The following is a 288,358-nucleotide window of genomic DNA, read 5'->3' as shown; positions in this document are numbered from 1 at the left end:
ATTACCATTATAGCAGATCAAAAAGAGGCATGTAGATCAAAACTGCTGTTCAAATCCATGACATCATAAATGTAGCAGAATGTATGAATCTAGTCTATTTGTGGCTATTACCTGTAACCATAGCGACAGTGACTAATAAGTGAATATCAAAGATGGCGACGTCCTAAATGACAAAAAGTTCAATCGAGGCACGATTTCCTTAATTAACCGACTACAGCTTTTATACTTCAGTAAAAAAAAGGAGCACCTGAGTCCCAATAAGCCATATAGCATACGATATGAGTATATACGTAAGCGCATGCAAAATGTTATCTTATTTCAGTATAGCCATAAAACAATGTTAAGTTTGAAAATACAGAGCTTTTGCTGGATTTGCTTCCTCAATACATAATTACGCAATAATTTGAAAATACAGTTTAAAATAGTTTTAGATGGTGTATTCCATCACCCTGTTTTAATGCGCATTTTGAAGAATCGCATGAGAAACTGGAAACGCCAAATTTAGAATAAAAATCACTTAATTCACGAAAACGTTTTTACGCTCGCTTGAGGTGGTTTTTTACTTGTGAGAAAAATATATGAAATATATAAATTTCGAATAAAAATACCTTAATTCGCTAAAAAATTATTATTCAGTAGCTTCAGTATCCTAGTTTTCTATAGGCCATTTAGTGCCAGTTTACCAGGAAGTGACGATTTTGTTCTCTTTGACTCGTTGGATGGAAACGGTGCTCGTTCGCAAATATTTAACGCGATATTCCAATTTTGCGCACAAGTTAAATTCGCAACTTTGGATGGAAACCCGACTAGCTTGTCAACTGCTCATTGATCATGTGAACTACACAGACCTTGGCGTTTTGAACTCTTTATTTACATTTAAAAAAATAATAATTTAAATTAAACTGATCAAAAATTTTTCAAGTAATCATATCACTGTCTTAACCAGGCACAACATGACAAAGCAACACGCCATAAAAGCTATCTCTTACATTGAGTAAATCTCTTGTGCTGGTAGCCCTGCTCCCAGTGAAAGACTATTAGACCCCATGTATATTAAACATCAAACACTGACTAAGAGAGTGTGATATTTTCACTGGCAGTGTGGATATAAAAAATGTTTGGTCACTGGAATCTTGCCGCATTGCACCTGGATAAACAGCAATATACTATAGTATAAGCAATAACAAATGATTTTCAGTTGTCATTCAGTGTAAGAAACAATTCCATCTTGCTTTAAAAAAAAAAAGTATAAAAGCAAAACATTCTTGCATTCATTTAAAAAAAAGTTTAAAATTTAATTCATATAGAAAAGTGCACTTGCTGCCAAAAATGTTAAAATCCCAAAGATGTGACACCAGTTTGGCCATGCAACTAACACCATGCACAAAAGTCACAAAAGCATGACCATCTAAAAGATGCACACAAGGAATGTACATTCAGTTTGACACACGTTGGGATTCTCCAAATACAGCAGATCATCTTCAGTACATGCTATTTGGTTCCCACACTTCACAGGACCATATGAGCCACTGAATCCACAGGATGAACGCAGCTCAGACTTATTTCATTTGAGACCAGGGTCAAGTGGAGGACTGGTCTGAAAGTTCAGAAGCAGGTGGGGCCGGAGAGATTTGGGGGTAGGGCCGGGGCTGGTCCAGATTCACATAGGTGATCTGGAGGTTGACGTAATGTTCCCCCTCTAGGCTGTAGTGGATGTCTTGAATGACTTTCACGAGACTAGGGAAACTTGGTCTCTTCTCAGGCTCAGGATTCCAGCACTGCAGCATGATGGACCATCTATAATACATAATCCAAAATGATTTATTACTCTTTATGGTCTTTTAGTCTATAGCCATATATGAATCTACATGTAAATCTAAGTATTTCTGTTAGGTTTTCACAGCTGTTTCTAAATAATGTTTTTAAAAGGATCATATCGAGGTTTTTTATTGTTTTTTTAAGGTTTTTTATACATTTTTTTTCTTTCTTGTGGTCTGCTTATCATTATTAGTAAAAGTTTTCCATCCAAAACATTTTATACTTTTTCAAGACTGTTTAATTTAATATTATGACAACAACAACAACATTAATAATATATGTGACCCTGTCTGTGAAAACCCAGCTAATGTCATATTTTGGTGATTTACTGATTTCTATATAAAATCATCCTTAATAAGCTAAAAAAACATTCTGTGAAAATGTAAAATTGATATCTTTATTACTGACTGAGTAAGACCATGTCAAAGACTGAAATCATAGTGAAATGAATGGTTGAAATCAAACTTTGATGCTTGTTTTCTCATAATTAGATTTTGAGACTTTAGCCTGGATTTCGCAGACAGGGTCACATATTTATCCTGCTTTAGTCCTTCACCATGATTTGTGATTTTCTGAATGGAAAATAGGTGTTGCTGACATGTAAATGTGGACAGTTACATCAATAAAAAATACATTTTTAGAAGACATTTTCATAACATAAATATCAAAAAGCCAAATATATTTTATCCTTCATGATATGACCCATTTACAAATAAAAGGCAGGTAAATATAAAAAATCATACAGGGAATCCAAGCAGTATTGTGGCTGTAGCAGTCGACGGCCCTGCATTAGATATGTTGTAATGTCATAAGCGTCCACATCAGGATATGGACTGGCCCCTCTCGTCATCAGCTCCCACATCAAAACTCCGAAAGACCACTAAAGGGAATAAAATACATGTTACATATAGAATGTAGAATCATACCTAGCTGCTGAAATAGAAATTCCTCTATTGGACATAAACCATTATTCTTGAGATGTTTTGAAAAGTTTTTCCACATTTAAACTTACCACATCTGATTTAGTGGTGAATTTCTGTGTCTGCAGGCTTTCTAAAGCCATCCATTTGACTGGCAGCTTTGCTTTCTTGCTGTCCTTGACGCTGTAGTATTCCTTATCATAGACATCACGAGCCATTCCAAAGTCAGCCACCTTCACTGTAAACGACTCATCCAGCCTAGGAAAAGTGGTTTCATTACATTTAGATATGTTGTATCTATACTCATTGCACTTCGATAAGACAACAAAACAGTTTGTTACATTTTGGTGTATGCTTACATTACCAGATAAATTCTGACAATTCAGCTTGCCCCTTACTTACATGCAGTTACGTGCAGCAAGGTCTCTGTGCACAAATTTTTTGTTTGCGAGATACTCCATTCCTTTGGCAACTTGAAGCCCAAAGCCAATCAGGTCTTTCACGGTGGGATTCTGAACACGAAGGATATATTTTTACAACATTTCAATGCAAATGTTTAGTAAGTTTACATGATTTTACCTAGATTAAAATGTTATTAATAATGCACTGAAATGAAATTGCTGGGTCAAAAATTCAGGATGCACTTGGATGACTGAAAACAGAATCCAAAACCGAAGAGAATTTTTTTTTAATTGATATATTATCAATGAATAAATAAAATGTATTAACTTAAAATAAAATAAATATGTAAAATAGTGCATATATTTAGCAAAATGCTGCTCTTGAGGGCTATCTATGGTCACAGAATGTCTTTCATGAGGTAAATGTAACATTACGTGACATTGTTCACAAGCTGTTTTATTTATGCATTTTTTGTGATTAAAACATCGCTTAAGCAATTATGTAAGGCATGATATATTTCAAGTACTTTTTCATTCATGTTATTTTGTGCTATAACTACTAGTATGGAGGAAGAGATTATTGGATCATGTGCCACTTGAACAGAGGTGGTGATAAAATTGACTTTTTTAAATTGACTGATTTTAAAGCTGAGACTTTCTTTCATATTCAAAGTAATAAAGCACAAAGCTTATTGCGATAATTGGATAGCAGGTGTGCTACAAATTCATGCATCAACAGAAAACAGCATTTATGAAAAGACTGGTATTGAGATTTTAAGAGTCCGTAGCAGTATCTATTAAAAAATGTTATTATGAGAAATTATGTCAAATTATGGTTATGGTAAGACTTAAGATGGTGCTAGGGGTTTGAGTCATCAACCTATCATTTCTATCATTTTCTGTTGTTCCAGCGATGTAAAACATTGATTTGTAGTATGGTATAAAATGAATGTGCTTACCCTCTGTCCAGAGCGGATAAAATGCCGAAGGTCTCCATGTTTCATGTATGGCAGGATCACCAGGGGAAGTCCATCACTGGGAAGCACAATGCCCAAGAGGGACAGGACATGAGGGTGGTTGAAGGCCTTCATAAAGATTCCTTCTCTTAAAAACTGCTCCACCTCCTCCAGATCAGTGATCCCTTTCAAAAAAAAATTCAGAAAAGCATATTTCTTGGTTATTTATTTTTATTTTTTCCATAATGGCTGGGCATTACAGTGCTGTACGCAAGTAAACTCTAACATAAAATACTGTTAAGGATTACAGAATCTCAGACACTTTGAACTTCTGAGATGGACAACACACACACAGTGCATTAACATACAGACATCTGTCTCCACATCCCACTGAGAGAAAATGCGGGAAAATGCCTCCCTCGCATATGCATAAACTCCTTTTCATCCCTTCCTTTCCATCACCCATCCTTCCCTTCACTCAGAATGATCAATAGAAGAATGTAATATTCTACATTAATGCAAGTGTTATTTACAGTCATGTTTGGTATCATTTGAATTGTCTCAGGACGACTGGCACAATGGTCTCATTCTTATAAGAAGTAAACTAAAAGGTAATACAAATCCTAAGAGTTCAGAGACATTTTGCATACTGTAGAGGGTGGAGCCCAACACCTAGTGGTTTTCATGCAAATTACCTTCTGTCCCAAAAGGTGCCAACTTGGCTTGATTAAATTGCAAATTACAATTGTTAGTTCCTGTCTCGAGTTTGGGGGATGTTTATTCTGGTCTGAAGTACTTAAGGAGAATGTGGCAAAAGGTCAGGCGCGATTCTGTAACCAGGGGCCCGTAGTGTGGTATGTCTCAATGCTCACACTATGTATTTCTATAAAGTCAGGTATGCATTCTTTACTCATAGAATTATCTTTGAGAATTCGATGTTTTGTATTGATATGATTTGATCTCTTTGAATTGCTGTGGAATTGACATAATATATACAGTATTTACCTGACTGATAATAAATTGTTACATTTGACCTTATTCTGTTTTACTCTGTAATTATTGACTCTAGTAGATTACGTTGCATCCTTGTTAAAGACATGAGCAACCGAATGAACGAGTAAATATAAAGTTAAGAGTTAACTAGAATAATCAAATATCAGAATAATAAATTAGAAATGGACAAGCAATCAATTTGTATTTCAAGTTAAATACGAGGTCAAGCTAAAATGGAGTCAGATTAAATGATAAAATGGAGTCAGATTAAAGTTTAATTAAAATTGAAGAACTTTGCACACTGGAAAGACCGAACACGCAGGAACCCTTCATCCACCATCGGATACCTTCTTTGGGCCGGATGGGTGGAGCCTTACACTGTAATTTCAAAATGATCAATTTTTTGTTCTGTATATTCTAATGCCTAATTTTGCTTGTAAAATTTTAAATGATAGATTTTAGTTTTTAATGTTTATTTTCAATTTATTTTTATTATTATTCTTTATTACGTTATTTGCCATAACATAATGAAAAAATAACCAAATTATTATCAGCTTATTGTATCATCCACAAGTTTATTATTAGTGTACCCCTATTTAACAGTATTAATTTACTTACTATTCAGTGATTTAACAGCACAGTGGATCTCTTTTTCATCACTATCAGTAAGATATCCATGATACACAGTTCCAAAATGACCTGAGAAAGATTTGAGAAATATACAGTGGTCGAATAGAAGGAGAATGCACTATAAAAAAGAGAAAAAGCAATGTAGCGAATCCAGATGGATTGCCACTGCCAAAAGATATGTACCTTTGCCGATGATTTGGTCATGCTGGATTTTAACCTTATTATGTGGGATCAAAACATTCTTCACCTCCTCCAACAGATCTGGCCGGAGAGCGGACATAGAGATTGCCTGAGATTGAATCAAAGGAGCTGCTGCAGAGTCCATCGACCCAGCATACGGCAGGCTGGAGAACGTTTCTCCATTCAAGCCTTGGAATGGAGAAACTGTCAGACCTACAGGACACACAGTTCATGTTAATCAAAGAATGGATGCTCTTTATGAATATGCAATGTATCAAGTTGCATTTTATACTCTTTAAATTATATGCACTGTCTCAATGTTTTCAAAAACTTCAAGTTCAGGACTTTAGGTTGTCTTACCTCTTCTGTAGTCACCATCAGGTGATCTGTCATAATTCTCCACCGCGGTGCGTGTTGAATGCAGTGATAGTCGAACCTGAGCAAGCGCAGCTGCTAACCAGACAAAATGTTTTTTTTTTTTTCATGGACATTCACTATTTTTTTAACATCTGCTTTCTAAATAACGGTCAGAAATCATCATAATAAAAAGCTAATATTTTCCACATATTTTAAAAACTTGTATAAAGTATAACAATTACAAAATATTTTTACAACATCAAAAAATTTATAATTTCTATTTTGGAAAAATTGGAGTAATTTTGACAGAACGCACTTACATTTCCTTTTCTTGCGCTCTCGTGCCATGGCTACATAGGTCAGAGCTGCTCCCACGCCAGTTGCAGCCAAGATGCCCAGCACCATGCCCACAATAAAATTGCTGTTTGTAGTTACTACTACACCAATGTCATATTCTTCTCCGTTCACTAACAGCTGAGAAACACACGTGACAGAGCAGCACATCATGAATGACGTCATGAATGCAGAGCCAACTTGAACTTATCAAAGCTGAATTCAATAGACAGACTCTGACCTTAACTGGCGCCCCCTGTCTAGGGATAGTCAGATTTTTTGGGATCCTGCAGGTGATCTCATTGTACAGAACTGTAGCTTTGCAATCCACTCCATTAATTGTCATAATGATTTTCATGCAATCAGATACCAGGGCTAGATTTTTGTGCTGAAAAAAATGTGATTAGATTATGATACAATACATCTGGAAGACTAATCTGACTGTAAAAGATTTCAGTCATAATCTACATTTAGTAAATCATTCATTGTGTTGTTTTATGTTTTTTTTTGTCTGTATATTTAATGTATTTTGTCCAGAAAAAAATGCTTTATGTGATGAGAAAAAAAATTCTAATAATATTACAAATAAAATTACATTTTGAAATATATTAACATTAAAAACAGTTATTTTAAATTGTAATAATATTTCATACAATTACTGTTTTTACTGTATTTTTTTGATTAAATAAATGCAGCCTTGGTGAACATAAGAGATTTATTTAAAAAACAGAGAAAACACTTTTTGGAATAATTATTCTATAACTTTTGTCCAGTGGTGTATATATATATAATATGTATTTTTCATACATATATAATATATATATAAAAATTTTACAAAAACATGATCGGACCATATACAAGACTATAACCACACAATATATGCAGCCACTGAGACGTACGTGCAGTGAGACTTTGTCCTGCCCAGGGCTGAGCTCAAGCCCATGGCCTTCTGTTTCAAACGGGATGGGTTCTCCATTAGCATAGCATGTAAACGTTTGATGCAGGAGTTCCTTGGCTCCATGCAGATCAACAGAGAGGATTCCCACTGACTCTTCACATGCAGGGCTTATACACTCCATCTGGTTGGGATTCCCTTGACTAACACACACCTAAGGTACAGCATCCAATAAGTGGCAACATTTTCACTATTATTAAACTTGGCTCTTCAAAATACAAATGAGTCCTACGGTTTGCACAGGTGTCGTGTTGTTGCCTTTGTAGTTAATGACTGCTTGAGAAACAGAGTCCAGGTTCTGCCCGATGATGGTAATTTTTGATCCTCTTCATTGTAGCAGGACCCCGAAAAAATACATAGCAAAAATTGGATCAATTTACTGTTGAAGATTCAATTAAATGGTTGTTATAAAAGAAAAACTGAATGTTTTAATTCACCTTCTGAAACCACAGTTGGGCTTCACACTCGTCACCTCAGGATTCACCACATATCTGAACGTTTTTGTGGCTGAAATAGTTGATTCATCAATTAAAACCTTTACATCTACCTCTGAAGTCTCCTCAACACCTTCAGACCTACAAACAACAGACGTCCCATCGCTGGAGATGCTGTGGAGAAACAACAGTAGGAAAATACTCAAAACTCAGTGGTTAAAAACAATGTACTAGACTGGCATTCTTATATTTCTAAACCTTGAATTATAACACTTAAACAGTGAATTTCGTAACCTGGCACAATAACCTTTCAACAGGGCAAATTCTGTCTCCAAGGCTGACCGTTCTGCTTCCACCAGCATCCAGATATTTTCCTGTCAGGGTGATCAGGGTTCCTCCAATCTTAGGTCCTAAGCCTGGACTGATATCTGTGATTTCTGGGGTCTTATGAGAGATATGACGTATGATAAGAGCTTTATCAATCTAAAATGGCAAAATACTACAAAGGAAATTTGCTTGCATTTATCCAGTTCATCAGCAGCAGTACTGCAAGCCAATATTTCTTAATACTTTATCCATCTGTTAAACCATATTTAAGTTAAGTAATTAGGGGCCAAGCACCGAAGATGCATAAGCACCTATTTTATCCGTTGGCGTTCTTTTTCTTCTTCTTCCGTTTCTTCTTCCGCTCGTTAGTCTATGGCAGCCCATAGAACCGCTTACGGGAAAGTTTCGAAATTTGGCACACTGATAGAGAAAAGTCTCAACATTAACTATAGCAAGTTTGGAGTCTCTAACTCAAACTCTCTAGCGCCACCACTTGTCCAAAGTTTCACTCATGTTTATGCTAAGAACTTTTGAATCCATAAGGCACAGAAGGAAATTTTTTCCTCTGAATCCTTGGCTCATGCTGAGTAGAAGTCGAAAATTCAAAAATTGTAAGGTTTAGTTTTGGCTCAGATCATCTTCAGACCATGCTGGCAAAAAGTTATGGAATTCAAGTCGATTCTTCAAACCGTTCTCGAATAACCGACAAAGGATTCTACGAAAAGAACGCAAAACTGGATCTGAGGCTGTATCTCCGCAATGGTTTGGCGTATTGAGACCAAACTTGGTGCGTGTTATAACAAGCATGACCTGAGACTACCTGCAGTGTTTTGGCACTTTGCCACCTAGTGGTCAGGAGCAAATGCATATTTTTGCTTATAACTTCTAAATGGTTTGGCCAAAAATCACAAAACTCTCTTTAGATTGGGTGCATCATGCCGAGTCGAATGATACCCAATTTTCCCATGTCAGCCATTTTGGGTGTCGGCCATTTTACATTTTGTAGTAAAATGCTATATTTTACGAACGCATTGACGTATCGTTACGAAACTTGGTATGGGTCATCAGCACAATGCCCTGAAGGAGCCTGAGAAGTTCTGAGCCAGTGCCACCTAGTGGTAATATCAAATATTCACATGCTTATAACTTTGGGTGTGGTCGACTTATTTTCACGGGAGTCACCTTTTTAGATTCCTGAATCCTTGCCGAGTTCAGCGATAACTAAACATGCCAGGTTTTGCCTTATGGTTTGTGCAACGTTTCATTTTAGCACTTAAAAAACATTTGCCAATATCTTAGAAACCGTTACTCCGATCAACATGAAACCACCGTAGGAAATTCAAAAACATAACATGCCTACTGTACGCCAATGCCCAATTGCCAAAATTTTGATAGCAAACGGCAAAAAAAATGCAAACAAAGTTGGTCATTAATAATTTTTTCTCTTCTCATATATACAAATGTCTATAACTTCAAAACAAAATGAGATATTTTCACCAAATTTGACACACTCTAAGGACACATAAAAAATGTGCCTCTTGGTGGCGCTATAATTGAACAAATCATGAAATTGCCATTGACTACAATAGAGTATTATTAATAAAAATGCTATATTTTATTAATGCATTGGTGTACCATTACGATACTTTGTATGTACCATTGAAACCATGACCTGAAAGTACTCAAAAGGTTTTGAGATAGTGCCACCTTGTGGTCAAAAGTTATAATGAAATTTTAAATAAATGCTAATAGCTTTCTGTGAATTTTGCCTATTGTAATGAGACTGGTATTAATAGATTATTTGGGTCATGCTGAGAACAGTGATACCAATGTTGCCATAGTCAGCCAAACTTCCTGTCCGCCCTTTTGATTTTCTTTAAGAACCTACTTTTTCTAACTCCCCCTAGAACTTTGGTCTGATTTTCACCAAAATCGAATTATATCATCTTCAGACCATGCTGACAAAAAGTTATGGATTTTGTGTTGATAGACAAAACTGTTTTGCATACCACAGCAACGAATTTGAGGCATGATGTCAAAATGACACTTGAGGCTGTATCTCTGCAATGCTTTGGCATATTGACACCAAACTTTGTGTGTGCCATTGTCAACTCACACAGAACACACCACATCGATTTGTTAACAGCGCCACCTATTGGTCAAACGTGATAAGCCAATAAATCATATTACTAGAGGTTGTATTTATGATTTTTCAGCCGTTTGGACTAAAATCATCCTAAAATGGCTTCAATTACTCATTTCTGCAGTTGGTCTGATGCTTGCTTCTGTAGTGCTTGGCCCCGTAACTGCTGCTTGCAGCTATATTTAAAGATTGAGAATGTTTTGCTCATTACCACAAAACTGAAGCCTTGTGTGCAAGCCTTCCCAGAGATGAAGTATCCACTTTCCACACTCTTTTCATCCACTAGCATTGTTATATCAACATTTTGCTCTGGGCCTGACACCTCACCATCAAACCTACACACCAGCCTGAGTGAAGAATGAAAAATGACATTTATGAATACCAGAGTTGTTATTGTTAACTAAAACTAATAAAAATTGGTTTAGTTCATTGAAATTAACCTGACATATAATAAAACATAAATAATAGATGGAAAACATAAAAAACACACGGCAAAATTAAAGGTAAAAAGACAACCAAAGAAAAATGACTAGACGTACCAAAATGTAAATTAAAATCACAATTAAAACAATGAAAATATAACAATAAAAGATCATTCTAAATATTAATAAACACTATAATGGTATATAAATAATACTAAAATAACACTGATTAGCACATATGTATGTATGAGTTGGGATGGAATTAAAAATTGAAATTTTGGTCGAGGTTTTTTTAAGTTTAGGTTGGGATCATCAATATGAATCACAACAAAGGTTACCTGTAACATAAACTTAAGGGTATTGGATATTTGGGGGGGTGACAAAAATCTCTCTTTGACATGCATCTGCCACAACTTCCTGTTTCAGTGGGAAAGAACTGTACTGTATTTATCATTTTTTGTGGAGAAACTACATTGTGTGTTACTTACTGGGAGCTACTGCTTTTTTCTGGTATAACAGTGCAGCTACTGTTTCCCACATTAACCTGGTGAGAGGTTTGAGTCATAGCAGGTCGGGAAGCTGACTGGAAGTTCCAGCCGCAAAGAGTGATTTCACTCTTACCATTTGAGGGCACCATGCTGGGGGAAAACTGAAAAGCAAAAGTGCAAGAAAAAAAAAATCAAGTTTTAGGGTTGTGTATAAAGTTCTTAATAGCTTTTTAACTAAACACTTTTGTGTAGATGCTTGAAATTTGCACAGGCAAATATAAATTTAAACCACCATTCAAACATTTACATTTTTAAAAATATTTTAGGACGTCTCTTAAGAAGTTGTTAAGAAGTCTCTTATGCTCACCAAGGCTGCATTTATTTAATAAGAAATACAGTAAAAATAGTAATATTGTGAAACATTATAGCCTTGTGGGCAGTGCGCCAACATACAGCACTATTGCGCTATGAGTATCCCGAGTTCAAATCCCGGCTCGCAGACCTTACCTGACCCCAAGCCCCGCCTCCTCTCAGATCTACACTGTCCTATTGTTATAAATGGCAAAAATAAACCTTTAATAAAAAAAATCAAAATATTATTACAATATAAAATGTAATTTTGAATATTTTAAAATTTTAAAATGTAATTTATTGATTTCATGGAAAAACTTAAATTTGAGCAGTCATTACTCCAGAGTCCAGTCCTTCAGAAATCATTCTAATATGCTGATTTGATGCTAAGGAAACATCTCTTGTTATTATCCAATGTTGAAAACAGTTGCTTGATATTTTTGTGGAAACTATGATACATTTTTTCAGGATTCTTTAATGAATACAAAACAGCAATTATTTGAAATAGCAATTACTTGTCACTTTTGTTACGTCCTGAGACATATTTTATTTATGATTGTTCTATGTGTCTTGTGGTGTGCTTTCTTTTGTTATTGTTATGCTCTTTATTTTCATGTCTACTGCTGTCACTGTCGTGAAGGTGATTGGATACACCTTGCTGATTTGCTACACATTCAATTCAGCTCCACTGATTGGCTGCACGCAAAAGGAAGCCAGCATATAAAGCCAGCACTGCCTCCGTGCAAACTGAGAGGTATGCAGTGTGTAGCCTGTTACATGGAGTTCTGTTTGCTGGCACCAGACAACTTTATGGTTTGTTGCTATTGAGTGCTGACCATTGGTGCTACTGTGGATTTTAGAGATTTGTAAATTTGTTTAGAATGTGAGTGTTTTGTAAGGGAACTTGTAGGGAGGTGGGTGCCTTTTTCTTTACTTTTCACCTGGTTATATGGGTAGTCCAGGAGATGGGGGAAGTTTATTTTGTTTTTCATTTGCTTTTGGTTAATGTATAGGTTTAAGTTATGGTTAAAACGGAGTTAGAAGTATTTTTGTTTTCTATGTTGGCCTTTACCCCCTCCTGAAGTTTGTTTTCCTTTTATCTTTTTCTTATGATTTAATAATAAAAATAAAAAAAAAACTTAAAGCTCTTTTGTTTGGAGGTGTGTTATTGGGGCTGGAGACAAGAGGTTCCTGTGCTTTCTCCAAAATTTGTTACTGCTATGCCCATTACCTCTAGACTAAAAGAGGGCTAGCACGTAACACTTTTGATCCATTTATTGTGTCCTTGCTGAATAAAGGTATTCGTTTCAAAAATCTTACTGATGCTAAACTAAAAGACTTTTGTATAGTTAAACTAACATTCTTTTTTTCTAAGGACTGGGCATAGCATCTTACTATCCAAGATATCTTTGATTTTGTGTTACTACATAATTCTCATACTTCTATTTGTTTTTATTTTACTATTCTAATTTGTGTAACACATTACAAAATGAAGGTACATGTTTCACTCAAATGACTTTACAGCCAAAAGCTGGCATTCTGACCAGTGTGAGACAGGGGTGAGAGTCCAACAGGTACCGTGGTTGTTAACACAGCCCTGCCTTGATATGATTACAATGACTCCGAAGCAGCCTTCATATTATCAGTACACACTCACTGTATATTACAAATGCAAACTTAAAAGACCGACAGTTTGTCACATTTATTGCCCAGTTATGCAATGTGTTACCTGGGTGATTACTGGAGGGCAAGAGTTGCTAATCCACTGATTCTTACACTGATGCATCTGGTAACAGACTCCATCACACCAGCCACATCCCATAAACTTGGGGGCTGCTAAACACACTGAACAGTTGAGGAAATGGGCACAGCCTGGACCTCTGGGAGACACATTTATCAGCTGCACATACAGGATGAAGAGAGACATGTTTGACAGAAAAATGCAGATGAAAGCTCTGAAAGTCACTTTCAGTCTGTATATTTTTTAGGGCTGCAACAACTAATCGATAAAATCGATTATTATCGATTATGAAAATCATCGACAACGATTCTCATTATCGATTAATCGGGTCTGCCCACAGTGTACGTCCAACTTCAGCTGGTTAGTCAAATTACGGCACTGAATAATGCATTTCTATGGACAAAATGCATCTAAAAATAGTGGAGGAAACAGAATGAGATTCTGCCGGAGAAGCACGTGATCCAAGCTGCCCAAAACATGATAATTCTTTATTTTAAGCTTTAAGTTAATGCATAAGAGTAATGGCTTGCCCTGTCAGGCGCTTTGACAGATGCGTGTGCGTCCTCAGCGCAAAAACGTTCAGTTTACGGTCATATCCTTATCTATAAATGCCACAAATTCACGCGAGCATTTCCATTTTTGCATAAAGGTCCGTCCTGACAGTCTGTGTTAAGTTTAAAATACCGAATGAGCGCCGGCGCGGCGGGCGCGCGCACGCGCGTCAGACGGACAGAACACAGTAGAGAGGGAGACAATTAATAGGCTTTTCAGCGCAAACATATCCACTGTGCTGAATTATCTGTTGTTGAAAGTTAATTTAAGGTTTAAAAGTCAACATGCAGTGCGAATATTTTATGAGAGTAGGAACTTTAAAGGGATAACAGCGTGTAATTGTCTGTCTGAATATAAACATGAGACGCTCCATAACGGCCTTTTACAGGATAAAGAAATGACGAGGTGACTGTGATCAAAGTAGTTCCTGCAGAACATTACTCTTACCTGTTGGTTAACACTGAGTTTGTGTTTTTATTCGTCTTTATTATTATCTTTATTATTTTAATTTTTAATAGAGGTTTAAACTATATTCAATTTTTACAATGCTTAACAAATTTATGTAAGTTTAACAATGTGTTTATGTAAGGTTTGTGCCACTGCTGCTCTAAAGTAACAGCATTGGTGATAACCAAAATCATTTTTCGGCTTTCTGTACTGGTTAGTACTCCAATATGTGTAAGCTCTTTAGTAACAGTAGTAGGCTATTTTTAATGCTATAATATCATTATTGCTGTTAACTATGAAAGAAAACCAGAGCACTTATTTTTTTTTGTATTTTTTATTTGAGTTTTTTTTTTTTCGCGATACCCAATTGCAGTCAAAAAGTACATAAACAATACCAGCAAGAATGCAAGCTGTTATGAGGCCATTTTTTATTATTATGTCCAATAAATGACAATAACATTTTTAAATTTAAACAAATTTTTGACAAATTTCTAAAATATGTTTTCTCTTTATTATGATAAGTGGTCTAATAAATTAAGCACTGTATGTTTTCATAGCATTCAGTTGTCACGTTTGTTTGAAGGACATTGGGCAGAATGTGGAATAGTGTTTTTTTTGGTCAATATTTTTTAATCCGATTAATCGATTAATCGAAAGAATAATCGGCCAACTAATCGATTATCAAAATAATCGTTAGTTGCAGCCCTAATATTTTTAAACATTAAACCTTTAATTCACTACTGATGGCTGATAAGCTTTTGAACAAATGTGCATACCTTGTTTCCAACGACAAAGAGCAGAGACTCGGAAGAATGAACGGCAGCTATTCGGGACACTTTCTGCATTTCTTCCACAAGAGAGTAGTTGGCAAACACTACAAGGGATGATCTGCTCAGAATAACCTGAAATGTAAAGTACTTTTTGTCTGTCAAGAGTCAAAACTTCAGTGTCCACATAAACAAATATGACAAAAATTACACAGGATACTTAGTCATAGCTACACTATTATGAAATATACATGATATTTATCCTTAAAAGGGCAAAACTCATTCACTGTATCCATCCAATATAGGGAGACAACAAATGTGCGGCTTATGATCGTATTGGTCACTGACTAGCAGGAAAGATGTGAACTTTAATGTTTGGCCTATAATAAGAAGAGGATTCAGTGGAAGCCTCTATGGAATTGTGCAATATGTAATTCACAACTCTGATTAAACAAAAGTCAGAATTATGAGATATGAACTCAGAATTCTGACTTCTTCCCTCACAATTCTGAATTTACATCTTAAATATTCAGTTTTGTTCTGCCATGGAATAAAAAATTTAAAAAAATAAGTAAATTGTGACTTTTTATATCACAATTCTGGCATTTTCTTGCAATTGTAAGTTTATCGCTCACAATTTGGTCTTTTCTTCTCAGAACTGCAAGATACAAACTTAGCATTCTGACATTTTTCTTCAGAATTGTGAGGTCATACCTCAGAAAAAAAGTAAGAATTGTGAGATATAAATATCTATTATTTAGGGGGAATGAGATGATGCCAATCCTTTTTCACAGTATTTGAAAAGGAATCAGTTTCTACCAAAAAACAGTGATGCCATAATAACCTGCAAGAGCCTTCCATCATCCGTGCCGATGTGTGCAATAGTCGTGGTATCAATGGTAGTCACGAGAATAGAAGTTAAGAGCACATTGTTCATCTGCCTATTGAAGAAGTCCACTCTGTAGTAAGGCTTTGCCACCATTGTGGGGACAGCGTTGCAAGTCAAATCATCTGTGTTCTAGACAAAATAAAACAAAATATTGAGTGAATAAATATATTTAGTGAATATAAAAACTTTTTTTCATGCAACTTTTTGTTGCTTAGCAAGAAATAATTTTTTTTTAAATCACGGCATACACAGAAAGTGCCAATCTGACAAAATAAAAATTGCAACAATATACACTCTATATGTTATGCCTGCATTTGTAGCTCAATGGACTGTTAAAACAACAACAACATTATTGTACACTTTTTCAAATGACAATTTCTCCTCATTGTCCATTTCCTGTGCCATTTTTGTATATGATTTTTTACTGGCTTCAAAAGGGTGACACTGTGACAGAAAAAAATGTATGCACTTTAACAGCAACCCCAGTGAAAAGGAAGCAACAACTTGTAAACGGAAGGCTACAGACACCATCTGGCCGTAATAAATGATTTCCTGCCCCTAAAGCTTGAACCCTTGTACCAAATTAAGATTTGAGGGATATGTGGTAACACTCACTGAATAATTTGAAAGCAAACATGTACTGTCCAGTCAGGATTTCATTTCCATTGCTGTAGAAATTAATAAACTTAAGAGCATGATGCTGTCATACCATTTATGTTGACTTTTTTGCTCCCATGGAACACAACTTTAAAGAGTTTTCTAACTTTCCAATGTTTCAAGGCTGTAAAGGTATTTAAAAGTATAATTAAAGTGGTTCATACAACACATTTGTGATATTTCAATTCATCTGAATTAATATGATTATATTGTGAGAGGCATTTTAGTTATTCACTGTAAACCCAAATGCTCAAAATAATTAAAATTATTGAGTAGCCTAAACTTAATTTTCTGACACAGTTCTACTAACCTAAATATTTTGAGTTTATGTGACTTTTTTATAGTTTTTGAGTGACTTGAACTGATTATTTTTAATTAACTGAAACAATTTGCTTATTAAGTAAGTACCACTTAGGTGTATAATTTAACTGTACTTATTTCTTGTTGTTTCAACATTGTGTGTTTGCTTGCGGGCATGTGTGTGTAACCAATTGTTTGTAATTTTTAATTAAATTATATGTATTTAAATAATTTAATATTAAAAAAAATACTTAATTTTCCTAATAATGGCTGGGTCTTCATAAATTCAGCTGTAAAAGATTTTACCAAGAAAAATATTCAATTCACTCTAAGCACTAATTTTACATACATGTACAGCTGGTTTAATGTGAGCACAAAGAGAATATTAAGGAATCACTGCTTAAGATAATAACGTAAGCAATTAGCTTATGAAACAAAAACTTAAGAAGATCGTAATTTAAGAGCTCAAAATTGTAACTTCAACGAACATCTAAGTGGGTTCAACATTAGAGGTTTCTTTATATGGCAGCCAGGCAGGAAAAAATATGTTTGATTAAAAAGTTACGACTCGGTTGACATAAGGGTCATCATTTTATTGGCTTACGAGGCTCACGTGCACCAAGGTCAACGTGAGACTTGCGACGTTGTGGGAACGCGCAACACGTGGATAACTTTTAAGTTACGTTGGCGCCACAAGTGACTGCAGTGCAGTGAGGAGGATGTAAGCTTCAAGCTGTCGGCAGTTACCAGCAACGTCGGTGTCACGGTAAGTTTTAAATGTGTTTTTTATCTAGTGAACAGTTGCAGCAGTTTAATCAAGACAAAACTTTAAACAGCGTTCGTTAGTTACGTATATTTATATTAAAAATTCATGGATGTCTAGCAAGGAATAACTGATGAAATAGGCCTAATAAAAACAACGAACGACGAAGCATATGTTACACATCAGCTAACTTATATAATTTTTCAAACGGATCAGTCTGTAATTCCGCGTGAACAATTTAGCCTAACGTTACATTTGTTTTAAAGACATTAGGCGCTGAGATTGTTACGTTCATGCGTGACACGCGATTAAAAAAAAAACATCCATTGCTTATTCATTGCTAATTTTGTCTGGTGTGCACAAAACTAGATAACTTGGACAATATACTTTCCCCAATGTGTTGGCGTGCCACTGATACGCAAATTAGGGAGCTGGAGAGCATGTGCCATTGCAGAAATGTGCCAGTAAAGCCTGTAATTTGGCAAAATGATATAGAGCCGTTATGTGTTCAAGTTTTGACTGATGACGTCTGTTTAGAAATATAAAACAGCGCTGAGATGTCTATATGAAGAGGTCCACATTTATAATTTTCCTGCTTAATATTTAAACAGCCTTGTCTATTATATAGTACTCCGCTCTATGTTTGGTGTAACATTAACATACATTTTTCTATCTGTACACATGAAAAAACACATTACACCGAAAACAGTGTTAGTTGTATTCTCTGGTCATGATCATGTAACCAGTTAGTTGACTTGTACTTAATAATTAAACTTTTTTTGATGGAGCTATACACTTTCTAACATTAATTTTGTTTTTTTCTTTCAGGTTGTTGCTACAGTATGATTTGGCAATGTAAGTTGTGCTCAGCTTCTTTTACTGACAGATTGCAAGTATTTAAGCACTACAGACTTCAACACAGTCACTTTTCCAGTGTAAGCCCTCTTCCATGCATCTATAATGATTGCATGTGTACATTTAAGACACTTGATAGTCTTAGAACTCATTTGTCAAGATATCATACTTGCCAATTTGGCAGTAGTGCAGAAGACTCTCAGCAGGCTCTGTTATTTAAATGGCCTTTATGCCCATTTCAGCAGCAATTTTCTGAATCTGTTCTTTTCTGCCATCTTAGAAGGCATTTAAGAAATCATGAAACGGTGGCTTGCCCATACAAGGATTGTAGCTTTACCACAAATGTATACTCTTCATTCAATTCTCATAAAAGTAGATCACACCAAGCAAGTGTTTCATCAGACTTTCAAAATGACATTGTCAGTGAAGTTGGTCAAGCCAGTATTCCTGCAGTTGATGGTGATTTGTATGAAGAACCTCCAGGCACAGATGAGGATCCAGTGGGGGATGATGGTCAGTGTGACACTGACGAACTAAAAAAACATCTCAGAATGAATTTATCTTCCTTATTTTTGAAGATGCAGGCAATCCTACATGTCTCAAACACAGCTACCCAAGAAATAGTGGAGCATTTAAATCAGGTCTGCTTCTTATCTCAGCCTTTGATCAAGGAGGCAATTAAAGATATATTGCAGAGAAATGGTTGCAATGTGTTGTAAGTGCTGTTATGGATTCCAATGTTATATTATATAGTTATATTAGTCTGTCTTTGTTTTAAAATGTAGGTGTATGCAGAGTTCCAACGAATTACAAACCAGAACCTGCCCAACACATTCTACTCAGAGCTTGACCGACATCTTCCTAGACTGATGACCCTGTTCAGACAGAAGGCAGAACCGGGAAGACATCAGATGCTTTGACTGAAATCCTAAAACTCCATGATGAACAGGTAAAAATATTATCCCTTTTTTATAGGTCTAATAATTAAAAGAGGCACATTGGAAAACATTTTAAAAGTTTGATGATTCAAATGAGCTTTGAATACAACAACTTGTCCACTTTTTTTTTTTGGTATTTGTCTGATTTTGTATATCTTGTGGTGTTTAACATTAAATAAGTTATGTACAATTCTGTTTTTATCGTTATAGGCGTTTCATGACATACACACAAAGCGTGTTACTGTTCTTCATGCCCTTCCTGTGTATCTACGTGAGGACGTCTCTGAGTTTTTCAAGACCTGCACAGTGAGTTTTTTTGTTTTTTTTAATCTCACGACCATATTAAGTAAACAGTTCATATGAATACAGACATACTTACACGCTTACCCTTGCTCAGTCTTTCAAATCACATAGTTTGTGTGATTTGAAGAGATTTGAAGCGATTTGTTTTCTTTGACCTTACTGTAAAAAAAAAACAAAAAACTTTGGTACTAGATTGCTTTAAACAAAATAAAGCATTTTTATAGGTTTTTTTAGCATAGTATCAATTTCTTGTTTACTGGTAGCTTAGCTGGGTCCTGTAGAACACTGATCTTCTGTTTAAAATCGTCATACTGTAGTTTGTTCACACAACAATCAAAATCATTAAACTTTCTGTCAGTTGGTCTGAAGCAATATTGTTTGTTAAATCTCATGACTAACTAAATGCCTTTATATTTGCACTAAACCTGCTGTAAATATTTTTGTCAATCTTAATAAAAATCTTTAATCCTTTTATATCTATTTTATTTTACAGGACACATCTGATGAGCCAGAGCTTTTAGATGTTGCAGTGGCCCTCCTCACAGTCGTCAAAGATAATGACACAAGTCCAGTTCACTTCCAGCCTGTGAAAATCTCTGTTGTCATTGAAAGCGAGATTGTGGGCGACCTCCCCAGATTTGCTGATGCCTTCCTGGTAATGTTTGGACTGATCTATGCACTACACCTCAGCTATCCCAGGGGACTGACCAACACTTTTGAATTCATTCAGAAGATTTTACTTGGTCTTGACGATGGTAAACTGTCACCCAAGTTACAGAGTCTCAAAAATGACGATGCGCATGTAGAGTTTCATGCAGGTTCATAAATTTGTAATTTTAGAGGTGCTATTTTAATCTGGTGTTCAGGTTTTAGCCTAGTGCATCTCTGAATTGTTTTATGTTTCTGTCTTTTAAATTAACACTGCAGTGTTAAATAGAAGATGGCAAGAATTCAGTGTAACTCACTGTAACTTAAACTGTTGAAGTTGTTTGTACTCAAAATATTTGAGGCAACGAGTTACCACAAAAATTTTGAGTTTTTAGGCATACGATTTTGAGTCTTGTGTGTCAAAGGTTTTGAGTTACTTGTACTTGTAAAACAAATGACTAAGACTAATAAATATTGAGTTGATGCTACTTAAAAATGGTTCTTTGTGTACTTATTTTTTTTTTGTAATGTTAACTTAATACAATGAGAATGGGTAAGGAAAATTTTAAGTTGCTATAACTGAAAATATTTAAGTTGATTTGATAACAAGTTTTAATTTAACTGTAATTAAAATGTTTATGTAACATGTAATCCAAATATTTAACCTTTGAAAATTTTTTTTTTTTAAGTTCATGAACTTAAAAAAATTGAGGCAACGAGTTACATCAATTTTTTTGAGTTCTGCTTACTAATTTGGTTTTACAGTGTTGTTCACTGGAAATTCGGACCTTCGTCAAGGAGGCACATTCATAAGAGTTCATAATATAAATCATTCTTTTGTTGTCTGAATTATGTGCTTTTGAAAGTGACTGATCCAGTTCTCCAGTCTAGTGATGCAGTGGTTATCAGCACATTCTTCAGAATTTCCGTTGAGTAAATAAGGAAAGGATTTTTTTTTTTTTTTTTTTTTTTTAGAACAACTGATAAACTGATTAAAATATTCTGTAAAATAATGGAAAATATGTATAAAAAAAGTAAAATATTAAAGGAAAAAAACTAAAATTATGCAAGTAAGATATACAGGATGGAATGTCCAGAAATTATTCACAATGGACGTGTTAAAATGCATATCTATAACTACAGGATTTGCATTGTAAACCTGGTTTCATTTCAGTCATCCTCCTCAGTATCTTTGTTTCTACCGGTTAAAAACAAACTGTTGACGTCAGTATTGAACATCCTGACACTACACGCTTTCTTTGATTTATTAGCTCTGGCTCATTGCCTGTTTAAGACTGTGAGAGATAAAGCCACACTCAGCACAACCGTCTGCCACAGAAAGTTCAGTCTAACAGTAAGGTATTGCATGACGTCTTACAGTTCATGTACGAGCATGTGGCGGCTGGAATCTACAAAACAAAAAGTGACTTCATGAATCGAACAACACAACTACAGAGACTTCCAAACCACATGCAATAACAGTGTATGATAAAGCCTGACTCTCACAGAGTGATCCCTGAGCAAGTGCAGCCCCACATTTGAGTTTAAACCAAAATCAAATGTTTGTGTGAGTCATTTCCTGAAACTAGCTTCACTAACCATCAAATATTTTGTGGTCCACTCCTTTTAAGGTATAGGTTGTGAAATATAAACTAGACCAATTATATAAACCCTTTAAATAAACACAAGATGTGGACAAGTCTTGAGGTTCAGGTAGAAACATAAAACCTTTCTAATATTGAGAATGGCTTAGCCTTAATTCAGTGATAGATAGTTCAGTTCAATGTTGCTAAGTGGTTGCTGAGGTAATCTGAGTGGTCATTACAAGGTGGTTGCCAGAGTGTTCAGGGGGTTGCTGTAACATTGCTAGGGCATGTTGTTGTGTGGTTGCTATGATGTTAATGTGGGGGTTCAAAGGATTCCTAGTGTGTTCTGGGGGTTGCTACGGCATTGTGAGGCAATTACTATGGTGTTTGGGGGTTTCTAGGTCATTGCTAAAAAGTTACTATGGTGTTTTGGGGGTTGCTAGGGCATTGAGAAAATGTATATGTTTTTCTAGGGCTTGCCAAGGCATTTCTAGGCAGGGTTTCCAGGTCTGCGGAACAAAATCAGCCCAACTGCTAATCAAAACTAGCCCAATCGCGCTATTTTTCCCTCTGTTGGGGAACAAAAGCCTTCCAAAGACAGAAATGCATGGTTAAATAATCTGAGTGATAATTAAAATAAAAATTAACGTGCTCATCATTAGTGGATGTAATGTTCAAATGCTAAGAAAACGCTGAAATGCTGAAATTATTTTTGTAAATTCAGTGGTCAAGTGATACCCAAAAAACTGGAAAACTTTTTTAGTGTTTAAACAGTAGACTAGTTTAAAAAGAAATGTTTAAAAGATGAAAAAGAGGAATTAAGGAGAATCAATAAATTATGCATAATTTATTGTCATTGTGTGAATAATGTGTAATCATGTAATCAATAAAAAAAGTAACTAAAGTCTGATTATAAGTATTTTAAAATGTAATTTAATCTAACTACAAGTACTTAATTTTCTGGATTACTTCATCCAGATTACATGTAATCAGTTACTACCCAGCTCTGCCCCTAGACACCTAAAAAGGGGGGGGGGGGGGGGGGGGGATTCTCAGGAGCAGGATGGAAAAATACGGATTTATTAATAAACAAGACCAAACTAACTTTAAATTGAATTCCCAATTGTCAAGAAGATGCAGTAAGAAATACAAACTCACCTCATGTGGGCACATTTCACAGGGCTGAAAATGGCACAATCCCCGAGAGAGCCGCTCCGTCCCACGTGAACAGCAGGACACGACCCCTTTCTCAATCTCACTGTTTACATAATCTATTGGAAATGCACACAAGGCAGACTTTCTGATAGGATTCCCCTTTTCATCTGTTTCAGCAAACACCCCATAAAGAATTGGGCTGTCCATCTTCACTCCTAGCTCATCAGCCAGCTCCTTGCCTACCGTAGTGAAATGAGCAGCTTGAACTGAGTTGTACACAATATCCTTAATCCACGGGCTCCTTCTCCTGCGTTTGGGCTCAAAGCGGCACTCCAGAACGATTTCCCTGTACATCCAAGGCTCGCTGTCCTTGATCGGCAGCTGCCCAAGATGGGTCTGCAACTTGCCGTTTGGTTTCATCGGGCTCTCCCACTGTACAGATAAGAAATACACATATTCTGGCGTAGAGAACGTATAGATGTAGTCGATGGTAAATGTATCCTGAAATTCAGGAAGAACTGTCAGACCCTTCACGTGGCTGTCGAAACCGTTTTCTGTGGCAAGCAAGCGACGAATAGAAAGGGATTGTTTGCCAAAAGATCTAGCAATGGTGGTATTGATGGTAGCTGCTGTAAAGAAGTACGTTGAAAAACCATCTTTGACCGCACTGACCTTTGTTCCCAGAGGACTAGCGACACAGTCAGGACAAGCTAAGGGGAAGTTGGCCCTTTTATCAAAAAAACATTTAGGGTTTGAGGGTCTTTCGCTTTGATTAAATTTAAGGAAGTTACAGACTCCATACTGTGTGCTCCCACAGATGTACAGGAAGTCAAAATAGACCCGAGGCTCTAAAACAAGAACTTGGTTATCTGTATCCAGTGGCGTTCCTGGTTCATTCTCAATATCACAATGACAGGTTTCACAATCTGGACTGCCAACTGGCCCAGTTGTTATTTCCCATAGTTTGGTGAGATTTTTGTCCAAGGCTTGAACCACATTTTGAGAGGCCACATAAACCTCATTCAAATTTTCATTTACAACTATGTTCTGTATGGCTTTTGCAGTTTGGAAAAAAGAGACAGAGTAGGTAACAGAAAAGTTTACATTCATTTGTGGGACTGTAGGACATGATTTTAGTGCACAGGTCAGATGTATCTGCAACCAGACACATTTTAACAAGGTCCTGGCACTGATGAACATCTCCGCTGTCCTATGTAGCCTGAGGTGAATGGATTTCACTGCTACTGCTAACACATGATGAAGATAACCAGGACCTTTGAATAGAAAAAAAGGACACAAACAGAAGAAAAAGAGATTAATATGTACATTATAAAAATGTTGCTTTCATCATTATGTCAGAACATCTATTCCATCCGTTTATAGTATCTTGTCAGTATCTTGGCAACAACAACATACCACATTTTACTTTTAAAATGAAATGATGTTTTAATTTCAGTGTTATGGGATCAATTTTGTACAATATGCATATTATAGCAAAAAGAGAATATCATACAAATACGTAGCACAAAGGACAAAGCTAACCATAGTTTCCACCAACATAGGCTACATTTATGCATTTGGCAGCTTGAATCAAAAAAAGACTTGTTAGGGTTTAATTTTTATCAGACACCATACTATAGTTAAATTGTAGTAACGTGGTAAAGTCAAGTCAATATTATTTGTATAGCGCTTTTAACAATGCAAATTAAACACCACTGTAATCAATAAATAAATAAATTACACAGCTTGAAGGCGTTTCCATGTTTGGTACTTTAATAATTGGTTATGGAAACTATGTTTATGGAATTTTGCGAATTTGACATTTATGACTGAATAATTACGCAATATCTTTACGAGAAAGATTTTCTCCTACGTTTTAGGTAAGTAGCCTACATAAACTCGTTTTAACGAATCTCTTGTCCAAAAAATAATAATAATATGCAACTTGACGCGCAATTGATAACAACAGATAAACAATCATGTCACACTGCAGTTTGATTTTCGCATGGTCACGGAATTGAAAATACATTTAGACTAGGTATAATATTAACTAAAATGTTACCTGTTTAGCGGGTATGTTACAAAACCTCTAAGCACTAAAAGGAGAAAATGTATAATTGATTATAAAAAGCGTGTGAATTTACCTGAGGCTCACCTGTGGCCTTTTATCTCTTTCCCCGAAGTCCAATGAAGAGAGAACGTGCGCACTTGAACGTCAAACTCCCATTACAAAAACTCCACAGAAAACGGTCACAGTGATTGTACTTTAAGTTGTAAATACCTCAGAAAACTCACAAGATTAACTGGTTTCTTCGTACAGCACAGTTTCGACTTCTTGTATTAGCATGAGAGTCAATCTCCCATTCACAGAACACGCCTAAACACCTCATAAGGAAGTCATGTTGCTCAATCCTTCCCCAACCTAAACATCTCCCCAGGGATTAAAGTTAAAATTACGGCTTGCACACCCCTTTCCTTGTCTAAATAGCATTTAAGCGCACATAGCATTTATGTCTACAAATATTTGGATTTCCTTGGCTTGTGGTTTTCAGTTCAGAGCAATTTGGTTCAATACTTTTGAAGGAACGCAGGGAATGTAGTTCCCATGCAGGCTATTCTGAGGGGAGGGATGGGGGGACTGCTACATCAGTAATCATTCTAATATATGTAATGGAAATGTTAGCCAGCATCCGATCCACATTACACCATAGGCCTACACACATACACTTTAAGAAGAGGTTGTGGTGATATATGGCCAATAAACAGCTGTTTTACACTACTACACTGTTATGTGGTCGGAGGGAGGGGGGAATTATAGTCATGCGCTCTAGCATGTGTTTTGTGTGTATCATATTCTGAAGCTGAATGTGAGTGACATTTCAACAGACATAACAGATTATATAATTATGGATTTGCGCGTAAATTAAATACAGATGTTATGTGTTTGATAATTCCACTGTGCTGTGTAAAAAAAACAACTAATAATAATTGCTTATTCCAAAATATTTAGGAAAAAATATATGTAATTGTGTAAATATATAAATAATGAATAATAAATCATTTATTAATAATTATTATGTTATTATTATCGCTCAATTATATATATATATATATATATATATATATATATATATATATATATATATATATATATATATATATTAAAAAATAGGAATGAGTAGAATGGCATTCATACTTGCAGAATGCAGAATGCAGAGACGACCCAATACAAATGTTTTATAATTTAATGTTTTTAAATTATATTGCCACATTTGCAGTAAGCTACATCTTGGTTCCGCTCATTTAAAGCTTAATATATCTCATTTTCTATTTATTATATTATCTATATATAATATTTTCTATGCACTATACTATATTATTTTTAAAAATTATAATATTATTACCGATACATTCAAATTCATTTTTGAAACTATCCTTCCAATTTGAGGGTTTTAGAAACACAGTATCCACATGGTGGCGCCACAACCTGTAAATTTAAACAACATGCTCTAAATTAAGAATGCTTTTGTAACACATGCTGTCCAAATGTTTGAAAATGAAGACATTAAAACAATATTCCATAAAATAAACATACTCACACTCTAGATTTTATTTTTAATGTTGCAAAGCATTGAGTAATACTAAAAACATGCATGAAATATGTCAGTATTTTGTGGCATGCAATGTAACACACAAATGGCACAAATAGCAAATGTAGATGCTGCTGTTATTAATTATAGTTACACATGTAATATCAGTACATAGCGTTACTTTGCTTGAAAGAGAAATTTCCAAAGTTGCAGAGAAAGTACTTCTCAGTTCATTACTGCATTTGAGAACAGATCAGCATGTTATTAGCCTAAACAGCCCATTTTGGACAGCTAGTTGAGGCACAAAGGTCATCCAGACTTCCTTTTGTCAGCTCAAACTCTGTTTGGGGTCTGTTCAGATCTCTTTAGTGTGTGTCTGTTTGCCAGAACGGGTAGAAATAGAGTGGTTGTTAAACTCAGTAGCCAGTAAACTACACTGGTCAGGAATTTGCGTCATAGCCATTCACACCGAAGTGAATGCTATTCTCCCTCTGTCTGTCTCTGAATGTCCAAAGGTGCAGCTCCGGCTTCCGCTGATGAAGAGGGTGATACATAAAGTCTTTCCAAAACAAGAGAAAGAAAAAGAGTGATTGTATGATTGTAAGCTGACTAAAGAGCCCATGAAATCAAAATTAGGGTTTTGTGGTTTAAAGTCCATGCCTTTTAGCACTGAGGTCATTTATAGCTGAGGAAAAAAGTTTTTTGCTTCCCATTTTAAAACATTTTCATGTCTGTGGTTTTCTCTTTATAGCAAACTGTAAGCATAATTCTGTCAATTGATTTACTATTTTATGTCCATTTTAAATATATGTCTTTCAAATTAATCTTTTGAATGTCTTTGAAAGATATCTCTTATACTAACCAAGACTGCATTGATCAAAATATGGTAAAACAGTACAATTGTGAAATATTACATGTTAATTATATATTATTTTATCATTCTAATCGTTATGTTCTCAGCAAATTAGAACATCGTTCTAATATGCTGCTGATTTGGTGCTCAATAAATATTTCTTATTTTTATCTGTTAATATTTTCATGGATACACCACCATTCAAAGCCTAGCTTAAGTACAATTTAAAAAAAAAAAAGAAAGAAAAATAAATAGATACTTTTATTCAACAAGAATGCATCACATTGATCCAAAGTGACATTTGTTTTCAATGTTACAAAATAACATAAATGCTGTTCAAAATGTTTCAACATTGCTACTGACCACCAAATCAGCCTATCAGAATGATTTATGATACTGAAGACTGGAGTAATGGCTGCTGAAAATCATCATTAACTCATTAATTTTACACAGTTTTCATTTATTTTTTAAGATTTTCAAGTTTGAGGTGTAACAAAACACAAAACACATCCATTCAATACAGCCAGCAGGGTGCAGCCTATTTCTGCTCTTTTTACACTCTCTGACAGTCAACTTTCAGAGCCCTTCCTGATGCTTTTCCACAGACAAGCCACTAATTTAATTTGCTAACTCAATGAATCAGCTGTGAAGCATGGAGCTCTATCCACGTTTGGTCACTTTGATCCAGTGATTTATTTCACTGGTGTCCTGGACAAGTTTGACGTTTTACTTTTGGCTTACATAACTGTGGAACAGTCACAGAAACACACACAATGTTCCTCTCTCCTTCCTTCTCTCGCTCTCTCTCTCTATCAGTTTTAGTGTACTTTCTTTGCATGAAAAATAGCGCTGCAATTGTATTGCCAAAGCAGCTGCTGGTTACCTTTGAACAATGCAAAATACATAAAAAAACTAGATTTTTACATGTTCTGAGAAATACATGAGTGCTGCTGTTATGCAAGCACCACTAACAATAAAAAAGGAAAGCCAAGATATGCTGTGCATCAATTATGTTCATTTAATAGGAAGAGTCATTATAAGGCAAACTGACAAATTTGGGAATTTTATGCACTGAATCAGCAGATGCAGCTTGATTTAGTTATGCCTGAAACCAATATAGGCATATTTTTGCTGTATTGTCTTGGTTCTCTTTCTGTCTCTCTCTCTCTTTACTCCCCCTCTCTCGATGTTGGCTGGATCTGTGAGCCTGGCAATAACATGCTACATGGAAGGAAGGAAGGCAGGATGCTGCCAAACAGCAGAAAATTGATGGAAGTTGAAAAGATGAACCAGGGCAGGAAAAAAATCCTTGATCATGTCTCACTGAAAAACAATGTAAAGCTATAAGGATTACCATGGTAACCATTATGATAGTGGCTCTTATCTTAAAGCATCTTTAAGACCCATCTTTAAAGACAATCTTTAAGACCCAAAAATAATACTAGCTGACAATCTACACAGGAGAAAGCAAAAGCTGCATGTTTGAAACAAATCCATCCATTAAGACATTAACTGCAAACTATAAATTCCAGCTAAAATATCAGTCCTATATCCTTATTATTGCTTTCTCCAGTGAAAAAGCTGTCTCATCTGAATCAGGAGAGAAATATGCACAGACTAAGCACTGTTTACAAGCTAAAGCAGCCCAAGACGTTTTAAACAAATATTCCAGTGGATTTTGATGTGATAGAACAACAGGGGATGGAATTTTTTTAGTGGAGGAAGCATTGTTACAGATTTGTATTTTGGCCAGAAGCAATGGTTTAAAGTTGAAACGCCTTAAAGGTTCACCCAAAAGTGAAAATTCTGTCATTAATTACAGACAAGTAAGTTCCAGTGAGAAGTGACGAACACAGAAGCACAGAGGAGAGAGCAAAACAAAGCACTGGGAACAAATTAGAAGTACAAAATGAGGATTTGTAAAGAAAAATGTTGGAAGATTTTGATATAAGCCAAGAGGAGACTGGTTTTCCTCTGCTGTAAACAAAACTTGGTTCTCGTGAGGCTAGCATATTGTCACCGGAGTTTACGCTACGCCCTATGTCATCTGCTTGAACACTATGAACACACTTACGACAGTTAGCAGGATTACTTTTGGATTATTGTGATGTTTTTATCAGCTGCACCCATTTAATGAAGAAGATCAGTTGGTGAGCAAGTGATGTAATTTGTTCACATGAAGAAGTTCATTTTCTGATGAAGAAACAAACTCAAATTTGCAAATTACGATTTTTGGGTGTAAACTATTTCTTTAATATACTATTTGCCAATGTGATTTTAATTTTAATTTGTTTACTTTTTACAGTGTGGTTTTATTAGGTTGTTTACCCAAGAGCTATTACAAAAATATGACAAGGCAATTTTAGTTAATTTTAAAAAACTGCTAGAGGAAACAAGCATTTTGGTTTTGACTCTTTTGAAACCTGGTACTTTTGTAACCTTATAGTTAACAGGCCTTGTGACAACTTTCCTGTGTGACAATCAGGCTTGGTTTCCCCTATTCATTTGTAATTAGTTTTCTTTGACTTTAGATCAATGGGTATTTGGATTCTTTGTCCTTCTAATCACCTTTAAATAGCCAAACACTGTTGTCATCATCCCAGAAAAAGTACACAGTGACGTGAAAGTGACGTGACATACTGCCAAGTATGGTGACCCATACTCGGAATTCGTGCTCTGCATTTAACCCATCCAAAGTGCACACACACAGCAGTGAACACACACCCGGAGCAGCCATTTATGCTGCGGCGCCCAGGGAGCAGTTGGGGGTTCAGTGCCTTGCTCAAGGGCACCTCAGTCGTGGTATTGATGGTAGAGATAGCGCTGTACATTCACTCCCCCCACCTACAATCCCTGCCGGCCTGAGACTCGAACCCGCAACCTTTGGATTACGAGTCCGACTCTCTAACCAGTAGGCCACGACTTCCCCACAGCAAACAGGTCAATAGTCAAATGCCCAGCGTAAACTGGCCTAGTCAAATATTACATTATTATTCTCTGGTTCTCCACCCGATTGTGTAGGAGTACAAGTCAAGAGTTTGAGAACAGAATGTGAATGATCCTCCATTGTATGATGAGCAAAAGGCTCATTGTCTTGAAGAGAGACTGAGTGAAAAATAAACTACCCACACACATAGACTCTCCGCGGACTACTAACGTCATAATTATTGGATATTCTTGTGAGATACGCTTGGCTCACGCCCCAGTTGCATGACCTTTACATTAGCCTACATCATTGCTCTTTATAAAAACACCAAAGAACTTGCTTGTAGGGGCACATAACAAAAATGGATATAGTTTACAACTATGAATTTGATTTGTACTGTCATGTGCTCCACGGGTCCATTTGTTTGGGAAGCCTGTATGGCCACTGTTACATAACTCTTTATCACATTGGATGCTCCAGTCAATTCAATGGTATAGATACGACTGTCTTTAAAACACAGATGTTTATCTTAAGCAGGCAATTTAATGCCCATCAATGGCTAGTGTTTACTTTCACTTGACCCTAATGATCTGCCACTCTAAATGAATTCTTAATGTCAGATCCATTCACTCATTGGCATTTTAATCAGGAAATAATGGTCATACGGATTTTATGGCTCTGTTTCACCATCTTGAATAACTGCTTGGACATTCCCAAAACTGATTGGGTGAGATATTTATATTTAGGAGTGGCTGCTGTGATTTTCAGTGGGATGCTGGTGATTCACGCTCTCCTGGGTGTAGAGGCATTCATATGCCCAGGTGGAGCTTGAGGCCTTTGTGAAGACATTTCATGGGTGTAAACTGAAACAGAAATGTGGGTGCTCAAAGCAGGGTGCTCTCTAGACATAAATAACATGTGGGTTTAGTATAACAGTGCTAACAATTCCTTCTGGATTTTTAACTCAGCTATTAATGCTGCAAGGTTAAATAAAATAAAATAAAATAAAATAAAATAAAATAAAATAAAATAAAATAAAATAAAATAAAATAAAATAAAATAAAATAAATTAAAATAAAATCCAGCCTCTAGACTACTTGTCCTGCACAATGATACAGGATCCCACCATCTCGGCCAGAAGGCAGGGAAACACCCTGGACAGTCCATCATAGCAAAATAAATAAATAAAAATAAAATAAAATGTAAAATACAATAAAATAAAATACAATAAATTAAAGAGAAAGTATACACTTGAACTATAAATAAAAATATGACTTACTGCTACAATGAATTAAATAAAATATAATTAAATGAAGACAGAGATAATATAAAATTAAACTATTATTATTCACTTTTTTAACATTTTTACCAATTTCTTTTTTTTTTTACATCAAATAATTGTGTGCAGTTTTGTATTGTATATAGTCTATTAATCGCACTTGATTAATAGAGTCAGTTCATTTTCATATTTTGTGCCTCTAATACATTTTCTAGAAAAGAGCTGCATTATCCAGAACCATCTAGATCAAATATTGAGACTACAGAGAAGTGTGTGTGAGTGCGTGTGATGAACGGTTCCAGCCCTGCAGGAGGGTCACAGGCATCAATAGACCCCGTGCTGTCTGCTGTTCCTGGAATCACTAACACTTAATAGCCATCACCCCAAACCACTTACACACACTCATACGCACTCGCTACCGTCTCACACCAACCGTATGCATAAACAAAAGCTGCTCAGAGATTTCTTCTCCAGATAAACTGACTGAGTAGGATGCATGCTGATGGAATGTGACCAGAAGGACCTTGTTTTGAGTGAGATTCAGACATTAACAATCTCTCAGCTCCAGGAGAAAGCGTTTATGCCTTTTGTTTGTCTCGTATCTCTCCTTTCTTCTTTTTGCTGTAGAAATACAATCCTTTCATTCAACATTCTTACTTAACAGACCTACAACACCATCCGTGCCCAATGTCCTTCCATTATCCAGACGTGTCTCGCAGAACATCTGGTTTTGTCTTTCTGTCTGGTCTGTGTCTCACCCAGAACACGTGCTGCAGTGTTATGTAAGTCCACTCCTCCTCCCCATATTATGCCTGAAAGTGCTATGGCTGCTGTAGAGATCTCTATGTGTTGCACATTGATTCATGGATTTCTACAGGTGAATTGACAGGAAGTAAGCGGCCGACTCATGTTCACGGCTCCAAATCATCAGACCTACAATTAATTTAGCAGATAACTCAATGTAGCCATTGTGAAGCTAATTGTAGGGTCTTAATATACACCCCATATGCATCAATAGGACGTGGATTTAAATGTGACAGATTTGATACGCACATTGTTCTTCTTTGAATAGTGGGTAGTTCAATACAATTAGCATCAGGATAATTGCAGCACTTTCACTCAGCCTTTTATTCGGTTTTCAAAAAGGATTTGCTCATGTTGTTTCTCAAAAAGTAGTCAGGGTGGGAATAAGCTTCACGTGTTTGGTTGATTATATCTCTCTTATTCTTTTAAAATGGCTTCAGACCGGTTTTCTATACTGAACTGGTTAAAAGGAGTTTATCTGTCTAATAATAATAATATCCAAGTAATGACAGGTCACAAGTATGCTAATGTAAATAAAGTTGTATGTGTTGTTTGAAAGTTTCAGACCAGAGGAACATAGAAATGCGTCAAGTAGAATGATATATATTGAATAAAAAGATACAGTAAAAACAGTACTATGGATAGATATTATATTATAAAATCAACATACAATAATATGGATAGATCATATAACAGAATGATAGTCTGTGTGTCTCGTGTGTGTTTGTGAGAACTTGCTGACTGGTAGTTGTTTATATCCAACCAATTAGTATCTTCACTACGAATGGGTTTTGTGGGTGTGTATAATTGTTTAACTTTCTTTGTGCCACTGTGTAAGCGAGGCCCAATCAGTGTGTGTGTGTGTGTGTGTGTGTGTGCTCATTTTCCCTGCTCATGTTGGAGGGATTGTGTTACTGGGGTCCAGTTTCAAAGAATGACCTTGTCTCTGGCCCTTCCTCACATATATAATTCAGAGCCAACTAGGCCAATGCCAGTGACCCAGGTTTTATGCATTATACCTACTAACTACAGCCTAACTGCTATTGATAAGAAATGTTGTGTATTGACAAAGTCATTAGTGATGCTAGTTTCAGGTCCAACACAGAAAGCGCCAGTACAGGTGCATTACAGTTGTGATCTTAATGTCATTATTAAGTATTACCATAACTATTTCTCATACGGGTTAGGGAATTTAACAAAATCCTGTAACCCTAAGTATTAAACATTCAAATATTGAATTAAATTAATGTTCTTTCAAGTATTGTTTCTTCAGAAGTACATTCAGTATATTTGAACCAAACCTGAGAGTAACATTGGGGGATGAAGCAAAATTTTAATTCTGGCTAATGTCAATAAGCTCATAATTATTTTTCATGGTATCACATAATCAATAAATTAAGCATATTAAAATATTTTACCACTTTTTTTAATTAAATTGAAAATAAAACAATAAAAATCAAGTTATAAGTTAATTTAGTCATCATGACATTATAATGCACAGTATGAGATTAAAAAATTTAATAAATAAATAAATATAACTAAAACTGACCTTAATGACTGATCTTAATATTCTGAGTTGGCTAAATGGTACAGGTTTTCTGGATTTTTTGCGAAGAAGAAAGATTGATATAGTGTTAGTTCAAGAATTCCATTTGAAAGAGGAGGATATACACAGGTGTAATAATAAGTTTTATGAAGTGGTATCTCACTCATCTTCAGAAACTAAAACCAAGGGTGTCCTAATATTCGTGCGGAGGACTTTAAATATTACTATTTTAGAGAAAGGCTGTAATACAGACGGTAGAATAACACATATAAAAACAATAGTGGAGAATAGGAATATATTTCTCTCAGTTTATGCCCCTTGTACTCCTGACCCTACTTTTTTCTCTGTTTTGTCAACCTATCTCTTGAAGTTTTCAGATTTTGAAATTGTATTGGGTGCAGATATGAATTCTGTAATGCCGCATATTGTACATAGATCTGGGCCAAAGGAATCACACTCTCAAGCTTTGTGTTCTGACAAACTTTGGCAATGTGTAACCTCATCCTCATTGGAGGACAGTTGGTGTTTATTAAACCCTTCTGCTAAGTCTTTCACTTTCTTTTCTCCTACTCATAAATCCTATTCGTGAATGGACTATATTTTCATTTCTACTTCTTTATCTTCAGCTGTTCGTGATGCCGATATCTGTTCCTTATCTTTGTCAGATCATGATGGAAATTTGTGCAGATTATCTTTGATCTCTCGGCCATCTCGTGCCACTAGATGGCGATTTAACCCTAAATTGTTACAGGATGAAAACTTTTGCAGTCAATTCAGAAATAAATTTGCTGAGTTTATTGAAATCCTGTGATCCTCGAACACTTCTGAATGCAGTTAAAGGATTTATAAGGAATAACTCAATTTCATATGCCTCTTTCCTTCAGAAAAACTGACACAAAAAGATAGTTGAACTGGAATCACAGCTCCAGAATCTGACTAGAGATAATCAGCGTTGTTTCTCAGACAACACACTCAGTAAAATCATGGCGGTTAGGTCCGAACTCAATTCATTACTGAGATCCAGGGCAGAATTCCCGATCCAAAGATCCAGGCAGAATTATTATTTTTAAAGGAGTAGACCAAGCCACCTTTTAGCCCTAAGATTACGCAACAGTGAAAAGTTTGCTAATATTTCAGCAGTGAAATCCCAATCTGCGCTCATTATGACAGACCCAAAAGACATTAATATTGCCTTTCACTCTTTTTACTCTAACCTCTATACTACTTCTGCTGATGGTGACCCTGACTCTTTCGCATCTTTTCTGTTCAACCTTGATTTAACCTCAGATTCGGATTCAGATTCGGAATAACTGGCTGAACCGATCTCTCTTCAGGAGCTGGAGTCAGCAATTCGATTTATGAACAAGGGGAAATCCCGAGGCATAGATGGCATTCCAATCGAATTGTATACTACTTTTTGGTCAGATTTAGGCCCCCTCATGTTAGATATGATACATTGTTCAGTTACTCAAGGCTCATTTCACCCATCCATTAATATAGCTGTTATTTCTCTCTTGTTAAAAAAAGATAAAGATCCGACTTCCTGTTCTAGTTACCGGCCACTTTCTTTGATAGATATACGGAATACCCATCATCATATTTCTTTGTTTGCTGCTGATATCTTATTGTTTTTGGAGAAGCCGTCACATTCTATTCCTCTTGTGCTGAATTTATTTGACCATTTTGGATCTCTCTCAGTTTTTTTAAATTAATTGGAGTAAGTCATGTTTACTTCCCCTCAATTCTAAAATTGATTCCATGTCCCTTTCTTTATCTATTCCATTGGTTCAAAACTTTAAGTACATGGGGATAGATGTTTTGTCTCAAAAAGCTATAATGGTTTTTATAATGGCGTTTGGTCTCGTACTGTATCGTGTATCTTGTCAGTGTGTGCACTTGCTTGGCCATTTGTAGTTGATAAACAGGAAAGTGGGTCCAGCTGAATTGAAATGATCATTTGTTGGCTTGGTATAATAAAGGTTATTATACCGCGGCAGCGGTCGCGGCAGTCGTCGTGTGAAGCCCTCTTAGTGTTAAGACCAAAGAGTGTAAAGACCATCGACTCTACCGTGCGACTCCACCGGGCAGGGACACCGGCAAGGGATAGTAGTAGCTTTTTATTTAATTTTTTCATTGATATGTTTATTATTGAAATGTTGTTGTTATATGCATGTGTTAATTTTATTTAATTTCTTTATTTTCTTAAATATGTGGGTAGATAGTATTTATAGAGTTGTAACTTTTTCGTTTTAGTTACTTTTTCTTATTTGTAAGTCGCTTTGGACAAAAGCGTCTGCTAAATGACAAAAGTAAAAAAGTAAAGAGTGTAAAGACCATCGACTCTACCGTGCGACTCCACCGGGCAGGGACACCGGCAAGGGATAGTAGTAGCTTTTTATTTAATTTTTTCATTGATATGTTTATTATTGAAATGTTGTTGTTATATGCATGTGTTAATTTTATTTAATTTCTTTATTTTCTTAAATATGTGGGTAGATAGTATTTATAGAGTTGTAACTTTTTTTTCGTTTTAGCTACTTTTTCTTATTTGTAAGTCGCTTTGGACAAAAGCGTCTGCTAAATGACAAAAGTAAAAAGTAAAGAGTGTAAAGACCATCGACTCTACCGTGCGACTCCACCGGGCAGGGACACCGGCAAGGGATAGTAGTAGCTTTTTATTTAATTTTTTCATTGATATGTTTATTATTGAAATGTTGTTGTTATATGCATGTGTTAATTTTATTTAATTTCTTTATTTTCTTAAATATGTGGGTAGATAGTATTTATAGAGTTGTAACTTTTTCGTTTTAGTTACTTTTTCTTATTTGTAAGTCGCTTTGGACAAAAGCGTCTGCTAAATGACAAAAGTAAAAAAGTAAAGAGTGTAAAGACCATCGACTCTACCGTGCGACTCCACCGGGCAGGGACACCGGCAAGGGATAGTAGTAGCTTTTTATTTAATTTTTTCATTGATATGTTTATTATTGAAATGTTGTTGTTATATGCATGTGTTAATTTTATTTAATTTCTTTATTTTCTTAAATATGTGGGTAGATAGTATTTATAGAGTTGTAACTTTTTCGTTTTAGTTACTTTTTCTTATTTGTAAGTCGCTTTGGACAAAAGCGTCTGCTAAATGACAAAAGTAAAAGTAAAGTAAAAGTAAGTATTCTAGCCAAAGTATCAGTCATCTATCTCCTTCTTGAGCATTCATACAAACCTTTATCGGTTATTACTGTTTGGGCTAAGGATCTTAATGAGGATGTGCATGTTTTATTGTCCGATCAGGTATGGGGTATGTTTAAATTGTCTTCTAAAAACCCTAATCACCAAATGATTCATTGGAAATTGCTGCATAGGGTTTACTTGACTCCAATGAAACGTTTTTATATGAATCTGTCGTCTTTTCCTAAGTGTAATCTCTGTTCCCAAGGAGTTTTAGGCACGTTTTTGCTTTTTTTTTGGGAGTGCCCCTCTCTCTCACCTTTTTGGACTCAGCTCTTACAGGACCTATCATATTAGTTGGGTACTTGACTCCGCACCATTTTTTCATGAATGACTCTTGGGACTTCACCTCGTCCGTCCAACAAAGATCTTTACTGTTAGCTGCTCTCGCAGCAGGACAGACGAACCTGTACTGTGTATTTGTTGGACATTATCTCAATGGAACTCTCTACTTCTCATATACATGACTAACGTGAAAACTGTTAATTCATGGAATTCAGCTTTTAATGTTGTGTCTTCTTTTCTAAAATCTTTGTAAAAATTATTCGCTTCGCTTTGCTATTAGAAATGCTTCAAAAGTCGATATTTAATTCATTCATTATTTTGTTTTTATTTATTGTTGTTTCTGTTTGTATCACACTGTTGCGCATTGTCTTTAAAAAATGCACTACAAATAAAATGCATTATAGTTATTATTAAAAATATAAATAAAAACCATTCTAAGTTAATGTTAAAACCAGTTGGATAATGTAATACAGACGTCTTACTCTTGCATTGCATAAGAGTCAGTGGTGGTACTGTGTCTCCTTCCACACACCCTTGTCTCTGGCATCTAAACCCTGGCCTTGATTCTGGCTATGACGTCCAGACCTTCCAAACAATCTGATGAGTCTTGGATAGCCTTTGGATGACTTCACCAAACTTGGGAGGTTGGTAACCACGTCAGTAATGATACCTTAGAGCAGGGTTTCTCAAATCTTTCCCTGGAGGGCCAATCTGCTGAAGAGTTTAGCTCCAACCCTGATCAAACTCACCTACCTGTGATTTTCTAATGATCTTGAAGACTCTGATTAGCACGCTCAGGTGTGTTTGATTAGGGTTAGAGCTAAACTCTGCAGGAGTGGGCCAGATTCGAGGATGCCTGCCCTAGAGTGTCATGTCAAGTTTAGATATGGCGTAGAAGCAGAGGCATTTTAACATACATACATACATATGCTGCATGTAAACTAAGTGCATGGATTCGTCAAACAATGTTTCATTTTCCGCACGGCTCATCAGCTGTAACTCTAAACTGAAGACACCAGAAGGCTGAACAGCGATGACACCGACACTGAATTAACCTCTTAAATTAGTGAACTAAAAAAGATCATGATCTCTAACATTCCCCGTCATCAATCCAGATTCCCAAAGACTTCAAGGAACACACAATCCCCTGTTTTCAGCTCTCATGTGGGACGTGAGACCTATCATGGAGAAGGTGTTGAAAGCTGACTTTCTTTGCACAGTTCATGGAAGGAAGATGTGATATATAATTAGCTGCCTTTTCTGAATAGCTCAAATAGCAGTGATATTAGACTTCTGTAAAAGAAAGCCATTTCTTAACCATTAGAGGCTTTGAAAGCATTTTATAGGAGGTGACCTACATTTAATTGGAACATGATGATTGACTTCCTGATCGTTGGTCCCAAGTCACTTTTCTTGTACCCAATCTGGAACGGTATATTCCACTTCTGGAAGAAACTGTGCTCATAAAGTGCTCAGGTTTAGTGCCCCCTAAAACCTCCTGGTCTCAAACCAACAACCATTAACGTCACTAACCAGGGGACTGGATAATATCACAAAGTAAGGACTTCATAACAACAACAATTTAGCCTCGATAGACTGATGGAAAATCGAAATAATTGTCAAATTTAACTTTGTAAATGTTAAAAAAAGATGGGAAGCATTTTCTCATTTTCTTAATTAAATAAAATTAAATAAAAAATAAAAGCCTATTTATTGTGCTGTCTTAAGTGTTCAATTATATTACTAGTTGGATTTTATTATTTGCATTTAGTATTTTGTAATCCCTGCTGTCTGCAACAAAAATTATGTAAATATATATATTTCTTACAACAAAAATAGAACAAGGCAATTTAAAAATACAGTAAATGTAATGTTTTGTTGGAAAAAAATGTGAATGAACGTTCTTTATGAAATTAAAATGTGTGGAAACTTTTTCCTTAATTTGATTAAACTCATCAACAGTCATGCAACTCAATTTTATATCACAACAACCCACTAGTAAAGATAAAGATTTACATCTGCAGTTTAATTATATAGATCTCTGTAAAATACATCAACAGCTGCTTTAAGACCTATCAAACTCAAAACTAAATCCTGGAAATTTTATTGGTGAGATTAAATGGTTAAAATAATGTGAATATTCATGTAATGTTTGCACTTAGCGAAAATGATCAGAGTCAGACATAAAAGAGTTCCAACAATAGCTGCAGATAAAATATTCTGGCTTGAGATTTTAATCAGCAGTGTCCATGTCAGCGAACAGGTTCTACTGGTGTGTGTGTGTGTGTGTGTGTGTTTGTTTGTTAGTTGGCATCCATCTGATCTTGTGTTCTCACTGACCGCTATGAGTCACTCATCTCCTGTTAATGTCAGATCTTTCTGAAGATTGAGATCTGATTACACAAACACACACACACACACACACACACAGAGAGAGAGAGAGAGAGAGAGAGAGAGAGACTGGAACCTGCATAGCTGCCAAGAGTTTAAAGAGGATTGGAAACAGGTCCTGTGTGTTTAGCTATAGGATAAACAAGATGAAAAGAAATATGGTAGCGACGTGTGCGAGTGAATGAGAACGAGAGAGAGCTAGTCAAAGGTACATTACTGTTCAAAAACTTGGAATCACTTTATGTTTTTAAAGGAAATTTTAATTTAATATCATTAAATCAACTGAAAAAAACACATAAAGCAATATGAAATAGAAGTAGTAAAATGTTTTTATGGTAGTTTTTACTGCGTCTTTAGTGAATAAAGTATTTTAAAAAAATAATTTTCTCTAGGGATGCACCAATATTAAAATTCAAAATGGTTGTCATCAAATTTCTATATTATTTTGTTTAAATTTAAAATAAAAAACTAAAATTATTATTATTATATATTAACTGTTATAAGTGAATCAAAATATATCTATTTAAAGCATAAAAAATATATTATTTTTGATATTTGCTAAACAATTACCTTTAACAGTTTTAATAAATTATCAGTGTTTTAAAAGTTGAAATTACAGTGCGTTTAGATGATGCATAGGTGATCTAAATGTAAAAATAGAGAACTGAAGCATGCACAATTGAAATATCCATTATACTGTATCTCTATCTGTAATATCAGCCAATAACCAGTAGGTTACTGATATGTATCACGCACCCTCAACTGACAGTAAGCTTAAATAAGCAGTATTGAGTGTAGTGTAAACAAATAACCTTATATGAAGTATCAGGAAGATCACTGTTGACTCTGTAAGCCCTAACATGCCCTCATAATCCAGCAGCACATGCACACACAGACCTATTTTCTTTTCATAGATACACGCTGTGCCTATGTGGGGATGAAAAGAGAGACTGAAAGACTGCTGAATGAAAAGGGAAGGGGACTTCGGGGGGATCCCACTTCGGTTGAAGTGACGTTTATAGTCACCATTTCCCTTTCTATTTTTGTTTCCCTCTTCCTCCTTTATTCATTCACTCTTTGTCGTTATCTCTTCTAACCTATCACATTCTACATGGAAGATAAACAAACCAGATATGTCAGAGTAACATTGCATGAAATCACATCTCAGCCACTGTTTTCTTTTCGCAGTTTCAAGCAATGCATGAAATCATCTCTGCATCTCTGCCAGAATGCAATGAGATCATTGTCCTTCTGTCTATGATGTTCAATGGAATTTCTTTTATATACAGTGGCCCCAAAAAGTTGAATTTGAATTTGAATATTTACGCAACCCTTCAAAATAATACATTTCACTGCATTTATGTAATTTTCTAGTGCATTTATTACTGTTATTATTTAATTGATTCAATTATTGTGTTTATGTATACATGTACTACGTGTACAGTGCCCTCCATAAGTATTGGAACAGTAAAGACAAAATTGCTCTGTTGGCTGTGGAGTCGAGACATTTGCAAATCTGATTAAAAGATGAATATGAGACAAAACTACAGAATGTCACATTTTATTATTAGCCGTTTCAACACATAAATGTTTTACCAAATAAAAAGAACAGCACTTTTAGAGTTCATCCCACTCGTGAGCATAAGTATTGGGACAGTTGAACATAAGGCAGATATAAAAGATTAAAAGCTATTATTTAGTTGCAGATCCCTTGCGCACAATCACAGCAGTGAGTCTGTGACCCATAGACATCACCAGACTCTTGGTCTCATCCTTTGAAATGCTTTTCCCAGCCTTTAATGCTGCCAATTCCAATTGTTTTGGGGAGTTTCTGCCTTTACTCTCCTCTTCAGCTGGTGAAATTCATGTTCAATCGGATTTAAATCTGGAGATTGACTTGGGCAATCTAAGACTTTCCATTTCTTTGCCCTTATAAATTCCTTGACTGAACTGGCAGGGTGTTTTGGGTCATTGTCCTGATGCAATATGAAGCACTTCCCAATGAATCTGGTGGCATTTTCTTGAATATTGGTAGGCAAGATGGTTTGTACCCTTCCAAATTCATTCTGCTACTGTCATCATACATGAAGTCATCAGTAAAGTTGAGAGGGCCTGTTCCAGAGACAGCCATGCATGCCCCTGCCATGTCACCACCTCCACCATGCTTTACAGATGAGGCTGTATGCTTGGGATCATTGCAGTTCCCTTTTTTCTCCACATTTTTGCTTTCCCATCCCTTAGATAAAGGTTCATCTTTGTCTCATCAGTCCATAAACACAGTTCCAAAACTCTTCTGGCTCACCTTTGTGCTTTTTTGCAAACTCTAATCTTGCCTTTCTATGTTTGGTGCTGGTCAGAGGTTTGCATCTTGCTGTGTAGCATCTGTAATTCTGTGTCAAAGTCTCCTGAGGACAGTAGATTGTCAGAGCATCACCCCAGCTTTCTGGAAGTTGTTGGTGATTTTACAGACATGTCTTTTAGGATTCATTTTCACAGCATTTATGATTTGTCTGTCATCAACTACTGTTGTTTTCTCAGCCGATCAGGTCGTTGTTGGTTGCTGGTGTGGCTGGTGGTTTCCAAACTCTTGATTTCTCCATGCCCTTTGTTTTTGCTAGAGCTCTAACTGACTTCCTCTTTTCTTTTAGCATCCAAATTGCTTGCTTTTCTCTCAAAGTCAGCTCCCTCATCTTCATCCTGGTTTGTGTGTCATCATTGAATGCAAGATTCAGAATACAGAAGTAATGGATATAACTGATACTACACATTCCCTGCTTTTAATATCTGAAGAATTAATGCAACAGGACACAGCTGATCACTTAGAAAGACCTGTGAGGCAACTGCTCCAATACTTATGCTCACATCAGATAGAGGGATGAACCTCTAAAAGTGCTGAACTTCTTAGCTGGTAAAACATCTGTGTTGAATCACCCAATAATAAAATGTGACATTCTGTAGTTTTGTCTCATATTCATCTTTTAATCATATTTGTAAATGTCTTGACTCCACAGCCAGCAGAGCAATTTTGTCTTTACTGTTCCAATTTTTATCATTATTTTAACTTTGTTGTATGTGTTGGGGTCAGACGATTGTAATTGTTCTGTATTTTTTTTTTGTTCATTTGGATTAAATGAAAAAAAAAATTAGAAATTAAATTGTAAAAAAAAAAAAAAAAGGTTTTCTCTACTTTAGACAACAAAATATCATTTGGAAGCCTGTTTCTGTCACCGAATAAAAAGTGCAAAAGGTATTTGTGAATTTTTATCTCAAAATTCTGATTGTGAGATATAAACTCATATTTGCGACATATAAAATCGCAGTTGAAAGAAAAAAAGTCAGAACTACGAGATAAAAAGTCCCAATTAAATTTTTATTTTGTGGTGAAAAGAAAAATTAATTGTGAAATATAAACTCAGAACTAAAAGAAAAAAAGAACAAAATTGTGAGATGTAAACTCTGAATTGCGAGAAAAGAGCCTGAATTCTTGTAATTATGCATTAATATCTTAATAACAATTTATAACAATTATAACAAAGTAAAATCTATTTTAACTTCTCAGAGTTGCAAGAAACAAAGTCTGAATTGCGAAAAAATGTCCGAAATGTGAGATAAAAATTTGCAACTACTTTCATTCTTTGGCAGAAACTGGCTTCCATAATATCAAACTTGGTGGCCCCTGCAAACAAATTTAAAAAATAAAACCACATACAATGTTTTTGCAATGCCTTTAAACCATCAGCTCATTTTAGTCTTCAAATGCTTTTTATTTTCATTTTGCATGGCATAAATGAGTGCAAAATTATTATTTTATCATTTACCAAAAAAAAAGCAACCCTTTTTTGGTGATATCCTGATTCACGTAATTGGATTTTTGTTGCATTCCATTATAATATGTTCATATGTTGACTGAACACAATATTTGAAGCCACTGTGTATGTGAGCACCTAATGCCTCGGACTCACTGCCGTCAGAGATAACAGAGAAGAACAGACAGGTGTGCTTGGAGGGACGAGAGGGGTGGGTGGCATTTGTGTTGGATGTTTGAAGTGTGGGTGGTTATGGGTGGTTGATGTGTGGATGTGGAAGCTGGATGTCTGTGTGGGCTGTTGGATAAATCACAGGGTTTATTCCCTTCGTGTGAGCATGACTGCAGCACTACTAAATTGCTCTGTATTTCTGCGTGCCCTTTCATGGGGGTTCACCATGTTTATATATAAACCGAATACGGACTGGCACACTAAAGGCCCGTAGGCAGTCTGCTCCTCTGTGTGCTATGTTATCTCTTTGCCTGTCTTTTTCCCATTGGTTGAACAACTCATTAAATCAGTCCCTTGTCCGTTTTGAAATCTTAGAGGAATGCAGTGTTTTCTCTGGTTTTGTCATCCATTTTAAAATGAAGAAATGCACAGTGTTGATTACTCACAGCATGGGAAGCTTGTCTAGTACATTGTGTTCCAACTTGCAATGGTTTGAGAATAGACCACACATTCACACCTCCAGAAAACAGAGTGGGGGAGAATAGTTACATCTATAAAAGAGAAAACGGTATTTCTGTTCATGTCCTTTTTGCAATTTCTAATTCAAAATATAAACACTATTATCTCCAAAATTATGTAGGTTACAGGAATGTTACGATGCAAGACTGCTGTCCATTACCACATAAAATAATTATGCCATAAAAACAAACAAAAAAGTGCTATAAAAGTGGAAGTCTATGACACAAGCAAGTAAACTATACATTTAAAAAAACACAGGAATTACATTTAATAGCTTAACAAGCTACAAAATGTTTAATTCTAATAATGTGTTTGCATATTTGCTAGAAATAATATTTATACTTTACTTTAAATATTATGTAATGTTTTACAAAGTTTATTTTCATTAAATGTTAACTTTATTTTATCTTTTTCATTTCGCATCCTTCTTCCTAGTTTAGTCCCTTTTTGTCTCTTCTGGTGGGTCATTTTTTATTAGGGCAATCAGGACTGTTGCATAACTGCACAGGACAGATGGATAGGTCATGTATTATTAGTATCAGACACAGTCATAAAGTAGGTTTTAATGGGCTACTGTTGTCAGATCCAAAGTAATTTGATATCGCGTGCAGAAAACATTGTCGAGTGAGTGACAGACTTATTGTGTGAGGAGATGGATGCAACAGGATTTGAACGAAAGACGTAAGAAGATTGCAGGGTGTGGTTTACCAAGTTCTTAGCAGGTTGTGCCTTGTGACTCATGGTCATTTTTTAATTCTGTTATCATAGCTGGCATATTGCATCATCTATTTTTTGTGAGTATCGACCTAACCATAGCAGTTCATATCTTCTGGTTCCTCCGTATAAAGAGAAGTTACACAAGCGTCACAATTATTATTACTCATGCTTAGGGTTAAGGGTTTAGAACAAACCACTAATTCTAAGTATTACACTTCGGTGCGTAATATGCATAATTTTTGCAACAGACCTAAAATAGTGAAGCTTTTTTCAAACTATTTTAGCTTAGCTGATGATAAAACAGACAAAATAAATCATATACGCAGACAGAATATAACATAGTAACCAACCAGACAGCAACGTGGTACTCTGAAGTTTAGAACACCTGTGCAACCACATAGCAATAAAGTAAAACTATCCAAAAACACCTTAGTCACTGCATAACGACACTGTTGTGTAAATTATAGTCAGAACAACTTAGCAACCACCCAAGACACCCTGGCAACCACCCAGCAATGAGTTAAAAATAAAGCTTGTTGATTTTAGATTTCATATTTCCAAATGTGCTGAAAACAATGAAAATCTCAGTAATACATTTTTATTGTTGCATCTGGAGAAAAAATATATGCATTTCTCTATCCTAGGAAATGATGCAACAGATAGGCTAGATAACAATAGATTATGCAGTAGTCTCTATTGGTATTTAAATTGTGGCACTTCCTGTCCAACCTGGCCCTGGACTGATTTCCTGCCTTTCATTTGCTAATATTTTTGATAATTTCTTTTCAGACATGCACATGTAAATGACAGGAAAATGTGAGGCACTGTGTGATCAAAATAACATGCAATGCTGACAGGGGCTTAATTACTCTCAAGCACACATGCATATTATACTTCAAAGGTGTTGAATGGATTCTGATTCTGAACACATTTTTGTGTTGTATGCCCTGTTTGTGCACCTGTGTTTATGCACATCTCCCTGTGTGAACCTATTCACGGTTGGCAGAGTCAGGATTCTGTATTTTTCCACTGTGCCTGCTGCAGCACACAGACGCTCAGCATTTGGTCTCAGGTGTGCCGTGCCTGCTGGGACCCAGCCAATCAGAACATCAGCACCCTTCCTCAAAAACATTCAACAGCCAATCAGAACATCCACACTCTCAAACAGCAACTTGGCTGCAATACAAGAAGGCCTCATATCACCTTCTCAATATCCATCACATCACTGATACCTCCCTCAAACATCCACACTTTCACGAGGGGAAAGACAGTGACAAGTATGGTTTATTGTAAGACAGAATGGTTATTAAAATAATAGTAATAGCTTAAACTATATGTAAATATATTATAATAGACCCAGCAGCTCAAATCTTCTTTTCTGCTCATCTAAACACAGTTCCATGACTTTAGTTTTTGTCTGTGTGTGTTCTTTGGGTCTGTTTCAGCTCAATGAGGGAACTACAGTGAAGAAAAAGTGTCGTGGAGGAACTCACTAAATGTAACAACTTATATTTTTACACAGTCTACATTTTATATATTCTATATTTTTAATATAGCCTATTGCCTAGTGCTAGAGAGCTTATTACTGCTCTTTTTTCCTGACTCATATAATCTAATATTTATTATTATTTATTTAGATCAGATATGATTCAGTGTTATCTTAATTATCCTTATATATCATAGTAGTGTAATTTAAAATATATTACCCTTCTATATAACTTCAGTGTAATTATATACTCTTTTTTTCTGAAGGGTGGCTTGACTGTAGTTGTACCCTTATAAGGGCCGGAAGTTAAAAATACCTCAGAAAATGTATTTTATTGCCATCCAGTAACACATTTAGAAACACATTAGAACTCAGATAATGCAATTTTATGTTTTTCTTCTTGCCTTTATTTTCAATTTTACAGTTTGTAACCTATGAAATCATGAAAACAACATGTAAAATATATCAAACTTTACCTCAGACCCAGCTGCTTTCTCTCGGCATGCTGCCATTTTAATTTTAGATAAGTGTGGTGAACTGATACCAGTGTTTTTACGTTCAAGTCTCTTGACCTGAATATTTGCAGTGACCAATATATTTTTTAACTACTTTTTTCCTAGAAAGAAGGCCTTCACTGTCAGGTTAAATTAAGAGCATGCAGTTTGTGGAGGTACAGTTTCAAAGTGGCTTCCCCAACACTGTTCACTACTCAGATAACAGCAGAAACTAGGGATGAAGATGAATAGAGATGGAAGAAGTGTGCTCATTAGGAGAGAGAACATGCAAGATATGAAGAAAGTGAGACACAAGTGAGGCGAGACAAAAGGAAGGCGGTTCTCAAATGTTTTGTATAGAGATATGATCAGAAATCCCAATAGATGACTGTGGCACACAGCCACACTGAACCACGCTGAACCACAACCCAGGAGTACACAGATGCAGCCTTTGGATGTTTTCACAACCTAAATTAACTGTACATGCAATTAAACTCTGGTACACTGAGTGCAATGCATTATATCACACCCAAAACACAGTACAAACAGTACAAACAAAAATACTATAGCACACACTTACAGAGCATGTTTTTCCACAAAACAGGTGTGTACGTGCACCTGTAATGAGGGCTATTAAAGTATATTAACTGTAAGATTACAATGCAGTTGCTTTTGAAGCATGAATAATTGGTAGCCATTTTAATATGATCAGATTTCCATGTAAAAATTTAAAAGCTTATCTTAGGTTACAGTCTGTCTGTAAGATATCTCTTTCTAACCGCACGTGAGACTACACTTTAATTCACTCTGAGCTCACTCTGGTTTCACACTTTCACCTTTTCCCCTCCTTCTTGTTTCTCTTCAATAAAGCATCACATCTGGCTTTGCCTTATAGGCCTCTGGCAATTGATGGCTGTTAATTTATCTATTAATAGATGATCACATTTTACTTGATGTTTTTTCCATGCCATATTGCCCTTGGCTTGCTAACCGGAGGGATTTGTAACACGCTATTTTATGTAAAGCTGATTATGAAACAGTAATTATTGTGAAAAGCACTATATATATATATATATAACCAGCTTGACGTGATATTTACAAATGTGTGAAAGAATCATTTAGGTGGAGTCGTTAAATATCCATCTGATGTAACAAAACCTGATGCACAAATAAAAACACAACAAACGAGTTGGCATTGAAGTATTGGGTTGATACTTGAAACATACGTTATATTTTATAAACATACTTCAAACATCTTCTGTGAAAATGAAATTTATTTTGGTGGTTTGAAGGGTTTAGGTAGACAAATTATATAGACAAATTATTAAATAAAATTATAGACAATTAAATAGTACACCATGTGGCAATTTTTTTTCTTTAAAACAATTTTCATTCAGAAATTGCTAGTAAATTTCACAAATTATTACAAAGATACACAGTGAATTAAAGAGAAATTCTGAAAGACTGAAATAGTATTTTTTTGAAGTACTCCAATAATCCCATGCAAATTTAATATATGTTCATATATATATATATATATATACGTCATGTACATGTATATCTATCCTAAAACTTGTTAATACATGTTGATATTATATAAGTAAATATAAAAAATGTATTTAAAATATATTACAAAAACATATATATAAATAAACAGATTTTTGTATAAATGTTCTTTTAATAGACTTGCATATATAAATAAAATAGGTATTGCATGTTGACATATATATTTGCTATATAATAGCATAAAAAAACATCATATATCTTCCATATGTTATTATCTTCATCTGCCCACAGAATGTTTGAATAAGAAAATTACATATCAGCTTATAGGTAACATATATGGCAATATCTCTCTTGATATTGGGAAATATATGTCATATATTCACATTTCTGTATGGGTCTTTATAGCGGTAGTCTTTTGTAAAATGTATAAATAAGAAGGCTGTAAAAAAAAGAAAAAAAAAGAAAGCCAGCTTTTTCCTTTTGGTGAGTAGGTGAGTTGCCAATCAATAGTGCTAATAAGTTTGCTCGTGTTATCCCTCACGTGAGCGTCGGGTGTCTACTCTTTTCTCCATATAACTGTCACCATCCATCTCAAGACTCTCTGCTTGTCTCTTGTATCTCTCACCTTGAGTGCTAAATTCTGGTTGAGGAAACGACACCAGGTGCCTGCTTATAATCTGTCTCTCTTTATTGGCATTCTCTAGATTGTGTTACCGAGGCCACAATCCACACACATAGACATGGTATCATGGAGTACTACGAGTGTAGGTCATACTGGTAATAAATACAAGTCGACACACACTTTGAAGTCCTTGTAAAATTTCTTTAAAAATTAAAGAGTTATATCTTCCTTCATTTCTTACTGTAGGTGTGAATAGAATAAAAAAAGTGCAGGGCACGATTATAGCCCACAAAGTACATTCAGTAAATTCTGTTTATTTATTTATTTATTTATTTATTTATTTTATTTCATATTTTGTTCATGACACATCATAAACTAGGCAAAAAATAAAATAAAAATATATTTTTTTTAATGAATCTTTAATGTTTTTCTTGTATTTGTACTGTAGCCTATAAAAACATATATGTGGGTGATCACATACAAGAACACAGACAAAACATTTTTATTTATTTTGTATTGTTATTTTAGTCACAGTGTTTTAGAGTACAGGTATTTTTCTGAAATGTTCTGCAGGAACGTCATGCTATTGTATAATACAAAATGTATCAACTCGGTCAAATGTGACACAGCAGCGGGTAACCATGGAGACTAGAGAAATGTCTCCAAGTGTCTTAGGAATCCACTTTCTTGCTAGTATTGAAATCTGCTCTTTATGAGCACAGGTGTGTGTGTTTGCCCTCCTCAGGAAATAAGTGAAGGAAAGTTAAAATGAACAAGGTCCTCCCGTGTGCCATCTACTATGTTACGTAACACACTTTTAAATGGTTTCTTCCTCATATTCTAGATTCCTAAATCTCTAGACCAAAAAAAAATAAAACCAACATCAGTGACCTAGTCTACAAGCATGAACTAATAAACTAAATACAACAAAATAATAATAATTTACATGACCGAGTTGGAAAGATAGTACTGGGATTCAAAATGTGAATCATTTCTGAGCATCTATTTATTTTATATAGATCACTCAAATAAGCCTATTTACTAAAATGAATTGGATATTCCAGTGTTACATGTGACTAGTTTAGAATGAACTGATTCACTTGAATGAATCAGACTTTCCAATGCTATGAGAGTTTACAATTAACCAATTCACTAGAATTAATTTGACTTTACTCTAGTTTACAATAAACTGATTTGCTAAAATGAATCAGTATTTCTTCTCTACATATGACTAGTTTACAATAAACTGATTCACTAAATTGAATTGGACTTTACATATACCTAGTTTACAATAAACTGATTCACTAAATTGAATTGGACTTTACATATACCTAGTTTATAATAAACTGATTCACTAAGATGAATCAGTCTTTCTTCTCTACATATGACTATTTTACAATAAACCGATTCACTAAAATGAGTCAGACTTTCTTCCATAACTATAGTTTACAATAAAACTGATTCATTAAATTGAATTGGACTTTGCATATGCCTAGTTTATAATAAACTGATTCACTAAAATGAATCGGACTTTCTTCCATAACTATAGTTTACAATAAAACTGATTCACTAAATTGAATTGGACTTTGCATATGCCTAGTTTATAATAAACTGATTCACTAAAATGAATCGGACTTTCTTCCATAACTATAGTTTACAATAAAACTGATTCACTAAATTGAATTGGACTTTGCATATGCCTAGTTTATAATAAACTGATTCACTAAAATGAATCGGACTTTCTTCCATAACTATAGTTTACAATAAAACTGATTCACTAAATGAATTGGACTTTGCATATTCCTGGTTTATAATAAACTGATTCACTAAAATTAATCAGACTTTCTTCCATAACTATAGTTTACAATAAAACTGATTCACTAAATTGAATTGGACTTTGCATATGCCTAGTTTATAATAAACTGATTCACTAAAATGAATCGGACTTTCTTCCATAACTATAGTTTACAATAAAACTGATTCACTAAATTGAATTGGACTTTGCATATGCCTAGTTTATAATAAACTGATTCACTAAAATGAATCGGACTTTCTTCCATAACTATAGTTTACAATAAAACTGATTCACTAAATTGAATTGGACTTTGCATATGCCTAGTTTATAATAAACTGATTCACTAAAATGAATCGGACTTTCTTCCATAACTATAGTTTACAATAAAACTGATTCACTAAATGAATTGGACTTTGCATATGCCCAGTTTATAATAAACTGATTCACTAAAATTAATCAGACTTTCTTCCATAACTATAGTTTACAATAAAACTGATTCACTAAATTGAATTGGACTTTGCATATGCCTAGTTTATAATAAACTGATTCACTAAAATGAATCAGACTTTCTTCTCTACATATGATTAGTTTAGAATAAACCGATTCACTAAAATTAATCAGACTTTCTTCCATAACTATAGTTTACAATAAAACTGATTCACTAAATTGAATTGGACTTTACATAGGCCTAGTTTAGAATAAACTGATTCACTAAAATGAATCGGACTTTCTTCTCTACATATGACTATAGTTTACAATAAACTGATTCACTAAATTGAATTGGACTTTACATATGCCTAGTTTATAATAAACTGATTCACTCAAATAAAGCAGGCTTGCCAATGCTACATATGAGAGATGATTCATTAGAGAGACTCTATTGTTTCTATGCTGAGGTTACGATGTAACCTTACCCTCAAAGAAGTTTTTTTTTTGGGGGGACATTTTTATATCTTCATTATCTAGTGTGATAAGCTTCTTCCTTAACATATTATTAAGCTGGGGACATGTGATCCCCACAATGTAGGCAAAACCTGACCCACACACATTAGGACTGACAGCACGTTCATATCTCAGCAGGATATGCTGTTCTCCAAGGTAGGGTGGAGGGCACTCAGGAAGTTTCAAAAGCTTTGTCTTAGAGAGGATGTGTGTGCTCAGGCCAACGACCCTTCATAAAGACATTAGGACACACTCTCACTGTATCCGGCTTGTGGCTTATTTTAAATCAGCTGCTATATGTGTCACGATCTCACCAGCTCAGGAAGGGCTTCATATATAGGCAGATGTAAGGGATATTCTTGGTTAAATGTGTTGACATTGAAGATGGATTATCTCAGAGTCCCGTACATGTGTTTATTGCACGTGATGGATTGTTTTCATAGTGTGGACGAGCGAAGTCAAAACCGCAGACAACTCTGACATCCAGGCAATCGTTTAAGATACTCTAAAGACGCCAGTCAAGAAATGCTTAACATGTTTTACATATGTTTATTAAAATTAGAAAGCCAGAGTATTTTAAGATTTTATTACCTGATCCTTCAGCTATTTGTATATGCTACTGTACACTTTTAGAGCATGTTATAGGTAATTTATTTAAGTGGTCATTTTATTATTTCATTTTCATGACCATTTGACTGTTTTATTGCAATGTTATATTAAAATGGGGTTGCATTAGTGACAGAAAATGAAAGGTTTAGTAAACTAAATGCTAGTGAAATATATGTACAATGTACATCTAAATAAAGCAAATAGCTGCATTTACTAGTGGTATATATATATATACATACATATATGCGTGTGTGTGTGTAATTTAATTAAAATATAATCCACCTCTATTAAAAGACTGGAAAAACAGCACTATTATTAGGCACTGTGCGAGAATATATGTACTGTGCAGGTATTATTCAGTGACCTGTGCGGATTTGCTCTGAGCTGTCTGGTAAATAGACTTACCTTGAGCCCAACTATTTTCCATCCAGTGCAGGACGTGGCTGTTTAGGGATCTTTGGCCTGTATTGTTGTCAGGTTTGGCTGGTCAGTTTGATTCGTACTTACAGTATGATCTCACTGCTGAGCAGAAGTGTTTGTGTATAGGTCAAATTGGAAAAGGCCTTGTGTTCCTCAGGAGACTTTATATAGTGTTTTTTATGCTGCACATTTTTCTATTGCTTTCCCTCTAACTATACCAGCTGTACTTTATATTGGTTTTCAGGTATGTCAGTCAACACCTTCTCATTTACCCCATACTAATCCATGCTTACTGCTCATGCTACTGTGGGCAAATTCAGGAGATTTGGCCCCCCTTGGTTCCTCAGGGTCATCTTGTCCTCTCTTAATTTCTCTCTCTCATACACAAACACAAAAATTTGGATTCTGTGAATGTCATATCCAGTCATTGCTCTCTAATTGCTAAAAGCGATTCAAAACACACGAGGTGAATTCCTAAAACAGCTTTTGTATGTGATATTTTGAGTGCACTAACCTCTAGTGAATCCTACAATGATGAAACAGATTATATAACGTGCAATTGTGAACATTTAAATCAAGTCATTGTCCTTCTCTTCAGAGCTAACAACTTTGTTTTCTGTGTTATTGCATTATTCTCGATGCATCTCAATTTTCTTGCATAAGGTCACATATTTCTGAAATATTTATGATTATTTAACACAGTGGAAATGAAAATATGTATCCCAGGACTTGACTTTAATTATTAAGAATGGATTGGATCATGAAAAGTAGTCTCTTATACTCTTGAATGTCAGCTGAAAAAGAATTCCCTTTCCTTTAAATTATGTAGACACATATTTTCTCTTTAATAATATGCACTGATAAATCATGCACACTAAGATCAGAACATGAGGAAATTAATTGTATTAAGAAGGTAAATAGAATCAATTTGAATTGTATTTATTTGGCAAAGAATTTGCTACACATCAGTATTCATAACTGCATGCTAACTCGTACCCTTTGTCCCGGTTTGATGATGTCAGTCTGCGCATCAATCCCAATGTCTTTAACTCATTGGTAGCTGCATTGAGAGATTAGCATGGCCCAAATCGCATTACTGTCTCACCTGTCTCCATTAATGAAGCCCAGTCTTGGCTTTGGCTTTGACCTCCAGCTCTTACTGGGTTACAGGGCAGACTGCTCCAACAGACTTCATTTGCAGACACAATGTACCAAGTCTGGGATTGAATTAAGAGGAGTTGAGTGCTGCATTGGCCGTGGTTTAATGCCCTTGTTAGAACTCCGCCAAAAGTGCCACAGCTAACCTATCACTAATTGCAGGATCGGGTGCTCTCATTCTCATTCGGATCTCATATTTACACTGCCAAAGTTCTGAATGTTTCATATCTCAGAATGTACTGCAAAAGCAAGCAACTGCTGAAACTCACTGTTCCGTCTCAGATCAGTTATTAGGCTGGTGTTTCACTCTGTTGGCAGTTCCTCTCCTGCCCTCGTTTTACTACTTAACTGGAGGTCAGAGTTGTTTAAACATTTGTAAAGATATACTGGTCAGTACAGCTCTTAACAGAAGCATATCTGGTTAGCTCTTTGATGAATTACTTGTCATTTAGCAGATGCTGTTTACATAGCATAATAAAAATATCAGGCACGGGCCACCATGGAGCCATTTGGGGTTATGTACCCTATTTAAAGGCACAATGGTTCTCTCAGGGATTCTCAAGTTCACAGGTCTAAAAGGTCTCTGTGATCAAAGTGTCAAGCTGGTGTCACTGGACAAAACCTATAACCGCTGGTATACCATCCCTCAATTAGCATTTGTTCCATTAATGAATAAATGAATTGTGTGGCCCTTTGACACTGCCATGCTCACATTCTAAAGCATGGTAATGATGTTTTAATGTTTAAAGCTCTGTAGCAAAGAAAATGCTGCTAAAGCAAAAGAGATTTCAGTGAATAACAACTTAAATTTGTGTTCTCACTCAAAGCTATTTTGTCTTCAGAATATAAGTTACAGAATTCTTAAATGCTGCTTTATCTTTTTTAGATGAAAAGTCATAGGTTACTCTCTAATTGTGTTTATGCATAACAATAAACATAAAATATCTCATATCTTTTAAAAAATAATAAAACTAAATCTTTTAAAATACCTCAATAAAATTAGACAATGGTAAAAGGAATAGATCTCTGTCTCTGTCTGAAGTCTATTGAAATAATATTGAATAATAAAGATCTATCTGGCTATCTTGGTCCTTTCAAGAAAAGGAGGTCCCTGCTCTGTAGTGGTTTTTGATGCTTTTCATTCTTCTCTCATGCTTTTTCCATGTCCCATTTTCCACTCGTGAGTTCCACAAGGCGGATTAGAGAGAGAGAGAGATTAAAGTCAAACCTGCTGCTTGTGGTTCAACACTACTGCAAATCTCCTACTGTAGAATAGATGATATGTGTATCCATCCTCCTTCAAACTTTGCGCATTCCTCTTTCTCTGAGGAAAATCATGTGGCCAGCTCATTTCATTAACGCTGTGTGATGTCTTCAGAATTATATTGCCCATTTACTCTCATCACCCACCAATATGCACTGAATATCATATAACAGCATTTCATAAACTGCTTTAATCTAAAAAAAAAATAAAAAAAACACTGACACAATACCATTGCCACTGTCTAAAACTCAGCGCTCTCAGTTCCTCAGAAAACAAACATCTGTCCAGACAGGCGAGACACCCTATTTTATTTTGTTGGCTGAATGATTGACAAGTAATCCCCTACCTACCCTGAGGGCCACTGGTATCATGTGTCACCTGTTTTTCCTCTCATTTGCCAGTCTCCTATATTTGCACAGACAATATCAAACTAGTGCTATAATAGAATTTCATGTTCTTTATTAAAAATGTATTGTTTTTAATGTACAAGCAACAGTTGCCTTTGGCTTGCACGCTAGGGGACTAAAGATATTATGTACTATGTAACATAATGTGTTATGTATGAATATTATGCCATGACTTTCAAATAACTCCACAGTTAAACTGCTTAGGAATGGGTGATATGATTGAAATTTTAACCAAAAATTTCATTTTTCTTTTTACAAATTTAAATTTTATGATCGAAATTTTAACCTGTCATTTTGTTTAACCACTGCAGTGATACACATCACCAAATAATTAGGCTTTACACTACATCAAATTGTTAGAAATTGAACTCAATATCACCACATAACAAATTAATAACTCCAAGGACAAGTATTTCCAACCTTATTCACATACATGCCATAAACTTTGTCACAAAATGTAAACTATATTATCATGAAGAAATTTAAGTTAGATTTATAGTACATCCAACAGAAATGTTTAATTTAATTTATTATATTAAATACATTTATTATTTAATATAATAAATTATATTATAACTATCATTGGTTTAAATAATAATCTGAACAGTTATATGTACTTACTTACTCAACTAGTAACAGGCTGAAGACTGTTACAATATTATTGCAAAGCTCTGTATATAATGTTGAATATAGCTCCAACTTTATCCACATACATACAGTATACTCATGTAAAGCGATAATATATAGCAAATCTCAACTGCCTGATTGTTGCAAAAATGTAATCTTATCACACACAGCTCTATATAAAGTTGGATATACAGTCGTGGTCAGAATTATTGGCACCCTTGGTAAATATGATCAAAGAAGGCTCTGAAAATAAACCTGCATTATTAATCCTTTTGATCTTTTATTTTTAAAAATCACAAGCATCTAACCTTTCATTGAACTAAAACAATTGAAAATGGGGGAAATCTCATTATGAAATAAATGTTTTTCTCAAATAACGTTGGACACAATTATTGGCACCCCTAGAAATTCTTATGAGTAAAATATCTCTGAAGTATATTCCCATTCATATTTACAATTTTGAGCATCCAGGGGGATTATGAACATGAAATTATACAGCCATGGCTTCCTGTTTCACAGAAATATAAATAGGAGGGAAAATAAAGTCCAAATTCCCTTAATCATCCATCACAATGAGAAAAACCAAAGAATATATTTCTGATGATAATTGAAGATAATTGAGCTTCACAAATTAGTGAAGTGGCTTTAAGAAAAGAGTTAGAGCAGTGAAAATCCCCATTTCCACCATCAGGGCAATAATTAAGAATTTCCAATCAACAGAAAATGTTACGAGACTGCCTGGAAGAGGACGTGTGCCTATATCGTCCTAATGCACGGCGAGGAGGAGAATTTGAGTGGCCAAAGACTCTCCATGGACCATAGCTGGAGAATTGTAGAGAAAGGTTGAGTTTCGGGGTCAGAAAACCTTTAAAAAAAATTGTCAAACAGCACCTACATCACCACATGTTGTTCGGCAGGGTATCAAGAAAAATGATCTTAGCTCATCCAAAAACAATCTCCAGCATATTCAGTTATTAGACACGAATGGAACTTCAAATGGGACTGGCTTCTATGGTCAGATTAAACTAAAAAATTTGCTTTTTAGCAGCAAACACTCAAGATGGGTTTGGTGTACACAGGGATAAAAAAAAGTACCCCGTGTGTGCAATCAAATATAATGCTGTATTTTTAATGTTGTGGGCCTAAATTTCTGCTGGAGGTCCTGCACATCTTGTTTAGACACATGGCATCATGGATTCTATCAAATACCAACAGATACAAAATCAACAAGTGACTGACTCTGTTAGAAATCTTATAATGGGCCATGTTTGGATCTACCAACTGGACAATAATCCAAACACAAACCTCAAAAACAACACAAAAATGGGTGACTGGGCACAAAACCAAGCTTCTGCTGGCCATTCAAGTCCTCTGACCTGAACCCTGTAGAAAATGAGTGGGGTGAACTGAAGAGAAGCAGCACCAAAATGGAGCTGTGAATCTGAAGGATCTGGAGAGATTCTGGATGAAGGAATGGTCTCTGATCTCTTGTCAGGTGTTCTCTAACCTCATCAGGCATTATAGGAGAAGATTTAGAGCTGTTAAACTGGCAAATGGAGGTTTCAAAAAGTATTGAATAAAAGGGTGCCGTTAATTTTGGCCAATGTGTGTTAGAGAAAAACATTTATTTCATAATGATATTTCCCCCCATTTTATTTCCTTATTCTCCAATGAAAGGTTAGATTTTTGTGATTTTTTTAAATAAAAGATCAAAAGGATTAACAATGCAGATTCATTTTCGCTATACAGTCGTGGTCAGAATTATTGGCACCCTTGGTAAATATGATCAAAGAAGGCTGTATTATTATTTATGTTAAGCAGTTTGGAAACAATGTGCATTGAGAAAAGTGCTATACAAATAAAACTTGAAGGAAAAAAAAACTCTGTTGTTTATTGTTTTTTTCTGTAACTTCTTGGCCAAGTCAATGTTATCTGCTAGTTTATTATAGTTTTCATTTACTGGTAATATAGAAAATTTTCATATCTGTTTTTTCGTTTCCTGTCCCCCGTAAACTGCGTTTTCTGCATTTTCGTGTCGTGAGTGACCCTTGCGAGTACCTTAAAATGTGCACCTTACCAGCTTCCCTAATACATCCATGTCACAGGGAGAAAAACAGCTGAGTCGCTCAGCTTCCCCCTCCCCTCCACCCCAGACTGTTTTCCAACAACATCCTCCCCTCCCCCACCCTTCCTCGCTCTTTGTTCGCATTCTGTCCTCTCCGCTTGTTGCCACCCAACACCGTTTCCAGCGCTCTGATTGGTCGAGAGGCGGAGCTACTAATGCAGCGCTGACATTTTGTCAGTTCGGCGAGAGCTTACGGTGTCAGTTGAAGAGCTTCAGAGAAAGCGGCCGGCGCTCGGGCGTTTAAGCTGCTCTTTCTCGCTTAAAATCCCCTAAATTTCGCCCTTAGAACAACTAGAAGAAGATACAAGCTAGATTATTCGTGTCGTAAAAGAAAAGATTGAATCCAAACACAGAGCTGTGTTCTTTCTTCTGTCGTGTCGCCTTTCTTCCTCCTTCCTGTTTCTTTTGTTTATGTCCTGCTATACGGTGGAGAATATATCACTGACCGTGAATAAACGATAGCGTGAAACGAGATAAACGAAAGACAGAAAGAAAAAGTATTGAGGCCATTTCGTCCTTTTCATCCGTCAACACGTCTGTGGTGTCCAGCTGGACCAGGAGGGATAGTCTAATGCCCCCGGAGGATGAGCCCAGCCATCGAGGGGATGCAGACAGAGCCACAGGGGTATTTGGGGAAAGGGGTGCTCCTTGAGCCCTTTGTGCACCAGGTGGGGGGGCACTCGTGTGTGCTCCGCTTCGGGGAGCAGACGATATGCAAGCCCCTCATCCCCCGAGAGCACCAGTTTTACAAGAGCCTCCCTGCGGCCATGCGGAAGTTTACACCGCAATATAGAGGTACGTTAAGTAGCTACTCATGTGGCGTCTTATTCCGTTGTCCTGGCTATTAAAGCCATTCTTTTCTTTTTTATGACTGTCTTTCGCGTACAATGTGATATTTTTCGGTGTGTTAGACTGTAATAAACATCTTCATGTTAAATGAAGGCCAGCAGTGCTGCTGTTTCCGTCTTAACGAAATTCTCCTCAAGGTGGCGCTGTTGTAATAATTCTTAAAGGGACATTTCACCACAAAAAATAAAATTCTTCTATTATTTACTCACCCTCATGTTGTTCCAACCCGGGTGTCTGTCTTTATTTAGTGGAACCGAAAAAGACAATGAACGTGACTGGCAGGTGCCTCGTTTACAATGAAAGTGAACGGTTACAACCATAACCTTAATGTTTTATAGAAGTTTAAATTACTTTAAATATTTGGGTGTACTGCCTTTGTAAATGTCCCATTTAAGTAGGGCTCCTAAAAGGTAAGTTATTGGCAAGGCTGTACTTTGTTTAACGCATACACCTAGGTGTCTGGGTTTTGTTTGAAGATACCTGAATGTGGAGCGCTTCCCAGCTTAACAAACATGAAATGCAGCAGCAATGGCAAGTGTTGGTTTTTTTCTGGACCCAGAGACTGCCTCCCACACACTTGTGGTTTAAAAATTTGCTGTCATACCTGAGGAAACACCTGGAAAGACCAGTTCAACCGGCTTAGATTTTTGCTTATGTTCATCTGTCTCATTTTTCTCTCTCTGTTACACACAGCCCAGTTTGTATGCACCATAAATCTTAAATGGCCTGTTTTCCAGTGTGATAAGTGTGCAGGACAGTTTTGTATTGGGTGAGGTTGGGGAATGGGCATGATGTCAAAACAGAAGCTTGGGCATCTTTGTGGTTGTTTATGAAATGCATTCTTTTTCTTAATGGTAGGAAGTTATTGTCAATAATATAATGAGTGCCTGATTTAAATATTCTGAATTGGAAGTCTAGGCGAGACTCTGACTGTGTTGTTTGCATTGTGCTCTGTTGTTTTGAAAATAATGCTTTTAAATTTCTTTATAAATATATATATATATATTTAAATGCTTTATCAAACAAATTCATTTTCTGTAATAAAAAAATGCTGATGAAATATAATTTACATGATTTTTTTTGTTCTTTTTAAATATTGTATTAACCTTTTTTTTTTACTTTGATACATTAAAAATATTAGAATAATGTTATTGAGAAAGAGAATAAAAACCACTAACATTACAACAGAAAAATCTTTATTTTAATTTGATATCTGTCTGTCTTTCTATATGAATTTTAAATGAACTTTTTCATGACCTTATCCCTTTTTGTGCTCACTCTATTCTCTCGGAATAACAGATTTTTTTTTTTTTTTGTGCAAAAGATGTTTCTTGTGTATATCTTTCGGGTTCATAATATTCTTGTAATTGTTGTGATGTTTACATGCGATGCGTTTATTTTTTGATGCATTGTGCTTTTTGGATGCTCTTGAATTTGATTCATGAAGTGATATGATACAATAAATAATGTTGGTTTCATCTTATTTTTAGCCTCTTGTCATTCGTTTGTTGGCTGGTTTCCTCCTTGTGTGGCATTGATTGAACGGATGTTTGATGTAGTTTGCTGTGACTGATTGAGAAACTGATCCTTTGAAGCCACTCCTGTACATTGGCTGTTGCTGTTGTTGTTGTTTGATAGACTTCTCTCTCTTCCCAACCCTCAGCCTTCTTTGCTTCCTCTCTTTCTTTTCCAAGAATTTCTGTCTTGTTGTTTGTTTGTTTGTTTGTTATGGATTGTGTGATTCCTATCAGGTGCTGTCGGCTCAGTAGCTTTTGTTAAAGACTGGCGAGCTTTTAAGTGCAAAAAAGAGAAGTGGGTAAGAGATGTTAAAGATTTCCAAGACCGTTTACTTTAAGCTTGGATCTCTGACTAATTCCAGTTTGCTGAAGTGAAATTACTATGATTTCACCTCTGACCTCATTCTTGTTTTTCTCTCTCTCCTCTTCCATCGCTCTCCCATCTCTCTGCAGGTGTGGTGTCGGTGAGTTTCGAGGAGGATGAGGAAGGAAATTTGTGTCTTATTGCGTACCCTCTGCACAGTGAGCTTGGGGACTTGGAGAACGTGGACCCCTCGGCAGACCTGGAACCCAATAACAAAATAAAATGGGTCAGTAAGATGCTGCTGGACAATGAGGGCTACAGCAAGGACCGGTCCAGACACTCTCGAAAGGATAAGGACAAGAGGTGAGGGGACGGTAACATCTGATTGCGCAGTCATCCTAGAAATATGCATAATAGATGCAAAAATAGGGTTGAAGAATTGAAATTTAGAAGTGCTGTTCATTTTTACACCGTTGTTTTTGTCTAAAAATGTCTAAATTTAGTCAATGATTGTTTGTAAGAATAGTTACAGTCATGTAATTTAATGACATGTAATTTAGTCAACAAAAATAACATTTTTAACATGTGGACAAATCTAATAGACTTGCATTGAATGAGAGACCAGAGACCAGGATATAATAGAAACTTGGGAGTGTGTCTTTTTGATATATATGCATCCACCTAACAAGTAGGGCTGAATGATTAATTGAAATAATAAAATCAAAATCACAGTTTGGCTTAGTTCGATTATCAGATTGTGAAGGATGCTGTTTAATTAAATATGTACATGTATGTTTTGGAGTGTGTTCATTTAAATACATGCAGCTCACAATAACAATATTTTTACAGTATCTCAGAGCAGCTATTAATATAGTCATTCTAAAGTTATTTAAATAATAAATTTAAAGTTATTACTATTTTATTAAATAATATTTTTTTTTACAATGAAATGAAAAATAATGAAATAAAAATAATTTTGGTAATTTTATAGTCATATTGATGTATAATCAAACTGTGCAGCAAATTTGCATTTTAAATTGCAGTCACAATTTTTAATTATATTTTTCCCCAAATTGTTCAGCCCTACTATATCCTAATAACTGTTTAGCAATGTGCTATAAGACACTCAGAACAGTGAGCAACCCAATAGCACTGATGTGACAACCACCTATTACATTGTAGCAAAATTTTGCATGAATAAACTCTTGTAAAAAATGTGTATTTAGATCAGAGACTGCAGGCAGGTTCAATGTCTTTCTCAAGGACACAATACTGACAAATAACATACTGTTCCTTGCGGATCGAACCAGCAGCTTTTCAGTTAGCAGTTTTAAGCTTTAGTACCTAGGCCACAATACCCCACATCTCTTGAATAATATTAGCCTGTGTTCTCCTGTAATAATGGCCCTGTTCAGTACTTGTGTGACTCAATGAGAATGTGACCGATCGTAGCGTCCTTGTCGTCATGAGGAGGCGCTGAGCGCACTGACACACAGAACACCCAGCTGGGCAGAGCAGATGCACTCTCAGCTGCTGGCAACCGGACTGCTTCAAATGTGTGTTTTGAGCCAAAGTTTAGCAAGAGGTTATGTAACCAGTGTAGCTTTGTGACTTAGAAGTGACCTCAGTGTGACTGGGGAAGGGGTGAAAGGCCAGCTAAGAGGCATTTGTTCTTTGTGGGGGATTTAGGATTTTAGGATTCATGGGTATTATCCCACCTCAACAAGCCATATGACTTGGGGTGTTTATGTCTGTAGCACAGGAAAACGGCACAGGAAATTGTATACCTTGTATAATTTATTCAGAGATTGCCTTGAAAATAGCCTTGACGCTGGTTTGGCGTTAAAAATTTAATAAATAAATAAACAAACGGCACAGGACGAGTTACACGCCAAAATTTAATACTCAAACTTAAGGATTTGTTTAGATCTCTTAAAACAAGTTCTACCAAGTTAGCTGTAATCTGTCTGTCAGGCTGACCCCCCTCTGTCCTCACCCCTCCAGTGTCAAACGCGAGGAGGAGCTGGAGTGGCTGAAGCAGGCCGAGGTGTTCTACAGCCTGGAGAGTAGCAATGCTGCCGGCCCTCAGCTCAAGCACAACCCCTGGAGCCTCAAGTGCCACCAACAACACCTGCAGAGGATGAAGGAGAACGCAAAACACCGCAACCAATACAGTATCCTTCAGTGCTGCCACAAACAACAAAGATGGATTGTTCTAGTGCAGTTTACTGCTATTGTAAATGGCATAAATTTATATACATAAACAGCACTGTTCACAGGTCAGTAAGGCTTAACCTAACCTTTTTTAAAGAAATTAATTATTTTATTCTGCAAGGATGCGTTAAACTGATTAAAAGTGATGGTAAAGATATTTATAATGTTATAAAATATTTCAAATAAATGCTGTTCTTTTGCTCTCTATTTATCAAAGTATCCTTGAAAACAAATAAAATAAATTAAGCAGCAAAATAAGTTTATAACACTGAAAATAAGAAATGTATCTTGAGCACCAAATCAGCATATTAGAATAATTTATTAGAATGATTTGAAGGATCATGTGACACCGAACTTAAGTAACGCTGTAAATTCAGCTTTGCCATCACAGGAATAATTACATTATAAAATAATAGTAATCATATTTAAATAACAATAATAATACAATTTAATAGTAATAATATTTAGCAAATTACAGTTCACTCTATTTTTGATCAAATAAATGCAGCCTTGGTAAGCATAAGAGTAGTGTGTATTCTTATATAAAAAGTATATTTTCATTAAATATATATTTATTATACAAAACATATGTATATCTTTTATTTATAAAATATTATAATATTTATATTTTAATGTCTGCATATAATAAATATATATTATTACTGAGTTTATTTATTGCAAATGAAATGTATTTCTAAATTATGGAAATTTGTAATAAAAAAAATTATTATATATAATACAAATGAATGATAACAGATTTATAATTAAATACAAAATGTATTTAAATGAATCATTTACATTTTAAAGAAGCACTTATTTTACCCAAATTTTATTTAAGTCACTAAAAATATATATTAAAATCACTACTCATTAATGTAGCTATTCATACTGCACAACAAAAATGCAAAACATTAAAAAGCTTGAATAGCACATTATAAAGCTTGTATTGCTATGCAGATTTACAATTAGAATGACAATTGTGAGGTAAATAGATAAAACGGGCCTATTTATTATGCAGAAAAACAAAGCTTAATTGAAGAGCAGTTCAGTCAAGTCAAGTCTGCTCTATTGTCAATTCTTCCACATGTACAGCACATACATACAGAGAATTGAAATTGCGTTACTCTCAGACCCTTGGTGCATACAGTAAACATTAAACACTGACAGTAGACGTTCTAATACAGATAAATACAGTTTAAACATATGTACATACAACTATGCAGATATACAAATGAGGACATTGTAGAAAAATAAAGAGAGAGATGGATAAAGTGGCATAAGGCACATGGCAGATAGAGTGCAAACCAGTTAAATAAAACAAAACTGTGCAGATATATGTGTATAGAGTGTATACATAGTGCAAGAGGAGCTTATCAGTCTAAGGACATTGTAGAAAAATAAAGGGAGAGATGGATAAAGTGGCATAAGGCACATGGCAGATAGAGTGCAAACCAGTTAAATAAAACAAAACTGTGCAGATATGTGTATATATATATATATATATATATATATATGTATATTAGTGCAAGAGGAGCTTATCAGTCTAAGGACATTGTAGAAAAATAAGAAAAGAGATAGATAAAGTGGCGTAAGGCACATGGCAGAATAGATAGTGCAAACCAGTTAAATAAAACAAAACTGTGCAGATATATGTGTAGTGCAAGAAGAGCTTATCAGTCTGTTAAAGTGACAAGAGAACAGTCTTTTTATCAGACTATCCGAAGAGGTAGTTTGCAGTCAATGCTGGATGAGGTAGTGCTCAGTCCAATGCTGCACAAGTGACAGGTGCTGGTCACAGTTTTTAAGTGTGTGTGTGGGGGGGGGGGGGGGTCGCAGTATCAGTGTTGCATGGGGTAAAAGAGGGGAGTGGGGGCAAGGACGGGAGGGAATTCAGCTTCCTGACAGCCTGATGTATGAAGCTGTCCTTCAGTCTGCTGGTCCTCGTCTGGAGACTCCGCAGTCTCCTCCCTGATGGCAGCAGACTGAAGAAGCTGTGTGTCGGGTGGGTGGGATCACCTGCAATGCGGAGGGCTTTGCGGGTGAGACGGGTGCTGTAGATGTCCTGGAGGGAGGGGAGGGAGACACCAACGATCTTCTCAGCTGCTCTGCTCTCACTGTTCTGAAAAGAAAGGAGAATCTATGTTTCCCTTAACCCAGACCCTCCCATCAGAATTCATCCTGTTGGAGAACCTGACATGGCGCTACACAGTTCCATGCGTGCTTGATCTGAAGATGGGCACGAGGCAGCACGGGGATGACGCATCTGAAGAGAAGAAGGCTGTCCAGATCCGCAAGTGTCAGCAGAGTACGTCCGCCAGCATCGGAGTGCGCCTCTGCGGCATGCAGGTTAGTGTAACTCGTGAGCGTAATTCCATAATATTGGAAGCACTTAAAGACAATGTTTTATTCACACGCTCCTCTTCACTTTTCTTCAGGTCTACCATTCAGACACAGGGCAGCTCATGTTCATGAACAAGTACCACGGCCGTAAGCTGACCCTGTCTGGCTTCAAAGAGGCCATCTTTCAGTTCTTCCACGATGGGAGGCGCCTAAGACGTGAGCTCCTGTCGCCAGTGCTGCGGAGGCTGCGAGACATGCAGGCGGCCCTGGAGGCCTGCGAAAGCTACCGCTTTTACTCCAGCTCGCTCTTGATAATATACGACGGAGACCCTCCGCGATCACGCCACTCCGCAGAGGATGGCCTTTCAGATGAGGAGGAGGAAGACGACGATGAGGAAGAAGAAGAGGAGGAAGAAGAAGAGGAGGGTGGTGCTTTTGGATTCCCTCACGGCACAGGTGCGGCCAGCAGCAGTAGCAACAGCGGTGCCTGTGGCGGCACCAGCAGTTCTGCTGTGGTGCGACGCATGGCCAGACCAGACAGTGGCCCGGTGGTGGACGTTCGCATGATTGACTTTGCTCACACCACGTGTCGGCACTATGGCGAGGACAGTGTAATCCACGAGGGCCAGGATAGTGGTTACATCTTCGGATTGGAGAACCTCATTACCATCATCTCGCAACTAGAGGACCACAGCACAGATTAAACCCCAGCTTCGTTCAAACCAGCATGGCGTTCGAATGGGAAAATGTTTCTTTCTCTTTCTTTTCCTCGTTCTTTCAATCCCTTAAGACGTTCTGCTCAGTAAAATCTCAAAGCTCTAAGTGTTCAGTTGTTTTTTGTTGTAGAGGTTTAAAAAGGGTCGAGAAGCTGACGTCAAGTCGTCACACGATCTGCTTCCTCCATGTTTAGTAGCTTTACTCACTTTCCCCGATGTACTGTTACTAGGTTGCTGCCATTCCCCTTTTTGTTCTATTTATTGAGGAATGGTTATTTACTGAAAAGGAGGACCTGATTTCGTTTCCGTCCTCATTCCTTGAGAAGGTTCTGGAACTTTGATTAGCTTTTGAGCAATCCTTGTTGGATCATGGTGTAAAGAAAGACTGTTAATGCTCTACAGCACCCTCCCCTTGCACCTTTACCCATTGTGCAGAGACAACTATATTCAGATAGTTAATTGACATACAGAGACTATAATAAAGCTTTATTTATTTGTCATATTTCCTAAATAAACTAAAAAGAAAAAACATTGAAAAAGTGAATGGAGCTTCGAAGACTACATTCCATGTTATTAATATTACAATAATGATATTAATAAATATTATTATTTGACATGTTCAGATAGCTCTATCTTATATCTGTCATAAACGGTATGTTGGAGGAAAAATAAAACTTGTTTGTGCTAAATTCTGGTCTCGTACTGTGATTTGTTTGGTTTTTTTTTTTTTTTTTGTGCTGTATCTTATATATCAAATTACAGCTAGTCACTATTAGTCACTAAATCCCAGTTTGGGTCTTGAGCTGTATATGCTAAATAAAGAATAGTGCAATAAAAATATTAAAGGCATAGTTCAGCCAAAAAATGAAAATTCTGTCATTAATTACTCATCTTCGTGTCGTTCCAAACCCGTAAGACCTTCGTTCATCTTCGGAACACAAATTAAGATATTTTTGATGAAATCCGAAAGCACTCTGACCCTCCATGGACAGCAAGGGACCAACCACGATCAAGACAGAAACCAAAGTAAGGACATCGTTAAAATAGTCCATGTGACATCAGTGGTTCAACCGTAAAGTAACGAGAATACTTTTTGTGCACAAAAAACAAAACAAAAATAACGACTTTATTCAACGATTTCTTCTCTGCAAGGACAGTCCGCCACCATATTTGAGAGTACCACGGTGCATGCGCTCCTCTGCCCATAAACATGGCATCATCAGCAGCACCACACGCACAAGCAAGCTTCATAAAATTAAGGTTGATCCACTGATGTCAGTCCCCATAAAGAAATAGCGGAAAATCACTCTACATCATCACAGGTTTTAAGGATGCTAATGTGTTGCCCTGTGTGAAACTTTTAACACAAGGTGTCCTGACCAAGTGGCCTGACCTTTTTCTCTTTACTGGCTGTTTGAGAATTCAGGTGCTTGTCTAGGTTACAAATAGACCTGTATCACTGTCACACAAGGACACACATGTAAAACAGACATGCATTATCAACAGCACTCTTTAAGATTGGAGCTAGCTAGTTTTTTCGCCAGAGAATATTTAGAGTAAAATATTTGATGGTTTATTATAGAGTCAATAATAAAATCAATTAATTAATAATTTGGCACCAAATCAGCATATTAGACTGATTTCTGAAGGATCATGTGACACTGAAGACTGGAGTAATGATGCTGAAAATTCAGCTTTGTCATCACAGGAAAAAAATACATTTTAAAATATATTAAAATACAAAACAGTTATTAAATTGTTACAGTTTTACTTTATTTTTGCTCAAGTAAATGCAGGTTTGGTGAGTATAAGACACTTATTTCAAAAACATAAAAAAATAGTAATTATTCCCAAGCTTTGACTGGCAATATAATAACATTTAATATTCAAATGTGCTAGATTTAGTGAATTATGGTCCATGAACAGCTGGTCCAAAACTAAGCGCTCCACAGGGGGCTTCAGATGCCAAATGATGGGCTTTATGGGCTTTGAGGACAGTGTGCGTTTAATCATTTGGTCTGTTTGGTTGTTTTATCTGCTTTATCCCGTGTCTCAGTGGACTACATTGTTCCAGTGATTTGATGTAACATCATGGATGAGCGCCAATGTGTCAGTAGCCATGTAAATGTATGTATACAAGTGTGAGTGATTTGCCATGATTTTTGTGTCTGAATGTTTGTCAGAATAGTTTAGCATCACCTATTCTCCAGAAGAGTGGTTGCCATGGAAATGGAGCTGTTTGGTAAGACTGAAATCGCTATATTTTTAGTTCTTTTCTCTAGCGCTTGGGATCATGTGTTGGCCTACATACACTAATTACGCCTCCTTTAAAATGTCATGCAAATATCAAATGAATTCCTCCCCAATCTGAAACATAGGGATATGTTTGGCTTACATAATTACTGGTTTGAAGTATTCAGCTTGCTCATTTAGAGAGTTAACATTTGCAAGCTCATTATATGCTCATTATATTTTAGTTCAGTTCATTCTATTCTAGCTTTGTTCTCGCTGTGTTCCTAAGAATTGATCATTGTGAGGGCAAAGCATTGCTCACTTTCTTTGTCTTTTTCTCTGAACTGAGTCACACCTTTTGAGGTCACATTTATACGCACACACATTTCTAAATATTTAGTTTCTCATTCATCGTTCTGTTATATGTTTTTCAACTTTCCAAGTGCTAATATGAGACGCTTTTGATAGACAAACTGGGACAAGTTTCTCGCTTGTAAAGAAAATAATATAAATGAACATTTATAAAACAAAGAAATAAAAGTGTATCTTATATATATCAATTATATATGCTTAAAATAATTAATTACAATTAAAATGCTAAATTTGAGCATTTTCACTATCATTTTATCAAATTCATTTTTATTATAAATATTACAACATTTATAAGTAACTAAAAAGTTATAATTTTATTTAAATAAATAAAAGTTCAAATTCACTAAATTTATTATGCTGAAAATATTTTTAAAGAACAAAACATTTCTACATTTAAAATTGCGCATTTTACTATATATTTTATAAAATACAATTTATCAAATAAATTTGAGAAATAAATAAAACATTTATAAATAAATGAAAGGTAAATTAATTAATAAATGCATTTATGTTTACTTAAATTTACTCAAATTTATTATGCTAAAAATGTAATTTACAATGAACAAAACTTAAATTTAAAATGCAAAATAGAAGCATTTTCACTATATATATATATATATATATATATATATATATATATATTATTTGTATTAAATATTATTTCTATTGACTTTTTTTCTGTTTTAATAACTCTAAAAACACAATGCAATGGTTCAAATTGTGAAAAACATTTTTTTGTTGTTGCAGAAATCAAAATGCAGGTAAAACACCTGTAAAAAAAACAATACAGAAAATTCCTTTATATCAACACTGTACATTGTGCCTTATTTTTACGAATTTTTAGTGTACTAAAATAGAAAATCCCTTTACATTTATGATTTTTATAAAGCGTTTTGCAATTAGCCCTATATTTATAACCTAAAATTAAAATCTTGTCATTATTTACTTATCTCACACAATGCAAAATAAAGGCATTCACTATATAACCTTTAGGATTATGAAATAAACATAATAAATACATAATAAATTAGGTATTTACAAATTATTAAAAAGTTCATGCATAAATTAACTCACTCAAATTAATTAATTCACTAAAATATATTATGATGAAATATATTTTACAATAAACACAATTGTATTCAATTAAAAATGCATAAAAGCATTTAGTTTTTGGACCTCATTGAATATGTGTAGAGAGAGAATAACTATTGCGTTAGGTATCCACTGAGGTTTATTATTCCTTTCTTATGTGACAGGTCAAGTTCAGATTTTAGAAAAGTGAATTTCAAGAGTGATCCTGCATGCGTCATCAGTGTGATTCTCAGTGTAGCAGCTGGGTCATTTATAGAGGTCACTTCATTGACTACACTTGTTGGAAATCAATATTTCATCCCATTCCAGTTCCACTGAAAGCATGTTTGTGGCCACGATTCTTCATATGAAGCATTCAAACAGGTGGGGCAAAGAAATTAGCACTGCTTCACTAGCCAACATCACACGTTACAGCAACTAACAAAGGAAAAAAGAATGTCTTCTCTTAAGAATTCAAGGAGACTAAGACATAAACACACTATGACATGGCCAGCCTTAGGGTCATGAATGGCCCTTAGTGTTTGACACAGTCAGAGAGAGTGAGAGAAAACCAGGCCAAGAAAGAATTAGAATCTTACATAAGCACTGTCATGATGTAAACGCCGCTCCCATATAGCATGAGCAGGACTGTGTTGATTCCATTCTCTGACCGCGCTGTCAACATGTCAATTACACTAACAAGATCAACTAAATCTATCCACAGATGTATTCCTGGTCAGATATATTGACTTGGCTTATTTCATTAAAATAGCTTCGAGTGCGATTCTGTTTGTCCAAGAAACTCTTTGAAAATGCTTTCTGCTAAGTAAAAAACTATTTGAGAAGTGCATGAATAAAAAAATTTAAAAGGGAGATGAATACATTTCAGTTCCTTTCCCAGTCTTATTTCTATGTGATGTGTGTATCGTAATGTGAATATTCTGCCAAACCAGCTCAGCCCAGCTGAACCCCCTGCAGGCAGAAAGATAGGTCAAGGTTGACTAAGCCTTGTTTTTACATAACTGACGCTCTTTGTTGTCCACCTAAAAAGCTGAAGAAAATGGAAGGGGATGGTATAAAGCAGTTTTCAGACAGACGTCCTAAAAAATAATAATAATTAAAAAAAAATGGATTTTTTTATATTGAATTAATTTTTCTTTATTTATATTTCTTTATTGTTTCTATTAAATATTATTTCTATTTAATAGCATTTTTTTTCTATTTTCATTACTATTATTTTTTGCCAGAATATTACCCATTAATTTTACAGCTATTTCTGTTAACTCTAAATCACAGTGCAATGAATATAAGGTAATGCAATGAAGGTGAAACACCAGTAAAAAAAAAAAAAAAAACAATGCAGATTTTACAGTGTACTACTACAAAAGAAAAAAAAAACACTTGATATTTATGACATTTAAATAAAAATAGTAGTTTGCAATAGCCATATATTCATTATCTAAAATTATTTCATTATTTACTCATCTTCATGTTATTTACAACTTATTTATTTATTTATTTAAACCTATTGTGAGGGGAAATGGTCAGTTTTACTTACAACTTTACAGTCTTTTTCTTTTTTTACAGTTAATACATTATCGGAAGGTATATTCTGCTGAAATTGCTACTACAGACTGCTGTTGAATTATAAAAACAGATTTCCCCCTTTTGTGCTCTGCTTATAAAATAATATGTGGGTTTGAAATTATACAAATACAATGAATAATGACAGATTTTTCATTTTTGACTAAACTCTTCCTTTGGTAGTGAAATGGTAGTGAAGCACTGAATGTTATTCAGTGGCCTTGATGTAGGATGATGTAACTATGTCTCAAGCATTTGTAAAGTGTTCTGGTGTCCTGTTGAATGTATTCAGAGGCATGCAACCAGTCTGCTGTGTATAATAGCTGTAAGAGATGGGTTGTTTTTTGTGGTACGCTCAACGGATGAACATTTAGAGACTGAAAGTAGGGGGGGGGGGGGGGTACATTCAAGGTTGCAGACTGATGCAAATCACATTCAAGGTTGCAACTGATGCAAAACAACATCACTATCTCCTTAGGAAGAACAACGAGTCTAGGACACTGACCTCCATCTTGACGTTGATAAGTACTGGGTGCAGAATTCTGGCACAATACACTTATTGTGAAACCTCAGATGTTGCTGAGTAAGGATTTCATCTTTTTGTAACTGAAACAAGTGCACTCAACTGGGAGGGGGAGCGAGTCTGGCCAACTTGGTTTCTCTCTCACTTGGAGGGTTGTTCTTAACCCTCACCTAATTTTGAAGTATAAATAAAGGGGGTTCTTTCAAAAACAGTGGACGCTCAGCCGTAGGATAAGCGCGCATCGCCCAGCATTTCTCGGACAGGTGTTGGTCTTCTACTGTGACTGAAACGGGCTCCCCAGTCTTTTGAAGAGTGAAGATGATGGCACAGTTCTGAGGTTGTATATTGGTTATAATACTTTGCTTGGGATTTTAGTTTTAGTGCATGCTCGAGTTAGTGCATTATTAATTCACGAATATTATCATTTATCCATTTACTCATGATCATTCTTGTATTATGCACTGGTTTAGGATTATCTTTCTTGAATGTGTTTATGATTTGATTATCTTCATTTTATGCATTTACTTATGATCAGTATCAGTATTATTGATATCAGCTGTGTGTATCAACAATAAACAGTTGTAATTGCTTGATTAGTATGGTGTACGGACCTTTTATTGACACCTTCTCTCGCCGAATTAGTCTCACATCAGTTTTGAAAATCAAAACAGAAACCATACTAAAACAATAGCTCAGAGGAAATATTTTGGTTGCTGATCCACAGGCATTCTTACTATTTTGGTTATGGCACTTTAAGGAGGATTTAGAGGATTAAAAAAATGTATTGACTTCAGTTGATTCTCATATTGCGCTCTTGGTTTATGAATCAGTTGAGTTGTAAAGTGCTCTGCTTACTGAAGCATTCTTTCCTCTGCTGTCCTGATATAATATCACATTCTGACTCATCAGACGCCTCTCTAACTCACTAACAGTATTTATAGATGCGTCTAAATATAAGGAAACAACACCAATCTGAAAAAGGCGCATATGTGCAAAACGGCTCTGACATTTGATGATAATGCATCAGTTTACCTCAGTAGTCTGTAGACAGTATCTGAGCATATGTGGAATTAACCAGAGTTTTCTCTGTCTAAACAAATTTGTCATGCTTCATCAAAGGCTTAGGGATCATATCTCTGACGTGATAAATAAATGAGGGTGTCACTTAAGTAAATGTCTCTGGATGTTGGAAAATACCTTGTGCACCAGGCCAGCGAGTTACAGAAAGCTTAAATGGTTTTACATTATTAAACAGCAGGGAGAAAGAGCACAGAGAAACTATACAATGGGTTTCACAATTTTAAAGTAACAATATCTTGCCAAAAGATGCCTTAGACTGTAAACAATTGTCAAAGTTGTAAATATAACAAAGATTATTATAGTAGGCTACATTTTACAAGAAAATACTATTTCAGTATTTCTACTTCAAAATTTCAAGTTTAATTTAATGTGTTCTTTGTAATTATTTAGTACTTGCCCATTTGAATTGCACTTTCTTAAATATTAAAATGATTTGAAAATATTTAAAATAGGCTATTAAAATGTATATATATTTTAAATATTATTAATATAAAAAAATTAATAAACAAATAAAGTAACACATCCAAATATTTATATTAATATTTTTATTTTAAATAACTAAATAAACAAAAAAATCTAAGATGAATAAATGCACAATAAAAATAAATAATTAAAGAGGAAAGTAGATTTAAATGACTTTTTAATTGGCTTGTCAGCTCATTAAGAGGAAAGATTTAAGCCATGATGACAAGCAAAATATGAATTTGTACTGGTGCCTAGTATTATTCCAGTTCTTATAAGAGCTTTAAACTGAGAACCAACTGATGCAAGTAAAACAGCATTCATTATGGCAGTTTGATTCCTAAAAATGAAATTAAATAAGTTAACTTCACCAGTTTATGTAAGGCATTGAAAAAAGGATGTAGCTCAGCAGTTTGTTTCTCTCAAATTGTAAACCAAACCCAGGTGAATCAGATGAGCTAACTGAAATATCACATAATCCATAAAATAAACCGCATAACTCTCAGCACAGTTAGAAGAATTTAGATCCAGCGTTATGTCAACAGCATCTGAAAATAGCAGCTCAGCTGGACTATATCTAACTGAGACATGCAGACACCATCAAAATAAATGAAGCGGAAGGCCTTGGTGTACGTGAAAATAAACATTTGGGGAAATATTAATTTCCTTTGCTTAAGTATCATGCCACTTTTTTTCTCAGTCCAGATTCCACAACCTTCAACATGGCTGAAATATTGTTCCTTTATGAATTTACATGAGGTGTACATACACACGCACACAAACAAAGTGCTAAATTACCATTTTTTGCCTTGTATGACACAACACTGAGATGTAAAAGAAAATGAACAGCTGGGTGAGAAATGTGTGATTTGTGTGGTATTTGCTTGGCCTCACCTCTGTGTTATCTTATAGTTAATTGACCATTATATAACCAGTCTGAACAAGTATCTCTTTATTAAAGTGCAGACGACGGCTCATCTCTAACCAGAACAAGCACGCCACAGAACCAGCCGATGTGCGCATAAATGTGCATAAAGTACTGAGTAAAAAGCCATGTGTTCTCTGCTCTGTCATTTGTTCAATCCCTAGATGTGTGAATGTTAGTACGGCTCAGTGATTATGTGTGTCAGATTGGCCTGCATCAGCTGCAGACACCAGACTAGGATAATCTGCTGTCATAATCACATTATACCCATTCAACAAATCTGTTTTGATGAACTATAATTGTTTAAAAAAGGTCAGTTAACAATTCATTTTCAAGTTTTAAATGTTGCTGTGATGTGAATTACATCAACTCATAAATATGATACTTTTTAATGTAATTATACAATAAAATCAAATATACACCAGATTATATCTGTCAGATTTCTGACAATATGAATCACATTGTTTTCAGATTAAATCATAATCTCAAATCACAGAAATGTGCTGAACTAAAAAGCACTGAAGTGGAACTACCATGATGGTATCAAATGATAATTTGATGATAATCAGAATAAACCAGGATGAACCATTTTTGTTCATGGATTCTAATACCTCTGATTCAGCACTCAAGTCCTTGTGGCAACAGGTTTTCCATGAATCAAGAGCCTCCAGATTTCTGATGAAGCGATGCCCCCTGTCAGTTATTTGTGTCAAGTAACCTATATTAAACGGCAATGTTGAAGATGCACTCAGTGAAGTCATATTTTTTAAACTCGAACAATTTACCACAAAATCTCACTGGTAGGCTATGTTGTGCTTCTTAACTGATGGTTTTATGAACGTAGTTTGTGTTAAAAAATAATTCTAACAACATAAAACAATAAACATTAGCTTAAGGTTTATCTTTGTAAAGAATAGCGTTGGCTATTGCATCAATGCATCTGTCAGTCTCATTATAGTGACTTGACAGACTGCAACTGCAAAAGCAACTGTAATAAAAAAATCAATAATTCTAATCTATGAGTCATTTTAATCTATTACAAATCTATTTAATATATAATAGGTTGTGCTGAACAAAACAAAACATTCATGTATCCTGTGAGACAAAAAAAAAAGAAGTCTTCTGCCAGGAAGCCCAATCCATCTGAAAAACACTGAAACTCTCAGCATGTGTTCTTCTTCTTCTAATGATGCTTTATGGCGGATGGCAAACCAGCTTTTGGTGCATTTGGACTGGACTGGAGTGTGAAGCACCAATAAGTGCTAACAATAATAATAAAAACATAAATAAATTGTAATTAGTCAATTATAATTCTAAATTCTCTTGATTAGTCCTATTTCTTTAATATATTTATATATAATAGCACCATATATTTTAACTTGTTTTTTTTTTTTACAATTTATTAAAAACATGCTCTATAGTTTCAGCCTGATTACAATAAATACACTGACCTGTTTCATGTTTTCCTATATTAAAAAGAGATTGATTTAAACTAGAATGCCCTATTCGGATACCAGAAATAATTGTATCTTCTTTCCAATTCCTAAAAACACTTCTTCTATTTCCTACTTGCTGCTGAATATTATACATATGTCTACCCTTGCTATCACAATTCTTGCCATTCATTGTTTATGAATTCTTTAATTTTCCCTTTAATCTCATTTTTACTAAGAGTCACTTGATTATCTATTTCTGTGTGTTTAAGAGCTTGCTTAGCTAGCTTATCAATCTCTTCATTGGCCTCCACTCCCACATGAGCAGGAACCCACAAAAATGTTATTACGCTTACATTACTTACAAACTTGCAAGAATCTCATATATCATGTCTTGCCTTGATGATTTTACTCCACTTGCTAGACTCGATATTTCTGTGTAAGAGTCAGAACATATAACTACTAACCTTGGTTTTACCACCTCCACCCATTGGAGTGCTACCACCATGGCAATTAATTCTGCAGTATACACGGATACATGATCAGTTATTATTTTCTTAATATTAGTTTGAAACTTTGGAATAAATACGGCAGCAGCTGTTCTACCAGAGATAGGGTCTTTAGAACCATCAGTAAATGTAACCATGATAGATCTAAATACTGCTGTGCAATAATGTTCTTAGGGGTATCTTTCTCATTCTTAATTATTATTTGTATTTGAAAATCTACTGTTGGCATTGGAAAAATCCATGGTGGAATACTGGATAATATCACAGTTGGGCTAACCTCACAATCTGCAAAACCAACTACTTGTGCTTACATTTTAGCAACCCATCCAAAGCTTTTCATATTTTTGTTTCCATGCTCCCAGCATTCTTCAATCCCTCCCTTTGGGTTGGAGTCTCAGGTCCGGCAGGGATTGTAGGTGGGGGGAGTGAATAACCAACACTCTCTCCACCCTCAATACCACGACTGGGATGAGACCCTTGAGCAAGGCACCGAACCCCCAACTGCTCATTTCTATGGCCGTTTCTCAATATGCGTACTTATCTGTACTTGTGTTCTTGTGGACTTGTGAAACGTCATCAGTCGCTGCCCAAGTACTGTTCCAATTCAAAGTTCACATCTAGCCAAGTCCAGTTCAAATCCCCGGATGTGTTCTTGATCCGCCCCTTTTACCGAGGATGCATCGAGAGGTGACTTGTGCGGACTTGATACGGGCCATAACCCAGAATTCAGTTCGTCCTCCCGTCCTCGAGAGTTCGTTCTTCCGAGTCGAACTTGGCAAGTCCAAACTCGAAAGGACGGAAGTCCAGACTCTGCGAACTTGGTATTGAGAAACGGCCTATAAAAAGTATTTAAATTCATATTAGATCATAAATGATTCTGATTTGTAAGTTTTGGCCTGCGCTGAGAAAAGTAACAGTTAACACGTGACACCCTATAATCTACGTCTGAACACACTCACATCTTAGAAACCTAAATGTCTATTACATAAAAACTTAGTGAACAAAATGAAACAGCATAACTGCAAAACTGTTATTTTTTACAATCATGCCTGTGTTAGAGACAACTTCCGGGCCACTAATCCCACCCACTTCATACTTTATTCTGTTTCCATCCACCCAGCTGTTTCTGTGGCACTGACGTGTCCTGAACACGCTTCTCTAGAGCCGCTGACCGGTGCTCGCTAACCGCTAGACCGGCGGGACTATCCTCCGACGGGACACCATGGCCAGTGAGTCGTCGTGATTATTACTTTACTCCGAGTCTATTAAAAAGGAGTTTAATGCATTCTGTAGTTATAAACAACTGCTATTTTAAAAACAACCGTGTAGCTTCAGTGCTTCTTCGTTCATTTTTAGATTAGCATCTGTGTTTTACTGTCAGAATCTCATGTTCCTCGTTGTTTTATTGTCGAGTTTACAAAAAACACGCACTTTATTTTTTTTAACTGTATTTTTTTTTGTCGTCTAAAATATGACTTTAATGGTTACATTTGTAATTGTGCCGGTTTTTAAAGCGACCATAGTCAGCTAGCAGCCTACTTGGTCAGTAAACTAGCATGGTCACAAATCGCATTTGCTGTTTATTTTCATCGCGTAGACGTTGTATGCTTTTTAAACGTGTAATATATTGCACATAATAAGTAATTTGACTAGAAAGATGTTTCATAGATATAGGCTAACACAAAAATTCAAAAGTCTGCCCCCGTCGATAATTGTAAATCATTATTTTTGTTCTGAAGCGTGATTTGTTTTCGTTTTTAGGACACATTTAATGGACAGATGAGGTTTTGATCTTGTTATTTGATCTTATTATCTTGTTTTTTCTTGGATTGAATGATGACGTTGCAAGAGAGACAGATTCAAGTAACTTGTTTGAATTCCAGAAACACTAAAGCCACGTCGCCTGAATCACCAGGGATAGTAACATTGTCTTGTTTCTCACGTTAGGTATAACAACTGGAAACCTAAGTGCATTTCTTTTCTTTTTCAGTTAAATTCCTAGAGGTGATAAAGCCATTCTGTGCGGTTTTACCGGAGATCCAGAAACCAGAGAGGAGGGTATGCAGTTTGATCAAATCATATTTTTGCTTTGCTTGTTCTTGTGGCACTTTAGCTATACTAACTCTTTGAATCTCTTCCCCACAGATTCAGTTCAGAGAAAAAGTGTTATGGACTGCAATCACCCTGTTCATCTTTCTGGTGTGCTGCCAGGTATGTTCACTATTTAAACTCCTGAGTTCTCTGAAGTGCTGTTGATCAACAAAATCATTCTTGTGCATTTATAAACCAAACATTACTATCTCTGGATGTGCTTTATTTGCTGTCGGAGACCGTAAACTTTGTTTGAATGATCTACGGTGATCTCTGTCTTCCAGATTCCCCTCTTTGGAATTATGTCTTCAGACTCAGCAGATCCCTTTTACTGGATGAGAGTGATCCTGGCATCTAACAGAGGTAGTACCTGAATCAGCAGTGATTGAATCAGTCATCCTCGGTTGATTGAAGACGAATGATTTAATTAAGCGTCAATGGCAGATTAATAACAATTGCACAGCATCATATCATTTAATTAATGAATTCAGTCTGATGTTAAGAAAATTAATATCTGCCATAAGCTTGTCAGTAAATGATACATAATTATCTAAAATTAATATTTACTTTAAAGCCGCTCAATTATATGTAATATCTGGTATACACAATTTTTTTTAGTGTTTTATATTTGTTGTCAGTCTTTGGAAAATTAGATTTAGTATAAAGTTTAAATAAAGTTTAATAATGTGTGTTTCAGGTACTCTGATGGAGTTAGGTATCTCTCCCATTGTGACATCTGGTCTAATCATGCAGCTGCTGGCTGGAGCAAAAATCATTGAGGTTGGAGACTCACCTAAAGATAGAGCACTCTTCAACGGCGCTCAGAAACGTGAGACATATCTTTCTATTATATAGTGTGTGTTTGTATGTAAATATAAATTTTATGTATATTATTATGTATTAAGTGACTTCATTAGGGCCTTTCGCACCGCAGGAACCTTTTCATAGTACCCAAACTATTTGTGGAACTACCCACTTTTTGGCGTGTTGGCACCGCGGGAACTAGGAACGGTTTTAGTTCCAGGAATTCCGTTTGGAGGAACTAAATTAGCTCCTACTTCAGAGTATGGTCTAAAACAGTTCTAGGAATTAGAAGTGTACGCTGATTGGCTAAACGCGTACGAAAACGCCCTCACCCGCCATGATTTAAACACCGTGTAAACATACACTGTGTAAACATTGTATCATACTGAGAGCATTTATAAACAGCATTTACATGAAGACTTCGTCTACGGCGTTTTGTGCTTCTATCAGCCTTAATGAAATGTAACACTGCAAATTGTCGTTGGAGATTCTTAGTCCTCCTTTCCGTTCTTTCAATCGTTTGACGTATACATCGAAATTCCATGTCCATTATTGTGAAACCTGCGAGACACAACAAAAACACAGCTCCGATCACAGCATCCTCAATCCTCCTGTTGTTAACGTTGTTCTTCTTTGTTTACGTTGTTGAACGCCGCGTACAAATGACGTCACTGTCGACCGGCTTACGTCACTTCTTAGTACCCACTGTCGGTGCGAATGCAACCCTTTAAATGGTACTGGGAAATAGTTCGCGCAAAATCGTCCCAGTACTTTAGTACTGTACTTTTAGTTCTGGAACTAAAGCAGTGCGAAAGGCCCTATTGATTGAAACTAAAGATCTAATGCAGCTCCCAGTGCAATAACGGGGGACCCATCTTAATGTCATAATTACATTTGTTTTGTTATCTAACTGTGAGATCTTTCCACCAGTTTTTGGTATGATCATCACCATTGGCCAGGCTATTGTGTATGTGATGACTGGCATGTATGGAGACCCTTCAGAGATGGGTGCTGGAATCTGCCTCCTCATCATCATCCAGGTAAATTCGCTTTCTTTCTGTGTGAAATATTTAGACTTTTTAGTGATAAACTGATATATTTGTAAACTGATAAATTTATTCAGCCAATAGCATTCTCTGTTCGGCCATTTAACAGATACGTTTGCTTCCAAACAAATCTCATTTAATGCACATTTTCAGTCATTATTATTGTGTATTGTATACATTTAATTTTAGTATTTATTCCAGGTGTTAATGATAACGACCATTGAAAGATATATTGGATCTGTATTTGCCTTATTGTGGAACCATTTCTCTCTCTAGCTTCCTTCAAGCTATTGGACTTTGCTCTATCGTAGTGACCTTTGCAGGCATTGTTCAAATAATCTTGTCTGTTTGTATTCGCATCTGCTATCTACACAAATGAGGGACATTATAAAAAGACTGACTGATCAACATCTTGGATCTCCTCAGTCTTATCCTGTGATTTGTTTTGTGAAGAACATTACCCTCTTTTTTTAAACGCATTCCTTTAGTTAATTAGGCTATATTTGATCAGTTAATATTGACTTGTATATTCTTTGTAGTTGTTTGTGGCCGGTCTGATCGTGTTGCTGCTGGATGAGTTGCTGCAGAAGGGTTATGGGTTGGGCTCTGGTATCTCTCTCTTCATCGCCACCAACATCTGTGAGACAATTGTGTGGAAGGCGTTCAGCCCAACCACAGTCAACACGGGAAGAGGTCTGTGTTCAGGATGTAGCATCTTGTTTTGAACCATTCTGTGGTGTCTTTAGTGATGCTGACTGAATTTTGTTTGTGTATGTATAGGTACTGAGTTTGAGGGAGCCATTATTGCTCTGTTCCACCTGTTGGCCACTCGTACTGATAAAGTGCGCGCACTGAGAGAGGCCTTCTACAGACAGAACCTGCCCAATCTTTTGAACCTCATCGCTACAGTCTTCGTCTTTGCAGTGGTCATATACTTTCAGGTTAGTGGGTTATTGCATAAAGGTGTGCTCACATTGGCAAGAGAAGTTCCATAGTGCAGCGATGTAAGAAGCACCACTCACACAGAAGTTGCTTTCAATCCAAGTAGGTTTTGGTTGCTAAATGCAGCAAATTCATGTGGCCAACTTGGAAATGAGCAAATCTTGCGTGGGGAAAGTTTTTCACCCTCACACAAAACTCCAGATTGTGCGGATTCCAATTGGAATGACTTGGGTTTTGCCTGTGAAAATGCCTTCACCTTACCTTCTGATGTGGCTCAGTGCAATTATATAAAAAAACAAAGCCTACGATTTAATCAAACATATACATATCTATCTCTGCACTGCATGCGACCCTGTGTCCTCCTATACCTGCTATAAGAAGTTCTTGTAAATTGGCTGTGGGTTTCCGCCAGAATAAAAGCTGGTTGGTTGAATTTTTGAAAATGAAGAAATTAAGTAAATATTAGTACTGTAATTTTACAGTTTTACTCTTAGTATAATGTTTTTCAAATAGTGAAGCTCTACTTTCAGCTCTACTTTTTTCCTACAGTTGATACCTTGAATATTACAGTTTAATTATAAATGATGAAGTATTAGATGCTAAGCATATTATTTCTTGTTCCACAGGGCTTCAGAGTCGACCTCCCTATCAAATCTGCACGTTACCGTGGCCAGTACAACACATATCCCATCAAACTGTTCTACACCTCCAACATTCCCATCATCCTGCAGTCTGCACTGGTGTCCAACCTTTACGTCATCTCTCAAATGCTCTCCACGCGCTTCAGTGGGAACTTCTTGGTCAACCTGCTGGGGACTTGGTCGGTAAGTGACGTGTTAAAACTTTCCCATATTTTTGTTGTCTGAACAGTTTGTATTTATTTGTTTATATATGTAGCTTTTTTACTTGCACCTATAAATAGTGTAACATGCTTTAAATTCGTTTTAAAATTAACTTTTGTGAGTCAAAAGCCCCCCATTGTCCAACACAATATTCAATATATAATTATAGGTTAATTAATTGACAGCTGTTTGTTTTCAAATATTTATTCATATAAACTAGCAGTAATGAGATATTAAATGAAGTAACTGTGACTCCTTTTGTTTAAAGAACTGAATATTCTTCAATAAAAGATGTTGTTGTTTTTAATTTAGAATTTAATTTATAGTTAGAACATGTTAATAGTAATGTAATTAATTCATTTAAATATTTTAAGTAAATCTGTGGCCCCTTAAGATGGTGAGGGCCCTCTATTGGTCCCAGGCCCCCGTACATGTTTAAAATTAGTACACTCGCACCAGGTGAAGATGAAGTCGCTGTTTTGAAATTACATGACCATTTGAATGCAATTCATTTGATTTTGCTCATCAGACTCTGAGTTTATAACAAATTATTATATAAAAATACTTGGTGCACCTATAAAGCGTGTGGTTTTTTCGGTTAACAGGATACCTCAAGTGGAGGGCCAGCTCGTGCTTATCCAGTAGGTGGTCTTTGCTACTACCTCTCTCCCCCAGAGTCCTTCGGCACAGTACTGGATGATCCAGTTCATGCCATCATTTACATCATCTTCATGCTGGGATCCTGTGCCTTCTTTTCTAAGACCTGGATCGAAGTGTCTGGATCCTCTGCCAAAGATGTAAGAACATTAGACTGTTCCTGATTATTGTTTACATTGACCTGCGTTGTACAGTCGACTTATGGCATATGTACACTTTGCGTTACTTAGGTCGCCAAACAGCTGAAAGAACAGCAGATGGTTATGAGGGGACACAGAGAAACTTCTATGGTCCATGAACTCAACAGGTAATACATACAGGGCACTCAAACTTAATTAGACTCAATGAATCAAATATAGAATAACTAAAGCTTTCTTTAAATCCTGGTTTAGGTACATCCCCACAGCTGCAGCTTTCGGAGGCCTGTGTATAGGTGGCCTCTCAGTCATGGCCGACTTCCTGGGAGCCATCGGCTCAGGAACTGGAATCTTGTTGGCCGTCACGATCATCTACCAGTACTTTGAGATTTTTGTGAAAGAACAGAGTGAAATGGGCAGTATGGGTGCTCTCCTCTTTTAGTACAGCCCTCTGTGACTACATCAGACTGACTGAATTATGAGGTTAAGTTCTTTTATATGATTTTTTTTTTTTTTTTTGATGCACAAATTCAATGTTCTACATCAAGGATTTGCTTCCACTGTGCATCTGATCCTGACCTGTAGTGGCTCGCTTCGCATCAGAGTTGCAGAGTGAATTGTTCTCTTGGGAAAAATATGGCAGCTTGATATCTCAGTATTAAGCATGGGAATGTAACCATTCTTCATTTTCACACTTTCCAATCTCCCAAGCCAGTATCTATATATGGGTGTTTCTGATTCCATGTAATTCCATTCAGTAATGCTTAATAGAAGTAACATGTCTAAACTTGATCAGCCTTTGATACGCCCTGAATTAAATGTGTGTGATCAGGTGAGCGCAATGTTCGATCATGGCAATGGTTGATTTGGTGTAAATAAAAAGATTTTTACAGTGTATGTGTGGGTATGTGCACATATCCTTGTTGCATTTTGTGTGGGTGTGATAACATGGGATTGGTTGTTAAATTTGCCCAAGTTTATCAATGCAATTTCTTTGAGATTACTGCATTGAATTTGTTGAAATTTTGCCATCAGAGTTTATTTAATGTTTGTTGTTTTCTTCCTGTATTTACAAGCTGTTATAAAACAGTTCTGTGTACTTCAGTCACACTACTAAATTATTTCTATTATCGACCCTTTTAGATTTACTTGCCTGTGGTTTCTTTTAGTGGACCAAATGCTACAGAAACTGCCTGTTAAGCAATATGCCAGTGTTGATATGAGAGGATGTGGTTTGTAAAAGAAAAACTTTTCATTTGTTGTTTTCTTATACAGGCCACATTATTAAAATATGTGTTGTGAATACTTTTTGGAGTTTTGTTTTTTGTAAATTGAGCAGTTTTTTTTCTAGCAGTTTTTTGAGCACAGTTTTCTAAAGATGTTATTTGAAGACGAAAGACTGTTACTTCAGAGTGAAACAATTTCTGTGCAGAACCCCCACGGCTACCACATTTCATTAATTAAAAAAAAAAAGAGAAGATAATTTGTCACCATTTTTTATTTCTTAGTTTAATGTGATGCGCTTTAATGTGATGTATTATGCATGGCATTGTCCATGATAATGAAATAAGTTGCTTATATTCATAAATTCGAATTTGATACTCATGTCTGAGATGTATTTGGAGTTCAGGACATACTGTACTATCCCTTCAGATGTAGTGTCAAAAATCAGGATGCTTGAATGTTTAATTAAATGATGTAATAGATTATGAAGTGTTATATTTAAAAATGCACAAAACTAGAATAACTAAATAATGCTAAATGGTAATATTTATTTAATTTTATTTATGCTAATGATAAAGAGTTTTATTTACCTTAATTTTTATTGATCCTATTGTCCTAAGAATTGGGTCAATTCATTATTTTTCCTATTATATAAATATATGATAAGCTGCATAAAACTAAGTGTGTGTGTGTGCAGCGCAGTGCATAATTTTATATTAGTATTGGTGTTTCTATACCAGTGGTGCCCAACCCTGTTCCTGGAGATCTACCTTCCTGCAGAGTTCATTGATTGGTCATGTTTGATCAGGGTTGGAGCTGAAATCTGCAGGAAGGTAGATCTCCAGGAACAGGGTTGGGCACCACTGTTCTATACCAAAAACAGTGTTTTACCAAAAACGGCTCAAGTAGGACAAAATAATTATATATTACTGACACATGGATTTGATAATTTAGGCCAATTTGATATTTTAACTTTAATTATGAAAATGTTACAGAAAGGACTTTTATTTTGTAACACTTCTGTGCATTCACATCTTTAACAGCAGCGGCTCGATGGTGTCGCATCCTGGTTTGAGTCGTTATCGTGCTTCGAAGAGATAAACCGCAATTTGAATAGAAGAGTAGGTACAATACGTGCATTATGATAAAGTCTTAGTTGTCGCAACATGTAGTGTCGAAAATATAGCATATGCTCGGTGCGGGTGTGTATATGTCAAAAAAGATGCCTCACCACCCTAAGCCCGAAAGAAGGTTGTTAGCAGCAAGCTAACCCTGATGCGTCGTTACAATGGGTGGATTTAAACTGAAACATGAAGCACCTGCTTTTCTGTGTTCTGTAATAGATAGAGACGAAATAGACATGTATGAACTTGACATGAATATGAACAGATGAATTGGAAAGCGCTCCGTGAAATTAAGCGATAAGTGTTCCATATGTCATTCTTATGAAGCAGATTTGACAGATTTAACCTTCATCAGGCACTCGAGGGAATCGAGTACTATCTTATTATGAAAGTATCAGTGCTGTCCTTTTATAGTATAGTACCTATACATGTACTACTATCCATTAATCCATAATGGTTCACGGTGATCTGCTTGTTATTTTATGTCTAACAGGGCATTAGATTACTGAGCCCAAGAGATTACTAGATCTCATTGTTTGTCTGTTTCAGGGTGGGCATATCCCATCAACATCCCTTCACTAAAGCATGGCTGAGCCCGAGCTCCTCCTGGACTCCAATATTCGTCTTTGGGTTGTGCTGCCAATTGTGTTTATTACTTTTCTGGTTGGAGTGATTCGCCATTATGTCTCAATTCTGTTACAAAGTGATAAAAAGCTCACATTAGAGCAGGTTTCAGACAGGTAAATTTCATTGAACTATTTCATTATCCATATAACAATGTTACAAAATCCTAAAGATCATGTTCTCTGCACAGCCAGGTTCTCATCAGGAGCAGAGTTTTACGGGAAAATGGAAAGTACATCCCTAAACAAGTGAGCCCCTCTTTTTTGTGTCTTTTGCTTGAGATGTTTCTGAATTACCGAAACTGAAATATTATCTCTTTCTAAAATAGTCTTTCTTGATGAGAAAATTCTACTTCAATAATCAAGAAGATGGATTTTTCAAGAAGACCAAAAGAAAGGTGGTCCCACCATCTCCAATGACTGGTGAGTCTTGCTGTAAATTCTTTTATGTATATATTATATCATAAAATGACAGCCACGATTGATTGACAAGGTCGATGTCATGATGCTTATTTGCTCAATTAGATCCCAGCATGTTGACAGACATGATGAAAGGCAATGTGACAAACGTCCTGCCTATGATCCTTATTGGTGGTTGGATCAACTGGACCTTTTCTGGGTTTGTCACAAGTAAGAGATACTATTTTTTTCATGATCAAATATGAGAGCTTGGCTACTTACAGAATTTGTCTTAACCCATTTGTAATTCTGTTCTCTTTCAAGCAAAGGTACCGTTTCCTCTCACACTCCGCTTCAAACCGATGCTGCAGCAGGGAATTGAGTTGCTCTCTCTAGATGCCTCCTGGTTAGTGCTCTCAAACACTTGAGTGTTCTTATTTCATTCAAAGCTTTGATTTTAAACAATCCTGTGCTGTATACATCCACAGGGTCAGTTCAGCATCTTGGTATTTCCTGAATGTCTTTGGTCTCAGGAGCATGTATTCTCTGATTCTTGGACAAGACAATGGTAAATAACTTTACTGATGTTCCATTTTAATACACCATAATTTTGACCTACTCCAGCGGTGATGCCAAGTTGTAATATTGATCTAAATATTGTCAGTTGTCTGCTTTTGTGTTCTGGTCATTTTGCCCCAGAGAGGAGGATCTTTTTCCTGAAAATGCTTTTTCTCAAAGTATATTTTATCTCATTGGACTAAAAACTACTGAATTTGCTCACAGAGGGTATAATAACTTTTGGAGGGATTATTTTTTGGTTGAATTTTTGTACTTTTGCTGGGGTGATTTTTGTACCATTTTTCAGTGAATATTCCCAACATTCTCCACAAAGAAAAATCCTTTTCTTCACTCAAAAACTGAGATGTTTAAAGGAACACTCCACTTTTTTTGGAAATAGGCTCATTTTACAACTCCCCTAGAGTTAAACAGTTGAGTTTTACCGTTTTTGAATCCATTCAACCGATCTCCGGGTCTGGCGGTAGCTCTTTTAGTGTAGCTTAGCATAGATCATTGAATCGGATTAGACCATTAGCATCGCGCTCAAAAATGACCAAAGAGTTTAGATAATTTTCCTATTTAAAGCTGGACTCTTCTGTAGTTACATTGTGTACTAAGACCGACGTAAAATGAAAAGCTGCGATTTTCTAGGCCGATATGGCTAGGTACTATACTCTCATTCCCGCGTAATAATCAAGGAAATTTGCTGCCGTACCATGGGTGCAGCAGGCGCAATATGACGCAGCGCCTAAAAGTAGGAGATGGTCCTCGCTGCAGAACACAAGATCCAGGGGGTGTGGTTGGATCTATTTCCAACTCCTCCCACCTTACATTTACCTAAACCTACCCGTCTCCACCCCCTGATCCCTAAACCTACCCATCTCCACCCCCTAGATGTAGATCCAACCCCGCCCCCTGGATCTTTGTTCTGCAGTGAGGGGCTACTGGAAAGTAGTCCGCAGCCATATCATAACTAGTTACCTAGCTGGGGACTACTTTCAGGTGCTGCGTCATATCATTGCGCCATGGTACCGCAGCAAATTTCCTTGATTATTACGCCGGAATGAGAGTATAGTTCCTAGCCATATCAGACTACAAAATCGCAACTTTTAATTTTCCGTCGGTCTTAGTATCATGGTCATTTCCAAAAAAAGTGGAGTGTTCCTTTAAGCTCAGATCAGTGAGGCTTACAACCAGTCACTTCCAAAAAGAAATACAAAACCTGTGCTGATTGAAAAAACAAGTTGACCGTAAGATCCAGATAAGGTGATTTAATATAGCATTTGTAAGCAATTTTTAAAAAGCTGGTCATTTTTGACTGGGAACACCAAAGTAGATAAAAGATTTTTAGCACAGCACAAGGGCTAAATTTGTGTTGTACTAATAGCTTTTGCGTCTAAACATTTAGCTTAAACATCATTTGAATCATTTTAGACTTATAAGCATATTTTTCATGTTGCATTTGTATAATTTAATTAGGGTAAGCCCTGTATATGAAATACGTATGCAGTTAATTTTTTTTTTACATTTGCAACAGGTGCAGATCAGTCTCGCATCATGCAGGAACAAATGAGTGGTGCTGCAATGGCAATGCCTGCTGACACAAACAAAGCATTCAAGGTATCACAAATTAGGAGCTGCACACTAATCTTTTTAAATTTATAAAAAAAATTTTTAATATATTTTAAGGCTGCAAACTTTTTTTTTTTTTTTTAAGATTTATGTATATGAATTTTGTTCTTAGGCGGAATGGGAGGCTCTGGAGTTGACGGATCATCAGTGGGCCTTAGAGAATGTTGAGGAGGATCTGATGAGTAAGGACTTGGAATTGTCTGGGATGTTCAGCAAAGAGTTGCCAACGGGCATCTTCTAAGTGCCTGTCCACTACTGAGAGGTTCTGGTGGACCTTACTGAATTAGAAGAGTGAATTGTCAGACTGGTTTTGGGAGTGACAAATCGCTTCCATTCAGTTTCTTTCTTTTTCAAGAAAGTGTCAAACCTCATTGCAGACATATCACATTTTGTGTAATATGCATGCACCATTCCCTCCATTTTTCATTTTTGCTCAGACGTAAGTGTCATAGTGTGACAAAGCTTTAAGCTTTATGGATTCTCTTGCGACTGCATTCATACAACACAACCAAAATATTACATAACACCCTATAATGTAGCGTGTGGCCTGGTTTTCTTGAAAACATTCCCTGATGATTATGGCTATGTCTTCTTTATTTTTATTTTAACACAATTAACATTTTAATTTTATGAACCCCATTTTCTTATTTTACTAGGACCATATAATTGTTTGGACCAAGTAGGCAAAAAGGAAGTTTTAGGAAGTGATGACATTTTAAAAAGTGGATCAGACCATAACATAGGTTCAGTTACCTAAATAGTATGTTCCTAAATTTACTAGTGTTTTAGATACTTTCTTATGGTGCCAATACACCATGCACTGAGTATGTAGTGAAAAGACATCCTCATTACAGATTAAGATTTATTGGCATGTTTAATATATTTATTGATTTTTATTAAATGTCATTTTTGGTTTTGTTAAATAAATGTTCCTAACTACATTTACTTGATGTGTACATTCTTAATATAGCTATTTTAATAAATAGTGATGTACTGTTCTGTATTTTTTATATTTAGTTCATTTTTCTACCACTGTTGAAGAAAAATGTCGTACAGTAAACAAAATCCTATTTGACCCTATTTACTTTTTAACATCTGTGCAGATTTATTAGAGAATGCTGTTTCAAAGAAAAGGATAGGCTACTTTTTTTTTTTCAAAATGAAATATTAGATTATTATTATTATTTTTTTTCTATTTAAAGATTGTGCGTGACATTGCCAAACCTTAATGCAACCTGTCATGCAAAGACCTGAACGTGGTGGATCTTATATTATCTATATTGGACTTAAACACCCACTCTTTATAATCAAATAATGATTTGGCAAAAAAGTCATTTATAGCCAAATATAATTGGCATTTACAGCAAACAATACTAAAAATCTATATTTCTCAAACAAATGTTCTCAGAATAATTTAATTAAATTCTATTTAATAAAACTAATTCTGGATTGTATGGTAGGTCATGACTTAAAAACTATATTTCAGAATGAAGCTTGATCATCGCACATCGGGTTTCTTGTATGGGTAGTTGTGATTAAATTAAACTAAATACACTATTCGAAGCTCAATGTAATAACAATTTCGCCAATAGGTTCTGCAGATCCTTCTCCAATTTCGGTGACACTTTAGCAACAATCCTATTAGTAAAAAAAAATACTGGCTGACAGGAATACATTAAGCTGTCAGGGATGCGGACACCAAACACCTTCCCTATTTATTTATAAAAGACACTAAAATGTATTAATTATCCGCCTCTACTAACCGCCATGACGTTGCATGTAACTTCTAGTTGAATTCGGCAGCCAAGTATGCGCGCTCCCTCTAATAACGCGACGCGTCCCCGGTATACTTGAGCGCGCTCGCGGCCGCTGCGGGTTCACTCGCAGCACGATGGCGGAGGGAGGCGGACCCGAGTCGGGTAACGCTTCGGACCCCGACGAGAAGCCGGTGATCGCACAGACAGCAGTACCGTCCACCGAGAGTCAAAAGCAGAGCATCGGCACACTGCTAAAAACGCCACTTCGAAAGGGAGACGAGTGGTAAGAGGTTTTTATGTGAAGCCGAAGTCAAGGCACTCTTGTCGGCATCAGCTCAGGCCTAACTTACTGACGGAGACACCGGCTGCCGGAAATCCCTTCACTAGCCGGGCAATGGACAGCGACCTGCTCCGTTGACACCCATAAACTAGAAGGCTGCTATTATTATCAAGGAGGTGTACAGGGCAAGCGTGCGGTTTACTGTAATAAGGATTTAACACTATTTACATCGGTTAGAAATCGAGAAAGCTGTCTTGTAGCTAACATTGGTTAGCACAGGCTAACCAGCCTTAGCTTCGCATTTCCCACAGTTCTGCTTAAATGTCTCATTAATGGAAAAACAAGACGTTTTCAGACACGTTAGTAGCTGAAGGGTTGGTAAATAAACTCAACCACCCCGTTGTCGGTTATCGGTTTTCTGATAAGATACATGGCAAAGTAGCGTCAGGCATGTAAGGCACTTCATTAGCCGAGGCTAGTTAGCCAGGCTAGTTTGCGTTTCATTTGACGGGTTAAGTGTTCATTTCTGTCAGGCGTCAACCTTATTTTAGATGAACTGTCAAACTAGATTAAAATAACGGCCAAACTCCTCCCTGTGAAGTTGTGACGAAGACAAGGCTATCTAAACCAGTATTACAGTGAGGCAGTGCTTTGTCATGGCCTCTGGATAACACCCAGTCACTCACAATGTTGTTTGGCAATAGACGAGTTTATGGCACAGATAGTAAACACACACAAATATATGTGAAGTTAGTGGAGATTAAAAGCCCCAAATATATACACATTCAGATTTTAAACCCGTTAGTATATGTAAGTGTTTGGATTACAGTCCGCTTTTATTTTGAAAGAAGACTGACGAGTTTTAATAAGTGTAGAGAATAGTGACTCAACAGAAAGGACAATATTTAGTTTCAGTTGGATTAAAAGTGCTTTCAGTGTATAGATTTATATGAAAACTATTAATGTACGCTGGTAACGTTTGTGAGTTTAGCTCAATGTACTCCGTTTCTAAAGAATTTAATGTTGGCTACATACTTTAATTACAATTTAACATTTTGAAATGAAGAGATAGTTAAATTCCAATGCTCAGTCTTCTCATTGCATTTAAAAAGACATGTTACGCAGAAAGTTAAGAGACTGACAACTTTTCTTTCCTTTCACTTTCAATGTATTTTTCCCCAACAATGAAAGTGAAATCTTTTGTGTTCCCCTGAAAAAATACTCATACACAAGTAAAGAATAACAGAAATTTCACTTTTGGGTGACCAATTTTAATTCAGAATTTTGATTGGACTTTTTTTTTTTTTTTTTTTTTTTTTTAACCAAAGTATAATGTCTTTGTGCAATGCATTGTGGAATCAAATGCTAACAAGCTTATGTAGTGGAACATGTTCCTACTTTAGATGAGATTAAGACAGACATCCTTGCTGACTGTTCTATATTTGTAGATGTGTAATAACACAATAGATATTTGCTTGCCAACAGTTTAGCCCTAACATTTTAGGAGAGAAACACATTAATTGTCCTTTCCCCTGACTTTTCACTGATTTCCACCTATTGTTCCAATTGTGTAGGTATTTGATTGACAGCCGGTGGTTCAAACAGTGGAAGAAATATGTGGGCTTTGACAGCTGGGATTTGTACAATGTTGGAGAGCACAATCTGTACCCGGGACCCATTGACAACTCTGGACTCTTTTCAGGTAATCAATGTTGAGTGTTGTACCTGTCTTTGTTCACATTCTCATAGATAACTGTTGTGAATTTTTTTTTCTCTTGCCAGCAGTAAAATTATTTTTGTTCTAGTACTGGAGAGATTTTTTTATCAGAGTGTTTAAAAATATGAATTCTTATTCAGTTAGGTATGTGAATAGCCTCTGAATCAGGTAAATTAATTTTTTAGGACCTTATTGTGTACCTATGTTTTGTTCATGTCATCCCAACTTTATTTTCCTCAGTGGAGCACAAAAGGAGATTTTAAACCATATACAATAAACCTTACGAGTCTAGTGTTTTCATTGATCAGTGATTTGTTCAAATTAATTAATAATGAAATAATTTGATTTAACATCTCACTGGAGGAGAAGAATATTGTTGCATAACTAATAAGTAGATTGGTTGTTTTTTTTTCTCTCCTAAAGCTATCATTTGATTTCTAAAGACTTGGAATATAGTTTTGTGGCCTTTTTTATGTTGCATTGCATCCTTTTTGAAGCTTGAAAGCTCCATTACCCATTTTTGTAATTACATGGTGGTGGTGGTGATGGCGCAGTGGATAAGACACATGCCTTTGGTGTGAGAGACCCGGGTTCGAATCCACTGTGAGACACCAATGTGTCCCTGAGCAAGACACTTAACCCCTAGTTGCTCCAGAGGCGTGCGACCTCTGACATATATAGCAATTGTAAGTCGCTTTGGATAAAAGCGTCAGCTAAATGAATAAATGTAAATGTAAATGTACATGGAAAAAAACAACAAGTCCATTCTTCGGTATCTCTCCTTTTGTGTTTTTGGAAGAGTTTAAAAAACTTGAAACAACTTGAAGGTTAATAAATAATGACAGAAATTGTTTCAGATTTGAAAACCATCAAAACAATTTTAAGTTGTGGTGCACCACACAAAATCTGAGCCTTGCATGGCTAGTTCTTTTTGATAATACGGTATAGTGTTAAAGGGCTCTAATGTGTTTTTCTAATGGTTTCCCCTTTTCTTTCTGTCATAGATCACGAGTCTCAGACGTTGAAAGAGCATCTCATAGATGAGTTAGACTATGTTTTAGTGCCTACAGAGGCCTGGAATAAGCTGGTCAGCTGGTATGGCTGTCTGGAGGGTCAGAAACCCATCATCAGAAAGGTTCCACATCTTTCTTTTATATAATGTATATTTCTTTGTAGTTTTACATATTGTGGTAATCTCTTGGTTTACATTTTTTTTTAATGCCTGTATTTACCCATGTCTGATATACCTGAGTGATTACAGGCAGGGTTATTGGGTGATACTATTGTCATGTTTTAATTGCATTGAAACCCTTACACAGTTAAATGGTTAAAGTTTAATAAATTTACTTGTTTTGCAGGTTGTTGAACATGGAATGTTTGTGAAGCACTGTAAAGTGGAAGTGTATTTGCTTGAGTTGAACCTGTGTGAAAATGACAACATGGACAAAGTTGTCACCCGCCATTTCAGCAAAGCAGACACTATAGGTATGAGACCACCAGAACATATCAATTGTTCTCGTCAATATTATTTGCATGTCTGATTTTGTCACAGAAATTGTGCAGCCCTTGTGAACAATCTTTTTATTTATGCCCCCCCCCCAGATACTATTGAAAAGGAGATGAGGACTTTATTCGATATCCCATCTGAAAAGGAAACTCGACTTTGGAATAAATATATGAGTAACACTTATGAACAACTTAACAAGCTTGACAGCACCGTACAGGACGCAGGGCTTTTTCAGGGCCAGGTAAACCATCATGCTACATTTCATTCCAGTTGTATTTGGTTTGAGACTCTTGACTTGCATTTTATGAGTTCACATCATCAATCTCATCTCACTTCTCAGGTTCTTGTTATAGAGAAGAAGAATGAGGATGGCACATGGCCCAGACAGACCTGCCATTCCAAGTATGTACATGTGGTTTAGGTCATTTTCACACTTAAAGGGATACTCCACCCCAAAATGAAAATTTTCTCATCACTTACCCCCATGTCGTTCCAAACCCGTAAAAGCTTCATTCGTCTTCTGAACACAATTTAAGATATTTTTGGTGAAAACCGGGAGGCTTGTGACTGTCCCATTGACTGTTAAGTAAATTACACTGTCAAGGTCCAGAAAAGGATGAAACGCATCGCCAGAATACTCCATCTGCCATCAGTGGTTCAATCATAACGTTATGAAGCGACAGGAATAGTTTTTGTACGAAACACACCCCCCCCCCCCCCCCCCCCCCCCCCCCCCCCCCAATATTCAATTTCATCCAAAATATCTTAAATTGTGTTCCGAAGATGAACGAAGCTTTTACGGGTTTGGAACAACATGGGGGGTAAGTGATTAATGACAAAATTTTCATTTTGATGTGGAGTGTCCCTTTAAGCAACTGTTTTTTTTTTTTGGGGGGGGGGGGGGGTGGTAACTATTGGGAGCTTTCTTTTAAATCAGTTACTTTGATTGCCAGTAACTCTTTTTGCAACACTGCTTGGATTTACCCTAACCTATTCTTTGATTCATGCCTAGGTCCAGTACTTCCACCTCTCGGAATTATACAACCTCCCCAAAACTCTCTTCAAACTCATCTGCCACCATATCCTCCACAATAACAAATGGGGATAGCAATAGCAACTCTGGCTGCATGTTGAACAACAGTTCTTCTGGTAACAGGTCAGTTTGAGATTAAATCAAAACAGTCCTAAATTACTCCACAGTTAAACTAGTTTAGTTACTTACTGCGAGAGTTTAAATAGGGAACTAAAACAAGGTTTCAGTTCAAGGTCAGTTTTCTTGTATTCAGTATTTGGTTGACCAATTGTGATGGCCTTAATTGTGGTGTTAATTAATGTTGAATGTCTTTGCTAACCCACCATACATTTAGCAGACTGGGAAGTTACAACTCCTACAGCTCATCCTACAGTTACAGAGAATCTGCCGCTCAGCCAGGCCTCTGCGGTCTGAGCAACCTGGGCAACACCTGCTTCATGAACTCTGCCCTTCAGGTATTCAAAAGTGAATGTTCATTTACACAGTATGTTTTGAAATCTGCCATATTCACTCAGTTTGCTGATGGGTGTCAATGGAAGAAGGCCCAGATTGTGTAGTTAAGACATCTAGCAGCCAAACCCTGACTTGATTTAGACTATTTCCTTCTCATTCTAAGTGACTTCTGGGAAGTCGTGGCCTAATGGTTAGAGAGTCGGACTTGTAATCGAAAGGTTGCGGGTTCGAGTCTCCGGCCGGCAGGAATTGTAGGTGGGGGGAGTGAATGTCCAGCGCTCTCTCCACCCTCAATACCACGACTGAGGTGCCCTTGAGCAAGGCACCGAACCCACAACTGCTCCCCGGGCGCCGCAGCATAAATGGCTGCCCACTGCTCCGGGTGTGTGTTCACGGTGTGTGTGTGTGTGTGTGTGTGCATTTGTTCACTACTCACTGCTGTGTGTGTGCACTTGGATGGGTTAAACGCAGAGCACCAATTTCGAGTATGGGTCACCATACTTGACAATACGTCACGACTTTACTTTTACTTTTTTTTTATTCTTATTTCAGTGCCTGAGCAACACTCCCCCTCTAACGGAATATTTCTTGGAGGACCGGTACGAAGCTGAGATCAACCGGGAAAATCCATTAGGGATGCGAGGGGAGATTGCAGAGGCCTACGCGGATTTGGTCAAACAGACGTGGCTTAGTCGGAGCAGTTATGTGGCTCCACGCACTTTTAAAGTGAGTGAATCTATAGCTTACAGAGGAACTGTAGATTACTGTGGAAATCACTGGCCATTTTTAACACAAATCTTTAGAATTCAATTTGATTGTTGAAACGTATCTCCTCTCTGGTCAGACCCAAGTGGGTCGGTTTGCCCCGCAGTTCTCAGGGTACCAGCAACAAGACTCTCAGGAGCTGCTGGCCTTTCTGCTGGACGGCTTACATGAGGACCTTAACCGTGTTAAGAAGAAGCCTTATCTGGCCCTGAGAGATGCTGAGGGGCGGCCTGATGAGGTAAACCTTACATCATTAAACCACAGCATGCTATTTTAGTTGGAAACAAAGTACAGAAGTAGTCAAAACAATAAACTACTAAGAAAAAGCTATTGTTTCTGTTGTGCTAGTGAATAATCACTACTCTGAAGACCTCTATAAAATTAGAGGAAATTTACTTTTAAACTGAAGAATGTAATTTGACCTACAGCAATCTCATTTGTCTGTAGATTGTAGCCAAGGAAGCATGGGCAAATCACCGGTTGCGGAACGATTCTATAATTGTGGACATCTTCCATGGCTTATTCAAATCTACGCTGGTTTGTCCAGAATGCTCCAAAGTTTCCGTTACCTTTGACCCCTTCTGCTACCTCACACTGCCCCTGCCCATGAAAAAGGATCGCACTATGGAGGTGTTCCTGGTTCGCACTGACCCGCAGTTTAGACCCATGCAAGTAAGAACTGTTTTCCTGAAAACACTCAGGTACATGTTTTAGTTCAGGAGGTGGGCTAAAAGATACTTTTGTTATCTTCCAGTATCGTGTAGTTGTTCCCAAAATGGGTGTAGTGGCAGACCTGTGCAGTGCTTTGGCCAAGCTATCTGGAGTTCCTTCAGAGAATGTAAGACTTTTGTGGTTCCCAACCTAACACCTTTTTCCATTATTAATGTTGCTTCAAGAGATGGTACCTTCAAAAATAAAAAAATTGTCAGCATTTACCCACCCTCATACTGTTATAAACCCATATGGCTACCTTCAAATAAAGCATGTAAATTTTACATTTTGTGTTCTATTACACAAAGAAAGTCATATGAGTTTGAAACAAAATGAGGTTGTTGTAAATTAGCTATTTCTTATTTATTTGTCTGAACTATTCCTTTATCTTCTTGCTTCTATATAACACTGGCTTAAATTTCTAGCAAACAGTCTTAGATTGTTTTCATGTTTTCTAGATGGTTGTGGCAGATGTTTACAATCACAGATTCCACAAAATCTACAGACGGGATGATGGTCTCAGTCACATCATGGAGAAGGATGACATTTTTGTGTAAGTAATTTCTTAAATTCTACTTGCTTTACCATTCAAAAGTTTGGGTGCAGTATTTTTTTTACCAAGTTGTCATTTTTATTTGATCCAAAATAAAGTAATATTGTTGAAACATTACTAAAATTTCAAATAACTGTTCTATTTTAGTATATTTTAAGTGTGGTTTGTTCCTTTTGTATTTTCTTTGGGTATTACTCCAGTCTTCAGTGTCACATGATCCTTCAGAAATTATTATAATATGCTAATGTGGTGCTCAATTTCTTATTAACATCAATGTTAAAAACAGTTGTGCAGTTTAATATTTTCATGGAAACCATTATACAGTTATTTGGAAAAAGTCCATCGAAGAATGTATTTGAAATATCAGAAGAACAGCATTTGTTTGAAATATCAGTCTATTGTATCTATTGTAATTTTTGATCTATTTAATGCCTCCTTGTTAAATAAAAGTATTAATTTCTTTAAAAAATAAATAAAGAATTACTGACCCACACTTCTGAACTGGAGCATATGTGTATTTAATTGTTTTGCATAATGTAAGTTTTGCCGTTCAGCTAAGTGTGTTTCAGTGAGTGGCCTCTTACTGATTGTGTCTTTGTGGTTTAGTTATGAGGTGTTCGAGGAAGATAGTGAGAAGATGAACCTGCCAGTGTACTTCAGAGAGAGGCATGCTAAGCACAGTGGAGGCTCTTCGGGCACGATGCTCTTCGGCCAGCCTCTTCTCATCACCGTCCCGCACCGCAACCTTAGCGTAGATACCCTCTATGAGCGTGTGCTGGAGAGGATCGGGTTGGTGTTGTGCTTTAGTGGTCTATCTCAATTTTACACCAGTTGTTACTGCAAACTTGGTTGACCCTTTATGTCTTTTGTTTTAGGCGTTACGTTAAACGTTCACAGGGTACCATTACAGACAGTAGAGCATCTGCCTCGGCCACATCCTCTAGCAGCAGCCAATCACCAGAATGCCTCGCTTCAGTGTCCAGTCACAGCACAGGCCTGAGTGGCTGCAGCAGCCCAGTTTCAGATGGAGCTTCCTGCAGCGCTGGATCCAACGGCAGCAACCACTCTGGAGCCTGCAACGGCCCCAATGGAGTTTGTGATGGTAGGACACTTAACCTTGTCATAAAGCTCCCAAATGCTGCATACAGTCATCCATTTAGATTTATTCACATTCATCAGATACAGATCTAATCTTGTTGTTTGCATTTGTTTCAGGTGATGAGGAAGCCATGGATCACCAGGAGAGTCCAGAACCAGAGAACAGTCATTCAGACACTCTGGATGGAGAGGAGGACTCAGAACCAGAGAATGGGCCCAATAGCAGCGGTGGAAAATCTTTTACTTCTCGACCGAAACTCTTTTCTTTCAGCATGGTCAACTCCTACGGCACAGCCAACATTAGTTCTCTGCCATTTGATGGCAATCTCCTAAAGCTCACAAGTAACTATTACCTTTTAACATTTGATACTAAAAATGAATCTAATAAATCAGGTGGATCATTAAGGCCGCATTTACACTGCATGGTTCAAGTGACCCATATTCCTCCCATGTGGCACAGATCGGATATGGCCCACGACCGTGTAAGCAGGAAAAAGTCACATGGATTCCGATATTCTGTGATCGGTTTCAGGCCTCATTCATATGTGGAAATAAATCAGATATGAATCGGATACGTGCATTTGCGACTGCCGTGTAAGCGGACAGATCAGATATTCCCCTGTAAATGTGACTCATACGTCGCTGAGAAGTGAGTTTTTTTATACATTTTGCGGTACAGAAATACCTGTACCAAATGAAACCTCTTTAGTTGAGTAGCAGAGTATTAATTTTGTTCGCTTGTGTTAAATAAAAGGCGATCTGTCGCTGAAATGTTGCTTTTGAAATCACGCTGAGTGCTCGTTCCTGCTGTTGTCAGGGACTACAGCTTGTGCACAGACGAGCGCTTCAGTCCCGTTCATTCCATTGAAACCACAAAATAAAATGCACACAAACATGTCCCTGCCTTTGATTATACAATCACTGTTGAACGCATTTGGTTTTAATTACTAAAAAAACACAGACAATGTGACATGCTTAAAAATATCTACCACCGGAGTATTATTCCACTTGCAAGCTTTCAGCGGAGCTGCATGCATCACTGTCCTGAAGAATTTGTTCTAGGCTATATAATTATTTTGATGTATAGATGTAACTATTGCATTAAAAACGTTTCTGTATGATTTCCATGTCAATAAATTAAACTCAATGTACCATTCAAATTGATTTGTGAAATTATATATGCTATTTTTGGCTTGTTTCACCAAGTGCAGAGTTAAATGCAGATATCGGATACTGGTCACTTTTAAAAGAAATGTAAGCACGTCGTCTAAAAAATCAGATATAGTCACAAAATCGGAATTGGTCATCAACACCTGCAGTGTAAATGCAGCCTAACTGTTACTGTATTTGTCTGACTTTAACTTTTTAGGATCATTTGCTCTTATACTTAAAATAAAAACTGATAGATATTCCTTTCTACAGCTCACTCTACAGTAGCCATTGATTGGGATTCAGACACAAAGAAATTGTGCTACGATGACCAGGAAGCTGAGGTAATGCCCTCTATTCCACTAATTGTGCAAAATTACAGTACTGTTCAAACGTTTTTGGTACTGCAAGAGTTTTTGTTAGGTTTTTGAAGGAAGTCTCTTATGATCACCAATGCTACTTTTATTTAATCAAAATACAGTAATAACAGGTATATTGTGTTTTTTCCTGTTTTGACAGTAATTCGTAAATCTGATTTATTTCTTTGATTGCATAGCTGAATTGTCAGCAGCCATCACTCCAGTCTTCAGTGTGATGATCCTTAAAAAACATTCTAATATGCTGATTTGATGCTTAAGAAACGTTTTTTATTATCATTAATGTTGAAAACAGTTGTTTAATGTTTTAGTAGAAGCGGTGATACTTTTTTATCAGGATACTTTGATGAATTTTGATGAAACAGCATTTGTTTATTTACTGTCACTTTAATTTTTAAAAAAGTTAAAAAAATGTAAAGTCTTGCCTTCATGGTCATTCAGTACTGAAATTTCTGGTACAAATGCGTGAACTATTATGCAGTCTACCATAATCCTCGCAAAAACTGACTAATTACCCATATTTACTTTTAGCTACTTGCTAAATGTCCTCAGACATTAATGTGAAGTCTCTCCCCAGGCCTATGACAAACATGAGAGCATGCTACATGCTCAGAAGAAGAAGACTACAGTAGCTTTAAGAGAATGCATCGAGCTCTTTACTACAATGGAGACCCTAGGAGAACACGACCCCTGGTGAGGAGGATGTTCAGATCATTACACGTGACATTTATTGCCCATGCTTTCAAGGTTAAAAGATTTACTGAAGTATTACCACATTTAGTGAAGTTTTAATGATTGCTGTGCTCCTCTGCAGGTACTGCCCTACGTGTAAGAAACACCAGCAGGCCACAAAGAAGTTTGATCTGTGGTCTCTCCCACGCATTTTGGTCGTGCATCTGAAGCGCTTCTCTTACAACCGCTGCTGGAGAGACAAGCTGGACACTGTTGTAGACTTTCCAATTAGGTAAATCTGTTGCGAGACATATGTTGCGACATACTGTATATACAGTCATGGCCAAAAATATCGGCACCCTTGTTAAATATGATCAAAGAAGACCTGCATTGCTGCATTTATCTTTTGCTGCACATCAGAAATATATTCTTTGGTTATTCTCATTGTGATGGATGATTAAAGGGGGCATACCACACACAGTTTAACCCAATCTCATGTTAATCTTGAGTACCAATAGAGTAGTACTGCATCCTTCATATCGCCAAAAAGTCTTTAGTTTTATCACATTTAAAAAAGCCAGATTCAGTTTTACGATTCTCTCCGAAAAAAGCCGAGCTCCTTGAGGCGTACCGTGGGCAGAGCTAAAGAGTGACGAGCACTTGCGCCAAACCTGAACAAAACAGACATTTAAAGCCGTTTCACTCACCATCTGCAGTCCTGAATCATGACCAGGACCTTTTATAGCTGGGACTGCTCCATCTTTCAGTATCAAACGATGTGCAAATCCAGTGTCGAACTGGGCCTCCTTTATAAAACGTTCGTCAACAAACACACTTGTGAAACTCCATTGCTGCCCCGAAAAAAAAAAAAAGCATCCACTGTTCACGTAACGCTGTGTTCTTTTGGGAAGCTGAACAAGAAAAAACACACTACTTTAGAGACATTCTTCCCTAGCGAGTCTTGTGCAGTGCTGCAGCCGAATGAAGCGCGTTGATGGGCGTGCTCTCGCTCCGGTTAATACGTGCACGGGCGTGTTCTTCCGGGAGAAATGCCCATATAAGGAGTTCCACTGTCGTTTACGTCAGCAAGAGCCATGATTGAAAAAAAACTTTCCGAAACTTGTACGAACCCGGAAGGAAGATTTTTGCCTCAGAAATACTCAGTCATACTTCCAAATCGTTTTTTTAAACTTTGGCCATGCTTAGCATGAGAATCCAACTCTATAACAGTGTAAATAACTCTGAATGGACGAAACGGCATTGTTCCCCACCTTTAAGGGAATTTGGGCTTTGTTTTCCCTCCTATTTATATCTCTGTGAAACAGGAAGTCATGGCTGGATAATTTCATGTTCATAATCATCCTGGAGTGCTCAAAATTGTGAATATGAATGGGAATATACTTCAGAGATATTTTACTCATAAGAATTTGTAGGGGTGCCAATAATTGTGTCCAACGTGTATTTGAGAAAAACATTTTTCATAATGATATTTCCCCCCATTTTAAATTCTTATCCAATGAAAGGTTAGATTTTTGTGAATTTTGTTTTTTAAATAAAAGATCAAAAGGATTAACAATGCAGATTAATTTTCACAGCCGCCTTTGATCATATTTACCAAGGGTGCCGATATTTTTGGCCATGACTAAAATGTATATATATATGTATATGTATGTATGTAGATGTATGTATATACAGTATCTCACAGAAGTGAGTACACCCCTCACATTTTTGTAAATATTTTATTATATCTTTTCATGTGACAACACTGAAGAAATGACACTTTGCTACAATGTAAAGTAGTGAGTACAGCTTGTATAACAGTGTAAATTTGCTGTCCCCTCAAAATAACTCAACACACAGCCATTAATGTCTAAACCGCTGGCCACAAAAGTGAGTACACCCCTAAGTGGAAAAAGTCCAAATTAGGCCCAATTTGCCATTTTCTCTCCCCGGTGTCATGTGACTCATTAGTGTTACAAGGTCTCAGGTGTGAATGGGGAGCAGGTGTGTTAAATTTGGTGTTATCGCTCTCACTCTCTCATACTGGTCACTGGAAGTTCAACATGGCACCTCATGGCAAAGAACTCACTGAGGATCTGAAAAAAAGAATTGTTGCTCTACATAAAGATGGCGTAGGCTATAAGAAGATTGCCAAGACCCTGAAACTGAGCTGCAGCACAGTGGCCAAAGAAGTTGAGTGCACGTGCTCAGCGTCATATCCAGAGGTTGTGTTAGGGAAATAGACGTATGATTGCTGCCAGCATTGCTGCAGAGGTTGAAGGGGTGGGGGGTCAGCCTGTCAGTGCTCAGACCATACGCTGCACACTGCATCAAATTGGTCTGCGATGGCTGTCGTCCCAGAAGAAAGCCTCTTCATGTTGCACAAGAAAGCCCGCAAACAGTTTGCTGAAGACAAGCAGACTAAGGACATGGATTACTGGAACCATGTCCTGTGGTCTGATGAGACCAAGATAAACTTATTTGGTTCAGATGGTGTCAAGCGTGTGTTGCGGCAACCAGGTGAGCAGTACAAAGACAAGTGTGTCTTGCCTACAGTCAAGCATGGTGGTGGGAGTGTCGTGATCTGGGACTGCATGAGTGCTGCCGGCACTGGGGAGCAACAGTTCATTGAGGGAACCATGAATGCCAACATGTACTCTGACATACTGAAGCAGAGACTGGGCCGCAGGGCAGTATTCCAACATGATAACGCCCCCAAACACACCTTCAAGACGACCACTGCCTTGCTAAAGAAGCTGAGGGTAAAGGTGATGGACTGGCCAAGCATGTCTCCAGACCTAAACCCTATTGAGCATCTGTGGGGCATCCTCAAATGGAAGGTGGAGGAGCGCAAGGTCTCTAACATCCACCAGCTCCGTGATGTCATCATGGAGGAGTGGAAGAGGACTCCAGTGGCAACCTGTAAAGCTCTGGTGAACTCCACGCCCAAGAGGGTTAAGGCAGTGCTGGAGTGGCCACACAAAATATTGACACACTGGGCCCAATTTGGACATTTTCACTTAGGGGTGTACTCACTTTTGTGGCCAGCGGTTTACACATTAATGGCTGTGAGTTATTTTGAGAGGACAGCAAATTTACACTGTTAAACAAGCTGTACACTCACTACTTTACATTGTAGCAAAGTGTCATTTCTTCAGTGTTGTCACATGAAAAGATATAAAATACTTACAAAAATGTGAGGGGTGTGTATATGTGTTTTGTGTGGGTGTGTGTGTGTGTGTGTGTACTCCAAAAAACGTGGTCCCTAAAAGTAAGACACCACTGTGCATCCTTTTTTTTTTTTTTTTTTTTTTTTTTTGTTAACAACTGTTTAAGTTTTATTCTGTGGAACAGTAGTATAAAACAAAAAGCAGCTGTACAAATTTAAAACCCACCCCTTGGTAGACTCAAAAAATAAATAATAATAATATAATAACACAATTAATTTTAATAGATAAACAAATAACAATAAAATATTTTTTACAAAGATTTTAGAAAAGAGACAACATTAAAAGCTGAATGCCATGAATTTACAGTTTTCACGTTCGATCCATGTATACGAGAAGTAGAGAGTTCCATCGAGATAATGTCCAACAAATACACAGTCCAGGTTCTTCTGTCCATTGTGTGAGGAGGATTCCAACGGTTGACAAGCAATTTTTTTGCTGCTGTGAGAGCAGCTAACAGTAAAGATCTTTGTTGGACGGACAAGGTGAAGTCCCAAGAGTCATTCATGAAAAAAAACTGTAATAAAGTGCTTGACTAAATTTCCCACCAGATGGCACCAAAATTTTTCCCTGCACACAGAATACTTTGTCATTGTCTTAGGCCTCAATGTACACCTGACTTCAGGTGTAACTTTGAATTAATACATCAGATTTTTATTTTAATCAAATTAATTTTAGTTATGTCATTCATTTGACATTTTATTTACTATTGAAAGTAGAAAAATTAGAAAACAGCTCCTTTTTAGTTTTTTCGTTCAGGGGTAGAAAAATGTATAAACATATCGAATATTCGATTTCTACACGTGGGCGGGAATTAAACGCCCCTTTCTGCTGATTGGTCAGCCGAAGATCAAACCGTGCCGTCATCAGTTCTTCGGCAGTTTCGCGAGGCAGAATAATAGTCCTCCACTGCTGCAGGTGTACGGTTTCTTGGTGCATTTATTGCAACTACATTTCATCTTTTTCTCATGAAACAATCATGTTAATTAATAGCTTGACACAATTCGTACTGGTGCAGAGATTAGACAGCGCTTTCTTCTGTGTAGAACGGCAGTTCTCAAAGTGCCAGAGGGCTCCCGGAAAAAAAAAAAGCTATAGCCTACTATATTTTCCAGACTGTAAAGTCACGTTTTTGATACATGCTGTGATTTATTCTAAAGTGACTTGTGATGCATTTAACGTCAAATTATCTAAATGTAGACTTCTAATAGGTGCGTCAAGTAGCTATTTGCTGTGTATTTGTTCACGTGCTCCAGAAAGATGCTCATTGAGACCAAGACGCACTAATGCATCACATTTTGCTGTTCACTTTATTTTTCAAAGGCTTGACATTTTGTTGTCATTTTGAACGTATACACAAAAATATACTTTTTTTTTTTTGTTTGTTTTTTTTTAAGCGGATGCAAATCTGTCGTAAATTAATCCTATTAATCTCATGGCGTAGCCTATATTCCAAGCGTTCTTGATGTATTCTGTGGGGTTTGGTGAGAATCAACCCGAAATGGCAAGTTACATTTATGAAAATCTTGCGATACAGTCCTGTGTGCGCATATCCTTTTGAGGTCTCAATTATAATCAATAAAAAAAAGACTACATTATAATACTCAAAAGAGTGTGTATTTTATCTCTCCGATTTTAAGATCAGAATTGCACAGTTCTTGAACGTTATAATAGGCCTGTTATAGCCTATAAGTCAATGCATTCTTTCCTTTTTGTATTAGTGTTTAAAATATTTTATTTAAAAGTAATTAATTAATTAAACTAACTTGCTGGGCGACCAGAGTAGGCTTTGACAGCCGTCATATCATACATGCCCAGCTGATGCAAATCATAGAATTTATATCCACACAGAAGAAAGCGCTGTCTACACTCTGCCCCGGAACGGATTGTATCGAGCTATTTATTTGTCTGGTTATTTGATGAGAAAAAGATTAAATGTAGATGCAATAAACGCATCAAGAGGATACACCTGCAGCAGTGAAGGACTTATGTCTCGCGGAACTGCGGAAGATCTTCGGCTGACCAATCAGCAGAAAGGGTCGTTTAATTCCCGCCCACGTGTAGAAATCGAATATTCAAGCTGTTTATTCATTTTTCTACCCTTGGACGAAAAACTAAAATTAAGCTGAATTCTCGTTTTTCGTTTCTTGGAAAAAAAAGAAAAAGGAGCTGCTTTCTCATTTTTCTACTTTCAATATTAAAACACAAAATGAGTGAGCGCTCAATTCCCGATGATGGTTTTCTAATTTCAAAAGGAAAATCCGTTGTGGAATATTGACATTTCACACGTTCATTTGGCTTTGATCCTATTTGGTTTTGATCAAGATTACCTTACTGAACAGGAAGCAGGAAGCAGTGCCCAAAAGTCAGGTGCAATATGTTAGGTGTCAGTTTCTGGGAAGCTGAGTCATGCTTGTCTGGACAGACAAAGCTATCCATTGTTTACTGTGGTAAAAGGAGTACACTAACCCAGAACTGCAGTCTAGTACTTATGTACTGATGTCTTGACTAAAAACAATGATACGGTTCAAATTTAAAATCAACAATTTGATCAGCCACACTTACTGCCGGTGATTGAACTTTGGTACTTAGATTGAACTTAATGTGTTTTGATAAAATTCACTTTACAAATGAACTGTTAGAAAACTTCTGGAATTCTGGTGACTTCATGTTTGGAAATAAATGTCAACTTTCTCACACAGGGACTTGAACATGTCAGAGTTTGTTTGTGACCCCAAAGCTGACCCATACGTATATGACCTCATTGCGGTTTCCAACCACTATGGAGGAATGGGCGGAGGCCACTGTAAGTCACTCTATTTGAACTCTCCCATTATTTCATAATAATGAAATCACACCCTTGCTATTCATATGTCCAGTTATGTATTAACAATCATGTTAATACATAACTGGGTCGACTCTCGCAGATTGTGTCAGCAGCCTTTTGTTTTCCCTTATCACTTGTTCACCTTTGCAACCTAGTTGTATATCTCATGTTTGATGGATTACTACAGAAAGTATATCACAGAGTTGATCATTTATGTCTTTGTCATTATATTGCTGCCTGGAAATGATAGCTTGGTTTGTTTTTGATTGCCAAATTTCCGTCGTTAAGCACTACATTTCATTTCCTCTTGCAGACACGGCATACGGCAAGAACAAAGTGGATGGAAAATGGTATTACTTTGACGATAGCAGTGTGTCGTCTGCAACTGAGGATCAGATTGTGGTGAGGCTACTACTCTTTCTGTTTTATTGTCCTTTGCAGGCTAATAAAGCGTTCCACAGTGGTTAATGAATCTCAAAGAGCTGTTGTTGTCCAATATGGAAACTGGGAATTGGTAATTGCTAGTTTGTAAACTGACTCAGAATTGTCTTTTTTGTTGTTCTCTACAGACTAAAGCAGCCTATGTGCTATTTTACCAACGCAGAGATGCGGACACACCATCCAAATCCACCCCCTCCGCATCACTAGGCGGAGCTTCAGAGACCCTGGACGATCACATGGACACCAACTGAGTTTCTTTTAGTCTTTCAAGGACTGGCACTGAAACAAAAACTACATAAAGATGAAATGCTCAATGCATCAACGCACATCCCTGGCTACTTCAGTGACTATTAAATGCTCACAAACAGGCCCTTTGTTTTTAGCTTTATTTTAATTTAAAAAAAAATTTTCACACATGCGTCTTTATCAAGAGCCAAAAAAGAATATTAATAATAAATAAAGAGAATTTTAGTTTGAAGCGTGACATGAAAGACTTTATTCTTGGACCTTGATGACTGCTGATCATAGAAGCTCATTTCTTTTAGTCTGAAATGAGAACGAGGGTGAAACGGCAATATAACCTCTCTTTTGACGACATGAATGTTAGATAATTTAGATCAGGAGAGAGGAAATGCCTAGACATAGACTATGTATGCAACTTTACGCTCATCTGAAATGTTTAAATTATGCCTCTACCCATTTACGTTGGACTCCAGCTATCAGCATCTTGTAACATGTGCCTCGTGTGAAGAATAGACTCTCTGTGTTTAACTGAAGCGTGTGGTGATAAGCACAGAGATTCTCTCGGAGAAGCTTGCGCTCTTATATTAAATATTGTCTCCATGTTTCATTTATCCTATCACAAGCCACGCTTTTGTTAAATATACCATGCCGGAGGGTGAAATATTTCACTTTTAAAGTCGCTCCGCTATAAGGATGCCACAAAATGTCAAGTTTATTATCATGTTGGTTTTTAGGGGGCTGCTCTCAAATATAATCACACTAACAGCCTTTTATGCCCCAAAAACTGTGAAAAGGGACGTTTACGAAAATGTGGAACAATGTAAGTCACGGTCGTGCCCGAGCATTATTATTTTTTTATTTTTTCAGATGATGGTTGTGCTTTGTAATAGTCCATTTTTATTTCTTTTTGGTGGATTTTTTCCTGTCTAAATGGCTTCGGTCCAGAGGAATATCGAATGTGGTGCTAATTTTATGACACTTGAACAGGTACAAGTACATGACAAAGAGGCACACAAACAATGGCTGTGCTTCTTAAGAACAACCTTATTGATAAAAAGAATAGCTTTTATCATTACCTGTAGATGTACATTGGCACATCTGCCATGTGATTAGTTGTGGCATTATGTGTGTCAAATGGCTTTAGCAACAACTCAAAGCTCAAATGACAAGTGCTTCATACTGCTAAGAATGTAATGCACAAAGCATATTCTTTTTTCTGTGGCAAAACAGCATGCAATTTTTGAATCTGCAAAACTAGATGGTTGTTTCTGGTGTTTACCTCTCTATGGTATTAACAGTCACTGACTGGTAAATCCACTATTGTTGTTATTTATGGATCCAGATATAAAATTTAAGACACACACTGACCATTGACTCAAGCTGTCCCCCTGCAGCTCCTTCATTAGTAAAACATCCATTTAAACATTTTTTGTTTTTGTAATTTCATAGACTTTTCTTGCATAGATGTACATAATCTGGGGCACAGTACATAGCTGCTTTGTGTTCTTCTATTTATCATGCCAACATGTGCAACACCAGATTTTGATTAAAGCCTATTTGAATTGAAAATATAATAAAATGTGGAAGCCTGATTATAGGTAGTGGCTTTGTTTTTGTTTTTTTCCTTATATAACTAAGTAAATCAATTTGCATCAGATGATTTATGAATCTGTCATAATCTTCAGGATCAGTTAAATGATTCCACATAGCAACCCATTATTTGTTATTGGTATCCTATATTATTTCCATTTGCACTAGCAATACCAAGGTAATGTGTTTGATTCCAACAGAATGCAAAAACTGACAGAAATGTATAAGCCTTGAACGCAATGGAAGTCACTTTGCATATAAGCATCTGCCAAATACATAATTGTAAATATAAAATGTTAAATTATTGTCTGGAAAGACTTGCGTAACTAGTTAACTGTTTTGAGAGTACATGGTGAAATCTGCATTAGTTTTGTGTGTATGAATGTTTGCAAAAAATCTTTTTAAAATAATGTATTCATTTAGATATATTTTTTTGTTGTGTATTGAATGATGTCAAGCAATCTTATTCTCTCCAACCCTGCATTTACTTGATAAACAGTAAACAATAATATTGTGAAATATTACAATTAAAAAACTCTTTATAGTTCTAAATATTTATTCCTATAGTATAATATGTGTGTTAAATATGTAATTTATTCTTGTTATTTCCAAGATGATTTTTCAGCAGCCAGTAATCTGGTCTTTAGTGTCGCATGATCCTTCATGATCATAATTTTGATTTGGTGGTCAATTATATTTTAGTTTTTCAAAATGAATAGTATTTTTGGGGGGGGGTTTGGGGTTGTAGGTAAGTGCAACTGCATGCAAATATGTTGGGCTTAGTAACTGCATTGGGAAATTCTACTCCCGCCTCACACCCCCACACTAGAGATAAGTTTCCACTGGAACTCATTAATACAGAATGAATCTCTTCAATGATGATCAGTACCGTATTGCACAACAGACAAAACCGTAAAGCTCTGTGCTCTTGTCCTGCCACACTAACTGAAGCTGAAATAAAAAAGGCAATCTTTAGACTTGAGTAGAAAACACATTTATTGGTCCAAATTGCATGTTGTGTCATACAAGAGCTAAATGAAACTATTCAGTTAGGACTTTTGCACGGCATCAGATGCTCCCCACAGACAAAGCATGTTTACAGGAGCACCTTCATAAAGTAAAAGTCCAAACACAGCAGCATCATGCACATGAAAGCACAACCTGTCATGAACACCTATTGGAGACCTTTATGGGTCAAGGTATGCAATGCAGAAACTGGGTTATTGATTTATTTTTACACCCTTTTGACCATAAAACCATTTTAGTAGGCTATGCTGAGAAGTTTCTTGATGTCTCCCTCGATGTTGCTGGTCACGTATCTCCTGCTGTAGCGTTTGAATGGCACTCCATCAGATCCAATGAGAAACTTCTCGAAATTCCAAGCGATGTCGTTTCTGCACACAGGACTCCACACGATAAATTTGGGGTCGTTCATGAAGGGCATTGGCTCATCGCTCGGGAATGGAAGTTTCTCCTTGAGGAAGACGAAGAGAGGGTGGGCGGCTTTCCCGTTCACGTCAACCTTGTCCAAGAGCTGGAATTTAGGTTCAAAGCCATTGCCAGGACGGACATACTTTAAGGACGGAAGGATCTCTTCATTTGTACAGTTTTCCTAAAACAGCAAAGCAAAAGATGGATAGATAGATATAGGCAACATAATCATAAACAGATTTGAACAGATATTTCAGTAATAATTTGCAGTAACATTGATTATTATGTTTTACTGAACAAATATTTGATTTAATAAGGCAGTGAAGTATGAGAGGCCATCCTAAATTGAGAATATATTCATAGCTCATTATTATATTCATATATTAAGTAAAAGATATACAATAAACATATTAGAGAATACAATAAAATAACTACTAAGCCAAAGGAAAGTCTTTTCAAAAGAGTATTGCTTAACCTGCATATGTGGTCACTATTTTATATGTGGTTACTTAATTTGACTTGAATTTGATTTGGTAAATTTTATAAACATAAAAGCAAAAAAGCGAGTGTTGCTTTGGTTGTTAAGTCTCTTACATATTTATTAACAAGTCTTTTTTAGTTATTCAGTAAATTTAGTACATTTTATATACATAAAAGCAAATTTGATACAACTTTTTGTTTTTGCTTTGGTTATTGAGTCTTTTACATGTACGGTGTTAACTATATTTTAATAATAAATATATCATTTAATTAAATATAGCTACTTTTATTTAGTTATTTATGAAAAATAAACTAATCATCTTTTAAGTATTTCCTAATTTACAAATATTGATTAATGACTTAAACATAAGTGTTACTGTCAAGACATTTAGGCTGCCTTTATTTTATACAGATGAACCATCTCGCATAATAACAGATGTAAGACAGCAGGTGATGACAGAACGAGTGCGCCACAGGCACCTGCTCGGCAGTGAAGGGCTATTGAGTTTACAGGAAGTCCTCTTACCTGATAGCCGAACTGATTGCAGGGAACTCCCAGAATCACAAGCCCTTTATCTGAGAAGCGCTCGTGGAGCTCGTTCATCTGGGTGTAATCCCTGGTGGTCGTTCCTCAAAGAGAAGCGACATTCTCGATCAGGACCACCTTGCCCTGTAAAGAAGAAAACTTGAACTCCTCACCAGTGAGGGTTTTGGCTGTGATGTCGTAAAACAATTTTATTCCAGCCATGTTTAGCTCCACACCGTTGTCTCGCAGGTAACTAATACAGAATCTAGGAAAGTGACACTTGTATAAAACTGATAAACGTGGGCGGTGTGCTATGCAGCGACCAATCATGGCAAGACGCTCCACGCCTACTTATAATACACGCCCATAGAATATTAGGGAGCGTCCTCAAATTGTTCCATTTACTGCTTAATGGTTGAGAAAGTTTATCTTCTTATATGTGAATCTGATTACGTAGTTTGTGATGTCTTTCGTATTTTTACACCTATAACGATAGATGCAGTTAATAGACAAAACATACAGTAACGTTCAAAAACAATTAGTAGAACATTACAGAAATGAGAATTTTACCACGGTCCCTAGATTTTACGAAACACTGGCGCGGGAAGCTTTGTGACGTTTACCTTTTAGCCTGTTGAAGAAAACATACATTTTATGCTCAAATCTCAAATTGAATCAGCATTTATTAGTATCACAACAAAATTACAAACGTTTAAGATCAGCATCGCGGGGAGTAACATTAAGGTAAATACTTCCGACCACATTTTGTCTCAAATACGGTAATTTCGTCGAGTTAGTCGAATATGTAATTTAGCTCTTAATGAGTGTTGACCATCTCCAGAGAGTGGATTCTGGGATTGTTTGAACCAGGATTGTCATTATTGAATTGTCAGTTGTGTACACAGTTTTCTGAAATGTTGTAACCCCAGCAGGTCATATCCGTTATTTCTCATTTCCATCTGATCTGAGCTAAAGATGATGCGTAAAAAGAAGCGCTCATCCATCACAGCCGAGGACGATCCCACACTCGACGTCCCGAGTAAGTTCGTCCAAAATAAACCTGGAATGGCTAAAATCTTTGTATATTAAGTTAAATTAAAAATATTAATTTTGGGCTTTATTAATATTTGTCCATTCGCACAGAATCAAAAAAGACCAAGAGCTGTGGACGAGCAGCAAAGTCTTCAGTACAGGACTCCCACCCGGACTCAGTTTGTGTTCAGTTTCTGAAGCAATCTGGTGTCACTTTGACAGCTGGCAGTACAGCTAATGAAATTGGTAAGATAATGAATGAGAGAGTATGTTTTGTATACAATAAAGGAGAAATCACAATGCATACATGTTCATATCACATTATTTATACACATATAACTAATACATATAACTGGGGGGCAGTCGTGGCTTAATGGATAGAGAGTCGGGCTTGTTACCCAAAGGTTGTGGGTTCGAGTCTCAGGTCCCTCAATACCACGACTGAGCAAGGCACCGAACCCTCAACTGCTCCATTGGCTGCCCACTGCTCCGGGTGTGTGTGCACTTGGATGGGTTAAATGCAGAGTATGGGTCACCATACACCATGCTTCACACATTAATTTTTAAATGAATTAATTATTATTATAATTTTTTTTACAGCTGTAGACCAAGTAATTTTTCAAAAGCGGCTCCAGCAGCATCTACGAAAGCATTCCAGATTCCCCAATGTGAGAAACCGCTCATCATTATACTACTTTATTATTATTTTTTTTTTATTTCAACGAAAAAGCTTACTTTACATATATTTAGATTGTTAAATGGCTGGTTTACAGATAATTCAGGAGTTTATATCTGCACTGGAAACATACATTGAAGACCCAGAGAGATTCAGAAACTGCCTGCTGCCTTGTGTGCCATCATCCACTTCACAGCAGGATACCAAGTAATGCACCGATTCTTGTTTTTTTTCCATCTGAAATATTAAAATAATTAATTGAAATGTTTTATGCAATTGTTTTGTTGCTCTAATTTTCTAATTGTTACTTATTTTCCCTCTAATATCAGTTCTGGCTCCTATCAGGAAAGTCTTGTACGCCTGTTGCTTGGAATAGAGATGCTACAGGTAAATATCTGCTCAATTTACATATTAAAATACAAAGCAAGAGAAAATTATTTTCCTTTTCCTGCATTTAGACTGGTCTGAATACATTCTTTTTTCATTCGTTATTGTTATTTTATTATATGAAGATTATTTATTTTTAGATCGTTTTTATATATTTTACTATTTACTGTTTTTGTGTTTTATTAAAAAAAATATTTTATCCATTATCCAATTATTAGATGATTAAAGTCATGAAAATTATACTTTTTTTTATGTAGCCATTTTACATGTTCTGTTGAAATAATTAACTACAGCTATTAATTATTAACATTTATTTTATTCAAAATATTTGGGGGAATATAAGTAATATATATGTATTGTTCTTTTCCTGCATTTAGACCCAGGTCATAAACACTTTGTTTGAAAAGCTTCCAGAATTCATGTTTGAGGGGTAAATGTCTTTTTGATGATATTTATACACATAACTTTAATTACAGACACCGTCCTGTAACATTCCCTTATAACTGATGGCAATGTTGGCAATGTGCTCTGTTACAGTGTGAGTGGGGATGGCCTCAACGTTCCCCATCTCATAATAAGCCAGTTGAAGTGGCTGGACCGCATTGTAGATGGCAAGGTACACAGTCCAATGATACTGTCTGTGTGAGAATCATACATGGTGAAAATGTCCCAGTGGAGTCCATCCTGAGTGGACATCAAATTGCCAAGGGTTCCTTTGTAGCAGACACAAATGTTTGTCAAAGCCAAATTATGGCATTGCCGTGACCAATGTCTGATTGATATAACTGCTGTGTATGTGTAGGATTTGAGCAGTAAGCTGATGCAGATGGTGTCTGTGGCTCCAGTGGAGATCCAGCGGGACATTATTACCAGCCTGCCTGAAATCCTGGAGGATTCCCAGCATGGAGACATGGCCAAAGAGCTAAAGTACGTCAGCAGTAGCTGAGCCTGTTATTTTTTGTGCCATTTCCCAATGCATGGAATTAAAGTTGTGTTGTTTTGACCTATGTTTGGTTTAGTAATTATGGCTGGCTGTGATGCTAATGTTGAGTGTGACTATAATGTAGGTGCTTATTATCATCGTGTATATTGTTTAAGTTAGTCTGTGTTTGTGTCTGCTTCCTTGTGCAGTGATTTACTTCAGCAAAACACTCAACTCCCTGTGCCTATATTGGATGCTTTATCCAGTTTGAATCTGAGCTCTGCGTTACTGTCCGAGGTACTTCTAAACATGCAAATATCTTCCCTAAAAGTATTTGGTCCCAGTGTTATTGCTTTAAATAATTGTTTAAAAAAAAGGTTAGGTTTTATGTTTAATGTTTTTGAAAGAATTATCTCATGCTGCATTTATTTAATCAAAAAGGGACTACGGATGAAAATTAGCCAGTGTTGGCTAAATCTGGTGCATTTTACATATTGTTTGTGTTATTAATGTGCATTGTCCCTGATTAAATAAATTAAATGAAAAATAGAGTAAAGCAGGAATATTTTAAATATTATTGCAATTTAAAATAACAGTTTTCTATTTTAAGACACATGCTTTATGATGTATTTTATTCCTGTGGTGGCAAAGCTGAATTTTCAGCAGCCATTTCTCCAGTCTTCATTGTCACACAGTCCTCCAATTATCATTTTAATATACTGGTTTGGTGCTCAAGAAACATTTCCTAGTATCATCAATGTTGAAAAGAGTTTCGTCTTAATATTAACTGATCATTTTTTGAAGATTTGATGAATAGAAAGTTTAAAAGAACTTAAAGTATTTATATCATTTTTTTTTAAATATGTTTATGTAAAAATCACTTTTTTTTATCATTTTAAAGCATCTTTGGTGAATAAAAGGATTAATTTATTTAGCCTTTTAAACTGTAATGTATACTGTGTCTTTCTTTCTATCAGGTGCGTGAGGTAGTGATGGGAACTCTCTCTGCTGTGCAGTTAGAGGATCTTCCTGTTGTAGTCAAGTTCATCTTACACTCCATCTCTGCATCTGATGCTAATGAGGTCAGGCCTCTAAACTGACCTTTGTTTATTACCTTTTGTTTATGTTTTGTTCATAAAAAATTATTTTCTCTGGTAGACAATTTTAAATCAATTTCCTGTGGAGTTGTAGTTATGCACATGTCCTTTCATGCTCAGGTGGTGTGTGACCTGCGTAAAAAGCTGGAGTTGGAGCAGTGTGTTTTGCCAGCAGTATTGCAGGCTTCCCAGAGTCGTATGAAAAGCAAAGCCATGTCAGGGTGAGACTCTATCGTCATTTACTTCCTCTCATCTCTCCCTCTCAAACCCATATGACTGCTTTATTCCCTGGAAAACAAATAAGAAGTTGTAAATATGTCCGTTTCTGCTGGCCATGTTCTGTCTTGTTCTTGATTTTAATGTTACTGCTCATTCAGGTCCTCCAGGGTCCCATCATGCAACAGTGTGGCTTTGGTTTTGGAGGTCATAAAGTCAGCTATCCGATTTCAGAAGACCATCTCAGAGGCTTGGCTAAAAGTGAGTTCATGCAATCTTGATAGCTTTTTTTGTTTTCCTTTCTGCCTTCAAGAACTAGGTATTATATTTCCATGCAACTGAAGTTATTTAATTACTGTTCAAATTTCTGAATTTTAGGCAATAGAGAATGTTGATGAGTCAGACGACCATAAGGTTTGATTGATTTCTATCAAAATGTTTTTATGCGACTCCCATTAGATTGACACATTTCATACCTGAACATCCAAAATGAAAGCATTATCGTTAACTTGTTGTGTCTCTCAGGTGGTTGACCTGTTGGTGCTGTTCATCCTTCACTCCACTAATGCAAACCACAGCCGACGTGGGGCGGAGAGAGTGCTCAAAGTCAAAGTTCGCAAGGGTCTGATTCATGAAAACCTCTTGCAGAAGACGTTTAAGGGTCATGCTCAGGTCTGATTTCATTCACATGCTTATGACTGAGAAACAGCCGGGATGATGCTTCGCGAATCGAGAAATGATTCTGCATCGATTCTGAGATTTTCCGAAAGCATTTCGATTCCTCTGGATTCTGATCTGATCTTGATCAGATGGCGCTGCATGCTTTAGAAACAGCCGTACTCTGCTTGTTTCCAAATCCTTACACACTTGAACCTAATATAATCATTCATAACATTTGCAAAGTTTGAAGCGAATTACAAGGGTGTTCACTGTGGGTTGTATTTACATTAATCTCGTGTCACAAAAACATTTTGAAATTATATGACTCGGCCGAACGCACAAGAGTTCTTCAGCGCTCTTCTTCATCAGCATTTGAGTGTGCGGATAAAAACTAGATTAGAGCACCATCTGTTGTTAAAATCTAGGCTCAGAATCGATTCCAGAGGAATCGCGATGCATTCTGAAAATCTCCGAATCGATCCAGAATCGATTCTGCATCGATGCATCGTCTCAGCCCTACAAATTATGCTAACTGAAGTGCTGACTTCCCTTGTACATATCAAGTATGGTGTAAATGTTTCATACAGGTGATGCGGGGTTATTTCCCATCAATTCTGGCTCTAGCTCAGGGACTCTTGCGTTCTCCAGACTGCTGTGTGGTGCCTTTCGGAGGTCACATGTACAAACAGGCCTTCACTGCTTTTGACTCCTACTGTCAGCAGGTAAGAAATACCTCTTAATACCAGCTCACAACAAACATTTAAAGACCTGCACTGATGTCCAGTACATGTGTGTTTGTTATGTAGGAGGTGGTTGGCTCTCTGGTCACACACGCATGCAGTGGTGTGAGTGGTGAGGTGGATGTGGCACTTCAGCTGCTCTGTGAGCTGGTATCTCAGAAGCCTGCAGAAATGAGCCAGTTCACTGTTTTTGTGAAGGTATAAACGCCTGCCTTTGTATCTATTTGGAAGGAAATTGTTTGAGTCTGTTCTTTTCATTAAGTCAGATTGACTCAAATCAGTCTGAATCAAAAAAAATGTTTTGTTTTCTATTATTTTTTATTCAAGCAATTTTGGAGGAATTGTTTGGGTCTTTTCAAGTACATTATGATATTTAACCTGTATGCTGGTGTGAATTGTGGGTATTCTGGCAGGGTATTCTGGACTACATGGACAACCTGACCTCACAGCAGATCAGACGACTCTTCCACCTGCTCAGCCGCCTGGCATTTGGACAGGAGCAGCACGGAGGACACATCCAGGTGAGAAACACACTGCATCTTAAAGGTATAGTTGTAGTTTTTCAAATAAAGGGATAGCTGATCCAAAAATGAAAATTCTGTCAAATCTCTGAATGTCCTTCACTAGGATGACATGCACATCGTCATCCGTAAGCAGCTGTCCAGCATGGTGCCTAAATACAAGCGTATTGGTATTATTGGTGCAGTCATGATGGTGGGCAGTATGGGGGCCTGCAGGTACTCTCTTTGCTGGTGCAATGCAGTGTTTTTCGCTTATACACCCTTAGTAGGCTTGTGATCTTTGGTCTTTGCTCTTTTTGGTCTTGTGTTGTTTATGTAGAAATACACCTGATGGCTCTCAGGGTGGCACACTGCCCAAAGAGACACACAGACAGGTGAGTGAAATGATCTGATGGTTTGAGTGTACACAGTACACTTCAAAAAGTTGGGGTCTGTAAGATTTTTGAAAGAAGTCTCTTATGCTTACCAAGGCTGCATTTATTTGATCAAATATACAGTAAAAAGCAGCAATACATTTCAGTTGAAAATGACTGTTTTTAATATGTTTTAAATTGTAATTTATACCTGTGATGCAAAGCTAAATTTTCAGTAGCCATTCCTCCAGTCTTCAGTGGCACATAATTCCTCAGAAATCATTCTAATATGCTGATTTGGTGCTCAAGATCTTTTATTATTATTAATGTTGAAAACAGTTGCTTAATATTTTTTTGGAAACTATAATACTTTTTCTGGATTCTTTGTTGAATAGAATATAATAGAATAAAACAATGCCATTTATTTGAAATATAATTTTTTGGAACAGTATAAATGCTTTGCCCACTTTCACTCCTTACTTCCATGTAAGCTTTTAAGTGTTGCTGTGTCTGTAGGTGATGGCTCTGTTGGAGCTGGTACGCTCATGCAGTGAGAGTTCCCCTGAAGCTGCCGCTCTCTATTACGATGAGCTGGCCAACCTGCTGCAGACCTGCAAACTGGACCCTCTAGTGCAGGTGTGTGTAAACAGCCTTCATGTTCTCATCTTTGATTTTTAAGAAATTAGATTTGTAAAATTCTGTCTCCAAATGAGTTTGAAATGACGTGATGTGAGTGAGTAAATGCTAACAGAATTGAATTTTAATGGGTGAACTGTCTCTTTATTTGAGATGGATCTCTATATGACTAAAAGGTCTGCATATTATATTAGTATATTAAACTCTCTATTATGGCTATATCATCCTTAGGCATGGATCGGGAAGAGTGTGCTGGAGGATTTTCAGGAAGACTTTGTTGTAGATCTTGGACCGGATTTATCAGGGTGAGTGACACATTCAGGGCTCATAAAGAGTAGTATAATCATTACGACCTGCTTTTTTGTTGTCAAATCAAAGCAATCGGCTTTTTTATTTATTTGTTTTAAATTCCAGCGTTTTTATGTCTTGACTTTCTCATGACCCCTCTCGTGTGCGTGTCTCTCAGCCCGTTTGTGTTTCCTGCCTCTGTGATGTATAATTTGGACGAGGATGAGAGTCAAGGGGGAATCGCCATCAATCTACTGCCACTTATGACTCAAGACCAGCAGCACAAAACAGACACAACCCAAGCAGCTGGAGTCAAGAAAGAGAGGTCATTACTGAATACACCATGCTGAACTCAGTTTAACGCTTCTGTTACTGTAGACTACCATAAATGATGTTCCTTGAAATAGAGCAAGGTTTCCCAAACTGGGATCTACAGGGGGTTTGTGAGTTGATTTAAAGGCTACTAAGAAATAAAAAAATAGGACTGTTGCATGTAAATAAGTCAAAATTAAACACTTTGCCTATCAATTGCTTTGTTTACCTGCATGCCATTTGACTATTAACCAAAATACAACTTGTGAACTTGTAAATGTTTTTAAATATTCTATAAATTACTGATATAATAAGGGGGTACTTCAAGTAAATGTTTTAGGTCAGAGGAGTTCAGCTGGTTTGGGAATTCCGGATATAGATAATAGCAGTGTACCAATATTGGTTTTAGTAGACGATACTAATATTTAAATATATATATATATATATATATATATATATATATACTGTATATATATACTGTATATAGCTTAGCTTCATATGTATTATGATGAATGCAAAATTGCTGAAATTAAATGAACAATTATTTGATGCAATATTTCCTGAAAATTAACCTGTAATATAATAAAATATGCAGTTCACAATTCTTATTTGGTCAAGCAGGCACTGTTATTTGTTGATGCCAGTAATCAATACAGTATATCAATCTGCCTTTTTTTATTTTATCAAGGACATTGTTAAAATAGTATTGTCAATAGTTGAATCCCTGCAATGTTACAATCTGAATGATTCTCTTATTCTCACAGGCGTGTGTCTCCTTTGTGTCTGTCCCCATTTTTCCGCCTGCTGAGGTTGTGTGAGGAGGTGCAGCACCAGGGTGATCTGGAGGAGATTGATGCTCTGCTAGGTCAGATACTGTACACCTGCAGTTTTTTTTATCATAATTTTGTTCTAGACTGTTTTCTCTTGTTCACATGAAAAAGAACATTTAATAGATGCCTCAGTTTTAATTAATGCATTATGATTGTGTATAAACTGTAAGATTGTAAGATTAGTTTTAATTAATGCATTATGATTGTGTATAAACTGTAAGATTATTTATCACAAGAGGCATCAGAGGTATTTAAGGTAAAAAAAAAACAAAAAAAACATGTTTGGAGAGTTTTGTGCTGTTATAGGGTGTCCTTTGATTCTGACTGATCTGGAGGTGGTGGAGAAGGTGGAGAGTCTGTCTAAAGCTGAGAGAGAGTTCCTCTGTTCTCTGCTCTTTTACACCATCAACTGGTTTAGAGAGGTTAGTACATCTCTTCAGTACAGCATAGTACTAAATTCAGAATGACTTTAGAGTAATTTTACAATCATCACTGATCAAATCAAGCTCTGATATGACTATTTTGCCTTTTTAAAGTATTCACTTTAGTTGTAAATTAATAGTTAATCCAAAAATGAGAATTCTGTGTTCAGTTTATTATTTGTAACTACAGTTTGAAATTTGGAATGTTTTTGATGTTGTATAATAATTAATATATTCTAATATGCATGTCTGTTTTATGAATGTAGACGGTGAATGCTTTTTGCAAGCAAAATGATCCTGAGATGAAACTGAAGGTTGTAACTCGTATACAGAATATCACTTACCTTCAGAATTTACTGCAGACATGCTTAGCAGGTACTAGAGAGACAATCTTCTTCCCCAGTGTGTGTGTGTGTGTGTGTGTGTGCAAATTAATAAATATAGCAAGTAAATTTTATATATATATATATATATATGTATATGTGTGTGTGTGTGTGTGTGTATCTATGTTATATATATATATATATATATATATATATATATATATATATATATATATATATATATATATATATATATATATTAGTGCTGTTTGAAAGTTTGTGAACCCCTTGCAGAAAATGTGAGTAATTTTAACAAAATAAGAGAGATCATACAAAATGTATTTTTTATTTAGAACTATCCTGAGTAAGATATTTTACATAAAAGATGTTTACATTTAGTCCACAAGACAAGAAAATGACTGAGATTATTAAAATAACCCCATTCAAAAGTTTGGGAACCCTTGGTTCTTAATACTGTGTGTGGTTCCCTGGATGACCCCCTGGCTCTTAATGCATCGTATTTCCTTCAGGAGCGTCAGTGAATGTTTTAATAGTTGTATTTGAGTCCCTCAATCATCCTCAGTGTGAAAAGATGGATCTCAAAATCATACAGTCACTGCTGGAAAGGGTTCAGATATACAAAAGAAGGATTTTTCTGAAGACAGTGCTCAGTTTAACTGTTCAGAACAAACAAGGGACTTATAAACAACCATCACAAAACAAAAAACTGTCGTGAATCATCCAGGTAAACATCTTTTAAGTAAAATATCTTACTCAGGAGAGTAAAAAAATAACATGCATTTGGACAATCTCTCTTATTTTGTTAAAATTACTCACGGTTTCACAGATTCTGCAAGGGTTTCACAAACTTTCAAGCAGCACTGTGTGTGTGTGTGTGTATATATATATATATATATATATATATATATATATATATATATATATATATATATATATACACTTATTCATTTGTTTTTAATATATATATATATATATATATATATATATATATATATATATATATATATATATATACATACACTTATTCATTTGTTTTTTATTTTTAAGTGATATCTTTTAAATTTTGTTAATTAAATACTTAAATGAAATTTCCTATATTTATTTTCTCTGCAAAGTTAACATTGTTTTATTGCGTTAGCTACACCAGGGTACACTCCTCCTCAGGCTAACTTTGATGGAGAGAATGCTGACTGGATGATACCCTCTTCTTCAAGTGCTCTGCCAAAGAAAGGAAAGAAGGGTAAGTCTGCTAGAGAAATCGGCAAACTGATTTATGCTATAGATGGGGTCAGTCCTTCACTGTTTGTGTGTGTAGAGTCATCTGGGAGGAAGAGGAAGGCTTCAGCGAGTAAGAACTCCTCAGGAGACAAATCACAGCTGGAGGGGGCCGCAGAGGATTCCCAACAGGTAAAGACCATATTATTTCATGTCCTTTGATTAACAGACATTTGTATAAGCATCTGGTAAAGTGGACTGTAACACCATATTGTTTGAGATGAAGAATAAATGGACAATATGGTACTCTTTTGTATATTTTACTTGAATACATTAAGATTTTATTATGGTGTCAGCTGAATTTTATTTTAATGCTCTTAGTATTTTTCACATTCCAAAACTGACAATTGTTTGTTGTGGCAGGATCATCCAGAGAAAGAGAGCGAGAAGGAGAAAGAAAAGGATGCCAAATCAGGAGTCACTCTGTCCTCGTACTGGCCATTCTTTAGAGAGCTTGATGTTGAAGCTCTAAGCGTGCTTCAGTGTGGCCTTCTGTCCCGGACACTGTTGGACACTGAGCTACATAGTAAGGTAAAACTAGTCTGTTTGCTGGTCGATTCTCAGTACAAGTACATACTTTAATTAAATGCCGAATAATAGAGCGCTGTTTTGTGTGTAGTTAAAGGAGGAAGTGCAGTTGGGTCCTGCAGAGTTGCTTTTCCTGCTGGAGCACATGTGGCGTAAGCTGGACTTCAGTTTGGCTTCTGCACCAGCCAAAAAGGCTCCATTTCTTAAAGTATGAAAACACACACATTACTGAACCTGTTTTACCCAGTCAAACATGTTATTTGACAATTCTGAAGCAACATTCTAAACAACTGATTAGTTATTATTTTATCTAAATAATTAAAAAAATTAAACACTAAAAACTAAAACTATTCATTTTAATTAACACTGATAAATGTAACCTTTAGCAAATCACAAAATATTGATTTTTATGCTTTACATTGAAATGATGCCAAAATTCACCAAAGTTTGGCATTATTATAATGTAATTAAATAGTACAAGATTAATTGTAATCTTTAGCAAATTGCTAAATTTGTATTTTTATATTGCACTGTAAATTCACTTAATTTTGGCATCATTATAATTTAATAGTTTAATTTAATAACGGTAAATTAAATCGTATTTTTGCGGTGTCTCTCTAGAGTAAGACGGACAGAGCAGTTGGCTTTGCTCACTTGCAGCAGAAAAATGCCAAAGAAGTCGCCACCTGCTGCATTGAGCTGCTGCCCACACTTTGCACACACCTGGAGAACTGCCACAATCACTTTCAGGTGCACATGTTTTCATTTATAGCCTTGTAAACATGTTCATTACGTGTACATTGGTGCTGGCTGGCATGTTTGGTTTTATTGCTCTGTTTGAACGTTTGTCCTCACACAGACTCTGCTCTCTGAGCATCAGGGTGTTGTTGATGCTCCTGGTGTGGATGTGAAGGAACAGCAGCTCATGTGTTCAGCCTATCAGCTCCTGCTGCAAGTGCTACATACTACATTCAGCTGGTAAACATGGACTAGTTAGTCGTTGGTTGACTTTCCTGACAACTACAAAATGTTCAGACCATCTTCAATCACCTGCTGTTCATATTCAGGGCTGGCTTTTCTGGTCCAGGGCATCGTGCTCTGCTGAAGAACGCTCTGGGTGTCCTGGCCGGCCGACTGAAGGAGGACGAGACCGATTTGACCCTGGATCAGCTCAGCAGGTGGGAACGTCAGTGCACATACTTCTTACTTGCTGTTAGTGGACAATTTTCAATGCAACCATCTCTACATGGTTTTTTATATGCTCAGGCACGCTTTTGAGTACCTGCAGAACTTCCGAAGCACAGTGCCCAGCCTGAACACAGCCTTGTGTCTGACCCAGCTGCTCATTGTGCTGTCCCAGTATGGAGGATCAAACCACAGGACCTACAGAGAACAGATCAGTGCGTTTCCAGTACTGTATGCTGTATAATAATGGTTGTGCTCTGTAATGCATTAATTTTGAATGATATCATTTCCCTCAGCATCCCTGACGAGGAGTTTCCTCGGTCAGGAGTGGGTTACAGCGAGTGGAGAGAAAGAGCGAGGAAATAAATACAATGATACTCTTCAAACTCTACTCGGGTATGTTGTGAGTTACACACAATAATGCTCAATTTCCCATTCAGTTCCAGGGGTCATTGAGGCGGAGTTGTTATTGTTAACAGAAACTACTAAAAATCATTTTCAGTGATTTTAAAATAAGCTGAATTAAGAGTAAATCAAAGCTTAAAGCTTAATTAAAATTGTGTAGAAATATAAAAAAATAAATATGACAAAAGCACAAAAACTAAATTGCTAAAACTTAACTGAAATGAAAATTAAAACCAAAAATATCATGGGGACCATGCTGTAATAGTATATAAATAATACTAAAATAACACTGAATTGAGGCCATAAGGGTATTAAAACCCATGGATATGAGATTCTGTTAGATAGAGGAGAGAGAAATAAGTAAATAAAATGATTTATATGCTTCATAAGTCTCATTGCATCCATTAATCCTCACTTGATGTTAGAAATAGTGTAAGTCCTGCATTATACACGAAGACAGAATTAAATAAATGAAATATTCATACTGATCTTCCAACTCTAATAGAATTGTTATAATAATATATTCTTTTACTAATTGAAATGTTAAAGATTTATGACATTTATAACATCACATAGCCTAAATTTTTAATGTGGAGGGAGAAAATCACCTGGAAAGCCTATTCTCAGGTTTGCTGAAAATGATACAAAATCATAATCATATTAAAATAAAGCACATTTTGATAATTTACACCTAGAAAACAGGTTTTGTAAGTTTTACTCTCATAATCGCCAGAAATGTTTCTTGAGCACCAGATCAGCGTAATAGAATAATTTCAATCATGGCACTAGTAACTTTTTAGTTTTAGTTACTTTTTCTTATTTGTAAGTCGCTTTGGACAAAAGCGTCTGCTAAATGACAAAAGTAAAAAAGTAAAGAGTGTAAAGACCATCGACTCTACCGTGCGACTCCACCGGGCAGGGACACCGGCAAGGGATAGTAGTAGCTTTTTATTTAATTTTTTCATTGATATGTTTATTATTGAAATGTTGTTGTTATATGCATGTGTTAATTTTATTTAATTTCTTTATTTTCTTAAATATGTGGGTAGATAGTATTTATAGAGTTGTAACTTTTTAGTTTTAGTTACTTTTTCTTATTTGTAAGTCGCTTTGGACAAAAGCGTCTGCTAAATGACAAAAGTAAAGTAAAGTAAAGTAGTAATGGCTGCTGAAAATTCAGCTTTGATATTTTAAAATACATTAAAATCGAAAGTAGTTATTTTAAATTGTAATAATATTTCACAATGACTATTTTTACTCTGTATTTGATCAAATAAATGTAGCAAATATTACCCACTCTGAACTTTTGAACAGGATGGGCCTATCCAAAATATGCCCTAATTAATATACCCAAAAGAATGTTACATGCGAGAATAAAATAACAAACTAAAATGCCATGTTTTAATATTATTGTTCATATCTGAGGATGTTTAAATCAGTTTGTTTTTCCCGCTGTAGTATTTATCTGGTGCACACTGATGATGTTCTGAAGGCGGTGGAGGAAATAGCAGCTGAAGGGGTTCCAGAGCTGTTGAATGCTGCTAAAGATGCTAACTCGCGCAGCTGGCCAACACTCAACAGGTACAGCAGGCTGCCATATCAAATTAATTATTACATGTACATGACATACAATATTTAACAACTCAGCGTTGCATTTGACCAATCAGAATCAGGTATTCCACAGAGCCGTGTAATGCATGCAGATATCTGTGCTTTGCTTGACACTGCAGGCAGACGTTCCTGGTGTACTACAAGAGCATGATGGCAGAGCTGGAGAGAGCTGTGCGCAAGATTCCTCCCAGCAAACAGACGGATAATCAAGAGGTGTGTGTTTTTTGTTGTGTGGCTGTAGATATTATTTGGATTCCAACAGGAAATGTAAGGAAAGTGCGTCTCAAGTTTATTGCCTAAATCTATTCAGGTGCAGAGCGAGAAGCTCTTAACATGGAATCTGGCTGTGCGTGACTTCCACATCCTCATAAACCTGGTCAAGGTACAGAGGCCTTCACATCTTTCCTGTTCTCCTAGTGTGCACATCACATTTATGGCTCTGTAAACAGCATGTTCTTCTGTTTTCTATGTCACAGATGTTTGACAGCAGACCTGTACTCACTGTGTGTTTAAAGGTAAGACGCATTTCCACACATGAAGGTATGTTTATGAAGATAATGTCATTCAACACTCGTTTTCTCTTTGTTTTTGACCATCTTGTTCAGTATGGTCGTCTTTTTCTGGAGTCCTTCCTCAAACTTGGAATGCCTCTGCTTGATTATAGCTTTAAAAAACACAAGGTATTTCTGTCTCATTCGTCAAAATTTATGTGTAACGTTGCATCTTGAGTGAAATTGATCTGTTTAGTAACATGAGATTTTAATCATTGCACGGGATCTTCTCAGGAGGATGTCCAGAGTTTGCTGAAGACCTTCCAGCTCAGTACTAGACAACTCCACCACATGTGTGGCCACTCAAAGGTGAATTACAGCATCTGCAGTGCATGGTGGACTTTGGAGCAAGAGTGGGATGAAAGATTAAAATGAGAAAGCTGCAAAATAAATGTAGCTTATTGATGTTAAAAGCATTTGTGAAACAATCTCTGTAATTATTATTATTATTATTATCACTGTTTTACGGTTCACAGATTAGGCAAGATACAGGACTGACCAATCACGTTCCAGCCTTGAAGAAAAATCTGGAGCAGTTTGTGTATCGTGTGAAAGCCATGCTCACTCTTAACCATTGCCAGGAAGCCTTCTGGCTGGGGAACCTGAAGAACAGAGACTTAAAGGTGAGATGGAAAAATGGGGCAAAGCCACATCACAAAAAACAAATCCACTATAAGGATGCATTACTTTTTACTTGCCCTGGTGACATTGATTTCGCTGCATATTTTTAAATTGTCAGAAGAAAATCTATTTTTACTTTATATTAAGTTAATATATATATTAGTGCTGTCAAACGATTAATCGCGATTAATGGCATCCAAAATAAAAGTTTTCGTTTACATAATAAATGTCAGTGTACTTTGTATATTTATTAAGTATATATAAATACACACACATGCATGTATATATTTAAGAAAAATGTTACGTTTATATATTATATAAATTATATGAATATAAATATATACATGTAAGTAAATGAAAATATTTTCAAAATATGTGTGTCTTCATATATACATAATAAATATACACAGTACACACGTATATTATGTAAACAAAAACTTTTATTTTGGATGCGATTAATCGCGATTAATCATTTGACAGCACTAATATATATATTATATTAATTACAGAGTGCTGCGATTAATTAATCACAAACTAAATTTGGCTATGAAAATACCCACAAAAGATTATTTAAAGCTATTATTGTTTTAAATGATAAAGTAGCGAGTAGACATTACAAATAGTATCTTTAGAAAGAAATATTTTACTTGATTCAACATAAAATTTGTTATACATAAATGTTTAGGCTACAACGGCCTAACAAACTGGAACATAAAAGAAAATAATTTGAGAAGCATTATGAGTCATTCATTCATTCCATTTGTTCAAACTGCTGATTCATTCAGGAAAAGCGTCTGCCAAATGACTAAATGTAATTAAGTAAATGGCTCTCTCTGTGAATGGGCCTTTGAATCATTGGTTCACATGATGATTTATTCAAAATGAGGATTCATTCAGAAACGAAACACCGCTATCGCTCACAGACACACAACAATTTTGCAGTGGCTATATTGATAATATTTTGGTTGGCAAAATTGAGCAAAAACACAATATTGTGTTTAAAAATATAACACAATATTAACTTATTTACTGAACTGTCAATCACTATTTGCACTTGTGCTCTTCATGACAAAAACAACACTTGTGTGATAGCAGCTCTTGCTGCTGTGTGATATCACTTATCATATGATATAAAAATGAGACAAAAACTCATACACATACTCATCTTGAATTTTAGGGCATGTGTCAACTGTATATGGACTGTAAGATGACCTGGAGGTGGGGCCATTGTGTTAACTGCATTCAAATATTTTAATTGCGTTATTTTTTCATAACTAATTAATCAAAACGTTAAACAGTCAGCCCTAATATATATAGTTTTTATTAAGGTTTATAATATAATAATATCTGTAAAAACTGTAAATTATATAGCTATAACATAAGTCTATACAAGGGCACAGTGTAGCATTTATTGATAATCCAGTAATGCTAATTTCTATTTATTTTTTTTTCGCTTTGCTTTGCTTTTCAGGGTGAAGAGATTCTCTCACAAAGGTCGCAGGCAGTTGATGAAGAGGAGGAAGAGTCTTCTCAGTTGCAGAGTGAAGAGGAGGTATAATGACTGACTGCATTATCCTGCATAATACAGACATAGTCTGATCAAGTGTTATTGATCATGGTGCTAAATTGATTTCCTTAATTTGTTATTACTTAAATTTTAGGGTCATCTTGAAAAGTTTGGATGAAATTAAAATACATATTTGGATAATGAAAATACAGTAAAAACAGTAATGTTCCCAAATATTATTATAATTTAAAATAAAATTTTTATATATGTTTTAAAATGTTTATTCCTGTGATGGCAAAACTGAATTTTCAGCAGCCATTACTTCAGTCTCCAGTGTCACATGATCCTTCAGAAATCATTCTAATATGCTGATTGGGTTCTCAGGAAACATTTATTATTATTATTATTATTATCAGTGCAAATGGGAATCTTTTACTGTTGATCAGTTTAATGCACCCTTGCTGCTGAGTATTTCTTTGTGGATTTAGGTAATATTAGCTGAAATAGCATGCATGGATGTGCACTTTGAAAATCTTCCAGAAATATCTGAATGCCACTTTTACAACATACTATGATTTCCCGTTACTATGCATGATATAGTGGCCTCACAGACCACACTGTGTTAAATACACATATGACAGATCAGTTGATCAGCTGTATCAGTCAGATGATTAATAGTTACTATTAATACTTTTCATATTTAAACTAATTTCTCATATCACATTAACATAGACATCACCTGCTGAGCAGTTTTGTTATCATGCAGTGTCATGTAATTCGCAAAAGCAAATATACAGCATGGTTATAATTGCCTTTAATAGCCTGTAATGATTTTTGTTTTGGGAGTTTAATTTCCTCATGAGATCTTATAAGAGATTTTGAGATGTCTTTCACTTCTTGATGCTTAATTCAATCTGTTTTGACACAGGAGAGCGATTCTGATGAAAGGAACAATGTACAGGAAGGAGCGGAGGATTCAGATGAATCAGACTGAAATAAAGCAAAGATTGTTATATATTAGCACATGATCAGTACACTATTGATTTATTATCACATCAAATTAGTTTGGGCTTTATCTCATATTAAATGGAAAAGATTTTGATTAAAGCTGTTGTGCAATGTTCAGTTAACTTTAATCAAGTGGTTTTCTTGATGTTCTAATATGCTAATTGTTTATTTGTTTTCATATTCAATAAAAATATAAATGGTAATAAATTTGTCAATTGCCTTAATTTAATGTAAGTTCTTGTCCAATATTTAACTGTATTACAGAAATGCTGACAATTCCACATAATGTAATTGACATTATTTAACCTAAATTGAAAAAAACCCAAAAAACTTTAAAAACAGCATTTTACAGCGCAGAGAATCACTGAATCAGTTTCAGAATCGAGCTGTTTGAAAGAACCGATTCGCAAGGGGCGTGGTTAGATCTAGATCCAACTCCTCCTAGCTTACATAGACCTACCCGTCTCCACCCCCTAGATGTGGATCCAGCCACGCCCCCTGGATCTTTGTTCTGCAGTGAGAGCTACTGTCATTATTTGGTTGGCTCGTTTCAAGCCAACCCTCTGAGTCAGAGTCACGTGGTGCATCCAGGAAGAAATGCGTACAGTGTTTCTGTGCCGAGGAGGATAAACAAACGCTCAGCTGTGTCAATAACAAAACCAAAAGACGTGTGTAAACTGACCTGCAGTAACACATAGATACTGTAAATGTAACATCTGCAGGTCAACACCGATGCAAACAGACCTGCTCGGATTGATTTTGTGTGTGCCATCACAATAACTGACAACTATTCATAAACATTGAGCTTTTTTGTGCTTGATTTTCTGACAGCAGGGCAAAAATGTCTGACTTTGTCATTTTGCTGCTGATTCTGTTTTTGGTTCTTTGTCTCATCTTAACACTGGTGGGCTTCGTTTTTTACACCGGGCTTTTCTCTAAAGTCGTGATTCGGACTGGATCTCCTCCGGTGAAAAACATCACGATTGCATATAAGTTCAGAAAAGGATCGTACAAGGCCAGCGGAGCCGCTTTCACGGAGAGCTGCAGTATCGGACCGAAGTTGTCTTCTGTCGGTGTGTTTTACGATGACCCCAATCAGGTCAGTAACTCAGCTTTTTTCTGATTCTTAATGCAACTTCACCTCCCGTTTTTTTTTTAAATACAACATTTCCACTTTAAATTCGAAATGATTAACAGAACTTCTTAACACAAATAATCATTTAAATGGTTGTTTTTTAAATCAGGTTATCACTCACAACCCCTAAATCCACCTGCTATTAGACCATAACTCAACTGCTTTGGCCCAAAACTTAAGTTTGTCTGTTATTTATGATACAGTGATGATAACAGATGGTAATACCATGGTGCTTTACCATGCTACTGAATGATTAATGTTGCACCAAGTTTCAAAAATTACCACAGTATTGACATGGTGCTTTTAGTTTAATAAATTAAGGGTTATTGTTACTTTTCAAACAGCAGGGTTTTGAAGCACAGACTCATGAGAATCAAGCCTCAAACGTGTTATTATAATCATATTTTAAACTTATGATTCATCTAGGTTTTTAAGGCTGACTCACTGAGGTGTTTCCATTAAATAACTTCAAGGCCAGAATGTAAAGTAAAGTCTGCTCTAATCCCTAAGTCAATATTATGTTTAATATGTATTATTATACGTCAATATTTAGTGTATCAAAAGAATGAATTAGGATTGCATGCTGTGCAAGGATCCGAAGGTGAACATGGAGCTCAAGGAGGAACAACTTTGTATAATATGAAAAGTTTTAAATGGATTTAAATTTGATTTAAATGTAAATTAAAGATTGAAATTGGCCTGCTCAGCAGAAAGTGAAAGAACTGCATGCAAAATATGTCAGACGTCTCAGCAGGTAATAGATGAATATTTAAACCAGAACAGGACATGCTAGTAGACTCCCTGGATGGGTGTCATTAACATTTCTGCACTGATCTAGGGCTGTACAGTCACTGCAGCAGTTATGCAGTAATAGTTCATCCGTATTATAAGGTTGAACACTGAAAAGTTGAGTGCTGTGGTAACTGTTCTATTTTATTTGTGCAACTTGGTAGTCATTGCCAAATGGAATTGCTGGCTTGCAAAGTAAGGACTGGCAATGTCTCTTTGGACACACATATTTAACCATACCAGTGTGGTGCTTATTTGTTTGTTTTTTTAACTTGTGAAATGGACCAGGTGGGGTTATTGCATAATATCTTGCTGGTGAGAGCTGCATTAACATGCACCTGATTTCTTTTTTTTTTTTTTTTCTGTTCTGTATGCACATTTGTTTTGAATTGTGACCTGGGATTTGTCTCCTGAATTGTAAACTGGGACAAAAACAAAAGATTGGATATGAAAGTACCTAAATTCCATGGATTTCATCATACATCAAAAGTGAAGAACAAATCTGGATTTATAAAGACAGAAACTGACACAAAAATGTTCTTATGCATGCACCAACTGATACTAGTAATTAAAATAATACAGTAAAAAAAAAAAAAAAATGCAGTCTACACGCATCTTTAGAATTGAGGGACCCTGGAGAGTAGCTGTTATGGTAGTGGATGCACTAGGGTTTGAAGTCCCTGTTATTTGAAAACCAGGTGGAGTTTGAGTTCAGGTTATACCCCAGATAAGTTATCAAGAGTCTCTGGGCTAGACTTTTTTTGTGTAATATGCAGTATATGGAAAGTTGGACATGGCATCAAATATTGTTTCCTTGAGGTTTTTTAGCATGTTTGACCTGGTCAGGAGGATCCTCTTTAAATTCCTACTTCCTTAGACCATAAAATTGATTGTATTGGCCGACAGTCATTGGTCGGTTGCATTGGTGGACAGATTCTATTCAGTGCCTGATTAGCAGAGCTGGGTAGTAACTGAATACGTATAATCTGGATTAAGTAATCAGATTCCAAAAATTAAGTACTTGTAATTAGGTTGTATAACATTTTTTATTTCAACCTTGAATCAACTACTGGTTAACGCATTATCATTTTGTAAGATTTTAAGGTAATAAATTAAGTAACACATCTGAATGTTCATGGTTCTCTGATATTGGGTAATGGTCGCATGACATGCATTTATGTACTCATTTTTTAGTATTATTTTAATTTTATATTTTTTATTAATTATTGGATAATTATTATTATTACCACTTTATTTGACATGGACATCACAATTACATTGGACAAACCATATGCATTTGCTTAAGTGCTTTAGCACACGTGCTAATTTTCAACATCTGTCTAAGGGAGGCTTGGACAAACAAAAAAACAATGGTACTAATTACAATACACAAAGTAATAATAACAATAAAAGAAAAAGAAAAAAAACATTCTGAATTATTTACATAAGGTATGGAGCAAAGACAACATGATCAAACAATAACTTGGTAGTAGACTATTTATGTAAACACTGCTGTTTTGTTTTTTAACCATTGTTTAAGTCCTATAATAATAACATTACCATCCTTTAGGTAAATTAGTTCAAATGTAATGTAAAAGTAACAAAAAGTGGATTATAGATTTGATTCTATTACCTAAAATGTGTAATGTAATGGATTACGTTACTAACTATAATTTTTGTCATGTAATTTGGAATCAGTAATAGACATCAGTACAATTTGTAAGAAATCTACCCAGCATTGCTGATTAGAAATCTAATAATATTGGGTGTTAATATAGCCATCCAAATTCTGTTTGTCCCAACAATCAAAATTATGTCACAAATCAATTTAATCATTAATTTTTTTTTTTTTTTGTGAATATAATTACAGTACATGTATGATTAGCAAGCTATCCATGTAGTTATTCAAATATGATTTTAAGGTAAGCATGAAATAAAAATTAACAGTTTTCAAAATGCATATTAAATTTCTTTTTTTGACCTTTTTAATGTAAATATCACAACTCCAGTGAAATGACAGACTTCTCTCTTGTGACTTCTCCAATCATTTTGTAAACCCCTCCCCTTTGTTAAAATCTTCTCAAGCTCACATTCAGATCTGCCTCTGTCCAATCAACAGTTAATGCAAAAAAAAAAAAAAAGTCCTCACCCTACATTTAAAAAAAAATAATTAATCTGTTTCGATGAACGTCATAGTACATAAGAAAAGATCTGTTACTACCCACTTTTGTGTATGAGTTGCCTAACTTGAGACCTTATTGGATAGACACTCAGTAGAGTGCATATGTCATACATCTTAGAATAGAAAAAGGAAAATATGAAACATTTCAGTCACATTCTTCTGCATTCAACACAGGACCAATTGAAACCATATGGTGACGCGACTCAGACAAAATGTGCGTAATGTGGGTAAAAAGACAAAAAAGTGGATGCCAGGTTTTACAGACCGTATTCATGGCCATGATATTGGCTGAAGTTAGGAATATATTTCACCCTGAACACCATGATATTATTATGTACACTCAAGACAAACCAGCTCACTTGTGTGAAAAAATATTATTATTATTATTACTAAGTTCCATGCTATTACCCATCTGGTACTTGACTTCTGCCACAGCACTGTTATTTTAACTGAAAAAAGAGATGACATAAAATTATACATTAAATTATATGTTTCTTTTTCAGAAAGCTAAATTAAAGGGTTAGTTCGCCCAAAATGAAAATTGTCACCCTGAACCATATTTTCTTTCTTCCATGGAACACAGAAGGAGAAATTTAGTAGAATGTCTGAGCTGTTCTCTTTCATACAATCAAAGTGTATCCTGTATCTGTGTTCTGAGGAAGAAAGTAAGTTCTGTGTCCTTTAAAATATGTGATGGTAAATAAAGTCAATGATAATGGAATCGTCTGTTTTTGTGTGTGTGTGGGGGGGGGGTTAACTATCTGGATATTTGCGCTGCTTAACCAATAAGGAAATGCAAACTAAAGAGTGTTCCCTCAGTACTGCATAAACTACCACACTAGCTTACTTGGCTTAAGCTGATCCCTGTGTTTCAAAATGGTCAAAAGCAGGTCATGCACTTTACTTTATGAAATCAGGCCAGTAGATCCTAACCACTAGATGGCACTCATGGTCCAGGTTAAAGAACATCATCTGTTACTTTGAGTATTCATTTTATGAGTACAGTGGCTCTACAGTATGTATTATAATATTATTATTTGTATTTATTATTATTATTATTATTATTATTAATAATAATAATTGATACTCCACAGCATATTTGGACAATTACACCAAACTTGAAAAGCAAAAATGGCATTTCTATAGAAAACATATATAGTTGTTGTTGTTGTTATAATCTAAAACAATGCCTTTAATATAATAATAATAATTATTATTGTTGTTATATATGTATATGTGTATATATATATATATATATATATATATATATATATATATATATATATATATATTTATTTATTTATTATGTTGATAAATTTTGCCACTTTTTTTTCGCAATTGTAATTCAAATCTGAAATGTTTTGTTTTAAAAGTGTACCTGTCTTTAGTGTTTTTATTATTATTTTTTTATGCAATGACTACATTCTGAATAACTTTTGGAGCTATGTGTATATAATTGATCATTTTTGGAGCTATGTGTATATAATTGATCATTTAATGAGTTCCTTAGAGTTAAGGTTATTATTCTGGTGCCATTCATGTAGTTGGTGATTTTGTTCTTGGCTACATTCCTCCTCAAAGCCAGATAAAGGTCTGTGATGCCACTCTGTAGTACTGTGGCTGCTCTCCCAGCTGCATAATGCAGAAATGTGCAGGGGGGACGTCCGAGAGGATTCTTTGTGTTTATTTTCTTTGTATTGAGATGGTGACCGGGTTGGGGTTTTTGATTGGCACTCTCACCTTTTAGTGTCCAGCCACTGTCTCCCCTAAAGCCAATTAGCTTCAGGTCTGACTATAATCGGTTGTTCGCACTCACTGAGGTCGCTGTCCAATTTTAATTGGCATAATGCTCGGCGCTTATTAGCATGCTCAGCTCTCCCGCGGGAGGCAGGGGTTGATATGGTCTGTTTCAGAAGGTCAGCTACCAGCGGAGCCAGAGTGTTTGAGCTTGACAGTGTAAAATAGAGGAATTTACACTTTAGTGAGGGAGATCGCTTTTGAGTAATACCGAGAACGACTGTACCTACTTGCTTATTAGTGGCAATGGAAAGCCAGTGATTTATCTTCAGCATTTAAATGACACTTCTTGGTGGTTCATATTCTAGATGTGTAAACACAGTTTATATTTACAGTACAAACAGTATTTTCATGCACTATTTCCAATGATGAAATACTATTACAATTTAAAAAGCTGTTTTATATTTGAATTTATTTTAAAGAGTAATTTATTCCTGTGAATTATCAGCAGCCAATACTCCAGTATTACGTGTCACATGATCCTTCAAAAATCATTCTAATATGTTGGTTTGGTGTTTTTTCAATTCTAAAGCCATGTGAATAAAGGCTTTTGAATTTTTTCACACTACTTGAGTCCCTTGGGTTTATGAGTTTTTTTATATTTGTTTGGTGCTCAAGAATTTTTTTTGTGAGCACCAGAACGACCAGACACAGAAACATTTTCTGTCCTCAAGCAATCCATCTCATGAACACTTGACATTAAACGTGGAACACACAACACAATTATATATTATTTATTGACCACACATACTTATTTTTTCATTTAAAATTTGCACATATCAGACCTGTACACACATAATTGTCTATATTATATATTGTGTTTTTGCTGTTTTGTACATTGCCTATTTGTATATTTGTATATTATTCTTGTATTATCTGTGTCCTGTCCTGTTGCTGTCTTTCTGTTGCACTGTGGAGCTTCTATAACAAATTCCTTGTATGTGTAAACACACCTGGCCAATAAAGCTCATTCTGATTCTGATTATGAAGAATTGTATTATTATTTATTATCAGTGTTAAAATAGATGTGCTGCTTATAATTTTGTGGAAACCATGATGCATATTTTTTTCAATAACACAATTCAAAAGAACAACTTTTTATTGAAATAAGATATAGGACTTTTTGTGACAATGTAAAAGTCACTTTTGATCAATTTAATGCATCCTTTCCTTTCTGAATAAAAGTATACATCGTTGAAAAAAAATGAACCTTTTGGCACTGAATGAATTCAGTACCGTCAATGAATACTGACAGGCTATTTATGACAGTTTTGATCAATATGTCTGCTTGAAAATCCCATTTTGCAGCAATAAAAATAAAGTGAGATAAGCAGACTGACAACTTTATCTTATTAGATAAACAGATGTGGAGAAAATTGTCCTTTGGGGATATTCAGCAGTTAAAACATTTTTTAATAAGTTGCAATATGTTATGGCAATACTCAGTCTATATCACAAAATGTTTAAAATCACAGTAATATCATATCATGAATATTATGTATCCTAATAATAAGAATGTATCATGGGGCCTCTGGTAATTCCCACTCCTAGTATTGAAAGAGCAAATGTGGTCAGTTTTCTTGTTGATAGGTCATCTTGGTAACACTTTATAATAACTGCATGCTGTGAATCATTAGGTAAGCATTAGTAAATAGTCAGTTCATCCTTTATAAAGCATTGTCCCAACATTAATAGTCATTAGTAAGCAGTTTATAAATACAGCTATAAATGTCTTGTTCTTGATTTATAAGCATAACTATTACAAAGGAGATTTAAAGGCTCAGTTATCTTCCTAACAGAAAAAATAAATAAACACAACACCGGGATACAGAACTCAGAAATATTTATTTCAAGATGCAAAAACAAGATGCATTTTGTAACAATGTATGGTTTCATTTTTTTACAGCTTGAAAAATATTTCTGTGTTCGGTATCCCTCTGTGTTGTGTTTGTTTAACTTTTCCGTTTGGAAGATAAATGAGCCTTTAAATCTGCTTTGTAAATGCTTTATAAGGTATAAATAGTCCTCACTTTAGATGAGCTCACAAAAACAGATGGCTGGCAACTACTAAATGTTTTATAACTACCTGACATAATCAAGAATTACAGCAGGAGTATGTGTTAATAAAGCATTTATTGACACACTGAGCAAGTATTATCATGTCTAAATAATAAGATTTATAAATGTGCATTTAAATAGTTTATTAATCATTTACTTACACTTTCTAAATGATCTTATGAACAACTCCTAAATAACTGGTTTATAAATAAAGTAATCATTTAGAAATGATAAATTGATCATTAATAAAGTATAAAAATACAATTATTAAACATTGTAGACATGCTCAGGAATAAAACATTTATAGCTGTATTTATAAACTGCTTACTAATGCCTATTAATGTTGAGACAATGCTTTATAAAGGATGAATGGACTATTTACTAATGCTTAACTAATGATTCATAGTGTGCAGTATTTATAAAGTGTTACCGTCATCTTTTATACATTAAGCTTATGGCAAAAGTTTTGAAAGCATCAGCAGTCACAATTTTGATCTGATTTAAGGAATGAGTACAGAAACAGTTAAACCAGCAAATGTGCTGTTAATTTCATCCACCCTAATTTTGACCCATTTCTATGTATAAAGCGGTTGGTCTTGGCATTTTGATTCATATACCAGACATACTGACTCAAGTGATGGTTTGTGACTCATGCAGGGCATTATGAGTCAGAGGTGGGACAACTTTGACTTTAATCTTTTATGCTCCAACTGCGTTTGAACTCTCTGTGATTTTTATATTCAGTCACCTTCATTAATGCCATTCGGCCTTGTGATGCACCAGCATGAAACCAGCTTATTTATGACTGTTTATAAATGGAAGAGCTTATTCTCTTCGGATGGTTTATTTAGTCCAGGTGTCTACACTCAGGGCTGATTGGAGAGGATGCTTTTCTTGTTTTTATACGGCAGTCAAAGTGAATCAGTTGTTACTTCTGTGGAACACAGGCTTGATTAACACTCCGCAGAACCTCCGCACACACTGAATCAATCATGGAAGTTAATGGTAGAAGCAAAGAGCTGCCATTTAAAACTGGCCTACTTTGTCCAAAGTTAATAAATTAAATCAGCGAATGAATAAAAAACCCTTTATAGCTATTTCACAGCACATCAAGTCCCTATACTCTGCCTTACACTTTCATATTCTAAACTGAAATTGCTCTGACATGTCTTTATTGTTCTCTTTGCTATATTCTGTTTTGTAGGTCAAAGAATTCTTCACAGTCAAACACCCAACTAGTTGAATAGATTTCTGTCTGTCTGTCTGTCTGTCTGTCTGTCTTGCCACCTAGAGTCAAATTTAATTAAGAACACTATAAGTATAATATAGAATAAATATAAATAAACATAAGAGAGCTTTTATTGCTTTATTACATCTGGTTAGGACATGATGTATCAGTAACTAGACTGCAGTGTTGGGGAGTAACTAGTTACATGTAATGGAATTATGTAATTTAATTACAAAATAAAAGTAATTGTAATTAGTTACAGTTACTAAGAAAAAATGTGTAATTAAATTACAGTTACTTATGAAAATGTTAAAGATTACAATTTGATTTTTTTCACACACACTCCCACATGCAGATTTAATTGATTTCTTTCATAAATTGCACTGACTGCTCTAAAATATGAAACACCATGTTTCAGAAGTTTATACTGTAACATGCATATCCGATAACTCTTATATTTCCTATATGGGTTTATGTATATTCTTTATTTTTTTTAAGATTAACTGTTTTTTTCAAAGGCAATATTAGATTCCAGTGTTTCCCGTCATAGCTATGCAAAGATTTGATTTCAAAAACAGTATCATAGCTATTAAACTATATCTTGTTATGATTTTAAATCGGTATTTAACCTCAGAATGATCTCAAAGTAAGTCTGATTTTGTGGTGACTATGCTTCAAAAGGGACATCAGATGCCCATTTTCCACAAGTTGGTATGATTCTTTAGGGTCTTCTTGAAATGGTCCCAGTGGTCGTGTAAAACAACACCCTTTTTACCTTGTCAAAAACAGCTCTGTTCACAGCAACATGTTTCGCTGCATATCTCTTTACATGCTAATGAGCTGTGCTCGCCCTCATCCTCTGCTCGAAAGTCTGACAGTAATTAGTGTTGAGTACTACTGTACAGTTAACCCTGTCTGCTTTACATGTTAGAAAGCGATTAACAGGTGAAAACATTAGGACTTTAGAAAAGTAATCAAAAAGTAATCAGTTACATTACTTTAATAAAGTAATTGAAAAGTTACACTACGTATTACATTTTAAGCAGGGTAACTTGTAATCTGTAACCTATTACATTTCCAAAGTAACCTTCCCAACACTGCTAGACTGTCAGCAGCATTCTGAACGTCTCTCAGTTCATCACCTTTGAAGCAGTGCTGCTTCAGCCATCAAAGCACAGCTTTCACTCAATTTCAAGACAATTATTTCTGAACTTCAAATGTTCCCATTTTTATGCATAATAGCCCACAGGTTTTGAGGACTATGATAGTTTTTGTGGAATAAAGAGTTAGATAGGCTATTTATTTATTGAATGGGCTATCTGTCTGTCTGTCTATCTTTTCTTTTTTTTTTTTTGGGTGGGAAACCTTGATGCAATTGTTTCAGGATTCTTTGATAAGTAGAAAGAACAGCATTTATTTTAAATAGAAATTTTAATAGTCACTTTTAAACAATTCAATGCAACTATTACTGAATAAAAGTATTCTTTTTTTTTTTTTTTTTTAAATCTTACTTTTGAAACTTTTGAACAGTACTGTAAATATCAAGTTTTGGAGAACATGACCCTAAACCAGCTCAATTATACAGTGTTTCCTTAGGCCATCTGTTCATTCTAACACAACCCACTGACCAGTCAAAGTTGAAAATGTGTAGTTTTGGATTCACCATCCTCTTATGAAACATGCTCATACACTTCTGTTTACTGCTAGATACAGAGAAAAACATTTCTAAGTTGGGCTCTGACCTGATCCCTCATGTTCAGCTTCTTTGTACATTATTTTCTCTTGTGTCCTCATCTGAAGAAACAGACCAGGGGAATAATGCTTTTTACAAGAAAGAATACGAAAGGAGGGGAAAATGCTTTCTTCAGAATGGCTTTTTGTTGTCTCAAGGCACTGGTTTAAAGTTTAGGGATTAAGATCTCATTGTAGATAGCATTAAAAGGTAGATTGTCCTCACATTTATAGCCATTTTCAGGATAATACTCTGCTGAGTCTTCTCCTTTATAGCACTTTATCTGAACGGCTGACCTTACTGTTCACATGACAAAAAGAAATTAACCAGTCGTGAGTGTTTTGTCCAGCTACTAGCAAAATGTCCTACATGCTTGACTTTTGAATGCCAGTCGCCCTCCTCTGCCTTTTTTAATTAGACCGATGGCGTGAACGTTGCCTTGAGCTGGGAGTTATGATTAGTTATAGCCTGCTTGCGAGAGCAGAACATGACTGATGGACGGTCATTGTGGTTCCAGGCGCTTCAGTTTAGCAGTGTCAGTCAGCTAATGAAGCCAGAATCGAGTGCATGTAAGGTGGACCTCGTGTTTCTTCTCTGATTTATGTCTGAAGCATTCATCTGATTTTAACCATATTTAATAGATAACCTGAGTTGCCCTTCAACTTAATCTGAAGAATGCATTATTAAGAATCAAATGAATCTAAATGTTTTTCTTCAAAGCTTCAGGTTGATGGTTTTGACTGTTGCAGTGCAGATTCAGATTTTCAGGTTGTCTGCTAAATGCAAATACCGAAACTTTGCTCTTGTGATCCTTTTCCATGACAACTCAAATATTATCACAAGCTTTCCAAACTGGGCTTTTTTGCATACTCTATTTTCTGCCCCATTAATTCTGTCCAGATTGGCCCCTACCTAGCACAGCACCTACGTTTCCACAGAAATGATACGCCATCGGTTTCAATTTTAGTCAGCATGGGAGGCTATTCAACATTTGAGGGCATTCAGGGCAGCTAATCATCTTGAGGAAATGGCAGTTTATGCATATTCATGGTGCCGTGACCTTCTAGTAAGTTCATCCTTAGGTGCCATGCTTTTATTTCATGGGGTTTCCATTAGTAACACCTCGTTTTACAGTGTCCACGCAATACATATTATGTCTTACTGTAATTAATAACGTATACATCAGTGTGTGTGTATGTGTGTATTACATTAAATAACAAATATTTCTTAATTTGCTCATCTTATTCAATACATTTCTGTATGTTTGTGCTCTGATTGTTCTTCAAATGCAAATTCATTCATAGGCACCAATACCTAGTCATACACAGCAATATTTATATATTATTTACATTTTTTGATATGCGCATATGATTTTTAATATATTAAAACATTATAAAATGTCACTCAGGGGCATTGTATACAGCCTGGTTTTGCTTGGGGGACTTGCATGAACAGTTTTCAGTGATGACTAAAAAATACAGTTGAATCTAAATTTCAAATTGACTCTCTGTAAATGGATTTGCAGAAATTAACTCTACTTACCAGCTCTAATCAAGAACTGGAACACATTTTTGCAATTTATGCCCATATTTAAGAAATGTCATGTGTAATGCAACTCCTTGCTAGACCCTCTGGAAAGCCTTTTTGTGCTATTTTATTTTTTTTCTTTCAAATTCTTGTGAAAAACATTAGCTTTAGGCTTATCCACAAATGTGTCACTGCTATTATTATATAATGTATGCAGGCTAGCTGTAAACTTAATGTTAAATGTGGTGGTTGCTGCTTGTTGACCTGGATAGTGTTGTTTCATTAGCTGTGTATCTGGAGATGCTCCTTCCTGCAAATCAGGGGTCACCACACTCGGTCCTGGAGGTCCGGTGTCCTGCAGAGTTTAGCTCCAACTTGCCTCAACACACCTGCCTTGAAGTTTCAAGGATACCAAGCAAGACCTTGATTAGCTGGTTCAGGTGTGTTTGATTAGGGTTGGAGCTAAACTCTGCAGGACACCGGCCCTCCAGGAACAAGTTTGCTGACCCCTGCTGTAAGTAGTGAAGCTGGTGCTTTTGTCAAAAGCTTGATCAATAGCCAACCTAAAATTTGTAAAGACTAGCTGCATTAGAATTTATCTGTCCTGTAGCTCCACTAGGTGGTCAGCAGAGGTCTCCCTGATGCTGATTCAGGACTTCATTGTCCAGTGTTATACATGCAAAGATATATACATAGGCTCTGACCTTTTCCTTGCATTATTTAATTCTGAATGTTAATTTGCAGTTCAGTTTCAGTGTATGGGTGTGATTTGTTCTTCTGCAGTTCTGTTACAGGAAATCTCAGACTTAGAGAACACAATGTGAGCCTGCTGTTGCATTTATGTTGATGCTTTGCTTATTTGCTGCTTATGCATGTGGTATGAAACGGGCCTTACAATTTTTATAGAGAGTAGGACTCGGAGGTGGGACTTCTTTAGAACTTTCCAGTGTCAGCTAGTTTGCTTCACATCCAGAAATCATAAATATTTTAAATTCAGAGTCAGACTACAAAGTTCTTCTGTGCCGTATAACGCCCTAATCTGAGCTCTGAAGTAAACTCCATTAACCTTTTAATAATTACACATCTTATAGGTTTCTAGAACATTCCACAGGAGGTCTCCAAGTTTAACTTTGCTCTCTGTATGAAACAAGGCTGCATATCTGTATATGATTCAATATAATGAGAGAAGGGGTTTCTAGTCAGTGTAGTTCTCCATCAAGTTAAATTGAGGACAGTTCCACCTGCAGTGTCCATACTGAGAAGCACCATGAAAACCCTACTTCACAAACCAGGGCTAATGAATCAAACCAGGCCAGCCATGCTAAGCTCACTATCTGTTTCTTTTCATATGGCTTTGTAGCCTCAAACCCAGCTGGCAACAGCATCGTGAAGCCCTAAGATATGGAGAAATTTGTCTATATTTAGCACAAATAAGGCCAGGAAGTTGTTGCAAAGTTTGTTGATACGAAAAATAAAGTGAGAATTATTTTTATATTATATCATATTATATTACTCATAAAAAATGTATAATAATATTAAAAAAATTACATTTTTAATATAATAAAAAATACTATTGTGTGTGTGTATACATATATAGTGGGGCAAATAAGTATTTGATATACTGCTGATTTTTTCCCACTTACAAAGAATGGCGAGATCTGTCATTTTCATCGTAGGTACACCTCAACTGTGAGAGACAGAATATTTTTTTAAAAATCCAGGAAATCACATTGTATGATTTTTAAATAATTAACTTCCAATTTATTGCATGAAATAAGTATTTGATACAATAGAAAAATAGAACTTAATATTTGGTACAGAAACCTTTGTTTACAATTACAGAGGTCAGACGTTTGCTGTAGTTCTTGACCAGGTTTGCACACACTGCAGCAGGGATTTTGGCCCACTCCTATATTTATTATACACACACAATATATATTTTGAAAATATTTACATTTATATTAATATAATTTAGGCATATAATTTATATATAATATAAATATAATTTATATTTATATTATATATAAATATGTTTAATATATAATCATAACATATTTTTCTTAAATATATGCATTGTGTGTATTTATATATACATAAATATACACAGTACATACACATATATTATGTAAAAAAAAGTTTTATTTTGGATGCGATTAATTGCGATTAATCATTTGACAGCACTAATATATATATATATTGAAAAAATCAGTTTATAAAGATTAATAGAAATATTAAAATTGTATCTCTTACAAGTGTGTTAATTTTGGAGCGGAGTCTGAAGATTTATCGTCTGTGAATTATTTATCAATGTCTAAATGATCTGGTTCTGATCATTTTTGCTAAATTTTGTTGATTCTGCGTCTGGTTTGCGGCTGCCAGTGCGAACTAGGCAGATGCCTGTTGAATTTTCATGAGTCGCCTCTTGAGCCGAGCCAAGGCTGAGCTATTATGCAGATCTGAGCACCTTAGGGACTCCTGCGGTATGCAGAGAGCTTTTGCCATTTCGCCGCCAACCCTTTAAAAAAAAAAGCAACATTCTCCCTGAAGTGCACGCTCCAAAAACCATGTGTTATCCGTGAGCAATCCCGAATGTGGCTGGGGGGAATTCCCAGAAGTCCTAGCCCCAGGAGGATCGAGCAGAGGGAGAAGATAAGGGATGGGAAAGATGAGAGGAGTAAATCCTTGTTACATGTCTACTAATAAAGAATTACCACCTTTTTATTGTTGCAGAGCCTTCATCTGTCAAAAAACAACAGCCCTTGCAAAGCCGAGCAGAGAATTGCTTTTGAAAATTGCTTTTCCCTGCAGCGGGCCTCTGGAGGGAATACAGAGAAAGAAGCCAAGCAAATGACAATGTACTGCGTTTTAGTGGCCATCTTGGATTCCCGAGAGCAAAGAGTGCATTCAAAGACCGTTTCCTACATCGTCCAGTTCAAATCATGAGTTTTCTAAGCAATTGGGGTGGGGGGGTGAATGAAGAAGATCCGTTTATAAATGTATCCGCAGAGGCATTTTTAGACTGGCTGTTTCAGTGTGCTGTCGTAGAGAAGAGCAGTGAACCTTGAATGCGAAGATGCGTAACACGCCGTATTGCATCCGTGTGGCCGGCACAACTACTCAAGAACCAATGAGGCTGTGAGAAAAGGCCTTAGCGTGCCCATTAGTGTACATAGTCAAATCAGGGGCGACTGCCAGGAACGCCAATCGTAAATTCGCTTCCTTTTCTTGGATGTCTGGATACCAGATCTTCTTGGTTGTCTTTGATTGGCAGTGTGAAGATTAGTTGGTTTGTTTGAGAGCGCTTGTGGTTATTATTTGAATTGGTACTGTGTTTTCGTTTTTTCTCCACATCGGTTTGTTGAATTATTTGACATAAATAGGCAAACGACAAGTGAAGGGAAGTGTATGTGTAGGCCTTCCTGCTCCAAGTAATTGCCTGTTGTCTCTTGGGTGCTCTGTCTGGAGAACTGCCTGAAATTCCCACTTTATTTGCTGACAGTTGTGTAGGACGGCAGCGATAGAGAGAGTTCTGAATACCATCATTAGTCCCCGGTTGGAGAAACAAGCTCTTCATGCTGGGAAAAGGGACAAAATGCACACAGAGGAAAGAAGCACGGCAGGGTAGAGAGAGAGAGTCAAAGGATGGAGGTGTAAAAAAAAGACAAACCAGGAAACGGGAAAAGAATAGGTTTTTGAAAAGGATTTACTGTTTATACGCTTAGCACAATGTCGGTTCCTGTCACCGCTGTCAAACTCTCGAGAAGATCATCTTATCGTCGCTCGACAACGTGACGTGCAGCATTCAGTCTAAATTACGGATGTTAGCGACATATTGAATCATTCAGTGTAGTGGGCGAACACATGCTAGATAAATAATTAGAGATGACAACTTTATAAACGCCTTTATTGTTTTGTCATTAATGTTTAATTGGATTGCTAGCTCCAATGCACATGCGATTGTGAGGGGGTGTTTAAAACCATGTGTCTTAAAAATCTTGGTCATTTATAGCTTCTTGTCGATGACACGATGTGTGAAATATTACTGGAGATCAGCCAAGAAACATAGACAGGAAGAAAATGCAGAAATGTGTGTAGACTTTGTAATCTGACCAGATATATCAGTGCTTAATTTTTCCTAAAAACACTTATTGCAGCAGCCCGGTACGATGTACAGTACTGTTTAAAAGTTTGGGGTCAGTAAGATTTTTATTCAATACGGATGCATTAAATTGGTCAAAAGAGTACTGTACAAATGTGACTCTGGACCACAAAAGCAGTCATAAGTAGCACGGGCATATTTGTTGCAATAGCCAAAAATACATTGTATAGGTCAAAATTATAGATTTTTTTTAATGCCAAAAATCATTAGGATATTAAGCAAAGATCATGTTCCGTGAAGATATTTTGTAAATATCCTATCATAAAAATATCAAAACTTAATTTTTGATTAGTAATATGCATTGCTAAGAGTTTCATTTTGGACAACTTTAAAGGCGATTTTCTCAATATTTAATTTTTTGGAACTTCAGATTCCAGATTTTCAAATAGTTGTATCTTGGCCAAATATTGTCTGATCCTATTCCTAACAAGCCACACATCAATGGAAGGCTTATTTATTCAGCTTTCAGATTATGTATGAATCTCAATTTCCAAAAATTTACCCTCACAACTGGTTTTGTGGTCCAGGGTCACAAATATATTCATCCATTTCAAATAAAACTTTCTGTTCATCAAAGAATCCTGAAAAAAAATCTATCATGTTTTACTTAATAATAATTATTACTAAATTAATAAGAAATGTTTTTGAGCACTAAAATCAGCATATTAGAATGAATTCTGAAGGATCATGTAACACTGAAGACTGGAATAATTGCTGCTGAAAATTCAGCTTTGCCTTCAAGGGAATACATTACAATTTAAATATATTCAAATAGAAACAGTTACTTTAAATTGTAATAATATTCCACAATATTGCTGTTTTTACTATATTTTTGGGGAATATAAGAGACTTCTTTCAAAAACGTTCTGACCCCAAGTCTTTGAACGTTATGTATATGTTTGACTTTGGGTCCTTGCATCAGTATTATGAATGTAAATCAGTATTAAATATTATTTGTGTTTCATTGCAAGTACAGTATTCAGCACAATCTGACGTAATCTCTCTCTCTTTGTGTTTCAGACTCAAGCAGATCAGTGTCGGTATGTAGTGGGCAGCATACTGTGTGAAAATGAAGAGAAACCTGATGAAGAGCTACAGCGTCTGTACGAGAAATTCGGCTACAAGGTCATCTCCTTCCCAGAAGTCACCTGTGCTGTAACTTCCTCGTTTCCAAACAGATGTACTCTGTCCCCTGTCTGCGGCGCTTATAGAGTCTATCCTGAACTACAATGGTATATAAAGGTAACAGTCTTGCATATTTTTATATTTGACTCATAATTACTAACAAATAACTACCGCAGGATTGTTTTATTTTTATGTTTAATGTATTCTGCTTATGTTTATTTCTTGATTTTTTTTTTTTTTTCACCTCCCCTTTTTTTAAACATAACTCAAATTATAGTTTACAGTAAATCGAAATCACTTCACATGACTAGTGGTCAATATCTGGCAGATCTAATGGAGGACAGCGTGTGGAATGTATAGTGAGGAACATGTGTAAATGGGGAGGAAATGGCCTTAACAACTTCTGAATGGATATCTAACTGGATAGAGAGCTGGTAAAGAGGCTGTTAATGAGGACGGTGTGTGTGAGCTTGCTGGTTGGCATCTAGCAGCAGGAGTTCAATGCAGTTCAGTGCTGTGAGATAATGTGATGATAATGTGCTACTAATGTGTGAACCATAGTGACATGTGAAACTTGAGCTGTTATTTGTATAGGTGTCACTTTTCTGGTGCTAATGCTGTTCTTGTGCTCTTTTTTTCCAATTGCGTACACTAGCAGCTAGCTGTCAACGCCTTGGCAACCACCTGTAACACTTTTGCATTGTGGTGGTTGTTCACATTGGGTAACCAAGATGGAAGGCACAACCAAAATTGGCATCCTTGTGGCTCGCAAGATTGGCGTGACAATTTGTCCTAGTTGCCACGCTGGCGCATGGGCCGTCTCATACTGTTACAAAGCAGCCTGTACCAGATGCTCACTTATTTCCCTAGATGAAAATGAATTTTGTCTACTTACTATCCTTGAATACAAGGTATTTCTGTAGTTTATGCACCGGCATGGCTCCGTACTGTGATTAAAATGAATATAACACAAAGTTTGTGACAATAATTTTAAATGTAGGCTAGTTGCTGTTAAGAAAACTTTGTGTCCATGTGTTTTTGTCAGATATTATCTTGTTAGTGTGCACATTGCAAGTTGTGATGTTTGATTTGCGAACAAGTGGCTGTTATAACCAGATCTCATTACCACTGAATAAAAAATAAAAAAGGTAATTGCAACCTTTTCTCTCAGAATTCTGACTTTTTGCTCGCAATTGCGTGATAAAAGCAGACGTTTTTTCTTAAAATTGTGAGAAACCCGCAATTGAGAATTATAAAGTATGAATTGCGAGATTCTGCAGTTGCAGTTCTGTCTTGCATGATATAAACTACGTTGCGAGGGAAAAAAATTCTAGTGAGAAAAAAGTCAGAATTGCGAGGTTTTATCTTTCAATTCTGACTCTGTTTCTTGCTGACTTTAAAACTTGCAATTGTGAGTTTATATCACACAATTCTGAGAAAAAAAATCAGAATTGCGACTTTATATCTCACAATTCAGACTTTACAAATCGCAATTGCAAGTTTATACCATGCAATTAAAAAAAAAAAGTTCAGAATTGCGAGTTTATGTTACGCAATTATGGAAAAAAAAGTAAAAATTGTGAGATGTGAGCTCACAATTGCGAGAAAAAGATTCAGAATTGTAAGATAAGTTGCCATTACTTTTTTATGTTTTATTCAGTGGTGGAAATGGGCTTCCATACATTAATGAGTCAGTCTGTTGAAAAGATTCAAAAGATTCAAAAACAGCCTCAAAGTCACTGGTCAGTTAGCAGTTTGAACAGTATGATTCAAACTGCTGCTTTCAGTCAGTCGATTCAGTCAGTAAATCATTCAAGGCTTCATTTTCTCAAAAGCATCGCAAGCCAAAGTTGATCTTTGATAAAATATGTAATTAGTGGTAGTGGTCTCATAAAACTTTTTTTTTTGACTAAGCACAATTCAGCTGCAGGTCTATGTCCATTTTCTTGAAAATAGCTAAAACTATGATGTAAGAACAGTGAAAGCAATTGATTTCACTTGTTGACCTGATACTTCCATTTTTGTCCTTCCTTCTTTCTTTCTTCACCTCTCCTTCTCTCTCTCACACTCACACGTTTCCTAACTTGGCTTGTCTGACAGCTTATTAAGAGTAGTGCAATAGTTACATGAGCAGTGCAGTGTAGGAGTCAGCAGAAGATGCATGTTGCATTATGGGATTGTGTGTGTGAGTTTGTAATGTGATGTATACGGAGTGGCATAGTGTACAAAGCTGGGACTGAGCAGATGCATAATGGAGAGACATTCACAAATGCATGTGTGTGTAGGCAGGGACATGTCTTTACAATGATTTATTGAATAGGGTCTGGCAGAAGTTCAGACTGGTGCTTCCTTTATTATGAAACTGAAGTAAGACTTCCTGCAAAGACCTCTGTACACCCACCACTACCACACAGCACATGCACCACACCTTAACCCAGATAGGACCCATGTAAGTCACCAGGGATGTGTGTGTCTGAAGTGTTTGCTCATTTGTAACACATTTGTAAAATGCTCAAGCAGATTCAATTTAATGACTTTTTTCAATTCTTTCTACATATTTTTTCTTCTAAAAGCATTATTAATGCATTCAATGTAAAAAAAATCTAAAGTTGAGAAAACGGAAAAGTTTAAGGAAACTAGCTTCGGGAGATTTTTGAGTTTTCTCAATTTTTTGTTGTATAAACTGAAAAGCTTCTCCTGAAGCTGGTTGCCTTAAACTTTTAAGTTTTCTCAACTTTTGATTTTTTTACAGTGTTGCACCTATCTGGCTGGCTTGTTTTTTGTTGCCATATTTTGCCAACAGTATGTTTTAATTAAAATTGTCAACAGTTAAGTTGTCATCAGGATGTCTCTTTTTTGTTAGTAATTTTGGATGAAAATAACACTTTTAAATATACAAATATTTTACTAATACATTACTGTATATTAAAATTTTCACATATGGTCATCCGTGAACATTTTTCGATTAACTGATTCAGCTTGTACTGATTCATACATATAAATTGAACTAAACTAGAGGTCTACATGGCATGGATTTTTCAATCCTGTCCCGTTCCTCCAAAAATATGTTAGGTTTTGTCCAGCTCCCACCAGCAACTTTTACATTTTGTCCCTCTCTTTCCTGTAAAAGATGGCAGGAGAAAGTCTATGGGGATTTTTCATTCTTGGTCCGGTAAGGGTTATTATTCTTATTAAAACTAAAACTATAAAATAAATAAGTGAATAATTATTTAATACAGTAACTGAAATATAAAAAATAAAATAAAATATAACAAATACATTTTGTTTCAGCTAGTTGCCAACATTTTTATTTAGTTTTAAGTTGAAGCCCCAAAATAACTAAAAATAAATAAATAAAAAGTAATAAATTATATATAGACACATTTTAATACATATATTTAAAATAAAAATGACAAAAACACAACAAAATTGCAAAAGCTTTCAAATTAATGTGAAAGCAGAAATTATATTTTTTTTTTACTAGATTTTAAAAACCGTAATAAAAACCAATACTATATCAGTGATGCTAAAATAGCACTGGTTTTGTATTTAGCACTTTGTTGCATTTGTTGCAGCAGCCAAAAAGAATGGACTTTCCAGAAAAAGCAGAATATTCAACCATGAGTCTGTAAATTGTTTAGTTTGATTGTGCAATAGATGAATAACACAAATAACATTCTGTATCTTAAAAAAATGCATTTGAGTAACTATTATTGTAATTTTAGATCATTATATTTTGTGGAGTCCAACATGTCATCATACAAGATCCCACACTCATATCAGCATCTTCCTGCGCGTATCAGTACTCGGCAATCAAAACTCGTCCTGCACTCGCACTTATGAATCAAACCTCTAAACCAAACTCCAACAACAATTTTGCAACTAAATTTTAATCATAGATGACCAAATAAAAGTACATAAAAATCTTTGTAATATTTACAATGTTGCTTAATTTCTATCTCAAAGTAATTATGAGTATCCAACGTATCACCCAGGCAGTGCTTGTGTCTAGTTCCTATAAATATCCTGTGTTGGGAATGGCTTCTGTTGGTTCTCTGCCGAGCTTGGCAGTTGGCGCGGGGAGGTGCGATCTGTTGTGGCACGGGTCAAACACTGAACTGCCCCTCTGCCAACCCTAGATATCCCTTTTTATCTTCTCCATTGACAAATCCTTTCTATTTATTCCTCTCCCACACATTTCTCCATCTTAGTATTGGTCCCTCAGTCCTCTTTTATATATCGCTCTTCGTGGAGGAGATAAATCACTTGTCCACCCGCTATCGACAGAAGACACGGACACATTCTTCTCAATCTGCTGAGAGGCTGAGTCTGATAAGCACACACACACACACAAACATACGGACCATCTGTTAGACAGCGAGAGGGCAGAATCTCCTGCACCCACACATGAGTTCACTCCTAAGAAACACAGCGTACACCGAGTATGTGGGCAGTCCCATTACACCATAACAGTGATTTCAAGCTGTGTGTGTGTGTGTGAGTGCATGCCGACCCGTGAGTGAGCCGTGCGGATCCAGCAGACGGCTGGCTGTCAGAGGATTGACTAAGCCCATTAAAAGAGGTGATTTTTAAGAAGTAGGGATAAAGGAAGGGCGAAATGAACTACGTTAGAGGGATTTGCCTGAGCCCCTACAGTTCTCTAACAACGCACCCCTGTCTCAGTGCTAGAACTTTGTCTAAACTCAAAACACAAAGTTTTAATCTAATTAACAGCATCTGATCCACTTTAAGAAATGATGTACATAGTGGCCAAACTGATTAACGTTTGCTGCTTAATGATTTAATTGTTTGTTACACTTCTTATAGCCCTTGGTTTCAAAAACATTAAGCTCTAGCAAGCAACCGTATCTGATATGAATGCTTTAGTACAAGAATGTTATTTGAACTGTAACATCGTCTACATCATCTGTTTAACTGTAGAACTGCTGTTTTAGGTGGATAAACTACTATTTGTGCATTATAGATTTAATGGTACTGCCGATTATTTCAGCGGCCTTGGTTCAGGATGTGTTTGTCTCCATTCATTTTCTTCATTGGAATTTTGAAAAACTACTTTAAACCAAAAAAACAAGCACTGAGGTGAATCACAACTCCATTAGTCTCGCGTAGCCCGAGTGTTGTGCTCTGTTACTATTTTACTCCAAGTAAATTGTATTTTGTGGATAGTTATATAATTTCTCTTTCTGCTATGTGAAAAGGTATGCACCTTTGATTTCGATTATAAGTGCATTATTGTAAATGCATTTTTTGTTCACGTTTTCAGTCTTGGAGGACATTCCTATACATATCCATGCAGTTTTGTTTTGTTTTTACTTTGTAGATTAACATCTTTACCATTTGCTGTTTACTGATGTTTATCAAGATTTTCAGGACAAAAGATGTATTCTCTGCATGTGTAAAGGCCTTTTCGGAACCTTCATTACATGCTATTAATTGCAAGCAAATCTATCTAAAGTTGACTCCGCCCATCTTGGCAGTTACCTGATCAACATACTGATTCCGTTTCCCTCTAGTCCAATCAGCTCATGAATAATGCAGCTCTGTCCCTCCCTATCCTCTTTGATGTTATTATTTGTTAAATTAAACATGCAAAATTGGTTGTGGTTGTACGTGGCATCCATATTTAATGAGCTTTCCACTATGTGGGCAGCTGGAAAAGAACCACAGTGAATCTGAGGAGCAAAAAATGAATCGAATAAAAAGATGAATGGAATGAACAATATGGTGATAAGTGAGACTACTTCAAAAGCTTGTACAAAGTTAGATTTTTTTAAGTTCGTATACATACACACACACACTATACACTGTACACTGTACACACAGCCATTTTTTCTGTCTCTCACAAACTATGCTTCTCATTAGATAATATCTTATTGTAATTTTCTTTTAGCAGGGTTTTACCTCCTGCTAGTAATTTCATGTTAAGATCGTATTAACTGGAGTTTGTTCTAACACACAGCCAGCCAGAGAGGAAGAGAGAGAAGCTAGAGGTAGAAGGAGGAATAGAAGCTGACCACAGGCTCCCCTTTTATGCTGTATGTACCCCTCTAGAGGGAGTATGTGTGGGTGGGCCGGCAGGCAGACTGTTTGATCCTCACAGGTAGCCCTACATCTTTAATGAGACCCTATCAACCCTCCCCCATCTCACTTTCTTTACCTTCCCCTGGCCTTTCTTTGGGCCTATTTACACCAGCTGTTAACATCTGTTTTGGGTATCTAAAACTAAATATAAAAATTTGGAAGCATGTATGCGTAATACGTATGTATAAGATTACATAAGATTATTTAATATTTTTAAAAGAGGTCTCGCCAATTGTTCACATTGTCTGCATTTATTTGATTAAAACAGTACAGTAAAACCAGTAATGTTGTGAAATATTTCTATTTCAACATATTTTTTTACATTTTTCTATTTCTGTGATGGCAAAGCTGAACTTTATAGCCTTTACTCCAGTCTTCAGTGTCACGTGATCTCTCAGAAATCATTCTAATATGCTGATTTGCTGGCTTAAGAAAAATTTATTTTTATTATCAATGTTGAAAACATTTGTGCTTATTAATAGTTTTGTGAAAACTGTGATACAAGTCACAATTCCTTGATAGAAATTGAAATAAAGCGTAGTCATAGAACAGCACTTCTTTGAAATAAAAAGCAGTTGCAACACACGTCTTTACTGCTACTTTTTATCAATTGAATGGATACTTGCTGAATAAAAGTACTAATTAAAATAACATTCACAATCATGAGAATAAGCACAATAAGTAATTCGATGGATATCGAGGTGCCTCTCTCTTTCACTTTCTTTCAGTAAAGCTAAATATGTGGTTGTTGTAACAGACTCCAGTGGCTTTAAATTGCCCAGCATTCAGCAAAAATGAACGGTACTATTTGTGCAGCCTATTAGACTTTTCTTTTCTTTATTTGTGAGAAAAGGACTGATACAGGAGTGCAAGAGAGTTGTCACTTGAGAGGTTCAGTCAGGCAGGCAGTCATTGACTTAATCAGTGAAGTAGCCAATCAGTGAGTGTGTTTGTGTTTGTGTGTGTGCATATGCATTCTGGAGAGGGCAAGGCCGTATGCCAGATATAGCTGCTTCATAATTGATATGCGCTTCCTGGAGCATTGTTCAGTGTGTGTGACGCTGACTATGTGTACGTTATCATGGATAAGTGAAGCATGAGCCAGGAGCTAAGCCATGTCCATCATAGCACTGAACCATGGTGGGCTTTGTAGTGAATGCTTATGATCCAGTCTTGGGATATTTCACAGATTCACTTTCTTCTTGAGGTTAAAGAAAGTTCAACAGAAAATCCCTTCAGGCGAGAGTGATTTTCAGGACAGATAAATAGAAAATTCATCTAAATATAGTGTAGTTTGGGGTTCACTATGGATTTGTTTCCAAAGGTATCCAAAACATGCATATTAGTAATAATTCAAGGTTGTTAGATTGCATTAAAAATCATGTTTCATATTTCATGAACCCATAAAGTAATGGATATATGGCATGGTATTGAATGATTGCCATATATAAATATACCATAGTATTTACCAAGTAAGTGCACATCAGCTAAAAAGTTGTTAGTCCACATGTCTATCCTCTTATTCAGAGGTTCTCAGTCTTTAATAAGTTGTTCAGATGGGGCTGAAACAAGTCTACTGAAGCCTCAGAGTTGTGTATTAATAAATGATTATGGTTTAAAACATTGAACGGTTATTAAAATCTGTCAGTAAATGGCTTACACATTTAAAAAGGACCTTAGGACTTTTAAAGTTTGTAGCATTTAACATTTTTAAATTGCTGATATAATAGACCGAACTGAAATAGAGATCAAGCAAGCAGAGAAAATGTCATAGCAGCTATAGTTCACAAATAATGTGGCATTAAGGAATAGTTCACCCAAAAATTAGAATTTGCTGAGAATATTCTCACTCTCAGGCCATCCAAAATGTAGATGAGTTTGTCAAGTCAAGTCAAGTCAATATTATTTGTATAGCGCTTTTAACAATGCAAATTGTGTCAAAGCAGCTTTTCATCGGCTTGATATAAAGCTGGGTAGCTTTATATCAGCTTTACAGTATTTAGACGGGAAATAGTTTGTTGAAATAGTGTTATTCTCCTCTGGCCAGACAAAATCAGCAGTTTAAATCTAGGCTAAAGCAGAATCAGATTGTGCAAAGGACTCATCTGGTTTGTGTGGTCTTGTCCCGATGGCCGTCTTGGAGACAGGGTCTTCACTGGAGATCAGTCTCTGGGGCTCATCTAGGTGTTCTAGCTGTAGAGGTCATCTCTAGGTGCTGATCCACCATCTGATCTGGATACAGTCTGGATCTGGGTGGCTACGGTGACCTTGGAATAAGAAAGAAACAGACTAATATTAGTGTAGATGCCATTCTTCTAACAATGTAGCAAGTACATCAGGTGTTTTGGGAAGTGTTCCCGGTTCCGGTTGACCTCATTAATGCAGCCTAACAATCCTTTAACGGATTTGAATTATAGAAATGCAATAGTGTATTATGTGTAAGCCAGGTTAAAGAGATGGGTCTTTAATCTAGATTTAAACTGACAGAGTGTGTCTGCTTCCCGAACAGTGTTAGGTAGATTGTTCCAGAGTTTGGGCTCTGCAACCTACAACTCCATCTTGAACGAATTTAGAGAAATTTACTATTGCATCACTTGCTCATTAATGAATAGTGAATGGGTGCCATCAGAATGAGAGTTCAAACAGCTGATAAAAACATCATAGTGATCCACAAGTAATCAGGACAATTTTAAGAAATTTAGATTTTTGGGTGAACTGTTCCTATAGCATATATTTTGAAGACAATAATTTCATTGTGAGTTTAAGTGATCCACGTTACACTGCCAGACCAGTACTTGAGACAGCTGTATAGATCTGTATAGCTGTATAGAGATTTGTGTTAAGCCAGTTTCTCATTTACTTCCTTCTGCATTAAGGTGATACGTTGGTGGTGATGGAAGTGAGACCCAGAGGGAGTATGGTTGAGGGGTCAGACCAACACCCTTACACATTAACAGTGCATGAATCAGTCTAACCTCAGAATCCATGCACACACATGCACACAAACACTCACTCATGTACACATCATAAGATTTTTGGATATATGTTTGGATATATGGATATATCACAATTGGCGAGTTCAAGAGTGTCTAGACGGTGTTTTCTTTAATTTCCCCAATGAACAAGAGAAAATATTACCTAGACCTAGATCAATATTTTTTTCTTAAGTGTACAGTACAGAGCTGTTTTTCCCTTAACATGAATTTTTAAAAGCATGTTTTCCCCTGCATGTTGGCTGTGTGATCAGATTATTATACCACTTTTATGTGTTCATTTATAAAGCACCTTGTTATTGTAGGATATCAGAGACGGAATCAGACAAATTTAAGATTCGATCAGATCATCGAAACATGAGAAGCTGAGATTCCACAAAGAGGGGCCTCAAAGCTGTAACAGGACAATGTCATAAATCTGTCCAAATCCTAGCGCCAACTAGTCTGAAGCAAGCAAACTAACCAGCAAGCCTCTTTCACAGAACAGCTTACAACCTTGAGACAAAAGAACACTTATTGATAATTCCAATTCAGGAAGGAGACAGCTACAGACTCTCTTGGCCGGGTCTCTCCCCATAATAAATGCAGCTTTGGTGAGCATAAGCGACTATGTTGAAAAATATTACTGACCATTGTATAATAATGTATATAGTTTATTATTATATTATGGGTTTATGATTTTCATCACTGGAGGGCTGTATAATGATGCTGTCAATTTCACTTTGGAGAAGCTGACAGCATTTATCTCATGGAATATTAGATGTGCTTGTACTTTGTTTTTCATAGACAATGTGAGTCACAGCTGGTCTGAGAAAGATAAGCTACATCTACCATTATTCTGTTTTCTGTTCCCTGTAGCTTGACCCCAGATCCCTGGTTGGGTCATTTTATGTGATTTGGATCCTGTGAGATCGATAACCCTTTAGAATTATAATTGCTACAAACGTCTACCCAGTCATCTATAATAGCATTGACAGGACTCAACAATGCAAGACCATAATGCATTGGGAATGTGTTCTAATGCATAATAAATATAACCCAACCTATAATCTTAGGGATTTAATTGCCAAAGCACATGACGAGGCGGTAAAAATACAGAGTTTGTTTGAAATGTTGACATACGACCTTACAATTTATTTGTAAGCCAAATAATATCTTCATAATATCGTTTTATGAACGAAGAAATCCATATAGGTTTGGAACGACATGAGGGTGAGTAAATGATGACTTTTATTTTTGGGTAAACTATCCCTTTAATGGATTTACTTGACTTATAGTCCAAGTTGCAGAATATTTTAGGGTAAAAATATATATATTTTTCTCTGCTAATCCTCCGTTCCAGTTTAATATGCTGAGACAAGTGTAAATAAGCCAATCACAGGTTGATTTTCCCTAAAAATTGTAAACACTGTGGCACTAAGACCAGCCAACACAACAGGATTTTCATTAGCCGTTGACATGAGTTTGGGGTGTGGCTATTTGTTTGTTCAACCAGTTGCAGATGAGTGACCGATGTAATTTAATTTGATGATGTTAGCTGGGCAGAAATGACAAACTCTCTCTCTTTTTTCTTTGTGAGGCTGGTTCAGTTCTGTTGGGTTTGGGCATTAATGTGTATGAAGTTATTATCAGACAATTTGTGCTCAAAACCTGTAGTATAGTGTGCTGTAATCAGATAAAACATGGTATAATGTAAATAAATAGGATTGATAGTCCAAGATCATACAGAATTTGACTGATTCAAACTGACCTTTGCTGTATTGAAAAATTGTGCTTTTTTAATGTTGCCTATAACGCCCCTGTAATATCCTTAATAAGCCTTCACACAGCGCTGTCCATCATCAGAGATATTTAAAGAGGCAAAAATCACATCCCACTTTTCTTAACCACAGTCATTAAAGTCCAAAACACAATGCTGGTCTCCCAGTGCTGTGAGGAAGTGGCTATTCTAATCGAGAGAGAGATGTGCTGGATGTTGGCGACCGGGCCGCTGGTATTTCCAGCTGTAATTGTACACTATGGGGGGTACATCTTAGGGCACTGGTCCAGCAGAGACGATCGTTGGTATGCAGAGAGATGGCCGGAAATCATAGAGTTCTTAGGTTGTAATTAAACAATTCATTTTGGCTGTGCGCTTTTCACCTAAATTAGACGCAGACTTTAAAATGAAAAAACTGAAAGAATTGTTTTAATGTGTAGTTGTATTAAAAGTGCTTTACAGGCACATATGAGCATTGTGTCTCCTCCAGTTCTGATAGTGTTGATCATAAATTATATAATGTAATTATGCATAAAATAATTAGAATGAAGCCACACAACAGAAAAATATATTTTCTTATGGGTATAATAACACTGTTTAATGTTTTCTCATAAAGAATGTATATGATACATTTTAAGTTCAAGTTGGAAGATTATATATATCTTTATCTTTTTTTTAAGAATTCAGATCTCATTGCATTTACCATATTCTGCAGTCTGTTTCCAAATTATTCAGTCATTATCAATTCATTACCATTGTCATTACTGTTTCCAAGTAATCATTATCATCCAGTTCTGGAAAATAATTGATTGATTGTTTGATTGATTGATTTTTCTTATTTATTTTCTTACATTTTAAGTTCCCAAAAATCCTGCTTTAAAACAAAACTGTATCCACTGTAGATTTTATGAAGGGCACACGAAGCAGTTCTGTTAACTGATGAAGCAGATCTCAAATGGCTAGATATCTAAATATAAATAGCAGTATCTATCCATTCTGTATCTCTAATTCAAATCAATGATGCCCCTCTCCTCATTCTTATACCTCAAACCAGCTGCTTTTTCAGACAAGTTCCCGACTTGTTTACTTGGAAACAAGTATGAGCAGGGGGCAGAGGTGGCCATCTTCCTCTGGTTTTATGAGTTCATGTGTGCTTCCAGGCAATATATATGAAATCACCACACTCCCACATATTGGAGACCTACATACCTGTGTGTCTGTTTGTTTGTGTGTGCGCTACATGTTTGTATGAAAGCACTGATTGTTATGATGTTGATTAAAAAGACAGGCGATTTCCCCTCCCATCCTGTGGCTTTCCATCAGATGCATTTGTTCTCCTCTTTTATGCTGGCGGAGAGAGGAGGCGGACTTTCATGTTTAGACTTTCATTGCTCTGCATGTGAAGGACTGTGTGTGTTTCATCCTGCATCTTGTTTGGATTTGAAGTGTGTGTGTGGCTCATCTGCTGGTACGCATTACATAAAGTGCGAGTGTTTCTGTGTGCGTTGGTTTTCTTGAGAGCTTCTGCCTTTTCGTGGGGCTTGAAACCGACAATAGGAGTTGCGGTTTCACCCAGCCACTTGATTAAATTATGAAGACCAATTGATTATACTCTTGCAGCAGTTTCTGTCACTCAGGTGAAAATGCCAGGCCCTAATTTGATCTCTTTGTAGCTAATGTAATCTGTGTTACAGCTATCACCGGTGATTGGGATTAACAGAAGCGATAGAGTGGGGAGAATATCATGAGATGATTGTGTCTGTCTGATCTATGTTAGACAGATATGAGAGGCTTCTGTTACCTGACACCTTAAGCATCTCCAGGCCGCTGGACGTATTAATCTCTCAGTATTTGCCAGTGTTTGTCTATCCTGTATGAAAGCTGGTGGACCAAACCTGCAATTATTGTCTCTGCAATTGCCTGCTTGCCTTTGTCAGTTTGTCTGCTGTCTGAAATCAGACTAGAAATTAAATCCTGCTCTTCACAAACAATGCCAATCTTTATTTAAAAATGATGTGTCTCAAATTGTCAGTGTTAAACTACCTTCTTTTATCCCAGTATCATTTTCAGAAACAGCTTCAACTAAACATTGCTTTGTTTTTTTAGCATCCTAACCAGGCCAATGTAGCGATCCCTGTAATTTATTTCAATAAAAAAAAACTATCTGACCCTTAAAGTTTAAATAGTAGTTTAAACTTCCTTAAAACTTAATTTTATTAAGCAAATGAATTAAATCATATGATTATGCTCGAAGAGAGATTACTTTACTGTTACTGTATTGTGCTGGATTTTGAACCGGCCAATTACAATCATCCAAAACTGGAACTAGTGGTTCTATAAAAACTACTTCAAAGTACTCTGCATGTAAAAGTACCAGACATGGTTTTAACTCAAGAAAACAAAATGATTCAGAGATTGATTGTAATTTTTTTTTTCCTTTTTCGAGTGAGCCCATGGTGATTATTAAAGGTTAAAAAAGTTCAAACGCATCTCTGAAATTTCCTGTCCATTTCAGATCAGATCTACCCTCAAATACCACATTAGCATCTCCGAAGTAGCCTCTCTATTCTCCTCGCACCCTTTTGGGACTCCAAACCCCCTTTGCTTACTATTCACTCTCTATTCACCTACTGCTCTTTGCAGCTGTCTGTGAATCGCTGTGGTCTCTCAGGATGCCTCTTTATATGTTTGTCAGACAGGGAGGAAATTTGTATTTTATGGATTTAGTCAAATTGACTAAAAAATACATTAAATATAGATAAATACCTCAAAGGTATTTTTTCTTTCACATGTCTAAGCAAGTTTTTTGCCACATTCATGATATTTAATGGACAAAACATCAAACCTGTCTACTGAAAGTGAATGTAGCATTCAAATGCTATCAGTTATGATGTCTTGCTATTATAGTGGTGACCTTTTCAACTGTATTGAGGTGGTTTGAAGCTTTTGATGCTAGAAACTATTGTGGCACAATGTGCAGTGGGAGAGCGGTCTTTTGTTCCTGTGACGAATAGGATGGCCCCTCAGGCCCCTCTTTACTCCTCAGTGAGTCTAATAGAATATTAAAGTAACGATATGCTCTTTTACTTAGGGGTGATTTGTGCAAAAAGCATCGTCCACCAGGATTCGCATCGGATGGGTCTTTTTCAACTCTGTCATGATTTTACGGATTAACAGAATGAAAAGCGACTGCTTTGAAAGGATGATAGACGGTAGTGAATAACTATAGTGGCAGACTGAATGGATAGATGAACTTATGAACATGAGAGTCATAACTAATAGGCATACGCATCATATCTGATACATTTGTCAGAGTGCATCATTAGAAAGGCATTGTGTTCTTTTTAAGCACACAAGCATTTGATGATCTATCTATCTATCTATCTATCTATCTATCTATCTATCTATCTATCTATCTATCTATCTATCTATCTATCTATCTATCTATCTATCTATCTATCTATCTATCTATCTATCTATCTATCTATCTATCTATCTATCTATCTACAATATTAACAAATGAAACAATCATGTGCAATCCTCAAGTACCATATTTCTCAATTAAGTAAACATTGTTTTGTTTTTTCAAGTAATTGTTTTTTGTTTTATTGCTGTTTACTTGATATGAAGAAATGCATTTTAAACAATAGAACAATTAAAAATTATAGAATTTTGGACTTTAAGTAAACAGTGTTTGAAGTTAATCAAAATAAAGTATTCAAGTAAACAGTCAGTAATAAAGAACTCTTATCTGGTAAACACTTTTTTTATTTTAATATTGACTAATAATAGAATAATAGAATAAATCAGGGGTGTCCTAACTACGGAGGGATTAAAAAAAAGAATCTGCAGAGGTGGGCAAACTACGGGCGTTTTCATCCAGTCCATGAGGCAGTTGTTCCAATATGCAATATCAGTACAATCCAATAGATGGCGCTGTAGCCTGTAGTGCAGTATATAACCCCTGATTTACATCATCCCGCCGCTCAGGCGCGAACACCGGAGCTGATCGCGCCCACTCCAGTCGATCCGTGGCACGTTTCAGTAGCGGCTCTCCGCGCGGCTTCACTAAAGACAGGCGCCGCGTCTATTTTTTTGGTGGACGCCGCGTTCAAGCCGCACAGCGAATAAAAAATAAAAAGTCAAAATAGCTATATACACTACAAAACTGGCACAATAGTAAATAAGTTACATGTTTTAAAAATGGGAAAGTGTTCATTTGTTTTGAAAAATGCCTTGTATTGGAACTGTTTTAAAAATGCTTAAAAGACTATCCAGTATCAGAACAAATGGCAGTGTTATCCTCCTGCTCACGGTACTGTAATTTTGTGGGGAAAACATGGAAATAATTTGACATTTTATCTTGCAAAGATATGATTTCTTCTTCTGTTTCCCACACACATTTTTATGAAAATGGATATAGTACTGTTTTTTCTGGATTACAAATCGCGTTTTTTCATCTGAAATGTGCTGTAATTTCCAAGGTGATTTATATAAAGCAATCAAGGTCAAGCGCAAAGTGTGCTCATCAGGATTGGTGATGAATGAGAAAAGGCAAGTGAGTTTAAATTGTGCATATTTCAGCAACCACGCCGCTAGTTTCAGTTTCGCTTTAAATATTTAAGGCTGGGCGTTTATAATATATGTTTATGGTAAATGCCACTATAATTTGTGTTTGTTTTTTACTTATGTTTTCGTTCTTTTTTCTATTCTGAACACTGCTAAATTTACAGGACTTTTTGTGGAGTGTAGGGAATATAAAAACATGTTTCTAATGTTTGTAAACGTTTCGTTTATTTTACATTATTTCTGAATGAAATGAAAAAATGTGTCTTATACATAGACTTGTACACCAATGCAACTCATCTGTGTGTCATAAAGTGCTCATAAAAATATTTAGAGATGGTACAAGAAAAGAACTGCCATGTATGTACAAGTATACATAGTGCAGTAGTAAGTGAGTGTCAATTTAGAATAAAAAAAATTGTCAAACATATTATGCTTCATTTGTCAAACATATTATCCGGCCCCTCACTTAATGTGGAAAATTTGATGTGGCCCTCGAGTCAAAAAGTTTGCCCATCCCTGGAATAAATGGTACTTCTGAGGAGATTTGTAGATTAGATTATCATTTGCAGTTAATTAAGTCTCTTATGTGCACCAAGGCAGCATTTACTTGATCAAAATACTGTAAAAATATTAATATTGTGAAATATTATTAGAATTTAAAATAATTGCTTGTTGCTTCTATAGATATTTTAGCATGTAATTTATTCATGTAAAGGCAAAGCTGAGGTTGTATCACATAATCCTTGAGAAATCTTAAATTGAATAAAAGTATTAATTTCTTCTTTTATTTATATATATATATATATATATATATATATATATATATACAGTATATATATAATGTTAATTTGATTAAATATTTTTATCAACCCCAAATGCATGCATAATTAATATTTCTCTCACATTTTCTCATGTATAGAAGCTGATTTTTATGCTAAGAACCTGTTCACAAAGAATGCATTCTATCTGTGCTATTTTTAAATGCTGATATGCAGTAATGTACACAAGTCAGATATGCATCTCTGGTAGTTTCATTACATCTTCAGCATCTAGCATCATAAAGCCCATGTTTTTGCTCCATTCAGTAAGAAGTTAAAGAGAGTTCAGCTTTTAAAACCATATCTCAAGACCCTGGTTTACTATTTTCCTCCAGTTTTTAGATTTGTCCTTTGTGAATGGTACCAAATAGGGTAAAAAGTCATAGCCAAAAACCAGATACTAGTTTAGTGGACTACACTGGTCCGTAAACTGAAGTACACTGTAATATCGTTCAGTCAGTTGGAGGGAAAGGTCAGAGAGATGCTAAAACTGCTTTTTCTGTTGAACCCTTCTGGCTTAGACACTTAAATGCTCGCAGTAATGCACAACTCGTGCTCTCTCAGCATGCTGGGGGTTGGGTCTCATCCACCTCAGACTTCTCAGCTCACAGGAGTGGAAGTGGTGTTTTAACACAGTTTCATTCCACCAGCGGATATTGATTGACGCAGGCAATGGGGGGGCAATCAAACTCACATCTGACCGCTCCCGCCTTAGCGCCCATGAGCGGAAAGCATTTCTTTCTACTCCTGTTATTCTTTGTGAATTGGGGGGCCTGGAGGCCATTAACCTACCGCCATCGACCCACAGACCTCTAGCCACCCGTCTCTCTGTCTTCCTGAGGGACTGCGGCGTTCCGGTGGTTAATGTGTGGTGGGAAACTCATCAAAGATCTATTAGCATCCTCCTTCGATTAGAGAATGGGTTAATAAAAGTTATAGTTGTGTGGGAAACCGCAGAATGGACATCTTAATGGATAGATGCTGTTGTGATGTTGATCGTTGTTTAATTTGTCATGTTCCTGAGGCAGGGGAATGTAGCGCCTCGTGTCGAGGGTGTTGAGCTATGCTAAAATGCATCTTGTGTTGTGTCGATAGGCAGTCAGTGATTTTCACAGAGGAGACGGAGGTAAACGGGGCATGTGGGAACAAAGGGAGGACAGGGGACAGATGAATGAGCACATGTTAAGTCAGGAAAAAGACAAAGAGAGATAGAGGGAGCAGGTGCAAGGACAAAAGAATGGTATTTTTTTACAAAAATGATTAAAATGGTGTACACTCACAACAGATTATGATTCTAGTCAAATTGTTTGCTTGGGAAAAACTGTTTTGTTTGACATAAGGTTACCTTTTTGTCATTTTTGTCATGTTGTGATTACTTGACCGGTAAATTCTTGCTGTTTTAGAATTAGAAATGGGAATCTTTAAATAAACACTGCAATATTTAAATAGGAATTGACTGTAAAGGATTAGTTCACTTCAGAATCAAAATGTCCTGATAATTTACTCACCCTCATGTCATCCAAGATGTTCTTGTCTGTCTTTCTTCAGTCAAAACGAAGGTTTTTGAGGAAAACATTCCAGGATTTTTCTCCATATAGTGAACTTCAATGGGGACACAATGGATTGAAGGTCCGAATTGCAGTTTCAGTGCACCTTCCAATTACGTAATGTGTGACGCGCATCGCAGAGCTAGTACAAGATGAGCATTTGTGGTTAAAAAAATTTATTTATTTATTTTTAAATAGAAAATGACAGTTTGCTTCGCTAGATAAGACCCTTATCCCTTGGCTGGGATTGTGTAAAGCACTTTGAAGCTGCATTGAAACTGCGATTTTTCACCTTAAGAAAGAAAGACATGAACATCTTGGATTACAGGGGGTGAGTAAATTATCAGAGAATTTTAATTCTGGAGTGAACTAATCCTTTAAACCCCAAAACAGTTGTAGAGAAGAAGGAGCTGAACATTTCTGCACCCTATTCACCACAATTCTACTGTTAAATTTGCTTAAATGTTGGGTGTTTAATTATTTACCCTATTTATTTACCAAAAAAAGGTAAATAAACCTTTAATACTTTATTAAAGGTGCCATTATAGAATGCCTTGATACAACATTTAAAATTGTTCTCTGAAATCTACATAGAAGGTATGTGGCTTAGGCAAAGCCTATAGAATACCCAAGACGTGTCACTCGTATAGTTTTGAATGGAGAAAAATGCAGTGCTCAATATGGCCGCTCTATCGAACAAAGCCCCGCCTTCTGAGCAAAAGAGCCAATCGCTAATCAGTAAAGTCAGCGCATCACTGCACCTGCCATTAGAAGTCTTGGTTTCTATAGAAACAGTCAGCGCTCTGAGACGTTGCCTAGGACTGCGCATGCACACTGTCTTATCTAGCCCGAAAAATACACTTTTTTTTTACGCTATTGGAGCAAAATAAACAACATTTATGTGACAGTTGTTGTCAGATTTCATTGGTGATTTTAAATATGAAATTTAATCTTAACCTTGTCGAACAGTTTTGGAGAATTTGATGTTTCCCCATTCAAAGAGATAGGATCTACACTTGCATGCCCGAGAAGCGTTTCAAAGATGGCCGCCGAGTGACATTTCAGTAGCTCACACACCAAACAGATCTCTACTGTCCGGCGTGAACGATGCAGAGATTAGGCATCCAACCTTATATGTTTGACCCTGTATCGGACGAAGATACAGATTTTGAGAGATTTTGCAAGAATGTTTAGCGTCCGTGGTATGAACATGATTGCTGGTGGACTGAACCAGGCTTGAGAGAGAGTTTTAAGCATTTTTGGACTTGTCTTTTCCACTTTTTTTGACACTTTAGAACAGTGATCCTCAAATCTGGCTCGCGAGATCCACTTTCCTGCAGAGTTTAGCTCTAACCCTGATCAAACTCACCTACCTGTGATTTTCTAATGATCCTGAAGACATTGATTAGCTTGCTTAGGTGTGTTTGATTAGGGTTAGAGCTAAACTCTGCAGGAAAGTGGATCTCACGAGCCAGATGCAGTTTAGGGTCAGCGATATCATTATTGTACCTTAATTGCAAAAAATTTGAAATAATTTAGGTTTATTTTTTTTTATTTATCAGTTTTTGTTTGTTTTAATAGCAATATCTGGCAACACTGCATCGATGATTCGGCTGTGTAGGTCCAGCTGGCCTAGAACACGCCATACATTATGCAATTGTTGGGGACGTGAACATTAATGATCCTGACTGTAACGTCACAGTTGGTGTTATGTTGGGATTCGCTCTTATTCAGTGGTCTTTTGAACGCACGAGATTTACATAAGGAGGAGGAAACAAGGGTGTTTGAGGCTCACGGTATGTAATTTCCATGTACAAAACTCTTATTATTCAACTATGCCAAGGTAAATACAGTTCTCCATTCTATGGCAGCTTTAAGTAAAGGCTCATTCACACCAAAAACGTTAACTATAATAATGATGATATCATGGTATAATTTAAAGGGGTCATCGGATGCCCATTTTTAAATTTATATGATTCTTTAGGGTCTTAATGAAAAGTCTATAGCATTTTTTGGTTAAAATTGTTCATTGGTAGTGTAAAAAACACCTTCTTTACCCTATATATTATCAAAATCAGCTCTCTTTTCAGCACACTGATCTAGTCCATGTTGCTTTAAATGCTAGTTAGCTCTGCTGACTCCACCCCTCTCTTCCTTGGACGAACAGACCATAGATATGTGTAGATTCCCTATTCGACCGCTCCAGATACGTTGACGCGTCAGCCATCTCGCATTCACCAAAATAATCAATGAATATTTAAAGATATACAAGCGTATAACTTCCTGTTGTAGACACTCACAGTCAATAAGCTCAAAGATTCGCAGACTGTTCCAAAAATGGCGGATGGCTTACGTGTCGCGGCCCATAGAAACAGTCAATAATGAGGCATCTAGGTGTATATATCTATGGAGGATACTAAACTTCGGCTGCGGAACTGGCTAACTAGCACATTATTAGGAAAGGCGATTTGCAAAGATTCATAAAAACCCTTATACTCTCTTCTTCTGTAGATAAAGCTGGATCTCGAATGATTCGGGCGAACATAGACGCATTTATGTAGATCGAGGATCGGCGCATTCACTTCAAAGCGAAAGTACCATTAATCCTTTGCATTTTAAGGGGCTCAGATGTCAGGAGTAAATGACAACTGCTATATTCATTATTACATCCAACAACTAAACACTTAAATCGCTTAATCGAAGACATCTTGTCTTCCCCTGCACTGGAGTCAACACAATGGCGGACAGCTCTCAGCTCACTCAGGGTGGGTCTAAGGTAAGACGGTCTTGTCAATCAACTATCGTGGGAGGGGCCTGTACAGAATTACGTCATTCTGACATGTGTCTCAAAATAGCCTGATTTGAAAAAGAGGATTTTAAAACAGGGATTTAAAAAAAAAACTACTGGGTGGATTTTATCATTATAGGATGGATGTGTACACACACTTCCAACACACATTTATGTTAAAACATCTTGAAAAGTGAATTTTGCATCCGATGACCCCTTTAAAAAATCACTTTAATTTGAAAAGAATTCCAGGATCCAAACCACAATTATAACGGTAATGGCACAAATGAACGATATCGTTGGAATCACTTTCACAATTATTGTTTTTTACGTGATGAACAATGAAATCATTGACAGCCAATCAGAATCCATCCTGGCAGAGCTGTGTTATGTGCTCATAATAACAGAAGATTATTGTGCTTTAGTGTGGATGCTGGTATAGTTATCCTTATAGATATTGTTTTAAGTCCTGGCTTTCACAGAATAAAAAGTCATACGTATTTGGAGCGACACAAGAATTTCATTTTTGGTTCATTTTTTTTCTTTAAGACACAATTCAACTGTAAAATATTTTTCATTTAAACATTTTTCAGAGAATATCAACTTATGTTGTGCATCACATAAACACGATAGCTGTGTCTGAAATCACATAATTTTTAGTAGCTTCTACTACTTTGTGAACTTTAGAAAAGTGTGTTCTTTATAGTGTGCCATTTACAAATACTCGCCAAAAGTAGTACAGTAGGTCATCCAGGTAATTTTTGCCTGCTGTTTTTCAAATACTATGAATTTGTACTTTTTTTATACATGTTTTTCATATTGCAGTTGAATCGGTTATTTAGTAAAACAAATAGGCTCTGAAAATAATAAACAAGGAGTTATTTTTGGGTGCTATTGAATAGTAGATTAACAAAGCAACAAATTTAATTAGCTCAGATCAAACCCTCTGCCAGAAATGTGGGAAAATGAATGTTCCAAACAGATTAAATATGAAAAAATCTTCCCTTTTGTACAATCTATCGCTATATTCGCCCCATTTGGTATTTTGTCACTCAGTACAAAATAAATTCTTCCTTATGACAGGGCTCAGTGTAGGTCAGGCTTTGAGAAATGGGCAAAAATAATCACTGAGGCATGGCAAACACCATGTCCATGTCTCTGGCCTGTGCATGGAGTTAGCGGCTGCAGAAATGTGCATATGCGTCAGTGGAAATCTCATCTACCCTCCGCCATTAGCATTCCCTAGCACCACCTACGCTACGACCAACACCATTCTACTGCCTCGGGAGTTAATCTGTTTTTCTTAGCATTAGGAAGAAAAGAGTATGACACAAGACATGATAATCTGACCCATATTACACCCTGTGCCTTTTTGTGCCCTCTTGCTCACTCACTCAATTGCACAATCTCACACTAATATGCACATTTATAATGAGGTAGCGGTGTAATGGCTGTGCTGGGTCCGATTGTTAGTCGTGCGCTAATGATGAGAGATAACATTTCCATTTGCTGCAGTCACACATCACAGAACAATTCCCAATCCATGTCTTCTATTTCCATTTCCCTCGTTTTCTTTCATGTTACATGTTCCTTGCATGTGTGCAGAATGCAAGAGTTTATCTCCCACATGCCATTGTGGCAGTTTTGGTGCTTATTGTATTTTTCCCTATATGTTTCCTCTGAGGTTTTACAAAGATGTGAATTCTTAATAAGTGGTGCTTGAAAGTATTGCTTTTATTGTATTATTTGCTAAAATGGACAAACTACATGCATTAATGATGCCTCAAACCATGTGACTTGATGAAAAGAGGTTTCCTTTTGAGTGGTTGGACTTAAGTTTAACTTTTTTTAAACTTCATTCTTGTAATTAAACTTTTATAATATTGTGGAAATAGAGACAAAATTATGTGAATAACATTGTAGCATTGTATTCTTAAAACTGGCAACCTCCCTACCGAGCACCATAGCATACTGTGGTGGCGGTGAGTTTTGCATGCAGAAACAAATTTCCAAAGTTTTTGATAATGAAATATTAACATTACAACTATTAAACTAGTAATATTTTTAAAATATATTTTTAAAACCTTCATGAACATCATAGCAAAGTGGTGGTGAGTTTTGCAAGTGCAAACATTTTCTTCCAAAAATATAATAGTCTAGTGCTACACTGCGACACCTCTTTCTGGTTTACAGTCTGTGCGTCTTTGAGACTGTCAGGGTTTTATGTAGTCAGTGACGTTTGAGTTGTTGCGTTTATTTAACGCACGGTACTGTGTGTGTGTGTGTGTGTGTGTGTGTGAGTGTGAGTGTGAGTCTGTCTGCCTCAGAGGACACAGCAAAGCACTCTACTCCTCTCACCCACTTCCTCTCTCTCAATCCCATGGATTATCAAAGAATTCTGTCTCCATGGAGAAGTGATGCTCAGAGGAGACGGTTGCCCTGGCAACAAGCTCACTTAAGCCAGGCCTCTGGATGAAGGGGGAAGTACAGCTAAATTGACAAAACTCAAGACAGAGAGTTTATTACACTCCTCACTTTGGCACTCTGCATTAGTCACCAGCAGAACACCTGTCCTTAAAAAAAAACAAAAAATAGAATGGGACAGGACACAGGTCTACTCGATAGTTTATAAAAGGCCACAGTAAGGAGTGCAAGAATATAAATAGATTTATTTACGTCAGATAGCATTTTTTACTATGGCTGACAACTACTGATGGCCATTATTATATTGTAAGTCTAAAATAAATTTTTCTATTTTAAAACCATTAATTGTTCACAATGAAGCTACATACTTCAAGTGTAGTTACAGTATGTTTCCATCCAAATAGCGAAATCAATTTATGAGAATAATTTGAATGTTTGCGAACAATTTGCAAAAAAGCAGTACTTCCTTTTGAAGATATGCAAATTAAAGACATTTTTTCACCTGATTTGTTATGCTTATCTAGAAATGTTTATGGTTAAAATGTTCCATCATAGATAATTAAAATTTTTGTACTGAATAAAATAGAAAATATAAGCATATAAATATAATAAAAAAAATTATAAACACACACACACATTTCTTTCTTGGACAGTTTTTGGTTTTGTAGTCACAGATTCTTTAAAGGGGTCATATGATGCGATTTCAAGTTTTCCTTTCTCTTTGGAGTGTTACAAGCTGTTTGTGCATTGATAAGATCCCTGAAGTTGCAAAGACTAAAGTCTCAAAACCAAAGAGATATTCTTTATAAAAGTTAAGACTCTGCCACGGCCCCCCTAAAATGGCTCATTCAAACACGCCCCCACATGTCTATGTCACGGTGTGGGGAGATTTGCAAAACACCGCCCATACGCAATGAAAGGCGGCAGAATTTTTGTTCTCGCTGTGGTGTTGTTGCTCCGCCGGCGCCATGTCCTGGAGACGCAGTGTTTCGTTGTGAAAGTGACAGTACTTTGTTCCGGCTTCCAAAAGAGGACACAACTAGAAATCAGTGGTTAAGTTGTATTTACAACATTGTTCCAGAACAGTACAACCCACATATTCGAGTGTGTGCACTGTGCAATACATTTTACGGAGGACTATTTCCTGAACCTGGAAAAGTAGCCTACAATGCTGGCTTGCACAAAGGCTGTTTCTATAAAGTGGGGCAATTCCAACTGACGCTTCAAGGGCGATTCAAACGTAAGTTTTGAGCTGTGTAGAGTAGCGCTTGTTCTTTGTCCTTTCTCCGATCGCAAATGCAGACATGGTAATGCTTACGCAGCGCGATGCAACACAACGTGTAAAAAGACAGTATAAGTCATTATAATCAGTAATTATGTCCCCACTGGATGCAACAAATGCCTCGTTTATAATGGGTTTTATTGTTTTAGTCTCGTCTCGCCGGGAAAGGCCATCACAATACGGTAAGGGGCATAACATTTCCGTCTCATGCTTGAAGTATTCGGCCAATCACAACACACTGGATAGCTGGCCAATCAGAGCACACCTCGCTTCTCAGAAAGATGAGCTTTGTAAAAATCGACACGTTTCAGAAAGCATAGAGGAGCAACAATAATGTACAGTATGTGGAAAATAATGTGTTTTTTTAACCTTAAACTGCATAAACACATTGCATTACACCAAATATACAAAATAATGTTCTTTTTAGCAACATCATGTGACCCCTTTAAGCATTGTTTGCGCACACCAAGTCCTTTCTCATTTACTGATTGTCTTTTTCAAAAATAAACTCTATGTTTATGTTTGTCTGTATTTTGTGGACATGATTCTTTCTTACTACCAAACAAAAGGAGCCTCGCACTTAAAAGAGTAAGTCGAGAAACACTTGTTCACCATTATGTGCAGCTATTGTGTGCTACTGTACGACCATCTATTGCTCAGGTTCTTATAGTTATTGCCTGCTGGCTCTCTGAATGGATGTCAAGTAAGACTGTTTTGATGATTCAGAGAAAATGTCTTAAGGTTTCCCTCCTGGGCAGGTCTGTCAGTTTCTCAGACTCGTCTGACCGAAACACCGATAAACATATAATCAGCCACTCGACATTAGCACACCCCAACTACTCATTTTATTCACATTCAGCTAATGCACTCTGAGAAACAATGGCAGCGTGCCTGTGTTTGAATGTGATTTATGCTCTCATCTTTCCCAATGGGTTTTAAAATTCCTCTCTGTCATCATTTACCTGCATTATTTTCTTCTCAGCCTCGGGCCATGCAGTTCTGGCCACAACAGCACAAACTCTCGCTAGGAAATGGGGACTTGGGTTTAAGTGGGGTTTTTTTTGACCCGTTTATTATTATTGCAGTCTAATAATAGGTCTGTGTGAATAAGATTGGTTTCCTTTGTCAGTTTTCATGAAATAGTAATGGTGAGAAGCTGCATGGATGTGACAATATACTTCTGTTTGAATGGTTTTAGGATTGTGAATGTTTTGTGCTTCAAGCTTAACCTCGAGGTTAACCTTTAATGATGTCCAGAGAGATGCTGCGGTTGGTTTCTGTGAAGTTATATCTGGAAGAACTGACCTAATGTCCAGAACAGCTTACTATTGCAAGGTGGGAAGAACTGACATGCTGACAATCAACAGAATTATTTTTAGAGATTAACCGAAATATACAGTATATATTTTTTGATTGTTTTGTTTTTATCTGATGCAGATACAAATTATTTTTATACTTTTATACTAAAATGTGTAACAATTCAGTTATGTATGTTCATTTCTACCTGCATAAACTATACAGATATGACAATAAAAAAAAACAATACTATACAGGTTCCCCTGGAACTGACAATCACAGTTTCTATAAAAAAAAGAAGAAAAAAAGAATGCAGAGATTTCCAGATTCTCCAGTATTTGTCAAATTTATATGAATTTTAATATTAAATTTAATTTCAATCAAGTTGAAGAGTTAATGTCTCTGACATCTGTGATATTTACCACAGCTGCAGTGCCCTCCATAAGTACTGGAACAGTAAAGACAAAATTGCTCTGTTGGCTGTGGAGTCGAGACATTTGCAAATCTGATTAAAAGATGAATATGAGACAAAACTACAGAATGTCACATTTTATTATTAGCCATTTCAACACACATATGTTTTATCAAATAAAAAGAACAGCACTTTTAGAGTTCATCCCACTCATTGATGTGAGCATAAGTATTGGGACAGTTGAACATAAGGCAGATATAAAAGATTAAAAGCTATTATTTAGTTGCAGATCCCTTGCGCACAATCACAGCAGTGAGTCTGTGACCCATAGACATCACCAGACTCTTGGTCTCATCCTTTGAAATACTTTCCCAGCCTTTAATGCAGCCAATTCCAATTGTTGCTTGTTTTGGGGAGTTTCTGCCTTTACTCTCCTCTTCAGCTGGTGAAATTCATGTTCAATCAGATTTAAATCTGGAGATTGACTTGGACAATCTAAGACTTTCCATTTCTTTGCCCTTATAAATTCCTTGACTGAACTGGCAGGGTGTTTTGGGTCATTGTCCTGATGCAATATGAAGCACTTCCCAATGAATCTGGTGGCATTTTCCAAATTCATTCTGCTACTGTCATCATACATGAAGTCATCAGTAAAGTTGAGAGGGCCTGTTCCAGAGACCATGTCACCACCTCCACCATGCTTTACAGATGAGGCTGTATGCTTGGGATCATTGCAGTTCCCTTTTTTTCTCCACATTTTTGCTTTCCCATCACTTAGATAAAGGTTCATCTTTGTCTCATCGGTCCATAAACACAGTTCCAAAACTCTTCTGGCTCACCTTTGTGCTTTTTTTGCAAACTCTAATCTTGCCTTTCCATTTTTGGTGCTGGTCAGAGGTTTGCATCTTGCTGTGTAGCATCTGTAATTCTGTGTCAAAGTCTCCTGAGGACGGTAAATTGTCAGAGCATCACCCCAGCTTTCTGGAAGTTGTTGGTGATTTTACAGACACGTCTTTTAGGGTTCATTTTCACAGCATTTATGATTTGTCTGTCATCAACTACTGTTGTTTTCTCAGCCGATCAGGTAGTTGTTGGTTGCTGGTGTGGCTGGTGGTTTCCAAACTCTTGATTTCTCCATGCCCTTTGTTTTTGTTAGAGCTCTAACTGACTTCCTCTTTTCTTTTAGCATCCAAATTGCTTGCTTTTCTCTCAAAGTCAGATCCCTCGTCTTCATCCTGGTTTGTGTGTGTCATCATCGAATGCAAGATTCAGAATACAGAAGTAATGGATATAACTGATACTACACATTCCCTGCTTTTAATATCTGAAGAATTGATGCAACAGGACACAGCTGATCACTTAGAAAGACCTGTGAGGCAACTGCTCCAATACTTATGCTCACATCAGATAGAGGGATGAACCTCTAAAAGTGCTGAACTTCTTAGCTGGTAAAACATCTATGTGTTGAATCACCCAATAATAAAATGCGACATTCTGTAGTTTTGTCTCATATTCATCTTTTAATCATATTTGTAAATGTCTTGACTCCACAGCCAACAGAGCAATTTTGTCTTTACTGTTCCAATACCTTTGGAGGGCACTGTATATTATTAGTTATTGTTTATTTGGACTTTGACACTATAATAACCAGACATTTATAATAATAATAATACATATGTATCATAGACAATGTATCATAATACATATTTGTCAATATTCATGTTACTACTATTGCTACTATTATAAATAATAAAAATTGTATCATTTACAGTTGTTTTGAAATATAAACTTCCATAATTTTTAAATGTATCTCTATACAGTTTTTGGAAAAAGTGCAAATATCTGTCAACAACAACAAATGATTATTTTAGCAATACATTCTCTTAGAAATTCTATATTAATAATAATAATAATTATTATTATTGTTGTTGTTGTTGTATAAATTATATCTTAAGCATTATGTTTAGACTTCTAGGTATTTTTGATTCTGTAAAATCTCAACCATCCCTTCAGTCTTGTTCTCTGATTAAGAACTAAAAGAGTGGATTCCAGGATAAACCTCAATTTAAATCAACAGATACTCAGCGAAACAAGAACTGGAGCTTAGCCCAAACATAACCAATTATAATAGAGTGAATCAGGATGCAATTCAAGGAGTGACTTTGCCTTGTGAATGTGTGTGATGTGTTGCTTCAGGGCTTGACTTAGACAGTACATGTTTGTGGCACCAAGGGTGCTTGTCAGCTTTAGTGAGAAACAGTTTACATTCTCTAAGCACAGACTTTTCCGTCTTCACGAATGACACTATTCGTCATTTAAGTTTAGGCATACTCAAGAAAAAGGTTTGGTACACATCACCTCTGATATCAGTAAGCATCTTCCTGTAGCAATATCATGTGGCTTTGTTTATAATTTGTCAGTTCTTTAAATTGAAGGTGAGAAGAAGTCATTTGTCATTGCCAAGGCCACAAAAGCCTCATTTAAGGGTGCTACCAACTCTCTTTTCGGTCTCTGAAAACATCCAAATATTGGTGAGAACATCCACCAAGTAGTTGGTTGTTCTCAGAAACGGAAAAGAGAAGTGGTAGGGCTCTTAATTCAACAGGGAATTGATTTGCTGTGACTGATGACGACTATGTAAATGAAGCAGATGTTAAATAATATTTTTTGTCTCAAATAAAATCAATTTTAAGATTTTAACATTTTTCCTCTGTATTATTATTTATCCTATTGCAGTTGGCTACCATTTTATAAAAGCAATTTACTATTTTGTGTGATTTTACCATGATTAAGGGTTTCATCTTCAAACACCGTTTTTATAGTTTTTCCTTGTTGGACAGCAGGGAAAACTTTACTTGTTCTGGTAACATCTGTTTCCACTCCTGCAGTTTTCTGTAGCTACTTTCCCATATCATTTTTTTTTAAACCCCACATTAAAAAATGCGCAGAGAATATTGATGTACTTTTCAGATCATGTTCAACTGCAGTCTCACACTCTCACTTATGTAACAAATACATGCTGAAAACGGTAAAACATTGTTGTCAATTTTTCCACAATTGAAATATTGGCATTTTAGACATTTGACTGTTATATTTTGACAAAAAATAAAACACATCATTTTGTTTGTGAAACAGCCTTTACTCGCTCATTTACGATCTCCAGAGATGTCCCCTTCCTCTCTTGTATGCCTGTTTGTCTGACTCTCTCTTTCTCTCTCTCTCTCTCTCTCTCTCAAAATCACAGTCATTAGTGCAGGAAAAGCAGCGTTACGTTCAGAAGCTTCTCCGCAGTGAAGACAGTAAATACAGACTATTAGTGATCTTTCTGTGTTAATAGTTGCTGGCCAGAGGTGAACCAGGGCACAGATGCAGGGGTCAAAAGGGGTTAGGGACCCAAATCCTCATGTTGTACACTTTTAGAGATGTGCAACCCCATGGATTTTCAAAACGGACTAGTCTGTGTGGTTAATGATGAATCAACTCATTGGGTAAAAGAAAACATGGTTTCAAGTTCAAGCCAGCCTGATCAGATGCGTTTATTAGGAGTCTTTTACGTAGATATGTTCTTCTATTCAGCTAGATAGCCTGTAAAGGGGTGATTAGAGCACATGGGCCTTAAAGGGATAGTTCACACAAAAGTTTAAATTCTGTCATCATTTACTCACCCTCATGCCATTCCAAACCTGGATGCATTTCTGTCTTCTACTGAACACAAAAAAATATATGTTGAAGAATGTTTATAACCAACCAGCTTCTGTTCCATTGTATTTGCTGTCCTTACAATGAAGGTCAATGGGAACCGAAACTTTTAAGCTACCATCATTCTTTAAAATATCTTCCTTTGTCTTCCATAGAAGAAATAAAGTCATACAGGTTTGAAATGACATAAGGGTGAGTAAATGGTGGACTATCCCTTTAAGGCACAAGGGATTTAAAGACACAAGCGTTCTGGAGAGGATAATATCTCCTAATGTAAAATCTGAATGTTCTTTTCTAAATGCTGTAGGAAACATCTTAAAAGCCTCATGGCTTTTTCTTTGCAGAGATATTTTAAAATAGACCTTTCTGTCGTATGTTTAAGAATTCAGCAATTTACCACTATTACTGTCTACAATCAGACTCAAAACCCCTAAGAGTGTTGAGCCAGAAATGTCTTTATACTCTCCAGGTATTGTCTTTTGTCGTCTTCTCTCATTGTCATCATCACACCGCCCTGTGGCCCTTAGAGAACAGACAAAAATCAATCCTGATGTCTCAAGTGTTTTAATAGACCAGCTGTAGCTGGGACACTTTGGCTGTGTCCCAATTTGTGTACTCATACCACCTACTAAAGCAAGTAAAGTATATTTTTTATTTATAGGGCTATACCTTTTTTATATATTTTATTTTTGTTAAATATTTATATATTTTATTCATACTGTACATTTTTAAAAATTATTTTATTTAATAATTTTGTTATTATCATATAGTTTGTTTTAAATGGAGGAAGATAAAGATGAAAAACTCATAACTGTATAACATCTAGGATGTATAGAAACCATTTGACAGCCATGAATGCGAGCAGGCTTCCATCTATCTACGTGTCCATATTCATGGCTGTCAAGCACCTGTTTGTCTGCTTGCTGTGTCAGATTGGTAGAATGAGAATGTATGTCCAGTATGCAGAGCTGACCCTGACACCACCGGCAGCACATATGAGACCAGATGAGCTAAAAATGTCCCTTCACTATACTGCTCATTCTGTAGGGTTCAGGACTGTTTCTGGGTTGCAATGAGTGAAAATGTGTGTGTGTGTGAGTAAATGTCTCTCCTACCAATGCCAAGCTTAAATGGATTTTTAATTAGCTGTTTCCACATACCATTGTGCACGTGCGTTAGGGAGCAGAGAGAATAGACGTGTCCCCTGCCAAACAGATTTGTTTGTGCTGAGGCTGAGCTGTATTGTATGTGTTTTTAGGGGAAAAAAAGGTTGTAAAGCTAGTGCAGAGATCTTTATATAAGGACAGACACTCCAGGAATTAAATTCAAAGTTGTAAATAAAACAAAGATTATAGGAGTATCATTTATGTGAAAATACTATTTCAGTCTTTCTACATCAAAATGTTATGTTTGATTCATTGTGTACTTGCTGTGTCTTTGAAGTTATTTGTGAAATTTGCTAGCTATTTTTGAGTAAAAATAGTTTCAAAGTAAATTCTACACCGTTTTTGTTTTTTTCTTCCCAGTGTAGAACCCGACTATTATCAAGAAATGTCTGAGTTCATCATAAAGCCATAAGCATAGGGTATATATGTTAATAAATAAATACTATTTTGCAAAAAGATTTTGCATTGTTCCATTTTTCCATTGTTATGGAAAAAATTATGTTTTTGCTGTACTTTGGATCAAACAAATGCAGGCTTGCAGAGTAGAAGAGACTTCTTTAAAAACATAAAAAATCTTACCGTTCAAAAAAACTTGCATTATGTATATTAATTATTGTTAACCAATAACCAACAAATTACTGTTTTATATGATTAGTAAAGAAAATTTAAAGGGTGTTTAATTGTCATTCAAATTGTTTGGAAGAATTGTGCATTGCCAAAACTATACTTGCTATTTCTGCCTTTTGATTTTGGGCTTAAATATGACTGGGACTTCTCTTTGAACAGCAGAATAATTCATTTAGAATCGCAAAAACGTCTCAGAGTAATGAACTTTGACTGTCAGATCAGTGTTGATTGGCTATGTTCTCCCCCAGCTCAGCCAATCGATTTAGGACTTCTGTGTCAACTCGGGCACCGCTGTTGACTAAGTCCCCACAATTACTGTTCATCAGGAAATGCGGCATATCGATCGGCAGGGTACATGCGGTGCACACCCACCCGCACTTACCCAGACACGCTTCACAGAGATGCACATCCGCACAGGCGCACGCCATCTGAAGTGGCTTCATTTGTTCTGAATGAAAAAAAAAAAGAGAAAACTTTCAGAACTCTGTCGCTGGTTTGGACATGCCCGCACGGATGGAGGGGGGAGAATAAAGGTGTTATCATGTAAGATAAAAATACAGCCCTCTTCAAGCGTGCGACCACAAGGGATGGTCGGAATTGAACAGCACCGGAGGTGTGAAATGGAGTTTGTTTCTGTTCTCACAGATCCGTGTGTCCGTGAGTGTGTGACAGCGTATGAAAGTAAATAGGCAGGGGAAGAAGGACTCCAGGGACTGTCGCCAATTGTCACTGTGATTTGTGGATGTATTAATTTCAGCGTCTGTATGTTGCCCAGGGATCCTTGTAAGAAATCGCTGGTCTAAGAATAGGCAGCGATATCTGTTGTTAGCTGGAGAGCTTGCGAGCAAGGATGATCAGACCTTGCGTTTGAAGCTCCTGGGCAAAGGAAGCGGGCATGCTGTTGAGATGGTCTCGAAGCTACTTCCTGTCACTCTTTATATGAGACTTAAATGGCCCCTCGCTCTCTCTCTTCCCTGAACTATCTGTCTCCTCCTCTCTCTGACCTCGGTCTCATTATTCAGTGGACTGTCGGCCTCATTTGTTGTCTCACAAGTAGATGCGAGTGCTGTCAGCTGCTGTCCTCTTGTCTTATTATGCCTGCAGGTGACTGATAGGCCTCCTTTTTCTCACTCACTTTTGATGGGCATGTCTAGTCGTTCATGATGCTCATCTCCTCCTTCTGCTCCCGCTGAGTTTAGCTGCATTTCCTTATGAATGAAGGATTTGAAGATTTTGATTACTTTTTTTATACAGATGAGTTTACTGAAATGAGCTGTTTTACAAAAGAAAAATAATCTTTGGCTCAGTACGTAAGGAAATCAAAAGGAACGATTCTGTTCAAAATGATTGTCTTATTCATTATGTTTGTGTTGTTGTTATATAAAAATAAATATCTTTAAAAAGGAGCATGAACCACACCAAATTCTGTTCAATTTTGACTTGAGCTATATTTATTTCGTTTTAAGGTTGTTTAGATGTGTTTAGATTTTTGCTGGAAAATGGGACAAAAATACTGATCAAGACAGTTTTTCAAATTCCTTTTATTTTTAGTATAAATTAAATATTTTTTAAAAATCCACATGATGATTCTTATTCTTTACAAGCATTTTCTGACATTTTCAAATAATCAGTCCAAACTTCATAATCAGTCCAGATTATGAATAATAAAAACATTTTTTGATGGCATATATATACATGCATGTATATATAAACATGGATATCTATCTATCTATCTATCTGTCTGTCTGTCTGTCTGTCTAATCTAATCTAATCTAATCTAATGCTATCAAAATTGGTATTGAGATTTGTAAAATTTTAGTGTCAGCTACTGAGATTGTGTTTCACTGAAGTTGCAGTTGTGACAACACTAAAAGTAGCCGCGCATCAAATTTACCTTCTAAAATTTGGGTTTGTTGTCTCACATGGACTCTGTCTGATAGGAGCAGCTCTTGGCTCTGTGGTTGGACTGTGATTGCGCTGAGAGAGGTGTGTATTATGTAACAGTGGGAGCCCGGGGAGATGAGGGACATTGGGGATGTGCTTACCTGTGAGTGCTCACATTCTGTTTGTGGGAGGAGACAAATTCATGGAGCAGCTGCCTGAAAGAACAAAGTCACGACATTTCCCTGGAGTATTCCCCTTCTGTCACTCTCTTCCTCGGATTCTCTCTCGCAGGCTTCCTCTAACTCTGTGCAGTACATTGTACAGTGTGTTTATAGGAACTAGCTCATTTAAGACTCCTAAAAAATTAAATATATAATATTTTTTGATGATGCGGTGAGCATGCTGAACAAGTAAATATGTTCTCAAGCTGTAGCTTGCAAAATATACACAAAAAATATTCTTACACTGAAAAAATTGGGTTCACACAACTACTTACAAAGAAAGGACAAGTAACACATGCATTAAATTACATTGAATTAAACGTGTAAAAACGTGACTGACATAGCATTTTCTTGTAGAACTCACTACAATAATCTTTGTTTTATTGAGCTATTGAAAAATATTGGTGAACGTTCTATACTTTGTAGCTAAATTAGTTACTAAGATGATTTCTTGTCAAGTTGCTCTTTTTTCATCTTTGTAATTTGTTTTTGTTTAAATGAGCTTTTCTATCCTTTTTCATTTTTTTCTTAACACAAGTGGATTTTAACCAGGTTGATTCTGTATGTTAGCTGTCATACTTCATTTGTAATTTGCTTTGTGATTTGGTTTAGTTTTACGGGATGTTGTTTAATTCTTAATGGATTTTAAAATGACTTTTGATTGATTTTTAACCTGCTAATTCACTCTTAAGAAAATGTTAGTAGTCCAGGGTAGAAAAACCAATTAGATGTAGGCATCCTCACACACTAATTGAGAAAGTGTAATTAATTTAGCTTTCCACTTCTCTCTCTCTCTCATGTAGTCATCTTTATCTTTCCATTTCACCTCTCATTGTTTATTTTATACAAGCAAGTTTTGGATACAAGGACTTTGACTTGAAAACCAAAAGATCCATAGGTTTATCCAGCCTTTATCGATGGATTTGTGGCTTGTTGTGTGAAACTCTTATGTTACTGTGCGGTGCAGTGGAGTTCTGCTGAGTTTCGTCTGTCACCACTGGTGCAAATATCGGTTCGTCTGGCATCCCACGTGACTAGGCTGTCATGCTCTGCCCGTCCCCTGCATCTGTGTGTCCAGCCCCACAATCACAACACTCTTACAGCAAACAGGAAGGGACTCAACATTGATGTCTTAATACAGGCCACTAGTTTGAAGGTCTTGCTTATAGAACGTGGCTGAAGCAGGGACGCCTTCCAAAGCACTTGATCAGCATTTAAACCATAATATGAATAGACAGCAGGTTTTATAGTTTGAGGAGAACAGAGTTCCAGTCATCGATGTAAAGGCCAGTTTGTCCACATCCAGCTGTCCAGAATTCAACATATTTCTTTTTTTTGGATCTAACAAATACACTATCAGTCTGTAAGATTTTTTTTTATTTTTTATTTTTTTTTAAGAAGTCTCTTATGCTCACCTAGGCTGCGTTTATTTGATCAAAAATACACTTAAAACTATTTTAATATATTTTAAACAGTTGTGCTGCTTTTTTTGTGGAAATTGTATAGTTCTGATATCACTCTAATATCGCACTTTTATCAGCCAATCAGATTCGAGGACCAGAAATAACTGTTGTATATATATATATTACTTGTTGTATGTATTATTAATTATTTTCTCTTGTGTAAATAATTAATAATACTTTATATATTGATCCCCTTATGAGAGACTCTCTCTGTACATTTTAATGTATAAAGACCGATTTATACTGGGTAAGGAAAAAATGCACATTATTTACTAAATTAAATAATTGGTTTGTATATTATTACTGTACTAAAGCCAAAGCAAATAATTAACACTTATAATTAACACTTATTAATGCCAAGTCTACCACTTTGATGTATAAACCTGAAGACAAATATGATCTTTTTGATGATTTATTGCGCTTTTCACAATAAATATTTCATAATAATAATGATTTTACTGTTTTACAGCTCTATAAATGTATAATAACATTTTTTGTCAATTCCACAGACCCCTCTTGTGGAATGACTTGTGGGAGTAAAAATGAAACAAGCTATTTATATTTACAAGGGCATTGACATACAGCTCCATCTTGTACACCTCACTTGTAACCTTGGTTTTTGTGGTTTAATGACAGTTGGTTAGTGGGAGGAAAAAATGGGTGTCCTTTTAGACTTCCTGTGCCTTTGCTTTTATTTTTATATGTTATGCTAATGCTTGTTCTTTCATTCATACTTCTTTTTCCAGGTTGTATATGTGTTTTAGTCCATTATTATTTATGTTTACTTATCATGCAGAGACACATCTGTTCCAGACACCCACATCTCTCAAGTGAAAAGTGATGTTTAACAGCAAACACAGAGAGGTTTATTCCAATTGATTTCAAAACTATTCTTAGTGCTGTCGTGACAGTGACGGCCCTGAGTGAACCTGGGACAACTTCACCATCTCTGTGTTTTCGTTTCTGTCATTCGCAAGTTTAACATGTCCTGAAGTGATTTTTTGGAAGGATTTGATGAGAGCTCTTTTAAAGATGAAAGCTGTTTCACATATCACATGTGCTCTACTGTGCTGCACACTTTAGACAGCTTGATCTATAAAGCAGTAATTGGCCTGGACTGAGCTGAATCATAGCAGGAATACAGGGATCTATCATTGACTTTCTCTGCACAAATCTCACCTTTCAATGGGGAATAAATAGCCTTTCATCTGTATGGCTGTACAGCGAAGTCTTGGACAGATATCAAATCATCATGACCTCTTTGATGCAAGCTTGTTTCAGCATGTATAGACATTTCTAAATGATATACCATTACACTTAATGAATAGAGTTGGGCCAGTGCTTAGTTTGGTAACTATTGACACATTGGAGATGTAGTGCTCATGTGGATTTTGCAGGATCGAGTCTGGCCTAAAATATTTCTTGCTTTTTACACTAAATATGGAAAATATGAAAATAAAACATAGAGATCTGTACTGAGTGTCTCTAAGATGTAAGGCTGGTCTGAGTTGTTTGTTTTATAGTATGCATACTTGATACATTGGTAACACATTGTTTATTACCCAATATTAGAGATTTTTACATTTATTGTATAGGATTATATTGGATAAATACAGTAGTTTCTGAAATTGTATATAGTTTATCATTGCCTTCAGCTAATGCTCAAATTAAGTTAATCTTTAAAGGAGTAGTTCACCCAAAAGTGAACATTTTGTCATCATTTACTCACTCTCATGTCGTTCCAAATCTTTATAAGTTTCTTTCTTATGTTGATCACAATAGAAGATATTTGAAAGAATTTTGAAGAACCAAACTTCCATTGACTTCCATACTAGGGAAAGAAATACTATGAAAGTCAATGGAGACCATCGACTATTTGTTTACCAGCATTCTTCAAAATATCTTCCTTTATGTTCAACATAAGAAAGAAACTCATACAGGTTTGGAATGACGTGAGGGTGAGTAAATGACAAAATTTTCATTTTTGGGTGAACTATCCCTTTAATAACAATATTTAATGTGACATTTAATGTGACTTTAACAAATCTCAGTATAAATATTCATTTTTATACTAGACATTATAATGTTGTGATGCCTAAATTTACTTTAAATGATGCATTTAAACAATGAGTTTTAGGTATTTTTATGTATTTATTATTTATGTATTTATTCATTTATATTTTTAATTGAGATAAAGTAGTATAGAATCTTAAAATCTGACATTTATTAATAAGTCTGCACATTGCTTTCTCGCTGCTCTATACTTGAAAACATGAAAAATGCCAAAAATAATGCTATTTCAAAATATTGTCCCTAACATGAAAATAATTATCAATTTCTCTGTTTCAGCCAGATGTTTAATAGCTGCGCACCCTTATTTTATAGGGATGGGAGCCCAGTTGGCTGACTAGTTAAACCATTTAGACACCAGCTGGCCTACAAACCATATATAGGCTGGTTTAAGCAGGTTGCAGCTGGACTTGCTTGAAGTAGATGTTATTGTAACTGAACTTGGCTGTTGACAGCATAACAACAGTGCTGTTGTTCTGTAGAATTCACTTTTGAGAGAAAAAGCCCCATCAGTCGAGCTCTTATGATTGCTTGCTCATATAAACAGGACACTTTTCATCCTGTTGAGGAGGTGATGTTTCCCTTTCATTATCTTCTGATTGCACCCCATCTAGCTCAGGGTAAGTGGAGTCATGCAGACTCGTTGTGTTGGGTAACACTCGCCCCGCAGCCACCACAGAGGGTGTGGTTTCACATACAAAAGGGCAGCAAGGAAAATGGAGCATCGTCTCTGTGTAATTAAAACCGCTCATGCCGGAAGCGTACTTTCAATTATAACGGGCCTGGTTAATATAGTGGCTAGTTATTTATTTATTTTTATGATGGACAGAAATTAAGATATTCAACATAATAAAGGAGCTCTTAGAGATGGAAGATGCTGGAACCGCCAGGTGTTATTTATAAACGGATGTCGGTTTCTCAGCTGTGCATTCAAAATGATACAGGTGCTTTATGATAGTAGCATATGTTATGTCTGTGAAATATGTACACATTTAAGGGTTATCCATGTGAGTTTATTTTATATTACTACTCTAGTGAAACTGAACTGTGACGCTTTTTTGTTTGTTAATGAACAGAAAATTGAAAAGAACATGTATTTGAAATAAAAAATATTTTGCACCATTATAAATGTATTAATATATCATAATTATGGTCACTGGATGCATTATTGCTTAATAAAATTTAAAAAAATTAATAAAAAAAAAATCTTACCCCCAAACATTTGATTGGTCTTTGCTGGGCATTATCAATGAAAAAACAAATAGGCCTATCCACCAATCTTTATAAATGTATGCTCTGCTTTTAAAGATTGAAATTTATTAAAACCTTTTAGTAATGGTTTTTACCAATTTTTAAAAGCTCTAAAAAGTTAAACAGACCTCACTAGTTCCATTCCCAATTTTTTTATTTGTTTTCTGTATTTGACAGTACAATTTTCAAGCCGTGATCATGTGAGCTGATATATCAGTTGCAAAGGATATTGAGGTCTTGGGTTAATTACCTGTTAAAGTGCAATATTACTTGTTTTCCCCATGACACCTACAGCAGCGCTAACAAAAGCAGTCAAAGTTATCACAAAGATTTCCTGCTCAGAGCGCAGCAGGCTCTTTCATACCTAGCGTGCATGTTTGCTATATATGCTTTGCTTTATTAATCATTATTACATCTCATAGGGGGTAATTAGATTCATTATTAGATATACGACATGCTTGAAAAGTGTGAAAGGTGTTTCAAATTCCTGTGTTTTTTATATTGAACTGCTAAGTGCTTGTTGTCTGACTGAAAGTGTTGCTCAGAGCCGTGATGGAGAGCACAAGCTGTTACACTAATGAGGTGTCTGGAAGTTAGTTATTACTGCAGTGCTAGTTGACGCAGTTGATGAACAGCAATCAGATGGCGCTACTATAAGAGACTGAAAGCTTTGAAAGGACCATAGTGACTTTAGAAATGTCTATAACCTAAATATGTAGTACATTAATGTTCAGTCTTGACGGTAAAGGACTAACATGTTTATAGACAGATTTGAGCAGTTTTCTTATTCTTATTTCTCGCTTTGGTGCCGTCATTTTTTTGACATTGTTTTCATGGGGGCGACAGTGTGGAGTGGATTGTCTTTGTTTTTTCCTCCCGCACTCATTATCGCTCCTGGTTCAAGGAGATGTGCTCTCATTTGCATGTGTGCCCCTAAGGTCTGGAGTCTTTATGTGTATCAGGCGATTCATACTGCTTAGAGCAGGACTCTTTTACTGAGGATTAGAAAACAACCAACCAATTAGCAATGAGAAAGACAACTGTGAAACTGTTAAACATCTTTAGCGCCACTTTACTCTTCAGTCCTTTCACTGTCTTCTTGGGATGGGGTCTTATTCTTTGCCTCAAAATCAAATAAAGAAATTATGTTTGGCCAAAAAAAAAAAAAAAATGTGTGTGTGTGTGTATACAGTTGTGGTCAGAATTATTGGAACCTTTGGTAAATATGATCAAAGAAGACTGTGAAAATTAACCTGCTTTGTTAATCCTTTTGATCTTTTATTTAAAAAATTCACAAAAAGCTAACTTTTCATTGGATAATAACAATTTAAAATGGGGGGAAATATCATTATGAAATAAATGTTTTTCTGAAACACACGTTGGACACAATTATTGGCACCCCTAGAAATTCTTAAGAGTAAAATATCTCTGAAGTATACTCCCATTCATATTCACAATTTTGAGCACTCTAGGGTGATTATGAACATGAAATTATCCAGCCATGGCTTCCTGTTTCACAGAAATATAAATAGGAGGGAAAACAAAGCCCAAATTCCCTTAATCATCCATCACAATGAGAAAAAAACAAAGAATATATTTCTGATGTGCAGCAAAAGATAATTGAGCTTCACAAATTAGTGAAGTGGCTTTAAGAAAAGAGCTAGAGCAGTGAAAATCCCCATTTCCACCATGAGGGCAATAATTAAGAATTTCCAATCAACAGAAAATGTAATGAAACTGCCTGGAAGAGGACGTGTGTCTATATCGTCCTAATACACGGTGAGAAGGAGAGTTTGAGTGGCTAAAGACTCTTCAAGGATCACAGCTGGAGAATTGCAGAAAATAGTTGAGTCTCGGGGTCAGAAAACCTTAAAAAAAATTGTCAAACAGCCCCTACATCACCACATGTTGTTTGGGAGGATTTCAAGAAAAATTCTCCTAGCTCATCCAAAAACAAACTCCAGCATATTCAGTTATCAGACAGGACTGGCACTTCAAATGGGACTGGCTTCTATGGTCAGATGAAACTAAAAAATGAGCTTTTTAGCAGCAAACACTCAAGATGGGTTTGGTGAACACAGGGATAAAAAGTACCCCATGTGTACAATGAAATATACTGCTGTATTTGTGATGTTGTGGGCCTATATTTCTGCTGGAGGTCCTGGACATCTTGTTCAGACACATGGCATCATGGATTCTATCAAATACCAACAGATACAAAATCAACAAGTGACTGACTCTGTTAGAAATCTTATAATGGGCCATGTTTGGATCTTCCAACCGTACAATAATCCAAACACAAACCTCAAAAACAACACAAAAATGGGTCACTGAGCACAAAACCAAGCTTCTGCTGGCCATTCCAGTCCTCTGACCTGAACTCTGTAGAAAATGAGTGAGGTGAACTGAAGAGAAGAAGCACCGTCATGGAGCTGTGAATCTAAAGGGCCTGGAGAGATTCTGGATGAAGGAATGGTCTCTGATCTTGTCAGGTGTTCTCTAACCTCATCAGGCATTATAGGAGAAGATTTAGAGCTGTTAAACTGACAAATGGAGGTTTCAAAAAGTACTGAATAAAAAGGTGCCAATAATTGTGTCCAACGTGTGTTTGAGAAAAACATTTATTTCATAATGATATTTCCCCCCATTTTAAATTCTTATTATCCAATGAAAGGTTAGCTTTTTGTGATTTTTTTAAATAAAAGATCAAAAGGATTAACAAAGCAGGTTAATTTTCACAGTCTTCTTTGATCATATTTACCAAGGGTTCCAATAATTCTGACCACAACTGTATATGTATAGGATCATGTGACAATGAAGACTGGAATAATGATGCTGAAAATTCAGCTTTGATCACAGCAATCAATTACATTTTAAAATATATTCACATAGAAGAGGTATTTTTCATTGTAATAATATTTTACAATATTTCTGAGGTATTTTAAATTGTAATAATATTTTACAATATTTCTGTTTTACAGTATTTTTAATCAAATAAATGCAGTGAGCAGAAGACTTTAAAAAAATTGTTCAAAAAAAACAATTTAAAAAATCATACTAATTTCTAACTTTTGAACAGTAGTGTATGTTTGAGGATTTATTTACAAGTCATATAGTTCATAGCGCCTTAGAGATGTTGTCTGCTCCAACTCTGCTGCACGGCCATCTGCATAGAAGAATCTAGAAACATAATATGCCATTTATCACAGAGCCAACAATATTTAGTATACAGGCAGGTTTATTTAAAGGACGCAAGCTAGAGCAGAAGTGAAATGCAGAAAATAAAATAGTTTATATATATATTTTTGAGTCACTCAGGTTTGGATGTCAAAGCCTTCCTAAAATAACTGTAATATAACAGATGCATGGTGATATAAGAACATATGTTGTAAGAAAATGCATATGAATGTATTTAAAGTGCTTTCTCAGCTCACCTGTGTTTCCTGCATTTCTGACAGCAGCTCCCTTCAGAAACGTTTGAACTAACCTTAGATTCAGTTCATTTGTGCTCCGTGTCAGTGATGTCACTGATTAACAGTACAGTGCATATTTTAGGCTAAATAAGTTAGACAACTTTCAATAAACCATTGACAAACTGACAGCAAACCCTTTACAAAGCTATCAAAACCTCTCATCTACACATAAAGATGTTCAATAGCTACAGAGTTAGCTTACCTCGCCTGAGTTGAGACAGTTGAGATGCTTACGGACTTTTTCGTTTCTAAAACCAGTCTTAAGTCGGTGAGGTATATTTGTAGCAATAACCAAAAATACAAATTCAATTTTACATGTTGTTTGAACATAAATGTGTGTTGGCAGTGTTTGTACACATCCACCCTATAATGATAAAAATCCAGTCAGTGTTTTTTTTTAATCCCTATAAATAATATCCCCTTTTTCAAATCAGGCCATTCTCAGCTTCTTGGCTGTGTGACGTCACACAGACACAGGCCCCTCCCACGTCAGTTGATTGACACTAGTGTTTTACCTTAGACCCGCCCTGAGTGAGCTGTCATCAGTCCGCCATTGTTTTAAGGCCAGAGCGGTTGTAGACAAGAATGTTTCCTAAGCGATTGAGGTGCTTTGTTGTTGGATGTAATAATGAACATAGCAGTTGTCATTTATTCCCGACATCTGAGCCGCAGAAGACGGCTCAGGTAATTCTGCCTAAATGCGTTTATGTTCGCGTGAATCATTCGTGATCCATGTTATATTAATACTATAGCGTATTGTGTAATGTTTATCTAAATAAAACCGATAAAAAGTGAATTTACACAAACGGGGGGCATGCACTAAAACGGCTTGCTGTAAACAGAGCTGTTTTTGACAAGCTAAAAGGGGTGTTGTTTTACACTGCCGTTGAGAAATTTTAACCAAAGTATGTTATAGACTTTTCATTAAGACCCTAAAGAATCATATCAACTTGTGGAAAATAGGCATCCGATGATCCCTTTAATATTTTGCCACATAAAAGGTTTGTCTCTCTATGTGACGGTTTTATAATGATTGTTTAAATTCTTATGACCATCAGGTTATTCTGTTAATGAATGGCATGTGTCTGTTACGTTTACCTGTGCACATTTGTACATACATGTGCTTGTTTCCGTCTGTACCTTGTTTTATTATGGCACTTGTCATTTCTATGGGCCTTACACAGTGTTACTGTATCAAAACAAAGCTCTCAGCATGAAGAGGCAGTACAATTATGGAAGCACAGTTCTATCCTGAGGGCTCAGTAGAACATAACATCCTCCATATATATAAATATATATATCAAATCATTCACAGTGCAAAAGAATATTGCAGCCCTGTCTGATGTTGCTAGCATCTGCATTTTTATTACCATACATTGCAAAGTATTTTCTGCACATGTATTCTGGCTCTATATGGGGAAACCTTAATGATGTTTTATGGCATGTCATATCAAATATTCACATATTCTTACTTTATGCATTTTAAATCTGTTCTTATTTGAATGTAATCTGAAACGATAAGCTTCTAGTTGTTGGTTACATGTGAGCTTTACGATATACAGTATTATTATATGATATCTAAAAATATAGGCATGGCTTACTGTGCGTAAATGAATAAATAAAATGTAATACTTCGGTTTGATAAGTGACAGTGGTTTATTTGAAACACTGTCTAAATGTTTTTGACCTCTTGTTTAAACATGATAGAGCTGTTCTATCTAAATAATAGTCTCAAATGTCGTAACTTTAGCTCATGATTTCACGCTTAGCGAGTTTATGTGCACAACAGCCTGATCCGCTTGCTGTTTTGCATTGTTCTTTCAGATCATTACAGTGGCATTTGGTCTTATCCTTAATGAGGCCGCTTCATTAAAAGCAGAATAATTGGTGTAAACTCCTGCTTGGTCCAGCTGCAAAGTTATCATAAGGCTGGTGTGTTTGATCAGTAAAGGTCTGACCTAAGTTTGATTCTAATGAGGTGGGACATCACTGAAGGTCTTTTGCAGAGGGCAGTGTCGTTCCCTTCTTAGCAATAATGAATAGAAATAATTAGTACTGAATGTATTAAAGAGCAAATAACTTGGTGTCACTACTAATTTCTCAACCCATGGATTGTTGTTTATATAGCTATTATGTTGTCAAAATTATTATAATAGCTGAATCATATTGGCCTATAATTTAATGGAAGCCTCTTTGGATGGAGGTGAAATGCATGAGAAATGTATGATCAGTTGATAAAATGCAAGAGCTTTTTTTTTTCAAATGGACTTTCAAAAGGATTTTTAAAAGGAATAGGATACATTCTTTCATTATTTATTCATTGATTATTTCATTATTTACTCATACTGTCATTGAAATCTGTATGATTTTCTTTCTTGATTGAAACATAAAAAGATTAAGAGGTATAGATTTATTTGAAGGAGAATGTTCTTGACACAGTGTTTCAAGACTGCAGCATGTATGCATGAGTTGTGGCATCGTGAGTATGCAACGTTAATCATTTTTCTGTCTTTTTTTTCTTTTAGGAAAGGAGTCTGAATGCGTACCCATTCCTAGAGATATGCAAAGGAGATCTGATCCATTACATGTGTCCTCTGGAGAATCAGATGGACTTCTATGTGCCTGAACGGCTTGAGAAGAACACATCTGACGACACCGAGGAGACAGTGGAGCATAAAGATGCTGATGTTAAAGAGTTGGCGGCGGGTATGTTACTATACTAATCGGCCCAGGAAGGATGAGAATTCTTCATCTTCTACATCATCTTCTTTTTAATCTCTTTCATCATCATTAAAAATAAACTGTATTAATTTGCTTTAAAAATCACTAAATTAAAACAACTAATGTTTAAATTAAATAATATAATAATAATAATAATTATTATTGCTAATATTATTACCTTCATCATCATCATGATAAAAAAATAATCAGTATGAATTATTATTATTATTATTATTATTATTATTTTAAAAAATAAATAATATTCAAATAAAATTCAAACATTTTTAATATTTATTTACATTTATTTTTAATATTAAATTGAGTTTAGTATTATTTTTTTATTATTATTATACAATTGCAACATTATATTAATTAATTGTAATTGTATGATTCAAAGCACATGATTTCAATTCCCTGATGCATATGCTATATTATATATTAAATACATTACAGTGTGGGGAAAAAATGCAAGCATCATGAAAATCTATTTATAACAATTCTTAATAAGAGCTGTTTCTTGATTCTCATCCCTTGTCCAGTAATATCAAAGTAATATATCTATGTAGTTACAGACAGATGGCTTGTGTGATTGCCATGTTCAATGTCCAGTACTTTAGCCACCTCTGCTTAGGATCCCAAACTATTACCCTCATTTCAGATGTTATAAATCTGTCAGAACCTGCCAGTAACGGCTTGTGAGTGCTTGCCTGAATGTGTTCATGAGGACTCATTCATCATGTGCATTTATTCCAGACCAATTGCACAGTAGTCACACCTTATCTGCCGTATTATGTCTCTGTTGTGAGCCGACAAACTGTGAAACTGAGAAAAATGAAAGAGCACGGCTCGGTCACAGCAGCAGTTGTTCACAATTCACTCTGTGGTCAGTAAAATGGCTGTGAAGATTGATGCTAAAGTCTGAGGGCTGTTTTCTGCTCTGCACAGCTAAACAGAGTCATTACTCCAGTGGGGACAACAGCTAAACTCAGTGTGTGTGTGTGTGTGTGTGTGTGTGTGCCTGCAGCTCTCTTAATTAAAGGCCGTTCAATCACAGCTGCTCAGCTGGATCTGACAAGTGCAGGTTGTGAATCAAACCCCTTCATTTGGGGGATTGCAGGGCAGTCCATCTCGCTTTTACTCTCTCTTTCTCCATCCATTCCTGTCTCTTACGTGTCTTAGGTGCTTTAACATGAACCAAAGAACTTTAGATTTATGCATTGAGGACTGGGCTTGGATTTCAGTGTGGGTATTTTAAGCTTATTTGACACATTCATTGAGTTCAATGTGTACATGCAGTGACCTTTATTCATTCCAAATGCATAGCAGTATATAAGCATGCAGCTCTTCACATATTCACTTCACATGTGCTTTCATACTAAAAGCATTTCAGCTATAAATGTATATATTTATAAATAATATATATATATAAATTATATACACAAGTGTATATATATATATATATATATATATATATATATACAGGTGTATATATATATTACAGTAAATTTACATCAATATATTTTTTTTTTCCTTGATGAATTTATATAAAATTTAATATTTTTGGTTTTGTTACAGTGTTAGTGATGGGCTCTTTCTCACTATCACTTACTCTCTCTCATTTACTGTACCTATCATTACGTAGTCCTGTCCTCTTTCAAAATCCCTTTCGTCGGAAACATTTTACTGAACAAAAATCCTGAAGCTCGGCTAACAATCCCACTGGACCCAATTTAGAAACTAATTCAGGCAAATGCGATTTAAGAGGCTTTCCATGGAAAGATATGCTTCAGCTTTGTTGAGATTTCAAACCGTTTGGAGAGCCTGGAAGCAAATTCTACTACTGGAAGTTCTTCCCCACATATCAAAATTTGACGTGTTAGTGCCAAAACTGTTTATTTTTTTTCAGTGATGTACAATGGTGCATACTAATATATGTATTATATATAGCATGTATTATAATATTTTTCTTTGCCATTTTGATTTTTCTATCTACTAGCACCTGCTATAGACGGTGTGTTTAATGAAAAGACATGAAAAGCTAATTTCAGAGTGTGACTCGTTTAATATCACCATGCTATTTATTACATGCTCATATTCTACTGGTTAATGGCCATAGTGTCTTATTTTCCATATTTAATCTTTTGTGTCTATCTCCTGTGGTCTGACACTCTGAGACTCAGGCAGGCCGGGATATGTCTAGAACTGAAGCCGATAATGACGATAAGGTGAGTTATTAAGGCCAAGAAAGTGATTAGGAAAAGTGGATAGCGCTGGTGAATTAGGGACCCGCTGAGCATCACATTTTGCTCCCAAATGACCATTCTCGGATGTGACAATGATCTTTTAGAGGGTGTCGTTCAAGCTGTGAACAGAGCTAATTCCAGTGTCACGGTGCTCAAGAACACCAAGGGTACACTGTGCACAATGTGAAGGACAAGTACAGGCAAATTCACCAGGACCGGAAAGCCCAGTCTAATCTTAGCAGTGCCCTTTTGGGTTGTTAAAAGGTTTCTCACATACTCTGGCTGAGAGGTTATAATTAGCTGTGGTGACTTGGACTTGGGAAGGAAAATACTGTCTTACGAGTAGGTTTTAGATGAACGGTTTGGGTAACAATTTCTGTTTTAGTCCAAAGTTCGGGGGAAATACAATTATTAAAAAAAAAAAAAAAAAAAAACTTTTTTATTCAGCAAGGATGCATTAAATTGACAGTAAAGACTTTTATAATGTTACAAATAAATTCTGTTTCAAGTAAATGCTGGTCAATGAACTTCCTCTTCATCAAAGAATCATAGTATCATAGCAAATATTTTGTTTTCTACAATGATAATAAGCACCTTTATTAATAATTGGGCACCAGTAATATTTGAGCACCAAATCAGCATATTAAAATGATTTCTGAAGGATCACGTGAAACTTAATGATGCTGAAAATTCAGCTTTGCCGTCACAAGAATAAATGACATTTTAAAATATATTCAAACAAAAAACTGTTATTTTAAATTGTAATAATATTAATGTTTTTACTATATTTTTGATGGAATAAAACATTAAAAAACAAGAATTATAAAATAAAAAATAAAAAAATAAACAAATTATTAAAAACTTCTTGTGTGTATTTTTCCTATAAATATAAATATATAAACAATTTTGAAAATAAAATATTACTTCTTCCAGCATATAGATCCATATTTTGTGGTCATAGTTTGCGTAGCTGAGTATAGGTTCCTCCTTTGACCAAGAGTTTATTACTGTCATAAAAAGACCATTCATTCAGGCTTCTTGGGGAGGATTCATTTAAAATGAATGACATTTAAGCATATTTATGTGACTGGCAAATATAAGGTGTGTTGTGGCACCTAATGGGGTTTGAAAAGGTCTTCCCCTCACTGCTGCTCTTTTCTGCTGGTGTGGATCTTCACAATGAGCAGAGAACTGGTGCTTAATTAAGATGCCATATCTAATATGTTGAGATGAGCAAGATGAGAGAGGGATCATTCCTTTCCATCTAAACTAAAACTGGCAGGGAGGGAAGGGAGGTCAAATTCACTGCTTTCCTAAAAGAAATTAGGCTAAATGGGAAGTTTTATTCTAGTTTAAATAGCTGGTATCAGACTCACAGTGTAGATTCCCCCCCCCCCCCCCCCCCCCCCCCCCCCTCCCTCTTTCATCCATCTCCATCCTCATTATGATTCAGTCACTTTATTTGTTCATTTTAAGCAGTTTCAGCAAAGGATTGCAGCCATGACCCTCATAAATTACACCTTACAAAGAGATCATGGGCTCTTGCCCAAATTTTTTCCTGACCCAATGCAGTTTAATTATTTTTCTGTCTATATTTTTAAGTTACACTTCTTCCTATTTTCACAGAACAGCACCTTACTCGATTTTCAAAAGGATTGTGGTGTGTGATTAGGCTTATGTTCAATTATATGTAAATAAAATAATCAGTTTATTGACTTGTAAAGCTGCTTTGTAATGTCTGTTCAATGCTGTCTGCCACAATAATGTAGTGCCTTCGTTTGGGGGATTTTTTTGGTAACTTGATAAATCCAATCAATTTAGCATCTTGTGTAATTAATTAGATTTTTTTAAATTGAATCTATGTACAGCCATAATAATATAACGAGTGCTTAAAATGTTAACAACTGCTTTGGGTCTTTGCCATGTTTGGCATGTTTGTAGTGACCACTAGATTCATAAAGCTTCTATTCCTCTTTTAGGAATTCCTTTTTTCCCCCAACAGAATCACAGCTGTTTACTGATGCCTCACCTTTAATTCTGAGTTAAATATTTGAAATCCCTTTGGAGGCCTTTTTTAATTTGGCTCAAACACAGCCTTTGGGGGTTGTTTTAGCTTATATTTAGCTTTTTGGCAATTATAGCTCTCACCTGGTGTGTGTCACGATAACAGCACAGCTTCTTGCAATTATACTGCTGTTAGTAAATGACTGTAACCCTCTGATGCTGAAATGCCATTAAAGGATCCCCGAAGGCCATCAGCGATAACAGCAGGACGTTAAACTGCCATTTTCCATTTTTTATATTATAATGTAAGTTTTAAAACTTTTATTAGCTTATTTTTAAAATTCATTTACACTATTAAAATTCCAATATTGGGTTTTCACAACAATGTCATGTAGGAATCATTTTTGGTTCCCCAAAGAATCTTTAATCATTCTTAAAGGAACCACTTTTTTCTTTGTTTTCTTAGTTCTTAGTAAAAATTTAATGAAAATGTACTCATCCTCAGGTTATCCAGGATGTATAAGAGTTTGATTCTTCATGGGAACAGATTTGGAGAGATTTAGCATTACATCACTTGATCACCAATGGATCTTCTGCAGTGAATGGGTGCCGTCAGAATGAGAGTCCAAACAGCTGATAAAAACATTATCGTAATCCACACAACTCCAGCCCATCAATTAATGTCTTGTGAAGTGTAAAGCTGTGTGTTTGTAAGAAACAAATTCATCATTAAGAAGTTTTTAACTTCAAACTATTTTTTCCAGCTAAAACAGGACTCCTTTATCCATAATATTGCTTTCTCCAGTGAAAAAGGCACCTCATCGGAATCAAGAGAGAAATATGCACACATCATAAACTGTGTACAAGCACAAAACAAAACAGTCTAAAATAGCTATAAACAAACATGATTTTGATGTGAGAAGACAACAGGGCGATGGACTTTTTCACTATTATGGATTGTAGACTCATATTTTGGCCAGACGCGACGGTTTGAAGTTAAAATTAGGGATTTGTTTCTTACAAACATGGAGCTTTTCACTTTCACAAGACATTAATTGATGGACTGAAGTCGTGTGAATTGTGGATTATTGTGATGTTTTATTCAGCTGTTTGAACTGATGGCACCCATTCACATTCTGACGGCGCCCATTCACTGTAGAGGATCCATTGGTGAGCAAGTAATGTAATGCTAAATTTCTTTTACATCCAGGATGACCTGAGGGTGAGTTAATTCTAACCAGATTTCTCAGTCTGTTTACTCACAATGGTTCCTAATAATATTGAAGGATCTTCATGAGTTGGATTAGAACAATTTTGGCACAATATGAATATTTCCTTTGTATCGAGAAATGTGGCCTAGAGGGATTCTGTTGTGGTGGCAAATTCTTAATTGATTAACCTGTTAATATACTTTATGTTCCAGGTGAACCAGAGAAAAGGTCAAGCCCAATGATCCAGGAAGTGGTTGAAGAGAGCAGGGATGAGATGGAGGCCTCAGCCCCGTTACTGGAGAGCTCTCAGCTGAGCCTGGGGGAGGAAGAGGGTCAAAGTGAGGATGGGGACCTAGGGGGCAAGGGGTCCAGTGAGTCTGTTGGCAGTGGCTCTTCCTTTGAAGAGCTGGACATGGAAGTGGAAGAGGAGAAGGAGGAGAAGAAAAACGAAGCAGAGGAGGAAGACCATAATGGACAGCAGAAGCCTATGATGGTGGGAGAAACAATCGGGAACAGGGAGGAGTGAAGGATAAAGCGGATTAGAAGGAATGTGGGTGAATGATGAGCGCATATGTGTGTGTGGGTGCATGTGTGAGAGGGAGAAAGTTTGTCTGTGTCTTTGAAATCATCAAAGGCTTTTTTTTTTTCTTCCTACGTCTTTGAAATTAACATCCCTAAATATCTAAAAAGTAACTTCTTTGTTATCAGCAAACAAGCAGTTATCCCTTTCAGAACCTTTTATTAAAGACTTTATGAAATGCACATTATTCTTCGGCTTTGTATTTATTTCTGAGGAAACCAGTTGTATATGTTGCTTTCTCTATTGTCTGTCTTCCCACGGTAATTATCAACTACATTCAGGCAGCAAGTAAATCAGGCAGATTCTGAAAATGAGGTAACACTTTTAACGCAACTAATGAAGCTTAATCAGATATTTTATTTCATTAACATGTTCCACAGATGATGTATTCAGTAACATTTGCTTCAAAACATGAATAATTCATTCCAAATGCTGTCTGTTGCTGTAGAATAGAACTGAACAAGAGTGAGAATAAAAAGTGCATGTTGTTAATGATTGGAGTGTGTTAATTTGACTGTTTGTGTGCCCTCTGCATGTAACTGATTTGTTTTTGTTTTTTGGAAAAGAAAAAGTCAATACAAACAATACACAGGACATATTCAAGTAAATCAGGCTATATTTTCTTTCCCATGTATTTTTCTGTCATTTTTCATCAGCTAATTAGGAGAGAAACAGGGTTTTCAGCTTAAGGACTGTTGTTTGTTTTGGATTATATTTTTCTTACTGTGTCAGAATATTGGAATATCAGTTGTATCATACGCTGTTTCATCTTTTGATACTGACAGTTGCTCTCTGATGTTCAGCAGGTCATTTGATCAGTCTTTTACATTGTGATTCTGCAAGAAAATATAAAGTATGTGTATGGCAAATGGGGAAGTGTTTGTGGTTTGTGTGTTCACTTTAACAGCTACTTCAACCTTCTTACTATACAACGATATGAAATATCCACTTACCATTCAAAAGTTTGTGGTCTGTAAGATAATTTTAAAAATGATTTTAAAAGAAGTATCTTAGGCTCACCAATGCTGCATTTATTGGATCAAAAATTAAAGAAAAAATTAAAATAACTTTTCTGTGTATATACATATATATATATATATATATATATATATATATATATATATATATATATATATATATATATACTTTTTTTTTTTTTTTGATGCAATTTATTCCTGTGATGGCAAAGCTGAATTTTCAGCATCATTACTCCAGTCTTCAGTGTCACATGATCCTTCAGAAATCATTTTATGTTGATCTGGTGCTCAAAAAATATTTATTTTAATAATTAATTTAGTAAACGGTTGTGCTGCTTAATGGTTGAAAAAAAAAGACAACAAAAAATTGTGATATTATAAATGTCTTTAAATCTAAGTAATATTTTCTTGATTTTCCTTTCCAAAAAATAAAAAAATCACACTGACCCCAAACTTTTGAATGGTTGTGTATATATTTGTTGTGTAAAGTTCTATTACTTGTCACAAATTCCCTAGCTTTTTTCTGTTGTCATATGCTAGCCTTAGTTCTTAGTCTTAATTAATAAGAATAGTGTCTTATTATCTGTTTTAAGCCTCATGAATCCCCTTTGGTATAAATGTCCTCCTTTGGAGATCTGTTTAGATGATGTGTTTTACCATTGACAATACAGATCAATACAAGTGCCTCATCCTAAAGCTCCGGCAGGTTCTCTATCTTCTGAACACTTTGTCACAGGATTGCTGTGAGCTTAGTGAAGCACAGACAAGGAGGAACTTTTGTGTTATGCTCTTTTTTACCTATTTTCATTGGTAATGCAAAAAGAAACCCAATAAGTGATCACTATGTATCTTCTAGATTTGTATGTAATGTATCTTATTGCATAAACATAATATCACACTTGCAATAGTGCTGCTGTAATGAACAACAACCTGAGGCTGAATCTTATTTGTACTTAGTCACCACCACAGTAGCACTATTACCTGTATGATATTGTTTAATCAGAGTTTGTCTAGACAGGATGTTAGGTAGAATGACAGCTTCAGTCACTATTCACTTTCATTGTATGAAAAAAAAGACGTCATGGAAGTGAATGGTGACTGAGGCTGTCAGTCCCTAACATTTCTGCCTGACATCTCCTTTCCTGTTCTACAGAAGACAGAAATTCATAGGGGTTTGGAACAACATGATGGTGAGTAAATATCTGAATTTTCATTTTTGGGTGAAATAACCGTTGCTCTTAAAATGGTCTGACTTTGCTCACTGCACAATATGTTCTTTTGTATATCCATTTATTATTTACTAACTCTGTCACTTAAAATGCAACGTGCTTAGGATCCTTCGAGGAATAGCTATGCCATAAGCAATCTTTGATTTTCAAGATGTCTAAACAGATTTCGCAAGCATATACTATCTCGCAAGTTGTAAAACATTGATAATTCAAGATGGGATGTGACTGGCTCAACGTGTAAATGGTCACCACACAATCTATGTTCGGTCTGAGAAAATCCTCACGGGAGCTCGTGCACTCGCGCACGCTTTCCACTCGTGTCGTGTTGAAACTTGTCTATCGACCTGAAATGGGACATTGATCTCATGATGTGCGATTCTGACAAGCCAGCCTTAACACATCGCCGTCGCAGACTGGTGCTTGGCCAATTAGACAAAATTGACACAATCTGACGTCTTTCGGCGTGTTTACATATTCTGTGCCTCACGGAGCAGTTAGAACAGACTGAGTCAAGTTGTTGTCAGCATAGTTTTCTCGATATGCGGTCATGATCGTTCGTTGTAGATGTTTCTGTGCCAGTGGTCGGTGAATTGGAAACGCAACTAGCATACATGCCCACTTTCGAGTTGTTTTTCAGTTGAAGATATCCAGTCGATATTTTGAGCAGGGTTAGACATCAAATCAGTGCAAATGTAATCCCATCAGAGCACGCACTTACTTAGAAAAGTTTGAGTGCAGCGAGTAATCTTTGGCGTTTTTAGGTAGGCAAAAAATCTCAAGGAATCCAATGACGCGCGCGACGCCTTTTCAGCACCACGGACAGTTCCACGCGCGCATGGCGTCTCCGATGAGCGCGCTCAATGCAAACTTCACCCGCTGAATGAAACCTGGATCCCACTGCTGGAATTCAGCCATATGCTTTAAATTAACATTAGAGTAATACGAAACTGTGCGAGGATACGGACTTCTAACCGGATGTCTTTAAGTAGATCCGCCAGGAATCTGTCGATGAGAGGTGAACTGGACAGGTCAGGTAAGATGGTTATCGTCTGATTCTTATCTGTTTTTGTAATTTTACCATATAGAGATTTCTGTTTCTGGAGATCGGTTAGCACGACAAATGTAGACAGGAATAAACTTAGCGTTGCTAACAGTTGGTTAAAGCATGCATTGCATTTTGACATCTGACGCGATCAAGAAATTATAATAATAATAATAACAAAGAAATTACTTATTTAAAATAAAAGCATTGCATTGTTTTTCCTTTGCACAAGTCTTTCAGTTTGACACGTTTTCAAAAAGGCAACACAAGACAGCGTCAGATCAGATAAACAAACGTACAGGTAACATCTCATCACATATCGCTTTGAATAGCAAAGCACTCCCGCTCCGCTCCGGGGTGTGTCTGAAACGCATCTCTGGATGAATACAAAGCCTGTTCCCACTACTCCAACTTCATTTCTATAAAATCGTGGCTTGTTGCATGTAGGTTCAACAGTTTCGCGAAGTGAAAAAGCAGTGTATTTAACCAGCTTCGCATTAACATATCACAAGTTTGTTGACGGTTTAAGTGAGGCATCTTATTAAAACGACTTTAAAGGGGCTTACGGTTTCAATTCAAACCTTGTCGACTTTAAGACACTAGTATCAATGATATAGCTACAATGAATCATAATGTAAAGTGCATAGCGCAATGTCTCTCATTCAGCTGTTCGTGTGAGATACGCTGTAAACATTTTTTTAATAAATGCACATGATATAAATATTTTATCAAAAGCAAAAAGAAGGCGTATTGCCTTTAGAATAGGCTATACGTTTTATCAGTAAATTAATTTTATGGTAATATAAATTCAGAATATACATTTTATCATTATGTAATTCGTTGTTTTGTAGTCTATGGTAAGGTTTTTTTTTTTTTTTTTTTTTTTTGTGGCTGTGTCTAAACCTTTGTCTCGAATCACAATAATAACGGTGTTAGTTCATGCCCTGGGGTTTGATTGCTGCCTCTCTGAAATGTTTCAGATCATGATCCAGGTTGTAAATCAGCTTTATATCACAATGTGCAGGTTTGACCATGTCTAGCTGGTGTCTCCTAAAACGACATCATACTGGAGTTAAGATCATTAACAATATCATATTTTCATTTTCGTCCCTATTTATGAATTGAATTAAAAATGAATGCATTAAATATGGAGATAAACACATGCTAACGAAACTATCATGTTTGGCTTTCGGTGAGCATGGCAGTCCAAATCATGCTGTGGTTTAAAAATAAAAGAAACACAAACAGGCGAAGAACCGCTAGGCTGGTTAGTTTTAAATAATTCAAGCTCGCGCCGGACATGCTCTTATCTTCTCCAGTGAAGACTTGCGCGCGAGTCAAGAATCGCGCCACGCAGTCTCTGCTCAAATAAAGCTGGAAAACAAGAACCGAAATATGAATATGAATGATTTTTATGACGCTCGGTTAACGTTTCACGAACGTGCATTGTTTTGCCATGCGGATGGAACAACGCAGAAACAAGGCGACCTGTGTTTTCCGATTCCCGAACGAATGACTCTTTTGACTCAGTTCTATTTAGTGAATCAAAAACCGTTATGAATCCCCCGAACGTGTTCGTATTTTTATATAATGTGTGAATGGATGGATAAAATATATTTGATAAGTTTTTTGTTTACTGATTAGGACCAATTGGATTGCATTTATTTTGTTTTAATTAAGAGAATTTCAATTATTTTACATTTATTTCTGAATTGTTGAATTCTGAAATGGAGCAAAAGAGAAATGGAGTGAAAGAGATAAATAAAAGCAAGTCCTTCAGGTCTCAGTGATCCAGTAAAGTGGAGACGCCTCTGTGAGCACAGCAAAGCTGCGTTATCACCGCCATGGTGTGGAAAAGTGCCTCCTTAGTCCTTATCTGCAAGTAACACAGCCGCTTTGAAAATTGATCAACAATAAAACTCAGAATTGCAAACACAGAGTTCAACTAATGTTTTTTTTTAGTCTGGACGACAAGCATTTTGGTGAAGAATTTACTGTGGTGGGATAAGTCACAGATGCTGACAAATGCCTTAGGTGGAAAATAGATTAACCTCTTGTGAGATTATTCTGCTACGGGGGTGATTGATAGGTTACAGCAACAAAGACAGTAAAAGTAATTTAGGTGTAAAGTGGTGTGTCACAGTGGCTTAATGGGAGTATTGTCACCTCACAGCAAGAAAGTCTTCGCTTCGAGTCCTATCTGGGCTGAGAGAGCTTTCTGTGAAGAATTTGGATGTTCTCGTTCTCAATCTCATGTCATTTCAAATGTTTATGACTTGCTTTCTTCTGTGGAATATGAAAGAAGTTGTTTTGGAACGACACGAGGACAATGGGCATAACAGTTAAGCGAATGTTTTCATTAAACAGATATCTATCTTATCACATCTCCCTCCTAGATAATCACACATCGTTTTATTAATCTACCACATGATTAACAGATTAAATGATTGTTATATGAAATGAGGGAGCTTAATTCACTCTTATCGATTAATAAAGTTTGGTTTTATTAGCTAAACTTTATAGACAAAGTGATAACCGAATGATGAATATAACCCACTTTTTCTTCACAGTTTGCTTAATGGTGCATTCTTTTGATATTTATCCCAAATAGCAAAGCTCATTGATCTAACATTATTTCAATGTTAAATCAATGATCTTTGCTAAATGCAATGCCATTATCAACATACAGCAGTATAGCAGCATTTTAATGCCTTTAAATGTCTTCATTTTCACTCTGGCAGCCTGAGGTAATGTTAAGATCCTCTGGAATGCATCAGGCACATTCAGAAGCAGATGGTGTGTGTTTCTTGTCAAGCATCTGGTAAAAGACTTACAGAGAAATTCTGTGACCATGCAGATCCCAGGAGAGACTCATGCACAGGTACAGGAGGATCTGTGTGTCTTTAGTGCATCTGTGCAGTAGGGCACATGTGTATATATTTGTGTACTTCTGAGAGAAAGGGAGAAAAACTAAACCAAATGCAAATACTTACAACTAAAGGCAGACATGTAGTGGGGTTTCATCACAGCGGGTCTGTGCTGTGTACTTTGTCCAACAGGGAGAATAGACCATATGTGTGTTTACTCACACTCCTAAGAGTATGTGTCAGATAAATACATAATATGATGTATTAGGGTTGCATTAAAGTGTTTAAAGGCAAAGGGGAAACCCAGTATGCAGAGGCTTTTGTGTCTCCAGTGACTGGGACATGAATAATGTACAGGTTTAGAGAAGGAGGGGAGAGACCATTTAGAATGCAGAGAAGAAGCCTTCCTTATGTCCTTGTGTTTGTATAAGACACTAGAGACATTAAGAAAGAAACATATATACAGTATGTTGAAATCAACTGCAGATACACACACAGACACACATACAGTAAAAAAAAAAAAAGCTACAAATTTAAGTACAAATCCAATTTTGCTTTTTGAATCTCTTGATCTTTTGTGTAGTTGATTTCACAGTGGTTTAGAGTGTGGGGAGTTTGATTGGCAGCGTTTTTATTGCTATTTCCTGTCGTCTCCAAGCTGCAATGAATGGATGTCATTTAAATGTTAGTTGTCCCTTAGTATGATCTGATAATAAGTGCCCCATGTGAAAAGGTCAGTAGGCTGATTCTCTTATAATCTAATATTTACCTTCTAAAGTTTTAAAGGAGAACTGGTAAAGTATGTTGAATTATATTGTCAGATATAATAAATCAGATCAAGTTGCACTGCGGCTCTTTTTAGTTCCACTGTGGCAATATTTTGAGCTGGAAGAGTCTATTTGGAAGCATTTTAAAATGTTTTAAAATCACTTCTTTCCTTGAAACATTCTCTCATACAAACAGCCAAATGTAACAACAGAGTTAATCCAGAAGTGAAAATATGTTATCATTTACTTACCCTCAAGTTGTTTCAAACCTGTATGACTTAATTTCTTCTGCAGAACACAAAAGCTATTTTGAATACCCTACTGACATTGACTTTTTTTTTTTGACACACCTTGAATGAATTTGAGGCTGAGATGGATAGAAGTACAGTGTTCAATGGATTGTACTGTTGTTTAGCAACATGATTTGGCTGACAAACCATCTTTCTGGAAAAATCAAATAAAACTCCATAAAACATTTGTGAAAGTCATATTGTGAAAATTACATAATATAGGATCTTTATACAGTGTGCACCATTGTAAAACTGTAAGTCTATCCCTCACAGCCTCATTTTGATTAGTGTTAAATTAAATATGGCGTCTAACCTGAGTAAGGTCTATTATTACTAGTAGCTTTCTTTTTCTCAAATTATCAACAGACATCCGCAATGAGTGCTTCACCTAAGCTTTTAGTTTCTGTGGACTTTGAAATAACTGAGAGTGATGTCCGACTGAAGGACTAGGTAAATGAGCTCTTGACTCCAGTCGATTCCAGCTTGACCCATTCAGGCCTTTTTGTGAACATAAAAGTCTGTGATAGGAGGCCATTATTCCATTATCTGCTGGTATCTTGGATAGCGTTACTTCATATTTTGTAATATTTGTTTTTTTGGTACTTTTTTGCTTCCTGTGAACACTGAACATGAGTGAATTTAAATATGAAATATTTATGTCTTTTATTGTTTATTTAGGAAATATAACACCAGCAGCACTGTTGTATTGAATATGCAAATTTGAATCCGCTCCATTTTTCTTGGCCAATCAGATTAGTGGATTAAGAACTAACCATTGGTTAATAAAAAAATTATTATTTCATTTAGCACTTTTGAAGTAGACATCTTTTAGTATGGCTTAATCTGTGAAGAGAATCATTAGATTGTTTCCTAGTCTGATTTCCAGAAAGTGCTCAGTGCATTTAGCCTTGTCTAACTGTCATTTTGGCCCCTTGGAGTGAGCAGTTGTACACACTTGATTGCAATTCCCCTTCAAATGGTAGTTGATGATGTGGCTGCTCAAAGGGCCCTGAGTAAGGTGTTCAAAACCTCATTTGGACAGCAGCCACCGACTCTTTGGATGGTTATGAAATGGCATGCCTGCTGGGTTGTGGCATTACTCACACTCACAGTTGTTCAAATTGGATTTATGGTTTGAAGCTCCAAATTAAAAAGACATTTGTCAGCTTGTCGAAAAATGTTCTGCAATCCAGCGATTAGAAGAAACTGAAGTTGTAATTCTGTCAGTTTATTGTTTTCAGCTTTATCACTGCCAGGACGGACTTGGCACGGCGGCGGCCCAAATGTAGCGGAGACCGAGAGAAGCTGTCATTTTCTTAGGAGTGTATAATGTGCATTTATCGCATGGCTAACTGTGGCAAATGGAATTTAAAATTGAGCGTTTGGTATTTGACGGCGGTGATTACAGTTTAACTGATGAGTGACATGGACCACTTTAAATAAAGCAACAGGTTGGTCGCATACGATCAGGTTATCGCCGAGAGGGATTCTTGGATTAGTATAAAAGCGTGCAGCAATATACATGCCTTGCTTTCCTGGAAATTTCTTTTTTGTCGTCTAAAATGTGGCCTGAAATTCATTTACATAGTTTCTCCTCTCTAATCAGTGCAGAAGAGCCCTTGTATGGAATTCCTTTCTTACCTTTTCCTCCCTCGGCCCTGTGGTTACATAAAGATGACCTCTCTCCTAGATGTGCTATTACCATATTCATGCTGCTCTTTTTGCCAGCATGAGATTGAAAATACTGAAATGGATTAACACTTTGGGAGGATCCTCCTCCTCCTTAAGGTTGCTCATTCCTTCCTCTCTCTCATTTGCGTTCTCTCTCTTTCTCCGCGCTCTGCCAGCATCTCTCAGTTCCCCTGCGTCTTCACACTGCGTGGCTGGAGCAGTCTTGAAAACTGGCAAAAGCAGCGCCTTCAAATTGAAGAGGCCATCTGGTGAAGCGGAAGATACAAGCGATAGTGGAGAGGAGAGTAGAGAGACGGGGGGAAATTGAACTGGATATTCGGGCAGATTTATGAGTCTTTAATTGCTATGTATTTACATAATTTGAATAAATGTAAATGCGATATTCCACTTCAGCGTTGTTACTCGGTGGTTACTGAGGGTTGCCATATCTTTAGTGTAAATATGCATACGAGCTTTAAGTCAACATGAAATCAAAATTTACTTTCTTAAAGGGATAGTTTACCAAAAATGACTTCTTATTATTAACCTAATATTGTTCTAAATCAGTTTGCTTTCTTCTGTGGTACACACAAAAAAGAAGTTTTAAATAATATTCACTCTTCCATACAAAGAAAGCGTTCCCTTACCTTTTGGCTCCCAAAAGGGTAAAAAAGCAACTAACAATATCATAAAAGTAGCCCATGCGACTCATACACTCTATTTCACGTCTTAGGAAGCCATCTGAAATACTGACATATGTGACCCTGGACCACAAAACCAATCATAAGTGTCAATTGTTTGAAAATAAGCTTAAATAAGCTTTCCATCGATGTATGGTTTGTTAGGATTGGACAATATTTGGCCGAGATACAACTATTTGAAAATCTGGAATCTGAGGGTGCAAAAAAATCAAAATACAGAGAAAATCGCCTTTAAAGTTGTCCAAATGAAGTTCTTAGCAATGCATATTACTAATCAAAAAGTTTTGATATATTTACGGTAGGAAATTTACAAAATATCTTCATGGAACATGATCTTTATTTAATATCCTAATGAATGGCACAATAGAAAAATCTATAATTTTGACCCATGCAATGTATTTTTGGCTATTGCTACAAATGTACCCTAGCGACTTAAGACTGGTTTTGTGGTCCAGGGTCAAATATAAGTAATTATTCAGTGTAGATCTTGCTTTGAAAATCTACATTTACAGCCCTTGGTCACTATTCACTTTCATTATGGAAAAGAGCAGCTTGGACATTCTCCTTTTGTGTTGCTCTAATAGGACAGGAAGTTTTACAGATTTTAAAAAACATTAGGGTGAGTAAAGAATAACAGAATCTTTGGTGATCTATTCCTTTAATATTTTGTTCATATTTTCTATCAAATACATTACTATCAAAATATAAAAATTGCTCTGCTTTTGGAATAACTAATTTCTGGCTGATGCCACCAATGATCTTTATTTTTCAAAATGTCCCCTCCAACAACCTGCCTTACAGAGACAACTTTTCACAATTCAGCTAATAACCTCTGTATGCAACCCGAATTCCGGAAATGTTAGGACGTTTTTTAAATTTGAATAAAATGAAAACTAAAAGACTTTCAAATCACATGAGCCAATATTTTATTCACAATAGAACATAGAGAACATAACAAATGTTTAAACAGAGAAATATTACACTTTTATCCACTTAATGAGCTCATTTCAAATTTGATGCCTGCTACAGGTTTCAAAAAAGTTGGCACGGGGGCAACAAAGGGCTAAAAAAGCAAGAAATTTTGAAAAGATTCAGCTGGGAGAACATCTAGCAACTAGTTAAGTTAATTGACATCAGGTCTGTAACATGATTAGCTTTAAAAGGGATGTCTTAGAGAGGCAGAGTTTATCAGAATTAAAGATGGGCAGAGGCTCTCCAATCTCTGAAAGAGTGTGTAAAAAGATTTTGGAATACTTAAAAACAACGTTCCTCCACGTCAGATTGCAAAGGCTTTGCAAATCTCATCATCTACAGTGCATAATATCATCAAAAGATTCAGAGAAACTGGAGAAATCTCTGTGCGTAAGGGACAAGGCCGAAGACCTTTGTTGGATGCCCGTGGTCTTCGGGCCCTCAGACGACACTGCATCACTCATTGGCATTATTCTGTCATTGACATTTAGTAAATGGGCCCAGGAATACTTCCAGAAACCACTGTTGGTAAACACAATCCGACGTGCCATCTGCAGATGCCAACTAAAGCTCTATCATTCAAAAAGGAAGCCATATGTGAACATGGTCCAGAAGCGCCGTTGTGTCCTGTGGGCCAAGGCTCATTTAAAATGGACTGTTTAAAAGTGGAAAAGTGTTCTATGGTCAGACGAGTCCAAATTTGACATTCTTGTTGGAAATCATGGACGCCGTGTCCTCCGGGCTAAAGAGGAGGGAGACCTTCCAGCGTGTTATCAGAGTTCAGTTGAAAAGCCAGCATCTATGATGGTATGGGGGTGCATAAGTGCATACGGTATGGACAGCTTGCATGTTTTGGAAGGCACTATGAATGCTGAAAGGTATATAAAGTTTTGAGAGCAATATATGCTCCCCTCCAGACGACGCCTGTTTCAGGGAAGGCCTTGTGTATTTCAGCAGGACAATGCAAAACCACATACTGCACCTATTACAAAAGCATGGTTTAGTAGAAGAGTCCGGGTGCTGAATTGGCCTGCCTGCAGTCCAGATCTTTCACCTATAGAGAACATTTGACGCATCATTAAATGAAAAAGATGACCACGAACTCTTCAGCAGCTGGAAACCTTTATCAGGCAAGAATGGGACCAAATTCCAACACCAAAACTCCAGAAACTCATAACCGCGATGCCCAGATGTCTTCAAACAGTTTTGAAAAGAAGAGGAGATGCTACACCACGGTAAACATGCCCCCGTCCCAACTATTTTTGAGACCTGTAGCAGGCATCAAATTTGAAATGAGCTCATTTTGTGCATATAATTGTAAAATTTCTTAGTTTAAACATTTGTTATGTTTTCTTTTGGCTCATGTGATTTGAACGTCTTTTTGTTTTAATTTCATTCAAATTTAAAAAATGTCCCAACATCTCCGGAATTTGGGTTGTAAAATCAAGTCCTGCCCTACATGTTTTATTGTTAAATGTTGCTTTGTAGATGTAAAATGTATTTCCATTTGACTACAAGTTCTGCATTGCTATCAGGACTTACCCTTGTTTTATTCCTCAGTTCTTTTCCATTTGTCCCAGACCTGATTTCTGTTCACGAATATGGGACATTTTCAACACTTTAACATTATAGCTACTGCACTGCAATACTAGATTGACTTCAACAGAACCTCATCTTACTTTTACAATGCTTCTCTCTACCTATATGGTGTCAGATATTACTTAAAAAGCTCATCATCCAATAAATAAATTCTGTTGTGGAGAAGAGCGGTCTCAAATAATCTTTATGGTTCCAAGGGGATGCGAGTATTAATCCTTAAGAGATGCGGTTCAGGGGATGTATGTCGTAAAAAGATATAGCCAATTTACACCAGCTTTACAAGAATTCCCATAGGGACTCCACTCCCATCCTAGCAGACTAGATTGGCCCTTTCAGCCTCACTTCTCTCTCGCTCGCACCCTCTCTCTCTCTTCCTTCCTTTCACTCTTGTCTGGCAAGTTTCCATGGAAACAAAGGGTAGGGAGAAGACCCTAATGAGTAAGTGTGTGTCTCAGTGAGATGAACACATATATTGTTGAGATATGGACGCACACATACACACACACTCCAATTCCCGAGCACTCCCTCTCCTGCTGGTGAGTTGGGCTCCTGTTTGACTGTTCATTCTTCATTCTTGATTTTTTATTTGAGGTTTATGACACTAATCCTGGTGAAAAGAAATAGTCTAATTTGCAATGTATTTTTCCTCCTCAGGTTATTTATAGTCTCTATTTCTCCAACATGGTGTTTCACTAGGACAAGCTGGTTTGTTGTAAAAAAAAATTGAAAAGAAAAAATACTGGAAATTTTGTGGAAAAAATTAGATGGTTATGAAGATTTTTTGTACCACTTTTTCCAATTTTATTACAAAACCAGAAGTAAATAGTCTCATTTTTTAGGGTCTTGCTGTCTTCAATGATTAAAACTAAAAATAATTTACAAAATAAACCTTGTCATCGTCTTCAGATTCTATATAGATGGAAGCCTGTTTCTGCCACTGAATAAAAAAAAATAAAAAAGGTAATTGCGACTATTTTTCTCGCAATTGATTCCTCATAATTTACTTTTTCTCACAATTGTGAGTATACATCTTGCAATTCTGACTTTATTTGTCAAAATTGCAAGATATAAACTCACAATTCTAACTTTAAAAAAATCTTAAATCTCTTATATTTACTAATATTTACTTATTATTTCTTATATACAAACTCGCACTTCTGACTTTTTCTCGCAATTCTGACTTTTTTGTGAGTTATAAAGCCCAATTCTGAGGGAGGAAGAAGTCACAATTACGAGTTTATATCCCACTGTTCTGAGAAAAAGTCAGAATTTCATGTTTTTATCTCACAATTCTGAGAAAAGAATTGCGAGTTCGCATTACACAATTTGGAGAAAGTCGGAATTGTGAGATTATTATTATTTATTTTTTTTAACCTTTTATATTTTCTATTCGGTGGTGGAAACGTGGTGCCATACATATGATATTCATATATATTCATATAATGACAAAATGTCATTTTTAAAAGAGCCGTTTCTTTTTTTATTATATTTAAAATATATATATTAAAATAGAAAGCATTTGTTTTTCTGCTGTTTTTTTATTTATTTATTAATATTGCCTTTTTTCACTATTTTCTTTCTTTTTAACATCCAATGAATGCCTTGGTGAGCAAAAGGGAAATGTTTTAAAAAAACATAAAAAAAAAAAAAGTAATTATTCCAAACTTTGTGCCGGTAGTTTATGTTCCTCTGATCTAACTAAAAACTTACTTGATGGATGTTATCAACACTTTAGCCCTCTGTATTTTCTATTAATCGTGGTAGCGGTAATTCATCAAAATATCAATGATGGGGAAGAGTGTTATATCCAAGCATATATCACGGATGCATACTGTATGTAGAGATCACTTTTGGCATTTTAAACTGCTAATTCAGCATCTTCCACAACTTTGCACTTCCACTTGTCCTGCAAACTGGGGAATTGTGGCATTCAGCAGAATTTCCTAAACATGTTGGGACTGTTACCTGATTTGCATAATTCCTTTAGTGAATGGGGTGCTGAAACAATTCAGACCGAACGTGCAGATGATGCTATCAGCAGGTGCAATGCATTCTTAGTGAATTCTCCTCTTGAAATATCAACCCTATACATTGGCCTTATGTTTTATATTAACCGAACATGAAGGTTAAATCAGTGTAGTTTATTTCTTATTTCACTCATTGAAATTCCAGTGATGTTCAGTTGAAAACTCATAGTAATGTAAAAGTAAATAACCACCTCAGCATGCAGTCTCTCCACACACACGTTCTTCTCACACACTCCAGGAGTTGAAGCTGTAAACTTCATAATTATATCATTCACAGCGTATGAAAGCTATACTCCACACCTCTTAGCATGTGTGAAATTAGAATGTATGCTCCCCATTGATATGCTGGCATGTAACAGAGAGAGAAAAAGGAAAGAGAGAAATAAAACTAGGCCTGTTTGGTCAATATGCTTACTACATGGGGAATCTTTTATAAATAATTCTGTTTTGATGTGCATACTGTAACTGCATTTTTAAGGTCGCTGTCTTTCTGAGTGCAAATATATGCACACTTATATACTGATGTGATTGCCGATTATGTGTGTGTGAAGCAGCTGTTGGCTTACAAGCTGTCTGATAGTGATCCTCTACATGAGTTCAGGCGAGCTAGCATTACACTACAATGGTTACACTGCCCCCTGAGCAGAGAGCCTAACACACACACACATATACACAAGTGAACAAAGCCCTCAATGGACTAGCCAGAAGCTTAAGGGAAAGGGGCCTTAGGGAGCCCATACCTAGCGCCGTGAGTTACCAAATCCTGCAGCCTGATGGAATAACAGAGAAATTCTGAGAAATTAAATTCTGAGAGTTACAGAGAAAATCAGTGCAGCCAAATGGTGATATTTCAACTGCACAACAAACTACATTTGAGTCTCTCAGTTGGGGATCTCTTACAACCACTGATCAGCAAAGAATAAATCAAATGCTAATGATCCAGTTTCCTTTCAATCTAAGTCAAGGTTTTTTTTTTGTTTTTTTTGTAACTGCTCACTGAATTGTTTAAAATTAACTGGTCAGATTAGTATCCTAACGATGTGTGATCTATTGTATGATTTAAATGTCTTGGAGTCTTATTACTCATATAAAGATTTTTTTTTTACAATTACATTTAACAATGCAATGAAACACTGGTATTTATGATAGCTATTTATGATAGCAATATACTGGTTTCTCTCCCTTGATGTTATGGAAATGTTTTTGGTTTAACACGATTCTTGAATGCTAGATTTTATAAATTGCATGTGTATTGAAATGTTTTTACTTTGCAATATTAAATTTTGAGCTTTTCTCAAATGCCTTTTAACTGTAATTCTATTCAGCATTCAATAAATGCCAATAAAATATGACGGGTCTAGTTACTCTATTAAATCTATAGCATGATAAAAATTTAATGTTTTTTTGTATATATGGTGCTGGTGCATAGCAAAAAAATATTTTCTTACTCAGTATTTTTGTCTTAATTTTCAGTATGTATATCGAAACATTATTAAATAAAGATATGTTTACTTGAGATGCAAAAACTATTAAGTCTTTAAAATGACGAGTTTTTACCTAACAAACTAAAAAAATCTAAAATTCAGAAAGACTAAATAACTTAATTTAAGGAGAAAACAAGGTTATAAAGAAAGAATGGTGATCTTACCCCTCTGGCAGATAATTGATCTTGTTTTAGGGATAAAGTTAACATGAACAAAGATTAATAAATACTTAGAATTATTTTTTCATCGTTATTTTATGGTAACTAATGTAGTTTACTAATGTTAACAAATGAAACCTTAATATGAAGTGTTGCCAATTTCTTTTTGAGTAAAGCAACATATTTTCATAACTTAGCTTCACTCTTCACAACAATAATAACCCCAAAACTCCACCTTATGAGAAAAAAGCTGCAAAATCCCAACATAGCAGAACATTAAATATGAATGAGTTTCTACTTTTTCATCTTGCTTAAAACCACATAAAATAACACTTAATTTCAACATTTACTCTCCCCATCCAGTCCCAAGCAAAGCATGCTGGGAAATAGAAACCCCCTGTCTAGATTCAGCAACGCTACATTAACACCAACGGAAATTATTCATGTGGTTCCCACACAAAAGGATAACGTAAACCACTATTTTACCAATTTACCAAGTAGATTGTGAAGAAATGTTCAAGAATTGTGTTGCTTTTTGTCCTATGCACTACTTAGTTCACACAAAAATAAAAAGTCTGTCATTAATTACTCACCCTCATGTTGTTCCAAACATGTAAGACCTTTGTTCATCTTCGGATCACAAATGAAAATATTTTTGAGGAAATCCGAAAGCTTTCTTTTTTTATTATTTTTGCACTCAAAAAAAATTCATAAAATTAAGCTTGAACCACTGATGTCTCATGGATTATTTTCAACAATGTCCTTACTACCTTGCTGGTCCTTGAATGTGGTAGTTGTGTTACTGTCTATGGAGGTTCAGAAAGCTCTCATATTTCATAAAAAATATTTTAATTTGTGATCCGAAGATGAACGAAGGTCTTACGGGTTTGGAACAACATGAGGGTGAGTGATTAATGACAGAACTTTTATTTTTGTGTGAACTAAGTAGTGCATAGGACAAATTAGATTTTTTATTGTGAAAGGTTCATGTCCCCAAGCTTATTCTTCACTTATCTCTTTAAAAAGAAACAACTCAAGGGGACTGGTAAATCAAAGCAATTGTTGTGTTTTGCAGTGCAGCATCTAATTCCCACTTTCTTTCTGTTTGATCCACAGATTGTGATCTTCACTAACTCCACTAACAAGCAGGAGATGGCGATGATGCTTGAGTTGGCCTATGCCTGCTTACAAGCGCACTGAAGTGTCTGAAGTATTCCCTTTAGCACGGCTTGAGCCCAATTCCTTTCCAACAAGTGAGACTGCTAAATAGGGATTGACCTGTAAAGCGTCCAGATCTTTGCTCACCATGGCTCAGAGGTCAGCTCATTTCAGAGATCACGGCCCCTCCTGGCCGCTTCATCTCACTCTACTTCTGCTTCTATTGGCCAGGACACCCCAGGCTTTGGCTGTCCCAGGTTACAACACTGACACCTCCAAGAAAGAGATCATAATGGAGGGGGACCTGGTGATTGGAGGCCTGTTTCCTGTTCATCAAAAGGGGGAGGGGGTTCAGGACTGTGGCCGTATCAATGCACAAAGAGGGATTCAGAGACTGGAGGCGATGATGCTAGCCCTGGACGAGATCAATCAAGATGATCAGATTTTGCCTGGGGTAACGTTAGGTGCCCATATTCTGGACACTTGCTCAAAGGACACATATGCGCTGGAGCAGTCGCTCGAATTTGTGCGTGCTTCACTTACAAAAGTGGACGATAGTGAGTACACGTGTCCGGATGGATCCTACGCCATCCATGATGATGTTCCACTCGCAATCTCCGGAGTGATCGGAGGCTCCTACAGTGATGTATCCATACAGGTACTGTTTCCCGACTCCTATGTTTATTCATCTGCTTGTTTGTTTTCTTCCAGCAAAATATCTTGGTAACTAGATTATATGTCGTGATGTAGTAAGTCATAAATGTGCATTAGGAGTCATTTGCATGTATAATGTGTTTATCACACTATGGCTGTCATTCGGCTGTATGCACAAGCCTGCAGTTTAGTTCAGTTAACTCTAAAAACTCTACTGTACTATAGCTGATATGCACATTTCTAAAGCCTCTACAAGAAATTATCAACATAATTACAAAATTTGCTCAAAAACCTCTACACTGTAAAAAAAAAAGAAAGTTGAGCCAACATAAAATTTTAAGGCACCCAGCTTCAGCAGATTTTTGAGTTTTCTCAAATTGTTGTTTTAAGTTTCTACAACAAAAAGTTGAGAATCTCCTACAAAAATAAGTTGAGAGAACTCAAAAATCTGCTGAAGCTGAAGATTCAATAAACTGTTCCATTATTTAATGTATTATTTCATATGTCAGGCTTTACAGGGTTAAGCAAACAAGAAGTTTATTTTTTTTTTTTTGCTTCTGTAACAAAAATTGTTCCAAACAAAGAACTGGTATGTACCTATAAGCAACACAGCATATTTCATTCCTGAACAACTCTGTGTTCATTCTGAATGAATCAGTATTTTTGTATGAGTTGAATGAATGATTCAGTGGTTCCTTTAATGCCTCAGTTAGTTGCATTATTACTAGTTTAATCAGCATTATTTAGCAAACCGGGAGATTGAATGATTCAATGGCTCGCTCCTAAAGAAAGTCACTTGTTGAAATAATGTTTCAAACGAATTGGTTGAATGATTCATTGACTGTAATGTAATTATATTGACTGATGTAAGTTACAGAAAGAGTCACTGAAAATTCTTTAATGTACAGTATTTATGTGATATATTATTTAGCATGAACATAACTAGACATTTTTAACTTTTAAAATCTCACTTCCGTGGTTCATACTGCAGCATTTAGTAAGACAAATTTGCAGTCTCTTAATGAGAAAAAATAGTGGTGATGTCTGGCTACCTGTCATCCATATGCTCAACCCATCAATTTGCGGCCAACCATGTGGCGTTTCCTGACATTCCCTGGGATGTCAGGAGCAGATGGGCTGCAGATGCTAGCTTTAAGGAATCAAGACAATGACAGCTTGATTACACTCTCCACAGATCTACTCCCTGAAGATCTAAGTATACTACAGTGCGAGTGAGACTGATAATTAGAAGAAAATGTGTAATATGCGTAAGAAATCGATTGACTTGATCAACATTCCAACATCATAAAAGTTCCTGCACCAATGAAAGCTCATATACACTTATGGAAATCTCAGACCAGGAGGCAGTTGTGTTGTCGGAAATTTGCATTCTGCTTCATTTTAAACTTGAGAACATGTAAAACAACTTTACACATTCTCTATGTTTGTCTTACAGATTCTTATCCATCAAATGCTCTGTCCTTTTATTTTCAGTTAGTTCTTATTTAAACATGCACAGTTTTGTTTTTAACGCTAATGTGTTATAACATCTTGTAGCATTTTAGTTTAGTTGTTCCTCCCAATTACTGTATACTACTTGTTATTTTTAATTTAATTAATAGCAATGCTTTAATTAGTTTTTTTCTTAAAGACACCCACATTATTTGTGCAACAGACATAAATTGCGGGACATTTTGAGGAGAGGTGTCATTTTACTTTTCCAAGGAATTGAACATATGATTTTCACACAGTAAAAAAAATGACATTATCCAAATAAATAAATAAAAACCATATATTACACTGATGGAGGTAGCAGAATATCATAGAATCTGGGGTGAGCTCTTTTGACCCAAAAGACCTTAGCAACCACAAAGAAAGAAAGAAAAAAGAAGAGTGAGGGAGATATTGGTTGCCTTGTTATTGTGAAATTCTTGAATTGCAGCTTTTGGTGTGACAGGTAATTAGGTGCTTGTTAAGACCCACTGCGAATACCAATAGTACATTTGACAGTTTAAGCCTTACTGAATTAAATTAACAAGTTAATTAAATATCCCCCCAACAGAACAGTGTTGGCTGACGAATGGAGGCTTTTAAATAACACATTAAAATCACTGGCAGTCAGATACATGCTGCGGTTGGAGTATATGAGTCATTCGCTGAGATGGAGAAAGAGATAGAGAGATTTGTTCATTCTTAAGGTTTCACAAGCATAGTTACTGCAGTGCCTGCACAGGGACATGAAATGCATTAATAATGCAAACAACAACAAAACAAAACAGACAAGGAGGAAGACAGAGAGTTGAGTGTATGAAATTTTATTTCATCATTTTACAGAAATTCCTTTCCTCTCCCACTCGTTTTTGCTCGAACTGTTTTTCTTTTACTCACTATTCATTGTTTTTATTGATCTTGCTTATCTTTCTGTTTCCTTCATGTCAGGCATCTGTCCGAGTGCTTCATGCATATGTACACTAATGCACACATGCACGGTTTCTTTCCACATGCTATATACACTTTGGGCAGTAGAGCGAGCTGAAGTGAGTGGGACTCATCTAGCAGCTGTCTTCTAAAGTATGTCACTGGGGATTCCCTGTTCCTGTGCCATTTTCCACCTCTTAGAACCGTCGTTTCCTTAAAGAATTATTTCTTTATACTGTGGGATACAAAATATGATATTTTGAAGATTAAGTCAAAGCATAGTTTTACCAGGGGCTGTCTAGCACAGAAAGTACCATTGTTCCATTTGTTTTTAAGAAGTACAGTATCATGTAAGGAAAATGTGCACATTTTCAAACTTGGCATGCTGAAATGCATTGCTCCAAGTTTGATGTCCATGACACCACACGGCATTAGTTTTCTAATGACATGTAACCCAAGGGTTTTGTGCCATTCATAATTTAATTGAGAATGACAATTAAATTCCTGAATTTGAATTGAGGTAGAAAACAGGATGTAGAATTGTAAATGAAATTTGAATGTAAGGAAGTAAAATAAAAAAGTAAATACAAGTGAAAATTATTATTTTTTTGTAATTTTTAGCTATACATCCAATAATGTTTGTAATGCCACAAAATGCACTACCATTTCAAAGGTTTGTAGTCAGTAAGATTATTTATTTGACTTATTATGTACTTTTTATTTTTGTATTTAGTTATATATTTTTATATTCTATTTAGTCATCTTTTTGCGCAACCAATCAGCATATTAGAATGATTTCTGAAGGATCATGTGACTCTGAAGACTGGAATAAAGGCTGTTGAAAATTCAGCTTTGACATCAAAGTAATAATTTCTATTTTAAAACCTGTATTAAAATAGAAACGAGTTATTTAAATTTAAAGGATTTTTCATAATATCAATGTTTCAGTGTATTTTAATTGAATAAATTCAGCCTTGCTGAGCCGTATAAGAGACATTTTTCAAAAACATTAAAAAAAAGATAATTTACACACCCGAATCTTTAGGAAGTTTGAATTTTAGTGTAAATATTTTTGTAAAAAAAATAGAATTTTTGTAATTGTTTATATATATTTAATTGTATTGAATATTTAATAAATTTCATTTTGAGGACAAGGATGGAAGAACTCAATTCAGAATTTTGTAAAACCCTGATAAACCATTTTCCTGCTTTTTATTCAGCACCCCCTCGTTCAGTTTTTGCCTTTAGAAATAACACTGGGATTTTACAGTAAGAGGGGATAAAAATACATTGTACACTCGGCATTCATGCTATGCTCCTGAATGCTTTCTCGTGTCACACTATGAGCTGATAACTTTGTATTCGTCCATGAATTTTTGAGCTGTAGATTTTGTTCACATAAGGATGGCTGTGAAAGGAGAGCAGGCTTGTAAAGGTGAGACTTGCTTGACAGCAGTGTGAACTCACTGGAAGCTGCGTGGAGTCGACTGAAACAGGCAGGAGGTTGCTTCAGGCTTTTAGAGGTCCTCGTGTTAAGACTCCACTCTCCTTTATTGGCATTCTCTCCTGTGGAGCGATAAGAATGCTGGGCTTTGACAGCACAGACGCAAAGGTAAAGAAGCTTTTAGGACATGAGAGCAAGCGAGAGAGAGAGAGAGAGTCTGATGAACGAGATGTAATTTTGGTTGAGGTCGGTATTTGGGGCCTTTCTCATAAAAAGTGCATGTCCTTGCCTGGCAGCTATTTATGGAGGTGCTGTTCTAAAGTGTCTGCTCCAAAGCACAGCCCCAACCCCCTAAATCTGAAACATATATCATCCGCTTGACAGTACATCAAAGCTGAAGGAATGTCGACTGGTTTACAACGTAATATGTTGTTGCACATATATCGCTGCAGAAATTTACATTTCTACCCAGAATGCACAAGACTTGGTTTAGCAAATAAAAGGAATGGTCTGATGCTAAAAATATGCAGTAATTCCAGTTAATTAAGGCCCGTTGAAAAATTCTTACATAAACATGCATTCAGTTCATTAATGTGAAGATTTCATAATATCGCATACTCCACTTATCCCGTTCCCCAATTTCTTTTACGTCTTTTACGCCCCATGTTTTTCCTCCTTGTGAAAGAAAAAGTCATCTTTGAGTGGTAGTCGTTTCATAAGTCATAGTTTTGTTTGCTGTGCTTTTGTATCCTTCATCACATTTTGTACTGAATTATTGATTGTTTGCATGCAATGTTCTTATTTAAGGTTCATTTTAAAACAATAATTCATCCAGAAATTAAAATGTACTCAACCCTCAGGCCATCCAAAATGTAGATGAGTTTGTTTCTTCATCTGTACAGATTTGGAGATATTTAGCATTACTTGCTCCCTTGCAGTGAATGAGTGCCGTCAGAATGAGAGTCCAAATATCTGATAAAAACATCACAATAATCCACAAATAACCAACATGACCTCAGTCCATCAAAATGTCTTGTGACGTGAAAAGCTGCATGTTTGTAAGAAGCAAATCCATCATAAAGATGTTTAACTTCAAACGTGTCCTCTATCCATATCGCTTGATATCTCTCAGAATATCAAATACAGACTCTTTTCATTTTGGGCCAGCATGCAGCTACTTTGCAACCATCTGAACAAATCCATCATTAAGATGTTTTTAACTTCAAACAAGTTCTCTATTCATAATATTGCTTCCTCCAATGAAAAAGTCCATCTGAATCTTTAGAGAAACAAAAATATGCACAGATAAAGCAACATTTATGCAGCAGTATGCAGCTTATTAGCTATAACTCAGAATATTCTAGAAACCTCCTAGATACACTGTAGCAACAAAAAAGCCAGTCCTCATGAACACCAGCTGCATAGCAACCACCCTGCCAGCCAGACAGAGCATTTTCCCTGAATCTCTTTGTGTTGGCTTCAAGGCTATGATAGCATTTCCCTGTTATTTGAATCCTTAATTAATTTTCTGGCCTTAGTTCTGCAGGAAATGTCCTGCTGGTTGGACAAAACACCTCTGGTGATATATTCAGCTGATCTCAGCCACCTTCCTGTGTTTTAGCTACTCTTTTTATACCAAGCTTCCTGGAAAACTCCCACCGGTGTCTTTGGCCTTGCTAATGAAGCTGCTGTTGCATGAGAGTCTCTGCATGTGAACTATGAGCTGTGAGCTTCCTTTACTTGTGGTTTTAGAGTATGAGTTTCATGATGATTCACCACGCTTGAGTGACTCACAGCTTTATGCAGAGATAGAGGTGTAGAACCTTCATAATTGGTGTCTAATCTTGTTTCATTTCCTGGTCTAAAGTGTGCTTATGATTATCGCAACGCAGTTGCAGGCATGATTTTTATACTGCTTTTTATTTTTTATACAAATAGGAAGGCATTCAAGAGGACTTTGAACTGACCTGAATTCTTAACAATTTTCAACGCTCATGCAAAGTACAGAATGATAATCCTATAGAAGTTGACTTATTCTCTCAGAAAATGCTCAGAGCTCCAAGTTAATTCTTGATTGCTGGCATTCTGTAATCATATCAAGGAACATTTAGCCTCAGGAGTAGCTAGTGATTAATTCATGCTGGCAAGTACAGCTTTATTCGGTCCATTGGAGTTCTTGGCTTTGTGACTGATAATGAAGCAGTGTCCTGCAGTAATGCTAACAGACTGACAACAAATAAATAAGCAAAGCGGTTCCTCAGTAATGAAATCTTTAAAGTATAAAAGTCTAATGTAGAGGATTTTAAACCAACAGAATAAAGAAAAATAAGTTGGGTAATTGAGCATTTCACCAGTATGGATGGGCATAGAAAGATGAAAGTCAATTGACTGTGTTCACCATTCTTAGCGGGAGTTATAAGGACCCTCTCTGGCTGTTAGAAACATACCATTACCTCTCTCTGCATGACTGAGACTGTTTATTGGTGTCATAATGAGCAGCAGTTTATCTCTTTAAATGCTTCATCAACACTCGGCATCTGTCTAGTAAAATAACACCAGTCAGTTTTTATAAAGAAAAATGGTTTGATGAACTTAAATACAGTATGCAGTGGTGGCCAAAATGATTGAGTCAATTTTAAGTCAGTTATTTCTATCTTTTCCTGTAGCGTGTCAGTAAGAAATATCAGTTTACATTTCCAAACATTCATTTTGCCATTAAATGTAATAATCCAGTGAGATTTTTGTTTGCACAAGGAGTCTGACAACAGCCAGTGCTCCACACAGAGATCTGATCACACCATCATCCAGTCTGTCTGGAATGACATGAAGAAACAGAACAAACTGAGACAGACTGAATCCAGAAGAACTGTGGCAACGTCTCCAAGATGCTTCAAGAAAATTACCTGCAAAGCTACCTGAAAAACTTATGAACAAGTGCACCTATAGGGCAAAATCTGCTTTAATCACAAAGGATGGTCACACCAAATGTTGATTTAATTTAGTTAATAGAAGTTAATTGATAAAGAAAATCTATTTATGGCATTATTTTTGACAGCATCCTCATTTTGCAGCATTTTTACATAAGTGCCTAAAACTTGTAACTTTTTACAGGACTGTAGATCTCTGTGTGGAGCACTGGCTGTTGTCAGACTCCTTGTGCAAAGAAAAATCTCACTCGATTATTACAGTTAATGTCAAAATGAATGCTTGGAAATGTAAACTGATATTTCACATTCAGACTATTACAATAATCTGTGATTTATGTACTGAATGATTGTTGAGATTGAGAGTTAGTCTTGGCTGGTGGATTCCACCTAAAGGGCACATGAAAGTAAAGGCAGAAAGAAAGTCCTCTGTCAGGCTGGGGTGAAGGATCAGAGTTAGATTAGAGAGATCCTCTCCTCTCTAACCGGGTCACACTTCCACCTGACCAAACACATTCACAGCTGTTGCCTGGCAACGGAGCTCTTCAAAATCCTGAATGTGGAATCCACCTCCTCTGATGTAGAGGCAGACAAAGCTGCTCAAGAGATGTCACTGCAGCGTTAGTCCATCATTCATAACATTCTCTGTGGCACTAATATTCTCATCGCTAGCGCCGATGCTGTCATTCTTCATCATCATTATCACTGATGACAGCAGTATTATCATAAATATTATTTTGGTCATCATTATCACTGCATTTATCATAATCCTCATATGGCATTCTTCACACGCATCCCTGTGTGTATAAAATGATGTATTTTTCAGCATGTTATGAGGTTTTATTTATTAGGCCTGACTGCAGTTTTGGGCTGTGTTTGAATGTGCGTGTCTTTGTGATGTGTAGTGGGGATGTGTTTTCAAAAGTAGGATGAGACAATCTCTAGGGACAAACAGATGGGGTTTTCATGTTGAAAAAGTCATGACATCTTTATGAAAGCAGAAGATTCGTGCTCATATAAATTGAGGAGCCACATACTTTAAATTTGTGCTTTTCAAAAACAAGTTTCACAATTACATACCCTCATGTCACTCAAAGCACATGTGACATTTTAAATGTCAAAGCTGCTCTATCTATCTGGCTGTCTGTCTGTATGTCTGTCTGTCTGTCTGTCTATTATTTTATTCTTCAAAATTATGTAGTGAGGTTGGGATTTGAACCCGAGTCCATTTTTACAATAAACATTAATCTCATTTTATGTGAAGAACTACTAGTTAAAAGTGTTTTAAAAGTTAATTTTTTTTTCTTCTTTTTTTGGTCATGTCTTATTATTTATAGCAGGGATTTCAAACAAATATGATGATCCACTAAATATAAAGGCAGCTGTATAGTAGCCTATATGTATAGTTTATAATGTATGTACAACCCAATTTCCGGAAATGTTGGGACGTTTAAATAAAAAAAAAAAGAAAACTAAAAGACTTTCAAATCACATGAGCCAATATTGTATTCACAATAGGACATAGAGAACATAACAAATGTTTAAACAGAGAAATTTTACACACTTATCCACTAAATGAGCTCGTTTGAAATTTGATGCCTGCTACAGGTCTCAAAAAAGTTGGCACGGGGGCAACAAAGGGCTGAAAAAGCAAGACATTTTGAAAAGATTCAGCTGGGAGAACATCTAGCAATTAATTAAGTTAATTGACATAAGGTCTGTAACATGATTAGCTTTAAAAGGGATGTCTTAGAGAGGCAGAGTCTCTCAGAAGTTAAGATGGGCAGAGGCTCTCCAATCTCTGAAAGAGTGTGTAAAAAGATTGTGGAATACTTTACAAACAATGTTCCTCAACGTCAAATTGCAAAGGATTTGCAAATCTCATCATCTACAGTGCATAACATCATCAAAAGATTCAGAGAAACTGGAGAAATCTCTGTGCGTAAGGGACAAGGCTGAAGACCTTGGATGCCCGTAGCCATCAGACGACACTGCATCACTCATCGGCATGATTCTGTCATTGACATTACTAAATGGGCCCAGGAATACTTCCAGAAACCACTGTCTGTAAACACAATCCGACGTGCCATCTGCAGATGCCAACTAAATCATGCAAAAAGGAAGCCATATGTGAACATGGTCCAGAAGCGCCGTTGTGTCCTGTGGGCCAAGGTTAATTTAAAATGGACTGTTTCAAAGTGGAAAAGTGTTCTATGGTCAGATGAGTACAAATTTGACATTCTTGTTGGAAATTATGAACGCCGTATCTTCCGGGCTAAAGAAGAGGGAGACCTTCCAGCGTGTTATCAGAGTTCAGTTCAAAAGCCAGCATCTCTGATGGTATGGGGGTGCAAAAGTGCATACGGTATGGACAGCTTGCATGTTTTGGAAGGCACTATGAATGCTGAAATGTATATAAAGGTTTTAGAGCAACATATGCTTCCCTCCAGACGATGTTTTTTTCAGCAGGACAATGCAAAACCACATACTGCAGCTGTTACAATAGCATGGCTTAGAAGAAGAGTGCGGGTGCTGAATTGGCCTGCCTGTAGTCCAGATCTTTCACCTATAGAGAACATTTGGCGCATCATTTTTTGGGGAAGTCGTGGCCTAATGGTTAGAGAGTCGGACTTGTAATCCGAATGTTGCGGGGGGAGTGAATGTCCAGCGCTCTCTCCACCCTCAATACCACGACTGAGGTGCCCTTGAGCAAGGCACTGAACCCCCAACTGCTCCCCGGGCGCTGCAGCATAAAATGGCTGCCCACTGCTCCGGGTGTAAGTTCACGGTGTGTGTGTTCACTGCTGTGTGTGTGCACATTGGATGGGTTAAATGCAGAGCACGAATTCCGAGTATGGGTAACCATACTTGGCTGAATGTCACTTCACTTCACTTCACATTAAATGAAAAATACATCAAAGACGACCACGAACTCTTCAGCAGCTGGAAACCTATATCAGGCAAGAATGGGACCAAATTCCAACACCAAAACTCCGGAAACTCATAACCTCGATGCCCAGACGTCTTCAAACAGTTTTGAAAAAAGAGATGCTACACCATGGTAAACATGCCCCCGTCCCAACTATTTTGAGACCTGTAGCAGGCATCAAATTTGAAATGAGCTCATTTTGTGCATACAATTAAAAAAAATTCTCAGTTTAAACATTTGTTATGTTATTAACATCTATGTTTTATTGTGAATAAAATATTGGCTCATGTGATTTGAAAATCTTTTAGTTTTCATTTTATTCAAATTTAAAAAATGTCCCAACATTTCCGGAATTCAGGTTGTATATGTGTAAAGACATATTTGTATTGTGTAAAGAAATTTTATTCTAAATTAAATAGTTTTATACTGTTACTGTACTGTACCAAAACTATCTGGAAAATACTGACTTTGTAATAGCTTTTTTGCCCTCAAAGCATAAACCAAGTAGATTTTTATAGCCCTTTCCACAATATTTTTTTTTCTTTCTCCAAAGCAGTTTAACAGATAACTTTGACAGTCCTAAGAAGTACATTGTTCATCTCCATCTTGATCTTCATACTGTGTTAAATTCTGCAAAAGTGTTTTAAAAATGTTTTCCTTTACTCTGTTTATACATATTTCATAGTAACACTTTCAGTGCTTGGGAACAAATTGCTCAGTGGAGCCAGTGCTGTGTGTGATATGAAATATGGAATGGAATGTGTGATCGCACAAGCACAATGTGTGACACATGAGTTAAAAGAGCATCAGTGATTGAGAAATCAGTGGGAGATTAGATGAATAGTCTTAATGAGTATTCGGATCAATTCATTCTTAAGCTGCAAACAGACCAGTACTGGTATCAATGGAAAAATATCTATTTTCTTTTCTTGCTCTATCTCTTATTTTTGCTGCTTTGCCCTCGGTGTGAGTCTCTCTCTGCTGTGATGTTTCAGTCTCTTGCATTATAGAGGAAGCCAAAATCACAGATTTCAGTGAAGAGACTGTGAGTCATTGGACCAAGTGCAATATTCTGCGTTATCTCCAGCTCAGCTTGGATCTAGTGTGAGCAGAAGGTCCCAGAGCCTTACAAACAAGGTTACTACAGCGCAATCTCTCTCTCTCCCTTTATCTCTCTATCAGTCTCTATTCTCCATTTTCCTTCCTTTTAGCCTCTGGATCGTTTCTCCTCTAAAATGTCAATATATGAAGGCAGTGCAGAGGGTGTATTGATAGTGTGTCTGACAGCAGGCCAGTGTTAGGCAGCTGTGTAATAAGACATGAGCACACTGTCAGACTGCAAATATGTCTTTATGGGAAAGTTTTTACATGCTCATCATACTCATAATTTTACATGATCGTAATTATATACATATCATTTTGTTTTTGGGTGATTGAGAAACTTTGTTGAAGACAAAAACTGTAAAATTATTATCAACTACAACAATTTTGTATAAAAATGAATAAATAAATAAATAAATAAATAAAACATGTTTACACTACTAGTCAAAAATTTGAATAATTAAGATTTTATGGTTTTGAAAGAGGATTTTTATGCTTACCAAGGCTGCATTTATTTGAGCAAAAATACAGTAAAAATTATAATATTGCAATATTTTATGACAAGTTAAAATAACTGTTTTGTATTATAATATTTTTCACATGTAATGTATTCCTATGATGGCTAAGAATTGGCTGATTTTTCAGCTATTGACATGAAAATGTATTGCATAACAGGAATAAGTGGATGCTGTATGTTAAATAAGAAACATACAGCATGTCCACTTCTTTCGACAAAAGCAAATCCCGCTGTTCAAGAGCCATCCTTTCCTGAAGAATAATTAATCCACTTAACAACTGACTCTTCGGTCTACAAATCCATGTGGCTGGTGATTTTCTTAATTAAATCCTATTCTGTGTCTTGAAGGCATACTCTCAGCATCATGACTTTATGAAAAAGGGCATTAGCTCCATATCTAATGTGTTTAAGTCACACAAAGCCATTTGGTATAATAGAAAAGCGACCCACGGCTCATCAGTGCTAATCAACTGGATTGAAATGCTCCTCAAAATATGATTGAAATTCCTGTTGAGAACATTATGCTGCTACTGTAACTGTGACCAATTTGAATTATTTTGAATCCTTTGAAGATCTTTCAGTATCTGGGCACTGGCATCTGTTTTTTAATATTTCATCTCATTCGTTCATTACCATTTCTTGCTAACACAAGCAATACTGTTACTTTTGATCATACTTGAGGTTACTCTTGGTATAAAACCATGTGTAATTTGTCCCACATCACATGTGCTGAGACATGAATGATTCACAAAAAACACTGAGTACACTGGATACTTTCATATATTTAGGGATATTTGTCAATCTGTATGCTAAAACACTTGATTGGTGAAAATTATCTCTCATCCCATTATGATTGGCAGCTTTCTGCTGTAGTGCAGGAGAAATTTCATCAGACAGGAGCAACATTTGCATTAAAAATCCTGAACCGTAATCAATAAATATCCATGAGCACCCGCATGCACTTTAGACTGATGACAGTGAATTTGAAGCTACTGTAGTACAAAGCTGCCTAATGAATACAAGACTGCTATTAAATCTAATTTAAGTGCAAATTAGAAAATGGACTATAATTAAGAGGTGATTAGAGCATAGACTATAATTTAGATAATTACTGATAGTCTCCAGTTATATTTCTGAAACACCCATGAAGTCTTACTTAGATACATGTTATATTGCTAAGTTTAAACCATTAAAATGCAATATTAAATAAATATGTTGTTGATTTCACCTTGCTTGTTTTTTTCTTAGATCCTGCAGTGGCATCAAAGTAAGGGTGTGTGAATAGAGAGGAGATAAAGGAAAAGTAAAGCAGAAAGCAAATCTGGCAGCTGCCTTTAATACGTTTAAACACAGACAGTCTGGACTTGTCACAGAAGGAGGGTTTTTGTTTAAAGCAAATGTTATATGACATTGACCCATCAGAAAGGTTGAGGTAGGGAAACTCTGGGGAAACAAAGTAACAACATTAACCTCGGCTTCTCAAAGGCACCTTCTTATTTTCAACCCAACTTGTTTCTATAGCAACAGATATGAAAAATGTATGCTGAACTTTTCATATTGCGTCTCTCTGAGAACTGTAAAAACGCTGCTGGATATTCCGATATATGAAATGAATGAATCTGTGCATAACAGAGATAGAGAGTTTTATGATAGAGGCTATATCTAAAATATCTGTAGCAATTCATCATTTTGGTTTCACCCGTTACTATTAAAATGCATCTGATCTAATGTTAATTCAATTTATTAATTTTTATTACTCAGAATACTTGATTATGATCTGATATTTTCTAAAATAATCACCTTGTTATTCCAAACATATGTATTTTCATTTTTGTATGAACTATCCCTTTAACTATCAATATTATTATTATATATATTTTTTGTTGTTGTTGAAATGTTTGTCTTATTGCTAGGCCAATTGTACATTACACAATCTTAGCTTTCTATATACACATAAGATTCTAAAATTGCATTTATTTGTTGTTTAAATTTAAGTGCAACAGGTAACCCTGTTGTTGTATATTCAGTAATATTAGTAATATGTCTGCACTCACACCATTGAATGAGAACGAAGCTAGAACTGAATTAAGCTGGATGGTGACACTGTTGTCTTCTGTGGAGCTGCTTTACAGTATAGCTGAATTGAACTTGTTTAAAAAATGATGAACTTTACTCTGTTATTGATATAAACTGAACCCACACTAAAGTGACTTGAACTAAATACTGACACCGTTGTCTTTTTAGAGCTGCTTTACCTCAAAATTTGAATTGTCTCCATAATAGTATTTCCAAAACTGATGTTTTCCTGTTTATTACTGTCAAGCTGCTTACAATACAAACTGTATTTTATAAAGAGCTAAAGAAATAAATGTAACTTGAATTATTTTGCAGTAATGACCAGCATAAGCTTTTTAATAGATAGTAGCAATTTTTGCCCCAGCTGTGACACATAGTCAATAGTGACATTAATATTGACGCCATGCATTAGTAACCACAGAATAGCATGAAAACTGCTCTTGTATGCATTCTTGAGGTACAGCACTTACAGTAAGTAGGGCAGTGTGCAAATAGGAGTTCTACTACCCTCACAACAGATATGTAGTATTTCTAAATGGCTGTTTAAGTGAAAGAACAGGTACATTAATAATTTGTTGCCTTTTGTTTGAAGGAGAAAGCCTTAGTCTGGAGGATGTGGAGAGCAGGTTGTGGCCTAGGTGTTTAGTATCTCCTGGCTTAATTCCATTTTTGCTTACAAACATTGGCCGGTAATCTCTTTATTTGCCTGATCTTTATTCCACCATGCATTTTGCACACAAACTTTGTGATTCCGGATGTAGTGACAGTTATTAGGAGATTTGTTAGGATTACTTTCTCGAAGACGTTTTTCTTTATTTTTTTATTCTTTAAATGATTTGCGTATTAGTGAAAAGGAATACATTTATGGTTTGCTATCTTTGAAAGGGTCTTTAGTTTTACTGATAGGGCTGTGGGGGTAAGACAAAAACAAACTTGGGAAGTACTGCATTAAAATAAAAACTTTTTAATTGGGATAGCACACAGAAAATAATCTCTTTGTATTTCTCTTTTTATGAGACATTTTCTTTTGGGTATGAGAATTTGCATATTCACTGTGTTTTGGTTTTGGAAGTTTAGGTGATGTTGAATATGTTAAGCTGTAAGTCAGATGACAATTACATGTTATGCAGTGTTGATATACAGAAGAAAGAAATCTTGAAGAGCTTTCTTTTCTGCTGCTGGTGTCTTCATGCTCACTTTCCCTTAGGCTTCTGAGTACCTGCCTGAGGCACAGACCAGTCAGACTCCATTGCATATCGTATGATCAAAACTGAAATCCTCTCACATACAGCTGGCAGAAGTGTCTCAGGTTTACTGAGTGAAGTGACTCACTGTGCAATATCATATACATCTAGTGCTTCAGTGTCCTTCAGCACCTAGCTACTGAATGAACTCTCTCATAGTTTTCTCATACAGTTTTAGTACATATATATTTACAAATAAACCACCAAAGAGTCATAGTTTCACGAACGGCCGCTGACAATGCAGCACCCACATTAGATATAGAGAAGTTTCCATGGGTCATTTCCCTGGGACTGCTCTTATTTCTCTATGAAAATGGAAATACGAAGTGTTGCCATTAGGGTTCTCAGAGATCAGACAAGTGAGAAGGGTGAGACTAATCGCTGCAGTATCTGGTGTCTGGTGATAACTGCCCTAATTTGTGTAATCAGAGGAATTACATTCTTGTGCTTAGACCTATGTGCCAGACCTAACTACAGCTTTATATATATATATATATATATATATATATATATATATATATATATATATATATATATATATATATTTATTTTCTCTTTTTATTATTATTATTATTATTATTTTGACCTGTTTTGACTGCCACTTTTCTGCTTTTTTCTCTAAATGATAGCAGATGATCGTACATAAGTTATTCTGTTCCATGCACTATGGCATAACACATTAACTACGACAACACCGAAAGATAAAATGGCTTCATAGGCTTAGGGACTTGAATATTTTTTTGTGTGTTTAATTTTATATTGTTAAATTTTAGTGTAGATGTTTTTTATTTTAATATCTGAATAGCAATAATATGAATAAGAGTTTGTTCTGCAGTTTTTTTATTATTGTCATTAGGACAATAAAGTATTGCATTACAAATGTGTTTATTTGTATTTGTTTGTGTGTGTGTGTGGGAGAGTGAGTGAGTGAGTGAGTGAGTGAGTGAGTGTGCGAGTGTGCGAGTGAGCGAGTGAGCGAGTGTGCGAGTGAGCTAGTGTGTGAGTGAGTGAGTGTGTGAGTGAGTGAGTGAGTGAGTGAGTGTGCGAGTGTGCGAGTGTGCGAGTGTGTGAGCGAGTGTGCGAGTGTGTGAGCGAGTGTGTGAGCGAGTGTGTGAGTGTGTGAGTGAGTGAGTGAGTGTGTAAGTGTGTGAGTGAGTGAGTGAGTGAGTGAGTGTGTGTGTGAGTGAGTGAGTGAGTGAGTGAGTGTGTGTGTGAGTGAGTGAGTGAGTGAGTGTGTGAGTGAGTGAGTGAGTGAGTGTGTGAGTGAGTGAGTGAGTGAGTGAGTGAGTGAGTGAGTGAGTGTGCGAGTGAGTGAGTGAGTGTGCGAGTGAGCGAGTGTGCGAGTGTGTGAGCGAGTGTGCGAGTGTGTGAGCGAGTGTGTGAGCGAGTGTGTGAGTGTGTGAGTGAGTGAGTGAGTGTGTAAGTGTGTGAGTGAGTGAGTGAGTGAGTGTGTGTGTGAGTGAGTGAGTGAGTGTGTGAGTGAGTGAGTGAGTGAGTGAGTGAGTGAGTGTGTGTGTGAGTGAGTGAGTGAGTGAGTGAGTGAGTGAGTGAGTGAGTGAGTGAGTGAGTGAGTGAGTGAGTGTGTGAGTGAAATGAATATGGTTCAAAAGTTTGGGGTCAGTGCAATCATTTAAAATGTTTCAGAAATTCTCAACAAGGCTGTATTTTTTACATCCAAAATATAGTAAAAACAATAATATTGTGATATATTATTATAATTGTTGATTAATTAATTCATTTTAAAATGTAATTTATTCCTTCGATGACAAAGCTGAATTTTCCGCAGCCATTACTCCAGTCTTCAGTGTCACATGATCCTTCATCAATTCATTCTAATATGCTGATTAGGTGCTCAATAAATATTTATAATTATCAATGTTGAAAACAATTGCACTGCTTAAAGGTTTTGTGATTTTAATGCACCCTTGCTGAAAGGGAAGTATAAGAATGAATATACATTTATTTGAGTACTGGGCTGAATATGAGGACACCCTAGGGTTGTAGGGTCTTAAGTACATATAAATTTGATCACACAGTTTATAAGATTTGTACTGACAGCCAACACCCGTGAATCACAGTCAAACAGTGTGACCATTTACACACTTCAGTAGTTTTTCATCACAGTTTTTCATTTGTCCTTTTGCAGGTGGCCAATCTCCTGCGTCTTTTCCAGATTCCTCAGATCAGTTATGCCTCCACCAGTGCGAAACTGAGCGACAAATCCCGTTATGATTACTTTGCCCGGACCGTACCCCCTGACTTCTACCAAGCTAAAGCTATAGCTGAGATCCTGCGCTATTTTAACTGGACTTACGTCTCCACAGTTGCCTCAGAGGGCGATTACGGCGAGACGGGCATCGATGCCTTTCAGCAAGAGGCCAGGGCCTTGCAAATCTGCATCGCTACATCGGCCAAGGTCAGTCGCTCCATGGACCGCTACAGTTACGATGGAGTAATCAGATCACTGTTGCAGAAATCCAACGCTAAAGTAGTAATCCTTTTCACCAGAAGTGAAGACGCAAGAGAGCTCCTGGTCGCAGCGAAGCGCATGAACGTGTCCTTCATCTGGGTGGCCAGTGATGGTTGGGGGGCGCAGGAGAGTGTGGTGAGGGGGAGTGAGAATGTAGCGGATGGAGCTTTTACCATTGAGCTTGCATCCTATCCAATCCCTGAATTCACAACATACTTCACAAACCTCAATCCTTACAACAACACACGTAACCCCTGGTTCAGAGAGTTCTGGGAAAATCACTTTCAGTGCAGCCTGCATGACATTAATTGTGGGAAACATTCTCTCCGGGATGGCAAATTCGAGCAAGAGTCCAAGATCATGTTTGTGGTGAATGCTGTCTTTGCTATGGCCCATGCCCTTCACAACATGAGGAAAGCAGTTTGCTCAAACACCACCAAATTCTGCAGTGCCATGAAACCAGTCAATGGAAAAAAACTGTATAAGGACTTCATCCTGAAGACAAAATTTGACGGTCAGTTTTATCTTTAAAAGTTTTATTTTATGTATTCTGTTAATATTTATTCACCTTTGTGTCATTCCAATTCCATAGAATTGTCTTTAATGGTTCATGATGTGAAATGTTCACACTGTTGACTAAAAAGCACCATGAAACTATCATAAAAGTGGTCCATATGACTTATATTTTCCAAGTTTTCTAAAGCAATACCCTAACTGGTAACACTTTTTAATAGCGTTCAGTTGTAAGTCATTTATAAGTGATTAGAAAATGATGAACTAATCATTTACAAAACATTCATAAGTAAGTAATAAGTGATTGGCTAATAATTTGTGCATGTTTTGTTAATTCATTTACAAGTCAATTTCAAGTAATTAGTTAATGATTAACTAATCATTTACAAAACATGACTATATGTTCATAAATGATTAATAAGTGATATGTTAATATCTTTTATCTATCTTTTGTAGATTAAGTTATAAATCATTTGCAAGTGATTAGATGACGATGAACTAATCATTTACAAAACATGACTATACGTTCACAAATGATTATTAAATAATATGCCAAAGATTTACAAATCTGTCGTTGTACAGGTTGTGTGTGTATACATATATACAGACCCTGTAACCGGAAGGTTTATAAAACATTTACAACTGATGAGTAGTTTACACTTTAGATCCCCTGACTGTAAGTCATTTACACATGTTTATTCACTTGACAGCAAATAATTTATTATTCTTTAAAAAAAAAAATGTTTTAGCATAATTGCATTTTTGTGCTTTTTAACAGACCAGCTTACAACTTTAATGAAACATACATAAATTATATACCAATCATTTACTAATGGTTCGATCATCATTTGTTCATGATTAACAAATGTTTAATGAGACAATAGTACAATGTTGACATTTCAATGAATAATAAGTGATTAATAATATATTAACTAGTAACTTATTAACCATTTACTAAGGATCTGTTTGTTTATTTTGTGATATGCTATTTTTTAAGATAACTCACAACAGATTTGTAAATCATTAGAATATTACTTAATCATTTGTGAACATATTTATAAATGATTAGTTCATCATTATCTAATCACTTGTAAATGATTTATAACTTAATCAACAGTATACAGATAAAAATATTAACATATCACTTATTAATCATTTATGAACGCATAGTCATATTTTGTAGAAGATTAGTTAATCATGAACTAATCACTTATAAATTAATTACAACCGAACATTATTATAAAGTGTTACATCTTAGGTTTATATTGATATTTATGGATGGATGGATCCCACATGCAGCTTTCAATAATTTTGAATCTTGTTATATCTGTTCATGTTCACCCCATGAAATAATGTTAACATTTGTAGTTCAAATCTCAAAGCAAACACCAGTTAAGCAGTTTATCTTAATAAATTCATGTCAATTCTTTATTAAGCCAAAGAAATCAATTTGAAAAATAAATGGATCTAGGAAGATTCCCTCACGGGAAAACTGCCGCTGTACAATATATTACACTAATGCATGAATGCAACATATGACCTGTGTACTGAGGAAAGTGTTTTATTCCATGCATTAGCCTCATTAGCCCCATGCTAACTTCTAAATTATTTTAACAAGTACAAGCAGGGATGTATATTAAATGTCTGTGCCGAGTGGTCAATTAGGGAACTAATGGAAGTCTGTCAGTTTCCTATAGCTATTCTTGATCTATTTCTAAATCTTTGATGTTCTTCCAAGATTGCCAAATTACATCTTAGAAACCGGGCAATGTATCAACCTCCTGACTTCAATTTTGTAAAAGTATCGTTTGCACCTGAGTCCAGTGCATCTACAAAACCTAATGAGATACAGTATGTGCAGGGCAGGATGCTGAAGAAAGTAGGGTGGACTTACAAAAGAAGGTCTTTCTGGGTTGTAAATTTTCCTGCTTACAAAGAAAAACACTTTGCTGCTGTAAAATATCTATTCATCTGTTGCCAAGAATGTAAATAAATTATATTTATCGCTTGCACTTTATGTCCGCAGCTCCATTTCGCCCAGCTGATACAGAAAACGATGTTCACTTTGATGCTTATGGGGACAGTCTGGGCCGCTACAACATCTTCCATTATTACAAAGAGAATGATGAGTACGTCTATAGGAAAGTGGGATACTGGGCTCAGGATTTAACTCTGAACACAAGCCTGATTCCTTGGGAAAGCCAAGTGGTGCCCACGTCCCAGTGCAGCGACCCATGTAGGAAAAACGAAATAAAGAGCATGCAGCCCGGTGACGTCTGCTGTTGGATTTGCATCCCCTGCCAGACCTACCAATACCTTCTGGATGAATTCACCTGTGCGGATTGTAGCTTCGGACAGTGGCCTTTGGACAATCTCACGGGGTGTTACAATTTACCCGAGGAGTACATTCATTGGGAGGACGCTTGGGCTATTGGGCCGGTCACCATTGCTTGCCTTGGCATGCTGTGCACACTCTTTGTCATCGGCCTCTTCTTAAAGAACAATGAGACACCAGTGGTGAAAGCTAGTGGACGTGAGCTCTCCTATATTCTTCTCATAGGTGTCCTACTTTGCTATTGCATGACCTTCATCTACATTAGCAAACCTTCTGCTGTAGTGTGCACGCTACGGCGGCTCGGCCTGGGAACTTCCTTCGCCGTTTGCTACTCTGCATTGCTGACCAAGACCAATCGCATCGCTCGGATTTTCAACGGCGTTAAAGATGGAGCTCAAAGGCCGAGGTTCATCAGTCCCGCTTCGCAGGTGGCCATCTGTGCTGCTCTTATTTCATGTCAGCTCCTGGTAGTGGTGGTCTGGCTTCTGGTTGAGGCTCCTGGGGTGAGAAAGGAGGTCAGTCCTGAAAGAAGAGACGTGGTGACATTGAAGTGCAACAGCAAGGACTCTAGCATGCTGATGTCTTTAATCTACAACTGTGTCCTCATCATCCTCTGTACCTTTTACGCCTTTAAGACTCGAAAGTGCCCTGAGAACTTCAATGAAGCCAAGTTCATCGGGTTCACCATGTACACCACGTGCATAATCTGGCTGGCTTTCCAGCCAATCTTCTATGTTACTGCCAGTGACTATAGGGTAAGTAAATATGAACGGTACAATGCATGGTTGCAGCAATATATGCCAATACCTCACCAATAACACCCAATAGCTTGTCAGCGTCTATGAAAATAATAATAAATGTCATTAGCAACCTACTTCCAAAATGAGTGAACAGAATATTCAGCAGGAAAAAAAATAGAAAAGTGGTTTCATTCATTTACTTAAATAAAAAATAAATAAAAGAAATTGAGCCTTAAACTTCTTACCATGTGTGTATACATATTAATATTGCACAATAAGACCAGCATGTCAAAAACAATAATTTTGATTTAATCTATGTGAGGACCACAATATCATTTAACAGTTTCCCTGAAAATATTTGTAAATGTCATTTTTGCTCAGTTTTGGCTCTGCTAGTCTCCCTCAATGTTGATAATGAATGCTTTGCCTGAGTGTTCTGTATAACAATGTGATTTCTTTGAGAAGTAAATCTTGTGCCAGGGGGATATTACCGGCTCTCCTCTGGGAATAGATATCAGAGGGGCTGTTTCAAATCACACTGCACACACAATGACAGCATGGAATATTTTTCATCATTTAGATAATGAGATTCTCTTATAACCCTTAATCACTTTCCGACACTGACTTTATCCATGATTTTTAGCATATATACAATTTCCCTGAGAGCAAGAGTCTAAGAGTTTGCCTGATTGATTTTTTTAGTTTTTTTTGTTACCGTACCTGCCAATTCAGATGGCAGATAGAGAAATCTCTTTGATCACCTGTCTTTTGCACTGATGAAAGGAGAAGCTCACATTTTGGCTCAAACGCTGTTCAATGTAGAACAAAGAAAGTGGGGATATTTCATCCCAGCAAATGGCTAGCCTATGAAAACATGCTATTCAATTGGTCTGAGTATCCTTCACTCAAGTGCCTCAAGACAGGAGCTATTAAATAAACACCTTTACACTCTTTGAAGCACTTTTTTCTTTTTTTGCAGTTTTACAGCCCTTTGATGCATGCATTACATAGAAATCAAATGAAAAAATATTTTAAGGTTTATTTTTAATTCTAATTATTATCTAATATTATTATTAATATTTGGTTGGTTAAAATTGTACTGTAGTGAAAATCATAAATCAAAGCATTACAGTGCAGCACAAATTTTTTTACATATACACATAGACAGCACAGTACTGGTAAAGACAGTCAGCACTGCTGGTAAGACAGCCACTGTATATTGTATTTGGATGTTCTAGTAAGCAAAAAGAAGGACAGAAACATGATCCTGAGATGTTAATGGCTGTAGCAAGCTTCTGCAAGGGTTGGTTTTATATCATCTGTCAAGACAAGAAAGAATACAGACAAAAAGAGACAAAAAGACATCGGGAGAGAAAAGGAAATATCCTTGTGTTTTGATTGGACAGGATGTCATTCTCTGTTCAGGGTTTCTGTGTTTTATAAATGTGTGTGTGTATGTGTGTGAGAGAGTGTGTGAGGTGATGTGTTAGAGCATGGGAGGATGATTCCCAGCTGGGGCCTGTGCTCAGAAAGCAAGGTGTGCCTTAGAGACCGAGACCTCGCCACACTCCCACACACACTTGCAGGAAATGCTACGGCCTCATTCATCCCGCAGATATCATTTTACTTTTATTATTTTTGATTCTCACCTACAAACTACAATATGCAGAAGAAAAAGCACACACTGCTTGTAAGATTAATATCATAAATCTTTAGAATCAGACTTACAACAAAAATAATATAGTGGGCCCAATACAAAATAATTTTGGATTCAAAATCCTAGAAATAAACAGTGTGTGTGTATATGTATATATACATATATATATGTGTGTGTGTGTGTGTGTGTGTGTGTGTGTGTGTGTATACAGGTACAACTCAAAAAATTGGAATATCGTGAAAAATTTCATTTTTTCTTGTAATTTATTTCAAAAAGTGAAACTTTCATATATTTTAGATTCATTACATGTAAAGTAAAACATTTCAAAAGTTTTTTTTTGTTTTAATTTTGATGATTAGAGCTTACAGCTCGTGAAAGTCAAAAATCAGTACCTCAAAATATTAGAATATTTACATTTGAGTTTCAATTAAACGACCATCTCTACAGTATAAATTCCGGGAATCTCTTGTTCTTTGAAACCACAATAATGGGGAAGACTGCTGACTTGGCAATGATCCAGAAGATGAACACTGATGCCCTCCACAAAGAGGGTAAGTCACAGAGGGTCATTACTGAAAGGTGTGGCTGTTTACAGAGTGCTGTATCAAAGCATATTAAATGCAAAGTTGACTGGAAGGAAGAATTTGGGTAGGAAAAGGTGCACAAGCAACAGGGATGACCGCAAGCTTGAAAATACTGTCAAGCAAAGCCGATTCAAACACTTGGGAGAGCTTCACAAGGAGTGGACTGAAGCTGGAGTCAGTGCATCAAGAGTCACCATGCTCATACATCTTCAGGAAAAGGGCTACCAAGCCATTTCTGAACCAGAGACAACGTCAGAAGCGTCTGTGGAGAAAAAGAACTGGACTGTTGCTCAGTGGTCCAAAGTTCTCTTTTCAGATGAAAGTAAAATTTGCATTTAATTTGGAAATCAAGGTCCCAGAGTCTGGAGGAAGAGTGGAGAGGCACATAATCTATGTTGCTTGAAGTCCAGTGTGTTTCCACAGTCAGTGATGATTTGGGCTGCCATATCATCTGCTGGTGTTCATCCACTGTGTTTTCTGAAGTCCACAGTCAACGCAGCCATCTACCAGGAAATGTTAGAGCACTTCATGCTTCCTTCTGCTGACAAGCTTTATGGAGATGCTGATTTCATTTTCCAGCAGGACTTGGCACCTGCCCACACTGCCAAAGGTACCAAAAGCTGGTTCAATGACCATGGTGTTACTGTGCTTGATTGGCCAGCAAACTCGCCTGACCTGAACCCCATAAAGAATCTATGGGGTATTGTCAAGAGGAAGATGAGAGACACCAGACCCAACAATGCAGATGACCTGAAGGCCGCTATCAAAGCAACCTGAGCTTCTCTTACACCTGAGCAGTGCAACAGGCTGATTGCCTCCATGCCACGCCGCATTGATGCAGTAATTCATGCAAGAGGAGGCCCAACCAAGTATTGAGTGCATAGAAATGAACATACTTTTCAGAAGCCTGACATTTCTGTCTTTTTTTATTGATTTTATGTAATATTCAAATTTTCTGAGACACTGAATTTTGGGTTTTCATTATCTGTAAGCCAAAATTTCAAGAAATAAAGGCTTGAAATATTTCACTCTATGTGTAATGAATCTATATAATATATGGATTTCACTTTTTGAAATGAGTGACAAAAAATATTGACCTTTTTCACGATATTCAAATTTTTTTTAGATGTACCTGTATAGCGAAAAATATTAAAATGATATATCAAATTAATTATTCCTGTTCCTGAACCAGATTTCCATATAAAATTAGGTTCTTGTCTATGTGTTTGTTTATGTAGTTACTAGAGTCGCTCCAGACACAGTACCAGTTTTTCAATCTGATATTTTGTTAAAGAACATTCAATGTGATTTTCTATATGAAAATTGCATGTTTATGAAGACAAGAGCAAGGGCTGCTGGGATAGCATATAAGACCTTTCCAAGCACAGCTCCCCTCTGAATGATGCATTATTTAAAAGCACTTTGGTTTATTCTGACGCATTGCTGCTTTCACGGAAACACTTTCAAATCTATCGTACTGAAGAAAAAAAAAGAATGAGCAACTCTTTGTTCATTTGGCATTGAGAATAAAACTAATTCATCACAGCTGATGTTTTGAAATTATTTAACAAGGTCATGTTGAAGTTTCTGCAATCTGTGATCCTGAAAGGGCTGTTAACCATAATGTTCTGTGATCCAGTTCAGATCAAAACAAGCAGTAGCTAGCTGTTCAGGAAACTTTTGTATAATGAAAATCCTCCTGTTGCCCAACTCAAAGAGCATAGCAATGGCAAGGCCATGGGTTTGAAACCCAATACACATACTGATAAAAATGCATAGCTTGAATGCACTTTCGATTTGGATAAAAGCATCTGCCAAATTAAATATACAACGATACAAGCAAACATCTCAGCCAAAACATTGAAAATCTTAGAAACAGTTCCTGTTTATTCACCCCCTCTCTCATCAAAATGTTATTTGGCGATGCATGTCTCTAATACATGTATTAGTATGCATGAGATTGCTCATACACGACACACACACCTGCTTTGCACATGGATTCATCCTCTTAAGATACATTTTCAGCCGCATAGGCTTTGGCAACACTTTGGAATTGAGTTCAATGGAAAAATATATTCAATCCCATGTTAACACCCCTGATGAATATGAATCACTCAGGTGGTATCACTGTGTAAATGTAAAGGTGGTGTAATCATTTTTTTGTGTACTCTCTCAGGTACAGACCACTACCATGTGCATCTCTGTGAGTCTGAGCGGTTCAGTAGTGCTGGGCTGCCTCTTCGCTCCAAAGATCCACATCATCCTCTTTCAGCCCCAGAAGAATGTGACCACGCTCAGAGTGGCCACCACTCGATTCAGTGTGACCACTGGCCCTGGCTCCAGCTTCTCTCAAGGTACAGTATTGTTTATGATCTCTATCTTTAATATATCAGAATCATCAATATAACCAACAGCAGCTGTTTAAATCTAACATATTGATTGACTGCTGTCACCCATATTCAAAAATATGGTTTGCCAATGTCTGAACCGCCATCAGAAATGAAAGATATTGATCAAAATATTCAGTAATGTATGATGGCGGAGTAATATTGGAAAATAAACAAAGAATCATTGACTCTGTGAGTGGAGGTATTTAGCTTTATTGCACTGCACTGATACTTCTACTGTAGCACTGAAGCTGAAGCTTAGCATAGAGTACATGCTGTATGTGAATCTCACGAAATGGTTCAATAACATATTTAACCTCAAAATGACAAATAAATAAATTAGTATTATGATATATATTTTTTTTTTTTGCATTATGAGACAGACAATTACTCTTATTACCATAATGCAAAAATACTCATTCTCAATAATGTACAGGGAAAATAATAATTCTACATTTCTAAATGGTAAAATGCTTAAATATGCATCCTGAGAGTGTTTGTGGTACAGCTTTTAATCAGTGCTGCATTTATATATATATATATATATATATATATATACATACCACAGTGATTTATGCTCTTTTGCAGTAATAGAAATGTAAGGAGAAATAAGAATAATGGAAATTACATTACAGTAAAAAAGAAGTAAAACAGTGAGGAAAAGTAGTTAATTAGGGTTAATTGTGTTAAAAAAAAAGGAAAAATGAAACTGCAGAGAATGGAGCCCCGCATATGTCATGTGGGAAAAAATATACAAATCATGTATATGAATAAAATATTCATACCCACAAACTAAGAATTTGCTTCCTCGTTTTTGTTTAATTGTTGCCACAAATTAAGAATTCACTGTACTAATGCGTTACCTTGTTTTGGTAAAACGTGGCCACTTAGTTTGTAATAATTTGTTCCCTTGTTTTAATAAAATCAAAAAGAGGAATAAATTCAACAAAGGGAATGAATTGATTAGTCGTTGGAACAAATTATTAATTCACGGCCACAATTTAATTAAAACTAGGGGGGAAAAATCTGAGAAATTCATTACAGTCTCATATGTGTATTATATTATATTATATTATCATTCAACGGTCCGTTGTCAGTCATTCCTTGCATATATAATCAAAATACTGTATATATTTTTGTCAGCATGTCCTGTGCATGGCTCTGAATTAAAGTAAAAAAACATTAAATAAAAAATAATGTTTTAATGAGATTCACCCAAATATTTGAAAACATCTATTGAATGGCAATGGTAATACACTGTGATTGGCAGCTTACAGCATCTTTATGTTATTAACAATGTCTTTACAGCCTCGGCCTCCAACATCGTGCCTACAGTATGTAATGGCAGAGAGGTAGTGGACTCAACAACATCCTCACTCTGAGAAACTGGATTCCTGTTTGTTTGCCAAATGCAGTATACAGATAAATCTTATCTTCACTAGTCATGAAATCAAGTGTTTGCTAATGTTGAGGAGGCTATTCGGAATAAAGAATGCCTGTTATGTTGTTCTCAACGTGCTGTGAGTACAATATCCCATTTTGTTTCTCTCTCTCTTTCTCTCTCTGACTAGTTAGATAATATCAGTGGGATGCCAGTTTAAACTCTGTATACCCGTTCTTTTTATGGAAACCATAATAAAGTATTGTTTGAGATATGGAGTTAAAATATAGTAAATCTGTTTAAAGTATTATATACAAGATGTTTTTAATGTAGATTTATGGTGATTCTGGTTTGTGCTTTCTTGTAATTTATGTAAATAAAATGTGTTTTATATGAATACAAGCTCTCCTGGTTGATTAACTTGATACCGTCTTGTGGTAGTTCATTATATTATATTGCATTATATTATATTTCAATTCCCATCAGTGTACACTGGAGAAAATTACACACATCAGCTTTAAAGAATTAAATATTTACATAAATGTGACCCTGGACCACAAAACCTGTCATAAGGGTCAATTTTCCAAAATTGAGATTTATACATAATCTGAATAAATAAGATTTCCATTGATGTATGGTTTGTTAGGATTGGACAATATTTGGCCGAGATACAACTATTTGAGGGTGCAATCTGAGGGTGCAAAAAAATCTAAATATTGAGAAAATCGCCTTTAAAGTTGTCCAAATGAAGTCCTTAGCAATGCATATTACTAATCATAAATTAAGTTTTTATATATTTACAGTAGGAAATTTACAAAATATCTTCATGGAACATGATCTTTATTTAATGCCGTAATGATTTTTGGCATAAAAGGAAAAACAATAATTCTGACCCATACAATGTATTTTTGACTACAAATAAACCCCAGCGATTTAAGACTGGTTTTGTTGGCCATGGTCACATATGTTCAAGTAAAAACTTGTACATTGTCCCCATCTAGAGGATATAGTTGCTCATCACATCAAATTGGTTTAGGTAAACTTTTATTATTAACGTAATATTCATATGATAAATGTAATTTTTTTGCACTGTGCAAAATAATGCGAACCTTTTTTTTTTAAATATAAGTGATATGCAAATTCAAAATGCAATAAATTATGCCCTAATTTCATTGTTTCATAAAGTCATTTAAGTAGTTAGCATGTTGGAAGATAAATAAACCATTAAGAAAAATAACAAGAATAACCAAGACAAAATATTGCAAATACTGCTATTACTGCACTACATATTTAATGCACATACAGCAGTCTACTGAAGAATCATGTCTCATAGACAAAGTATGATATTTATATATACTTCATCTTTAATAGTCACAGTATTCACATATGAAGCCTATCACAGTCTGACCCATGTTACAGAAAGGCTAAATGATGTACACTGTGTTGCACACTCAATCATTTGTGGCGAAATAACAAACAGGGAATTGTCCTGTCAACCTGATACATTCATTTTTGTGATGGTTATATCTGCGGTCATTTTTTGCCTCATTTATAACAGTGAGGCCTTCTGTTGAACTGTCCATATACCACCATTGGAGGATTGTTCATTTTAGACTGTTACTTTTAAACAGTATTTTTTAACTGCTTCCGTTTAATCACTGCTTCCATTCAAGTCAACCAGCATACTTACATTAAGAGAGAAGTTTGATGTACTGAATTAATTGTACCCCCGATTTCACAGACAAGGCTTAAGCCTAGTTCTAGACTAAAATGTAAGTCTGAGCTTTCAACTGAAAGAAACAATGTCTGATCTTAAAATATATCAGTGCCTTTGTTTTGTCTCAAAAAGCACACCAGTAATGTTTTTTTCTAAGCACGTTTATAAAAATTACTTAAATATCCCAATTGAACTTTGGTCTAATCCTGGCTTAGTCTCAGCCCTGTCTGTGAAACCGGGCCGTATGTCATGTTATAAAGGTCCAAGTTTTGAAACAACTTGTTACAATAAAGTTAATAACTTGACAAAAATGAGTTTTTAAATATAGTTTTTGCCCTTTAAGATACACCAGAACAAACGTTGGCATCTATAATATAAGAGAAATTCACTAAAAACAATAAGCTTACGGACAAGACTAATTGATTGAATGTCAAATAGTGTATTTTACGAATAACGTCGGTGACATATACAACTGTAATTAGAATATTAGAAAATTAGAACATTCGTTTATCTTTTTACAGTCCTGCAGTAACTATGGTACTTTGACGTAAACTACCGTTACAGTGGTAATAAGTAGCAGCAACTGTTGTGACGTTGACGTAAACTCGCTCAGAAACGCGGAAGTCAGGCTGCAGACAGTCCCGAAGTGAATCTGCAAACTTTGACAGCACAGTCACTAGCAGGTAAGTATCATTTCATATGACTAATAATAAAATCGCCAGTCATTTTTACAGGTTATATTGCTGTGTAGACTATATGTTGCTACAGGTATGTAAAGCTACAGCTGCAAGTGTGCATAAAGAACACTCAGTTTAGCTCCAAGCTTTGCGTTAACGACATTAAGCTCCTGACTCACTGCGATTATCAACACTTGGGATTTAACATATATAGCATTATATCTTTACTTGTGAACATTTGTCAGTTAGCAAGTGTTTTCTGGAAGATCTGCGTCACTTATAGTAAACTCAAGCATGTCTCAGCAGTACTGCGTTGATTTATTGTTAGCAATCTTTTGAAATTTGATATCATATCATACCTTTTTATCAAACAGATTGTTGTTAATTAGAAACGGGTATAAAGAAATATTTGGACTATTTCCTTTTAAATTCCCAGTTGTTCATAATAGAATTTAAGTGCATAACAATATCTTCGCAAAGGTTAAATGTTTAGTTGTGATATTGCAATGAGGAATTATTTAAAATTTCTATTTTTAAAATGTACATTGAGACGTATATGATTGGGACATGGCACTAAACATACCAAATATAAACTGTATGATTAATTATGAACCGAGAGGAAAGAGAATGGCACCTAAGAGAAGGGCAACATCAAGCACCAAAGCAGGAGGAAAGAAGGTAAAGGAGGAGCCTGAAGCTCCCCCGAAGGACAAGTTCACCTCTGCCAAAGAGGCTCTGAAGGCACCAGTGCCACAGGTGAAGGGCACGAGGAACCCAGACAGCTTCTGTCATCTATCAAATGCTGAGGTGAGTAACTAGCTAGTTATTAAATTGCAAATTAGCAATGCGAATGCAAAAAGTAATGCAAATTTTTACTCAAATTACTGCTTGCCCTGAATCACAGAAAAGTTTTGGTCTAAACATACAGGTTCACCAAGATTACGACTGTATGCTAAACCAAACCAACATTGGAAACAACAACAACAAATTCTATGTAATCCAAGTCTTAGTGTCTGGAGGAAAGTACTATTGTTGGACAAGATGGGGCAGAGTGGTAACTTAGTTTCTTTCTTTTATCAATCAAATATATCACAACATGATGTGCAAAAATGCTCTTGTAGCATCTAATAGATGACTCATTTTTGCTGTCTTTCACTGTTTTCAGGGAGAGTCAGGCCAGAACAGTTTAGCCGGTCCATATGCCACTGATGCAGCCATTAAGAATTTTGAAAAGAAATTCAAAGAGAAGACCAAGAATAATTGGAGCAATCGTGAAAACTTTGTCTCGCATTCTGGAAAATACACATTGATAGAGGTAGATGGGGACCAGGATGCAGAAGTGAAGGTATTTAGCCTGTTTGTCTTTGAATCCTTGGTGTTTTCAAAAGAATAACACATTTGACACATTTCTAATATTTTGTGTTTCGTTCAGGTGGACACTGTAGATGGTGGAGATGTGAAGGTGAAAACTGAACAACATGTTCTGCCTTGTACATTGAATGAGGCAACTCAAAGACTCATCCGATTCATCTTTGACAATGACATGTTCAAAGAAGCCATGACCAGCATGAACCTGGGTTAGTTTTGAATTATTGAGTCCCAGTTCTTCTGTTCCTTTCAATAGCCTTGTTATTGTGCTTCTTTTTTAAAGCTGAGAAAAATAAGTTATATCTTTTAAAACTTTATGAAGACTGCAGATCACTCAGGGATTCATTTCCCATTTTACATGTGTTTCTGAAAGCCACAGGAGAGTTTTGGCCGTGTGATTGTGAACTGAAGATGTGACTTTTTCCTGCCTTTTTGAGTCCTGTCTACCACTTTTCTGAGTCCTATCTGTAACATTAAATAAGATCCATTTTTGTGGAGGAGTTTCATGTGTCGCACATTTCTGTCAGATATTAAGAAGATGCCCTTGGGGAAACTCAGCAAGCAGCAGATAGCCAAAGGCTTTGAGGTTTTGGAGCAGATTGAAGCTGCAATAAAGAAGGGGGAACGGAACAAGTTAGAAGATCTCACCAACAAATTCTTCACCATAATTCCTCATAACTTTGGCCGCAACAGACCACCTATCATCTCTGATGATTCTGTCCTTCAGGGCAAGAAGGAGATGCTTTTGGTGAGAATCAAAACAGTTACTGTGTACCGAATTTTATGATATAGTGCCTAGCTGTCACACTTTCTTCTCTATTACTAAGAGAAGGTTATTTGTTAATCAAATCATACATAGCCCAAAAAAGTGTTGGCTACAAAAACACATTGATCTTGTGTGTTAGATGAATGACCAATGGAAAGTGCTTTACCATCTGGATGAGAATTACCAAAATCCAAACTTCCCTGTTATTCTTGTACCTTGTAGGTACTTGCAGACATCGAGATTGCCCAGAGTCTTAAAGCTGAATCTGAGAAAGCCAAAGAAGAGATGAAGGATACAGTGCCACATCCAGTTGACCAAAATTACCAGTCTATGAAATGCAATCTAAGCCTAATGGATAAGAAGTCGAAGGAATTTAAGGTTTGCATTCAGAGAAATCTATACAGTCTGTAAATCTGACGTTCAAAATCTAATTTAAATCTGGAAATAAAGTAAAAAAGCTAATAATAAAAAAATTCTGCAGTGCATTTTAATTGCATAATACTGAAAAGTTAAAAGAAGTTTAATAAGCAAGATTTTTAGACCGTCAACTGCAGAATATGACCTAGAAATATTGCAAAATCATACTTTTTTCAGCTTGCAGTTTATTTCCAAATTTGAATGAAAAATCACATGATCTTACTGAAGACATGAATACATATTGAACGCATTGTCAATTATGCTAAATATTTGTCATGTTATGGTATATATTTAACCTCTAAGTTATTGAAATCTTTAGGATTTAAATTATGGACATTTACTAAATTGAGTTGTGGTTTTAAATGCAGTGCAGCGATCTCAGAAATGTTTTCTCCCTCTTAAGATTATTGAGAAGTACTTGAATGCCACTGGAAGAAAAGGACTCACTTTGGTGGATGTCTGGGAAGTTGACAGAGATACAGAGGTGAATAGTATTGCACAAATCAAGTTTAAAGCTTACACATAGTAAGTGTTATTAAAGTAAACAGTAAAACTGTAACTGTACTAAAAATCTGACTGTTCAAATGCATGGCAATGTTATTCTATTTGAAGTCCTTTTAGATGCCTATTAGATTCCTAATTTGATTTCAAACCAGCAGTAAGCACCGGGCCTCAGTGGGTGTTCTGAATTCTGTTCATTACCAAGTCTTCTTCCTCTAATTAAATCTTTTGTGTGTGCGTGTATGTGCGCATTTGGTTGTGTAGGCTGAGCGCTTCAGGGAAAATGATGCATTGGAGAACCGGAAGCTGCTTTGGCATGGAACAAACGTGGCAGTGGTCGCAGCTATCCTGAAGAGCGGCCTTCGCATTATGCCCCATTCTGGTGGACGTGTGGGAAGGGGAATCTATTTTGCCTCTGAAAACATCAAATCTGCTGGCTATGGTGAGGAACGGGACCTTGTTCGCATCAGTATCGACGTCAAATGAAAAAGCACTATATAAACGCATGTAAAGTTTAATTTGATACATCATGGCAACACAATGGCTGAGATTGTTTGGTAATGTGGACATTACTAATAGGCACTGTTTTTTTTTCTTTTTGTGTTTTCAGTGTATCCATCCAACAACATTGGCATCATGTTTCTAAATGAAGTTGCTTTGGGAGAAGAGTACACCATCACACAGGATGATTGCAGCCTAAGGAAGGCTCCCGCTGGCTATGACAGCGTAGTTGCACGCGGAAACCAAGAACCAGGTTTTTCCACATACAATCAAATATTATTCCTCATTTCTCTTTTTACGCATGTACAGTGTTAAATTCTGTAAAACATTAGCTTCTTGAAAATGTCTGTAAAGTCTCTTAATTTTTTTTCTTTTTTTGTTCAGATCCCTCAAAAGATGTCTTCATTGAGTTGGATGGTAAAAAGGTGGCGGTTCCTCAGGGAAAAGCCATAAAACAACAGCAGTACCAGGGAAGTTCTTTCTGCAACAGTGAGTACCTCATCTATAAGGAAAGCCAGTGTCGCATCCGATACCTCCTGGAATTGAAGTTCAGTTATTAGAGCTGATTTAAAAACCTGGAACTGTGTACAGTTACAGTTATGCATATATAACCACTTATAAATGTCACTTCTGCTACGTGATTTCACTCTCACTTATAAAGAAATGAATGTTCAGCTATAATCATTGTTATTTTATAATAATTTTGTTATTATTAACATTATTGTTATTTTGTTGAATGTCAAATTTGACGGTTCCTCTATTTCGGAAGTCGGAAAGTCTAATAAATATTTAATCATTACATTACACCTTTTATTATGTACTGTAAACTTGGTAAATATAGCCTTATAGTATGTTTGCTCATTTTGCCTTCTCTCCGATCGAGGTTTGAATGTCTTCTTATCATTACTCTTCTGTAACTGACATGTTATTCATATTAGAAACATAACTGCAGGTTTCTGAACTGTCGTAAAAAGTACATGTTCACCTTTAAACATTTGAAAAAATGCTGAATCAGTGTTTAGTTTGATTAAAAATAACAAAGATGAAAAAAGGCCAGTATGAAGAGGGACCCCCCCCCCCCCAAATTAAATACCCTTATTTTATACAGAATAAGAGTATTTAACAAAATATTTCTAAAGTGTGATTAAAGCCAAATTGTCTAAATTAATTTATTTTCTTTTTTTCTAAAATGGTAATTTCTTTCAGTTGTTCCTTATTTAATTTATATTTAGACTGATTCATACAGTTATGTGAATGCAAGCTGCTCAAACATTGTTTACAAGCACGGATTATGAAGGATGTATAATGCTAATATAGTACTTTATAGACATTTTTGTTTGGTTGGATGTTTGCTTTATTAAACATTTGTTTAAAGCTCTTTATACAATTGTATTGCACTACAAAAAGAATACATATATAATCATATATCTACTATATATATATATTATTTTTTTCTCTGATGTGTTATGGTGAGCTTTAAAGTTGTATTGTAAATGTTAATGTGTGTTAATCTGAAAATAATAAATAATTATATAGTTGCACTGTTGTGTTCTCCTTATGACCAGTAGATGTCACTTTTTTTAAACTACATTAAACATTTCTATGCCATGAGATCCAAAGTGTAGCTATGCAATCAGTAAAATGGTGTTTACAATGGTTTGTTATATTTTTGTTATATGAATGAATCCTTTTCTATAGACCTTATATGAGCATTTATAATCACTATATAATCGCTATGTTTTTCTGAGATGAAGTGGATAGCAGTACAAAGACAGTCTGAGCGCACATTCTTTAATCACATTCATCACACATGCCAACTTAATACAACTTACCAATAGTATTATACTGCATTATAGACATGCCTGCATATTTAATAACCATTTTAATTCACTATTTAATATTTTGACAGAGATTTCAATTTCAAGTAACCATGAACCAAACTTTTGTAAATCATGTTGTAGAATTTAGAAAACTATTTGTTTACATTGTTTACTTCATATTGTATATATATATACATTACCAACCTACTTGATTTTTACATTCATGTAAAAACCAATGTAAATTGAATAACAAGCAATGTCTTCTCTTTAAAAGAAAAACACTGCTTTCGCTGAAACTCACATTTATGTATAAGAAACTAATTGAAAAATCAAACACTGATGATTATGAAATATATAAAATATGTATTTCTTTCTGTAAGTAAATAAATAAATCTAAACTTTTTTTTTTTTTTTAATGATCTGTTTAATAATTTTTTTGAATGGTCCAGGATATCTTCTATAAGATATAGCAGACATGTAGTGTCACAGAATTAACTAAATAAATGAATGAATAAAAATGCATTACTAAATTATTAGGTAATAACTGGGTTCCATGAGGTAATATTACAGTTTTTCTCAATCGCTTTTGCTCTGTTCTCAAATTAGTTTTTTTTTTTTTTTTTTCAAAACAATAAGTTCAGATGTCTGAACAAGTAGTTTCTTGTTCATGTCAGATTTGAATGTCTTATTTAAGCAAATTGTGTGTGTTTTGGCACGTTGAGTTGACTCTAGACTCTAAGAGTCAAACTCTTCACAACTTCTAAATGTTCTTTCATCATGTGAGCCATCACATGCCAAATGATCTGTTCAGTTATCAAAATCTATCAGACAAGTAAATTCCATAAATAATCAGACATGGAATTATTATAATGTTCACTGGAAACTTTCTCACCCTTTGCAACCCAAAATGCCATTGTAATGAAACGGGAATCACAATCTTGCCAATCAATCAAGTTCGGAAGCATATAGAGATATAGAATTTGTCCAGCCCAATCACTACCAATTTCTAACAAGGACGAACATCACAACCCTAAACAACAGCTGCAGCAGCAGTGCTGTATAAATACATTTACATTTGTACAGTACATTTATCTGTAGATAAATGTGTTATGTGTAAACTGTGAACAATCACAGTTGCTTGTTGTGGAAGAGCAATTGGAAGATTTGTAAGAATGTGTGGTGGTGTTGGTGTAAGGGGAAGACAACAGAGTGTGTACAAATTAATAAGCAATGGTGAAATTTCAGCTTACATGTAATACATTTCTACAAAAATAAATGTACTGTAAATGTTAATTTCCTTTTTGTGTACTACAGTGTTGACTTTTCCCAATACATTTTTACCTACTGTTGAAATATGTATCTAAAATGCTCAGTGTGATACACAGACAAAAGTCGTGTATAGTATCGAAAGCAAAAGTAGAAAAAAAAATGCATATAACAAATATGAAATGAAATTGCATATAACAAATATTTCCATGGTGAAAAAAACATCTAAATTTGACCAGTGTGGCTCACCCAATGACAAAAAAGTCACTGATGCAATAACTACGTTTTGAAGCATGAATGAAATAATTTGGGTGGGTTACTACAATTTGCAGACATGCAATAGGGTTCTGATGTTTCAGCAAACAGTTTTGACAACTGCATTTACAGTTTAGAGATTAGGACTGTTTTGAAAAATGAGCCAAAGTAATTTAGAAAAACTGTAAATAGTATGTTGATAAATTTATGCATATGCCAATATATTTGAAAAATGTCATTCTAAGAGCATGTATCAAATCCTCACAATTGCTAAGTAAACGAATGAATGAATGAATGGTTTGGTCAAGCTACAATGGACCATTAAAGTATCTTCTTGTTTAATGGTGTGCAGTAGGACCCAGGGGATGACTGCCACTCTGGAGGACAGAGGAGTATGTGTCTGTTTGAAAGAGGAAGAAAAAAAATCACAGAGACACAATGTGTGACAGTCACAGCCCTTCACAGCACTGGACACAGTGTGGAAGAGCATCCTGACGGACACAGGCCTAAGTGGTGTGAATACTGATCAACACCACTGGAAACAGGAAGAGCAGGTGGGACCATATCCTTTCTGCTTCTCCTGGGTTTTGTTAGATGGAAAGGGTAGCATAGGGACACCTGTATGAACTTCGCTCCTTGGAGCCGGGGCTTTCCTGGATGATAAATCTTTTGAGGGATCGTCATGCACTTTGGTTGTTCTTCACTGAAATCACCTGAGTGATATTGAATGTTGAAACACTGGCCTCCTGTGGGATTGCACTGCACTTGTTTTAATGTTTGCAGGAGGAAAGTTTCCACACGTGTGAAAAATGTCCAGATGTTCACATCACAAATCTGATTGGAGATTCATCAAAAAAAGCAAAGACGTCCCTGAAGTTGACAGGTAAGAAAAATCACTTTCTTCACTTATCACTTTTCAAAAATCATTGTCTTTTTCCACAGTCACTTATGAATGTTGTGTGTCGAGGAGTCATGTGAGGATAATTCAGAACAGCAGAGCACAATCTGACATGACAGCAGGTCATTCATTTTAATTCAGTGGAAAATGTGTTTTCGAATTTCCAGCGAAGTGAGAAAAAGTTCACGTGAGGGTCTGTGGGTCGGGGGAGGGGACGGGTCAGCACGTTGGGTGGGTGTTTTGAAGGGAGGCCGCGGCACACAATCAGGTATGACTCATATGACACCCACTGACAAAAAAACAACAATAACAGCAGTCATGTTGTCCTCAGACTTCATTGATCCCTGAAGGTCAACAACCCATTTGTGCAAAAAACATATTGTGCTCCTGTTGGGCGAAAGCAATCTGTCAGTTGCCAACAAGAAAGGGCTGGATGTTGTTCTGCCGTCATTAGCATATAGAGAGACCTGGTGAGTGGGTGGAAACAAAAATAGGGGTGATTTTCCATTAAGGCTTAAGTAAAAGGAAATTGACACGGGTTCTGGGAATGATCTGGAACCTTACAGAGGTGGCCGACAATTTAAATAAACTATGCACTTTCTTGATATGAGATGATTTCCCATGTGCATTCAGAACTTATTCATTAACTTTGTATGGGGGAATTTCCTTTTCATTTGCACTCAAGTGTTAAGTGTGTGTAGGTAATAACAGCCTCTGTGTTCTGATAATAAATGCATGTTTAGTGTGACATGAGGGGGATTTCTCTCTCTCTGTGTCTCTCTCTCTCGCTGAATGATGAGTGATGGAGGCGTTATAAATTTACATAACTAATCATTATGGCTATGAAACAGTCACCAATCCTCTTAATGACCCTTTGCACAACGAATTATGGAGTAATATTCTCTTATCCTCTTAAGGACTGTGGTTTGTAATGTGCAGTATTTTATTTTTATTTTTTTAAATATTACACAACGGTTTGTTGATATATTGAATTTGGATTGAACAATTTACAGCTTACTTTATTGCAGCTTTTATAAGCTAATTTAGTTTTTCAGAAAAATTATTTTTATCAAAAATGTGACGTGCAACTATAATATATTAACATATTTACATTAATATATTTATTTATTAATATACGAAAAGTAGCACTTTGATATTTATGTTTATGTATTTGTTTTGTATATTAATTAAATCTTTTATTTACATTTATGCTCAGATAATTATATTTGTAAGTCACATTTTTGTTAAATGCATATGTTAATTGAATAAATGTAATTGGTCCCACTTTACATTAAATGGCCTTAACTGCTAGGTACGTACATCAAAAAATAACTACAATTTACTTATTGAGTTCATATTGTATTGCAAAACATTTTTGCTACTATTGAGTCGGGATACTGGTAAGGTTAGGGACAGGTTTGGTGTGGTGGGTAGGTTAAAGTGTGGGTTAAGGTGTAAGAGATGGGTCAACAGCGTAACTATAATAATTAATTAATTAATTAATATAATTACATGCTGGTATTTTTTTAAGTATAAGTCCAATGTAAAAACATGCATGTACACAATAAGTGAATTGTATCAAATTATTAATCTAAATGTAAATAGTAGTCAAGGCCACCTAATATAAAGTGGGACCATGTAATTATATCTATCTATCTATCTATCTGTCTATCTAGATAGATACTATAACTTTATACAGTTTTAATAGATTTTTTTTTCATTTCTTCTTAGAGATGGTTTCAACACAAATGCTTGACACACAGAAGAAAATACAACAATTAAGCATGGAGAAGCTTTGTTCCATCTCAAACCCATAAAGCATGGAGAAAGCCATTCCAGGTCTGATGTTGGGTCTCCTGACCAATCACACAATTTCAAATGACACGTCCGGCCAGCGGAGCACAACCAAGCCTACCCCTCCCAGCATGGAGGAGGTCATCCACTCCGAATCCCAGATTAAGGATCTTGTTGGGCTGTTTTGCATGGTGACCCTTAACCTAGCAGCCCTATTGGGCAACAGCGGAGTCATGGTGGCCATTGCCCGAGCTCCTCACATGAAAAAATATGTGTTCGTGTGCCATCTTTGTGCAGTTGACCTGCTTTGCGCTATATTGCTGATGCCTCTCGGGATAGTATCTAGCTCTCCGTTTTTCAGCACTGTAGCATTTACTGTTCTGGAGTGCCAAGTCTACATCTTTCTAAATGTATTTCTCATCTGTGCCTCTATTCTTACTGTGACCGCCATCAGTATTGAACGCTACTACTACATTGTCCATCCTATGCGATATGAGGTAAAGATGACTCTAAACCTGGCGCTTGGTGTAATGGTCTTCATTTGGGTCAAATCCATCCTGCTGGCGTTGGTTACGCTTCTCGGTTGGCCAGCGTATGGGAATCAGAGCTCCATTGCAGCGGCCCATTGCTCTTTACACTGGAGCCACAGCCGCCTCAGGAAGGTTTTTGCTATTCTCTTCAGCGTGCTTTGCTTCTTGGTTCCTGCTGTTGTGATTTTTGCCGTATATTGCAATGTATACAAAGTCGCACGAACGGCAGCCCGTCAGCACGTACCGCTGCCCACCTGGACGGCCAACCAGGCCAAGTGCCGCTCCGATTCCATTAACAGTCAGACCACTATCATCACCACCACCCGCAGCCTCCCCCAGAGATTGTCTCCTGAGAGAGTTTTTGGGGGCGGAAAGGCTGCTATCACCCTGGTCGTCATTGTGGGCCAGTTTCTTATCTGCTGGCTCCCGTACTTCAGTTTCCACCTTCACATGTCCATCACCACTCCTCTTCAGAGCCCAGGGGACATCGAAGAAGCCGTCACATGGCTAGCGTACTCCTCGTTTGCTGTGAATCCCTTCTTCTACGGTCTTCTGAACCGACAGATCCGCGAAGAACTCATAAAACTGAGAAAATGTTGCGCCAGTAGACCCGTTGAACTTCGGGCCTCCAGTCACGAAGGTTCCGTCCAGGAAAACTTTCTTCAGTTTCTGCAGAGAACCAGCAGCACGGCTGAGACCACCAGGCCCAGTTGTGGCAATTTAAGTCCGAGGAATAATGTGGATCAGGGTGCCAGGTTACCTGGCCAGATCCCTGAAGAATGACTAGAAAAACATGTTTCTAGTCCCACAAGCCAAAACAGGCCTTATGAAGTTTTGTTTTTAATAAGAAGAGTGTTAATTTGTTGTTATAGTTCCCATATCAGTGGCAACAGTTAGGTAATTCTTGCTGCATATTCATTTATTTCCAAAAAATTGTTAAGTTAACTGAGAATCACTCTCAGTGATTATTCATTTGTTTCATAATATCAACACTCATACTCAATAATTACTATTATTTAAGACTCATTATGATGCCTATATTGATACTATCATGACACAAATATCAATTAATAATAATATGTACATTATTTCAGTGAAAATAATAAAACATATTTGAATATGCATTAGAAATGTGCTTTAATGTCTCACTTTGTAGGAAGTTTCTCACTCAACAAGTTACATTACAAGGGCTAATTCACATAGCTTTCTTCGTGTATCTGAGGGAGCTCTGATGTTTGTTACTAATTCCATGTTGCCCTGTAACCATGGAAATGTGATGAGACAGAGGCTTGCATAGCAACAGGGCAGCTTTGAGTATCATCCTAGCAGATTGGCTGAAAAAAAAGGGTTTCAGGCAAGCTCTTTTTATTAGCTGCACTATATGGTAATACCTGGTTTATATGACTATTATGCAGGGAGAAATTACCTATTGTTTTAGATGAAGGCTTTTAATGTAACCTTTGAGAGCAGTATGCTGGAAATCATTACCATGCAATGCAAGTGTGCAGAATGACATAATGTGTAGCAATTTTATGGTATTTTGCCTCTTAGTGTACAACTTTAGCAAACAGAGGGAAAAAATCAGGAGCCAGCTTGTTTGTTCTTAGCAAACAGTGACAATGAGCTTTTTACCGGTTCATACTGCAGACTAGATGTTGAATTTGTTTTAATTATGTAACTTGGGCTGTACAGTATATTTAATGTTTTAGTTTACAGATCCGTTCATAACAGATCCGTTTGCTGGTGTGCGTAAATGACAGTAGTGTGAAGGTATACAAATAAAAGTGCTTCAGGTCACATTTCACCCAGACCCCCCCCCCCCCCCCCCCCCCCCCCACACACACACACACACTTCATACCACTGGCTCATTCCGGCTACAGAAGGCCCTGATCTTCTGACAAGATTTGCTTAAGTACTCAGCCCAAGACAAAACATCCCCGAAATGGAGACAAGAACTATAAATTAAAGCCAGTACAACAAATACTACAATGATTTAAAAATACTTTACAATGTTGATATTTTTAGAATTTATTTCTTTACATTATTATAATAAGATTTGAATAGGAAACTGTGCTTAAACAAAGTAGAAATGTAAAAAAAGGCCTTCACTTCCTTTTAAGCAAAATATATAAATATATTTTTTATTTTAGGGTAACATGAATATATATATATATATATATATATATATTGGCAGACTCAAGCATGAAATAAGTTGCAAGTTCTACTGTATCTGAAGGAAAAGACTGAATGAAGCCATATTCTTGCTGTGTATTAGTCTATGGTTCAAAACAGGTTTTTCTCATCAGTGATTCAACAGAGAGTGACCTGATCTGTCACTTCAAACAATGAGAGAGTCAGAAACGGAGGGGGAAGGGCCGAGAGAGCGAGCGAGAGAGAGAAGCAGGTACATGTGGCATGATTAGGGATGCATAAACTTGAGTGTCCCTGTCATGATCAAAACAAGGCCAGGCAAAAATAGAACCTGAAAGGATTTAGACATGTTGAGGTGAAGATTAAAGGAAAATGATTAAAGAGGGGGGAAATCATGGTCAGATGATCAGCAACAAACTCCACCCCCTCCACAATTGACACAATAATAAAGCAATCAAAATGCTGTAAACATTGTGTGGATTACAAATGGACAAATGCTTGAATAAAATTGTTATCTGAATCGCACCTTAATTTAGTAAAAAAAAAAAATAATTCACTCCATTACCATTCCGCTCTCTTTCTGACATTTAAATTTAAATGTATTGTTTCATGCCTTTAAAATTACTATGTAAACGTAGCATATGAAATGAGCAATAGTGTTGTGGTGCCCTATCAAATTTTTGGATTTGAAGGATTATTATAATTATTTAAATTACATAAAACCTCAAAGTTACAATATGTTTAGTTCTATTATAAATATTGTATACTGTATTAGTATAATTAGACTATTACTGTATATAAACCTCAGGGACATTTTTAAAATAAAATTCAATTGCTTGTTTTTAAAAATGGGATATGACTGCGCAGAGTTGCAGGTGCTACACCAAACCAGGGAAAGCAGAAGTTTGAGCTGGCTTAACTTTTGTGGTTAGCTCTCTTGGTATTTAGTAATAATCAAACTCTCCTTATCTCAGCATGACTGGGTAGGCCAAGTTTTTAAACACTCAATAGCAGTCAAAATTAATATTTGATTTATTCCAGTTGTTTTATTTAAATTATTTGTTTATGCAATGAGGACAAAGGGCTAAGATGTCTGCATGTGCCACGTAACAACTGAGCAGTTTGGATGCAATTTTGTCTGAAGCTGTTGGTTCAAACCAGGTTTTGGGTGGGTCAAATCTGGAATGGAATGATAACTGCAACAACGTCTGGAGAGACCTAAGTGAGTGTCAGAATACAGCACTCCGAATCCTGCTGCTGAAATCCACTTAGCTAGTGGGATAGGAGTTTATTACATCAATTTAGTGGCACAAGAGGGTTTTGATGTCATGATCTCAGGGTTATTGCCTTTTTGACACCAATTGACCAAGGGAATCCACATGATCTGTTGTATTAATGAAAAAAAAAAAAAAAAAAATCAGAGAGTGCTTATAGTGATAAACTTATTTTTAATTGCAGATAGAGCAGGTTTACATATTGATATCACAACCAATTCTGTGATAAACATCACATTCTAAAGATAAAATAAAAATCTATAATATAAGTTAAAATTCAAAGTACAAGTAAGTGTTTGCTACCTCAGTTTGAATTCATGAAATTATTTAGTATTCAAAAGGCATTCTAAATTCAATTCTGAATCATATACAGCCAGCATCAATGAATAGACTTTAATCCTTCATTTCCAGAAGCCAGATGTTTTGTGGGAGAGCCGTGTGGGAAATTAGTCCCGTTACACAACCATTTTGAACCTAATCAGTGTGATTATCTGAAGAGTGTCTCTGGAGCATAAAGGTGAAAACTGAAGGATCTCTGTATTAGAAAAAAATGAATCTCTGGGACAAGCTACATAATATTGATAAGTATCAATTTAGGATTTTTGGAAGTTAATTCATCATCTTCTTTCCTTGCACATATAAGTCCCTGAAAGGACAGCCTGGAGATTAACAATGTTCCAGGTCTCAGATGAAAAAATGTCCTCTCGCAGACAGTCAAGGCTGACAGTGGTTATTAATAGGAGGCTGTGGAAGATGATCTCTTAATGGCTGTAAAGGTTGGAGAATGCAGATGTTCCTAAAATTCACAGTGACTGCTTTCGCCATAAGGATGAGAATTTTCCTTGAGAGTTCATTGAAAAAACAGATTTGTACTATTTTGTTTTTATTATAAATCATTTTTTTAATAACAAACAAAATATAGGAAAAATTCTCTTTTTTCTCAGACATACTATCAATATACATTTCCTTGAATGTATATTGATGGTCTTTCTGGGATGTATTATTATATTTTTATTATTATTACATTGAGTTATTGTTTAAATAATGTACATGAAAATATTTGCAGTATAACTATAATATGTAATAATAAATTAGTATTAAAAAGGACAATGGTGCGCCAATGACCTTTAGAATCAACCCTGATGAAGAGCTCCACTTTTTTCTTCACAATTGCCACCCAGTTTTTGCGGTGAGGTGAGTATAACAGTGAAATTAACATACAGAATAATACAGTTCAGCTGTGTTTTAGAGATGAACACTACCGCTTCAACCCTACAATAATGCAGGTGCAGATTTTCATTTCCTTGATTTTCATTGACCTTGCATTTCCCCTCTCCTTCACACTTTTCTTCTGTGCACCTCCCTTTATTTGTTTTTGGTGTCCTAATGTGTCTGTCTCCAGTCAATGCCCGACTGATCAATATACAGTGGCTGCAAAAAGTATGTAAACACTTAAAGGAATAATTCACCCAAAAATGAAAATGTACTCACCCTCAGGCCATTCGAGATGTAGATAAGTTTGTTTCTTCATTTAAACAGATTTGAAGAAATGCAGTATTACATCAGTTACTCACCAATGGATCCTCTGCAGTGAATGGGTGCCGTCAGAATGAGAGTCCAAACAGCTGATAAGAACATTACAATAATCCACAAGTAATCCACACCACTTCAGCTGCACGTTTATAATAAACAAACTGAGTTATTTTTAAATTCAAACTATTGTTTTCAACTAAAACACAAGTCCTCTATTCATAATACTGCTTTCTCAAGTAAAAAAAAAAAAAAGAAATAGAAAATGTCTCATCTGAATCAGGAGAGAAATACATACAGATCAAGAACTGTTTACAAGTAAAAACAGTTACAAAATATATGTTTTTATAAGATTTTAATGTGAGGGGACAGCAGGGATGGATTTTTCACTGGAGGAAGCATTATTATGGATTGTGAATGCATATTTGTCCAGAAGTGATGGCTTAAACGTTTTTCACTTCATAAGACATTAATTCATGCACTTGGATTATTGTGATGTTTTTAATCAATTGTTTGGACTCTCCTTCTGACGACACTCTTTCACTGAAGAGAATCCATTGGTGAGTAAGAGATGTAATGCTAAATTTCTCCAAATCTGTTCTGAATACAATATAAACTCATCTACATCTTCAACAGAGTAATTTTCCAGCGAATTTTCATTTTGGGGTGAACTATTCCTTTAATCCACACTTAAACATTAATTAAATGCATAAATTTAATTCATAAATATAAATTTTACAAATGAGTTTTTTTTTTTTTGCTTTAGGATATTTATTCCATTGATGTATAGAAAATATTTTATCCATGCAATGAAATTCATAAATCTTATTACATGTGACTATCTTTTATTACGGTGTCCAAATACTTTTCCAGAGCCACTGTCCAATGGAATGAAGTCAACAAACACAATGAATGGGAAATATTTATCCATCCAACTATCCTTTCTCAGCCATTCCACCATTTCTTCCAAAGTCAATTATTAACTATCCTCTGCCATGTTCTAAATCTAGTAATTCATTTGTGTATTTTATGGCACTGGTCCTCTTACAAAGTTCATTCAGACCGTGGTGAGACTGCACAAATATTTCAGCTATGTCCCATCTTGGTGTAAGTGATTTCATCTCAAGATGCTTTGCGATCTTGTGCTCAGTATGTCCACAGGAAGCCTTTAGAACAATCACACAAACACACACACAACTGCACACAATGGACCAGGGAGCACCTCTGAAGGACATCTCAATAGCCATGGAGATAAGTGAGGAGGAGGAGGAGGAGGATGTGTCTTCACTCTTGGAGCAACGTGGAATTAATCCAACAGATACTCCTGGTGTAACAGAAGCGCACACAAAAGGACAGGATTCATTCGCTACTCACAGTAACACAAAGGCTCTCATCAAGGACAGGGACCCAAAGGGGATCAACAAGTGTCTTAAGGTGAGTGATACAATTAACACAGTGCAGACCTACTGCTCTTTTCAGGCTTTTCAGACATTTATAGTTGTACTAAATGAGAGGTGTTTCCAGACTGATGGTGGTCCCATTTAGACCTTTTTATCTGTTTAGATGCAGTATGTATCTACAGTATATATATATATATATCATTGTGTACCTCAGTTTGTACTGTATAGACTACAGTATGACATTCTGACTGAAAACTATTAAACTTTTCCATTTGAATACAATTACAGTATATAAAACAAAATGTGTCAACTTGTCAAATTAACCATGGTTTTACCACCAAACAACAAAACAAAAAACATGGTTACTATAGTTAAACCATGGTAACCACAAATTTTGTTTTGCTACATTAACCATATAGTTTAACCATGGTATTCGTAGTAAAACTGTGGTTATACAAATGGTAATCAATACGCCCAAAAAGAAGAAACAAAGATGGTTACTACACTTTTACTACAATAAAACCATGGTTAATTAATAAAACCAAGGGTATAAATAGGACAGGTTGTCTCAATCTGGTATTTATGAAAGTAACAGTTAAATTTTTCAGTTAAAGTCTATCGTAGATACCAAAACTTACCTGAATGTATTTCAGTATTGCTGAGTTGCTGTAATACAAATTTACACCTGAATTATAAACAGTGGGCGCTACTACGTTAGTAATGCTACACTGCCCTCTTATGTTAAATAATGGTATTGCAGGACTTGCAGAGAGTAATAAATTATCAAGAAGTTGGTAGGAAGAGTAATCGGTCCAAAGCTACGGCGGCCTAAAAAATAGAGTTATATATTACATTATAACATTGTATTACTTTAATGTTAACATAATACTTGATATAACATGAACTCGCAATAAACAATACTTTTACAGTACAGTAACCTTATTTAATCTTAATTTCTCCATATATTAATTATTATGATTATTATTATTATTATTGAAAGTGTTAACATAAGCCTAAATAAATGAATAGTTACTATAGTAACATTCCCGTCCTTGTCTTTTAAGCCTGTCAAAAATTAAAGCTCATCCCCTACAGCTTTTAGAGTGTGTGATGTTTTTCCCTGTTGAGTGTGTTATTATTACACTAGTCACTGTTTTGTTTAAAAAGTTTAAGGTCATTAATACACTTACACTATTAACAGAGCAGATGTGAGAGATCCGTCAAGCTTAGATCATTTGAGGTGACTGCTATACTTCCCTCTGTGATTTAGCATAGACAAAGCTGGTACATTTCCTGTTCATTTTTATTTGAATCATGTGGATCTGGGTTTAGAGCCTGTGGAACATCACATATGACGTCATTTTTCCATGAGCAGTGATTGCCAAGTGCACTTAAAATGGCATGGTTTGTCAAGTAAATCAATATATATGCCATAAAGGCTTATCTGACACCAAAGCACAGCCAAGAAAATGTAGTCATCTGTGTCCAAATCTGGACTGAAGTCTAAAAGAAGACCAGAAAGTTAATGATGACGTAGATTTTGGTCTTTAACCTGCACTGGATAAAGGTGGTCTGGCATAATGTGCTGGACATTGCAATCTCCCCCTTCTTCAGAAGTTTTGGGAAGTGCTGTGGATTCATCAGAATCAGTTTGGAAAAATATTAACCGCATTTCAGAACTAAACAAATCAGCTTTGAAAGGCAGGGGGATTCTTAAAATGACATCATGTACATCATATACAAGTAAATGTCTCTTCAGTTTCGTATGATTTTGGATATGCAATTGCAGCATGTTTGAAACCTTTTTGTTTAAACTGCGGTGGTTTTTATCATCTCATAATTTTTTATCGTGTCTAAGTATGGAGTACCTAATCCTTGCAATATAATAGTTGTATTGATCACTTGTAATGCAGGTAATGTAGGATTTGTTGTAATTAAGAAGTTATGAACTGATTAATGAAAAGTAAGGCTTACTGTGATAATAATAGTAACAGATATAATAGTTATGAAATAATGATAGAGGCAATTATAATGTCTAACAATTTACACTGATTTATAATTTTTTATAATAATTCGTTGCCATGTATTTGCTAAAAATTAGTGCTGGGCAACGATTAATCGCAATTAATCGCATCCATAATAAAAGTTTTTGTGAACATAATATATGTGTGTGTACTGTGTATATTTATAATGTATATATAAAGACACACACATACAGTATGTATTTAGAAAATATTTACATGTATTTACATGTAAATATTTATATTATTTTATATATAAATATATTTAATATATAAACAACATATTTTTCTTAAATATATACATGCATGTGTGTGTATTTATATATACATAATAAATATACACAGTACACACACATATATTATGTTCACAAAAACTTTTATTATGGATGCGATTAATCACGATTAATCGTTGCACAGCTCTACTAAAAATATAATAACAAACTACATTTATGAGTAAATTGTGCACATAGTGAAAAAAGCATAATGTGGTCTTTTTTGACATTTAATTTAATTTAGAATGTTTAATGATTATTTGATGATACTGAATATTTGCCATGGATTTGCAATAAATATTTGAAAAGCATCATATGGGGATTTTATTTCATTTATAAATTTTAATGATAACTTGATACTGAATATTTGCCAAGTATTTGCTAAAACTAAATACATTTATGAAATGGTCTAACAATAACCATTTAAAAAACATCATATGGCTTTTTATGCCTTTCATTTAATTTTTGTGATTAGATGCATTAGAACAACACGCATAGTACATGGTGATTATTCCTCTGAATATTACAATATGAAACTAAAGGTGAGTAAATTGTGCACATAGTGAAATATTTTTGTTGTTGTAAACACTTTTAGGCACAAAATAGGAAGCAATTGTGCACAGCAAGACTACACCATTTAAACATACACATTCATAGATGACAAATTTTGACTAGGGGTGAAAATGGGATTAATGATGTTGTGAGTGTGTGTGCTCTGATTGACAGTTACATGACTAAAAGAAGACTGTCATTTTCTATGCTGGCCTTTTTATACAGATACACGATCTATCTCGAAAAGGCACATTTGCATACCAATGATGCTTGCATCCATCCTATCTACTTTCTTTGTCACCTTTTTAATTTGTGCCATACAATTTATGAGATATTATGTATAAAGATGAGCTGGTTCAATTCACTGGTTCACACTTGAGACAACAAAATAGCTGGAAGAGGTGATAAATGAGCATTGTCGACATTCCTCCAAGCATTTAAGAATGAATAAAATAAAAACAACAAGTCTCATGAGGAAAAGGCTGCTTATAGGAGAGTTTGTGAATAGGTTTCACCTGCTTTAAAAACAGTGATGATTACTCAGCTTTGGCTGCTGAAAACAAATACTTTTAACTAGATATTTTCAAGCATATCAGTTTTGCATATCAGTACAGCAGCCAGCTTCTAATTTTGGCTCGCATGTTTAAATATTCTTCCGCTTCAGATTTCACTCTGGATTTAAATGAGTGCTTGTTAATGTAGTCAAGACTAGAGCCGCCTGTGGATCTATGCTAAGTAAAGACGAGGATGGTTCACTCCCTACTGTTATAAACGGTCCCGCTGATATAAACAGTAGACAGGCATGTCTGGGTGGGGTATTTTTGTGCCTCTCTCCCTCAGGACCTGAACCCATCCCAGCTCACAGAACACTGAGAATATTTTTCTAATTAGCAGAAAGACATGCCACACACACCTCTGACACATTTACAACCCCCTGTTCCTATTTTTGGCACATCTGTGTAAAGAATGTTCAAAACCCCTTTTTATTATCTTCTATTAGTGTCATCCATTATAAAGAGAGTTGTCATAATGAAAAGTGTTGCATGGTAACTGCATAGTTACACAAAATCTGAAACTTTTACAGAATTAGTGGTTATTAAATAAAAAAACACACATCAGTTTTTAGCAGCAAAACTCAATGAAACCCCAAAAAGTTGAAAGAGTTTAGTTTTTTATCTCAATCCCACAGCATAATAAACATATTTCTGTCTTATGTTTAGCAGGACAATATACCATTTATTTCATTTCATTTTATTTTATTTTATTTTAAAATAGAGACTAATGAATAAGAAAGGACCTGGATTTTGGAAATAGTAACTATTTTTAATGATTTTAAGGCAACATTTGAAGTACGTGTTAGACGTTATTTGATTAGAACATGTATTTATTGTTAACTAAAGTTAAAACCATAAAAAAAACATGTTTATGCGAAATACAATAAATGTTAACTGAAATGTTTTATTTCAACTACTGACCAATGCCACTTTTTTCATTTTCATTTAATTTAATCTCCGCTCTCTACCCAACAAAACAGACAAACTCCTTCTGCTCTCCCGGACAAATAAGGATTTTTCAAACTCTGCTGCTCTGTGTTTCACTGAAACTTGGCTGAACGACACCATTCCAGACAGCGCATTACATCTGCCTAATTTCCAGCTGATCAGAGCAGATCGCGACGCGGAATCAATGGGGAAATCGTGCGGCGGCGGGATGTGCTTTTACATCAATGAAAGGTGGTGTACAGATGTAACGGTGTTAAAGAAGATGTTCAGATCTAGAAATGCTTTTCATCAACTGTAGGCCTTTCTATTCACCGCGGGAGATTTGCTCGTTCATTCTCGTGAGTATTTATATTCCACCACAAGTGCATGTGAGCTCAGCTCTACAGAAACTCGCTGATCTGATCACAGAGACAGAACAACAACACCCAGACTCTGTTTTAATCATTCTTGGGGACTTTAACCAAGCAAATCTATCACGTGAACTGCCAAAATACAGACAGCATGTTACATGTCCCACCAGAGAAAGTAATATATTGGATCACTGTTACACAGCAATAAAGAATGCATATCACTCTGTTCCACAGGCAGCTTTGGGGCTCTCTGATCACTGCCTGGCTCATCTTATAGCAACCTACAGGCAAAAACTTAAATCTTCTAAACCTGTAGTAAGGACTGTAAAGAGATGGATCAACGAGCCACAGCGGGTTTTACAAGCCTGTCTCGACCTTTTTTGAAGCTGCTGCCACCAATCTGGACGAGCTCACAGAGACTGTAACTTCATATATCGTTTACTGTGAGGATATATGCATTCCCACCAGGACTTATGTAACATTCAACAATGATAAGCCATGGTTTACAGCAAAACTCAGACACCTTCGTCAGGCCGCCTATAGAAATGGGGACAGAGTCTTGTACAATCAGGCCAGGAACACACTGAATAAGGAGATTAGTGGCTAAAAGGACCTACTCTAAAAACCTGGAAGATCAGTTCAATTCCAATGACTCCGCTTCAGTGTGGAAAGGCCTGAAAGCCATCACCAAGTACAGGACACCATCCCCCAGCACTGAGGTGAATCAACAACTTGCTGAAGATCTGAATGAGCTTTATTGTAGATTTGAAACCCCCCACACCCGTCCTGACCATCTCTCTACACAACCGTTAAAACCCCCTGCAACCCCCCCTCTCCCCCACTCCTGTACTTCAGGTCAGTGAAGAAGATGTGCGCCAGGTCTTCAGGAGGAACAAGAGAAGGAAGGCACCAGGCCCAGACGGTGTGACACCAGCCTGCTTGAAAACCTGCGCTGACCAGCTGGCCCCCATCTTCACACAGATCTTCAACAGATCACTGGAGCTGTGTGAAGTCCCTTCCTGCTTCAAACTCTCCTCCATCATCCCTATTCCAAAGAAACCCAAGATAACAGGACTTAATAACTACAGACCTGTGGCTCTAACGTCTGTCGTTATGAAGTCATTTGAAAAACTGGTTCTGGCTTATCTGAAGGACATCACTGGACCCTTACTGGACCCCCTGCAGTTTGCTTACCGAGCAAACAGGTCCGTGGATGATGCAGTCAACATGGGACTACATTACATCCTGCAACACCTGGACAAATCAGGGACTTATGTGAGGATCCTGTTTGTGGACTTTAGTTCGGCCTTCAACACCATCATCCCTACACTCCTCCAGAACAAACTAACCCAGCTCTCTGTCTCTAGCTCTATCTGTCAGTGGATCACCAGCTTTCTGACAGATAGGCAGCAACTAGTGAGACTGGGGAAATTCATGTCAAACAGCCCCTCCACCAACACTGGTGCCCCTCAGGGCTGTGTTCTCTCCCCACTGCTCTTCTCTCTGCACACCAACGACTGCACCTCTAAAGATCCCTCTGTCAAGCTCCTGAAGTTTGCAGACAACACCACACTCATCGGTCTCATCCAGGACGGTGACGAGTCTGCCTACAGACAGGAGGTTAAAGAGCTGGCTGTCTGGTGCAGTCTAAACAACCTGGAGCTCAACACGCTAAAAACAGTGGAGATGATAGTGGACTTCAGGAGAAACCCCCCTGCACTCTCCCCACTCACCATCATAGACAGCACTGTGACTGCAGTGGAGACATTCAAGTCCCTGGGATCCATCATCTCTCAGGACCTGAATTGGGACACTCACATCAACTCCATTGTAAAAAAAGCCAAACTTAGGTTGTACTTCCTTCGCCAACTCAGGAAGTTTAACCTGCCACAGGAGCTGCTGAAACAGTTATACTCAGCCGTCATTGAGTCTTTCCTGTGCACATCAATAACTGTCTGGTTTGGCTCAGCTACAAAACCAGGGATCAGAAGACTACAGAGAACTGTTGAACGGATTATGGGTGCCCCCCTGCCCACCCTCCAAGAACTGTATACATCCAGAGTGAGGAAAAGGGCTCAGAAAATCACTCTGGATCCCTCACATCCAAGTCATCCCCTTTTTGAACTTTTGCCACCTGGTCGGCGCTACAGAGCCACAATTACCAGGACAGCCAGGCACAAGAACAGTTTCTTCCCCCAGGCAATCCCACCCCCCATTATACAATAACAATGTGCAATAACCTTATATTTATTTATTTATCATCTATTGGACAACTGTATATACAATCATTTATGTTTCAATTATTCTTTTCTTTTTAAATTTTTTGTTTATTTATATTTACATATGTGTATTTTTTTTATTCTCATCTTATTTTTATTGTCTTTGTGTCGTTGTCGTCTCTGTGAACTGGAAGCTTATGACATTAAAACAAATTCCTTGTATGCGCAAGCATACTTGGCAATAAAAGTTCTTTCTGATTCTGATTCTAACATAAATGCTTTGAAAATGGCACTCTGTATTGTAAAAAGTATTATACTTCTGACTTGACTTGAGCCTTTGGGCATCAGTTTTCAAAGCAACACTTCATAGTGGAAATTCATGCCACTGTGCAACTCCTGCCTGGCTGACCACACAGCCGTGTGTGAAATGTGACACGGCCCATGGTTTCCCTTCAAGAGGTGCTTTTACCAAGTGTGTGAGTTATGGACTGGAGAGTATGGGCTGTGTGGGGCAGAATAGGTAATGGGTGGGGGTAGAGGAGGGGTAACATAGAGTAGGGTGAGACAGTCTGCCTTAGCGAGAGAGAGAAAGACAGGACCCTTCTTTGGACAGGAGCCCCGGCCGGCGCAGCTGTCCCTAGCATTCCAGGCGTGTCGTCAGTCCACAGATTGGAGAATTAAAAGGAACTAGGGACTGTCAGGCCATTCTGACACTTTTCCTTTGGTCGCTGACTTAGTTTGCTTTACTCTTTTTCCTTCGAACACTTCTGCATTACATCTATCCCACTCCGACTAGTCTTGGGCCAGAGGCCCCCAATATGGCGGACCAGTATAACACCAACGAGGAGAAAATCCTGAAAGATAGACACACCAAGGAGATTGATTTGATCAACAGGGACCCTAAGCAGATCAATGAAGATGTTGTGAAGGTATGTTTGTGGTATTTTGGGTTTTACAGTAATTCTGGTGTGTTGCAAAATTTGGCACTGAAACCTGGATGATAATTTCAACTGAAATGCCATTTAAACAAAAGAGAACTTTGAAAGTATTTGTATAAGCTGATAGCTTGTGCAAAAATAAAACTGCATTACCTTTTTACACCAAAATAGCCCAATAAGCAATATATTTGACAAAAATATGTACATTTAACTTTATAAGAAACTGATAAAGAATGCAAACTATTCACTAACGTCCTAAATGGTGGAATCGATACGAGTGGATTGGCGATCTGGTCCTTAGAGACAGATTTGCTTGCGTGTGAGCTGCACAACACTTTATGCTAGCTACAAGGCATGACCCAAAAATAGCACTAAACCTACTTCATCTGGCAGGACAGGCCATACTATCAGTATTTATAGAAGGAGGTAAAAGGGTGTGTCAGACCACCAAATGTATTGCTTCTTCCCTTGTGTTTTAATAATTCACTAGATTAATAGGGGAAATTGTGAAATGTATTTAATTTTCACTATTGATCTATGTCCAAATCATAAATTACAGTCTGGTATTCTTTCACTTTTGAATGTGAGTGTAAGATCACTGTAATGGTTAGCAACACTGGTCTTGGGGATATTACGTTTACAAGAAATATGCATCGGTCAGAAATAGCTTTTGGTGTAAAGGATTTGTTTTATATTGGTTGTTTAATTTAGATATATATTTGATTGAAAATACAATATAAACAGTAATATTGGAAAATACTATTACAATTCAAAATAGCTGTTTTCTATTTGAATATATTTTAAAATGTAATTTATTGCTGTGGTTGCAAAGTTGAATTTTCAGCAGCCATTATTTCACTCTTCAAGGTCACGTGATCCTTCAGAAATCATTCTAATATGTTGATTTGGTGCTCAAAAATACTTATTATTATTATCTGTGTTGAAAGTTTTGCTGCTTTATATTTTATTTATATATTTTTTTGAAAACCATGATACGGAATACAAAGTTCAGAATTTTTTTTTTTTTTTTTGTAACAGTGTAAAAGTATTTACTGTCACTTTTTCTTAATTTAATGCATACTTGCTGAATAAAAGTATAAAGTTCTTTTTTTTTTTATTTTGTTGTTGTAATTTTAGATTCCCAATCATCTCTGTCTTATTCAAGAAATTGGGTTTAATTTCAAATGTTGTCAATGCTATGTTATACTTGTCTTAACTACATTTTGCATATTTCCCAAAGATCAGATTTTTATTTCCGCACTTAAATAAATGTTACATAAAGATTTGAAAAAAAAAAAACTTTCTGGAATACCTCCTCTTAAATACTCTCTAGTTGTTATGAGATTGAAGCAAAAATAAACAAAGTGCCAGACTGCCTTCTGCTGATGGGGGATTCTGATATCAAATCTCGCTGTTTGGAGAATTAATCATCATCCATTTTAGGAGTACAAGCAGAAGAGAACCCATGCCACATGCTTGCCAAATCACTGACACTGACTATCGATTGTACAATATACTAAACAGGTTTTGGCAACAAATCCCTGCCCTGTTGAAAAAACTAACACAAGCATGGCAGCTGGTTTGAGCTGGTTTAAGCAAGTTGCTCAACCAGCTTAGGACCAGCACATGACCAGCTTAAACTAGCTCAAACCAGCTGCCATGCTTCAAAACATTCTTAACCAGCAGCGTATGCTGGCATTTTCAACAGGGTTGTTTTTGGAAATTTGTACTAACCATGTCTTTTTTCCTCCAATAATTCAAGGTGGATTTTGAGGATGTGATAGCCGAACCTGATGGCACCCACAGTATGGATGGAGTGTGGAAGGCCAGCTACACCACCTTCACCGTCTCCAAGTACTGGTGCTACCGTGTGCTGTCGGCCATCTTTGGCATCCCAGTGGCGCTGCTCTGGGGCTTCTGTTTTGCCTGCATCTCCTTCTGTCACATTTGGGCAGTCATGCCCTGCATTAAGAGCTATCTGATCGAGACCCAGTGCCTGAGTCGAATCTACTCTCTTTGCATCCATACCTTCTGTGACCCCTTGTTCGAAGCTCTAGGGAAAATCTTCAGCAGCGTACGGGTGGCGTTACGCAAAGAGGTTTAGATTTTGTAGACAAGATAAGGTTTACATGTTCAGTCCTTGGAGGAAATATGTTTTATTTTACAAATATCTGATTTTGGAGTGTGGATTTCGAGATCCTTAAAAATGAAAAGACTACATGAATAACAGAATGCCCCGGATGCAGTGTTAATCCTATGCAGTGTTTTGTATGTTCTCAGTTTATGATAGAGGCTTTGGGAGCAATTCAGGATTAGGCCACCTGCTTTTTTTCACCTGTAAGATGAAAAGTGTCTCTGACCGACAATGTCTTATCTGATATCATGTGGTTTCTCTCTTTAAGTTTGACAGGTTTAAAATGGGATGTTGTGGTATTTTTATCATAACAATGTCAGATATATTCTGTACAACTACCAATTAAAAAATAAAGTATGAATAATAATGGTTTGAATTGTTTTATTGTTAGATTTATTTTTTCATTTCCCGATTTTCTATTCTACAACAACTAATTAAACATGAAATTGTATGTCCCCGATTCTGTCACTGAATAGGACATTGAATAAATTTTATGTCTTTAAACTGATGCCATGAATTTATAATGAAATATGTTTTCATGAACATATTTCATGAAAAAAAACGAATGTTATGACTTTGCAATTCGATCTATTTGCTTTCAACTCCTCACTTTAGTTGGCTTATTATACTCCACTTTTCAACACATTTACTCGCAGTTAGACATATCAACACACAATTTATTTCAACAAATAGAAGCTACAGCTACACATAGTGAAAGTAAATAGGCAGTATATTTTCCAGGAGGAAAAAAATCAGTAGTGTTTGAAATAACGTAACAAGCATTTCTGTGAAGTGTATTTAAACCTTATAAAATAAATATTTTCTGCCGTTAATACTGCCTTTATCATTTTCTTTATCCTTTTCATCTTGCAGCACTCATAAACAATTATGTGAAATTCACTTGTCCTCTTGTAAACGTGTTTTCTATATATTTTATAAAGATGAAGCAACAAACATAGGCTGAAATCAAAGTTTTAAGAGTGATTTTAAGCAAAATGTGTAACCGGAATAAACACTTTAGTCTCATTGAACAAACACTCTCTCTTACAAGACAAACAGCCATAAAAGTGAAGGCGTAAACAATCAGTCCTTCACTTTTTGAAAACAAATCGGGTGTTTGCCATGTTTGATTACCATGATGCACTGCAGAAACATTTTGCAAAGAGATGTGGTCCTCTGGGCATGACAGTAAAGTTTACATGTGAAATGATAAAGAACAGAGATAACAACATAAACATGTATATGTGCCAAAAATGAAAAGTGCTTGGGTTTCTTAAGACAAACAAAAGTACTCTCTTTTGACAAGTTCATTAAAAAGAGCAACTGGCCATGTTTCTCATTAGGTTTTCGGTAGAAACACCTCTTGTGTCATCAACATCTTGTTTTCATCTTTGTGTTGCTAACCTCCTCGTCTCAAACCCATATGTGAACTGTTTTGTGTAGTGAGCGACAGTTGCTTCCTCATAACCCATAAAATTATATAACCTGCTGTCATCTTCGATACTATGTATGTCAAACTTGATTTTTCACAATAAGTAGTGAAAATTGTATTACTTTTCACTGCTTTTTTTCATGAAGGGGAGACATGAGGCTGAGTACTGCAAATAAAGAAAGTTTCATTTTTGGATGAACTATCCCTTTAAGGGTGACTGGTTTTTGCATGTTTACATCATATCAGGGCTATTTACACTTGGACACTCTAAGACACACTTAAGAGCGACAGAAATCTGATCTGGCGGTTTGAGACTCAGCCAAGTGTAAATCCATCTGGCTGTTCAGGCCACATATGCAAACATTACTCCTCCTTAACATATCTGCGTCAGCGTATGGATGTTTTGTGAGCCCCAAACAGAATGTGGCACATTATGGTTGTTATCTATTGTACCAAAATCGTCAAAGCTAATTCAGCCACATCCTGTTTTTATGAGCCTCATCAAATGCAGCCAATTTTGGTGCTCAAGACACATTTATGTGGCCAAAGCGAATGCGCATGCACAATCAGATAGCAATTCAAAGGATGTGTGACTAAGTGTAAACAGACCCATGCATAAACACTGTCTGAAATCGAATGACGTTCCTTCTGTAATGTCTAGAAACACAATACATGAAGGCAAGGAAACGATTACTGCTGCTCAAGGTCCTCAGAGATAAGAAAACGAAATAGAGCAGTGAAAATGACATTCTGAATAATTCCCAACCGAAAACACAGCTGATGGTGACATTTGGGTTTATATTTTAGCTTTCCTGTCTGGCTTTCAAAAATGTGAAAAACTGGCTTTGAGGTACGTCTGGTTTATGTGACAGAGGTCTGGGTGATACTCCTCTGACTGCTGGTACTTTTGATGACGTAGGTGGAGGAGTTGCTCTTACGGGAATCTTGCTCCGGATCATAGCGGCACTGAGAGGATTTCAGATAGAGCGTGGAACAACACAGCAGGTTCTGCTTCAGGTCATGAAAGAGATGCCCAGCAAAAAACATGTAGATCCAGGGGTTACAGCAGCTGTTCAGACTGGCCAGCAACATGGAAATGATGAAGGGCATTGCTGTGGAGGATAAGAAGACAGCTTTAAATATACAATGAAAAGAGCAGAACAATGTACTTCAACTGTGTGGTCTTGTTTTAACCTGTTAGATTCAATATTCTGCATTGTCAGTTCTTTCAAAATCTTGTGTGTAATAATGAAAAAAAAAAAAAAAAAAATTCACTCCACTCAAATTCCTAGTAAATCTCAGAAGCAATTACAAACAGCAAGCAACATACTGAATTAAATGTGAAATTCTATAGTAGAAATATTGGGTAACACTTTACTTAAAGCCTTAATGTATAATGCATTTCAATAAAATTGAAATGGTATTTTATTTTAAAACATACTCCAATAATATTTGATTTTATTTACATTATTTTTCACAATATAAAACATTTTTACAATGCATGAATATGGTTTAGCTATATTAAAATTATTTTCTTAATTTGTATTTTACACAAGCACAAAGGTAAAACTAAATATTTAATATCTGTATGGGATGTAGATTCCAGAAAATTTCAATTGAAAGATATATTGTAAAAGGTTTTTTTAAGGTTCTAAATAAATCAATAATTACTGGAGTACAATTTACAATAATATACTATTTCAGTCTTCTAAATTTCAAGTTTAATTTAATGCGCTGTTTATTTGTAATTATTTAACAATTTATAAGAGAAAATTGCTTTAAAGTAAATCATACACAATTTCTTAAGCATAAGCTAGTGTCCTGTATTCAACTTCTCACTGAGCATGTCCTCATACGGTATCTGATATTATAGTGCACCTCAAATATGAACAAACAACTGATATTCTGGGGAAAACATTACTGGGCAAACATTACACACTACTTCCACAGTCATTTGTAAATCGACCGATTTATTTTGGCTACAGTATCCTGATAAGGGTCTGTGCCACTGTGCTGTTTATCATTAGAAGTCTAGAAACGAGGGAAAAAAAGAGGAAAAGCTTCATTTAGCACAGTGTCCCAAGCTCTGACAGGCTTTATCACTCCCTACAATCTATGCATACACAATGTGGCATTAAAAATAAATTGGTATGAGAAGCATGACGTGAGATAACTTCTTTATTATAAAAACAGTGTTGGTGGACCGTGGTGTAAACAGAAGAATCTGTCACTAAGCTTCTTTAAGATCTTTTACAAACAAGACAAATTTAGACAGAATAAACAACACGTTGTTTGCTAGCTCATAACAATGCTGAAAGATCCGTTGAGCCAGAAAGCAAGAGATGATTGACTGAGGTAAACTCGTTTTGCTTCTATTGTGTTTGGGAATCATGGGAAAGAGGTGTTTTCAGGCATGAATGGAAAAGAAAAACCCCCTTAACCCTTATTGTTTAAAAAAAAAAATGGTGGCAGCAACAGGACACACAAATGTTCAAAAGTGTGGGTTTGTAAATTTAAAAACTTATTCAAATTATTCAGCAAGGACACATTAAATTGATCAAAAATGTCTCAAGTATGCCTTGTAATGAACCTAAATAAAACAAAAATTGCCAATCTATGTTCAGAGATTTAACCTTAAGAAAAAAATACCCAAAACCTGCAACTCAAAACACATAGAAAACCTGGCCAATAAAATCTGAGCGCAAACACGGTTTGAATCAGCATTAGAATACTTACATGACTTCGCAATGCATGGCAACATGGGTAGTCCTTAAATACTATTGTTAGTGTGCAAAAAGGAAATGAGAACCAGGTGATAGTAAGTCTCATTATTATTCTGGTGGTGAGCTGACTGTGTACTGTGATTAAACCTGACATGTCTATTGTGGTCTAACATATATGGGCTATTAAAAAAAATCCCCTTGAGAAATTTTTCTTTCTGGCTGACCTCACTTTGACAAAAGGATGATGCATGAGGTAAAAAAAGAAGAATCTGATCTGAGACCTTTCCCCAAAATCTTTCTGAAAGTATACTGTGGTGCATTTTTAAAAAAGACCTGACTGTGTCAGGAATAGATAAATGGCAACGTTGAAAGAAACAAAAAACAAAACAAAACTGGTGGGAAAAGCATCCAAAGGAAAGAAGGAATATCTTTGAGATCAATGCTGTGTTTTTTTTCCCAACCTTACAGTACACCAGAGACTCTACAGCAGAGCAAAAGGGAATTGGAGCAAAAAGAAGAAGGTGAGAACATCTAAGAATATAGCTTATAAACTATGAAACCACACATTCTTGTGCATTCATGTGCTAACACAGGTCTGAATATGGAGATTGTTGGGAACTAATTCCCAACATTCAACAAACAAACAACCATAACATCACAGTGGAAAAGCAAACTTGGCAATTATAAATAATATACAGTGATCAAAAAAAGTTCAAGACTCAAACAGATTGACAAGAACTTGTTCAATGTGGTTCTGTGCACTTGTGTGGTCATCCGCATGAAACCTACAGACATAAAGTTTCTGGATTTGATCCTTTAGTCTCTCAGAGAAAAGGAAATTGAATTTAGAAATGAAGGAGTAAGCAACAAACCCAGATGGGGCTTCGGTCAAGTGTATTGCTTTTCTGTTTGCTACCTCCTATTTGTGCTGAGCTCACAGGCCTCAGAAAATCACTGGGCAAGCACATCTCTGTACCATCGGCAGTTGGATCAATGAACAGAGAGAGAATGAAAGAGAATATTCTTTAATATGAAGCTCTGAAAAAGATATAAAAAAACAACAACAACAACATAAAAACAAGTAAGATTATATTATTAAACTATAGCAATTTTTTTTCACTTGGTCTTAAAATACACTGAATTTATTTTAAAAAATACAGTAAAAATAGTAATATTGTGAAATTTAAAATAATTTAAATTTAAAAATAAACTTTTAAAACTTTTAAAATAAACATTTAAATAACTGTTTTGTTTTTAATTAAAAAATATAATTTATTTCTGTGATGCAAAGCTGAATTTTCTGCAGCTATTACTCGCATAATCTTTTTAATATACTGATTTGGTGCTCAAGATACATTTCTTATTATTAATGTTGCAAACGATTGTGCTTGTTAATATTTTTGTGGAAATGGTAATCTTATTTTCTTTGATGGAAAGTTTCATAGAAAGGTTAAAAGACAGAATTTATTTGAAATATATATTTTTTGTGACTCTGTGAAAGTCTTTAATTTGACTTTTGGTCTATTTAACCCATACTTGCAGAATAAAAGTATTAACGTATTAAAAAAAAATCATACTGACCCCAAACTTTAGAAAGGTAGCGTTTAATTAAAGATAAAACCTACAACTCAGCTCTTTATTTTAAGAGCCCTACAGGTCAGTGAGTGTCATTCGTCCAAATGTTCATCTGATTTTGAGATTTCTGCAAAGATTTTTACTGTTCAAAAACGGTGAAATGCTTAGTGGAAAGTTGTTTTACTCTCAAGTAAGTGTCATGGAGAGGAGAACAAAACTAGTAGCCAAACCTGCAATGACATTGCCAAACCCAACATTAGTCTCAAAATAAAGCAACCATACATAAGTTCAACTGGAAGACGCCATTTTCAGTTGTCATTTAATCTTATTAGAGCTGCAGCTAAGCTTTGAACACATCAGATCATCAGTGTTTTAAAGATCATCCCTTGGTCTCAGCCAGAAGAAACAGCTCTTTTTTCACACATTCGGGTAAATGTCATTAGTAACTGTATTCCACTATGACTGTGTCAGCCACTGTTGATGCATAAATCTATGCAGTGTTGTCCTAATATTTAGACTGTGTGAATGTTTTGCTGAACTTGCCATGATGTGTGGATATTTTGTATGACTGAGGTCATGATACGAATGAGTATCTCACACTGGCCTTCCTCTGGGTCTGATAATATTTAATCTTTGTCTCTTTGTGACCTCACTTTAAACTCTTTATTGCTGCAAGACAAACATGGTAAAACTCATGGCAAGAACATTGTTCACTGACATTTTCTTTCGAACACATAAGAGAAGCCATGCAGTAGGCTATCCTTGATGGTTTGTTAAGCTGATAAGTTTTAGGGTTCCTAAATGTCTCTTGTCTACTGAAGACTTGGACTTTTGTTCTTGTTCTCGACTTTTGTGTGCACGTAAAAACAATTTGTATAACAATTTGTCGAGCACATGATTTCATCATATGTAATATATTATTGTTGTAGTTATATAATTCTTTTATATACTCAAAACAATAGTTATTTATAATCAATTCTCCCTGGGTTTGTTGGGGTTGGTGATTTCTCATACTGCAGACGGTCATGATTTAAGTGGTGCAGCTCTGCTGAATATTAATGTTTCCCCGAGGCTGGTCTTTATGGCTGTGCCGTTTTTAGCAGTCTACATCTGTAGCGATTTAAAAGTAAGATGCCCATTACAGCAATTCTAGTTCTGTACTGCTAGAGCCTTCTTATCACAAGAATTACAATAAATCAAAGCCAGCTTCTTTTCTCGGGTCTTTGAAAGAACACAATGTCACGGTCCGAAACCATCTCGCATGATTCTTAAAACTCATTAGGCTACCTTGTTCAAATCTTATCTGTGTATGACCAAGCTGATAATTGTATTTTCAACTGCCTTGCCTATACTGCAAATAGCTTTCCATGTTCAGATATGTTAGCTGAAAATACATTTATCATTCGAGAAAAAAGTGAGACGGGGAGCATTGTGACATCCGTTTAGATACAGCGCTAAAAACACTATCATACATGAATACCATCCTGCTGAGGTGACAGTAGAACCATATGTTTTTAAAATACACAGGCTTAAATAAAGTCTATGTAATGTAAAGTACATTTCTTATTTTGCTCATTAATTGAGGGAACTTCCAACTGAACTCATTACAAACAGCCTTTTGGGTTGGCTTACTAATTGATGTCATGCTGTATAATGTATGTACCTACTATATAGAATATACATTTTAATTAGAGAGGTACTTTAATATACGTTTCAGAATAACAAGGCTATTATTGAAAGTTCTTTCTATAACTGTTTTTCATTTATTTACTTAAAATATTTTTAGTAAGCAATATCCTGCACCCCCTCCCATTTACTCGTAAACATTTCTGTCATGATTTTATGAAAAGTTTAAAAATGTTGTTAATTATTAATGCTTTTTACATTAAAAAGTTGCATATTATAAAACAATATAACCAATATTCCGATTTCTGGTTGACAATTATGTGTTTGTGTCCATGACTACTTTAAATATTATGCATTAAGTTGTGTGTCCACTTCAGAGATAATCACTATATTTATAATGAAACCATCATATATCATAATATGATATTAATTATATGATATAATAAAATGTCATATTTATTGATACTACTGTATTTTAAACTATTAGGTGTGGGGATCTCATTCAGTGCTTTTGTAATCTTTACTTTTTTGTTTTCTTAATTTTTAAAACGAACATTTTAATGAATTCATTTTATTGAACAAATAATTTAGAAAACTAAATTTTGTTTCGCAAAATAATCAGAAAACAGTACAAACTTTGCTAAAGTGATTGTATTAACTTTTAAATATTATTCAAAACATTAATTTAACTCAAGTATTTGTATAAACACTGTGGTGTAAAAGGCCCACGTGGTCTCATCATACATTTATAAGATTTTTAAACAAAACAAACCACTTTCATGATTTATTTGCACACAAAATCCGTCAATGTTTGTAGCAACTCGTAATTTATAATTTTTTTTTTTTTTTGGGCGAAATCATACACTATGGGAGTATTTGGGAGAAGTGAAAATCACATTTTTAAAAATAATATAGCATGTAAATCCAGGAGCAAAATAAAGGGAAACTTTATAACTGGCACCAAAATATTACTGGAATCAAAAATCCATGGATGTCAACAGTCGGCCCCGTGTTCAGAATCCATTTCGCATTGCACGTGCGTAAAATGGTAATCAAACTGTTAAAAGAAACTCACCTTCCCTTGGAGCTTCAGGATCCCATGCTGACCACATCTGTACGGAGAAAAACGGAGTCCAGCACACTATGTAAGCCAGAACGATAACAAAGGTCATTTTAACGGTGGTGATTTTAGCCTTGGAGATTAGTTTGACGCTGCTGACCCGCGTGAGCGCGCTGCATTTCGATGCCTTGGGCGTGAGAGTGATACACTGGTCCCTCTTCGTCTTCCTTTTAAAGTTTTGCCATATTTTAAAACTTATCAGGCCGTAGCAGACACTCAGAATGGTCACCGGTATGATGTAAATTGTTAGACTAATCCACGTGATGTAAGCTTTCGCTCCCCAAGGCTGCACGAAATCTCCCCAGCAATCATAAACTCCTGAACCCACCTCCCGTAAGGAGAATATATAAACCTGTGGGATGCTGAACAGTAAGCTTAGTGCCCAAGAACAAATCACGTAACAGCGGTCCTTTCTCTTGTGTAAAGAACGAAGAGGCTGGCAAATTGCCATACATCTGTCTATGGACATCAACACCAGCATGTACGTGGAGGCGAACATCCCAACGGTCTGAAGATATTTCACCAGCCTGCACAGGATGTCTGGTCCATAAAAGCGAAACGTGATGTCCCAGATGAGTTGAGGAAGTACCTGGAAGACAGCCACGACCAGATCTGCAATGCTGAGGTGCTTCATGAAGTAATACATGCGAGATTGACTGTGCTTGGTCGTGTGGATTGCAACAAGGACGCAAAGGTTGCCAGCGAGTGCCAAGAAAAGCACCAAGGCCAATACAGTAACTTCCACTTTTGCCACTTCTTCATTCCGCTTCAGCGGGTTCACCGTCTGGTTCACACCGTAAGTTTCATTGTTGACGCTGGAGTTTCTAGATGATTCATTGAAGGACCATACGTCTTGATCCTTGAAGATGTCCTCCATGGTGTTAAAGGCGCACGCCTACCTCTCCACAAATGTAAAAGAACTGATTAGTTTTCCTCGCACATAATCAGCCTGTACATAGGCAGCCCTTTAACTTAACAGATGGCACGACAAGGATCTCCAGAAACAGGGAAAGTCCTTTGCTGCTTGGTGGTGATCCCTCAGCTGTTTTCAACCTTCGCTGTGAACTATAAACACAATGAGCATGGATTGTTTTGTTACATCACATTTAGCCCATTTTTTTTTTAAATACAAATAGAGATTAATTAAGCTTTTTATGAATTATAAATAAGATGCATTAAAGATGCAGTTATCCAGTAATTATAAAAACATAACTTATTAAAATGTTTCAGTATTGCAAATATAGCTTATATTGTTATATTGCAAACATAATTTTTAATGTCCAAGTACTTACAGCTGTTATCCATTTTATCAGGTTGTCCAGCTGCTGATAGAGTAGGTGTGCAGGAGAGTCCTAGAGGTGGAGAACCTCCTTTGCTCTCACTCGGCTCACACTGAATGGAGCGCGTCACGATATCACCACTTATACATCTTCTCAATGGTTCTCCCAACCCGACCTTACCCACGACTTCCACTAGGGGTCCTTGTGCTCTATTGCAAATCAGTGAGTTCCTCTGAAATAGTCTGAATTACTTCTAATGTTTTCTGTGTGCTTTCCTGCATGTTGACTTCTTGTAATCTTTTCTTTTTATTAAGGGGTCGTTAATGATACAAAATTTTTGAACAATCAAATAAGATTTATAATGGGAATATAGAACAGAAGCAGCTGGAGAAAATGCTTTTTTTTGTAGAAGAAAACAGATAATATTTCTGAAAAACCAATAAAATCGCCCAGTAGACTTCTTTCTCAAATACATTAACACACAAATATTTGACTAATTCATGCAAAATATCACCCAACACTGTTATCAGTGAATCACATTTATCTTTAGCATTTGAGAGTTTGCAGCTCACATTTTGAATATCCACCTCAAGATGACTTATTAGTATGCCCCAAAAGGCCTTATCACACTCCATCAAATGAATGCCCGTGTCCTGATCTGCGTCAGCAGCTCTCAGTGGACGCACACGCTGCATACCAGGGTCAGGAGAAATTCTCAAAGTCAACACGCTTCTAAAATAGTGTCAGCCGAGGAAAGACATGAATAATTAGTTACGGAAATTACATTAATAATCAATGTTTGATGATAACGTGTTTTGATGATTTAGAATGGAATGTAATCCATTGACAAATTTTGTTTTTACATTTTTATGCATTTTATTATGAACAAACAAAAAAGCTGAGATATATATATATATATTTATTTTTACATGCAAATTACATTGCCCTTGAAATATGTTGTTAAGCTGTCTGTGATAGTCACATTGGAGAGGATTAGAATACGTGAACTTGAATGGACTATGATAATTCAAAGTTAAGTAGAAAAGGGATTTTATAGATAACAAAGGACACAAAACAAATTCCATACAACAATATAACCAAATCATCATTAAACACTTAAAAAAAAATAAAGGTTACAAAAGGGGGCTTTTTTACAGTGATTCTATAGAATCTGAATGAACTTTTCCACTGTAAAGAAACGTTTGTGCAATAAAACGGTTCTGTTGATATTAAAATATTAATTCTGTCATCATTTACTCACACTCAAGATCCATGTTCCAAACCTGTAAGAGTTTCTTTCTTCTGTTGAACATAAAACCAAATATTTTAAAGAATGTGGGTAACCAAACAGTTGCTGTTCCCCATTGACTTACATGGTATGGGGGAATAATACTATGGAAGTCAATGGGGACCAGCAACTTTTTGGTGACTGATGCACATTCTTCAAAATATTTTCTTTTATGTTCAACTTAAGAAAGAAATTCATACAGGTTTGGAACAACTTGAAGGTAAATGACAGAATTTCCATTTTTTTGTTGAACTATGCCTGTAAAGATTGTTCATGGAATCGTGGATATCAATAAATAGCTTTTATTTGACAATGTGCAATCCATCGACTGCGCGAAATCACCAGCTTTGCTTTCACTCTTAACACTCCATGTTACTACAACTTCAATGTTTTCCAGCCCCACTGGTGAACTGGTATCTCACCTTCACTCATTTGGTTGGATAGCACAGAACCTCAGATATCCCAGGCGGCCTTTGCAAGAAAATGGTTTGTTCAACTCCGATAATCTAACTTACCTTTTAAACCATGTGCTATAATGGACAAAATACCTAAATTAAAGACATTGAAAGGAAGTAAATGGAGTTCTATTGCATGGCAAGTCTAAGTTCATTTGCATTAAATCACTTTGCCTTATGTTCCAAACAACTTTTGCCTACATTACCCTTGGGGAAAACATGCATAAAAATCATTTCAGTTGCCTCATATAGCAAGCAGGTTCAAAGAATCCTTGTCACAGTGCTGCAAGAAATCTTGCTGAGACCACAAAGAGCTGTAAATTACAGCTGTCATTGACAAACCTCAAGATGCTTCCTGCTGCACATTGGCAAAGCCAGGTAGCCTCTGAATGGGGTTCATACATCAACTTCAATTTTAAGGCAAATTTACCCAAACAGCTCCACTGGAATGACATGCACAGATTACCAAACTTGACTAAATTATTCTAACAAGTCCATATTATGCTCACTGCGATTCAAAGCTAAGCACATGTGCAAGTCCAGCTTCCTGGCAAGCAGTAAGGCTCATAATTGGCATAGTAACACCATCACTACCACAGCAGCATCCTAAAATCTCATTTGGCCACCAAAGAGGGACTCAGAATATGACAGCAGTCACCTTAGATAATCACTGTTCTGAGCTTCAAAAACAGTCTGGTTACTTCTACAGAAAATAGCAGGACCTGGCTGACCCTATAGGAGATGTATTCTTCTGACTGCGCTGTTTATTTACAACAAAGCTCGCTCATTATTCTCAGCGGTAGCTGTGAACGGGTCTGGATTTCTTCTAGAAACTTTAAACAACTTGTTTATTGTTCAAATAATATTGAGTTACACAAGAGAAGGTAAAAAGTGTCATTTTTGCTCATCAAAGATGTTCTAAATGGCTTTAAAGTTGTGAAAAAAAGCGTAGTAGGCTGCTAAAAAAACAAATAATTATTTTTACAGCACGTCTCCTCTATCAGCATTATTATTTGTATTGGCCCATTATCATTGAACAGTACGCCTGGTTTTCATTATCATCCCTGGTATAACTCCACCATAATTTGATTTTCAAATTTCATTCCCTTTGGCAAGTGTAATTGGTTAAAACAAAAACGATGCTATGAAAGTATCTGGAAACGGTCAACCATCCCATAATAAATAAATAAATGGGAAAATTAATTAAATGAAAAGAAATTAAGTTGCATAGGCCAGGGGGTTTGTTTGTTTGTAAAATCTGTGGTTTGTGCTGCACAAAATACAAACCAGATGAAATAATGAAGTGAGAAAGAAATATTCTTTAACTGAATATACACTCACCTAAAGGATTATTAGGAACACCATACTAATACTGTGTTTGACCCCCTTTCGCCTTCAGAACTGCATTAATTCTACGTGGCATTGATTCAACAAGGTGCTGAAAGCATTCTTTAGAAATGTTGGCCCATATTGATAGGATAGCATCTTGCAGTTGATGAAGATTCGTGGGATGCACACGAAGCTCCCGTTCCACCACATCCCAAAGATGCTCTATTGGGTTGAGATCTGGTGACTGTGGGGGCCATTTTAGTACAGTGAACTCATTGTCAATTTGAAATGATTCGAGCTTTGTGACATGGTGCATTATCCTGCTGGAAGTAGCCATCAGAGGATGGGTACATGGTGGTCATAAAGGAATGGACATGGTCAGAAACAATGCTCAGGTAGGCCGTGGCATTTAAACGATGCCCAATTGCCACTAAGGGGCCTAAAGTGTGCCAAGAAAACATCCCCCACACCATTACACCACCACCACCAGCCTGCACAGTGGTAACAAGGCATGATGGATCCATGTTCTCATTCTGTTTACGCCAAATTCTGACTCTACCATCTGAATGTCTCAACAGAAATCGAGACTCATCAGACCAGGCAACATTTTTCCAGTCTTCAACCGTCCAATTTTGGTGAGCTCGTGCAAATTGTAGCCTCTTTTTCCTATTTGTAGTGGAGATGAGTGGTACCCGGTGGGGTCTTCTGCTGTTGTAGCCCATCCGCCTCAAGGTTGTGCGTGTTGTGGCTTCACAAATGCTTTGCTGCATACCTCGGTTGTAACGAGTGGTTATTTCAGTCAAAGTTGCTCTTCTATCAGCTTGAATCAGTCGGCCCATTCTCCTCTGACCTCTAGCATCAACAAGGCATTTTCGCCCACAGGACTGCCGCATACTGGATGTTTTTCCCTTTTCACACTATTCTTTGTAAACCCTAGAAATGGTTGTGCGTGAAAATCCCAGTAACTGAGCAGATTGTGAAATACTCAGACCGGCCCGTCTGGCACCAACAACCACGCCACGCTCAAAATTGCTTAAATCACCTTTCTTTCTCATTCTGACATTCAGTTTGGAGTTCAGGAGATTGTCTTGACCAGAACCACACCCCTAAATGCATTGAAGCAACTGCCATGTGATTGGTTGATTAGATAATTGCATTAATGAAAAATTTAACAGGTGTTCCTAATAATCCTTTAGGTGAGTGTACATAAAACAGCTTTGATAAGGATGTCTATGTGATGAACGCACATGGTGGCACTAGAAGATATCGCTACAATAATTTAATGTGCTGAATTGTCATAATCACTTAATTCCAGAGAGTGAGCATAAACTAATGTTAAAACTTTGTGGTCATTGCTTTTGTTTTTTATTTTCATTTTCAGCAGCCATCCCATATGAAAGAAAGAGTGAGATTTGAAGGTCTAATGGGGTTTTGGTAATCAAACACTAAATGACACAGACGTCAAAGAAAGGTAAATATTGTTTTACATAAGATTGGTACAAAGTCAACCTTGCAGCCACTGGAAACCAAGTTACAGCTGATGAGTGGTTGGCCTTTCATTGATCACTGCTACATAGTCTATAGACATTTGTGGGTGTGATTGTTTTATATCAATATAATAATATACAGAGCATGTATCAAGGGCTACTAAGTGTATCATTCACTATCAGACAAAAAAAAATACGTCTATGATATTACATTGCATATTAATACATCTGATGTACATTCTATGGGTACATTGTTAATCTGATAATGAAGTTAACAAACAGTACTAAATTAAAGTCGGTGAAGGGTAGACTGACTTTGTATTTACCTTCACACAGACAGATGTGGACACACGGTGAGAGAGAGAAAGATAGAGGACAAAGACACAAAACAGGATAGATAGAACACACGCTATCAAAATGCTGCAGTGTACGGTAAAAATGCAGAGCTGCCCTTGATATCAAAGCTAAAGATAAAGGCTACAGATTGGATTTCCATTTTTTAAATTTTTGAAGATTCTATATTTAGAATAGTGGGATCAGAATCACAATTACACAGTTTGTATAATTGTATTATAATAATGTTTTAAAAAGGCAGTAGTACATGTGAGTTTTTTAAGCTTATATGCTTGGAAAAAGGAGATGAGCAATGTGGTTGTAGAATCATAGCCACAGAAGAAACATTTCCATTTCCACTTGGCCAGAAAGATTTCTATTTGGCAGACACATTTGACCAGTGCAGATCCAGATTTGAATGGTAAATGGTTCACATATGTTGTAGGTGTTACAGTATTCGTGGTTGTAGACAAATAAAATAAAGGATCAGGACAACGAAGTAGCATCAACACACTTTAAACCTTTAATCAACATTAATCCAAGACAAAGACGATACACAAACTGAAGGCTTATAAAGGACAGGAAACAAAGGAGCAAACGAGATGATTAATAAACACTGGTGATATATGATAATTAACTAAACAAGGACAGGAAATACCAAATAAGGACAAAGACGGAACTAAATTGAAACCAACACGTGACAGTAGGATATTTTGTAGTGTTGACAGAAATGAAGAAAGAAACTAACAAGTCATACATAAAACATTTGGGTGATCACTGATGATGGATATGACTGATCTATGCACTGAAAATATGCCGTTTTCTCCACACTAAAGACGATTCAGATGGTATTTCACAAACTCGCTCATTATACAATGCAAAAGTTTTTTTACGTGAGGAATAGCAGACTAAAAATATATCTAGACTTCCAAGAAAGACAAAAAGATATGCTGTTTAGAATACATAATAATACTGCTGAATATAATTAAGCAGCAACCAAGCAACAATATTTTTTATTAAATTATTATTAAACAGATAAACAAAGTAAAAATATTGTAATGATAATAAATGTATTGTTTTAGATTATTATAACATATTTTAAAATAAAATTAAAATATATATATATATATATATATATATATATATATATATATATATATATATATAATAATAATAATATTTTTTAATAATACTGACCTATGAACTTGAATCCTGTGTTTAATTCATCCAACCTTGCTCTGATATAATGTATTTGAGGCCTCATGATTGTCTAACCTTAAAGTACTTTTAAGGTTTCAAATAATTTATTAAACACAACAAGAACACTTGCCATAGGGCTAACACTAAATTATTTTATTCGTGCTGCTATTAATTGTTTTCTATCCTATGAGGCATCTTTGATAAACGACACATGCACAACATGTAAATGCTAATGAAAACAGTCATGATAAGTAGACTTAAATCTTGGCATGCGTGAAGTGATGCATTCTGGGGGTTCTGGCAGAACTGTTGTACACTTCAAGGGTGACAGAGAAAACAAGTTCATTCTTTATTAACATAGACAAGCATGACAAGATATCCCTGGATCAAATATTTAGATATAAATTCAAGACAGGCCCCAAACATCAAAATGAAACATATTTGGAGGCCAATGTTCAGATTCCTTTCAAATCAGTAATAAATGAAATGAACACAGGGTATAGTTCAAGCTCTGCTAAGTATTTCTAAACCGTACTGCTACAGAGCTGTATATGGAGTGAGATAGCATCACTTTCTAGTACCCCACCTCTCTCAAGTGTTATTTTTCTTTTTGTTCTGACAGCGCTGAGATAAGATGAAAACATGAAGGTGGTTCATAAATATAAGATGTGAGGGCTTGTTCTCAAATGAAATTGGATATGGTCATATTTTGGGATTTCTACAAGAAAAAGCATGAAGTAAATGAAGACCGCTCATCCAGAAAGATCTTCAGATCAATCCAGACTCTCTGAAAATGGGACTTCGATGGCCAAATCCATTGAATTCTAATTTGTCTCACAGAATGCTTACCCGCCAGATAAGGCAGAAAGAAACAACTGTACTTTTTTTTTAATGAGATGTAAAATACCTCTGCAACATATTTCATTATAGAAACAAAATAAAAAACCCAAGCAAA

The 288,358-nt window shown here is 36.1% G+C and overlaps 12 protein-coding genes, 1 long non-coding RNA gene and 1 pseudogene across 18 annotated transcripts; 11 read left to right on the top strand and 3 right to left on the bottom strand.

Annotated features, from left to right (window-relative positions):
- Positions 1–808: 808 nt before the first annotated feature.
- On the bottom strand, positions 809–25,708 carry LOC306878638 (macrophage-stimulating protein receptor-like). 2 transcript variants are annotated; one of them, XM_079431095.1, is made up of 21 exons: positions 25,465–25,708; positions 23,313–24,583; positions 16,060–16,233; positions 15,225–15,350; positions 13,438–13,608; positions 11,358–11,518; positions 10,659–10,794; positions 8,285–8,421; positions 7,981–8,151; positions 7,776–7,869; positions 7,488–7,697; positions 6,830–6,976; positions 6,576–6,729; positions 6,259–6,348; positions 5,902–6,111; positions 5,707–5,787; positions 4,099–4,280; positions 3,141–3,250; positions 2,831–2,996; positions 2,562–2,698; positions 809–1,797 (listed from the first exon to the last, which is right to left on the bottom strand). In XM_079431095.1, the coding sequence occupies exons 2-21, from the start codon at positions 24,507–24,509 to the stop codon at positions 1,581–1,583; spliced, it is 4,071 nt and encodes a 1,356-aa protein (XP_079287221.1). In that variant the 5' UTR covers positions 24,510–24,583; positions 25,465–25,708; the 3' UTR covers positions 809–1,580. The 2 variants fall into 2 exon arrangements, with proteins under 2 accessions (XP_079287221.1, XP_079287220.1); XM_079431094.1 differs by having other exon boundaries at positions 25,454–25,699.
- Positions 18,653–21,059, top strand: LOC306878639. Its single transcript, XR_013784958.1, has 3 exons — positions 18,653–19,628; positions 19,828–19,923; positions 20,414–21,059. It is a non-coding gene; the product is annotated as an uncharacterized lncRNA (long non-coding RNA).
- Positions 25,709–59,052: 33,344 nt separating the features above from the next.
- LOC306879602 (inositol hexakisphosphate kinase 2-like) lies at positions 59,053–67,675 on the top strand. Its single transcript, XM_079432676.1, has 5 exons — positions 59,053–59,671; positions 61,696–61,909; positions 63,551–63,720; positions 65,931–66,106; positions 66,196–67,675. Exons 1-5 carry the CDS (start codon positions 59,461–59,463, stop codon positions 66,802–66,804), a joined length of 1,380 nt encoding a protein of 459 aa, XP_079288802.1. The 5' UTR covers positions 59,053–59,460; the 3' UTR covers positions 66,805–67,675.
- A 5,134-nt stretch (positions 67,676–72,809) lies between these two features.
- Positions 72,810–85,233, top strand: LOC306878830 (protein transport protein Sec61 subunit alpha-like 1). Of its 3 annotated transcripts, none has more exons than XM_079431383.1 (13): positions 72,810–72,935; positions 78,128–78,236; positions 78,998–79,065; positions 79,153–79,218; positions 79,383–79,461; positions 79,796–79,927; positions 80,833–80,942; positions 81,488–81,641; positions 81,729–81,889; positions 82,517–82,714; positions 83,338–83,529; positions 83,620–83,696; positions 83,782–85,233. In XM_079431383.1, exons 2-13 carry the CDS (start codon positions 78,230–78,232, stop codon positions 83,966–83,968), a joined length of 1,431 nt encoding a protein of 476 aa, XP_079287509.1. In that variant the 5' UTR covers positions 72,810–72,935; positions 78,128–78,229; the 3' UTR covers positions 83,969–85,233. The 3 variants fall into 3 exon arrangements, with proteins under 3 accessions (XP_079287509.1, XP_079287511.1, XP_079287510.1); XM_079431384.1 differs by lacking the exon at positions 72,810–72,935 and adding an exon at positions 77,827–77,852; XM_079431385.1 differs by lacking the exon at positions 78,128–78,236 and having other exon boundaries at positions 72,812–72,935.
- Positions 85,234–85,593: 360 nt separating this feature from the next.
- On the top strand, positions 85,594–90,165 carry LOC306879087 (ER membrane protein complex subunit 3-like). Its single transcript, XM_079431793.1, has 9 exons — positions 85,594–85,871; positions 86,424–86,614; positions 86,689–86,746; positions 86,827–86,920; positions 87,023–87,127; positions 87,221–87,302; positions 87,385–87,464; positions 88,992–89,074; positions 89,199–90,165. The coding sequence occupies exons 2-9, from the start codon at positions 86,460–86,462 to the stop codon at positions 89,325–89,327; spliced, it is 786 nt and encodes a 261-aa protein (XP_079287919.1). The 5' UTR covers positions 85,594–85,871; positions 86,424–86,459; the 3' UTR covers positions 89,328–90,165.
- A 587-nt stretch (positions 90,166–90,752) lies between these two features.
- On the top strand, positions 90,753–109,496 carry LOC306878733 (ubiquitin carboxyl-terminal hydrolase 4-like). The gene is made up of 22 exons (XM_079431242.1): positions 90,753–91,126; positions 92,698–92,825; positions 93,845–93,975; positions 94,199–94,325; positions 94,443–94,588; positions 94,688–94,749; positions 95,360–95,503; positions 95,715–95,835; positions 96,386–96,559; positions 96,678–96,836; positions 97,046–97,270; positions 97,353–97,436; positions 97,768–97,862; positions 98,469–98,651; positions 98,738–98,964; positions 99,078–99,302; positions 100,383–100,453; positions 101,064–101,179; positions 101,301–101,450; positions 107,088–107,191; positions 107,526–107,614; positions 107,782–109,496. The coding sequence occupies exons 1-22, from the start codon at positions 90,978–90,980 to the stop codon at positions 107,902–107,904; spliced, it is 3,033 nt and encodes a 1,010-aa protein (XP_079287368.1). The 5' UTR covers positions 90,753–90,977; the 3' UTR covers positions 107,905–109,496.
- A 970-nt stretch (positions 109,497–110,466) lies between these two features.
- Positions 110,467–112,187, bottom strand: LOC306878956 (glutathione peroxidase 2-like; annotated as a pseudogene). The gene is made up of 2 exons (XR_013785873.1): positions 111,924–112,187; positions 110,467–111,098 (listed from the first exon to the last, which is right to left on the bottom strand). The product of XR_013785873.1 is annotated as a glutathione peroxidase 2-like (transcript).
- Positions 112,188–112,512: 325 nt separating this feature from the next.
- Positions 112,513–130,251, top strand: LOC306878985 (Fanconi anemia group D2 protein-like). Its single transcript, XM_079431632.1, has 44 exons — positions 112,513–112,667; positions 112,856–112,962; positions 113,067–113,201; positions 113,556–113,623; positions 113,729–113,838; positions 113,961–114,018; positions 114,396–114,448; positions 114,556–114,634; positions 114,821–114,945; positions 115,150–115,237; positions 115,918–116,022; positions 116,158–116,258; positions 116,415–116,514; positions 116,632–116,667; positions 116,779–116,925; positions 117,501–117,635; positions 117,720–117,851; positions 118,067–118,174; positions 118,281–118,390; positions 118,494–118,548; positions 119,044–119,163; positions 119,395–119,468; positions 119,630–119,776; positions 120,528–120,628; positions 120,900–121,015; positions 121,282–121,390; positions 122,498–122,599; positions 122,675–122,766; positions 122,998–123,165; positions 123,254–123,370; positions 123,784–123,912; positions 124,022–124,140; positions 124,230–124,340; positions 124,429–124,562; positions 124,644–124,743; positions 126,211–126,333; positions 126,483–126,576; positions 126,674–126,745; positions 126,840–126,878; positions 126,969–127,043; positions 127,149–127,223; positions 127,391–127,537; positions 129,007–129,087; positions 129,971–130,251. Exons 2-44 carry the CDS (start codon positions 112,899–112,901, stop codon positions 130,034–130,036), a joined length of 4,320 nt encoding a protein of 1,439 aa, XP_079287758.1. The 5' UTR covers positions 112,513–112,667; positions 112,856–112,898; the 3' UTR covers positions 130,037–130,251.
- Positions 130,252–130,620: 369 nt separating this feature from the next.
- On the top strand, positions 130,621–199,258 carry LOC306878869 (testis-expressed protein 264-like). Its single transcript, XM_079431445.1, has 4 exons — positions 130,621–131,149; positions 147,678–147,899; positions 192,152–192,332; positions 198,018–199,258. Exons 1-4 carry the CDS (start codon positions 130,892–130,894, stop codon positions 198,329–198,331), a joined length of 975 nt encoding a protein of 324 aa, XP_079287571.1. The 5' UTR covers positions 130,621–130,891; the 3' UTR covers positions 198,332–199,258.
- A 16,208-nt stretch (positions 199,259–215,466) lies between these two features.
- On the top strand, positions 215,467–243,096 carry LOC306878840 (metabotropic glutamate receptor 2-like). Its single transcript, XM_079431400.1, has 5 exons — positions 215,467–215,985; positions 232,781–233,618; positions 235,644–236,707; positions 241,110–241,287; positions 242,629–243,096. Exons 1-5 carry the CDS (start codon positions 215,476–215,478, stop codon positions 242,700–242,702), a joined length of 2,664 nt encoding a protein of 887 aa, XP_079287526.1. The 5' UTR covers positions 215,467–215,475; the 3' UTR covers positions 242,703–243,096.
- Positions 243,097–245,020: 1,924 nt separating this feature from the next.
- LOC306878868 (protein mono-ADP-ribosyltransferase PARP3-like) lies at positions 245,021–250,258 on the top strand. 2 transcript variants are annotated; one of them, XM_079431444.1, is made up of 11 exons: positions 245,021–245,101; positions 245,715–245,902; positions 246,024–246,149; positions 246,261–246,440; positions 246,528–246,672; positions 246,991–247,211; positions 247,452–247,607; positions 248,050–248,130; positions 248,412–248,589; positions 248,758–248,901; positions 249,033–250,258. In XM_079431444.1, the coding sequence occupies exons 2-11, from the start codon at positions 245,723–245,725 to the stop codon at positions 249,206–249,208; spliced, it is 1,587 nt and encodes a 528-aa protein (XP_079287570.1). In that variant the 5' UTR covers positions 245,021–245,101; positions 245,715–245,722; the 3' UTR covers positions 249,209–250,258. The 2 variants fall into 2 exon arrangements, with proteins under 2 accessions (XP_079287570.1, XP_079287569.1); XM_079431443.1 differs by lacking the exon at positions 245,021–245,101 and having other exon boundaries at positions 245,542–245,902; positions 249,033–250,255.
- Positions 250,259–254,707: 4,449 nt separating this feature from the next.
- On the top strand, positions 254,708–255,994 carry LOC306878995 (putative G-protein coupled receptor; the record flags this gene model as incomplete). The annotated part of the gene is made up of 1 exon (XM_079431645.1): positions 254,708–255,994. The coding sequence occupies one exon, from the start codon at positions 254,708–254,710 to the stop codon at positions 255,992–255,994; it is 1,287 nt and encodes a 428-aa protein (XP_079287771.1).
- Positions 255,995–268,914: 12,920 nt separating this feature from the next.
- LOC306878636 (caveolin-3-like) lies at positions 268,915–273,781 on the top strand. The gene is made up of 2 exons (XM_079431092.1): positions 268,915–269,412; positions 271,184–273,781. Exons 1-2 carry the CDS (start codon positions 269,302–269,304, stop codon positions 271,523–271,525), a joined length of 453 nt encoding a protein of 150 aa, XP_079287218.1. The 5' UTR covers positions 268,915–269,301; the 3' UTR covers positions 271,526–273,781.
- Positions 272,214–281,425, bottom strand: LOC306878635 (isotocin receptor). Its single transcript, XM_079431091.1, has 3 exons — positions 281,324–281,425; positions 279,987–281,096; positions 272,214–274,099 (listed from the first exon to the last, which is right to left on the bottom strand). Exons 2-3 carry the CDS (start codon positions 280,906–280,908, stop codon positions 273,849–273,851), a joined length of 1,173 nt encoding a protein of 390 aa, XP_079287217.1. The 5' UTR covers positions 280,909–281,096; positions 281,324–281,425; the 3' UTR covers positions 272,214–273,848.
- Between the last annotated feature and the right edge of the window lie 6,933 nt (positions 281,426–288,358).

Source organism: Barbus barbus, assembly GCF_936440315.1.
Source record: "Barbus barbus genome assembly, chromosome: 13".
Taxonomy (NCBI): Eukaryota; Metazoa; Chordata; class Actinopteri; order Cypriniformes; family Cyprinidae; genus Barbus; species Barbus barbus.
The sequence above is the reverse complement of the archived record's forward strand: the minus strand, read 5'-3'. Positions and strand labels throughout refer to the sequence as shown.

Coding starts and splice junctions, on each gene's coding strand:
- LOC306878638 (XM_079431095.1), bottom strand. CDS start 24,509: ATGTTCATCAGTGCCAGGACCTTGTTAAAATGTGTCTGGTTGCAGATA. Junction 8,152..8,284: donor AGAATTTGCCCTGTTGAAAG/GTTATTGTGCCA, acceptor GTTTCTCCACAG/CATCTCCAGCGATGGGACGT. Junction 6,349..6,575: donor AGAGCGCAAGAAAAGGAAAT/GTAAGTGCGTTC, acceptor TCTGGTTAGCAG/CTGCGCTTGCTCAGGTTCGA.
- LOC306879602 (XM_079432676.1), top strand. CDS start 59,461: ATGAGCCCAGCCATCGAGGGGATGCAGACAGAGCCACAGGGGTATTTG. Junction 59,672..61,695: donor GTTTACACCGCAATATAGAG/GTACGTTAAGTA, acceptor ATCTCTCTGCAG/GTGTGGTGTCGGTGAGTTTC. Junction 61,910..63,550: donor CGAAAGGATAAGGACAAGAG/GTGAGGGGACGG, acceptor TCACCCCTCCAG/TGTCAAACGCGAGGAGGAGC.
- LOC306878830 (XM_079431383.1), top strand. Junction 79,066..79,152: donor TCCAGAAACCAGAGAGGAGG/GTATGCAGTTTG, acceptor TCTTCCCCACAG/ATTCAGTTCAGAGAAAAAGT. Junction 81,642..81,728: donor CACAGTCAACACGGGAAGAG/GTCTGTGTTCAG, acceptor GTGTATGTATAG/GTACTGAGTTTGAGGGAGCC.
- LOC306879087 (XM_079431793.1), top strand. CDS start 86,460: ATGGCTGAGCCCGAGCTCCTCCTGGACTCCAATATTCGTCTTTGGGTT. Junction 86,615..86,688: donor TTAGAGCAGGTTTCAGACAG/GTAAATTTCATT, acceptor TTCTCTGCACAG/CCAGGTTCTCATCAGGAGCA. Junction 87,465..88,991: donor GATTCTTGGACAAGACAATG/GTAAATAACTTT, acceptor CATTTGCAACAG/GTGCAGATCAGTCTCGCATC.
- LOC306878733 (XM_079431242.1), top strand. CDS start 90,978: ATGGCGGAGGGAGGCGGACCCGAGTCGGGTAACGCTTCGGACCCCGAC. Junction 95,836..96,385: donor TCATGAACTCTGCCCTTCAG/GTATTCAAAAGT, acceptor TTCTTATTTCAG/TGCCTGAGCAACACTCCCCC. Junction 98,965..99,077: donor CCCCAATGGAGTTTGTGATG/GTAGGACACTTA, acceptor CATTTGTTTCAG/GTGATGAGGAAGCCATGGAT.
- LOC306878985 (XM_079431632.1), top strand. CDS start 112,899: ATGATGCGTAAAAAGAAGCGCTCATCCATCACAGCCGAGGACGATCCC. Junction 115,238..115,917: donor GCTCTGCGTTACTGTCCGAG/GTACTTCTAAAC, acceptor TCTTTCTATCAG/GTGCGTGAGGTAGTGATGGG. Junction 124,341..124,428: donor ACCCTGGATCAGCTCAGCAG/GTGGGAACGTCA, acceptor TTATATGCTCAG/GCACGCTTTTGAGTACCTGC.
- LOC306878869 (XM_079431445.1), top strand. CDS start 130,892: ATGTCTGACTTTGTCATTTTGCTGCTGATTCTGTTTTTGGTTCTTTGT. Junction 131,150..147,677: donor TTTACGATGACCCCAATCAG/GTCAGTAACTCA, acceptor TTTGTGTTTCAG/ACTCAAGCAGATCAGTGTCG. Junction 147,900..192,151: donor AACTACAATGGTATATAAAG/GTAACAGTCTTG, acceptor TTTTTCTTTTAG/GAAAGGAGTCTGAATGCGTA.
- LOC306878840 (XM_079431400.1), top strand. CDS start 215,476: ATGGCTCAGAGGTCAGCTCATTTCAGAGATCACGGCCCCTCCTGGCCG. Junction 233,619..235,643: donor CCTGAAGACAAAATTTGACG/GTCAGTTTTATC, acceptor TTATGTCCGCAG/CTCCATTTCGCCCAGCTGAT. Junction 241,288..242,628: donor TGGCTCCAGCTTCTCTCAAG/GTACAGTATTGT, acceptor ATGTCTTTACAG/CCTCGGCCTCCAACATCGTG.
- LOC306878868 (XM_079431443.1), top strand. CDS start 245,663: ATGGCACTAAACATACCAAATATAAACTGTATGATTAATTATGAACCG. Junction 246,441..246,527: donor ACCAGGATGCAGAAGTGAAG/GTATTTAGCCTG, acceptor TGTTTCGTTCAG/GTGGACACTGTAGATGGTGG. Junction 248,902..249,032: donor ACGCGGAAACCAAGAACCAG/GTTTTTCCACAT, acceptor TTTTTTGTTCAG/ATCCCTCAAAAGATGTCTTC.
- LOC306878636 (XM_079431092.1), top strand. CDS start 269,302: ATGGCGGACCAGTATAACACCAACGAGGAGAAAATCCTGAAAGATAGA. Junction 269,413..271,183: donor TCAATGAAGATGTTGTGAAG/GTATGTTTGTGG, acceptor CAATAATTCAAG/GTGGATTTTGAGGATGTGAT.
- LOC306878635 (XM_079431091.1), bottom strand. CDS start 280,908: ATGGAGGACATCTTCAAGGATCAAGACGTATGGTCCTTCAATGAATCA. Junction 274,100..279,986: donor TCCTGAAGCTCCAAGGGAAG/GTGAGTTTCTTT, acceptor TATCCTCCACAG/CAATGCCCTTCATCATTTCC.